General features: G+C 36.9%; 2 protein-coding genes and 1 pseudogene across 4 annotated transcripts; 2 read left to right on the top strand and 1 right to left on the bottom strand.

The window, feature by feature from the left end:
• Positions 1-23,687: 23,687 nt before the first annotated feature.
• On the top strand, positions 23,688-76,830 carry VWA2 (von Willebrand factor A domain containing 2). Of its 2 annotated transcripts, XM_051981478.1 has the most exons (14): positions 23,693-24,355; positions 36,618-36,679; positions 39,654-39,728; positions 42,388-42,521; positions 47,907-48,016; positions 58,972-59,166; positions 60,710-60,843; positions 61,810-61,942; positions 64,985-65,040; positions 66,644-66,751; positions 68,084-68,665; positions 70,656-71,207; positions 72,139-72,261; positions 75,985-76,830. In XM_051981478.1, the coding sequence occupies exons 2-14, from the start codon at positions 36,628-36,630 to the stop codon at positions 76,083-76,085; spliced, it is 2,355 nt and encodes a 784-aa protein (XP_051837438.1). In that variant the 5' UTR covers positions 23,693-24,355; positions 36,618-36,627; the 3' UTR covers positions 76,086-76,830. The 2 variants fall into 2 exon arrangements, with proteins under 2 accessions (XP_051837439.1, XP_051837438.1); XM_051981479.1 differs by lacking the exons at positions 72,139-72,261; positions 75,985-76,830 and adding an exon at positions 72,046-72,131 and having other exon boundaries at positions 23,688-24,355.
• Positions 76,831-78,691: 1,861 nt separating this feature from the next.
• AFAP1L2 (actin filament associated protein 1 like 2) lies at positions 78,692-208,979 on the bottom strand. Of its 2 annotated transcripts, none has more exons than XM_051981477.1 (19): positions 208,713-208,979; positions 136,370-136,498; positions 129,853-129,945; positions 128,580-128,674; positions 112,099-112,189; positions 106,084-106,289; positions 104,575-104,754; positions 99,171-99,260; positions 97,541-97,625; positions 97,009-97,113; positions 91,464-91,675; positions 87,876-88,021; positions 87,051-87,165; positions 85,825-86,079; positions 85,534-85,726; positions 84,928-85,092; positions 81,814-82,007; positions 81,595-81,717; positions 78,692-80,139 (listed from the first exon to the last, which is right to left on the bottom strand). In XM_051981477.1, exons 1-19 carry the CDS (start codon positions 208,726-208,728, stop codon positions 80,113-80,115), a joined length of 2,520 nt encoding a protein of 839 aa, XP_051837437.1. In that variant the 5' UTR covers positions 208,729-208,979; the 3' UTR covers positions 78,692-80,112. The 2 variants fall into 2 exon arrangements, with proteins under 2 accessions (XP_051837437.1, XP_051837436.1); XM_051981476.1 differs by lacking the exon at positions 208,713-208,979 and adding an exon at positions 201,913-201,980.
• A 37,379-nt stretch (positions 208,980-246,358) lies between these two features.
• LOC127546927 (translationally-controlled tumor protein-like) lies at positions 246,359-246,728 on the top strand (annotated as a pseudogene).
• The last annotated feature ends 26,768 nt before the right edge of the window (positions 246,729-273,496 follow it).

Below are 273,496 nucleotides of genomic sequence, written 5' to 3' on the forward strand. Positions count from 1 at the left end.
CATTTATATTAATTTAGATTTTTTGAGTCCAGAAGGCAGGGATTCTTAACCTGGAGTCAGTGGATAGATTTCAGGAGGTCCATTTATTTGAATAGGAAAAAAAAAATCTTTATTTTCCCTAACCTCTAATTTGGCATATTTGAAAACATTATTGAGAATGAATCCTTATATTTTATCAGATTTCTAGAGAGGTCTATGCAAAAAAAAAGTTAAGAATGCCTCTCTTAGAAAGGAGACTAGATCCATTTTATGTGAGAGAATATGTAAAGCGCTTAGTAAACTTTAAGGTGCCATGTAAATGCTTGCTATTATTATAGTGACTAATATAGGATACTACTATAGCCAATAAAATAGATTTTAATGAAAAGGTACTAGCAACAGCAAGAAATTCCAAATTGATTGTTAATTTGTTGCTGCTAATTTTTTCCATTATAATCGAACTAACCCATCCATCTATTACTTATTTTTATGCTTGTCACGATTTCTATTTTTAAAAAACTTGTCAATGTTAAAAAGCTGGATTTGAATTTTTATCTGCTCAATATTTTTGTTTATTCTTTGCTCAGTTGTGTCTAATTCTTTGTCCATGGGGTTTTCTTGGTAAAGAAATAGTTTGCCATTTCCTTCTCAATGAATTGAGGCAATGAGGTTACAGAATTTGTCTAGAGTCTCATAACTAATGTGTGTCTGAGACCATGTTTGAGTTCAAGTCCTCCTGACTCCAGGTCCAGTTCTTGGAGCCACCCAACCACCTTCTGGACCAGCTGTGGGGAGCACCTGGCCATGAAACCATTTGCTACGGCACCCAGACAACCACCTCCCCTGCTTGAGCTCTATAAATTATTGATTTTGTAGACCCATGAATGACATTATCAATGTCCTTGACAGAAAAAAAAGGCTCCCTACCCCTGCGCTCAAAACAACTAGTGTCTGAAGCTGGATTTGAAGTTAGACCTTTCCAACCCCAGACCTAGACCTCTGCCCTCTGAGCCATCAGGCTGCCCCTGCTGGGTGTAAGTGAATGAGACAAATGAAGATATGTCAGAAACTGTAGGGTAAAGTAAAGCAGACCCTAGATTTAAGTTTCAGGAAGATGCGGGATCCCTATGAGATAGAAAGCATTGTTGTCCATTGGTCAATAGCCCCCTTCCATGTTCCTGAAGAATTGGGTCCATCAAGTGAATTAAAAAAATCAGTGGGTAAGGAGTGGACCCATGGGTTTTTAGCAATATAACCCAACCTCTGCCTCTGCACTGAGCCACAGCCAACTACCCTGCCTAGTGAATGTGCTCCTTGCTCCTTGTAAGAATTGAATAAATATTGGCTTTCTATTTATATCTGGAGATAGCCTCCCTGTAGTCAATTTGGGTAAGAGGGCTCTTGTACTCCATCCCACACAGTAAGCTCTATTAAAAAATGAAATACATAAAAATTCATTTTAACTTAGAAGCTTTTACAGTATGTTTTGGTTTTAGTATTGTCTTATGGAAAGCATATGTGTGTATAACATACATTTAAACATGCCCCCAAAACAAAGTATACTGTATTAAATTCAATTAAAATAAGTTGTAAATCTCACTTTTAAGAACTGCGTAGAATTTTTTCCCCTCGCATTCTATTCCCAGTCAGCCTATTTAATCTCACACTTCCTGATGAAAAGGAGTTAAATTGTTCTCCAATTTAAAACCGAAGTCCTTTTTCAGGTCTGGGTTATCTGGCTGGAGCTATGGAATTAGATCTTTTTTTCTTTGGTGCTTTCATTTTCATTTAATATGCATTGTTTGTTGTCCTTTTATCTCAACCTCCACCTCTGGCTTGTCAATAATTTCTGTTCAGATTTTCCAGAACACATTCATCTTTTAGTTTGCTTTATGTATTTGGATTTTTTGTATTTTGGGGACACCTTTTTTTTTCTTGTCCACCCCTTCTCTTTGCTCATGTTTTTCATTCTCCTGCCTTAGAGTAGTCATAAGATTTCATTCTTCTCAAGATAGAAGACGTTTTAAGGAGTTAAAGAAGGAACCATGAGAGACTGATCCAATCTTTTTTTCCCCCAGATTTGGAAAGTAAGGCCCACAGACATTACTTACTCAGTCACACATGTGAAAAGCAGTCTAAAGTAAATGCAATAATTCTGTAGTCTACTTTTAATATTTGTAGTATTAGTAAAGCTTTAGTGAACTCATTCCTATTCTTTTGGGCATTATGAATATCTTTGGCAGTCTGGTGAAGCCTATGCGACCCCTTGTCAGAATAACATTTATGAATACATAAAACACATGGCATTACAAAGGAAATAAATTTTATTTATCAAAAATATGTTTTTAAAAATAAGTCTACACACCTCAGTTATGAACCCATATTTTAGTATGTATAATCTTCAGAAGTTTACATTGTTGTAGGAAGGCACTAAAATATATACTAAATATATAAATATTTTTACCATGTGTTAGTTTTTTGGCAATGTAAGCACTTGTAAATAAAACAGAAAAAAAATAAGAGAAGCATTAATGCTAGAAATTAAGAGACTGAAATATTTTCAGTAAATTTTTTTTTACTTTACTTTTTCTTTTACTTTAGTAAATATTTCACCCAAATTAAAAAACAAGATTATAGAATGCAAGATTAATTTATAAAAAACAATCAAGGACTTCCGGTTAAGATGGCGGAGAGGAGGCACACAGCTGCATAAGCTCCACGCTTTCTCTCACTATCCATTTCATTACAAGCCTCTGAATTAATGCTTGACTGAAAAAAAAAACCCACATATAGTTACCAAGAGAAGCCATCCTTGAGATTCGCCAAGAAAGGTCTGTTTTTACTGGAGGGCTGGGACGGTTTTAGATCGGGCGCAGGCGGCAGGCAGTGGCAGTGAGAGCACGGGAGCAGACTGGAGAGGGGGTGGGGAGTGATCGCAGCCGTCTCTGCGGGGAGAGCTTTGCTACAGGTTTGGATACTTTGCTCCGGCAGCAAGTCAGCAGCCCAGCAGAGAAGCTAAAAACACCGGGGGTGAAGAACACAACCCCAAACAGCTGGAGTCTCTCAGGACCTGGCCGCCCCCCCTTCCTCCCCCACAGTGACTCAGCACGCTCTGGGCTCAGGCGCACACAGTCCTGCTAGTGCCTCACTGCTGCCCCCCACAGTCTGGAGAGGAAGCTCGATAACACACCCAGCCCCTCCCCCAAAGAAAAGACTCCAGTTTTTTCTGTTTTTCTTTGATAGTTTGTCTCTGATTATTAGACAGAATGAGCAAGAAGCTGAAGAGGACTTTAACCCTTGACAGCTTCTACACAGATAGAGAGCAGACTCTAAATCCTGAGGAGACTAAAAACAGGCAGTCCCCAGGTGAATCCCCAAAGGAGGAGACCATCTGTTCCTCAGTACCGATGAACCTCATAGAAGTGATTAAAAAGGCTCTCACAAGGGAGCTAGAAGAAAAATGGGGAAAGCAGAGGGAGGCTTGGCAAAAGGAGAGGGAAGCTTGGGAAAAGGAGAGGGAGGCTTGGCAAAAGAGCCTGGAGAAAGTTAAAGAGAGAGTGGATAAAGAAGTAAAATCCTTGAAAAATAGGATTACTGAACTGGAAACAGAAAACAGCTCTCTAAAAAACAAAATTGGCGAAATGGAAAAAAATTCCACAGAACAAAAGAACTCAATTGGACAATTAGAAAAAGATTTTTAAAAAGTGAGTGAAGAAAATACTTCACTGAAAATCAGAATTGAACAAGTGGAATTGAATGACTCGAGGAGACAAGAAGAATCAGTCAAGCAAATCCAAAAAAATCAAACAATGGAGAAAAATGTGAAATACCTTCTGGGGAAGACAACAGACCTGGAAAACAGATCCAGGAGAGACAATCTGAGAATCATTGGACTTCCAGAAAAACATGATGAAAAAAAGAGCCTGGACACTATTTTCCAGGAAATTATCAAAGAGAACTGCCCAGAAGTCATAGGAATAGAGGAAAAAATAAACATTGAAAGGATTCATCGATCACCACTGAAAGGGATCCTAAAATCAAAACACCAAGGAATATAGTGGCCAAATGCCAGAACCCTCAGACGAAGGAAAAAATATTGCAAGCGGCTAGAAAAACCCAATTCAAGTATCAAGGAGCCACAATAAGGATCACCCAGGATCTGGCAGCATCCACATTAAAAGATCGAAGGGCCTGGAATATGATATTCTGAAAGGCTAAGGAACTTGGTATGCAACCAAAAATAACTTACCCAGCGAGAATGAGCATCTTTTTCCAGGGAAGAAGATGGACATTCAACGAAGTAAGCGAATTTCATCTATTTCTGATGAAAAAACCAGAACTTAACAAAAAGTTTGATCTACAAATATAGAACTCAAGAGAAATCTAAAAAGGTAAAGATTACTCTTGGGAACTATATTTTGACTATATAGATGTATAAAGAATACATGTATACCTTGTTCTAGAAATTGATGTGGAAAGGACATTGTATCAGAAAAAGGGTAAAGTGGGGGTAGTACATCTCATGAAGAGGCATAGGAAACCTATTATATCTGAGAGAAAGAATGGAGGGGGATGAATATAGTGGGTATCTTACTGCCTTCAGAATTGGCTTTAACTGAAAAATCTTAAGACATATTCAATCTATGGTGAAACTTCTCCCACCTCATTGAAAAGTGAGAAGGGAAGGAATAAGCTAAGCGGAAGGGAATACGGGAACTGGGAGGGAAAGGGGTAAGATAGGGGGAGGAACTCTAAGGCGGGGGGAGGGATACTAAAAAGGGAGGGCTGTGAGAAGCAAGTGGTGCTCACAAGCTTAATACTGGGAAGGGGGGGAAAGGGGAAAGAAGGGAGAAAAGCATAAACCGGGGTTAACAAGATGGCAAGTAATACAGAATTGGTCATTCTAACCATAAACGTGAACGGGGTAAACTCCCCCATAAAGAGGAAGCGGTCAGCAGAATGGATTAAAAGCCAGAATCCTACAATATGTTGTTTACAGGAAACACACCTGAAGCGGGGAGATACATGCAGGTTAAAGGTAAAAGGTTGGAGCAAAATCTACTATGCTTCAGGTGAAGTCAAAAAAGCAGGGGTAGCCATCCTGATCTCAGATCAAGCTAAAGCAAAAATTGATCTAATTAAAAGAGATAAGGAAGGGCACTATATCTTGCTAAAGGGTAGCATGGATAATGAAGCACTATCTATATTAAACATATATGCACCAAGTGGGGTAGCATCTAAATTCTTAAAAGAGAAACTAAGAGAGGTGCAAGAAGAAATAGACAGTAAAACTATAATAGTGGGAGATCTTAACCTTGCACTCTCAGAATTAGATAAATCAAACCACAAAATAAATAAGAAAGAAGTCAAAGAGGTAAATAGAATACTAGAAAAGTTAGATATGATAGATCTCTGGAGAAAATGTAATGGAGACAGAAAGGAATACACTTTCTTTTCAGCAGTTCATGGAACCTATACAAAAATTGACCATATATTAGGACATAAAAACCTCAAACTCAAATGCAGTAAGGCAGAAATAGTAAATGCATCCTTTTCAGACCACGATGCAATGAAAATTACATTCAACAAAAAACCAGGGGGAAGTAGACCAAAAAATAATTGGAAACTAAATAATCTCATACTAAAGAATGATTGGGTGAAACAGCAAATCATAGACATAATTAATAACTTCACCCAAGAAAACGATAATAATGAGACATCATACCAAAATGTATGGGATGCAGCCAAAGTGGTAATAAGGGGAAATTTCATATCTCTAGAGGCCTATTTGTATAAAATAGAGAAAGAGAAGGTCAATGAATTGGGTTTGCAACTAAAAATGCTAGAAAAGGAACAAATTAAAAACCCCCAGTCAAACACTAAACTTGAAATTCTAAAAATAAAAGGAGAGATCAATAAAATTGAAAGTAAAAAAACTATTGAATTGATTAATAAAACTAAGAGTTGGTTCTATGAAAAAACCAACAAAATAGACAAACCCTTAGTAAATCTGATTAAAAAAAGGAAAGAGGAAAATCAAATTGTTAGTCTTAAAAATGAAAAGGGAGAACTCACCACTAACGAAGAGGAAATTAGAGCAATAATTAGGAGTTACTTTGCCCAACTTTATGCCAATAAATTCGACAACTTAAATGAAATAGAAAAATACCTCCAAAAATATAGCTTGCCCAAACTAACAGAGGAAGAAGTAAATATCCTAAACAGTCCCATCTCAGAAAAAGAAATAGAACAATCAATCAACTCCCTAAGAAAAAATCCCCAGGACCAGATGGATTTACATGTGAATTCTACCAAACATTTAAAGAACAATTAACTCCAATGTTATATAAACTATTTGAAAAAATAGGGATGGAAGGAGTCCTACCAAACTCCTTTTATGACACAGATATGGTACTGATACCTAAACCAGGTAGGCTGAAAACAGAGAAAGAAAATTATAGACCAATCTCCCTAATGAATATTGATGCTAAAATCTTAAATAAAATATTAGCAAAAAGATTACAGAAAATCGTCACCAGGATAATACACTATGACCAAGTAGGATTTATACCAAGAATGCAGGGCTGGTTCAATATTAGGAAAACTATTAGCATAATTGACTATATCAATAACCAAACAAACAAAAACCATATGATCATCTCAATAGATGCAGAAAAAGCATTTGATAAAATCCAACATCCATTCCTAATAAAAACACTTGAGAGCATAGGAATAAATGGACTTTTCCTTAAAATAGTCAGGAGCATATATTTAAAACCATCAGTAAGCATCATATGCAATGAGGAAAAACTGGAACCTTTCCCAGTAAGATCTGGAGTGAAGCAAGGTTGCCCACTATCACCATTATTATTTAATATCGTATTAGAAACACTAGCCTCGGCAATAAGAGTCGAGAAAGATATTAAAGGAATTAGAGTAGGCAAGGAGGAAACCAAACTATCACTCTTTGCAGATGATATGATGGTATACCTAGAGAACCCCAGAGATTCTACTAAAAAGCTATTGGAAATAATTCATAATTTTAGCAAAGTAGCTGGCTACAAAATAAATCCCCATAAATCCTCAGCATTTTTATACACCACCAACAAAACCCAACAGCAAGAGATACAAAGAGAAATTCCATTCAGAATAACTGTTGATACCATAAAATATTTGGGAATCTATCTACCAAAGGAAAGTCAGGAATTATATGAGCAAAATTATAAAAAAGTCTCCACACAAATAAAGTCAAACTTAAATAATTGGAAAAATATTAAGTGCTCTTGGATCGGCCGAGCGAACATAATAAAGATGACAATACTCCCTAAACTAATCTATTTATTTAGTGCTATACCAATCAGACTTCCAAGAAAATATTTTATTGATCTAGAAAAAATAACAAAATTCATATGGAACAATAAAAAGTCGAGAATCTCAAGGGAATTAATGAAAAAAAAATCAAATGAAGGTGGCCTAGCTGTACCTGATCTAAAATTATATTATAAAGCAGCAGTCACCAAAACCATTTGGTATTGGCTAAGAAATAGATTAGTGGATCAGTGGAAAAGGCTAGGTTCACAAGACAGAATGGTCAACTATAGCAATCTAGTGTTTGACAAACCCAAAGCCCCTAACTTCTGGGAAAAGAATTCATTATTTGATAAAAACTGCTGGGATAATTGGAAATTAGTATGGCAGAAATTAGGCATGGACCCACACTTAACACCATATATCAAGATAAGATCAAAATGGGTCTATGACCTAGGCATAAAGAACGAGATTATAAATAAATTAGAGGAACATAGAATAGTTTATCTCTCAGACTTGTGGAGGAGAAAGAAATTTGTGACCAAAGATGAACTAGAGACCATTACTGATCACAAAATAGAAAATTTTGATTACATGAAATTAAAAAGCCTTTGTACAAATAAAATTAATGCAAACAAGATTAGAAGGGAAGCAACAAACTGGGAAAATATTTTCACAGTTAAAGGTTCTGATAAAGGCCTCATTTACAAAATATATAGAGAACTGACTCAAATTTATAAGAAATCAAGCCATTCTCCAATTGATAAATGGTCAAAGGATATGAACAATTTTCAGAGGATGAAATTGAAACTATTACCACTCATATGAAAGAGTGTTCCAAATCATTATTGATCAGAGAAATGCAAATTAAGACAACTCTGAGATACCACTACACACCTGTCAGATTGACTAAGATGACAGGAAAAAATAATGATGAATGTTGGAGGGGATGCGGGAAAACTGGGACACTAATGCATTGTTGGTGGAGTTGTGAACGAATCCAACCATTCTGGAGAGCAATCTGGAATTATGCCCCAAAAATTATCAAATTGTGCATACCCTTTGATCCAGCAGTGTTTCTATTGGGCTTCTATCCCAAAGAAATACTAAAGAAGGGAAAGGGACCTGTATGTGCCAAAATGTTTGTAGCAGCCCTGTTTGTAGTGGCTAGAAACTGGAAAATGAATGGATGCCCATCAATTGGAGAATGGCTGGGTAAATTGTGGTATATGAATGTTATGGAATATTATTGTTCTGTAAGAAATGACCAGCAGGATGAATACAGAGAGGACTGGTGAGACTTACATGAACTGATGCTAAGTGAAATGAGCAGAACCAGGAGATCATTATACACTTCGACAACGATATTGTATGAGGACATATTTTGATGGAAGTGGATTTCTTTGACAAAGAGACCTGAGTTTCAATTGATAAATGACGGACAAAAGCAGCTACACCCAAAGAAAGAACACTGGGAAACGAATGTGAACTATCTGCATTTTTGTTTTTCTTTCGGGTTATTTATACCTTCTGAATCCAATTCTCCCTATGCAACAAGAGAACTGTTCGGTTCTGCAAACATATATTGTATCTAGGATATACTGCAACATATCCAGCATATAAAGGACTGCTTGCCATCTAGGGGAGGGGGTGGAGGGAGGGAGGGAAAAAAAAATCGGAACAGAAACGAGTGTCAATATAAAGTAATTATTAAATAAAAATTAAAAAAAAAAAAAAGAAACGAGTGCAAGGGATAATGTTGTAAAAAAAAATTACCCTGGCATGGATTCTGTCAATATAAAGTAATTATTAAATAAAAATTAAAAAAAAAAAAAAAGTAGCACCAAAAAAAAAAAAAAAAAAAACAATCAAATTCTTAGTATCAGTGTGGATCAAGAAAACATAATTAAAAACAATTGGCCAAATGGTGATATGGGTGATGTAGATACCACATGATGGCAGCCACTAAAATGGGGTTCACTCTTGTGAAGAATTCACAGTGGCCATTCTCTTCGGCAAAAGGTAGATTTATTTAGGGAAGATGTTATAAGACAAAATGAAGGGATGTAATAGATACTGGAAATGGTAGATATGGTAGAATATGAGAGCATATGAAAGACGAGTTCCTTGGTGGAACTCACAATTGCCAATAGAAAGAGAGCACCCCATGATGTTGGGGCATGTCCTTAGCTGGTAAGCTGAAAGGATTTAATCCCCTAATTAGAAAGAGGAGAAGTGAGGTTGAGAAGCAGAGTGGAGTTGGGAGAGAGATATACCACCTGACACAAGAGAAGGAAAAAGACTACACAAAGTAATATTGTGGCAGGCTGACCTAAAGGAAGGCAGCAGCCATGGGATAGCCCATAAGTAGATTTTATAGGGAAAACTTTACCTCAGGGACATGACTAGACAGGGCATGGCAAGGTGAGACTGCTCGAGGGTGTGTCTCAGAGGTTTGACATAACTTGGATTTCTTACTGGACAACCTCCCAGAAGCTAAACTGACATATCAGTGCCTTCTCCCTGCTTGCCTTGGGAATCAATTCTTCAATTTTTCTTTAACACCATTCAGGACCTCATTGTTGGGTAATTCAATTAAAATACATGTGAGGTTTATATAGAGAGACAGACAGACAGACAGACAGACAGACAAGACAACATCCTCTGGCTGAAATATTGGAAGAATTAAGTCGTGAAAGGGGCAAGTAAATATTTGTGAATTAAATTAGATGATACAATAGGATAATATTTTCACAATTAATTTACATATTTCATATAATAGTCATGGCATATAGAGAATTAGCCTGTCAGGAAAACCTGAGTTAAAGTTCCACCTCAGATAAACCCTAGCTTAGTGCCACTGCACAAATCATTTAGCCTTTCACTAGTCCAGAAAACTCCCTGAAATGATAAAACAAACAGGTATTTATCTGTCAGAATCAAGGGAGTTTCTTTGGGAGTTCTACATATCATCTATATATAGTTCTTATCTCTTTTTGGGGGGAGGGAAAACATCATGGGACTTAATAGAACAAGATAAAAATCATAATGAAATGTGAAGAAAAGCAAGTGGGCAGGAGATGCTGGGCGAGAAAACATTGATTAAGGTAGTCTTTCATTCACACACAAACATTACAAAACAATTATCAAAACTATCTAATAGTGAAGTAAAAGAGAATAAAGATTATTGATGGCCAACTCTAGATAAAAGATTGGGGGGGGGGGTTAGTGTTGTGTTTTTTTTTTTTTATTAATTTAAAAAACTGAAGAAAGATTTCTTTCTCTTGTTTGAAAAACTTAAGCACTAGAGATTATAGGAATAAATGGATTTTTCCTTAAAATAGTAGCATTTATTTAAAACCATCAGTAAGCATCATATATAATGGGGATAAACTGGAACCATTCCCAGTAAGGTCAGGAGTAAAACAAAGTTTCCCACTATCACCATTGCTATTCAAAATTGTATTAGAAATGCTAGTCTTGGCAATAAGAGAAGTAAAAGTGATTAAAGGAATTAGAGTAGGTAATGAGGAAACCAAATTATCACTGCAGATGATATGATAGTATACTTAGAGAACCCCACAGAATCAAATAAGAAATATGTTTAAGTACTCATAGATTTCAGGAGGAAGTTTGAACTTGGATAGGGAAAAAATTAATTTCCTTTTGGTTTCTTTTGTAATTCTACATGTTTCATGCATTTAAAAATACCTTTATGCAAAGGCTTCACCAGATTGCCACAGGGATCTAAAACTGCTACAGTTTTAGAACCTTTGATTTATATAATGTACAACATAGCTTATTGAATTCCAAATGGATAATGGACTTTTTAGAGATAATAAAAATCATGTTAGAAAAAAATTTAAAAAAAAAAAAAACATTTCAGTATGGACAGAAGATTCCCTATTGAAGACAAGGCAAGGAAACATGCCAATACATCAGACATAAATTTCTGTAGAATGACAACAAAACAATCATGATTAGATTAGATATGACTTAAAGTTGATAATGTAAAACATAAGAAAATGTAAAAAATTTTACAAAGGCAATTTCTAGGTCAGAGAGGATAAAATGTTCAAAGTATGTGAAGATAATTTTTGAAAGAAAAGAGATTGTTAAATTTGTTTAAAATAAAATTCTTATCTTCATTCTAACCAAGACATGTCCATGCTACTAATCTTATGAATATATCAAATTGGAAAAAAATAAAATAGCACTCAGTGTTGATGGGGTTTTGAGAAACAGACACTTTTGAAGGAACTGCAAACCCCAGTATAATCATCTTAGTAATTTAAGTTATAAAAATCACACAGTTTGATGCAATAATTCCATTGTTAGGACTATCCTTAATTTTTTAAAAGAGCTCTCTAAGATCTTTTAAATCATTTTAATATTTTTCTGGAATTGCAAAAAATTAAAAGCAATTTAAATGTCCAACAGTAAAAGTGAAGACTAAAAACAACTATGGTATGTTAATATTGTGATATATTATAATTTAATTAAAACAAAGTATAAGAAATATAAAGAAATAGAAGAAGTTTTAAAATAATACAGAGCAAGAAAGAAAAAAAACAAAAGAATGCTGTATCCTATGAGGAAAAAGATGACTGGATAAAAAATGCAATTGAGTAAGAGAGGAGATAATAAAGTTATATTTTACACAATGAAATTCATTTATTTCAATGTAGTTTCAGTGCAACAGCCTGTATTGATATTTAATATCATTTACAATAAATCTTTTTAAAGATTTCATTATTATGGAATTGAGACTATGAGCAGGATGAGAGTAGGATGAATATTTCAGTGATACTATTCAATAATTTTAGCAGTGATTTTTATAATAAAGTTGGCTGAGGGTTTTTTTTAATCGCTGTACTAGATTTCTATATCATGGAAGTAGAGTTAATGACCTTGGATGATTGACTTAGAGAAGTATTTTTGAAAAATTATAAATTTAGAATAACAAATTATTCTAAATTATCTCAAGTACATAAGAAAAACTTAGAACTTGTAGAAATCCTGTTTGTTTTTGTAATACAAAATTCTGTATTTCCTCATTTTTATAAATTCAAATTGTAATATATTAGATTTGCTTACATTATCTATTACAAAAATCATCCAAAGATGCTGAAAGATCTTTGTATTATTCCCTTCATCTATGGTACTCCCATTTCAGTAACAATAGTGGGAATGTGATATTCATGCATTTAAAATGAGTGCATTCTTTCTCAATACTCTGTTTTTGATTTTTCATGACACCGCTTTCTCTTGGCTCTTCCTATTTGCTTTTCCTTATACCTTTAATGAATAGAAGAATTCCAAGCATTCCTGATCAAAAGACCAGAGGTTGAATAAAATTTTTAAAATACAAACAAAGGAGAAAAGAGACATGTTAAATAATAGCTTTTTTATTTGCAGACAGTTTTCAACATTCACCCTTGCAAAAACTTGTGCTCCAAATTTTTCTTCCTTTTCCCCGGCTCCTCCTCTACACAGCAAGTAATCTAATACATGTGCAATTCTTCTGTACCTAGTTCCACATATATCATGGTGCACAAGAAAAATCAGATCAAAAAGAAAAAAATGAGAAAGAAAACAAAATACAAGCAAACAAAAACAAAGAAGGTGGAAATAACTATATTGTGATCCATACTCGGTCCCCAAAGTCCTCTCTCTGGATACAAATGGCTCTCCCTCACAAGACCATTAGAACTGACCTGAATCACCTCATGTTGAAAAGAGCCACGTCCATCAGAATTGATCATCGTATAATCTTGCTGTTGCCATGTATAATCTGATTTTGCTCATTTCATTTAGCATCAATTCATGTAAGTCTCTCCATGCCTCTCTGAAATCATCCTGCTGATCATTTCTTATAGAACAATAATATTCTATCATACTCACATACTATAACTTATTCAGCCATTCTCCAATGGATGGGCATCCACTTGGTTTCCAGTTCCAAGATACATATTAAGAAGTAATATGGGGAGGGAGGATTGTGGCAAGATGGTGGAACAGGTCAGTAAATTTCAAGCTCTTCAGATTTCCCCCACAAACAGAACAAATTGCACCTCAGGACAAAGAAAGACTGATGAAAAGAATACTTGGCAGAACAAGGGGTCCTCTTGTCACAACCCAAGATCATCAGAAGAAAGACTCTAAACCAGAGATTAACCCATGTGAAGTGTAAACATTTCCAAGCTAACTCCACAGGGTACCTCTGGGGTGAGGTAAGTGTGGCTGGAGCCTCAGAAGGAACCCAGACACTTTCATCTCTTGGACCCTGCATGGAGTCAGATTCTGAGTCTGAGAGAGAGTCTGAGAGATCAAAAATGTCTGGACTTGGTGTGCTGCAGAGACAAAACCCTGGGCCGAAGAAGCCAGCACTCTGGGAGTGCAGAGGCTACGGGGCAAGGATGCTGCTGGCTGCACTTGCAGGAGTGGGGAGCTCTTGGTTTGGAGTTCCAGATCAGAGGGGTAAGCTGAAGTGAAGCTAGAGGCACCATCCCCCACCCCACAATTAGAAATGCTTAAACATATTTCTCATTAAATGTGTATGTGTGTGTGTTGTGTATGTGTCTGTGTGTATATATGTGTGTGTGTGTGTGTGTATGTATGTATGTATGTATAATCCAACAACAACAAAAAAGAACCCAACCATAGAAACTTACTTAGGGAGTAAGGAAGACTGGGGCTCATCTTCAGAGGAGAACACAAGTAAAAATAAAAGCTGCTTCTACCCCAAAGAGTAACACTAGATGGCTCCAGAGAGAATTTGTAGAACTCAAAAAAAAAGAACTTAAAAATGAAATGAGAGACATTGAAAAAAAAAAAGAATTATGAAAAAGTTATCCAATTAGAAAAGTAGATACATAATCTTAAGGATGAAAATAACTCTTTGAAAATTAGAATTGGGCAAGGGGAAGCCAATGAAGCTATAAGAGATCAAGAAATAACATCAATACAAAGAATGAAAAAATACAATGTGAAACATAAGAAAAACAACAGATGTGGAGAACAGATCAAGAGGAGAAAATATAAGAGTAATTGGCCTACCTGAAAGTTGTAACCAAAAAATGTCAACACAATAATGCAAAAAATAGTACAAGGAACCATCCTAGAGTTATAGAACATGAGGGGAAAACAGAAAAAGAAAAAACAAAACCAAAAAAAAAAATCATCACCTCAAAGAGATCCTTTTGTGGAAAACACATAGGAATATTATTGTCAAATTTTGAAGCTCCCAAATCAAAAAATTTTGCAAGAAACAAATTCAAATATGTTAGTGCTACAATTAGAATTGTATAGATTGGGTTTATCAGCAGCCATAATAAAAGACTGCAGGTCCTGAAAGCATATATACAGCAAGCAAAACAACTAGACCTACAGCCAAAAATGTCATATCAGCAAAATTATCCATAATATTTAATTTTAAAAATGGATATTCAATTAACTTGGAGATTTTCAGACTTTCTATTAACCAAACCAAAAGTCAATAGAAAATTATTATAAGAGCCAATATCCAAGATTAATTTTAAGAAACTTTTTACATGGAAATGTATACCATATATTTAAGAATGACATCTGTTATTGGGTAGCTTAAAAGAAAGATTTATACAAATAGCAGAGGAAGAATGGACACAGAGGCATTGCAGGGCGGGGGAGGGAGGGAGGAGAGGGCAAATAGTCTGAAAATCTTACATTGGGAATGGGTTAAATTGGCATCACTACAGATATACCATAAAGGATTTAACACTCTCCAAAATTATAAAGAATTAAGGGGGAAGGAATAGGTGGAGGGAGAAGCAAAGGGTGGAAGAAGAAGTTAAGGGAGGGAATCCATGGGTAGGGGGAGGTTAAGTAATACAAGGCAAGTTAAGGAACAGAATTAAAAAGCAGGAATAGGAAAGAAGAGATCTACATAAACACTAAAACAAGGATCAAGAGTCGAATTTATTAGGGAAAAAAAGTATGACTAGTAATCATTGATCTTACAATCAAAGATTCAATCAAAAAAAATTTACATTATATGTCAACTATACTAATATAGTTTTGATGCTTTTTAAAAATATGGATAAATGTGTTTATGTGTGTGTATGTATGTATGTATGTGTAGAAATGTATGCATATGTATATATATGTACGTATATAGAGATGTATGTATATGTGTGTGGGTCGGTGGATGGATGTGTGTGTGTATGTGTCAAATATATCTGTACTTAACTATAGTCTACTTGGGGGAAGTGAGGGAGAATAATGAAAGGGGAAAAAATAAAGTATATTAAAAAACAATGTTCAGCAGAGGACAAAAGAACAGCCTACAAGGAAGCAAAGAAAAGATGGACCTTCATGCATAGAATTTCTTCTACCATTACATATCTTTTCTTGAACTGGAAATTGTTATATATTTTGTTGTTATATATTTTGTTATATATTTTGAATCCTCCCTGACATTCTGATGGGTACATGACAATTATCTGCTTTGTTTTGTTTTTTGATTTTTTTAAAAAATGGAAAATTATGAAGGTAATACAAGTAAAGAATTAGAAAAAGACTTTATTAAACATGATTTTTTTAAAACACTCTAATGATAAAAGAAGGAAATGATACAAGTGAATCTTCAGAACCCTAATTTCGTCAGGATTCATAAAGAGTCAGATAAGAAAGAGGGTCTGAGAATAGTTATGTTTTATTTTAAGAGAAGATAGGGATAAGACAAGGGGGAGGAATAGTGTAGGGGGCTTAATATATAGAATCGGGGGGGTCTACTCAAATAAGGGGAACAGGCATCATTTGAACTAAACATTAATTTGAAATTTTCAAATGGTAAAAACACAGAGTTTGATGTAGAAATATACCCTAGTGTTCATTCAGTCTTCTAGAAGAAAGAACAAATCCTTGAGATTTGAAAAAAAAAATCTATCCTTGCTCAGTAAGCACCGATGGCTTTTTGTCACTTCTATAATCAATTTATTTAATGCCCTTTGTAATCTGACTCCAGTTTACCTTTCCAGACTTTTTACACATTATACCCATCCAATCAAACTGGCATACTTGCTAGCCTTACATATTGTCTTAGTGCTTTTACATATGCCAGGATACTTCTACCTTAATTTCACATGTTAGCATACCTAGTTTCCTTCAAAGCTCAGCTCAAGTAACATTATAAGAGTTTTTACCCACTTGGGAGATTCCCCCAATAGATTTCTACTTCTTTCCCTTCCCCCCATTCTCTTGCATTTATGTACTTTTAAAGCTTTTTGAAACTTCTTAAAGTCAAGGGCTTTCATTTTTGACTTTGTATCCCAAGCAGCTAGGAAAGTGTCTGGTGAGCACTTAATAAATACTTGTTGATTGAGTCTTATGAAATTTTGTGCAAAATCAACAGCTGTAAAATAATTTTCTTTTGAATTCCACTATAACTTGAAAGGTTTGTTCCTTCCTAAAATATTTTACCTTAATATAAAATAATTGGATTTAGGAATTCTAATATTCCTTTCTTACTGTGAGTTGTGTTGTCTTTTTAAATGTCTCTCAATACTCCCATAAAAAATTAAGGTGATAATTCATGTAGTCTTTTTTACTCATTTACATGTTGGAAGAAGGGTGATTGTAATGGTGGTTATGGAAATCAGTTGGTCAAAGGCCAACTATTCCTTTCCACAAGCAAACCTTAAAATACATTAAGTTGTTCTTATTTCATTGGACGCTATCAGGCTTAAGAGGAGTTAATGTTTAATCAACTGCTTTGGAAAAGAAGGGGAATTTGTAGCACAATAGCCTTCCTTTCCCTCTCTCCTCCTCCCCGCATTGAGGATTTGGGACTCACCATTCTATTGAGTATTCACACAAGTAATAAGCATTTTCAATTTTTTTTTGGGGGGGGGGGAGAAAAATGGAAAATGTTCCAATACTGGTTTTTTTTAAAACTACAGAAAGCATCAAAATATTTAAATTTAGGTCCTTTGTAGGGATAGGGAGGTGGGTCCAAGACTAAAAACAAATTTCTTCATTTACCTATTATAAAACTAAAGGAGAAATGTCAGCACTGACTCACTTTCTTAAATATATAAATATTAAATTGTACTAATGTGCCTGTATGTTTACCACTTCATTTGTGTTCACTTGGCTGTTTTTCAGTGAACATAAACAGGAAATAGATATTTGGTCATCTCCACCCTGAATAGATAATATCCTTCAATTAAATCAAAAGAGAATGAGTTTGTACAAACTTTCTATGATAACCTAATCCAAGATCTCGTATACTCCATCTTGCAGATTGCTCCTGCCATTGATTTAAAAGAAAATTCGGACATTCCTAGGGCAAGATTCCTAACATTCAAGAAGCTTTCTTTTATTGAGGCAGTATGGTATAATGCTTAGGGTACTGAATATAATCAAGAAGACATGAATTCAAATTCTTCCTTTGATACCTATATAGATGTATGACCCTGGACAAATCATAGCTTCTGTGTCTCAGCTGTGAAATGAGATAGCTGCCCTCAACCTTGCTTTCTGATTGTCTGGAGGCCAAAGATGTCTCCATCACTCTCTAAGCTTTATTCCAATCTTTTTCCACTTGATTTGTTCTATATCCACATCCTCATTACCAACCAATCATGTTGATATTCATTAAACATATGAGCCTCCTAGCCCATCAAATGTCCTGCTCAAGAATTCTGAAATTCTTATTAGAACATAACCTACTATCATTCTATTTTTTTTGTTATACCTCTTTTGTTATCACCATGACCTCCAGGCACTCCATCCCTCAGTGCTTCCTAGATCCTTATCTCTGTTCTAGATTCACTTTCCTACCTTCTGTGGTCTGTACTTCACCAGTATAAACACTCCTCAAAATCCAAAGCCACATGCACTTTGTCTTATCACTGACCATTAATCCACTAGTGAGAATTTAATAATAATAGCTAGCATTTATATCATACTATGTGCCAAGCACTGTGCTAAGTGTTAAAATGTTTTACTATATGTTCAGTATAAAGAGAGGAATTCTAGACAAGGATAAATGAAATACTCCTTTCCTTCAAGGAATTTGTGTTCTGTTAAGGAAACAAATGCACACATGTTAAGTAGATAGAAAATAAGTATAAATACTAAGTAATTTGGAAATAAGTATTAGACTCTGGAAAAAAGGGCATTAATAACAGCTTCAAATAGTAAAAGCACCTTGGACAGAGGTTTAAAGGAAATTAGGGATTCTGAGGTTAGTAAAGAGTGAATTTCAGGCATGGGGACAACTAATACAAGAAAGGAGAGGATATGTAATATGTGAGGAACAGCCAAAGAAAAAGTTTGGCTGAACATGAATTCATATAAAAGAGTTACAAATAGTAAGTCTGGAAAGGTAGACTGGAGCTAAGTTATGGAAGACTTTCTATACTAAGCAGAAAAGCATGTTTTATCCTACAGGTAACAAAGCCACTAGAGTTTATTGAGCAGCAGAATGACAGGTGCTTTCAGAATGTGAATTTTACAGCTATGGAGAAGATGGATTGAAGAGGAAAGAGACTGAGGTCAAGAAAACCTATTAGAAGGCAATTAATAGTCCAAATGAGAGGAATGAAAGTTTGAATGAGTATAGTAATTTTGAATGGGGAGAGAATATAATAGAATGAAAATCCTTTATTAAGTGCTTTCTATGGGCCAGTGACTGTCCTGAGGATAAAATTTAAAAAGAGTTGAGGAATTCATATTCTAATAGCAGAAGACAATGCACAAAGGATGCTGATACTATGGAGGAATATTTTAGACAGGAAAGTTTTTGAGAGTATGGAGATGATAGAAACAAAAAGACTTAACAATCTGACTGGATTTGTAGGGAAAAGTGAGGAGTTGAGACTGAATATGAGGTTGTGAACCTGGGTTCATTATTGGAAGGGTGGTGCTCTCAAAAATAAAAAATAAATAAGGGCATTCGATAGGAGTGGATATGAAAGGAAAGAACAATTTTTTGGATTGTTTTGAACATGTTGGGAATCGGGACTGATTTTCATTGTCTGTATTCTCCCATGCACCTTGTCCAGTGGCTTCTGTCCAACTTTAAAGGTTCATGAATGTGTATAATCAGGGGATCACACATATAAAGGTAGAAGAAACCTTAGAGGCTATATAATCTAATCCCCTTATTTAAAATGTAACAGGACATTGTTGGAGACCTGTCATCTCATGGTTTATATTCCTCTCTGGTACTTTCTCAAACAATGAAATACTTTGGAACTATCTTCATCCCTTGTGCCGTCTTTCTCTGATTTGCTAACACCCTCCAGAACCTCCACATCTTATGCTGCATTCCTGACCCTCCCAAACTTTGTCTACAATGCCCTCATCTTTTCTGCCTCCCATCCCTTTTCTGCTTTTTAAAAATCATTATAACTTTTTATTGACAGAACATATGCATGGGTAATTTTTTTTATAACATTATCCCTTACCCTTACTTCTATTCTGACTTTTCCCTTCCCTCCCTCTGCCCCTTCCCTAGATGGCAAGCAGTCTTATACATGTTAAATATGTTATAGTATATCCTAGATACAATATATGTTTGCAGAACCGTATAGTTCTCTTGTTGCACAAGAAGAATTGGATTCAGAAAGCAAAAATAACCTGGGAAGAAAAACAAAAATGTAAACAGTTCACACTCATTTCCCAGTGTTCCTTCTCTAGGTATAGCTGATTCTGTCCATCATTGACCAATTGGAACTGAATTAGATCTTCTCTTTGTCAAAGAAATCCACTTCCATCAGAACACATCCTCATACAGTATATTGTTGTTGAAATCTATAATGACCTCCTGGTTCTGCTCATTTCACTCAGCATCAGTTCATGTAAGTCTTTCCAAGCTGTTCTGTCCAATTTTATCATTCCTGCTAGTCATTTCTTACAGAACAATAATATTCCATAACATTCATATACCACAATTTATTCAGTCATTCTCCAATTGATGGACATCCATTCATTTTCCAGTTTCTAGCCACTACAGAAAGGGCTGCCATAAACATTTTGGCACATACAGGTCCCTTTCCCTTCTTTAGTATCTCTCTGGGATATAAGGCCAGTAGTAGCACTGCTGGATCAAAGGGTATGCAGAGTTTGATAACTTTTGGGGCATAATTCCAGATTGCTCTCCAGAATGGTTGGATTCATTTACAACAATGTATCAGTGTCCCAGTTTTCCCACATCCCCGCCAACATTTATCATTATTTTTTCCTGTCATCTTAGCCAATCTGACAGGTGTGTCAGAGTTGTCTTAATTTGCATTTCTCTGATCAATAGTGATTTGGAACACTCATATGAGTAGAAATAGTTTCAATTTCATCACCTGAAAATTGTCTGTTCATATCCTTTGACCATTTATCAACTGGAGAATGGCTTGATTTCTTATAAATTAGAGTCAATTCTCTATGTATTTTGGAAATGAGGCCTTTATCAGAACCTTTAACTGTGAAATTGTTTTCCCAGTTTGTTGCTTCCCTTCTAATCTTGTTTGCATTAGTTTTGTTTATATCAAATTAAAAAGCCTTTGTACAATCAAAATTTTCTATTTTGTGATCAATAATGATCTCTAGTTCTTCCTTCCTCTTCCACAAGTCTGAGAGGTAAACTATCCTATGTTCCTCTAATTTATTTATATTTTCATTCTTTATGCCTAAATCATGGACCCATTTTGATTTTATCATGGTGTACAATGTTAAGTGTGGATCCATGCCTAATTTCTGCCATACTAATTTCCAGTTTTCCCATCTGCTTTTCTTTTTAATGTGTTTTCTTTCCCCATTATAATGTAAGTTAATGAACGCAGGAACTATCTTTCTATTTAGCTCTTAGCATAGTGCCTAAGCATTTAATTTCCCAAAAATGCTCGTTTTCATACCTTTTTGACTTGTATGTATACCCCAATATTTATCTGCTTGAGTTCCTGGAAAGTCACAAGGTTGAAGTTGAGGATCAAGAACTCTCCCTTAAGAAGGTCACATCAGATGGATCAGTTATAACAGACAAAGAAATAATAAGACTTGATGAAAAAAGAGGAGGGAGGGAGGAAGAAGTGAATGTTGAAGACAAATGATGAAGACATGAAGAGATGAAGATAGTCACCAAGCTATGTGGAAGACAGAGGGAACATCCAATAAATGTGACTAAAGCCATTCATGCTCCTAGATCCAGAACTGGTAAATTTACATTTTCCTGTCCACTCCTGCTGGTTCTCTCACTTGCAAAAGAAATAAGCCTGTTTCTTGATCCATGTTTTTAAAAGAATAATTTGCTGGAAAATTGTTTGTGGCAGTCCTTTTTGTAGTGACAAGAAATTGGAAACTGAATGGATGCCCATCAATTGGAGAATGACTGAATAAATTATGGTATATGAATGTTATGGAATATCATTGTCTCTTATAAAACAACAGGATGATGTCAGAGAGGCCTGGAGAGACGTACATGAACTGATGCTAAATGAAATAAGTAGGACCAGGAGATCATTATATACGGCAACAAAAAGATTATACAATGATCAATTTTGATGGACATGGCTCTCTTCAACAATAAGATGATTCAAACCAGTTTCAATTTTTCATTGATGAAGAGAGCCATCTACACCCAGAGAGAGAATGTAGGAACCGAGTATGGTTCATAACATAGCATTTTCACTCTTCTTCTTATTTTTGCTTGCACTTTATTTTGCTTCTCTTTTTTTCTTGTGTGGCACGATAATTGTATAAATATATATATACACATATTGGATTTAACATATATTTCTACCATATTTAACATATATTGGACTACTTGCCATCTAGGGGAGTGCGTAGGGAAAGGAGGAGAAAATTGGAACACAATTTTGAAGGGCTAATGTTGAAGAATTCTCCATAATTATGTTTTGAAAAATAAAAAAGCTTTAATTTATAAAAAAAAAAAAAAAAAAAAAAAAAGGAGTAATTTACTGGGACAGCTAGTGACCCAGTATCAGTCCTGGAATCAAAAGGAATCGAATTCTCAATCACTTGACAGTTAATAGCTGTGTGACTCTGGAAAGTTACTTAATCCCAACTAGCTCAGGATGAAAAAAAGAAGTGATTTACTTTCTATTTGTTTCTTAGAGGAAAGAAAGGTTAACCATAGCGTTGCTGAACTAAGCACTTCTTATGCAGCCAAAGAAAAGACTGGAAGATGACCGGGAGCGAGAAAAACAGATTGTAAAAATTACCTTTACTTTCATGTATGTATTTTCTATGGGGCAATTCCCTGGTTAGTGCTTCAGAACTATAGATGAAGTTATTGATTCATATTTTCATTGCTTCTCAAAAACAAAGAAAACATGGATCTAGACTAGAACAAAACAAATTCACCTTAGAAGTACTAATGGGAAAATAATTTACAAGCTATCTGGGAATTAATTTTTCTGAAATTACCACCTTAAACATTTCCCCTTTTCCCGATGTGTGAAGAAAAATCTTTCCTCAAAGGGATAACAATGAAAGCCTCAGGGATATGCTAAGGGAAAGCCAGAGGGAGAAAGTTAGGTCTGTGTGGCTACCTTTGGGAGAGTAAATGCTACACAGAATTCATTACCTTGCTTCCCACAATCACATTTGTAACATTCTAGTGAATGCAAGGATTCCGCACTTCTTGGAGCATCCTGAAGACTCAAGAACTATTTAAATATGCCACATCTGAAATCACAGCTGGCGAAAATATGTTATATGCCTCAATATTTTATTGCTGCCTGTAGGTCTACTTGGTATCGGTGATTTAAACTGGGAGTGAAGGAAGAGCGGTGAACGACCATTTCTTGCCAATTATCATTGACAATTCTCTAGCCAGAAATGATACAGAGTAAAGGGAATCCACTTTATCTGCCGAGATGGAAAATTTCACCCCCAAAGGATCCCATGCTTTCTTAATTTAAGGCTTTCAAGGGGAAAAACGTCACCCTAGAATGACTGAATGGTAGTTTTCCGGGCTACGAAGACAGTTTCAAAAACTTTGAGAGATAGTAAAAAATAAACAAAAACACCGGAGTGTGGCACTCAGTTCATAAACTTAGCAACCTAAGAACCACCAGGTACCTATAGTGCCTACCAAGGAAACTAGAGTAGTCATAGATGGGTGTGGAGTAGAAAGGAAAGGGCTCCTTAAGCGTGGCTAGACCTGTAAGTAATGAGGGTCCAAGCCACAACTCCAGGGCCCCGGAGAAGTTTCCCTCCCACCTCTGTGACCGCGGGAAAGAGAGTTGGCTTGCTAATTGTAGACAAAAGTCCGCGGCAGGAAAGGAAGCTTCTAGTTGGTGAAAATGGAAAGGAGGCGGGGAAAGTTATTTGCAATCCTAATAGGAAGACGAATTACCTCTCATTCCTCTAAACCCCACCCCACCCACAGCTCTCCAACCAAAAAAAAAAAAAAAAAAAAAAAAAGGTGGGGACGGGGGAATACTGCAGTGGAGGGCCTACGAGTGAAGGGGGTCGAGTGCGAACATTTCCACCTGGAGATTGAGGAGAGATGGACTAGGTGCCCGAATGAGGATATCTTTGTTTGACTGAGGAGGAACTAGAATCCCGCCTCAATCCACCCACAAGCTCGGAATCATTGTCAACCCGTCCTACCTGAGCGGGACAGATGTACTCAGCCAGGGGAGGGGAAGCTTACGATCTCCTGCTCCGCCTCCCAACACACCCCTCCCCTTTCTCAGAGGAGAGGGAAAGAGAAGGAGCGATCCCGGCCAAGCGGGGGTGGGGAATGGGAAGGACAGCTTTCTTCTCACCTGAAAGGGAAGGAGTGAGGGAACCTGCAGCCGCTTTTGCTAACTGCGGGGAAACGGATCCTCACAGCCCAAGAACCCATTCCTGGGGAAGGCATCCCTAGTGAGGCAAGGTGGAAGGATCCCGGGGCGACACTCCTGCCCCTGCATCTCCCGGGCTTCTCTGGAGGACGAAATTAAGAGGTTATTTGTCTCTCGCAGTCGAGCTCCCTCCGGGGAACCCGTAGGTACACTTGAAGGGCTCTAGCTGTAACGGTGGCGTCGGGTCCCCCTCCGGCCGGCGCTTCGAGTGGCTTAAGGTAGGTGTGAGTTCAAAGAGTCTCTGAGCTAGGGCTGTTCGTGAGCTATTCGAATTTGGAAACGAATTCTTTGTACAGGTAAATTACAGCTGTTCAGTTCTCTCTCTTCCTCTGCCTTCAGTGGTTACCTCTTAACTTGGATTTGCTCTGAGGGTCCCCTGTATCGGGAACCCTTAAACTTGGCTTTGATAAGGAAGACGCCGACGGAGTGTTCTCCCAGGGGAGCAGGGAGCGCGGCAAACAGGGAAGGTCTCTTTTCATACGATGTTGGAAGGTAACAATTGCGAGGTTTATGACTGTACCCTAGTTAATATCTTCATATATAAACCGAGGCCCTTACGCTGCGGAAGGAGGTCAATTTTACACAGCTGTGATGCTACTCTGTCTCTTAAATCACCTGCAGCTGAATTTTGGAGAAAAAAAGTTGCTCATTGTTCACAAATCCCCGACTTCAGGCAAAAATAGAAGAAAGCACTCAGGCCCTTTGTTAATTGAAATATAGGCAGATCTTGATGTTTTTCCTCGATCTTCTCATAGCGTTTGTGCCACATGATTTAATTTAAAAAAAATTGACAACTTTGATTAGTAAATTGTGCAGCATGTTTCATTGGAAAACGCTCTGAGACTGGAAGCAAAAGACCTAGACTTGCGTCCTAGCTATGCCACTTTTAAATGCTGTGAGCTTTGGACAAGTTAAATCACTTCCTTCAGCCTCAGTTTCCTTATACATAAATACGTAAATAACTAAGACCGAGTTGTCTTGAGAAGCAAATGTGAAAGTGGAACTATATAATTATACAGTAAAACTATATAAACAAATTTACTTCACAGGTTTGTTGTGAGGAAAGTGCTTTTGAAAACTAAAATATAAATATGATTATTACCAAATAATACATACTATATAAATGAGTTATATTCCACACGTTATGATCCAGAAATATTTCGGAAGGGCATTTTTTTTACTATTGTTTTTTGCTTCTTGTTGTTACTTTAATAATGAGAGGCTCATATTTACTGTGCAAGATTAAAAATCTAGGGAAAAAGTGTTTTGTTTGAATTGGAGATTGATATTTCTTTGAAGCCTATTTTAGTAACAGCTTTTTTTTTTTGCATGACATAATTATGATTTCATAGAAATGAAAGTCAGTCTCTAATCAAGTGCTCTTCTGTGTGACAGATGAGAAAACTGAGGCCCAGAGAAGTTAGCTAAGTACTTGCCCTAGGGTCAGACTGTTAGGAGGTAGAAGGGATAGAGGCACTCAGTACTCTGTTTCTCGTTCAGTGTTCACTGTACAATTTAGTTTTGTTTGTTTAGAACTTCTAAACAATTTTTAAATTTTATTTGTCTTCAGGGATTAGGTGGATACTGAAATAACACTGGAAATATGCAGTTGAAAATGAAAAAAAATTTTTTTTTCCATTTTCAGACTACTTGGTTCTGTATCTGGAGTTGTTTTCTCAGCCCCTCTTTTTCTCCCAGTTTTCAGGGAAAAAATTCTGATCTAGAAGTCAGGAATCCTGGAATCTAGCACTGGTTGTGTCATTAGCTATCTTTCAGACCTCCAGTAAATCACTTAATCTCTAAAGTCCTTGAGGATAGAGACTGTATCTATCTATTTATCTATGTATTTATGTATCTGACTATTTATCTATTTGGTATCTAGGACAATGGTTGGCACATAATAGTAGGTGCTTAATAACACTGGTTGATTGATTGTCTAAAGCTCTTTGGGCCTCAGTTTACTCATTTTCCCCCTTAAATTAAAAAAATTTTAAGACAGTGAAAAAAAAAAGGTTAAAAAAAAAGGAGCTGGATCAGGTTAGAAGTGAAGGATCTAAGTCATATATGATGCAAATATCTTTTGTATTATCTCCAAAATATATGTATGTTTTGAAACAAAAAAAAAAATCACATTCCTTCTCATTTACTAAAACTAATCTATACCCATAGAGAATTAGGTGCAATCATATAAGTTTGTGGGAGTGATTCTCATTTTTAAAAATTCTTTGTATCCCAAGTACCTGGGAGAATGCCTCCAATGTACTAGTAACCTCTAAATAAATGTTTATTAAATTGAAGAAAAATGTTGTATTCCTTCATTTAAATGCCTTTATTAAAGTAATTATAAACATATTTTAATTATTTTGTGTGTCCATTATAGTAAAACTCGATATTTTCTTTAGCTTCAATTTTTCTTTCCAAATGATTGTCTGTTATCTCAGATCTCAGGGTCTTGTTGACCCAAGTTAGTGAAAATGTTAATTCGTAATATGCTTTCCTGTTTCAGGAGACCAGTTTTAAACATTGGATTTATTTTCTGAATTTTGCTAAACTTGTTTAAAATCCCAATTTAGTTTAACAAACTAAATCAAAGCTAGGAAATCATTCAATAGAAAGCCAGTAGTCATTATCAAAAATTACTCCCCAGTTTTTATTTGTTTAGATTAGACAGATTATATTAACTATCTCAAAGGTCTAGCCCTAAAATTCTGTAACCCTTGATCTTTGAATGATTTCACTAAAAAAAGTTTGCTAGTTCCCAACAAAGCAGCCAGCAGTCAAATACAAACGTTTACTAAATACTATGTGCCAGGCACTGTACTGTGAATCCAAATACGTAAAATGAGATTGCCTCTACCCTCAATGAACTTATATTCAACTGACATTATATCCCTGTCTCTCATAACTTACTAGGAAAATGTTTTTTAGCCAAAAGGCAATGAATAGACAACTATGTTTTTTGCTCCAACTATGGTCAGAAGAATTCACCAGCAAACCAGTCTGGTTGGATAACTATGACCTAAATAGGGATTAAAAAAAAAATCAAGCTTCTTTTTCCCTTTGGTCACATTTTAAAATCTTGTATTCTTTCACATGTACAAAACATTAATTTGCTATAACTTTACATGTTACATTCTGGGAAATTCCTTAAGTTAGTCAACAAGCATTTCTTAAGTTTTATGTTTCAAACACTGTGCTAAGTACTGGGGATTCAAAGAAACACAAGAAAACCATTTTTATCCTTTAAGAGCTCACATTTTATGGGACATGCAACATGGGAACAATTATGTACATATAAGTTATATACAGTGTAAATGGGAGGTAATCTCAAAAACAAGGACTGAGGAAGGGAGAGGAAAATGGACAGGCCTTTTGGAGAAGGTAGGATTTGAGTTGTCTTTTTTTAAATTATGTTTTCCCCCAATTACATGTAAAGACCATTTTTTTTAAGGGATGCTAGATGATGCAGTGGATATAGCACCAGCCCTGAAATCAGGAAAACCTGAGTTCAAATCTGATCTCAGACACTTAACAAGTCTGTGCTGTGTGACCTTGGGTAAGTCACTTAACCCCAATTGCCTCAGCAAAAAGAAAAAAAAGAAAGGGAGAAAAAAGACAATTTAAAAAAAAATTTTGAATTCCACATGTTCTCCTCTCCTTTCCCCGTCCCCTCTTTGAGATGGTAAGCAATTTAATATAGGTTATACATGTGCAGTCATGTAAACATTTCCATATTAGTCATATTGTAAAAGAAGACAGACCGCCCCCCCCAAAAAAAAAAAAAACACAAAAAATAAAGTGGAAAAATAGTATGTTTAATTCTGCCTTCATTCTCTATCAGTTCTTTCCCTGGGTATGAATAGCATTCGTCATCATGAATCCTTTGAAATTGTCTTGGAGCTTTGTATTGCAGAAAATAGCTAAATCATTCACAGCTGATCATCATACAGTATACTGGATACAATGTTCTCCTGGGTGTCTCACTTCACTTTTATCAGTTCATGTAAGAATTTCCAGGTTTTTCTGAATGGAGTTGAGTCTTTAAGGAACATGGAGTCAGTCAACAAACATTAATTTAATAGCTGCTATGTGCCAAACACTATGCTAAGAACTAGGGATACAAATAAAGGCAAAAGACAATTTTACTCCAAAGGAACTCGAAGTCTATAATGGAAGGAAGGCATTCCAGGCACCAGGGACAACCAATAAAAAAGAATTGATTTGGAAAAGAGAAAGAACATGGAGTCTTGTGTTTGAGGAACAGCAAGAGGACCTGCATCTCTGGATTGTAGAATACAAAAAAAAAAAAAAAGAACAAGACTGAAAGCAGATTGTGAAGGACTTTAAAAACCAAACAGGATTTTAAAATGTATTTCTGGATAGAATAGGGAGCTACTAGAGTAAAGAAGACAGATAGTATATTTTACCATACTATATTGTTTTTACCATTTTTAGTATAAATTTACAATATAAATATTTACTATATTTATCGTTTTGCCACAGGAAAATTGATGTAAAAGGTCTAACTATAGATCTCACTTCAATTCAGCCATTCATTAAATACCTACTGTGTTCCAGGCATTATTCTAGGGATAAAAAGACAAAAACTAGAAAAGATATTTGCCTTTATGTAGCTAGAATCCTATTGGGATCTTATAAAAAAGGATTTCTAGACTAAGGTTTCTTAATTTGTCATCCAATGACCTTTCCACCCTACTTCATTACCTCCCTACTGTATTACCTCCAAAAATTGTAATTGTGAGTAAACGTTTAGCTACAACATTAAAACACATACACACATATAGAAAGGAATTTGGTTTCAAGTAACCAACATTGAGACCCTTGTTAGTTGGAAATCATCTAGTCAGCACATACAGTGATAGGTTTACAAGAATAAGCCCACAGTCTCCTATTTGTATTGTTTGCATAGCTGTTTTCCCCAAGTTGTACAGGTTTGGATACAAAGTGAGGGGGTCCTTCTTACTCTTTTAATTCTTACTTATTAGCCACTGTGGTACTGAAAAGGCCCAAGATCTTATTTTACAAATTCTATTCTTGAATGCTACTTGAAATGAAGCCAAGAGTGAAAAGCTTCCTGCTGGAGGATAGAAGGCTAATTGTTAAGGATTGATGCTTGATGGAAGATGGTAACCCTGGGCTCTGTCCTGATTTTCAAGGCTCCCTATTAAGGCATCGACTATTCCATATAAATAGCTCAGATTACTATCCACCTGCCTCAGAGAATATTGCCAAAATGTGATCTAAGATTTTTGGGTTGGGATTGGCTTTTTTCCCCCTTAAATTTTTAAGACGGTGAAAGTGGTTTCCAGTTTTATCTCTATCTTTCTTTTAAAATCCTTCCTGTACCTGTTCCCTTCAATTTTACTTCCTTTCATAGATTAGAAGGCATGTATTAAGCTTCCAAATATCCTTGAGTGTTTGCCAGTTAAATCCATCTTTTTCAAAAAGGGCTGTTATTCTGCCTTTGTTTCATCCTGTGTCACAGGAAATGCTAACCATTGGGATGGATTCAAAATTCAGATTTCTATTGAAGAATTGATCTACCCATCTTCAGTCCCAGTCTCAGCCAACCTTGTTTGAAATAGACATTCTTAAGGACAGAGAAAAGGGAAACTGAGGCAACTTGGGGCAGTAAATAAAGTGCTAGGCCGAAATTAGGAAGACTCATCTTCCGGAGTTCAAATGTGGCCTCAGATGCTTACTAGCTATGTGAACCTGGATATGTCACTTATTCCTATAGTTTCCTCATCTATAAAATAGCCGGAGAAGGAAATGGCATACTGTACCAATATCTTTGCCAAGAATATTCCAAAAGAAGAAACAAAGTACAGGATACAACTGAAATGACTAACAACAACAACAAAAAGAGAAATTATGAGGATACTGTTCTATTTATTTTTTCCAAAGAATAAGAATAATTCTTCATAGAGATGTAAAATTTTAGAGTTGAAAAAGGATCTTAAAGATTATCCATCACCAGTCATGCTATAAATAAAAAAAATGAGCCCAAATAGAATAACTTGACTAGAATCTTGTGGATATTAAGTGGCAGAGCTGAGACTTGAAATTAGGACTCCAGTCATCTTATTTCTGAGTGCTTTTTCTCTCTTATCACCACCAGAGTGACAAGAGTAATGATTTCTATTGAATTGAATCAACTCCATATCATCATAAAAAGCAAATTATTGCCGGAAAATAGAGATCAGCTTCCTGCCCTTTTTAGGCAGATCACCGTTCCCTGCCTTGTTAAAAAAAATTCAGTGGGTGTGTGTTAATCTTTTAGAGTTCTGTGACTAAGGCATTGGAGTTTTTGGCAGGACTAGAGCAGGGGGGAAATCTGCCAAATGGAGTGTCTGCATGCAAGGTAGTTGATTTCTAACTGGACATTGTTCTCCAGCTGTTATTGTCCCATTTCAATTTAAACCTGGCTTTTAGTCAAAGCAAATTCATACATTTTAAAAGATTTTTCTGTGATATCTCCTTTTTTCTTTTCTCAGAGAGAACTGGGTTTCAAAAGGATTTCTAGTATCATTATTTTAAAGAGTTTGAGGAAAGAATCATCATTTTGCAAAAGAGAAAAAAGAATCTGCACAAGTCCTGTTAGGTCAGATTTACCATATTATTTGTATTGATAATATAATTTTAAAGTTTAATGAACTTGTAATTCATGATCTTATTTGCTGAAGGAAAATATTAGTTTTTCATTCGGTATGCTAATTCTTATGAGTGACTCATCCATTTCATTAATTCAACAATTGTAATCTGACAAACATTAACTATCTACCTAATCATGGGGAGGAGGAAAGGGGAAGTACAAGGAAGAAAATTAACAATGATCTCTGCCCTCAAAAAAATCTTCATACCTAATGGGGATGATTCCTAAGTAAGTATAAGTTAAAATGTGATAAAGGCAAAGGGAGGAGCCATATAAAGTGCTATAAGAAAATATGAAGGAAAAGCCACTCTGAACTGTAGGTAAATGAGAGAAGGTATGTAGAGAAGGTGGTACCCAAGTTGTTACCACAACAAATTGATGGAGATAAGGAGAAGGTGTGTTTGAAGCATGGGAGATAGCTCATTGGGTAGGGAAGGGGGAAAATCAATGTCATATGAAAACAAAAGGCATCAGTAAAATATTTTGGGAACAAAAAGCTGCTACTATAATAGTCTACATAAGAAACGATAAGAGTTTGAACCAGTGTAAGTTTGAACCAGAAAAAGAGACTGACAATTAAAAGCTTTATTAAGCAAGTAGAATGATGGGCGCTAGAAAAACAAAAAATATCTCTCCCCATGGAAACAATCTTTGCCCTCAAAGAACTTGATATTTTGTAGGAGGAGATAATATGTACACATAGATTATGGAGGTTGAATGGAAAGATTTGGCAACTCTGGATGTGAAGACTGAGAGTCAGGCTTTAATCCTTATTTATATTTAGTGTTTAAATCATGATATAAAGAACTTAAATACAGGCTCAGAGTCAGAATATCTGGTCCATGTCCAAGTTCTTAGATTTAATAGCTCTTTGAATGTGGAACTTCTTTAAGCCTCAGTTTTCTTATCTGCAAAATGGGGATAAATAGAATACTTACCCCATGAGTTCATTGTGAGGAATGCACTTTATGAACTATAAAGTGCCATGTAAATGTAAACTATGATGATTATTTTTAAGATATGTAGTTTGTTTTCTGTATTCGAAATAATAAAATAGAGTTAGCATGTTATAAAGTAGAGAGAGCTTACTTTAGTATCAGAAAGAACAAGGTTCAAATCCCACTTCTGACGTAGTTTCATAGATTTAGGATTGGAAGAGATCTTAGAACCCATCAAATTCAATCCTTCATTTTACAGAGGAGGAAGCTGAGAAGGAACCTTTAAGTGATTTGCCTAGGGGCATACAGCTAGTATCTTAGTCAGGATTTCTTATATATTTTTAATAATCATTTCTCATGATTTCATGAAGGGCATTCTTCATGATCTCACCTGTCTCTCTGTAGTCTTGGATAAGCTGCTTTTAGTGCCTTTTGCAACTTTCTTTCTTTCTTTTTAATTAAAGCTTTTTATTTACAAAACATATGCATGAGTAATTTTTCAACATTGAACCCTTGCAAAACCTTCTGTTCCAAATTTTTCCCTCCTTTCCCCCACCCCTTCCCCTAGATGGCAGGTAGTCCATGTTAAATATGTTAAAATATATGTTAAATCTTATATATATATATATATATATATATATATATATATATATATATGTTTATATAGTTATTTTGCTGCACCAAAAAAAAAAAATGGATCTAGAAAGAAAAAAAAAAAAAAAACCTGAGAAGGAAAACAAAATGCAAGCAAACATCAACAGAAAGTGTGAAAATGCTGTTGTGTTCCACACTCAGTTCCCACGGGCCTCTCTCTGGGTGTATGTGGCTCTCTTCATCACTGAACAATTGGAACTGGTTTGAAAAATCTCATTGTTGAAGAGATTGGCAACTTTCTATAAGCTCTTAGAAACTGATGTGATTTAAAAGAGGATGTTCCTCTCTGCAAGCTCCCAACAGCAATGAAATCCCAGGTCTTGTTTAAAAAACAAAAACAGCTTTTTTTTTGTTAAAAGTTTAAAAAGAGGCACACAAGACTCTGAATTATCTTGATGTGGATAAACACTGACTGAAATCAGGAAAACAAGTTCAAAAATCATCTCATTTATTTTCTGTATGATTCTGGGCAAATCTTAACCTCTGCTTGCTTCAATTTCCTTGTCTGGAAAATTAGGGTGGGGGTGGAGGGGTGGAGTGTGATAAGAATATCTATTCCCCAATGTTGCTCCCAGGAGCACATGAGAATATTTATAGAGCACTTAGCACAGTTTATAATAGTTATTATTTATCACCTGAAACATAATAGATATCACAAAAATCTTAGCTATGATGATGAGTATAATAGATTAAATCCATTTCTCAAATTGGTCCCACTGGACACTAAGAACTAAAAAAAAATAAAGAGCCAGTGCTTTAAGTTTAGGCTGCCTATGGACATCCTTTTCCTGTGTTTTTCCTTCCTAAAATGGCCCATCTTCCCTTTTTGTCAGATACTTTCCCGACTCCTAGAGGGCAAGTGGGGACTTGTTCAGGCATCTGCTGTCTTATGCTGGAGTTCATAAAAAGAAACTTTTTTTGGGGGGGGGGGGGAGGGAGAGTATTAGAAAAATATAATTTTGTCTTTCTGGAATATTGAGACTGAAAGTTCTGAGGGAATATAGTAATTGCCTGGACCAGCCAGGGTCTTAACCTTTCTGTTATTTCTGTTCTCTTTTCTTTTCCCTTTGATCGTATTTGGGGAACTCTTGACTACCTGGCTTGCAATATTAGGTGTCAGATTTTCTCTTTGATCATGCAGAGTCTTGAGCCTTTCTTGTCATCTGAGGCCGGAAGATCCCAAGACAGATTCCAAACCAATCAGGACTTGAAGCTCAATTTGTTTCAAAAACATCTTGAAATCAGAGGAGGAGACACCATTATGTTTAGTATGATAAAATAGGCAGAGTAATCCATGATAGTTTCCTTAGTGAGAATAGTGTGAGTTAGCAGAATTTTAGAACTAGAAAGGGACAGTAGGAATAATTTAACCTAGAATTCTTTTGTGCATGTAGATTTGTGGTTTAGCGATGAGAACAGAGAGACAGGGACATCTGGTTTAAATCCTCATTCTACTTTTTTATATCTGTGTGATCTGGAGCAAGTACCTTGTTTCCTCTCTGTAAAATTAGGAGTTTGATTATACTAGCTTATCTCCAGTGGTCTGTTTATATCTAAAGCCTATAAATGAAACCCCAAAGAAAGAGTGATTTAGATGTCATCCTTGATTTCTTACTCTCATCCCTACCCCAGCCCCCATTTCCAGGGTGTTGCCAAATCTTGCTGATTTTGCCCATCTATATTCCCTTGTCTTCTCTGTCGCTTCCACTCCTCTGATGCAGGCCCTCATCACTTCATTTCACTGGTTGATGTCTCTATTTTGAGTCTCCCCACTTCAGTCCATCTTCCTCTTAGCTACCAAAGTGATCCTCCTAAAAATGTTAATCTGATCACGTCACCACTCCCATTTAATAAATTCTGGTGACTTTCCATTACTTCCAAGGGAAAATATAACGTCTTTGGTTTGATTTTTAAAGTCCATAATTTGACCCTTTCCAATTCTCTTATACTTTGCACCCCTCTACGCACTACTTAAGTCAGTGAGACTGACCTCATTCTTTCTTATAAAAAACACATTATTTCTTGACTCTGGGCATTTTTAGTGAGTATCCTCTGTGCCTGGACTGCCTCCTTAGTTTCTCTCCTTAACCCTTCCTTCAACTTTTCAACTTTTCTTGTCCCCCTTTAATACTAAGTGCCTTCCTCCTCAGATTAGTTCCTTTCTATCCCGTATACATCTTGTTTTTAGATAGTAATTTATGTTATCACATCCTTTAGATTGTTAACTATTTGAGGACATGGACTATTTTTGCATTTCTTTTTATCTCACTGCTTAGTATACAGCCTGGCATATAGTAGAAGCTTATTCTTTTTTGTTATTGTTTGTTTCCCTTGTAATCAGTCTTTTTTTTTATTAAAGCTTTTTATTTTCAAAATATATGTATAGATAATTTTCAACATTCACCCTTGAAAAATCTTTTGTTCCAAATTTTTCCCCTTCCATCCCCCACTCCCTCCCTAAATGGCAAGTAATTCAATATATGTTAAACATGTGCAATTCTTCTATACATATTTCCACAATTATCATGCTGCACAAGAAAAAAAAAATTAGATCAAAAAGGAAAAAAATGAGAAAGAAAACAAAATGAGAAAAAAAAAACAAAAGAAAACAAATAGCAAAGGGAGTGAAAAATGCTATGTTGTGATCCATACAAAGTTCCCACAATCCTCTCTCCGGGTATAGATGGCTTTCTCCATCACAAGACCATTGGAACTGGCCTGAATCATCTCATTGTTGAAAAGAGCCATGTCCATCAGAATTGTAGATGTTTATTTTTTATTTAAAGATATACAACTTTTTAGTGACAGGCCTGATTAGATCTTCTGACTCCTAATTTTGTGGTTTTTCTGTTACACTATTGGGCAGACATTTCTCTTTATACTTCCTTGTTGCAGGAGATTAAGAAATTATTCCCAAGTGGTTTATTGGAGCATGAGTTTGAAGCTTGGATCTTAAGCTCTAACTGCTGAAAGCTCTATTAACCCATATGATCTGACAATGTTTATTCTTTCTTTTCATGCCTTGTCTTTTCTCTTTTTCCCCTTTCATTCCTTTTATCATTTTGCCCCCTAAGGTTGGGAGTGATGACAAATAAGAGGAGGGACACTTTGCTCAAATCTCATGAAAGCTTGTCCATCATTGTTTGTCCCCTTTGAAGGGCAACTCGAATTTCATGCAACTCACAACTTCTGGAAACTTTCTTTCTCCCTCCCCTGGAATCATTTGTTCCAATTGGAGGCACTAGACAAAAGAAACATGTCTGACAACAGCCCTTATTTTAATACCGCTATAGACATTACTTATGGGTCTATTTTGAATGTCAGAGCCTTTTAAGTATTTGAAAGCAGGCAATTTTGATGGGGAGCATTTGAAGTTTGGAACATATTTGACAGGATTAGAGTTATGTGGCTTTCCACCTCAAGCTATTGTGTAGTCCCTAAACTTACTGAATCCACTTCATCCCCGAGCATTATGGTTTGGGTTGATTTGTGTGTGTCCACACATGCAGAGATGATAAGAGTGTGTGGAATAACATAAAAGCTAGCATTTAGGGCAACTCAAGTGGAGAATCTTTGCACTAACAATGATCAAGTTACATTGACTATAATTTGGATCAATTAGAAATGTGAGAGTGAGCAGAGGGGGAGGACTTTGAATGAGTCAATTAGCACAAGATAGGTACAAGGCACAAGAGAAATAATTTTGGTGCCTCTGTTTTATATTAATGATCTTAGGGAACACAGAGTTTTTTCTGTAAGTTTGACATTTTGTCAAACTTTACAAAATGCATATATCAAATTTTTGGGTGATCTTTTCAGTTTAACAAATGTCTATATTACACATTGTTTTGCCCTTTGTTCTGAAGGGGATCATGACATCAGGTAGGTGATTGAATACTAACTGCCTTTCCAGATTTTCTTTAATTCCAGTGCCTTCTCTCTAAAATTATCTCCAACTTATTTGAATGTATGGTTTTTTTTGTATGTAGCTGGGAGTATTTCTTGGAGGGCAGGGAGTATTTCACTTTTGCTTTTGCATTTTAGTACCTAAAATAGTGCTTGTCACAAAGAGCTTAATAAATCTTTATTGATTGAATATAGCCTACTTGTGAAGTAGGTTTGCTTAGAAAAAATAAAGCTATATTTTTGCAGGATATTTACTGGAATTTGACAAATTATTTAATAGTGGTTATTTTTCCCCCCTCCATTCAGTTTGAACACCATGAACCTGATACTGTTCCTGGAAGCTATCTGTATTTTTCTGTTTGGCCAAGGTATGTTTATGTAGTCTTTGTTTCAGTCTTCATATTGTTTTTTTTTTTTTTTTTAATCACCAAGTTATAAGCTAGATGACATCCATCATGTGGTAAAAATTGTAAAAGCACCAGCCTTGAAATTAGGAGAACCTGAGTTCAAATGTGACAATTAGTTCTAAGCTCTTTCACTGAGTAAGTTCTCACTTGCTGTGTACAATTAGTTTAGACAGAATCCAAGCAGGTTGAAGGCCACCAAAACCTCTAAGCTCTTCCCTGAAGCCTGGAACACACCTCACAGAAACGAGAGGTGCTGTGGAATTGGGCTGACTACCCAAGACTAATTTTTGATCCATATCCAAATCTCTTAACTAAGCAATTTGTCTAACTACCTAACAAAGCTGATGTGAGAAAATGTGTAGTGGAAAGAGTACCAAGTGGGGAGTAGGAAGACCTGGAATTGAATCTTGCTGCTACAAGCTGTGTAATTTTGGCCTGGTGTCTGACTTCTTTAGTCAGCCATGTTTTCACTGCCAAGTACAAAATTAGACCAGATGATTTATAAATTAAACTAAAGAGCATTTATTAGGTGTTTACTATGTGCCAGGCAGTGGTAGACAAAGGCAAAATCAGGCCCTACCTTCCAGGAGTTTGCAGTATAATGAGAGAAACACCATAAATATGTGCAAATTAGATCCATGCAAAATAAATTAGAGATAATCTCAGAGGGAAGGAGATAGGGTTAAGAAGTATCAGGAAAGACTTGTTTGAAGAAGGTGGATTTCCAGAGTCTCAGTTTGAAAAATAATATTCTATTTTTTTCTTATTTTTTGGTAGGGGGGGGTGGATGTGGATGGAGCAAAATCCTTTGTTATTTCTCAAGTTCAGCCAATGCCTCTGAGCTAAGGATTCTCCAAAAATGAAGAATATTACAGTTGGAAGATACCTCTTTAATCCAACCTTCTAATTTTATAGCCAAGGAAATTGAGTCCCCCCCGGGGTTAGGAGACTTTTTCCTAGTCACAGAACCAGTTAAGGGAAAAGTCAGTGGACAACTTGTACCTTTTGACTCCCATAGCCAATGCTTTATTATTTGCCTTTGTAGCAGATGTGATCCCTATTGTTTACTTCTTCCTAGTGCAACTTGTTCAGTAGACCGATTTTAAAAGAGTCTAATCAAGTTTGCTATTCATTTAGAGTCATCAGCAGGGAATACAGTCGTCATTTGCCTGTTTCCCAGGGAATCTGCTTTCATTTCATCAGATTAGCTAAGCAAAGATACTGTGGGTAGGTGGTATAGGAGCCTAAACCTCCACTACATTTTCAGAGTACATGTAGATGCTCATAAATAGAGAATTAGCTTTAGGTGATGAGAGGTTTAGAATCTCTTACAGCCAAGCACCTCTTCAGTTCTCATCAGAGACATAACAGAAACATGTCTCTCAGAAACATGACTTGGCTTTACTCCAGCCACAGGCCCCAAGTAATAATTAAACTTTTTGAAAGGAACACTCTTTTTGTGAGTGTTGCAATATTTCGGGAATGCCTTAGCTGCTTTCCTTCATCAATCTAGCAGAAATAATTTGATTTCTTCATTCCACAAACACATATTAAGCAATCTTACCCTGGAAGTTTATTTTGCTCCTATGGTTCCTTCTTCTGATTGTATGGTTCCTTTCAGAATCTCCATTAATAGGATGAGTAACTTTAGACTTACTCATCCTATTTATAAAGGCACTTGCATGTGCATGTGACATTACATGTTCATACCATTGCATTTTATAATTTAACATTATTTAACATTTAACATGGATAAAATAGTTCTTATGCTATTTTTTGCTTTAGACAAATAATATTTGAAGAGGGGAAGTTACTTGTAACATACCATCCAAATGAGAAATATACTTTCTTCATATGAATTTCTCCTTTTTTATTATTTTCTACGACTTCCCTGAAAGTCTTTGGCTACCTTGGCAAACTCCCCCTGATCCAAGCCAGCCAAAGTTTACATTGGTGAAGGAGGGCAGAAAGATATGTGATCACACATTTAAGGACAGGCTTTTTCTAGCAGAGGTTTCTCACTGCCCTGCTGAAGCTGACAAATTATTTTTCATTCCTGACTGGTGTGAAATTCTAAGAGCAAAGTGAAAGAAAATTGTATTTTTAAATTATTTAAATATTTACATAATAAATAGTGAAAGTTACAGAGCTGGGACACAAGCAGGAATGCTAGGATTTTACCTTTATGCAATGATTAGAGTGTTGAATTTGGAGTCCAGAATACTTGAATTTAAATCCTGCCTCAGCCTCTACTTAGCTCTGTGACTCAGGATAAGTCACTTAATCTGTCTGAATGTCTATTTCTTTACTATAAAATAAGAACAATGACAGTACCACTTACCTCACAGGGTAAGATGAGAATTAAATTAGACAATGTAAAGTGCTTTGTAAATCTTAAACAATATTAATTTTATTAGTACCTTATATTTATATTATATATGTATTTTATATATGCATTTATATACTTTATATGTATGTATACATATGCATATATAAAAATATTATTACCTTATAATTATATTTGGTCCAAATTCATGATTTTCTTCAAATTGGGAAGCTCTTGGTATGGAGATGGCTTCCACTGATGTCATTCAGCAATTTGACTTAACTGATAGTCCTGAGATATTATCTGGGGGTTTGGAGAGTTTACATGACTTATTCTTGGGCTCATAGGTAGTATGTATCAGAGGCAGGATTGTAACCCTGGTCTTCCTGATTCCAAGATTTGCTCTCTATCCATGTTGTCTCTCTTCTTATTGCCAATATTATGCCAATAACTGGGCAAGAGAGAAATCACATAAAAGCTCCCAGAGCTTTCTACTTACTGTTTCTCCTTTGATATTTGGTAAATGTAAATTCTGTATAAAACAGAAATGTTCCCCTGCCTTTAAAAGCAAGTTAGTACAATGAGCTTTCTATTTATTTGTTCCCATAGTGCAACCATCTTTCACTTTCCAGGAACTCTATGTAAACCAGGAGACTATTGTGAAGATTTCAGCTGCCAGTCAATGTAAGTGTTTCTTTTTAAACAGAAAAGATATTTCCAAGCACTCATTTTTATTTCCCAGGAACTTCTTGCCTGCTGAGATGACATTTCTACTCCAGATAAATTATTATCATCACCATTAGCAGACGCATTTGGTGACCCACCATCCTTTTGAGAGTTCATAGTATGAGGGTTCATTGATTCTGTGGTCTAAGCAAGTATACAGGATATTCAGCTAGCTCCATAAACACTGCATAGTAGTTTTATAGTAGTTTCTTGCACATGTTCTAGGATTAGAGTAATCTGGGGATGAGGAGACAATTTTAAGTACATAGAACAAACACCAGGTAGAGTGGCCAGGTGAGTAAAGGAGATTGACAAAGAGAAGTAGATGCATCCTTAGCTAATGAATCGCCTCCTGAAAAGTAGAGCCACAAGTAAAGTTGGAAGTTATTCTGGAGATCATTTGTTCCAAAACTTAACAACTCCCTTCCTACAAATGGGAAAACTGAGGTCTAGAAAAGTGAATGTTTTCATTAATGGAGTACAACTAGTTGATCACTAAATAGTCTTGTTTCTCTAAAAGATTTTTACACATTGTTCAAGAAAATTATTTTCCTAAAAATTTCCCATGTTTCCCAAAACATCCAGTGGTGGAAAAGAAGACACAAATCCAGTTGTGATGTCATGCTAAAAATACTGGCTTTGGAGTCAGAGGTTATGGCATCAAATTCTGCCTCTGATACTTACCATTTGTGTGACCCTGGTCAGGTTACCTAACCTTACTAAACCTTATTTTATTCCTCTGTAAAATGAGGGTCTTGTATTAGATGGCCTCTGAGATTAGAGATTAGATGGTTGCTTCTAGCCCTGGAGGATCTATAATCCTATGATTGAAATAAAAAACAATCTACTTATAAAAACAATTAAAATTCCAGTATTTTTCTATTCAATGAAAGATTTTTATTTTATAATTTGATGGCTTTTTATTAATTTTTTTTTGGATCCTGAGATGTGGTTTTGGTAATAAATGTATGTTCTTAGTTTCATTGTTTATCAAAACTGACTCCTGATTTTTTTTTTCTCCCAATTTGCTGCTGCTCTTAAATCGATTTCCAATGACAAGTTCCCTATTTCATAGACAAGTTCACCCAAAACCAGGTGACACTAGAGTCCTGAGTTAATTAAGTTTGGAACCTGGCGGTCTATTGTTATCAAATATCTGAGCTAGGTAATACCTATCTACATGAGCTAGATGTAGATACATCTACATGTATACCAGATACAAGCTACATGTCTTTTGTATTAGGGAAAATGAAATCATCCTTCCTATTTGAGAAAAGTAAGTGAAATATTATCCCTGCCAAAAAATTAACTAACACAGATCTATGGGCAATGCAAGATATTTGAGAGCCAAGTATTTGCCCAATGGTAGCATATTTAGGATGAGAGAAATAGAAGTAAGCAGTCACAGAAGAGAGAATCACATAAAAGAGAGAAATCAGCCATGTTTCCACAGCCTTCTTATTCTAGTTTGCCTGGTATTTAATGGGAACTTCTTCAGAAAAATTAGAGCAATTACTTGATGCTGAAAGTGATGAGCTTTTTTCTGGTCCATTTGGTGGACATCACTATAGTTTAATTGGAGGCACTCTAGATTGACTGCATGGAAGGGATAGGACAAGAGCAATGGGGAAATGATATTAAGGCATCAGCTGACAAATCTAAAACAAGAACTGTTTTAAGAGAGGAAAGATGTCTGTTTCTGTCTGCAGTACCAGAGAGGTCCTAGTGCTCAGAAGAAGGGTCAAAAAAATGCCTTGATCTTTGAAGCTTTGGACTTCTTAGTATAGCAGAGAATTAGCCTCAAAGCCAAGAAGTTCTGGGTCCACATTCTACCTCTAACACATTAGAGGCTTCGTGAACTGGACAGATTGCTTAATCTCTAAAGTGCTCTAGAAAATTCAGAGAAGGTACTAATCTATTATTAGAGAGCAGTTCTTTACCTAAGAGTTCCCTACAGTAGAGAAATCATAGGTAGAATCCCTATTTCTCTATAGACTTTATTTACATGATGTTGTTCAACAATCAAATCCTTGTCTCTGTCTCTTTATGTTGCTAAGTTATCACACTGACCAAGACTTATAGACATTACTCTTTGCTCATGATCCTCAGCCATGTTACAATGCTTTTATTTTGGTAGCCAGGCTATCAATGCTGTTTTCTTCTGGTGGGTAACCTTCATTTCCATATCTCTGAGAATAATTACCGCTCCTATTTATATAGTATTTAAAAGTTTACAGTGTTTTTCTCCAATCCTGTGAAGTTTGAATACAATTATTATCTCCAGGTAAGAGATGAGGAAAGAGGCTTAATTGTCATGTCTAGGTAACAAGTTAGAGCCAGCATTTGCAATTAGGTTTTCTGACTCCTTAAGTGCAGGGTTCCTGTGATTCTGCCTTCTTTGGATTTTTAGAGACCCTCTGTTCTGTCAGCATAGTACAAAGTATGGTTCCCCAAATGATCACAAACTGTAGCCCCAGTTCCCTATACTGCTTGCTGGGATAAATTTTGCTAAGATGATATTTTCACAGTATCAATTGGTATTTTCTAAAAGGAATGCCATGTGTTGATTTGATCTACAATGGATCTGAATTGACCCCTAGAATCTTCTCTTTCCTAGTGATGCAGTGTTCTGCTGCTTTGGATGTCCTGTTTGCCTTGGATGGTTCTCATAGCATTGGGAAAGGAAGCTTTGAAAGGTCTAAATACTTTGCCATGAAATTGTGTGATACCTTGACCATCAATCCAGATAAAGTAAGTATCCATCTTATTCTTTATAAAACTCCCATTAAACCTAAAGTTTTCACTGCATCTAAGGCCATGTCTAATCATCTTATTCTATGTCTTCCTCACTGGACCCAGGTGGCTCTGGAGGGGAAAGTGATCTTGCACAGCCCTCCTTCATTTAAATCCAGTTCACTTTCATGTCATGGCACTACTCCCCCAATATCAATGGTTCTCTTCAAAAGCCAACATTAATCCTAAAAATCTTACATGAATGATGCCAACAATGAAACCAGCCTTTTCCAAATTTATAGACACTCTCTGCTTTCCAAATTTGGTGAAACTAATTATCTTTGTACACAGGAAGTCCCTCTTTGTGAGCGATGTGTGATTCCCTTGGATCTCATTTCTAAAAATTCACTGTTCCATTGGGCAAGCCATAATTTTCTTGAATTAGAGATCAAGAGTAATACATGTCATGTGAGCAAAAAAGCAGGATTCTAAGATGACATTCCTAGGTTAATCTCAGACAAACCAATAGGCTTTTAATTAGGGCAAACCATTTCCTGTTTTGGAATATCATGAAAGGAAATGATCATTTTACATTGGAGATTTTGATCTAGCATAGAATTTAATACCTTTACCAATATAGTAGTACCTATATACTAAGCGACACTGGCTGAGATGGACCTAGGACCAGCCCTGGAAGGGGACAGGTATGTTGGATATAGATTGAGAACTTTTGCTCATATCACTATGCCAAACCACTTAAAACAAAACAAAACAAAAACAATTTTTTTTCCTAATTAATAATCACTTATTTTCTCCTTTTTCTTCATGTACCTCCCCATAAAAAGAAAAGAAAAGAAAAACCCCTCAATAAGTATAGTCAGCAAAACAAATTCCTTTATCATCTATGACTAAAAATGTGTCTCATTCTATGTATTTAGTTCTTTAACAGGCAGATCTCAATTAAGTCATAGAAATAGTAGAGTTCAGAGGTGGGAGACCTCCCCCCTCCCCAGTGAATTGTGTGATTCACTAGCTAATTGATTATTGAGCTCAGATCTCCTCCTCATTGTCAAAGTCTCCGTTGCAGAGCCAATGAGAATGTTGTAGACATTTTCATTGGCCATAATACAGTGGAAAAAAGAAGTTTCCTAGCTCCATGGCTGATGAAGTCCTGAGTAACTGGGTGAGGTTGGCAGAGAAAGACTGAAATATTACTCCCGGAGGCAAGCAGGAAGGGCACTGTTGGGGAACATTTTAATTTTATAATCCCACCCTCTATGGAGATAATCCAGTCAGAAATCCATGTCAAACTCCAAGTCTCCTACAAATCTGTCCCTGGCTTACACCATTTTTGTTGAGTCCCTTCTGGTGTTATAACCCAGTCTCGAACTCTGTCTAGCAGTATCTTTTACCTCCCTCCTCCCGATGCTATGAGTATCTTTCCTTTCAGTCCCTGCCCCCAGCATGCCTCATGGCTTCTTCTTAGAGCTAAGTAACTCTTTTAGGGTGCTAAACTCCTCTACCCTGTCAGTTAAGGGCATACTCCCATCTCATTCCCTTTTTCTGGTAAATTGTGAGTTCCACCAGGAAACTTGTCTTTTCCATTATTAATTGTTAAAACCCCTTTTCTTGCTCTGTGCTCTCCCAATTCTGTTTCATATTTATCTTTCTTGATGTTCATTGTATCTCTTCATTTTGTCCGTAATCTCTTCCCCTAAATAAACCTATCTTTTGCCAAAGAGAATGGCCAATGAGAACTTCACATGACTGAACCCCAACATTGATCACATCATTTGGCTAGAAATTGCTCTTATAAATCACATCATGGCTGTGGATCACAGATTTCAGTTTGTGTGTCCTCCTCATTTTGTAGTGAGTCGGTGATACCATGATTTCCTTACAACATGGTTCATCCATCTCTTGGATTGGAGTAGTGCCAGGGTGAGAACTTTTGCCTTTGTAAACAATTGTCCTCAGAAACTTTCCAATCCCATAGACTCTATTTAGAGCCAGTCAGTCAGGCAAAGATGGATGAAAAATTTTCAAACCTTATTCATCAGTGAAAGAAAGTAAGTATTTGAGTTAGAAGGTGCCAGATGATATTTGGAGTATCTCTGTTCTAAGCTCCACGCTTTAAGAGAGATGATGTGAAACCAGGAGGTGTCCAGAGAAGAGTGATCAAGATGTGGTGGGAACTTGAAAGTCTGTTATCTGAGATTGATTGAGGAGAGGAAAAGACTTGGGGATAGATAGAATAACTATCTTCAGTTATGTGAAATGTGATCAGATAAAAGGAGACATGTTGCTCCATAGGGCAGCAATTGGCCCCCAAGAGGCAGAATTCAGCTTAATATAAACTTTTTTTGGGGGGGAGGGAGGGGTGAACAAATTGGGATTATCCAAGGTCGCACAGCTAGGGAGTGTTATATGTCTGAGGCAGGAGTTGAACTCTGATCCTCCTGACTCCAGGGCCAGTGCTTGTATCTATTTTTCCATCCACTGCTCCCTATAAACATCTTTGTAACAAATAGAGCTTTCCCACAATAATGAGCATTCAAATAAAGGCTGAAAAACTACTGATCAGGTATGTTGTAAAAGTAATCCTTGCATGAGTTAGAATGAGATGACTTTTCTCCCAAAGCAGTTGGGGTTAAGTGACTTGCCCAAAGTCACACAACTAATAAGTGTCAAGTGTCTGAATTCAAATTTGAACTCAGGTCCTCTGGTGTTCTAGCCATTGTTTTCTAAGGTGATTTCTTTTTTATTCTGAGATCCTATACAATTGTATATGTCCAGTGAAGGGGAATGCTTTGGATTCTAAGAGCTACCTAATAGATTTATCCTTTCCATCTTTTTCTTCCCGGTACTATTTATACATCAAGACTTAGCTTTGTCACTCACACATTTACAGATCTTTGTCTCTTTATTATTACCTCCTAGGATGAGCTGATGATTTTAACTTATTTTGCTTTAAGAAAGAAACTTTTAAATAAACAGACATTAAAGCATTTTTATGTTGCCATCTTGTAGGGAGTGGTTTTAAGGTATTTGAAGTCTTCTTCTTCTTGGCATTTAAAAGCAGAGAAGTTAACTTCCTTCATATAATATAATTACACCATGGTCTAAGAAGCTAAGCTGGCCTTACTCTTTCGCACAAAGTGAACTGAGGTGGGGGATGATAACTGTTTTTGTTTTAACCATCAATTAAGTTAAATGCCTTAACTTTTGAAATACTGACTTCAGCTATCCTCTCCTTATTTGAAAGTCTCCTCCTTCCTGCTTAAGCCTTGTAAACAAGAATAGCTGTTTGTCTCAAAGCATCTCATCTCTTGCCCCAACATGATCCAGACAACTTCTTCCTGGGCCTTGAGTTTTGAACTAATGTGCTGTCTTCCAGGGGTACTCTTTCTTCCTATTTCTCCTCCCCCCCTTTCTCTCTCCCTTTCTTTCTTCTCTGCTCTGTCTTTCTCTCCTCATTCTCTGTCTCTCTGTCTCTTTCTGTCTCTCTGCCTCCTTCCCTCTTTTCTCTCTTCCTCCTCTTTCTCTTCCTTTCTCCCTTCTTTCCTTCCCTCCTCTCTCTTTCTCTCTCCCTCTCTTCTCTGTCTCTTGTCTTGCTCTCCCTCTCTTTCTTCTTTCCCCCCTCCCCTTCTCTCTCTCCATCTTTCTTTCCCTTCCTCCCTCCCTCCTTCTTTCTTCTTCCCTCCTTTCCTCTTTCCTTCCCTACTCACTCTTTCTCTCTCTCCCACACTTCTGTCTCTTTCTTTCCCTCTTTTTCTGTCTCTCTGCCTGTCTCTGCCTCTCTCCCTCCTTCCCCCTTCTTTGTCCTCCCTCTTTCTTTCCCTCCTTCCCTTCCTCTTCTCTCTTCTTTTCCTTCTCTTCCTGTCTTTCTTCCTCCCTCCCTCTCTTCTTCTCTGTCTTCCTTCCTCCCATCCTCCTCCTTTCTCTTTCCCCCGTGTCTCTGTGTCTGCCTTCTCTGTCTCTCCTGGTTCTCCCTTTCTCCCTCTCCCCCTTTCTCTGTGTGTCTCTGTGTCTGTCTGTCTCTCTTTGCTCTCTCTCCCTTCTTCCCTCCCTTCTTCTCTCCTTTTCTCTCTCCCTCCCTCTTTTCTTCCCCTTCTCTCTTTCTCTCTCCCCCTTTTTCTCTCTCTCCTCCCTTCTCTTCTCTGTCTCTCTCTCTCTTCCTTTCTTTGTCTCTGTTTCCTCTCACTCTCCCTCCCCTTTCTCTCTTTTTCTTTTTTCCCCTTCCTTCCTCCCTTTCTCCCTCTCTCCTTCTCTCCCTCCCCTTTCTCTCTTTCCTTCCTTCCCTATCCCCTTTCTCCTTCCCTCCCTCTATCCCTATCTCTCTCCTTTCCCCTTCTTTCAAAATTATTTATTATTCAAAATCCTTGATGTTTACTTCCCTGAACTCACTTCATCTAGAAAGGAAAGTAGATTTGTTGAGCTGATTCAGAGTAGCACAGTGTGACTGGTTGAGTGAAATATTTTGATTACCTGTCTGAAAAGTTCTGATATTAGATACTGGAGCAGATGGACTAAATGGAAAATGGAAAGTGTGATTGTTTTTGAGTAATTTTTCATATTTCAAATTTTAGTATCAGTTGGGGATTGCTAAAGGGAAAAGCAACTAAAATGTTGTCTGGAAATATTGGTTTTTCTGAGATTCTGGATAATAAAGGATTGAATACACTTGAATCACAGAAGGGATACCTAGCTGTTTACGGTCCACCTTATATAAAATATTTTTTTCTGTTTCCAGGACCACTGAGTGGTTTGACTCAGAATTGCTCTCCTATGGCTCAGTACATACTATTCTGTACTTGGCCTAAAATGTCTTTCTTCCTCCTAAAGTTGATAAAGTGTTTGGGGGTCCCTGTGCCACAGACACTTTGACATTTTTCAAATTAGTCCCTATGTCCTGCCATGTCTTTGTTTCATTGAGGCTAATTTAATTGGTTCTCAGCCTAAGAATTATGAACTTGGGAACTGTTCATATTATCCTACTTCAGAGATGTTTCATGGAAGGCAGCAGTGTGGCTTGCTCTTAAAGAAGGAGTGATAATAAGTGGGTGATTATTTATTGAAAATAGGTGGAGCTTCTCCATCTCCACAACCTACTAAATAGCATAAAGGAATATCTGCCTCTTCTTTGGAGGGCAGATATTAGATACACAGAAAAAGGATTTGGGGAAAAGTCCATTGGTGAAAACCCACTACAAATACAACTTTTTCCCTTCACTTTCTCCTCGATGCTGTACCTCCTTTGTGGCTGGGGGGGGGGGAAGGGGGAGGGGAGAGAGACGTGTTAAAAAAAAACAAGAAACCTTTGGCGTTAATTTGGTGGTTGTTTTTTGGGACAAGGTAGAAACTAAACATTTCATCAATTCAAGTTCAGTGTTTTCCTTTCAGGTCAGAGTGGGTGTATTACAATTTAGCTCAATTCCTCAGCTGGAATTCCCCCTGGATTCATTTTATACTCGAGAGGAAGTAAAAGAAAAAATAAAGAGAACAGTTTTCAAGTAAGTATGATTCAATAAGTCCAGGTCTTTGATGTTGACAACTAAGATGGCTCCTCTTGGAGTATTCTGCCCTTTCTCCATCCTATTCTGACATGTGCCTTACAAAGTTATAACTTTGGAGACTAAGAATAGGTAGAAAGTGCCATTACATACCCATATATACATGTGTGCATATATATATATGTAAATACATAAAAATGCACATTCACATATCACATATAGTTATGTGGCAAAGCATTTGATCAAGTCTCTCTTGCTATTCTTGTGTCACAGAATCACTGAAATTTAGAGTTGGAATAAACCCCAGGGTATAATAGAGAACCTTATATATGATTGGGTAAGGGATCCCTTACTATGATTATTATTAGCTTAAATTTATGGCTGATAAGAACTCACCAAGAATCAGAGATTTGTAGAATGGGGAGGTGCTTTAGAAATAATCTAGCCTAGCCTCCAAAAAAGGTTGAGGGACTTATCCAGAAGGATACAGGCACTTAGTTGCAGAGCTGAGACAAGAGGCCAGTTCTCCTAATTCCCAGGCCAGGGCTCTTTCTACTATCAGACAATCCCAGTTGAAAAAATTTGAGATTAAAAGTTTTAAAAACAAATGTTAAAAATTGTTTTACTTGTAACTGGGGGAAAACAAAATATAAAGAAAAAATTTTAAATTTACATACTAAAAAAAATTATATCTAAAAATATTGAGAAATAAAAAATTCACGTATTAAACCAAAAAAATCTACATACTAAAAATAAAATATTGATTAAAAAATAAAAATTCACATAATAAAAAATTAACTAAAAATTAAAAATTGAATATTTAAAAAAAATCACAAACCAAAAAACTTAAAAAAAAACTTTGCGGTAACTATAAGAACATTAAAGACTTTATAATTTTAGTGATGGTGGTGGGAGTTACTCAGAATGCATTTAAATGTGGTTTTTTATAAGTAAATTACAAAACTACGAAAAAATGTTAAAAAGAGGACAGGTAGGTTGTGCAGTGGATAAAGTACCAGCCCTGAAGTCAGGAGGGTCTGAGTTCAAATGTGGCCTCAGTCACTTAACATTCCTGGCTGTATGACCGTGGACAAGTCACTTAACTCCAATCGCTTCAGGCAAAAAAAAAAAAAATCTAGAAAAAATGTTAAAAGACCAAAAATTTTCTTTAAGGGATAAAAAAAAAAAAAGTAAAAGAATTGAGAGTACCCTCTTAATGGCTTAAAAAAATAACTAAAGTTTTTTGTTTTGGGAGTATTTTTTTAGTCTTTTCACAGAGGGAGGTTTTGAAAAGGATACTCCCTCTACCAATGCTGATTGATGCCTCCTTTGTGATTTATAGTCTGAGAAAGTTGCCTGGGGCAATAGAATGTTAAGTCATCAAGACTAGAATTTGAACTCAGCTCTTTCAGACTATGAAGCCAGCTCTCTTTCTTCTATACCACCATTTGTATTAAACTCAAATAGAAATAAATCCCTGCCTAACCACATACTCACTTAGAAAACTACAAATAATAGTAACCTTGCTCTTTTTAAATTTATTTTATTAAACATTTCCCAATTCAGAAATTTTGGAGGCAGCCAGCATAGCTGACAGTTCTGCACTGTCCTCATGTTGTTGAGTCATTTTAGTTGTGTCCAAATTTTCTTGACCCCATTTGGGGTTTTCTTGGCAGAGATACTTCAATGGTTTGCCTTTTCTTTCTCCAGCTCATTTTACAGATGAGGAACCTGAGGTAAGTGATTTGTCTGGGAAAACAGGGTTAGTGCCTGTCTGAGCTGGCTTTGAGCTCAGATCCTCCTGACTGCTGAGTGGATAGTGTGCCCAGCCTGGAGTTAAGATTCTTCTTCCTGAATTTAAATCCAACCTCAAACATCTTAGCTGTGTGATCCTGGGCAAGTCACTTAACTCTGTTTGCCTCAAGTTTCCTCATGAATTGGAGAAGGAAATGGCAAACCATTCCAGTACTCCAAGCCATGAAACCCCAAGGTGGGTGGTGAAGCATTGAACATGTCTGAACGGCAACCTCTGACTCCAAGGCTGGCACTTTAACACTGCATTACTTAGCTGTCCACACTGCCCCATGCTGCCTTTCAACTAAAGGTGGCAGAGAGCTTTTAAAACATTTTTAAAAATAAAAATATTAAGATTTTGCTTATGCAAAGCCATTAGTGGTGGTGGGGATCCTTTTCTGTAAAGAGCAATGATATTTAACAGATATATAAAGACTCTATCGGAAGCAAAAGGTAGGTCTAGAACAGGCTCTAGGTGGTCGCCATCTCATTTTGCATAGTCTGCAAAGGTTATTAAAGGCAATGATGACTTATTTTTGACCACTTATTTTAAGGTCCTAGGGGACACGGAAAATGAGATTGGACCAAAAGTCTGAAGTTTCTCATCATGATGAAATGTTATGAATCAGGACAAAAGAATGCTGACAAAATGATAATCTCTGCACTGGTTATTTATCTCTTTTAGAGGTGAAAGGTTTGAATGTTGAACTAAATCAAATAATTTGGAGGGAGTATACAGAGGGAACCAGAAAATTCTAGTTAATCTTTTTCCCAGAGAAGAGGGAATCTGGGGTTCTAGAGGTAACCTTGGCAATGTGAGTCCCATTAATGTAAAATGGTCTTTTAAATGGTGATCTTAGTTATCATTTAAGGCCAAGGAAGAGCTTCTTCAGCAGTTGTACCCTGCAGATAGTCTCCAAAAGCTAATGAGACCAGTGTTTCTCTGTAGGAATCCAAATGAATAAAAAGATATGTAACTTTGTCTTCCATAGTTACAAATAAACTAATAATAATAGCTAAAGTTTACATTGTTCTTCAAAGTTTGCAAAGAGCTTTGTTAAATTGGTTCCTGTGAGGCTCAGGCCAGCACTAGGGAGGATTACAAGCACTATTTTCAGTATGGATTAGCCTCACAAAGGACTTGGCCGGCTGCACACAGCTTTTCTCAGTGCCCAGTCTGTCACTCTGCTGGCCACTGTGCTGTGACCATTCTGAGAACCTGCAAGTGCCTCTGTTCCGGTCCTGAGCAGGGGAATCCTCTCTCCAAACACCTAGAGGATTATCCTTTAAAAGGGTGCCAAGAGCAGGAGTTCTTAACCTTTTTGGTGTCGGAGACTCTTTTGTCAATCTAGTAGAACCCTCCTCAGAACAAGGTATTTAGGGCATGAAATAAAATGTGTATGATTACATAGGAAATCAATACATATCTATACATAAATTTAGCAACTTTTGCAGACTTTCAGGTTAAAAAAATCTCCATCCTAAGTGGGTAATGTGACATTAGTTTAAAAAAAAGAGCATACTACAATCAGATTCTATGAAAATAATAACCAAAGTGTCTCTTTAATTTTAAGTAATTTTGGTCCCTTAGAAAGACATTAAATACTTCAAGTATTTGGCCCTGTCTCTGCACCCCGTCTTTCCCATTTATCCCCACCTCCCTTCCCCCAAGGCCTTCAGTCTGAATGATAGCAGATTATAAAGTCAGAAATCCCATCACAAACTAAGCAGAGCCTGAACTGGACAGTGCTTGCCAAAACTTGGTTCACTTTGGTTGGTGGGGAACAACATAAAAATAATATAACAAAATTATGAACTTAGAGTAGGTTCAACTCTTGCTCTGCCATTTGCTGTGTTACATGAGAAAATCATTGAACCTCTCTGAGTCTCAGTAACCTAATCTGTAAAATGGAAGCAATAATGCTCATATCAATTACCTTGTAATGAGGCTCAGATGAGATCACGAATATTGAGCTTCTTGGAAACTTTAAAGCAATATGTACATATAGTAAAAGATCTGTACTGGTAGAGCATAATGATTAGAAATGACTGTACACCCAGTTTAATAATCTAAAATACAAACACTAACTTTTATATCACATTCTAAGAACTGGGGAGTACTTTATATATGATGTCTTATTTGATCCTCATAACAAGCTTTGAGTTAAGTGCTGCTGTTATTATTATACCTATTTTTTCAGATGAAAAAATTGCATCTGAGAGTGATTAAATGACTTCCCAAGGTCACACAGTAATTATCTGAGACAGGGTTCAAATCCAGATTTTCCTTATTTGAAGTCCAATACTCTATCCCCTAAATCAGATGCATGGTCCATACACTGCATGTGATCCACACTTCTGAATTGCTGCCTGAACTATATGAAAATGCAGTTTCTATATAATTTTAAGGATTTGAAGTATTAATGATATCTATATAGACATAATACACACATCCATCCATCCGTCCATATATGCATACTTATGTGGTTGTCTAACTTCCAGTGCAGCTACACAGGGATCCTTAAGTATGGTTTAGTGATCTCTGTTTCTATGTTGCCTCATGCATCCTTTAAAGCCTTGATTGTCTATGAGGAGCTAGGAACAAGCCCCTCATTGTTTACCATTGTCATTGATGGGAGATCAGTGTTCTGGGGTGAGTTAAAGAGGCTTGGAGCCTTTGCCAGAAAGAGAGCAAGGCTCCACAGACAGAGAATCAGGGGCAGGCATCCAGGCAGCTGGGCACTAGGGTGTGATGAGTCAGCTGGAAGTCCAGCAAGTTGCAATTAGTTTAAAAAAAAAAAAAAGATTTGGTTCCCATGGTGAAAGCTTTGCTTCTCTGGTTTTGGGCCAGTACCAAAGACTTCATCTGGCTGGAGACTATCTTGCCATATTGCTCCTTCCCTTTTTCATAATTCTACTAGAAGAGGGAAGCAATCTTTCTATCCCATCATTTTCATTTCTTTTCTTTTCTTTCTTCTTTCTTTTGCCATGATAGCTTTTTCTTCCTTCCTTCCCTTCCTTCCTTCCTTCCTTTCTTTCCTTCTTTCTTTCCTTCCTTCCTTTTCTTCCTTCCTTCCCTTCCTTTCTTTCCTCCTTCCTTCCTTCCTTTCTTCCCTTTCTCTCTCTCTCTCTCTCTCTCAAGAAAGACCTTTCAAACTCCAAAGGCAGTGTTTTATTTCCTATCCTGAAGCACAAGTCCCTCCCTTGATTTCTTATTAATTGGATGTTATAGAAGTTACATGAAATGTCCATCCCTCTTTACATAGCCATTACCTGCCCCCAAGGAGCTTACATTCTTTTTTTGGCGAGGTAAGATAAATTCCACCCTTGATTTTTCTTTGATGTTCTTGTGGGTTTCAATTTTCTAATTTAAGTTTCATTTCTCCAATTTAATTTTCATAATTGTGGAAACCAAATAAATGTTCATTTCTTACAATACCCACCTTTTTTTTTTTTTAAATATTTTTCCACATCCTTTTTTAACTTTTCAAATTTGGCTAATATTTTTTTCACATCCTGCTTCATGAAAGTTATTAACTCTTGCATAGTTCTTATACAAGATGGATAATTAATTCATGAATTCTCTGCTAATCCTTCTGGTAGGAGCGAAACTACCTCCAATTATAACACATTTCCTCCTTTTGGCCAATAATCTTTATAGAATCATTCTATTTTCCCATTCCATTCTGTTAATGGTATCTAACTATTCTGCTGTTCCTTCACTAGAACCAATAATATCCAATAATATTTACTCACCAGAGTAGGAATGACCTAACTCCAGAACTAGATTTCTAACCTTAAATTCATCATTTACTATCCTTGATTTAACTCTTCCTGATTCAGTCTTACTTTCTTCATCAAATGCCACCTGTTCACAGGTGTCCACTTAATTCCCAAGCAAAGCAGGTTTGAGAATTGCCATCTTCTACATGAAGTCTTCATCTGTAAAGTTGGGGAACTGCCTACGAGGCTCCTTTCTATCCAGATTTCTTTGGTCACTCTATTCTTCCAGGTTTGGCTTTGGCCAATTAACAATATATGTATAGTTTCACATCACCTTTGGATGGGGAAGTAGATGATGTGTAAGAAGATTGCTGGATAATGAAGCACAAACAGAAAAGCCTACATCTTCCATTTGGATCAAAAGGGTTGGGAAGTCTGCTTACTTGATTGAATCTCAAATTCTTGAAATTATGCCCTAGCAACAAGTAAGTAGATGTGGAGAAGTAGGCTAGAATTCACAGGGGAGATCATATAAAAGATATCCTTTGACAGGTGTTCTAACAAAAAAAGAATTTCTTTAAAAAGTCCAATTGCAATGGAAACTGCATCATATAAAATAAGAGAACAAAGAAATAAATAATGAGTGCTTTTTATTTTTAGTTTCAGTGATTGAGATTAGGAATAGGAAGTTATGAGCAAGCAAACAAGGAAATAATGCTTTTAGTGGAGTAAGCAAGTCTTGCCTAGGTCCTGAATCAACAGATTGGGATTAGCTAGTTTGATCAAAGTCAGTGGACATATGAATAGCATCTTATGTCACAAAAAGTAATATTAACAAGTTTTTAGCTCTCAGGTCTACAATTCCCTTGGAGTTTAAGTGAGAAGAAAACTGAAGAGTAACTTATAAATTAGAGAACAGATTGTCATTCAAGAATCCAGAGTTTGTAAGAATTCTCTTTCCAACTACATAAAGCTTGTTGAGAACAGTTGCCATAATAAAGACCATAATGGTTTAAATTAATTTTGTTGTCAGCTATATAGTCAAAGATGGCTTTGTAGAGTTTTTAGAATATGCAGTTTATGATAAGATCAGTTAGTCCCTTTGAATGGTATCCTATGGCAAATAAGTAAAAAAAACAGTGACTCGTTTTTATGGTGCCTTAAGGTTTGCAAGCCATTTCTTTCACCATAATCTTGTGATTAGAGAAGGCAAATATTATGTCCATTCTATAAATGAGGAAACAAATGTTCAGAGAGTTTAAATTACTTCATGTTGCTAGAGTCAGAGAAGAGATTCAAATCCAGGCCTCTGAAGTCTAAGCCCTATACTTCTGCACCATATGTCACTTCCTTCCATAGTCATCCTATTCCCCAATTCCAGAAAAACAGCATTATTTTCCAAGTTTATACCAATGCCTCCCTGTTTGTACCAAAATGTAAACGCTTTGAGTATAGTCCTTGCACATGATTGTGTCTCTTATCTGAGGGCCACTTTTGCTAAGTGTATGAAGAATGGCTCATCATTAGTGCATTAGCTACTGGGTGAAGCATTTTTTGATGATCATAACCTAGGAAATAGGCAAAAACACATTTCCATTTCTAAAGCAGTAGTAAATGAGTAGCAGAAAGGAGGAAGAAGGGAAGTTTTATTGTTTTATTTTAATTATTCAGTTATAAGAATGTGTACTATTTAATGGCTGACTCTCCAAATTGAAATCTTAGTTCCACTTTGACATACTACTAAAAGAAATTATATACATATTGATATTCTTGCTCTAAATGTGCAATACCCCCTCTGACTTGCCCCCAACTTGCATATGTCTTTGTATGTTGGGTTTTCAAAAGCATATCTATGACTGCCAGGGTATCAAACCCTGTAAGTTTTCGTTCTGTTGATCTGCTTTCTGTTAATAATCAGCTAGGAAACATAATTATAGAGCCTTTACTAAGATGGCAAGATAAAAATAATAGCTACAAAGTATTTCCTTTATAAACCTGGGGCATAGTGTCTTACAAATATATGTAGAGTCCAGGGGAAGAATAGATTGAGAGTCCTGGTCATGGGTAGTTAAAATACAGCCCTGAGCTCAGTAGCTCAAGCGGAAAAGGCTCATAAGCTACTGGAACAGCTGATATAAAATCTACACTAAACACAAGTATTTGCTTCTGAAAACCTCAGTAAAGGCCTTTTTAATTCTGTTCTTAATAAATTTGTTCATATGGTTTCCTGGCCCAGAACAGCCCAAACATGGGGCTGGGGTGGTATAGAGGCGAGGACAGGTTCAGGGAGTGAAAGGAGATTGAGGTGTCAGGGGCAAGTGCAATTTTAAGTAGCAGAAGTGATAGCTGACAATCATGAGGGAGGCAGAAATGCTGAAAAAAAAAAGCAGTAGTAACGCAATACTTCCCTTCAGAGGACTATATTATTATACATTTTAAAAAGTGATAGTAATGTCATTATGGGAAAGTTAAATATCTTCAATATATTCTGTTCAGTAAGTCAGGGAAGCATATGATTCACTTGAGGGGAATTTCCATCTAAAATGATTAAACTTTTAAAATAGTCATTAAACATTAAATAACAACTATGTGCCACACACTACTTAACATTGGGGATACAAATCTATATTTAAACAAAACAAAACAGTTCCTGCCCACAAGCAGCTTACAATCTTTGTTTTTTTTTTATTTGAGCTTCAAATTTTCTCTTTCCCTTCCACATTCCCACTATATCAAATTAACATTTTGATATAGGTTATATATGTGCAGTTGTACAAAACTTATTTCCCTGTTAGCCAAGTGGTGAAAAATCACAGACAAAAAAAAGTGAGAAAAATTAAGTAATGAAAAAGAATACTTCAAGCTGCATTTAGATTATATCAGTTCTTTCTCTCTAAATAGGATAAAATGATTTAAATTTTTTTTTTGATAAAATGGCTGTTCATTTTTTTCTCTTTTTTTCACTTAATAGTATTTTTTTCCAATTACATGTAAAGATAGTTTTCAACATTCATTTTTGTAAGATGTCAAGCAATAATGATATGTTATACATATATAAATGAATAAACATTTTTTATAAGTTTTAGCATTTGAAAAGAAGTAGTTTTGGTTAGCTGGAAAATTCATAAATATAGTAAAACCAATTTCCCAGAAATAGCACATTAGATCTCGGTTCTAATTCTGCCACTGATGCTGTCTATTTGACTTTGGGCAAGTCACTTGGCCTCAGTTTCCTTGTCTGGAAAATAAAGATGTTGAGCCCCTTCTATCTCTAGAGTTATAATTTGTTTTTGCTGAGGCAATTGGAGTTAAGTGACTTGCCCAGGGTCACACAGCTAGGAAGTGTTAAGTGTCTGAGGCTGACGGGGGTGAATTCTAAAATTGTATCCCCTTTAATGTGTAAAATAATCACTCTGAAATTGTGTCCCCTTTGATTCGGGGTCTCCCAGATTCTAGAGAGTCTAGGAGAAGGAATATTTTCCAAACTGGGCCTTTCTAAGGCAAATCACACCCCCCCCCCCCCCCAATTAATCTTTTGGGTAGCTGGATCCCCATTCAGGCAGCCTTCAAAGTAGTTTTCATTCTGGGCCTGATACTGAATGGCTGAAACGCCAAGATAAGTATCTAGGCCTGGGGGCATTGACTCTCTTTTCAACTGGAAGTTTTAGCCTCAGACTTCTATAAAGGACAATTCTAAACTCCATATTTTTGCAGAAGTCTGGAGTAGGAATTACGCTTTTGTCAAGGGACTTCTTCTTTTGGCATAGCTGCCTACCAGGACTCTTGCCCGCTGTGAAGACATTCTCTTCTCAGTGATAACCCTTTTTATTTCTCTGCCAGGATTTCTCTGCTAGGACCTCTTGCCACTTAGAAATCTGCCTTCCTAGCAAAGCTGACTTCTCAGTGCCAATAAAACTTCCTTTTTGCCAATAATATTTCAGGTTTGTGAATTCTTTCACATTGGACCTGCACCTCTGACCAAAAAGGGGATTCCTACAATGCTCTGTACTGCCACTGGAACAGCATCAAGGCCAGATTTGAACTCAGGTCCTCCTGATTTCAGGATTGGTCCTCTATCCACTGCACCAGGGGTCCTCAAACTACGGCCTGCAGGCCAGATGCAGCAGCTGAGCATGTTTATCCCCCTCACTCAGGGCTATGAAGTTTCTTTATTTAAAGGCCCACAAAACAAAGTTTTTGTTTTTACTATAGTCCGGCCCTCCAACAGTCTGAGGGACAGTGAACTGGCCCCCTATTTAAAAAGTTTGAGGACCCCTGCACTGCACCAATTAGCTGCCCCCCTAATTTTAAGGCATGCTTATAAATTCATAGTTTGTTAGAACTGGAAGGAACTATGAGAAATAATTTATTTGGGTCCCTACTCTTTTCCAATCAGTAATAATCAGTTTGATATGATTCCATAGGGGTATTGATTATAAGTTCTGTTTATTAGGCACCAGAGCTGTGAGCTACAGCTTGTAAATTCACTTGCTTAATCATAAGAAGTTTACTAAAGGCCCTCCACCCTTGTTTTTCCTTTTCATGGTGACCAAACCCAGTGTAGCAGGGATAACTCAATTACATGAAAAGTCCTCCAACTTACTTCCGTACCTCCAGATCCCTCTTTCTTGTCCAACATAAGCAAGTGACCATATTATGACCCTTTAGTCAGTAGAGATGCCCCATGCTTCATTCAACCATAGATCCCACTGCTGCTGATATACCATTTGTAACTGAGGCATGATTTTTTGATCCACAAAGTAAGATCCATCAACCAATGGGTTTTTGTACTTTGTATAGCCTCTTTAGAATATTCAGATATCTTGTGGTGTCAAGGCCTTACAAGAAGGGGACATCTCTGATTGTGAGGAAGATATGAAGTCCACTTTATTAGAGGGGGAATACCTGGATGGTACAATGAATACAGCACTAGCTCTGGAGTCAGGAGGATCCAAGTCCAAATCTGGCTTCGGACACTTAATACTTCCTAGCTGTGTGACCCAGGGCAAGTCATTTAATCCTGGATTATCTTGCAAAAACAAATAAAAAAATCAAAAAGTGCCATTGGCTCAGAACTCTGCCTCAGTCTCTTTCATTGTAGGTTGGACAATTTTAATTCCTACAGAATCTTAGATTTCAATCCCACCCCATTTTATATCTGAGGAAACTTACCTCAGAGAAAGTAAATAATGTCTTCAAAGACTCACACTTCAGTGGCTGAGCTGGAATCCATTGCTATCTCTGGATTTTTTTTTTTTTTTTTTTTACCACACTGTTCAGCCATGGTATTATTTCAGGGGGATGTTCTCATTTTAAGTCCACAGGTAAGAGGAAAATGAATAACAGGAGATGCCACAAATTTTAGATTCCGATCCCTGTTTCTTGTCCTCAGCTTGTCAATTTTGCCTTCTTCCCATTCTTTTTCTTTGTGTTTTCAGAGGAGGGAGCACTGAAACGGGTCTTGCTCTGAAATACCTTCTCCACAAAGGCTTCCCTGGAGGAAGGAACTCTTCCATCCCTCAGATCCTTGTCATTGTGACTGATGGGAAATCCCAAGGAAACATTGCCCTCCTTGCTAAGCAGCTGAAGGAAAAGGGAGTCATGGTGTTTGCTGTGGGAGTCAGGTTCCCAAGGTAAGAAACTCTCAAGAAGAGACAGCAGTAGAAGGGAGAAAACTAGCTGGTGGGTAAAGTCTATCACCTTAGATTTGTAAAATCTCAAGTACCTCCCCCATCCCTTGATCAGTATTGCCACCAACAGACATTACTCACTCACCTTGGTATTTCTCTAGCATTAAGTGCTTAATACAGACTTCCTTATATTATTAGTTATTTTTTTCTCTGTATTATTTGCCTCTACTATGAGACTGTAATCATTAGATTATAATAACATTTAGGCAGTGCTTTAAGATTACAGAATGTTTTCACTTCAAGTATCTTATTTGATTATAAAATCCTGTGAGGTGTCTAGAACAAATATAATCTCCATTTTATGGATGAAAAAAAATGGGGCTCAGAAATAATACATTTCTTACCTCAGGTCACACTACTAATTGATAGAGTTAGAATTCAATTCAATTTATGCACTCATTCACTAAACATTTATTAAGCGTTTACTACATACTAGGTACTGTGCTAAATAAGTTGTCCTTTGTTTATGAAGAAGACTATGTTATCAGAGAAATGATACTTTGCCATGCAAGGGAATTGGACTTAAGTGAGGTGGGGCTTTGAAAAGTAACCAGCCTCACTATCTCCTCCAAAGTCATCTGGATCCAGTGGCCAGAGTAGATGTTGACTTTTTAAACTATGGAATTTATATGTTTGAGGATATAAAAAGAGGCAGAGGACAGTCCCTGTTCTCTGAGGAATTTATAATCTAGTGAGGAAGATAATTGCAAATAAAAAAAATACAAAGCAAGTTATTTGCAGGATAAATATAAAATAATCAACAGTGGGAAGGCACTGGAATTAAGAAGAATAAGGAAAAGTTTTCCAGAAGGTAGGATTTTAGTTGGGACTTAAAAGAAGCCAGGGAGATCATATCCAGATTTTCAGTCTTCAAGTTCAATGTCCTTTCCATGACAACATAGCATTTTTTTCCTTTCTATAATCTCTCTCTCAAAGAATTAACCAGTACCCTGAATTTAACAGGTATTCAGTGAATTATAATTGATAATGACAATTTAGTTACTGATTTACAGGTTCACACAAAGATGATAGGAATCTTAGAGGTTATTGAGTCCAACCCACTCATTTTATAGATGAGGAAACTTAGCTATAGAGAAGTTAAATGACTTTCCTATGGGTGTCACAGCTATTAAGTTTCCAAGCACAAATTGGAAAGCAGGTCTTCTGACTCCCAATGCAGTACAATATTTTCTGTACCACTCTTTTCTTTGAACCTCTCCAGCAAGTTCCCAGTAACCTTTCTAGTTGAGTAGAAATGACTTTCAATACCAATTCTAGCTCTTCTGGAAGACTTCTGGTAGATATTGTTCAGAAGGAGAATCTACCTGGTCCAAAAGTCTTGACCTTTCCATCCAAAGATATAAGATCCTTAATAAGATAACACACTCACCTGTACTCTCAAAATGAAGGTCTTCTGTCATTTAAATCACATACGCTCTTGTGACCACAGGGAAAGGATCTGCTTTAATTTTTCTCCATTGGGCAGGTGGACGGAGCTGCATATCTTGGCAAGTGAACCCAAGGATCAATATATGTTGTTTGCAGAACATGTGGATGATGCTACCAATGGCCTGTATAGCACTCTTTCCAGCTTGGGCATCTGTAACACCACAGCTCCAGGTAAAAATCTTTCTGCGTGTTTGCACAGCCTCAGCTTCACAGAACAGAGGTGGTCCTCAAAGGGAAAGGGTTGGAATTTCTAAGCACAATATTGTGAGAGAAAAGAATATCTATAAAATGCTACTTATTTTTGCCTTCTGTTCCTGCTATCCTGTGCTGGATCCATGAGTAGCCTTGCCTCATGTATTTATCTAATCTGAATGTGAAGTTTGGGGTTTGATGGCTAGGCTGATGATGATTACCTTGAAGGGCTTATCTTTGGGCCCAATAACTTTAGTGTCAAGCCTGGACTTCATTACCTATCTATGAGTAGGTAGTATTTCCCTCCCTATTTTTTGAAGAGACAAATTTAAGGAGATAGAAATTGTTACCTCTTTATTCCTTCATGTGTCTTTCTTGCTCCTCACACTAATTTTTAGTTCCTATTTCTCAGCTGGATTATTATGGCAGATTTGATATGGAGTAGGTTTTCTTACTCCCCCATTTGCTAATTTTTGACCATGGGGCAAGAGAATGAAAATATGAAACAGTGGTGACTGTGAAAGACGAAGGGCTTCTGTGCATATGTGTATGTATATGTGCATGCACATACACATATATATGTTAATATACATGTACACATATATTATGTACCTATCTTTGTATCTATATGACATAGTTGGCAGATGGGGTGGTTTGGAGGATGATTGGATTGGAAAAAGGAGTTGGGATATCCCTGATATATCTTAGTTCAAAACCATGTTTCAGACTGAGAAAAGTTAGGAAGCTCCACTTAGAGCACCGAGGTTATTGGGTCTCCCACCATAATCCTTTCCTATCACTTAACTTTTCTTAGGACCCCTTTCCCCAAAGTGTGAGCAAATGATTGGTAAAGATGAGTGGAACCTGTACACTATAGTTGGTATCAACAACCAGGGAAAAATAGGATGAACTCCCTGGCATTTGTTTTGGGGGTGTTTACCCCAGGTTGCAGAATTGAGCCTCATCTTTGTGAACGAAAGACACTTGAAACCATCAGAGAGGTTACTGGGAACTCTTTATGCTGGAGAGGTTCAAAGAAAACCAATGCAGTAATTTCATCCCTCTGCCCATTCTACAGGTGAGTCCACTATATTTTTTGGGTCCTAGGGCCAGGACCAGAAATGCATGGTTCGTCTAATTAAGTTCTAAAAGAAGCAGTGTATGTGGGATGCCATGGCAGAGTCAATAGAGTCTTCAGCAGAAGGGATTAGAGTATGGCCCAGGGAATGGGACCAGGTAGGAACTTTGCCTGCCTTGTAGCATTATAATAAAACTTTGTCCCTTGGCGATGTTTTAAGCTTGTGGATTCATTCTTGACTACTTTCTATCTTCATGACTTGTACCTCATCAAGAGCATGGTAGAACTGAAAGTCAGCTTGATTCTTATATAATAATGATTCCCAATATTTATATTAATGACTACAATGTGCACGGCCCTGTTTTTTGCCCTTTAAAATGATCACAATTGATTCTCACAACAGCAAACTGCACAGATGTTAAATAACTTCCCCAAATCATATAGCTAGAAGTGTTGGAGACTGGATTTGAACTCAGGTATTCCTGACTCCAATCAATGTATCACCCAGCTGTCATAATGAGCACTGAATTGGCAAATATAAAATCTGATTTTAAGTCATCCTGTCTCTGCTACTAAGAGATTCAAATCCTGACCTTGATACTTCCTGTGTGATTTTGGACAAGACAGTTAATCTCTCTTCTCTGGGGCTCACTTTCCCCATTTATAACATTACGGGTTTGCCTCAGTGCCATCTCGCAGTCTGTGATCTTTAAGATCTCTAAACTCCTTTGCTACTCTAAAGATCTGTGGGTCTTTAACTCTGTGACCACAGGTTGTACCTCTGATCTCAGCCACAGAGTCATACAAGGGAATGGCCAAGAGATGGGGCGTCTACCCATGTGTATCCATCTTGATCCTAGAAAAAACAACTCAACTTGCTGCTTTTCTGACAGAGGGGCAAGAGTAACCTTCCTAAATATGGAGTTCAGTGCTGTTATAGGAAATATAGACTCTCCTACTAGGTTAATAACCCTGCTCAACTGAAGACATTCCATTCAATCTCTCCCCTCAAAGCTTTCTTTTCATTTCAAAGACATGAAGACTTGCCTTTGCTTGGACTTGTAATATTATGAGATCTGTGGGATCTGATCCCAAACAAGGGAGAGAAATCCTTAATGAGCTGGCAATTTGGCAGACATGTAAACTGTTTCTTGCAACCTTAATTGACTTGCTTTTCTCTCCTGGGTAGACATTTTACATTAGTACAATTTATTTCCAGTTTCTAAAAGGCTCACTTGGGATGAACCAGGGAACTCTCTGACCACACCTGACCAACCACCCTCTTCTAGAGTTATAACTGATGTTTTAGAAACTAGTTTCTGATTCAGAGGAAAATGAGTCCCAGGGAGTTGAAATATCTTTTGTTCAATATTAGTCCCACAACATCTTAATGGCCAAGTCAAAATCAGAACTGATCTTAGGCCAGGATTCCCCTCACAGTACAATACTGCCTCCAGAAGAGATGGATTAATTCTTTAAAGAGTTTCAATTTGATAGGTTTGAATATCCTCTCCACTGGGGTAAGTCATAACTCCTTTGTCACAAAGCAGAGCTACTACAGGAATTGTGAACAAAAAAAGGAAACATTTTAAATATACTCAGTAGATTTACATTTAGTACCCATTTCACCCCTGCAGCCAACTTCATTGTGCCCAGCTCAATTTTCCATTGGCTTCTTTGACATTGCTCTCTCTTATTCTATCTGTCTGATCTTTTCTTCTCAATTTTTTGCTAGATTGTCATCCATTTCCCATTCACTGACTGTCTTTCACAGGCTTTGACATGGACACCTCTGCTACTCTGTTCCTCTTTCCCTCTATCTCACTCTTTTCTCTCCCCATAGAATCATTTATGAACTTTATCTTGGTAACTGTCAGGTGTATTCATCTATCAATTAATATTTTTTTTTACTGGACATTTCCACATAGATATTCTACATTTCAAACTCAACATATCCAAAATAGAGCTCTTTGTCTTCTCTTCCCTTTCTGACTTCCAGTCCTTTTCCAGACTTCCTTATTTCTTGGAGAGAAATAAACATCATTCTCCCAGTAACTCGGATTCAACCTGAGTTAACCTTGATTCCTCCCTCTTCCTCACATACCACACATCTAAACCAAATTATGTCTAAGCTACTTCTAGCATCCTTACCAGGATTTTAAAGATTCTTCACTTTTACTGGAAATTTTCATTCAGATAGTCATCACCCTTGTAATTAACTCCTAATTGGCCTCCCTACTGTCAAACTCTCCAATTCAGGCTTCACATAGCTGCTAAATAAATATTTCTTAGCCATCTGCAACCAAAGAGAAGACAGTGGGAACTGAATATGGACTACAACATAGTATTTTCATTCCTATTGTTGTTTGCTTGCATTTTGTTTTCTTTCTCATATTTTTCCTTTTTGATCTGATTTGTCTTATGCAAGATGATATTTGTGGAAATATGTGTAAAAAAAATTGCACATGTTTAACATATATTGGATCATTTGCCACCTAGGGGAGGGAATGGGGAGAAAGGAGGGAAAAAAATTAGAACACAAAGTTTTATAAGAGTGAATGTTAAAAATTATGTATATATATTGAAAATAAAAATTTAATTTAATTTTTTTTTCTAAAACTCAGATGGACCATCCCATTTACTTTTTTAGTTGGTCCCCCATAATCTGTAGAATAAAACATAGAGCTTTTCACATTCATATTTATTATTCCTCTTCATGTAATCTTTATTTCAGGCAAACTGTGATCTTCCAAACTCCCTATCCCATCCTCCTTGCCCAGGCTTGTTTCTTTGTCTTTGCTTCCTCCTATCTCTGGAAGCCTTTTTCCATCCTCCCTTGCCAGCCACGTTGTTAATTCTTTCTCTTTCCTCAAATTATTTTATCTTAATTTATTTGAGTATATTTTGTGTTCCTTCCTGGCCATTTCCAAGTATTTTGCATTTTTGTTTTAATTTTCCCAAGGCCTAGCTCAGCTCTTGGAATGTAGTCAATAATTGCTGAATTGAATTGAATCAAGTCTTATACTTTTTCTTCATTTTTAGCTGGAAGAAAGTTTTCATAACCCATCCAGCCACATGCTACAGAACGGTATGTCCAGGTATGATTTTCTGAGTGAACTTTTGTTTCTTCCTCCCGGGAACAAACTTGGGCATTTTGGTAAAAGAGCTCTTGAAAGCAGATTAGGGACAGGTGGTGTTTGTATGTTGTATGCGCATCTATATTCTCTTCATGATCACCCAGTTACCCAAGCCCATAATCAAGGATTTGCTAGCTGAGTTCTTGTCTGGGACTGAATTATTCAGACTGGATCCTGCTTTCACAGAGATACAGTTGTACATTCAGTTATCTCTTCCACATTGTGGGGTTTAGAGGCGTGGATCCCCTGTGATCTGGAAAATCAGTAAAATTTTTTAGTTCTCCCTTTGTACCAGAGAAGAGGTCTGAATTTTTTCTTTATCTTTTATGGGGTATTCAGAGTACCTTACTGTGAAATTTGGGTTAAGTATTTGGTCATGGACTCTGTGTCATCTGCTGGCCTTTTCATATCATCTGTGGCTTCTGCAAAACTTCCCCCAAATTCCCATTTAATTTCTTATGCTGACTTGCAATACATTGAAATCATGATAGGGAAGAGATGACTATATAATACTTGACGTTTAAGTAGATTTAGCTTGTCATTGATACCATACCTCTAACTGGAGACCTTTTAAAATCGTGGAGAAAAATCATTGTAGGAAAGGAGCTGGCATTAAAGCCAGGACTTCCTGGATTCAAGGCCTGTCTCTGACATTCTGGATGCATGACCTCGGGCTAGTCACTTAAGCTCTAAACGATTTAAGCATCCTTCTAAGATTATAAATTGCAGAAAAGACATTGCCTTGCATTTGAAATGAAATTGCAGGTCTCATCCCTATTCACATTCCTTTGGAAAGCTTGCATTTAAAAATTGAGGAACCTTCCAATCAATATCTTAGGAACAAATTGGGATAATAATGAATGTGACATTACATACTTTGTGCCATTGTACTCTTTATCCCTGTCACAATTCAAAATCATTTGCTGATGTGGATTCCAGAAGTGAGGGAGAATAATGATTTTCAGGATTCTTTTTGTGCCAATCCTGCCCAAAACCATATTTTGTTTTAAGTGAAAAGAGCTAGTTTCATTTAAATAAAACATGTTTAAATTTCCCCAGCCCTAAATTTCTCCAGGTTCAATCAACACTCTCTCATGCTATAATTAAGATATATAGGACCACATTTATTCTGACAAATTATTATTCAGCAACAGAACCAGAGACAGACTCTATTGTTAATTAGCCGACTCTCAGCACTAATTAGGTATTTGTTTTTTCTTAAGTCAGTCACTGATTTGAGAAAATATTTCAACTAAATGAAGATCATAGATCAAAAAGGCCATATGCAGATGAGGAAACTGAGCCCCAGAGAGATTAAGTATTTTGCCCAGTCACACAGGTAGTGCCAGAGGTAGGTTTTGAACCCAGATTTGCTTATTCCAGAAACAGCATTTCCCCCTCATACCACAGTCTCATTAACTAATGTTGCTTAGAGTGCAGCAAAGCATTGATGGTACTGGCCTAAGAACCAAGGCTACACCTCCATGTGGTAGCATCACTTTGCCTCTTGATTAACCCGGTTTTTGGTTAATGCACATTTCCTTCTGCTAACTCTGCCTGATAGATCCTTGTGATTCCCAGCCCTGCCAGAATGGAGGCACATGTGTTCTAGAAGGGTTAGACAAGTACCATTGTCTCTGTCCCTTTGGATTTGGAGGGGAAGCCAACTGTGGTAAGTATTTGTTCTCCTAGCCATCGGTTTCTACTGATCTATAACAATTGTTTTGAAAGCAGCAGCTTGCTGTGGAGCCATGCAAGGTCCAACCAGACCACTCCCTTTAGTTTGGTTTCGTTTTCCAGTCTCTTTATCAGTGCTTTCAATGGAAGGCAAGTCAGGAAGCTGTGATGGAGGACAAGATGATTCCATTCATCTTCACTGAGACATTTCAAAATAAAAATGATTGTTGCTGGTCACAAATAATCCATGCCTTTGGGCACCTGCTTGCAGACTGTATCCATGTCAGCCTCTGAGTTCTGTATCTGGACTGTGATGTCTTTCTCCTCCCTTCCATGGAGAAAAGGCCCTTAGATTTGGCAATCAAGAGCTCAAAGTTTCTAATGAGCTCTGGATTGCCAAATCTAAGGGCCTTTTCTTTATCCTTATCCTCCTTGACTTTTCTACAGTATTTAACACTCTTGATCACATTCTTCTAGATACTCTTTCCTTTTTGAATTTTCATGATTCTGACTTCTCTCCTTGTGTTACCACCCCCTTTTTAGTCTCCTTAGCTGGATCTTCATGTCATGCCCTTTAACTGTGGGGTTATCTTTAAGCTCTGCTCTAACTTGGTGATCCTATGGGTTCAATCACCTTTATGAAATGATTTCAGAGACTTGTGTATCCACCCTTAATTTCTAATTTCCAGTCCCACTTTAGCAACTACCTAATATTTCAAACTAGATATGACCAACATCTCAAAATCTCACATGTTCAAAGCAAAATGGACTATCTTTCCTTTATGTCCTCCTATCTTTGGAATTTCCTTATTATTGAGGGCACCATCAACTTCCCAGTCACTTGGGTTTACAACCTCATTGTCATTCTCGGTTCCTTACATTTTTGTCATTTTTACCCTCACAACTCCTGTTATATGTCTCTTTCTCTCCATTCACACTGCCTCCACTCTTGCTCAAGCCCTTTTCAGCTTCTAAATGTTTGCTCTTCCTTCTCAAATCTCTTCCCCCAAGCCATCCTCCCCCTCAAATGCCTCTCTGATTTCCCTGAAGTGTAGATCTGACCATATTACTTGTAACTCTGATGGTTCCCTTCCACCCCATGATCAAACAAAATCTTATGGCATTTATAAAGCTCCTTACAACCCAGCCCCCTTTGTATTTTTAGTCTTCTTACACTTTACTCCCCTCCACACACACACTATGATCCGATCTTACTGTTCTGCTTTTCCTGCTTTATTGTTCCTCAAACATGATATCATCTCCCATTTTTGTGCCATTGCCCTAACGGCTGATTGATTGATGATAATGATGATTTCTCTCCTTTCAGCACCAAAATTGAGCCTGGAATGCAGTGTCAATGTCCTTTTCTTGCTGGATAGTTCCTCTGGTACAACCCTGGAGGGATTCCTTCAGGCTAAGGCCTTTCTAAAGAGGTTTGTTCAGGCTGTGGTGAATATGGACTCTCCAGTAAATGTGGCAGTGGCCCAATACAGCCAGGAGGTGGAGATCCCAATCCAAATGGGAGACTACGAGGATGTGCCCAGCCTCATGAAAAGCCTAGACAGAATGCATTTCACTGGAGGAGCCACACTGACGGGCAAAGCTCTGGAATATGTTACTGATCATGGCTTCAGGGACACCCTTCCTTTGGGAGAGACTCATGACCCCCAGCCACGTCGGGTAGTGGTCCTGCTTACTGACTCAAGGTCCCAAGACCTTGTGGCAGGATCAGTAAGATATGCCCGTGAGCGGAACCTCTTTCTGATTGGGGTAGGTAGTGAGTTTCTGAGAGCAGAGCTGGAAGAAATCACTGGCAACCCAAAGCAGGTAATAACCTACTCTAACCCTCAAGACCTTTTCAACAAAATACCTGAACTCCAGAAAAAAATCTGCACTCTCCAGAGGCCAGGTAAGATGTTTATTTTACTAAGAGATAAAGAATATTGGTTTGGGAAGCTCTTTCTCAAAGGGAATCTTGGCCCAAGTAACCCAGAGCTCATTGAAAAATATACTCCTCCTAATAAAAGGCATTCATCTCCAGTCAATAAACATTAAGTACATACTATATTCCAGGGAATCTGCCAATTTCTGGATATGCAAACATGTTAAAAAAAAAAAAAAAAACCTGTTCTCTGGGAACTTACAATCTAACTAAAGAAGGTGACGACTCGCCCTCCTCCCCCAAAAGAAAAGGAAACTGAAAAGTGAGGAGGTGTCGGTGCAGAAGTATGGGAGAAAAGTCAAAAAACAATCAAAAGCAGTATAGCTGGTAAGGAAGGGGAAAAGACTAAGTTGAGGCCTTTTCTTAAATAAAGGTGTTGGAGCTCATGACCCTGACCTCCAATTAGCAGGGCATCTCTGCCAGGCAAATTCAAGCTTGCAGGAAAGTGAGATTTCCTAGTGACAAGTTAGTTTCCTGAGGAAGGAAGGATATCCAAATGTCAAGTCCAGCAGTTGGAAAGTAAATTGCTGAAGAAAACATTGACATAAAGTAAATGGTGTTTTTACTACAAATATAGATAACTTAGAGAAGCAATGTGGTATGTTGATATTCTAAGTAGAGAGTTGTCCTAGCTGCCCATCTCCTCACTGGGAGTTCTCTACACCAAGGAAATTACAAATTTAGTACATGAGGAACTCAAAGCTGTTTCAAAATTCAACAGATTTTTAAATAAATCTCTCTTTAGGACAATGGGTTTATAGCAATAGCTGTTGTTCTACCTTGCCCCCATCCCACTACCCCACCCTTTTTTGGTGGGAGAGGGGAATTATTCCCCAGAGAGGCAAAGGTCTAAAAAGCAACTGCTCTCATGCTATATAGACCTGGACACTAAATAACAGGCATGAGAGTTATAGATCAAACTGTATCCCTCAATTGTAACAACATTTCTGTCTGCTGTTAAAATTATCTTATGAGGCAGCAGGCCATTTTGTCCTCTGCTGTCATTTAGAAAGAAGCTCTTCTCTACTTCCCCCTACTACATACCCGAGGTATATATTCCTTGTTCTCACATTCCTGGCAGGTAGTCATCCAGTCTCCATTTGTTCCTCTTAGGTGATCCCACCACAACCCAATGCTAAGAGTTAGAAGTTGTGGCTCATACTGGACTACAAATCTTCCTCTCTGCAACTTGTAATCATCATCTGATGCTCATTCTGGCTTCTGGGGTTACGCAGTTTAACTGCTCTTCCACTTGACAACCAAATCTCATGTTTGGCAATGTTTATGATGTGCCTCATCAATTTGTGTCACTGCTAGACCAAATATAACTAATCCCTAAATAGATCCCTTATGTACAGAATGGTTTGGAATCTTCTCACCATCTTGATCACTATGTCACAAATGTGATCTAATTTATTGATATCAAAAGGAGGGGTTTTAATCCAGCACTTAGGATAGTGCCTGACACATAGTAGGTGCTTTAATGTTTGATTGACTGATAGATCACCCCCTATATGTGATTCTCTCTGGGGGTTCTGAACAAGAAGGTATAGATATGAAGAAATGGAGAGATTACCTATATTGATGAATTCTTGACTGATTAGCTTTCATCCCTCTGCCAGAAGCTAAAAATGTGAAGCATGGATGAGATTTCCAAGACACTTTTAGCCATGGTTAGTCCCTTGTGATAATACAGGTTGGGTTTTTCAATTTGCAGCATAGCAGAAAATAAATCTTTCTTCATGCCATAAATTCCATCCACAGTCTAGTGAAACATGGATCTCTTCTTAAATCCATGTTTTTTAATGTATAAAATAAATAGAATTGTAGGGAAAATCAACCAATTGTATTGAAGTAAAGTTATCAACTTAAAAAAAAAAAGTTAGCTGGTCCCAGGTTAAAAACTCCTGGGCTAGATGGTGATGCATTACAGACTTTGATGTTTGTGTTCTTTTAGGCTGCCAATCTCAGTCACTGGACCTGGTTTTCCTGTTGGATGCATCAGCCACAATGGGACAGGAGAACTTCTTGAAGGTCCAGAGCTTTGTAAGAGGGAGCTCCCTCCAATTCAACATCAACCGGGATGTGACCCAGATAGGCCTGGTTGTCTATGGCAGGAGGGTCCAGACCACATTTGCCTTGGACACACACCCTACTAGCTCCAGCCTCCTGCAGGCCATCAGCCAGGCTCCTTACCTGGGTGGGACAGGCTCCACTGGCAGCGCTCTCTTGCATGTCTATGATGAAGTGATGACTGTGCAGAAGGGAGCCCGGCCTGGTGTGAGCAAGGCAGTGGTTGTGATTACCGAAGGGACTGGCACCGAAGATGCAGTTGTACCTGCTCAGAAGCTTCGAAACAATGGCATCTCCATCCTGGTCATAGGGGTGGGACCTGTTCTGAAGGAGACGCTACTACGACTTGCAGGCTCTCATGACTTCCTAATACATGTGCCTTCTTATGAAGACCTAGAGAATTATCAAGACTTGTTCATTGAAAAAATATGTGAAGGTGAGCTGTGATTGTTAATGGTTGTGCTGTCCTAGACTTGTGTAGCCTCTGTGTTTGTGAATTGTAGTTCTCTTACCTGTGACCTCTTGACAAGAAAAAAATGGGTCATAGATTTGGAGGCATAAAGTATCTGAGAGATCAACCAATACAACCATCATTTTATAGATGAGGAAACAGATTCCAAAAGGTTAAATCACACAGTGAGGAGCATCACTGGAATTTGAGCCTAGGCCATCTTTAAATCTGCAAAGGTTTTTTGTTTGTTTGTTTTTTTGTTCTGGAGGTATGAAAGATATTTTAAATAACTGAGGAATAGTTACTAGTAGATATGACGTTAACAAACGGAGTAGAAAGAAAATAAGCCCCAGGTTGTCTCGTGGCTCTGCATTTACCAGCTCTTTAACTTTGGTCAAATGGCATCTTTCAGACCTCAAACTTACTCATTTCTAAAATGAGAAGATGGACTGGATCAGTTTCTTAAATTTTGATGAATCACTGATTCTCCAGTGAAGTCAATTTAACTCTTTCCTAGAATGATGTTTTTTAAATGAATGAAATAAAATATACAACATTATAAAGCATGTCAAAGATTAGCGAAAAATAATACATTTCTTAAAAAATTTCACAGATCTCAGATTGAGTCCTTGGGCTAGATAAATGGTCCTGAGAGCTCTTCCAACTCCAGCATTCTAAGCATGTTATGTGTACAAATTCTGCTTTAATGCTGAGATGCAGCATGGTTCACTCTCACTGTTCCAGCCTGCCCTAGCCTAATAGTATAAAGGAAAATAGTGTATTTGTGGCCATCTTCTCTCCAACCCTTATGATTTTCTGTTAGGTTTGTTCAGTTTGTCTTAATCCTGTCCCAGTCAATCTAAGTGAAGACCCCTGAGTTTGAGCCTTTTCCAGGTGAACAATTTTTCCATTCTAGAAGCCAAGCGGCCAGCCAACCTCTGCAAACCTAGTCCATGCATGAATGATGGGACCTGCATTCTTCAGAATGGGAGCTATCGATGTGAATGCAGAGGCTGGGAAGGCCCCCACTGTGAGAACAGTAAGTGAAACAGTAGCTACTCATTTACTTTGGATAAAAAAGAATTGAGGTGTGTGTGGGGATGAAAGACTTGGATCTCCTCAGGACTACTTCTCATAGGTTCTCCATCTTTAGAACTATTAGTTCCTAAGGTCATGAGAATTTAATCCTTTTTGGTTTTGTTTTTGTTTTTTTGCTGAGGCAGTTGGGCTTAAGTGACTTGCCCAGAGTCACACAGCTAGGAAGAATCAATCCTTTTTTAAAGAAATTTTGAGTTCCAAATTCTGACTTCATTCCCCCTCTCCCCCACCAAGAAAGCAAGCAGTGTATCAATTACAAGTGTGAAATCTTGCAAAACATTTTCATATTAGATGTCATATGAAAAAATGAAAGAAGTAGAAGAAAAAAACTACCTTTCAATTTGCACTCAGGCTTCATCAGTATTTCCTCTGGAGGTAGATATCATTTATCCTAAGTCTTTTCTAATAGTCTTGGATTGTTGTACTGATCAGAGTAGTCTTTCACAGATGATCATCATTACATTATTTAGCTCACAATGATCTCCTAGTTCTGCTCATTTCATTTTGTATTACAAATCTTCATTTTTTCCCCCTGAAATCATCCCCCTTGTTATTTCTTATAGTATAATAGTACTCCATCACAATTATGTTACAACTTGTTCAGGTATCCTCCAACTAACTGATGGACATCTCAATTCCCAATCCTTTGCCACCACAAAAAGAATTGCTATAAATATTTTTGTACATATAGGTCATTTTCTTTTATCTCTTTTTGTGTACAGACCTAGTAATAGTGTTTCTGAGTCAAAGGGTATAAACGGTTTTAAAGCCTTTTAGGCATAGCCCCAAATTTTGTTCTTCAGAATGAGTGGACCAGCTCACAACTTCACCCGCAGTTTAATGAATTATACCAATTCTCCCTTCTCTCTTCCACATTTGTCATTTCTGATAAGGTGATAACTTCAGAATTGTTCTGTCTTTTTTAAATCAATAGTAATTTGGAGCATTTTTTTTATGATGATAGTTAGCTTTGATTTTTTACTCTGAAAACTTTTAGTTCATATCACTTGACAATTTATCAGTTGGAAAATGAGTCTCATTAAAAAAATTGAGGCCTTTATCAGAGAAATTTAATTTTTTTATATTACTTCATTGTCTATAGTAATTTTCCTGTTTATATCTTTTAATTAGGTCTATTTTTGCTTTGTGATTTCCACACCTGGCTTTTTGCTTTGGCTTTTAGCAGAAGCATAATAGATTTTGCCCCATATCTTAATTTTAGTTCTGTAAGTGTCTTTCTGTATCAAAAGTATATTTCTTATAAATAACATATTGTTGGATTCTGGTTTCTAATCCATTCTGCTATTTCCCTTTTATGGATGAGCTCATTCACATTCAGAGTTGAGTACTAATTGTGCATTTTCCTCCATTGTATTTTCTTTTGTTTACCCTTCTCTTTTTTTGGGAGGGAGGCAATTGGGGTTAAGTGACTTACCCAGGGTCATGCATCTAGTAGTGAAATAGAACTCAAGTCCCTCTGACTCCAGAGCTAGTGCTCTATCCACTGTACCATCTAATTGCCCTCCTCCTCTCTGTCCTGTCTGTACTCAAAAGTTTGTTTTGCTTTTGACTGCCTTCCTTAACCTGTACACACTCTTTTTCATTCCTCTCTTTCTCCTGTTCCCTTCCCTGTTGGGTAAGGCAATTTTCATATTCAGTTGAGTCAGTATGGATTCTTCCCTCTTTAAAACAATTCTGATGAAAGTGAAGTTCAAGCATTGCCCACTCCACCATTTCCCTCCCCATTGTAAAACTTCTTGCATACCTCTTATGTAAGATAATTTCCCTCATGCAACCTCTCCATTCCCCCTTCTCTCAGGACATCCTTCTTTTTCACTGTTTTTTTTTTATATCATCACAATATAATTGACTCATCCTCATACCTTTATGAAAATTGCTTCTAACTGCCCTAAAACTGATAAAATTTTTTTTTAGGAATTATATGTTCCATCTTCTCATATAAGAATGTAAACATGTTAACTTTATTGAATCTTATTTTTTTTTTTTAACCTTTTAATGCTTTAAGTCAAATTTTCCATTCAGCTCTGGTCTTTTCATCAGGAATGCTTGAAAGATTTCTATTATCCATTTTCTTTTTACCTTGGAGGATTATATACAATTTTGCTGGGCAGGTGATTTTTGGTTATAATTTTAGCTCCTCTGTCTTCTGAAATAAATTCCAAGTCCTCTGCTCCTTTAATGTGAAAGCTGTTTAAATAGTGTGTGATCCTCACTGTGGCTTTGAAGTGGGTTGTGGTCCCTTTAAGAAACTATTTCCTATTGATTTGTGATACCTTTCAGATTCCCAACTCCTCCTGGCTGAGACATATCAGTCCAGGAAGCCAGGGCCTTTGATTCACAAATCCTGGTCAAAAGCATCCCTTTGAATTCCAATAGGAGATTGGGGCTTGTCCCAACCCCCACAGGACCTGAGCTAACTTGAGCTCTCCCAACCCCCATTCTGATGATCTGCTCTGGATTTCCCATCCCCCACCAAGACAAGCAATATAATGAGCTTTCATCAACTAAGGTCTTTGCAGATGGACCTTGGCAGTTCCCTTTACTGCCAGGACTGTCCGAGAACTGCATTCTCAGTGCAAAACTCCATTTTCCATAGATCTGCCCGCTGGAATAATATTCTTTCCCAGTGCCATCTTCTCTTTACTCTCACCTGTTTTCCTAACCAGACTTTAACCTTTCTTCTAATCCCCATAATAAACCTCTTTTATCAATCTAGGTTTTCGGGTCTGTAAATTCCTTTATAGAGAACCTCTGTGCCGCCAGAAGGGAGTCCCCAAAATTCTCTACCCTTGCGCCAAATCCCAAGGGGTTGCAGGGGAGCCAAACCTCTCCATTTGGTTCCCTGAACCTGTCACTAAGACCTTATTTAATTCCCTGACCACCAGAAACTCCAATTTCATTTTGGTTCTTAAATCTAAACTTCATCAGCTTCATATTTGTTTCTTTATGGCATGTAAATTCTGGAATGTGATAATACTAATTCTCATTTCATAATTTTCTCATAAACCTTTAATTTTTTTCCCCAACTTTTTCTGTACCACTCATCACTTTCTTTAACCCCATCAGAAATTCTTCTTGGGCATGGGTCCAGTTAGATTTTTCTTTGAGGTTCTGTCATAGTTTTCACATTGTTGTTTTCTTTTGAGTTTCTGTCTTGGTCTTCTCCACTACCACAGCTGCTTTGTTTGCTGATTTTCCCCAGTCTATTTCTTTGATTTTATTTAATCAGCTTTTGAATTTGCCACCTTTTACTTTGATTCCAGGTTCTTGTTTATCTTTCAAACTCCTCAGAGTTATTGTCTCTCTCTTTTTCCAAAATGAGATGAAACTTGAATCTCTTCTAGGAAGATTACCCAATTAAAAAATTAATAAAACCAAACTGGGTTTTTCATTTATATTTATACACACACACACACACACACACACACATATATATATGTTGGTCAAGTTAGAGGGAGATAATATATGTCAGGGACTTCTCTCTGGTATTTTGGGGGATTTTGGCTTGGAAAAGATGAAAGTCTTGAGAGATTCTGATCACCTTTTTAGGGAGAGAAGGGGATCAGGTATCTTTCAATTTATCAGTATAGATCTAAACACAAAGTCTCCTTTATTTACTTCTGTTCTCTTGTCCCTTCCCCAGGAATCTTGAGAGGTGATTCCCCCAGGCCACATGGTTTTCATCAATATTCCTCAAATGGGCAGCAAGGACACCAATCACAGCATTTGCACCTGGGCAGCTGAATTAGCATTGTATCTTGTGGAAATATTATATGATCATCCACTTTCAGCCAATTTACTTAAATTGACCTTTCCTTTTCAAGAGGCAACAGCATTAATAAGCTGGCTTATTGACTTCAGTTGGTGTTTGGTTTGAAAGTCAGGAAAGCTTATTGGAATACTGACTGCACATGGAGAAACTACATCTGAATTTTAAGACTTTAGATTTTGGGAATTTTTCACCTGCAGCATTCTATATCCATTTTAAGTTTGGAAAACTGATTCAAGGTATGTGGACATAAGATAAACAATAATACAGCATTCTTCAGTATGGAATTCACAGTGCCAAGACAGACTTACCAAATGGGAATCTAAAAACTACCAGAATGGAGATTCACTATTTGACATCTGTTTATTTTTATTTTTTTTAACATAGAGGAAAAGCTTAGGAAGGACAGAGTAGCTGGTCGAGACCAGAGGGAGAATGGAACATTGTTGGATTTCAAACAGCTGGAAATCTATGCAGTTAGGTTGTGTTCCCTCAGATAGATTATATTTGTTAATTTACTGTAGTTTTAATTAATATTATTATTGTTTAGACTTCTTAATGACCTTTTTTCTCTCCCCTTTTAGCTGTCATTTTTATTATTTTAGAGTGGGAGAGGACTAGAGAAAGCCTTAAATTTTTTTTAAAAAGTATGTTAATATGACACATTTTGCTTTTTTAAAAGAGTCAACCAGGTTTTAAAATAAAATATTAAGGAGAAAACCTGTCTGGCTGGTTATTTACCAGGATTTGGTCAAACAAAAAGTGGTTGGTTTGGAAAATGTTCAGTTTTCTAGTGAACTCGGCTGGGTCTATACTCTTATTTGGATCCTGTCCAAGTCTGCTTTTTTAGTGGAGACCTCTGCACAGAAGTACTTCAAGTTTGGACCCCCTGTAAAGAGTGCAAATTAAGGTTTAAAAATATAAATCTACCTTAAAAGCAATAATGAACCTTAAAAAACAACTATAGAAAAGCCTCTACCACATATACTAAAGTGATTTAGTTTGGGAATTGTTTCTGAATCACACTCTCCACAGATCCTTTTTATAAATGCTTTTATCTGTTTGAGAACTTAGCTATGTCCATTTCCCCAATATACAGCTCTTCTTTGTCTTACTGCTCTAGTTAAGCAGTGTTGGAGCTTTAAAAGTGAAATAGATCTGATATAGCAAGGCACCATCGAGGAATGTGATCTCTGGCTATGTGTTGCTGAAAATATATGTATTAATGGTGTATTTTAATTTTCCTTCATGACTGTTAGTGGCTTTGGAGTCAGGGGTCGAATCCCAACTCTGCTACTTCATCTCTGTGTAATATTGGACAAGTCACTTGCCTTCTTTGAATTTTAGGTGGGATTAGATTAGAGGCTCTTAATCTTTTTCTTAAGTTTTGTTTGTGTCACTGACCTACTCTGTTGGTTTAGTGAAGTTTATGTTCTCCTCAGAATAATGTTTTTGAATAACTGAAGGGAATAATAAATTTCAATTAAGAGGTTTTTTTTTAAAAAGCATATAAATTCATGGACTCCATTCTATTCACAGATCCTTTAGACTGCAGTGGTCCTCAAAGTGTAGTCCAAAGAATTGTTGGGGGTCTCTGAAACGCTTTCAGAGGGTCTTCTACAAATTCAAAATCATTTTTTATTTCAAATGTAGTAAATAGCTATAAATATAACCCATGTGAACAAAAACTCTTTGAACAGATCCTTGATAGTTTTTAACAACATGAAGATACTGAGAACCAAAGTTTGAGAACCACAGCAGAGGGTCCATGGGCCCATCAAGATTTGACTCTAATAGATTATAAAGGCCTGTTCTAGATGGTGAGATTACTTTTAGCTCTAAATCTCTGGTCCTAGAGATTGTATTTGGCAGATAACACCACTTAATAAAAAAAATCTCATTGCCATCAGATGATTGATCTGAGAGACTGCTTAGGCCTTTATTAACCAGCACACAGAATCATATGCCAATTATCAAGTACAGGCTGTGGACTGAGTTTTTATATTTTATGAGGTACTGTTTTAAAAAAATATTTGCCAAAAGTAACGATAAACCTTTTCCTAAATTTCAAATAACAATTTTCTCTAGGCATGGAAGGATTATATTCTGCATTGGTGGAGAAAGCTATTCACACTGATAAGATTTAAAACAGTAACAAACAATCATTAGTAAAAAGCTATGTGAAGTAATTATATGTGAAGCATATGTGAAATGACTAATGGAATTCTATTTTTTTTTACAATTATTTTTTCCAAAGCCTTCAATGAAATGGAACTTACCCTCATCAACCAAGTCCTAAATGTCAGTTTTTTTGATAATATAATCATTGTGATTTTGGTTTTTGAAGAGAGAAGAGGTATTCCTCCAAAAACTTCAATAGCAGATACTGTTGTTTAATCCTAAAAAATTAGATGGCTTTTTAATAAACTGGAATCTACTAGTCTGGGTACACAGTTCAGCTTAGAAGTTGTTTCATTTGAAGGGCTGCAATTATTAATGAATACAATATAAATTTGATTTTGGATGAGTCCCTACTCAATCCAGATCATCCCATGAAACATGCGAAAAAAAAACTCCAAAATAAACTTAATACTTTATTTTTTTAAAAATATCTAAAACATCAAGAACAAGTTTATGAAAAAGGAAATAAATGCCCTGTGATTAGAAAGACAATGAGAATTACAAAGATGTTGGGGTGGGGAGGTTGAGGTGAAGATGAAATGTCTGAAAACCTTTTAAGTAAAAACAAATATACACCATATATTTATTTTTCTATCAAAGGAAAAAGGGCCACCAAGTGGAATGTCATCTGTTAGTTTTTTTAACTGTCTTTTTAAGATGGAGTGGCTAAAATAAGCTCTTATTCCCATTCACCAAATTCCACGGTATTTTTCTTGGAGGCAGCCTGGGCATTGCCTACATCTGGGAGGAAAAGAGTACTTATATCCCCTCTGTTTGAGACAGTTAATCCACAGATTAGAACTAACCTGATAAAAAGAAAAGGAAATTTTTATCTGTCCACTGAACCTGGTTAATGAAATATCTTTCAGCTAGAACTGAGGCACCACTTTTTAACATGGATAAAAAGCACATCCTTTCAAAAAATGGTTTTTGTTTACAGGCTTTAAAGTGAGGATCTCACTGTTATAAAATGTGTTAGAGCCTTGTAGAAGATTATCCTCATGTTAAATAAAAAAACATTCTTTTGTCCTTCAAACTAGTGAATGAGGGCCTTTTACCAATAACTTACCTGAAGTAAAGCCACATAGTCTTTTTCTTCCCTGTGAATGGGCAACCCTCTTTCAAAAGTAATTTTTTTTTTTATTCTAGTCTATTTCTACTTGCATAGAATCAAAAACCAAAAAGCCTGAAACTGAGAATTTGAATTATCTATAGCACAACTGCTCTGGATTTGAGTCACTAACCCTGGAGGCCAGCTCCCTCAAAGTAGGCAAAATTTCTCTCTAATTTCTGCCAAGTATCAAATAGAGATGATGATTTTAAGTTATCTTGGTTATTCAAGCTGAAATTCCAAGTAGGAGAACCATTCAGGTACCTGAATTCTTTACACATTTCCTCCCTTTAGGTCTCCCCCAAAACAAAAACAAAATCTCTTGTTATGAAACTATGAACTAAATTTCAATATAATGCAATTGATAAACTTGTATGTAGAAATACACAAACCATCCTTAAGAACAGTAGCATTCCTGTTTAAAACAATGGATTAGGAATCCTATAAAAATGTCCTTTCCTTTTAGGTTATTCCCTGGTTGGTGAAAAAGGGACACGAGAGTCCTTCCTTCCTCTCTCCCCACTACCTCATGGAGGCATATGAGTCCTTAGCCAAAGACCTCTGTTCACAGTTGTCTCAGTCTCTTTCTTTTCCTTCTGAACAGACTCTCCAAGCTCAGTGTTTTCCGCCTTTATGCCAGACCTTAAATTGGGAGGATTGTCATCCAAGGTCCATATCAATCCCATCAGTTTTTATTGGAAGATAGTTTCCTAACTTGCTCCTTTCTTCTCCCATTCCTGGAACACACAACACCCCCCAAATAAATAAAAAAAGATTTTTTTTTCAAAGTCATGCTTTAAATGATCTTTAGCTTTTCCCTGAAATAAAGCTGCACCTTTTTTTTTTTTTTTTTTTTTTTTTTTTTTTTTTACTATCAGTAATTCTGCCAGAAATAATAGAGGGGTGGAATACCAATCTTAAACTATTTAAATTTGTGATCACCCAGAAAAGCAATGGGAGAGATGAATGAGAGGTCTATCTATTGCAGGAGAAGCAGGGTCAAAAAGTCTATTTGAAATAACATATGAATTTTAAAGTCTATTTGAAATAATGTATGAATTTAAAAGTATGTGGGATGGTTAAGCAGAGAAAAAAGGGATATTCAGAAGACAGCCTGTACTGCTGATATTCACATGCTATCAAGAGATTTTAAAGGAAGGCCGCCCAGTATGTTGGATGGAAGATTTATGGGAAGACACATACAAAAGGCCCACAAAGAGGAGGCAGCAATCTGGACTGTTGACATGAGTATAGAGATACAGATGAGATCAAAGAAATGGAATTTTATGCATCAAAAATACTTGTATATTCCACTATAGCAAACTGAACCTCTGATTCTAAGTGAGGTCTAAGTTTGAAATAGATTGCCTTAACTCAGCACACTGGCAACAGAACTCATTCTCATGTTATGCTGATGTCACCATTAGTATAGGAAAGGTAGAAATTTGTTTCCTGGGCTCATTACTGGGCCAGATCTCCAGAAAACTGAGATAAACCAGATCAATTTAAATACGTTATCCTTCTCTGACAAGTGCTTTGGGATGGATTCCTAAAAAGCTTTGGTTCTACTTTCCTTTATCCCAAAGAAGTGCTGGACAGCCCCAGGCAAGTTATGTTTCTTTGCAAAGCAGAAAATGACACATTAAATTTCCTACCCATCCATTCTAGCCTGCAGGGAAAATCAGGTTATGCTACTCCTGGAGAAAAGCAATTGGCAGTGAAAAATGTCAATCTTGAAAGAGGTCTGATGAGGGTTTGGTTCATGTGATCTATTTAATTGATAAACTCAACAGGAGTTTTCAGATCCCTTCCCTGCAGTTTATAGCTCTCCAAGCTGCTGCTGAATTCACCAGGTTCCAATTATGGGATTTATGTTCCTTTTGGCTTACTAATTTAAACCTCACCATGTAATGAAACCTGCCTGGTAATCAAGTTAATGAGTAAAGTAAATACGGGGCAGTCAAAGGCCCTTTCAGGTTTGGCTCTTCCTAATAAGCAGAGGCACAGAATTACAACAATCCGGAAAATGGATTTCCCTCCTGCTGCCCTGGTATAGAGCTACAGGGTTAATAAATTTCAGTCACCCTCCCTTTGGGGGAAGCCACAGGACTGGGGGAGAAAAGCAATGCCAGAGAATGAACAATGGATTACACCCACTTCTGCCAACCACTGACAACCCAAATCCTGCTTACCATAGCTTTCCTTAAAACTGTTCCCTTGCCTGTCACCATGACAGAGAGAGGTCTGTTTTTTAAAGCTGTAGCAGAGTTGACTGGAGAAGAATCGGCCGCAGGAGCTGAATTGGGGGATTTGGCCTGAAATTACAAAACAGAAGCCAGGCCTGGGTTAAATGGTGTTCTTCAATTCTTTGCTGGCTGGCTCGGGGCAGCAACAGCCTACAGCGCACATACTTTGGGAGTTGTATTCTCCAAGTGAGTGGTGTCCACGGCTGTGCCCAGTGTCACGGGCCCTGCCTCCGCCTTCCTCAGGCTCTCTTTCACCTCCATGATGCTCAGTTCCAGGTCCACACGTCTGTTTTCCTTCTCCCTGCATTCCTCCTCCATCTCCTTTAATCTCTGCTCCAGACAGACCAGGGCACACCTGTCTGCAAAGAGAAAAGACAAAAAGGAGCGTGGGGTTGTGTTTTCTTCCAAAGAACTATACTATACCTGGAGAGCCAGCAGGACTGTTCAACAAATATGCTTTAAGTGCCTACTGTTTGCTAAGCCAGCGAGATACAAAGATAAACAAAGAGTCGCTTTCTTCCACTTAGTCAAATGTCAGGTTCTGCCCCCAATCAGTCATCATGGTAGACACTAAGGATGGTTTAAGTTCAAATTTTCTAACATGTGATCTTGAGCAAGCTGCAATGGATAAAGCACTGAACCTGGAGTCAGGAAGAGTTCAAATCCAGTCTTAGACACTTGCTAGCTGTGTGACCCTGGGTATCACTTTCATGTGCCTTTTTTCCACCTCCCTAAAATAAAGTGTACCTGTATCTCTCAGGATTGTTTTGAGGATGAGAGGAGGTAATATTTGTAAAAGGGCATAGAAAGCACTGTATAACAGCAGTTATTATTATTATTACTTATCCTGCTGGGGCTTCATTTGTAAAGGGAGAGATGGGGGGAAGTAGACCAATTAGAGGTGTCTCATATGAGCTCTCGAAATCCCAGGGTACCCTCTCCCTCCATTTCGACTCAAGTCTGACACTTAGTGGACAGGATGATCTATACGTTATTTTTCAAGTTCTAAATCTATAATCCTAGGATTTTTTCCCCCCAATCATATCTATTCTTATGTTGGAGGAACATCTGATAGGGAACTTCCCTATCAAAGGAAACTGTTATATTTTTGCTCTTTTACTTAAGTCAGAAGGTTGCCTAAGCTTTCCGAGGGTTTAAGTGATTTATTCAGAATCCCAGTCAGTTGGGCTCATAGGCCTTTCTCTATTCACAATGCTATAGAGAGATGCAAAGAATAAGAAGCCACTGCTGGTGAATATTTAACAATTGGTTCTCTATGGGAGAAAAACATAAGGGCTGACAGGAGGCACTATTTGCTCTGAGTTACAAAGCTTGCTTATAAAGATGGTACTTTGCAGCTAAGATAGTTAGACGTGCTTAATAATAATCCTCATTAATATTCTCTATTTCCAAACCCAGGAAAATAGTATCAAGCTCATATATAATTACACTATGAAGGTTACCCAATAGAGACAGGCAGATCCAGCTATGGTTGCTGACCTTGATGCTTCACTTCTGAAGAGGGTGGGGACGAGATTTATAAACAGTTGAATTTTCCACCCACATTTAGTTCACAAATCCTTTTAAATACAGAAAAAACTCAACTCTGAAGCTCTTGTTTTGTCTATAGCAACCCCATAGCCCTCTCTCTTCTCTTCAATGCCATTCATTTTATGAAACTCCAAGCTCTGGGGACAGAAGTTTTGGCTTTTTCCCCCAGAGGACAGTCAGTGGGGGCATGAACCACAAAAAATTTCCATCTTCCTTCTAGGAGAAAATCCCCAGTCAAGGAGTTCTTAAATTTTTTTCATGGACTCCTTAGGCAGTCAGATGGATCCTATGGGCCCCTTCCCATGTTTGGGATGGTGTTTATTTACCTAAACAGACAATTGAAGAAAATGCTAAATTATCAATTAGAGATTATAAAGATGTAACTTTTCCCTCCTCCCAATGTTCATGAAACCCCTGAAATCTATTTACAGTATGGGTCTATGGATCCCAGGCTAAGAACTCTATTTTAGAGGAAGGTGCTATATATATCCTCTTTTTCTTTCCCTGGAATAGACCCATGCGGACAGCAGGTACGATGTAGCTGAAACAAATTTCGGACTGTTGAAAGTAGTTCTTCTATCTTTGATAGAAGATAGATAATGAAACTTCTATCCTTGGGTTATTAAATTCCTGTCTGTATTAGTTACTTCCCTAACTTTGGAATAATATTTATAAAGCCCTTTGCAAACCTCACAGTGCTTTATTCTTATCATCATCATTGGCTGTATTTAGCAAGTACCTTCTAGTCATTAAAAGACTCCTCTCTTTCCCAGTGTTTACAAATTAATAATAGCTTCAGCGTTATTGGGCTTATGCTCAAGAATATTAAAGTCAGAAATATTCCATATATACTGAAATATTGAAGCAGCATATTTTTGTAACAGCAAGAACTAGAAACAAAGTCCATCAATTAGGGGGCATGGCTGAACAAATTTTAGGATATGAATGTAAAGGGATATTGTTATTGTTTGGTAAGAAAAGATGAAGCAGGATTGCATAAGAAGTGAGCCAGCCTCGAATTCAAGAATCGAGTCCTATCACTAAAAAACACTGACTCTTGTTTAGAAGGTACTAAGCTAGAATGGAGAAGAAATTCCTCACTGGAAGCTCATTAGAGTCATACAATCACAGGTTAGAGAAACATGGGAAGACTTGTATGAATTGATGTCAGTATTAGAAAGCAGAAGTCAAAACTCTTTAAATAGCTTTAGTGATCAGTCTTAAATAGATTAAAAAAAAAAAACCCTCTTTCTCTTTGGCAGAAATAGAGGAATACAAAAACACACTGCCTGACATAGTCACCATGTAAATTGTTTTTACTGAATATTTTTTTCTTACAAGAAGAGTTCAGTGCTGTATATATGGAATTTTTTTTTTTTTTGGGGGGGGGGAGACAGTCTGTACTTGAAAACGACTAGCATAAAATCAAGAGGCATGCAAAAATTGTATTTTTAAAAAGAACTGAAGGGAAAGAGCTCTTGAAGCAAAGGCTGGAAAGCTACCTGTTGAGCATGAATAGCGGCAAGTCTTTTTGTGAATGGTAGAACTTAATAGCAACAAAAGTTCCATTCATTCTATGAAATTTTTTGACTTTGCAACCTAAAGAAACTCACAATTGTAGTGGCTTCCTAGGATAAAGCCATTTAGGAAGAGGTGTTTTGCAATGGGGCTATAGATAACTCCATATAGCATGTATATATTATCTCATGCCTCCAACTAGTATCACACCTGTACATTTCACCATGGTGTCTTTCAGTTCTCGCCTTTCTCTCCGAAGCTGTGCAAGGTGACTCCGGATTTCTTCCTTCTCCTTCTCAAGCCTCCTCTTTTCCTCTGTGTACCGCTTCACTTCAGCCTCAGTCCTATTCTTGCCAAGTTTAATTTCTACAGGTGCTGTGATAGAAGGGAGGACACAGTATGACCAGCAAATTACAATCTCTTTGTAGAAGTCATCGCTAGAGAAACAAAATTGGAAGCGAACCTATGAACTGAGATCTTGAAGGCACAGAGAATAGAGAAGAGATCAAGGACAGAATTTTAGTGAGTACCTGTCTTTAGGGGATGGAAAAGAAGTAAAACCTTTGAAGAAAAGTGAGAAGGAAAAATCAGAAAATTTAAGAGGCGATAAATCAAAATAATGAATTATTAAATATAACAGCCAAGAGAAGAAACTACAGAAAGGAGGGAATGGTCACAATCATGTCAGATACTGCTGAGCAAGATGAAGATGGGAGAAAGGCCAATGGATTTGGTAACTGGGAAGTCACTGAGAAAACATCCTGGTGGTTGTATCCTAGAACTGGAAGTTTTGTGGTACACAGCTAGGAAACCCACCTGCAATGATCCCTTTGGTCTTATCAGTTTTTTCTTTAGGGGTAGCCAATGGCTGGGGAGGAGCCCCTGTTGCTGTGCTGAATTGGAAGTCAGGAACACTCTGAGGGAAAGAGATTTTCTGCTGTTGGGTTTGGATTTTGACACCAGTGCCTTTTGGAGACATCTCTTCTGATTCAGACCTTTCTGGCTGTTTCTGTATTTAGAGAAAGTAATGAGAATTGAGACAATGAGAAAGAATAGGAAAAGAGGAGAAAACAAGGCAGTTTATTTGAACAGGGAACCAGCTAGTACCTGCTCTTGTGTTATTTCCAAAGACTTTTGGCAGAATTCTTTTTCCCTGTCTCCTGAAGAGCTTTCAGTGGTATCTTCTAATTCTGTCTTAAAGATGGCTTTTTCCAAAAGGGGAGAGGAATGAGGGGAAGGTTGAGTTTTCACAGGATTGGGGCCAGGTGGGAAGGACATAAGTGGTGTGAGGTCCAAGTACACTCGATCCAATTCTTCCAATGTGGTTGCTTTCAGAGGGGTGGTATCTTGGATTTGTTCTGCCTGTGAGGGAAAGAAATAATGCAGCTGACATCTGAAAAGTTTCACAAGAGCTTTTGCCACCTCCTACTTGGAGCACTAAAGTTTTAATATGTATCTAATAAACTTTTAAATCGAATCAAGTATTCTGTGGTACCTGATCCTGCCAACCCAAACGTGAAGTTTGAAGGATGGCCAGTGAGGACGGAAATGCAGCTGCCAGGGTGGAGTGGGAATTCATCCTCCCCTTGATCAGGGGCTATAAAACTTCTGGAGAATGACAAATATATCATCTCTGCTGTAATTCTGATGTTTTCAAAACCACAGGGAAACATTTCTACCTCCTCTCTTTAAGGGAATTGGAGATCTCAACCTTCATTTCTTCATTCAGAAGATATGGGCTACTCTATTCGAACAATCCTCTAGGATTTAACCTCATTTTCATAGCTGGTATGGGTTCTGAAAGGGCCAGTCATGATTTTTCAAGAGGAAGCCTATCAGAAGATCCAATGAACAAACTCTGGGTGTTTAAATGTTATTACTGACTATAACCCAAACACATTTTACACCCAGCACCAAACAGTTGGCTAACCAGTTTGACTACACACTGGCAATTTAAAGATGTTTTGCTATCCAGACATCTCTATTCCTGCTTTTAGAAGTGGTCCTACAGTACTATTTTCTCACCATACAGGAAATCTCTAACCCTATTTCTCAATTATTCTATTCATCCTTTTAATTTTAAAAACTATTTAATATTTTATCCCCCCAATTCCATGTAAAACAAATTTTTTACATTTGTTTTTAAAACTGAGTTCCAGATTTTCTCCCTTCTTTCCTTCCCCTCTACACCCCTTTGCTCCCCCACATTGAGAAAGCACATATGAAAGTGCTCATAAAGTGAACAGTACTAGAAAATCTGTCTCATTTACTCACAGTATTTGCTTACTATTAGGATCACCTTTTTGCATATCTATTCAAGAGCAAGAACTTACTAATGTTGGCTCGTTTGTATCCAGAATGACTTCATCATAAGGTTCCTCATGCTGGTGACCTTTGGGCAGGTTATCAATATAGGCGTTAGGCTCTGAATATTTTCTCTGCATCAGACTGGAACACATAAGCCGAGGACATTAGAGGAGAAGGCAGTAGACAGCAATCTCTTTGCTCAAGGGATTATGGGAACATAAACATTAGAGATATTCAGATTCTCTTCAATACAAATAGATATAATCTAATGAGAGATCATTTAGCATGTCTTCCTACTCTTGAAATGAGAGTGATTATGAGGAACTACATGAGCCTCATTATTGGAGACTTGGATCTTATATCCTGGGCCTCTAATTTTGTGCATACTAATGGAATGGAGAGCCCATTCCCTGCAGACTTCTCCATAATAAGTAAGATGAGGGTCCCAAGCAACACTAAAGGAAAGTGGTTGATTTATTTGTTTTACTAAATCTTTTGTTTTGTGGTGAGTAGGGAAGTCCCAGTGAGGGATTTTTAATGCCAATATTGGAAGGCACTATCTGTGTCACTTTTAATGTTAAGAGTTGCATGAGAGATTAAGAGATCAGGTCCACAATCACATTATCAGTGTAGGTTGGAGGTGGGATGTGAACCAAGTTTTCCTGACTCCAAAATTAGCTTTTTGCATGCACTGGGCCATATTAAATCACTTTCAGTAAAAAGTATTGCTTCATAAGTAACTCTTTTATGGTCCTGCTTCCAAGCTTCTAATACTGAAAATCATTCTTGTTCTCTCTCTTGCATATGCATTTCTACTTGAGGACAGAAGAAAGCTTTCCCCCAGAACTTACAAGAAAGAGGTCTTTGCTGCACTCACAATACAGGAAACTCGATCTGCATCCACGTAGTCATAGGTAAATTCTTCTGGGTCTGTCTTGGACCCTGATTCAGACAAAAGGAGGCCCAGCCAATGGCCCATTTCCTCTGAAGATTTGGCCTGAAAAGGGAGAAAACAGATCTGACCAATCAAGGCTGTGCTGCATACATTCCAAAGGCCTTTTCATAGCCAAAGTAAGACATTCCTTCACCAGGAAAAGGTGAGCATAGGTGCATCCTTATTCTCCTCCCAAAGCTACCCCGACAAACAAATCCCCACTCAGATGCAAAAATTGCATTCAGAGTACTTAGATTAAGAGCCTCTTGGCCTTTAGACTTCCCCTCTTTATAAATATGCATGTGGCACAACATAAAGGAATATATGACAGCATCACCCATTTGATTTATTGTGTGGCTCCAATGCCAGGAAAGAATTACTTGAAAATTCTTGAACCTTAGATTTACAAGACTGGAAACTCCTGTTTGGCAGAGTCCAGGTATTATTTAAGTTCTATCCCGAATAGTACTTTAATAATGCTGAATGTGTGGTAATAATGTTAAGTACATATAATTATTCATTGAAGACCCCAATCACAAATTAATCTGAGCCTCAGTTAGTACAATAGCTTTGAAATTTAGAATACAGATAATCCTTCTGCAACAAAAACAGAATGTCTCCCTTACAGTAAATATTTTACCATTGATATTCATACCTAAACAGAAATCTGAATTCATGATTTTGCTCATGATTATTTTATGTGACAAAACATTGGAACGACATACTCACGTATCCACATATTGTAAAAACATTACATTCATCAATCACTTATTTAGCATTTTAAAGTAAACAAAAGACTCAATTCAAAGCAACCACATGAAAGTAGGCTATGAATAACATTTATATGATACCTTAAGGTTTATAAAATATTTTAAATGAGTTAATTTCAAATGATAAGAAAAAGAATTACCCACATTTTACAGATTAAAACATAGAGGCAAAGAAATGTTTTATGGACCTACAGTTACTATGTACATGATCTGGACTTGAATTTTGTTCTCTCAATTCCCAAGTACTTTGCTGCATACAGTGAAAATCCTTACAGAAATTATAATTCCCTTTAGGGAAAGAGGCAAAATAGTTACCATGTAAACTCTGGTATGATCTGGGAGATTAGCAAACCCTGACTAGGACTGCTACAGCCCTTCCCCTTTTAAGGTATAAATTTCTTAGCTATTTTTCTAAATTTACATTATCAATATAAAAGATAGGAAGACTCATCAGAAAGTTAAGGAATGGAGATTCCGTTTGAACTTGTGCCATTAAGGATATTCGTATATTATTTTAAATTAAAAAAACATGCTTATGCAACAACAGATACCTAGGATGCATCTAATATGGCATTTTTGTATGTATAGGATTTTGTAGCAATTGCATGGAGAGTCTCCTCCCACTAGAGGGCAATACTGGAGCATAATTTTAACAAAAACATTTTTCGGGTTAAGTGGATTTGAGACTACAAGTACATAAATTATACAGGTACATACAGATACAACCATTTAACAACAATTATTGAGTCCCAGAAAAGATGACATTAGGTCAAAATAATATTATGGAAGAGAGTTAATTTGACAGAAACAAAGCTAGAACTGCTATATAAAAATAAATAAATATATACATATATAAATATACACATGTGTGTGAGTGTGTGTGTGTATGTATATATATATATATATATATAGCAGAATTAGGTGCCAAAATATTAAAATTATTACAAGATAACATTAGTTAGGACAATGTTGTAGATAGGGGTGTGTGTATACATACACACATATTTTAAAGACACATTTCATCTGAATCCCTCTACATAGAATCAGTCAACCAATAAAGAAATGCCACTATTTGTCAAGCAATTATTAAGCACTGGGAATACAAAAACAAGAAAAACAGTCCCATCTTTAACGGGCTTGCATTCTAAAATAAGGGAGACAACATGTGTATTTTATATGTGTGTGTGTGTGTGTGTGTGTGTGTGTATACATACATACACCAAATAAATACACCATAGCTTTGGAAGGGAGAGTAGGGAGGCTGGGAGGATTGGGAAGGGCTTTTTACATAAAGTAAAACTGATAAAGCCTTGAAGGAAAAACCTCCCCACATCTTGGTTGAATCTTTACAAACTGCTGAAGCCAAAAAAAAAAAAAAAAAAATCACTCAGTGGCCAGCTTTCTAGTGATCTCATCTAGTGAGGAGCTTCTCTCCATCTGATTAACTAATTCATCAGCAAGCATTAAGGGCCTGTGTAACAGGCACTAGAGACAAATACTAAGCAGCTCCTCAAAAAGCTGACATTCTGTGAGCTGACAACTGCCCCGAGAGCCCAAAGCCTCTGCCCACATGAGACCCGTCAGAGCTTGCATCCATTGTAGACAGTCTCTTGGAATTTAGGGTCACCTTTGTGGAAACAGTGGGTGATACACCAGTAAGTTTAATGAGCCTGAAGTCAGGAGGAGCTCAATTCAAATCCAGCCTCAGACACTTTCTGGCTCTGTGATTATTGGCAAGACATTTATCTCAGTTTCCTCAACTATAAAATGATAATAACAGCACCTATCTTGCAGGGTTGTTTTAAGGATCAAATGAGATAATAGTTGTAAAAAGTGCTTATCCCAGTGCTTAACACAGTGCTAGGCACATAAATAGGTGCTATTAAAATGTTTATTCCCTTCCCCCAGTATCATAAGGCATAAGGATAGATGCACACACATATGCTCATATGCACAGGGAGTACACAGCAGCACTCATATGTTCCTTTTTAATCTTTGTCTAAAGCATTAGATTGTCTCTCATGTTTATACTTGTACTTCCTACCCGATGGCAGTGATGGAAGGATGAGGTTTTTATCTAGCCAGTTGTATATGTGTTTCTCAATCCCAGTTATCTCTCAGATCAGTTCCAGTCACATTTTTTATTTTACAGACACAGAAGCCTCCATCTGGTGCTACATAAACTAAATAACCCCCCTTTTGGAATCTCTAGAAGCTTTTTTTAGCAGCTCTGGGAACTATAAATAACTTTTCCACCATAAATGCAGGAAGTTGTTCTTATTGTCCTCCTACTTTACCATAACTGCCCTGAGGTCAGAAAGGGAGGGATGAAAATTAAAACAAAACAAAACAAAACAAAAAACAAACACAATCTCAGACAAATGTTAAGTAAAAATAATGCCAGGCTATATATAATTGCCCTTTGCAAGCTTATAGTGCTGTTCTGGATTTCCAGTTAACTCCAGTTAACTAAACAGAAGCTAGCTCTCAGCTCCTGCCAAGCAGAAATGGTGTCATTTTTTGGGAAAAAGCTAGAAAGAGGGAGCTTTGATTCCTCCAGTGAATCTGGGCACTCACGTGGCTTCTCATCGGCTATTTCCTCAGTTATAAAAATGGGGATGATTCTATCTGTATCATCTGCCTCACAGGACTCTTATAAAGAGATGAAATCCTGTATGTGAAATGTGCTGTATATAATTGTCAACTGCTGCTACCGCTGAGCACACACACATTACCTCAAGCATGGCTATCTCCTCTCCATTGCTGAGAATCCGAAAGGAGTAGAGGTGATCAGGACTGGGATTTGGGATAACCTCGCATCCCACCAGGCTGAGGGGCTGCTGTGCCGATTTAGTGCGGTTCCTGTCCTGGTAGATGTGCAGGTGGCTATCCTTCACACAGCACCACCGGGATTTCCACTGGCTGTTGACCAGGACATTCAGGTAACCTGCCGAAAAAAGGACCGTCTGTAATAGGGGCAGAGTCACTCACATCTAAGCCTTAATTCTGGCAACACAAAGTCCCATACTTCATTGGAACTGAAGCTAAGGAGCCTTCTTACATATAGCACTATAGTACTCTACAAAATGCACAGAGACACAAAAATATACTCATATTTATAATATACACAAATATACTATATTCTATGTACTCACACATAAAAGTTATATGTATACATATATATGTATATATATATATATATACACATACATGCATATAGATTTATTTGTATTTCTGTAAATTTGAATTTTGGAGGAATGGGAATATGATTACCTTTATGGATTACTTTTATAAGAGTATAACACAGTACAGTTGGAAGTGTCCTGAACTTGGGTGAACCCACAGCTAGCATTTTTTCAGGTCATATTAGATCATAACACTTAGAGCTAGAGAGACAATTTCAGACCAACCCTCTCACTTTACAAAGGAATAGCCCAGAACCCCAGAGAGATTAAATAATTGGCCCCAAGTCACACTGAGAGCAAGCTGTAAAGCTGGAATGTGAACTTTAGCCTTCTGCCTTGGGATACAGGGGCTTTTGGTCCTTGTTTTCTTATCTCTAACATGGTGGTGTCATACTGGATAAATGATTTCTAAGGTTCTTTTTGCTTTAAGTCTCTGATCTGTGAGTGGGAAGTGTTATTGTGCCCAAGATTAGACAATATTGAATAAATAACACAAAATATAAATTGACTGAACCATAAGGAAATATTCTAGGCAGGGTTGGTGAGGATCAGATGTGGATTCTGCTGCTCTGAAAACAAATTTGAACTTTCTGAAATGATTCTTATCTCAAAGCTGTTCTTCACTTATATAAAGCAGTAGATTGGTGGAAAATCTGCTGCCTCACAGAGAGATAACTCCCATTTCCTGCTCTAAATCCCCCTTCCCATGGTTTTGGTGAAGCCATCAATTTTTTTTAATAACAGCCTCTTAGCAGCTGCCAACATAGGATTTTCTGTAAAGTGTGTCCCACTCCCTACCTCTCCTCTCCCACCATGTCCACACATAGATGTACTTTTCTAATCAGGCAAGTCACTTCACTGTCCCACATCCTCTTGATCATTCTGGCCGCACATGCCTTGTGCCCTTACGTAATGCTGCTCCTTTCGGGAATACCCTCTCTTCGTTACTTATCCAAAGCCTATTTATCTTTCAAATCTTAACTCAATTGCTGCCTCCCTCATGAAGTCTTGCAGTTGCTCAAGCTCTCAATTAGCAGTGACACTTTCAGCTCATCAGCTTAACTGTGTTATTTATATTCTCCATGTCTTAGTATTTCTTCCTCAACCAAACTGTAAACTAAGCTCTTCAGGGCAATGACTGTCTTATCTTTCCACATCCCCATTACTGTCTCATCTTGTTCTAAGGAACTGTGGGTGTTCACTTCTAATGAACAAAATAAGACATTTTGAATATTCTTAAAGTAATTTTGTACATGCTATACCTTGGCTAGAGCCAGGATCATAAGCTTAACAATTCTGTTCAAGGCATCCCATTCCCTTCCTGGGCCAAGATAAAACATGTCCATTATATAACTGCTTCCCACCCAAAGTGGAAGCTAGTTGAGGTCATGATGCTAGTCCTAACTAGAAACTGGACTGGAAGCAGAGGGAAATAAGTAGGAGATAAGAGGGGAGTGCCTTGCAAATCTCAAAGCACTCGCTGTATAAATGCAAGACAATGTTATTATTAACTCATACCAGTCTATTCTAAGGATCAGCCAAACCCTGGGAAGGGTAGTTACTTTGTTCTCCTGAGGCCTTTCCATCTCCTCTGGGAATGGAAGGGCATATTACTGCTGAGTGTGCTTCCAGAAATAACACTGCTACAACACCCAGAAACAATGACTCACTGGCACTATTCTCATGCAGCGCCAAACCATGCCCTCTGGAAGCTGTACCCTAAGATGATGCAATAGCCACACAACCAGACTGGCATCAACAGGCACAAATCACCCTTGATGGAAAAACAGTCTCCAAAGGCAAGGACAGTCTCATCCCAGTGAAGTCCCAATTGCCACATCCGTGTTCTGTGGGAAAAGTATTTCTAATCATTGGAACAATACCCAGACCAAGAGATAATAAATCAATAATAGTAGTGAGAAAATAAAAGATGAAAGGAAATGAAACTATATCTTATGAATAAAAGTGAAATGCTTGGGTCAAGAGAGAGCTAAGGACTAATAATAATTACCTTCAACTATTACAATCTCCTAGAAAGAATACTTGACAGAGAATACTATACACCGGATTTAATCTTGACTAAATCACTAATTTCATAGAATCACAACATCTGGAGCTGGAGAAGATTTTGGAGACCAACTCAATCCAATATCAACCATTTTGGAGGTGAGGAAATTTGCTTGCCCAAAGTCCACAGAGCTGAAATTTTGAGGTTTTTTTTCCCCAACAGCTCTTTCCAGGATCAGAATATTTTATTTTATTTTACTATTATTATTTTTAGATCTAGGATCTAAAAAAAAAAAATGAAGAGGTATATCTATGATATAATGGCTTGAGAATCAGGAAAACCAGGTTATAGCTTTGCTTCCACCACTATCCATGTAATCGCTTTCCTTTCTAGCCTGTTTCCTCATCTCTAAAACAAGGCAGATTAGATCAGAAACTTCTAAGATAGCTTCTAGTTCTAACATCTTCCAGGTCTAATACACAAAAACTTCATTACGTCTACACTTATCCTCTTTCCTTATCCTAAGGATGCCTTGTACCTCCCTCTCCTTCATTACAAATCTTTGGCTCATAATTCCCCATTTTCAAATGTCCATATTCACTTCCATAAAGCCTTCAGTCAGGATCCCAGCCAAAAACAACATCTTCTTCCCCTGAATTCCTATGATGTTTATTGTCTGTATCACTCAAATTGCATCTGTCAAATGTTGCTCTTTAATTGTAGCTTTTGGTAAATGTGTCTTCCTGTATCACTAGATTAAAAGCTTCAAAGACTTTTATTTCTTTGTTGTCCTCATAAAAAAAGTGCACATTTATATGATGCTTTTAAAGTTTACTTTTCTTACAGTCACCTTGAGAGGAAAAAAAATATAAATATTATTATTCCCACTTTGGAGATGAGGGAACTAAGACTTAGAGAAATAAGTAAGTAGATAGGAACAGATTCTAAGCTGTAAGACAACTAAGCAGATCATCCAGCCCAACCTTTTCCTTTTATACTGGGGTTCAGAAAAGTTACAGCTAGCTCATTCAGAATTAAAAAGGCAAGATCTACCCGGGACAAGATTCATCGTCGGATTCATTGATTCCTAATTCAGTGCTCTTCCACTAGACCATGCCTCCCTCTAAAGTTCTAGCTGTATTTTCCACAGAGACAGACTAATCTAAAATGGAACTTGTTAAATAAAGCATTCTAAATCCAACTTCCATTGGAAAATGCTTTTTTCTCCAAAGCTGCTTCTCAAGAAGCTTTTACAGTCTTCTATGCTCAAGAACTATTTGCTGAATGAAGAAATGAATGTATTGAAGAATTGAATGTATCGAATAAAGTTCTTATGAGATTGTTGGCCAGTTCTCCAATCTGCAGAGAATTAAACAGAAAGAAATATGATAAAATTGCGTGAAGAAGTTTGTTTAAATGCAAGGAAAGGGGCTAGATATATGAGCAGTATTTCATTGCCCTAGAAAATGATCTGGTAAGTGACCATTACCATTGCAGGTTAGCACCTTCCAGTCTCAGAGCTGTCGCAGGCATTGTGAGGTAAAGCAACTTGACAACTGATGGACAGTATGTGTCAAAGATTGCACTTGAACTCAGATTCTTCTCATTTCAGTCCTACCTGGCTATCCATTTAGCCATGTTTATCCCTCTGGTTAAATGTAAAAAAAAAATCGTTTAAGAAGATGGTGAAAGAAGACTGAAAGAGACCACCATGAGGATGGATAATTTCTATCTTTAGGGATGTTTTCAATTAGGAATAAATATAATAAATAAATCCTATTTAATTAGGAATAAATAAATAAACAAACTTTATCTTAGATGGCTTAGTTGTTCACCTGCCTCTTGGCAGGGGGCCTAACCCAATGACCTCTTGAGGTCTTTTCTAGCTTTAAGAATATATGGTTCACCATCTTTACAGTTAAAGGTTAATAAAGGCCTCATTTCCAAAATACATAAAGAATTGACTCAAATTTATAAGAAATCAAGCCATTCTCCAATTGATAAATGGTTAAAGGATATGAACAGACAATTTTCAGATGATTAAATTGAAACTATTTCTACCCATATGAAAAGGTGCTCCAAATCATTATTGATCAGATAAATGCAAATTAGGACTCTGAGATACCACTACACACTTCTCAGATTGACTAAGATGACAGGAAAAGATAATGAAAATGTTGGAGGGGATGCGGGAAAACTGGGACTAATGCATTGTTGGTGGAATTGTGAATACATCCAGCCATTCTGGAGAGCAATTTGGAACTTTACTCAAAAATTTGTCAAACTGTGCATATCCTTTGACCCAGCAGTGTTTCTACTGGGCTTATACTCCAAAGAGATACTAAAGAAAGGAAAGGGACCTATACATGCAAAATGTTTGTGGCAGCCCTGTTTGTAGTGGCTGGAAACTGGAAACTGAGTGGATGCCCATCAATTGGAGAATGGCTGGGTAAATTGTGGTATATGAATGTTATGGAATATTATTGTTCTGTAAGGAATGACCAGCAGGATGAATAGAGAGAGGCTTAGAGAGACTTATATGAACTGATGCTGAGTGAAATGAGCAGAATTAGGAGATCATTATCCACTTTAACAATAATACTATATGAGAATCAATTCTGATGGACGTGGCTCTTTTCAACAATGAGAGGATCCAAATCAATTCCAATTGATCAGTAATGAACACAACCAGCTACACCCAGAGAAAGAACACTGGGAAATGAGTATGGACCACAACATAGCATTTACACTCTTTCTGTTATTGTCTGCTTGCATTTTTCTTTTTCTTCCCAGATTATTTTTACCTTATTTCTAAATCCAATTTTTCTTGTGTAGCAACTGTATAAATATGTATACATATATTGTATTTAATATATACTTTAACATATTTAACACATATTAAACTACCTGCCATCTAGGGGAGGGGGTGGGGGGAAGGAGGAGAAAAGAAGGTTTTGCAAGGGTCAGTGTTGAAAAACTACCCATGCATATGTTTTGTCAATAAAAAGTTATAATAATAATAAAAAATAAATATATTATCTTACTCGATCTTTAAAAAAAAAAAAAAAAAGAGTATATGGTTCTTACTGGATGTTTCCAGAGACCTCTCAGTATTCTCCAGTGAAGCAGATTTCTTCCTCCCCAGGCTCATCAAGTTGCTCAGTTTGAGGCCTGCTGTACCTTTCTTCTTAACTAACATGAATAGGGAGAAGAAATTGGCATCAGATACATCACATACACAAAGTCACATCCAAAATCCATCAAAAATCTCAGAGATTCTCTTCTTGTTCTTCCTCATCCCACAAGGCCAAGTCAGTCATCATATAGATGTCTTCTACTGACATGGACAGGACAGGGAGATCTTTTAGGAATACCTTGGTTAATAATAGAGAATACTTAAGATTTGAAAGATAACTAGCTGGGAGAGATAAAAATATTATATCATTTCAGGGAAAAAAAACCCAAATATGGACTCAATAGGTTAACAAACTAGATGCTATACTGATTCCCACCCCCAACTCTGTCTGTCCTATCCCTTTGGAATAAGTTGGTAATGACTTCCAATTGAGCTTTTCAATGCCATTTCTCCCACCATCCCACAGGGCAGAAACTCTGTTACCATCTTTGGTCTCTGTGGTCTCAGGATGACCATCCACACTATTCCCACATTCTGGGGCTGACAGGTATTTTTCAGCTATGTCTGGCTGTCAATGAGAAAGAGAAAAAAGACAAACATAATTTTATGCTAATATTAGCTAATACTTGGGAAAAATAATTTTTTCAACTATGAACTAATGATAATACTATCCATGGAGTAGCTATAAATTCTAATTATTTTCTCCAACTTTAAGGTTCAATGACTTAGATACTGAAAAACTTTATACTGTGCTTTCTGAAGTTTCCCCAAATTTGTTCCATTTTTCTTGCTTTTGGGCCCCTCAAAATTACCAAAGTCATTTTTCTTCTTAGTTTCCAAGTGTACAAAGAAACTAGTCAACATTAGAAAAAAAAATTATCATTCGATTTTTATCCATTCTTGCTGCAGGAAAGTGGAGCAGGCAGGCTGTCTTAGAAATTAAATGTTAGCCAATATCCCTGTGGAAGCTGAGAAGCCAGCAGCCATCAATGATAAGAAAGTAAATAACCGCATCTATTTCTAATTGTTTGTGCTATTTTCAATATGTTAAAGTATTTATGCAAAGAAGTGCAGATATTAAACTAGACTTGGGATGGAAAATGCCATCCGCATCCAGAGAGATTTATGGCGACTGAATGTACATCGAAGCATAGCATTTTCACCTTTTTTTTTCTTGTTTGTTTCTTTCTCGTGATTCCCCCTTCCCTCTTTGGTCTAGTTTTCTTGCACAACTTGACAATTTTGGAAATAAAAGAATTAAACACATTTATCTTATCTTAGATTGCTTGCAGTCTTGGGAGGAGAGATAAGGGAAGGAGGGAGAAAAATTTGGAACACTAAGTCTTACAAAAATGAATGTTGAAAACTACCTTTATATGCATTTAGAAAAATAAAATACTATTAAAAAAAATTAGGATTAGTTCCACACCCCAATAAAGGCACATGAGTAGGACTTTAGTAGAAGTCCCTTCAATAATAAGGAAATAACAATTAATAATAAGGAAAGTTTTAAAATCTTATTCCAATTTATAACAGGGAGGGGAGAAATCATTTGTTTTTCCCTGCTATACCCTTTTCCTTCCATCTTAAGATAAAAATGAGAAAAGCCAAGATCTGAGAAAAAGGTCTTCATCTCTAGCCTCACTCCATTTGCTCTCACCACAGGAAGTAAGTGGGATGCCAAAGTTACATGGATGATGGGACCTACTCCTTACAATTACAAGTTCAAATTAGGCTCCCCTGGGCTCCTATCTTTTAAACTGTCTCAAAGCAAATAAAAGCCTTTATTTTTTGATAAACACTTAAGGACACTATTCAGCTTTTCCTGGAAGAAAAGAACCATACAAAATAAATCTCCCAATTCAAGAATCTAAATCAAAGTGTTTTTTTTTTTCCAATGAAGCTTTTTTTCCTTTAAGAAAGAAAATATTTCATGTTGATATCCATTTCATTTGTTTTCTAGATAAGATAAAGTCACTGTGCTTATTCAAGCATAGCATGTTTCTTATTAATTGGACTGTAATGCAAAAAAAAAACAATGCTTCCAATTTTACACTTTCATTTTAAAAGAAAAAAATTAAGAATCCTCTCTTTGGAGAGCAACTAGGCTTACTTTCTGGCAATTAAGACGATGAGCATCGGGAGTGTATTGGTTTCCTTCAAAAACTCCTTCAGAAGGCAAGCCGCTGACATCTTGGATGACCTGAGTAGGAAGAAAGGAGCAATTTGATGGGTCAGACTGAGCATCAGACTCTAGCTGCTCCTCAGAAGAAATAGTACCAGAAATCCCAAGAGTCTCTTGAGAATAGACTAACAGTGGTGTATTAAATGACTTTCCTCCCAGATACTGAACATTTCCATGCTATTCCAGGGCCAGTCCCAAACTATAATTCAGAACTCTAGAAAACTGGACTGTTCTATGTGAGAAAAGCTTTGGGATTCTCAGAATCCATATGATCACATTAACAGATGGAGCAGGAGAGCATGTCACCAGAAGATTTTGGTTGTAGGGAATGAAGTCGATCAGACTGGTTCTGCTTACTAATATGTCCAGTTGGTTGTTACAACACAAGTGAAAATTTTCTGCCAGACCTGGATCCGCCACCAATCATTGTGGTCTCTTTGGTTCCCACTGCTTTCTGTTAATAGTTCCTTTGTGGCTTCAATAAATTTACCACATTTCCTGAACAGCCTCCTCCTCCTTCTAATGTGTTGGAACCCTCTCTATGACATGTTCTTATACCCTGTTAGAGAAAGTGCCTCTGAGAAACATTTTCCTTAATATCCTTACTAAAGTACTTTGCTCATTTAGGGACAAATATCTTTATTCATGGCTAAAGGGCTTAATTGGAAGTACAGAGAAGCAATCAGGCTGGCTGGCCTTTGACCCACAGAAGTTAGGACTTTATAGGATGACCAAAGTCAGAACTACTGCTTCAAGGAAGTTTCCTATAGTCACCTAATCCTGTGCTTTTTGATAATACTTAAATTGAGCTATAGATACAGCCAGAGGCCATCACCCCACACATTTGTACATATAGGATACATCCCAGATGCAGAATTGCTTTTTAAAAAATCTTCCTTTTTCATCACTGGTCTTGCAGCTCCAGCAGATCTACTGGAGATTGATTTAGAACTTTTTCAAGTCTGAGAGCTAAGGTGAAAATGCTTCAAAAAGGACAAAAATCAAACCTTTCTTCACTCACAGATGACTCACAGTTTGGAATTCTGGTAGTTCAAAGCTATGAATTATCACACAGATTACAGCAACTCCTGAACCCAGAGAGAAATACTATTAAACTGAATCTCATTCAGTTCTGCGAGCCTGGAGCTCTACTAGCTGCTATTGCCTACAGCTTCATTAGCTTTTGGGTGTAAAACAGAATCCTATTGTGATCCAAAGTCTGCCCTCCCTCCTTCAGCAGCTCCCTCCCTTTCTGGCAGTCTCAGTCCAGGCTTCCTCTCCCAATTCCCAGCTCTCCTCCTTGGGGCCTCTTGAGTTCCTTCCTCCCTTGAGCCTCCTCTCGATTCCCAGATGTTTTGCTTCAGCTGCTACTTACTCAGGCTTCATTCTGAAACACTAAGTGTTTTCTTGTTGAACTTCCAAAGAAAACAGGACAGGCAGCCGCCCTCTTAAAAGTCCTGACATTTTCTTCTTCCTTGAATGTGTTTTGGGGTGAGGAGGGACTAACACCAAAAGATTTCACCTCTTTAAATTTTGGGGATACATTGCCTTACATTTTCCCCACTACCCACTGATCTCTATACACATCTCTACTTGTTCCAGTAGCAACCACAGAACCAGCCAACATGCTTCCATCAGATTAGAATGGGAGAGATGAGAGTCACCTAGCCTCTGCCTACCTGGACCCTCTCAGATATATATGAGTAGTGTTAAGTCAGATTTTTCTTTCTTTTTTTCCCCAATGACAGAAAAACTTACTACTCAAATCTCAGACAAGAGGCCTGCTTTTAGTCCAAGGAGTCTTAATCCATAGCCCATTGGATAGATTTCATGGTAACTGGGAAAGAAATATCTATTTTCACTAACCTCTAATTGAAGTTTAGCATTTTCTCCAATTATTATCAAAAATAAACAAACAAAATCCCATTATTTATTCTAAGAAAGGATCTATTGGCTTCAGCATACTGCCAAAAGGGGTCTGTGGTGGGGAAAAAAAAAGGGGGGGGTATGGGAACTAGAGTTCCTGCCCTTACTCTCAGTAATTCAGAAGGCCACTAGGGAGAAAAGCAAATATCTGTTAATTAGGCAGGCTGTTCTGGTGCTAAAATGTGACCAGAGACTTAGAAGTGAAGTCATGTGAATAGAGCCCACTTAACCATGTGGCTTACCATTGTCTCTAAGCAATTTTACAGAGTGAGTAAAAAATAAAATTAAGAAAAAAAGCTTCTCTTTGAAAATTAGGCACTCCATATTTAACCTATATTGGATTACTTGCTGTCTAGAAGAGGGGAGAGAGGGAGAAAAATCAGGAACACAAGATTTTGCAAGAGTGAACGTTGAAAACTATATTTGCATGTATTTTGAAAAATAAAAAGATATTGCTATTATCATGTAAATAAATAATAAAAGAAAACTGTGTGGTCTTACTCTGAACACACCCTGGTACAGGGTTGAGGAGCAGGGAGTGCCATGGCCTTAAAAACTAAAAATCACATCCTCTAAGATTCAATTTCCTCATCTATAAAATGAGGAGGGAGGGATAGATTGGATGAACTCAGAAGTTTCTTCCTACTCCGGCTCTGCAATCCTCTGAATTTTATCAATCAAAACTAACCAAACTTAATTGGGGCTCTCCCTATCTCTTCCCATCCCACTCCATTCTAAATTCCTAATCTCAGAAACCCAAAACATTTTTGACCCTGAAGTTAGGCTGCATGCCAGTCCTCTTGCATTTCCTCTCTCTTTTTGTACACTATTTGACCCAAACGTACGAGTTTGGAGTTCCTGGGGTCTGGGAAGGTGGCATTCTATTTTTCCAAGCAAGGCATTTTGTAAGACTTTAGAAATAAGTTGGGACAGATAGAAGGCACAGTGGATAGAGTCAGGAAGACCTGAGTTTAAATCTGGCCTCAGACACTTAACACTTCCTAGCTGTGTGACTCTGGGCAAGTCACTTACCCCAATTGCCTTGGCAAAAAAAAAAAAAGAAACAAGTCATCCTCTCTTCACACTCTGAAGTAACCAAGTATTGATAATTGGGGAGCCCTGTCTCCAGCAGATATTGTCTGTTGCTTTTTAATAAGTTAATGGATGTTGAAAGTTTCCAAAGCTTCAGAAGGGCTTTCCAATCAGTTATCCAGTAGGCTGCAGGGGGATTTTTCTTCTAAGTAGACACATCTAATTGGTGGCAACCCAAATCATAATGAAGGGAAGGGGAGATGGAGAAAAAAAGCAAAGAACAGCTTGTAGCCAAGATTCTTCAGAGTGCTCTTCTCCAGGTGCCAGTTAAGGATCAAGAGAGGGAGTATCCTTTGGAATGGAGAGAAGTGTAAGAGTTGGATTGTGTGTACCTTCCTTTGTTTGTGCAAATCACAGTGAGGCTGGTTTGTTTACGTAATAGTAACAGATGGCTATGGTCTCCTCTTGGATGCTGCTGCTTCTTCACTTCAACAGCAACAGCTAGAAGAAGCATTTTACTAAGCCTCTAATTGATGTATGCTTTCAGTATTAAGTGGCTTGTCATTGCCTCAGAGTTCAGAATAATACCTAACTCCTCCTCCTCCTGGCATTCAAGACCCCTCATCTATACCTTCTCTGGATCTTCTCCAATCTCCTCCATCACTCTTCTTCTCCTCTTCCTTAATGCACATCTTCTGCTCGAAGGAAGCTAACTGATTCATTTTTGAGCATTCCTGCTGACACAATTTCCTTTGGCTTCTCTCAATTTCTCTCACATCCCTGATTCCTTATCTGTGTAAAACCCTTTAAACACCAACTTCTTCATGAAGCCTTGTCCCAATTATTTTGGCCAACAATGAAATAATATTTATTTTCCTATATCCTATGATGTTCTCTCATATTTAACATTTAAATATACTTAATCTTGTATTGTTCTTTAGTCGGTGTGTACATATATATTTTGCTGCTGTTCTTTCCCCCCTCCCCCCCCAGTGTTATAGATTCTTGATCTAATATTGTTTTATCTTTTCGATGCTAGGCTCATCTACTGAATTAATACTTTCTGAATTAAATTTAACTTTGTGGCTGAAGAGGTAAGTGACAGATCAGTGAACTGTACTGATAGCATTCAAGATGACAATCAATGAAACATTCCCAGTTCCTTTGTTTTCTTTTTCTCTATTTCTGAACATTACTTAGAAAATTAACAGAGTCTGATAGGAGGTAGCAATTCATTTTGTTAGAGAAAATATTTTGCAATTAAGTAGATTAGAGGTTATATGCCTGCACAGGGGGAATAGCGAATAGTTGTTATGAGTAGTACTAGAAAAAAGTGTTAGAGTGAGGAGAGACAGCTTTTCTCTCACAATTATTCTCCCAGTGATTTTTCTTGAAGAGTCATAAAAAAGTGATCTCTGACTTTCAATAATATCATGATACCAGAATTGAATATGATAGAATATGTGAGAAACAGTCCCCTCTATAACTCCTCCTCACCCTCATTTCCTAAGATCAGGAGTAAATTCAGTCAGATCTTCAGTGTAGACATTCAGAAATCTCTTCTTGCTCTAGTAGAGACTGTCTCAACTATAAAAAATTATCTAGCATGCTACTGTGCCAATCTGTGGTTTCTTGGCAATGCAATATAGGGATTTCAACCCACAGGCAGTTTGTGTTGCTATCTGGAATTAAATGGAAAATGAAATCTGTTTACTATTTAGATATACATGTTTTGCGTATGTGAAGGGTTTGGAGAAAGGAAAATCTGATGGGACCACAATATAGTTACATGGGACAAAGTGACATGTGTCTTGTTTCTGGTGAAGACGGACTCTCAAACCATACCATTATAAGATGGGGTGAATACTCTTCACTCTGGGGATATTTAGTCTTCTCAAGGAAAGAGTTAGGAGGATGTGAGAGGGGTATTCAATTGTCTAAGGAACTTTCATGGGGGAGAGATATTGGACTTACGTTTGGCCCTAAAGGGAAATGAATGAAGATTGTAAATAGGAAAAATTTAGATTTCTGGTGTAAGGAGAAAACTATCTAACAACTAGAGTTATCTCAAAATGGAATAGGTCGTCAAGAAGGTGGAGGTGTCTGGAGCTCACTCTTATACTACCACAGGTCTTCAGACAAAGGTAGACTAATTTATTACAGGTGTTACTACAGAGTCTAAGTCAGTTATAGTCTGAAGTAGGTGGTCTCTGAGGCCTAATTTTTGAGAGATTTTGTGAAATTTTGTGAGAGATTGAAAGTTATTAAATCTTTCTTCAAAGCCTCAAAAGTAGGAAAGCAGTTCAGAACCTGCTACCACTTCCCCCAGGCCTGGCCCTAGTGATCACTCAGGAAACCTCAGGGCCTTCCTCACCCGAAGCCATTGCTCTGCCTGGTCCTTGCTCTGCAGTCCCAGGACGATCACGTCAGCATTTGTTGGTGTGATCTTCAGGTTGTGCTCTTTCTTCCTCACTTGTTTCTCCTTGTAGATAACATTACAGCCTACCAGATTCACATCAAGCTGGGGGTTGTGATCCTTGGAGGATTTGTAGCACTGGAAACAAGAAAGCAGAGTTAAACAGTGAAGACCACAGGAGCAACTGTCAGCTTTGAAAAATATACCAAACCCAGCTGTACATTATCAGTTCAGGAAGCATACTGGCCACCAAATCAGGTTCAGATTCATATTCTCATTCTCTCTCATTCTGATTCTCTCTCTCTTCTCCTCTCCTCCCCCCTAACCCCGTGCTTTTTTTTTTTTTTTTAAACCAAATACTAGACAAATGGCATAGCATATATATGAACTAACTTTAAATTTAACTGTGGGAGATTCTTGGGGCCACGATTATCTTCATGACTTAATGTCTTACCCTGGGGAGGTATCTAAGGGTACTCCTGAGAAACACAGTAAACAGTCTTTCACTTATCATGAAAGAGACATAATCCAAAGTAAAAATTTTAATCCCAAACTATCTTTTTTTCTATTTACCTACAAAATGTGATTAACTACTCCTGCAATCGGTATTGTGGATTTATGCAATGTAATTTACATTTAGTATTACCCTGAATGAAACTGAATTGGGCAAAGAAGAGAAATGAAAAAACATCTCATTTCCTTACAGAGGTAGGGGTTTAAATTGCATTTAATGTCCAACTTTTTTGATACATTGATAATTGTTCCAAACTAGCTTTTTTTTCTTTCCTCTTTGGTATTCTTTAAAAGTATATCTCTCTGGAAGAGAGAGAGGAGAAGGGATATATTGGAAAAGTCGGTGATAAAAACCAAAAAATATCAATAGAATTAATTTTAATAAAATCTAATTGGGAAAATTAGTTAATATGCTAGAAAATAAAAGGTCATTCCCAAACTAAAGTTAATAGACTTTTATATTATCTAATGTTTCTAGATTATCTCCACAATGTAGCCCCACTGCTATATGACATGTTGTCTATACACTGAGGCAAATGGGGTTGAATTACTCCAAAATATATAAAAGAGTGAATAATCTGGTAAGGGTTTTTGTTGTCACAATAGCACCTTTAATGCCTTGATGATGCATCAAATTAAAACATTACAGTAAGCTAGCGAGGCAAATACAATCTGCTTTAAATACAAAGGTCAAGGAGAAGTGATGGCAATGTGAGCAAAGGTAGCCACAACATCACAGCAATCTTCCCATGTAATTAAGAGCTGCTTGTATATTGGCAAATCCATAACAGTCAACAGATGCCAATATACCTTACTGGTCTGGGCTGAAGTGGCAGAAACATCTGTCATAAGCTTTAATCTCAGATATTAGATATCCACATCTTTTCCCCTCTGCCAAAGGAAAAAAAATAGGACTAATCATTCCTGTTAAGTACAAAAGAATATTTTGCTAACCAATAATCTGCTGTCCTTAATGACACACAACTGCTTAGCCCACTGCCCCAGCCACTTCTTCCTCCACAGGAAGGCACAGATCCGGGCATCCTTCATCAGCTCAATGGTAGCTTCTGGGGATGGCCATTGATGAGGGGTTGACTTGCTCTTGCTGCTCTCTTCTTCATCATAAGATTCATAGGAGCTACTCACAGGTTCACCATCCTCTGCAAGAAAGACCAGCTTAGTCACAATTTGTCTAAGAAACAAGAAGACTGTCTCCAAACATGCTCTGCTCAGGCAAGGGACAAAGGGAACCAAGCCATTAAACATTCAAAGCAGGAGCAACCTCCAAGTTAATGAGCAAAGCATCCTGGATCAGAGGTGGATTCCAATGATGGTTTTTGGATTCTATTGACTCCTTGCTCTATTTTGTCTTTAAATGTTAAGATAAGAATCTTATCCTAGAAACCAGGACTGAAAAGAAACTTTATTTTTCTTTCTCTTCTTCAAATTCTATTGGTTTCAGATTCCAGAAGGTAGTGATCAAAAATAATGACAATTGTGCCCTGAGCTTTAATTACTTTCTCTATAAAACAAGGTGACTGGATGAGCTAAGTAGCAAACAAGCATTTATCAAGCACTTACTATGTGGCAAGGATTAATTTCTAGGGATTAAAAAAAATCTAATTAAAAAAAAGCAACCTAAAATGGAAAAATGTATATACATAAATGCATATGTGTATAATGTATGTGCGTATACACATATATATATGTTATATATATTTGTTAAATGTATATATATTTACAAACATATGCCTATACATATAGATGCACACACAAATGAACGTGTATATTTCTCTTTATACGTAACCCATAATTTTGTTGATTATATTCAGTAGTAATCATTTTCAAAAGCTTCCCTGTCCCCAAGCTAAGTGATTTTTAAAGGTCCATTCTAGCTCTTAACATGACTGGCTCTGTTTTTGGAAGAAAGGAAAGAAAAACCAAAAGTTTTGGGGTGACCTGGGAATATGACAAGCAGAAGTAATATTTATCTAGCAATCAGACTGAAGGCTCATCTTTCTCAGCCATGGTTTGGTTTTATCTGTTTCAAAACTGCAAATGCAAAGAAATAACAGGCCAAACTATAATAGTAAATTGTTTTATGGGAAAGATGATCACCTTTTCAACCTCCAAGCTACTCTGACCCAAAAACTATCACTTTTCTTTTCCACTGGTTCATTTTTTATAATATTACTTCTTGCTTCTCCTTCCTACCCCAATTATTTTCCTCATATCTTCCCTGCTACCATTTGTCTTCCTTCCTTTAACACTAAGAATAACTTTGTAATAGTAAGAGTTGTCTGAAAATGGAATGGGCTGCAGTGTGAGACAATTAGAAGTGGGAAATAATGGCTAGATGGATAAAGGTTGGACTAGATACCTTCTGAGGGGCTATGCAATTCCAGAAGTCTTTGATTTTATTCTAATGGTATATATATATATATATATATATATATTAAAAGAAACTAGATGACACAGTAAAGTAGTACTTTATATACCTTGAATAACATTCAGTACGACTAATGTTAGTACTACTAAAATGACTGGGGCCTGTGAGTAATAATGGTAAGGCAGAGCAATGATAATATTTCTAGAAGAAGAATTCAATATACCACAGGACTCTAAGAATGAAATATAAAACTATCCCTCACTATGTAGTTATTTAAGCCCATCATTATCAAAGGCATCTAAAATGTAAACTCTGATTTTCCCAGACTACACCCTGGACTCTTGGGAATATGATGGGCACATATCCCTTTGTCCACAGAAGGAAAATTAATCAAGAAGGGCAGAAATAACTATTAGTGAGGACACAGTATAGAAAGCATGCATGTGGACAGAGAAATGGACAATAATGAATACTCTTTAAATGATTAACATCATTTCTCAAAGTTACTCTGCAAGGACACAAGGGTATGGCGTTCCAGATTCAGAAAAGGCCGGGACCCAATGTGATTGTGGAATAAATGACTACTTTAGACACTTGCATTCATTTGGGGATGCCAGTGGTGGACAAGGTATTAGAATTATCTGTACAATATTCAGAAAGAAACAAAAGGCATGGGAAGAGGGGGGAAGAGAAAAAGAGGCAGAAAATCACAGATAGTATTATTAAAATTTTAAGCAACAAAGATGGAGCTTGGTTTCAGTTGAAAACTTTCCTGTCTAGGGGATTCTGAGGGTATGTTAACAATCTTTTACCTCACTTATTGAGCACAATACAGCAAGTGATCAGGCACGCACAGAGAAATAATTTTATCAAACCGTTCTTTTAGGAAGTTAATAAAATTACTTTCCTATGGACCAAGATAGTATGATGATTGACACAATCACATAATCTTTAATTAGGCATAAAAAGGATCTCAATTATGGTCAATTCATCAAAAGGCCAATTTTTAACCTGAATATTCAACATTATTTTGAAGCAATCTGATTGCTTATTCCCCTAATCATCTCTCAATTCTCTTTCTTGAGAGCCAAGAGACCTTGAATTAGCCTCATCACTTTTTATTTTTTAACAGCTCCACTCTTTGTAATTCTGGTTGTCTATTAAGAAGTCCTTGCAATGATCCAAATTCTCACTGTAATTAATAAATCCAAATTCACTGAACAATGTTGAACAACAGGAAGCATGAGTCTAGCCCATGATGAAGTGTCTAATTATGAAGAGGCTCACCTCCTTCCGATTCTCCTCCCCAACTACCTGGGAATCAGGCACAAGCTAATACTTGCCAGGAGGGAAAAAACTATCTAAAATGCAGGGGCAGCTGCTCACTGAGTCACCAATTCAGCCTGCTTTAAAGTGCCCCGACCTGTGGGTTCTTGATTTGCCTTGTCTCATCTCACCCATCAGACATGAACAAAGCAGCCCCGAGCTTTGGTGTGAAGCTTTAGTCCAGACTGATGTCTGAAAAAGCAGCTGATGTTCTGCTCATCAATCACAGACATACATCTAACAATAAGACCACTGTTCTTCAAATCCTATAAAACAAAACTGGGATCCTGGCTTTCTAGAGCCTAGAACCTCTTGGCAGGTGAAAACATGGTATGAGAGAAGCAGAGGTTGCATGAAAAAACACATTTCCTAGTTCATCCTGATTCTTTGGCTGTTTTTTTTCATGGGATCCATATCCCTGTCTTTACTATTCCCCCTAGTGACATCATTCTTTTTAGCAATATTCATTCATTATGGCCACTAATAGAATGATAAAATATTCTTTTACATTTGTATGTCACTTTATACTTTAATCTCATTTAATCTCTAGAGCAACTCTGGTCAGGTAAAGTGGAGCAAATATTTTCTCCTGTTTTAGTGATGAAACAGAGAAAGAGAGGAAACATGGGAAGAGGGAAAAAAAGGGAGTGAAGGAGATATTAGGAGAAAAGAGGAGAGGACCCTATATAGGTAAAGAGAAAAGGTAGGAGCAAGGAGGAAGAGAGATTATGTTACTTGTTCAAGATTATACAGACAGGAATTAATACAAGTGGAATTAGAATCTATGTCTCCTCATCCAGGATGGGCCAGAGCTTTTCCATTGCCATTAACTGTGAGTTTGGTTTTTATTCTAAATTTGTTATTCTGTTAATATCACAACATTTGTACTACAGGTTTTGTACCAAAGTTGAGAAGGAATAAAAAAAAAAAATAAAAAAAAAAAAATAAAAAAAAAAAAAAAGCTTTGAGCCTCTAAGATTAAGCTGATATTCTTTTTTTCCTAATCTCCCTGTACTGAATTCCTTTATTGCTTGATTTGGGGTTAGGGCCAGCTGTAGATGGAAGGTTTGGCTACACTAATTTTGAGCAGAGAAAGAAGTGTCTGTTTTAGCTCTCTCTGTTTCAAGTTCTTGGCATTGTGGTGTTGAGGAAAGAGAACTGACTCCAGAGTCAGATTTAAATTTTGCCTCTCATTCTATCTATGAGACAAAGTCATTTAAGCTTCATAGGCCCAAGTTTTCTTATCTTTCAGGTAAAGGGGTTAGACTAGATGGCCTTCTAGCACCAGATCTAGGAACTTATGTAAAATGATCTCTTTAAGCTTCAGTTTTCTTCATTTGTAAAATGAGCAAATTGTACTAGATGGTCTCCAATGTTCCTTCAAGGGCTAGATCTAGGATGCTATGATCCTTGGCCCAGGGGATATTTAGTAAAAATGAGTGCTGGGTATGGAAAAAGGATGGTAAGAAGGTGAGAACTTCTAAATCTCCAAAGAATTAAAGAAAAAAAAAATACACTCCACAAATTATCTAGTCCATCCTCCATTCAGATACAACTGATGACCAAATATTCTTAGCCAACTATCCAATAACCTTCAGGAGATGTTGTCCTTTCAATTTAGTAAACAGTAGTTATTATTGAAAACAGAAAATTGGATCACATAAATTTAAGTTTAAAACAACAAAGACTTCTAAATAACCACAAATCTAACATTCTTTCTAAGGCCTTGTGCTAAGTTTCACAATCCCTTAAAAGCTACAAATTTCATCTCTGAGCTTAATAGAAATTACCTCAGGTGTGTTACATTGTACAAATCACAACTTCTCATCCTCTTCAACAGGGAAATAAGGTGGTTGAAGTAAATTGATTTCTAAAATCCCTTTAGAATTAAGGTTCTACCTGGGTTTCTATTTCAGGTTTATATATTCCATGGAATCATGGCTGGTGCTAATTTCAGGACCAAAGAGGATCCTCTGGATGAATATTTTCTCACAGTATTCATATTCCCTAGATTTGGATTTTGCTGGCTAAACCAAGCCACCACATGATATTTTGATGCACTCAATGATAAGAAGGCTTATCAAAACTTTAACAAACTTGAGCTTGCACCTCACTAGTGTTCTGAAGGAGACCCATCCTCTAACAAGATCCACTATGGCTATTAGTTGGCCTATATAAATGTCCTCTATAACCTCAAATTCATCTAGAGAGATAGAACAGCTTTTATCAAATCATACTGTTCTCTTTGAAGCTGGGACACCTCAGAAGTGTATAGGATGCACTACAGTGGCACTATGGTAGATATCCTTAGCCCTGAGGCTCCAGAACTCAGGGGAAGCAGGGAAAAGAGTAAAGAAGGGAGAAAGAAGAAGAGAAAAAGAAGCATGGAGAAAAAGAGGAAAACAGACATGGTTATTTGGGGAGTGGTAAAGGAAGAATCCACAATAATCACTTCCCATACCCTTCGTGGACCCTTTGTGTCAAGATTCACCGCAGATCTTAAATGTTTATCTGAGGAGGGCCTTTGTGATTTAAACAACCAATCCTAATAGTCGTAATGTAGCAGAACACCACTGGATTTGAAATCAGAAAGATATGAGTTCAAATCCTGCCTTAGACACATAGGACACGCTGAGTGTCACTGAGCAAGGGACATGGTTTCCTCATTTGTAGAATGAGGGCTTTGGATTCAATGACTTCTAAGAATTCTTTCAATTCTAGATCTATAATTAAAACTCAATGGTCTCTGAGCTGGCCAAGTTCAGGAGAAAAGCTATGTTTTACCACTAAACCAGCTAAGAATCTCTCTAACTCTTTTTCAGAGCCTGGTTACAAAGAAGCTTCTCTTTTCTGCTTCAGACTTCACCTCATTTGGCACAGACACTTGACCCTTCTTCTCCCTGTATGTGCTGATGTCAGCAATGCTCAGCAGAACATGATAACAGGAAACATCGGATCCCATAAACCTTCTAATCCTGAACCAATTCAAGATTATCCTCTGGTCCTAGCCATGTTCTGCTTTAATCTTGGCACTCCATTTAGACCAATGAGAGCCCTCTTGGGGGACAACTCTTAAGTCACACTTGATGTGAAATCCTGATAGGGAACCACCTTTTAAAATCCCAATAAGATTTCTCTTGTCTTCAAGCTATGAAGCAAGAATGTCTACAGCTACTGGGTTGTCGGAAGCACTAGTCTTCTCATGTGCAAAAAGTACTTAAATCACCCTTAATGGTGAAGCTGCTGGGATGTACCATTTAAGGAAGTATCATATGGTTCTGCCTCTTCATAATATCCCTCTGGAGACTCGATCTTTGGGACTGGGAGCTGTTTCCTTTCTGGAATCTGTGGAATGAACAAATAAAACAAACATTTTTCTTTCTTTCTTTTCTTTCTTTTTTTTTTTTTTTTTTAAATAAATATACAGGAGAAAGAACTCAGAATTAACTCTTTCAGTGGAAGAATGGAAAGAGTTTCTGGATAAAAATTTCTAAGAGAAAAATGTTATATGGTCTTGGAATCAGTTAAATTTCAATCAGATATGGAAACAGTTAGATTATGAGATTGTGAATATGGAATTGAAAAGCAATGTGGGAAAAAAAATCTAGTATTTAAAACAGGAAACCTTAAAAAGTATATAAGGTCTGTCTCTCCCCCATTTCAGATGAAGAAACTAAGGCTTTCAGAGATTAAGTGGCAAACCCCATAGTCACTGAGAACTAGGATTTTAACCCAAGACCTCCAGTCCTATAAAAATGCTAGTTATTATTACCTTACTGGAATGTTGTAAGATATATTAGGAAAGAAAGATCAACTAATTAATAGCAATCAATTGATTGTGCCTAGCATCTTCACAAATACTTATCAGACTATAAATGTTTTAACATTTTAGACTATCTATAAACATACCTTTGCAATGATTTTTTAAATTTAAAATTCCATGGAAAATATTGAGGTAATATTTGTTAGTTGTCATTGGTCTTGAGAATGAAGGATGAGCAACAGAAACATTTTGTTGAGTCCCACATTAAAGAGATCCAGAATGTTGTTCTATTATATCTGAAGGCTTTTAAATACTGTATGTTTTAGATTTTCAACATACAAAAGATGGTTATGGACTTTGAAACCAACCATTTCTTCAATCTAGCTGAAGTCTTCTTCATGCTTTAGGAAAAAGAGATTTACAAGCAAATAGCAAAGGTATATAAGGAAAGAATGGAAAAGAGGAAGCCCCTAGGGAACTAGACCCTTCCTCAACATTACTGGAAAATGCTTATAAACAAAACAAAACAAACAAAAAAAGTCTGTGTGTGACAATGGTATATTAAAGGACATTGATACTGGAATTAGAAGATCCAGGTTCAAATCTCAACTCTGCCACTTATTAGCAAAGGTCTACAATTAAGCCTTTGAGTCTTGGCTTCCTCATCTGTAAAATGGAATAATAGCAGTGTATTTATCTACCTAAAAAGGATTTGTGTGGGAAAGGCTTTGTAAAACTTAAAGTAGTATAAAAAATTTATTATTATCATAAAGTATTCACTAGGGCTTTATCTCGAAGATGTAGATAACATACATAACCATAGCTTTGTAAAACTATAATATCTTGATATCTATTCTAACTACATAATAATTATGTCTCTGTAGTGATGCCCTAAAGACTGTTAACTCATAGGGACATTTTACTGGAGAATTATACTCAATTGGAGTGGAGGATTCTGAGTCAGACCTTTATCTCATGTTATACAGATTATCTTTCCTAGGCAAATCCTACTACAGATCCATCCATGATTACCCAGAAGTCTGATGAAGTCCAAAGTGCTTGTAGGCCAAATTGTTGGTACAACTTTCTGGGAAAAAGGTAGAATGAGGGAGGAATGATGGGTAGATGCTAAAAGGCATCTGATTATCTCCTTATGAGCAGGGACATATAAGAAGCTCTTCCTCTTTCTAACAGGGACTTTAAGTTCATCACAATAAAAACAGCATTGTAAGTCAAGCCAAGCTGAAAGCCAACTTTAGGAAACAAACCAGACATCTTTTAAGTTGATAGGGGTACAAATCAAGGAAGTGTCACTAAAGTAAGTCTTTGAAAAGATCCCAGAACCTGAGAAAAGTCCCAGCATGATTTCTAAGACCTTCCTTAGAAATTCAAGTGCAAATACAAACACACACACACACACACACACACACACACACACACACACACACACGAACATATGAATTGACCCCTTGGCAATAACCCACGGTAGGGAAAAAAGACTATCTTTCAGACTGGATAAGTTATTCACAAACCTGCCAAACTAAGGAAGCAAAACAGAGAGGGGTCAAAAAATAGGGGGCTATCTCCACTGGTCAGTAGATCTCTAAGAATCTAATTCTTTTGCAAGGTTAAGGACCATGTCTTGTACATCTTTGTATCCTTCACAGTTCCTATCAGAGGGTCTTGAATATAATGGGCACTTAATGCCTGATTTCAAAGCTTGGTAACATCAAAACCATGGCAACTATAATGATGTATCCAAAACTTTGTCTTAAGAGATGGTTTGATTTTGCTTAATTTATCCCTTCTTTGATCACAGAAAATACATAATATTGAAGGGAAGGATGATGTATTGAACTAATAGCCCAGGAATTTCCCCAAGAATGTGGCCAAATTTTTTTTTTTGGGGGGGGAAGAGAGGAGTCCATAAAGGGCTCACAATAGGATAATTCAATTCAATAAACATTCAGTTCTTTTTATGTTTTAAATACTGTACTATGTATTAGGGATACAAAGATAAAAATCAAAACATTTTTGCCCTCAAAAAACTTACATTATATTAGGTGAGAATAATATGAACACAGAAAAATAAATACAAAATATGTGTAAAATTCCCTCTATGGTTCCTTCACCAGCTCCCATTACATGAAGATTATTCTGACTCCTCTCAGTGTTCCTAGGGCAATCCCAAGAGTCACTAGGAGTTTATAGTACTCTTGCTCATGAGTCCTTATAGGTGAGCTTCCCACTAATTGTCAGATTTAATAAGCTTTTAGAAAAGGGGGTTTATTAAGTGGACATGTAGAGGCAATTGTTAGAGAAACAAACAGGTGATGCACTATGCTTTTGCCCACACTGGTTCCCTGGGAAGAACAGATTCAAACATATCCAAATGGTAGTAAGATGCACTTATACGGAAATTGTGTGGTAAAAGGGTAACAGAGCTCTTGTTTTCTCTATAGATTGACTCAAATGAACTCTCTGAACCTGCTTTCTTCACAAAAATAATTTTGTTGATTGGGAGAGAATATTAACACTGATAACTAAAAAAATCAGGTAAGGCATCTTTTTTAGGAGATGATCCTTGAGCTGATCATTCAATGAAACTTGGGATTAGAAGAGGTCAAGTTGAGAAAGGAGAACATTTATAGGTATAGGTATCAGCCTGGGCAAAATTCATGTAAGCAATGGGATTGGTCCATTCATTTTATGGTAGCCTGAGGTGGTCCTGGATTCTTAAATTCTTTCAGATGAAGCCAGATCTGGAAGGAAGGAAATTCCAAGACATCCAAAATTTACATTCAGATGAGGATTCTCATTATCTTAGTGTGAAAAAGACCTGTTTTCCTGTATAAGAAAGCTTAGGCTCCGATTTGAATAAATTTTTTTCCCAAGAGTAATAAACACACTCTAAAAGCTCTGACCCAGTAGTGACGGAGCACTAATTCCTTACTTTTTCAACAACCACAATGCGTATTAGAGCACAGGAAGTTCAAGAAGTCAGTATTGGGAGACTTTGTTTTTGGATTGGGATGAGGAGGAAGGGTCAGTGAGTAGGTCATGGCCAAATTTTTCAGATGTATCAATAGACAAGTTGTGTGAAAAATCTCTCAATTAAGTTAATTCATTTAGGACTAGCCTTTTATCTTTTCATTTTCTGAGTATAGGAGAAGACAAAGAGTGTAAAGCAAAGAAATCTGATGTCAATCAGCTTGAGAACATCTGTTTCTCCCAAGGCAGTCAGAGCAGCTGGCTGCTTTGGAGTCAGGGACCACATTCACACAATCCCACCAGACCCCTACTCTTGTCTGTTCTAGGGGAACGTTTTTGCTCATTCCTGTGAGGGTCATAAATAATTGGGAGTGTGAATTCAAAGCATTTGTTTCAAGCAGAGTAACCAGAATAGAGCAATAAATTGAAATGAAATGGGGGCAGCTGCTGCCGATGAGAATATAGAGACCCACCCACCTCTCCCCACAGGAAGGATGAGGGAGGTGGCACAAGGCTAAAATATGAAGTTTGAAGGGCAGGAGGATGAGCTTTGGAATTCTGAGAGGGAAGAGTTTTGTTTTTTGTTTTTTTTTTTCCTTGCTAGAAGCATGGAAAGAGAACAGAAAGGGACTCTCCAAGGCCATGATCAATGACTCAGAATTCCTAAGCTGGGGAGCTAGAGGAGAAAAAAAAAACTTCTCTAGGTCCCAACATCACAAAGATCATAGAAACAGAGTTGGGAGAAATCTCAGAAGTCATCTACTTCAGTGGTCTCCAACTCAACTAGAAACAGGGCCACTTATGTATGAAGGTACATATGCACCCCTGCAGATTGCATACTGACAGTTTTAAAATGTGTGTGTGTGTGTGTGTGTGTGTATACACATACATATTCTTCTAAGAAAAATCTATATGTATATAGATCCAAAATCAGCCTATCATCTCTCTATTTATAAAGAGAAAGAGAAAGAAAATCTATCTATCTTTCTATCTATCTATATACAGCTCCAGAGAGAAGATCAGGAGAAGTTAAAGTGATTTACCCAGGATCTCACAGACATAATTTCTCTTCTGCACATCAGTCTTTCAAATATTGAAAAACAATCCCTTCTTTCCCTAACAGTGGGTAGGATGCTGGGATTCGAGTCATGAAGACTTGAGTTCAAAATTGATTTCAGACATTTATTAGTTGTGTGATATTTAACTTTGATTTACCTCAGTTTTCTCAATTGTAAAATGGGGACAATAACAGCACTTCCCTTGTCGTGAGGATTAAATGAGAATATATTTGTAAAGTGCATAGGATAGTCCCCAGTATGTAGTAGGCTTTATATAAAGGTTTATTCCTTTCTTCTTTCACTAATCTTCTCTTTTTCAGGCTAAACATATCCACTTAGAATAGCTAGTTCTTTGTAATATACATATATGCCTTTAAGGCATGACTAAGTTCCCTTGCCATGGTCTACATTGACTCTGAATACATCCGTGATAGTCAATATTCTTTATTATTGTTAAAAATTTATTTCCTTAAATATTTTCCAATTACATTAAAAAGATTTTAACATCTGTTTTAAAAAATTTTGAGTTACAAATTCTTTCCCTCCTTTCTGCCTCTCCCCCATCTCTTGAGAAGATAAGCAATATTTAATCATGCAAAACATATTTCCATATTAGCCATGATGCAAAAAATATACCACCCCATCCCCCTGCCAAGAAGAATGAAGTAAAAAAAAGTCTTCAATTTGCATTCAGAATTCACCAATTCTTTCTCAGTATGATTGCATTTTCAACTTGGGTCTTTTGGAATTGTCTTGCAAGAACCATCGTGATGATCAGAATAATTTAGTCTTTCACAGATATTCATTGTTATAATATTGCTGTTATTGTATACAATGGCTTTCTAGTTGTCAACATTTTCTCTAAAATGTGACGACCCGCACTAGGCACAATATTCTAGAAGTGGTCTGGCCAGGAGAGAATATGATAGGACCACCATCTCTCTCACAAGTGATGTAAGGCTTCTATTTGTGAATAAAGAATCAGATGATTGTCTTAACTTTTTGACATCACACAGATGATTCACTAAGCTTGCAGCAGGAATTTGTGGTGTTATATCTGCATCTTTTATTATTATATTGTTATTTTATATTATATCTGTATCTTTTGTTAAGATGGAGAAATGAAATGGAGGGCTGTGTTGCTACAGTCTGACCAGTCAAATCCAAGGCAAGGGAAAGAGAACTGTTAGATAAAGGTACAACTTAAGGTATAAACAAGCTAAACCATGTAGACAGGCATCATGTAAGTGGAGTAGGAGTCAATTTTAAGGCCCTTTTGCAATTTGTGAAACTGTTACCCTTTATATATTTCCCATGACAAATTTCTCTTGGAAAGACTTCCTTCAACTGATGCAAAGCGAAGTAAGTAGAATCAGCAGACATGTTACATAGTAACATCAATATTGCATAATGATCAATTATGAATGACTTAGCAACACACAATGATTCAAGACAATTCCAAAGGGCTCATGTTGAAAAATACTCTCTACCTCCAGAGAAAGAACTGATGGAGTCTGAATGCAGATTGAAATGAACTATTTTTCACCATAATTTTTTGCTTTTGGTCTGTGTTTTCCTTCATAACATGACTAGGCTAGAAATATGTTTTGCACAAATGCACACATACAACATACCAAAATGCTTACCATATCAGGGAGAGGGGGAGAATAGGAACTTAAAATTTAAAAAAAAAATGAAGGTTGACAATTGTTTTTACATGTAATTGGGAAAATAAAATGATTAAAAAATTTTTCCTAGAATGTTTTGCAGTGAAACTACTTTAAAGTACTTAAGAGAATAAACACTATTTATTTTCAAAGGAAATGGAAGAAGCTGCCAACCCAATAGACTGGAGATAGGGCCTTGGTTCAGGCCATGAGTTAAAACAAGAAAAATTCAAAGGGTCTCAAATTAGCCTACTGCAGCAAAAGGATGTGCCACTATTTGGTTACATTCTCATCAATGGCCATCCCTCTACAAAGTCGCAGGTCTAACTTCTATCTTCTCTCAACTTTTTGTTTCTTGGTTCCCAATGAGAATTTAGTCTGTGTCTACTAATAACTTCTGAACAAGATGGTAGTTTGGGAATTATATCTTTCTCATTTAGCTAGGGCTGATCCTGGCAAGAATTTTCCTAAAGAGGAACCAGTGAAATCTTGGTATGCTAAGTCTCTACCATGTCTCTATACTGGATATCTTCTTCTCTACTTTCCCCTTCTTCTCTTTTCTAACTTGATTTGTGAGTTGTTCCCCCCCCCCCCATTAGATTGTAAGCTCCTTGAATGAAAGGATTATCTTTCTCTTTCTTATTTGTTTTCCCAGCATTTAGCACTGTACTTGGCACATAACTGATGTTTAATAAATGTTTATTGACTGAAAGCATGCTAGAATCAATCAAAAATCAATTAAAAATTTATCTGCTATGAGAGAAGAAAGGTTCACTCCACACCTAGAATTAGCTGAGTTAGGGCTATATTCTTTCATCCACTACATTTTCCCATCAGGGACAGCTACCCTGTTTTTCCATATCCAGATGCTCCAAGCCTACACAGCTGTTCAACTTTTTGCCCAAGCCAGATTCCCTCAGTGTTTCATGCTAAAAACTATGCCGGCTAGGAGAAGGTTGGGATGTGTTACAGAGATGAAAAAAGAGAAATATGATGTATGTGTGGGTCACTGGGCTCTCAGCTCATCCTGGCTTTAAGGCCTATCTTATGATTCACTCACTGATTTAGCAGTTCCCTCCGGGAGAGTGAACCTTGGACAGCGCAAAGGTGATCATTTGAAGAAGTTGGAGAACATGGTCTCTCAGAAAAATAATTCCATGGAAAGTGGAGCTGGCTTAAACTATGAAGCTGGATAGGTTTTCTGGAAAATCTCTCCAGGGCCTGGAATTCATCCACTGGACAACTGTCTTCCATCTGAAAACTCTCCTCCCCATTAAGCTGGGTTTTGCCCTATCAATTCCATTGACTAATATTCTCTCAAACCTCTGCACCAGAACCCTTCTTGCTGCAGTGGCTGACAGGGAAAGGTACCTGGGTAGTAAACTCCACAGTAAGGCTCCCCTTAGGCAAGGGATCTTAACATTCTTGTGTGTCAAAGACCCCTTTGGAAGCCTGGTGAAGTTTATTTGACCTTTTCTCAAAATAAAATTTCTAAATGCAAAAAACAAAAAAACAAAAAAAAAAACATGCATAGAATTACAGGGGAAACCAATTATATTTGAAATAAATTCAACAAAATCTATTTCATAAGATGACAACAACTAAATACAAAGACCCCCAGTTAAGAATCCCTACTGTAAAGGATGAGAGCTATCTTTAGTCAAGGAAATCAAGTCCTCTGGAAGGTGCTCATGGTGACCTAATGAACTTTAAAACTTGTTCATGTGAAATATTGAAACAAATACATTTGCCTCACTATTTTAAACACACAAATTCCTTAGTCTGAGTTGACACTACACAGTTTGAGTGAGGTTCCAATTCAGGAAATTCCCCTCATTTTTTCTTAACCTGTGAACAGCTGCTCCCCCAGAGGCAAAGCAAGCAATGGAGTTTCCATCTGGCAAGGACTAAGGCTTTTTTGGGGCAGAAGAGCCACAATCAGGTTATAACAACAGAGCCAATCCATTCAGAGAAGCTGCTACATTCTTTGTTTACCCCTCATTGGCACTGGAAAGCCTCCAATTTATTTTCCTGTATCTTCTCTTACTCTTACTATCACTCCTCCCCCACTTTATATAGTGTCCCCCCAAAATAGTGCAATTTAGTCTTAAGCAAAGTGCTTTCTTATGTGGGCTTCACAACAATCTTGTAGGTACTAAAAGTATTATTTGCCTTTTGTTGTTGTTTTTCAGTAGTTTTTCAATCATGTCTGACTCTTGTGACCCTATTTGGAGTTTCTGGGCAAAGATGCTGGAGTGGTTTGCCATATTCTGCAGATAAGGAAACTGAGACAAACACTGTTACTTGACTTGCCCAGAGTCTATATACAGCTAATAAGTTGTCAGGCTAGATTAGAACTCAGGAAGATGAGTTTTCCTGACACCAGGCCCTAGCACTTTATCCACTGAACCATCTATCTGGCTAACCCAATTCTACCATATGGTAAAACTGAGGCACACATAGGTTATGTGGCTTGCTCTTGGCCATCCATCTATTAAATATCAAAGTTTGGATTCAAATCCAGGTCTTCAGATTTCAATGCTTTCCAGGTTACTCTATTTTTCTCAAATTCCTTCCCTTCAGAATAGAAGCAGAAAACTGCTCCTAAGTGATATGAGCAAAACCAAAATGCTCTATCAAGCACTGAGGGTTTGGAGAGGAAAAGAGGGTAATCTGACCTCCTGATAGGAGTCTCAATTAGAAATGGGTCCCCATTCTCCTTAATATCTGAATCACTGTCGACCTTGATGACTTGCTGCAGTCTCATCCCATGGCTTCTGTGAGATGGCTCTCTCCTAGTTCCCTCTATGTTTCTTCTAATTGTTTATAAGACCAGCTTTGAAAAGTAACTGTTCTCCAAGACTCCCCTTTATCTGTTTTCTATATTTTCTCTTTATATAATTTTTATGTCAACATAACATTCTATCCCTCTCTCTCTTCCTTTTCACGGCCAAAGTCTCCTAAACCTAATCACTACTCATGTTTTCAAACTTTCTCACTACCTACTTGCTCCTTAATCCCTTAGAATTTAGCTATTACTTCTGCCATTTGACTGAAACTGTTCTTGCCAAGATTGCTACTGACTGTTAAATTACTAAATCCATGGGTTTTTCTTTGGCTTAATTACTTTTGACCTCTACAAATTTTTCTAGATTTGAATACTTCCTCCTTTAGGATATGTGCTTTCTCCTCCTCTGGCTTTCAAAACAATGCTTTCTGTTTTCCTTCATGTTTGCCTGTCTGTTCCTTTTGTCACCATTCCTGGATTATCACTAGTAATTGATCCTACCCTGTTACTGTGAGTATTGGTCCCCAAGACTCCATAGTAGGCCTTCTTCTCCTTTCTCTTTACACGTTCTATCAGATCTCAAGGGTTCGGATAATTTTTCTGCACAGGACTCCAACAATCTGTATTATAGTATAATAGACCTAGAGTTGGCCATTTAGTCCAACTGTCTCATAAAGGTCAAATAGGTAGTAATGCCTCAGTGTCTCTGAGTTATAATGCCTTGAATAAAATTATTCTACTGCCACTCCTTTGTTCCTTAGGAATGGGCAAATTAAGTTAAAAAAGAGGTCCTGAAATATCATTTGAGTCATAAAAATCTAGGTACCTTATCTCAAATGCTTGCTGGGATAATTCTCCCTCCTTTGAGAATTGCCCCTCGCCTCAGTGTCTCCTGCCCTCTTACCTTCTCATCTTGATCCCATCCTGTCAGGACTATATTATGGTACTTTCCTGGAATTATGGCTTGTCCTCCACCCAGTATCCTCATCCCTCTCACCCCCACACTTATCTGTCTTTGTTTCCCCTAGCTATAAGTCTCCTGAATTAGTTGATCAATGCTGAATGCTTCAAGACAAGAGTCCCATGCAGCCAATTGGCTTCTGCTAATATAAACTCTCCATGTTAAAATGGTTAAAGACCAATCTCTGTCTTGCCTCAATTTCTCTGGCATTACAACATCAACTGTAGGATTTTGGCCTAGGCTTTCTGACTAGAAACAGTGCTTTTCCTACCATACCACAATGAGTTCCAGTCACGCATCAGCCCATGGGTACTTGTTTTCCCCCTAGATATCCTGTAAGCTATGCAAACTATGTTGAAAACAGAAGTTGTGAGAAATGATGGACATTTGTTTCCACAGCAATGAAAATTAAATTGGAGAAATGAAACAAATTAGAACATTGAAACCCCCAAAGACACTAAGGAATAACCAAGTGGAGTTCATCTTCCCCCAAAAGAATATAAGTTCCTAGGGGGCAGGGACTGACTTTTGTAATTAGTGTGATAGTTTGAGATTTGAAATGAATCTTTTGCTCTGCTCTGTTCCTCCTTCCCCCTTATAGAATGGAAGCTATGTAATGAGGAATGAAGATTCGTGTAACTTCTGTAACATCCAATTAGTAGGGAATCAAAGGAAGGACCTGTGCTTTGAAATAGGAAATAAAATGCTGCCTTTGAAGTTGCAAAAGTGTGTCTATTCATCTAGGCACCCATTCTTGCAAGAATGTAAAATAAATCTTTCCTGCATTCAGAGAATCAGTGGAGTTGTGGGTAAGATATTTTGTTTCTTACAAACTTATTACTGCATCCTCCTAAACCAGTCCATCTACCACACTTCCTTATTTCTGGTGAGGATACAACCATTCTTCTAATTATTTGAGTTCATAATCTTATGGTAAGCCTCAATTCTTCCCTCCTCCATGTTTCCAAATATAATAATTGCCAAGGCTTATCAATTCTAATTCCATAATATCTCTGATTTTCCTTTCTCCCTAGTCACATGGAAATAACCTTAGTTCAGATCCTCATTATCCTGTACCTACACTAGCAGCTTAATTGATTTTCCTGCCTTCATTCTCTTCCCCTATTCTCTACACAGTTTCCAAAATAATCTTAAGGTGTAGGATTGACCATGCTCAAAAAATTTCAGTAGTTCCCCATTATCCCCAGAATAAAATATAATTTTTTTAGTCTGGAACTTAAGGCCCTCTACAACATGTCTCCAGACTACCTTTTCTACAGTTATTTCACTCTATCTTCTCTTCCCTTCACCTCAACTCTATATTCTAGTCAAACTGATCACTAACTGGTCCCCAAACTAACAATCCTCTCCTGCCTCTCTGAATTCTTCACACAAGTTTATTCTTAGGAATGGAACACACTCCTAACTTCTTTAACCTTGTTTTCTTTCAAGGATCAGCTATGTGAAGCTTTTCCTCATTTCTCCAGTTGATAGTGTTGTATGATTTAGAATTAACTGAGTGAAGAGCATCTCAAGGGAATATAGCCTTAAAGTATACTTTAATTGTGACTTAACACTTTAGAATAACAAATAGGGCTATAGCTAAAAAGTTGCAGGTTTGTCCCCTCCAGTTTTCCTACTACCTCTTAATTAGTATTTAAGTACTTCTTTTAAAGGTGATGATGGCTTTGAATTCTCTTAAGAGTTTATTACTTGTATTCTTTTATTTCTGGGTCAGAATGTAAGACTGAACTCCCCAGGGATTAAAGACCAAGCTGGGGCATGGGGGCTTCTGTGTTCCGGGTGTTATGCTTTGCACTATGTTATGCTAACAAACACCTTGTCAGATGGAAGATGCCTTTTCTCGCAAGATTGTAATAAACCCCTTTTTGCATTTTCTTACCGTGAGAGTCTCTGATTATTTTTGTGGACATTACTGAATGGGACCAGGTGAAGATTTCTCAAAAAGTCTATGAGATGCAGTGGGTCAGACCTTAGGCCTAAGTGTCAGGAACTCACGTGATCCTTAGTCTCAGAGAGCAGTAGGGCAGAAAAGGTCAGACAAGCTTCAAGAAGTTATGACCCACGGGAAGTAGACAGCATTGCTGACCACTGGTCAATGGTTATTTCCTTTTTAGTCCATTCAATGAACCCAAGTCTTTTGCTATATAATTCACTTCCTAAAATATTTGGGAGTCGACCTGCCAAGGCAAAGTCAGGACTATATGAACACAATAACAAAACACTTTCCACACAAATAAAGTCTAAAAATGACAATATATAATTCAGTCCCTGTTTCTGGCCCTGGGCCACACATCGTGTTGGGGGTTGGAGCTGAGAGGCTCTCTGTCTGCTCAGCTGGTGTGCTTGTACCTCTCCTTACAAAGACTGAACAAATGCTTCCTTTTTGTATCTGAAGATGTCTCTGAGTAATCAATTTGGGCAACTGTCCTTGACAGTGGTGAATGGGACTGGGTGGAGTCTATGAGATGGAGCAGGTCAGACCTTAGGCCTAAGTCACATGATTCCTATTCCCAGAGCCAGAAGATCAGGCCTTGGGCCTCAGGTGCAGGAAGTCACAGATCTCTGGGCCTAGTGGTCTCTAAAAGGTTAAGACCTTAGGTCAGCTACAGGAAGTGGCAGAAGCAGTCAACATTGGTCACCATTGGTCAAGGATGATTACTTTCTTTTAGTCTATCCAATGAAAATGCTCAGGTCTTTTGCTATTGAACACCTTGCAAGCTTTTCACTTGTCAGGCCCACAAGCACATGGTGGGAGCTGGGATGCTTCCCAGGTGTGCCTGGGCCTCTCCCTGCAGGGACTAAATAAATGCTTTCTCTTTGTACCTGAAGATGTCTCTGATCAGTTAATTAGGAGAAGGGAGTCTAGCATCCGTCCCACACAGTTGTGTTATGTGCTGTATTTCTCCAATTACATATAATCTGCTTGAGGGCGGGGACTTTGTGTGTGTGTGTGTGTGTGTGTGTGTGTGTGTGTGTGTGTGTGTCTATTTTTTGGGTAACAAACAGCACCTTGTACATTTTGGGGAGCCTGAACCTGTGATTGTATTAATGTAATAAATTCATAATGTCAACACTGCTTCCACATTATGGACTGCTTATAAAGCTAGGCTGAAAGCAGCTTTGGACACTGGGAGGATGAGCCGTGGCTGCACAATTACTATGTGGAGGAGAAAGTACTTGAAATAGAGCTCATTGATTGCAAGTTTGGTCTTCCATGCACTCTATCAGACTGACTCAAGTTGAATGATAGGCACTTAGTAAAAGTGTGTTGAAAGTCATTGAATTCATGTCCCTCATTGTAACCAATTATATCACTTCTCATCTCTTGAATGTATCTCCTACTTTTGTGTCTTTGGTCAGATCATTTCTAAGCTGATGCCTTCCCTTCCCCTCTACTCCCTCTACCTACTTTTTAAGAACTGCCCTCATCCTGGGAGAGTGTGAACATTTTACTCCTGAATTCCTAGAGCATTGTCTTCATACATCTTTTACATATATTTATCACACACACACACACACACACACACACATCCACATCCACATACACATACAAACCCACCTTTTATATATACACCTTTTCACTTATAATTATTTATACATGATTTTAGATTCTTTAAGAACAGGGACTGTGGCATTCATTTTTGTATGTATCACAATGAAGTGGACATAGCAGGTGTTCAAAAAATGTTTGCTGAATAAGAGAATCAGTAAAATTTGATCTCGCCAAGGAATAGAGATGAACTTGTACTTATCTAACATTAATACTATGTATGAGGCAATGAGAGGCGTCTGGCCCAGATCCTGAGCCAATAGCATGTTCCAAGTTCTGGGCTTCTGAGGGCTTCCATCTGCCTTCCTATTCCCTCATTTGAAGGACACTTAACATATTGGATGCATTGATGGGCCACTTAGGACATGTCCTTAGTTACCTTGGTTAGACGCACAGACTGAACCATTCCCCACACTCCTATTCCTCTCTGCTTTAAGGCTTGAGGAACACAGCAATCTCTCAAAAACTACAGGAATAGTTCAGTAGAGAGATGAAAACAAAAATGTGTAAAATTGTTGAGGGGTGAGATACCCTAACAGCCCCCAAGCTGATATCGCAGGTTGTGCAAAAGAAAGAATTCGCAGTCCTAGTCTCCAAGTGAGGCTTAACAAAAATGGGTTTATTTTCACTGAGAAGCTCTTTCTCTGGCTCCTTCCTGCTTAGAAAGATAGCAAAGATTGTGGTACACAGTTTTGATTTTATTTAGCTTTCTATGACTCGGTGCTAGGGATCAATTTGAAGGATTAATTTCCAAATCAATAAGGGTGACGATTGTTTCCCAGGCCAAAATGATTTCCAGATCAATTGGAGGTAGGAGTTACACTTAGGAACCAGGTAGGAGGGTAGGGATCATTTTAGGAATTTTTCCAAGGCCAGGTGGCCCCCACTCTACAAAAATCAGAGGAACACAGAGTCCTATTACATCAGAATGAAGACCATGATATGAGGTATGACCATTGTGTTCAGTTGTCTGACTTACTTATACTTTGTTTACTGGAACAGGACTGGCCAGAATTATATACCTGCATCAAAGAAGGGGCTATGCCCTATGAGCAAAAAAAGAATTGTAGTAGCTCAAAAGAAATGAAATGTGCAAATTCAGAGACATCTCCATTCTAAACGTTCATGAGCCCAACTTGTGACAAAGCCTTCCAAGCTTTTATTGGTTTAATTAGCCACAGCTGGACATACTGCAATAGCTCCAACATCATGATGTCATTTTGGTCCTCTTCTACTATGAAGGACAACAAACAAGCTCATATCAAAGCACAGCTGGAGACTTCAAGGAGCTAACATTTAATTGGGAGGAGTGAAAGTACTACATATAAACAAAGAAGCATACGCACCATATTTTTAAGTGGAAAAAGTGTTAATACCTAAGGATAAAGGGTTCCCATAGGGGACAGCATATGAACTAAGCCTAAAATGAGGGTTGGGAATCTACTGGATGCAGTGACATCAGCTTCCTTGTTTTCCACAAACAAGGTACTACATCTCTCAGTCTGACCATTTTCTTTCATTGTTTCTCAAGTATTTCTCTTCATCTCCACCCTCATGACTCCCTTAACTTCCTACAAGTCCCAATTATAATTTCACTTTCTACAGGATGCCTTTCCTGCTTGTCTTCCCTTTCTTATTTATTTCCTACTTAGCTTATAAATAGCTTATTTGTACATATTTGCTTTCTTTTAGTCTTCTTATTAAATTGTAAGCTCCTTAAGGGCAGGGAGTATCCTTTGACTCTTCCTCACCCCCATCCTATTGCTTAGTACTGTGCTGGATACATAAGAGGCCTTTAACAAATGTTTTTTGATTAAGAAGTACAGGTACCTGAAAGAATAGTTAGAAAGTCACTACAATAATCCGGGTAGGAGGCAATAGGGGCCTAAACTTTCCTGGTGGTTATCTTAGGAGAGATAAGACAATGATGGATGCAGAGAGATGTTGCTAAACTGAAAAAACTTATCAACTTTTTTGTATAAGGGGTTGGGGAGATAAGAGTCAGAGAGGAAATTGATATTGCAAACCCAGGTAAGGAAAAGTTATATTTGGGGGAGATATGGGGGCAATTGGATTAAGTGACTTGCCCAGGGTCTCACAGCTATTAAAGTGTTGTATCTGAGGCAAGACTCAGGTTCTCCTCACTCCAAGGCTGGTGTTCTATCTGCTGCTCCATCTAGTTGCCCCAAAGAAGGTGGTATATTTAACAGAATGAGAGAAAATTTAAATGCAAAATGATGAATCTTATTTTGAGTACATTAAGTATGAGGAATCTACTGGAAATGCAGTTTGAAAGAGTCCAAAAGCATGGATAGAAATTATCTGGATAGAAATATTTGGGAGTCACCTGCATAGAGATAATCAAACCTGTGGCAGCCAATAGCATCTCCAAGAAGGTTCAGAGCCAGAAGAGAGGATTCAGGACAGAGCCTTGGAGAATACCCTTTTTATGGAATGGAACATGGATGATGACTCAGCAATGGAAACTAAGAAGCAGACAGACGTGGAGGAGCACCAGAGAAAACAGTGTCATATCCAAGTGAGGAGGGAGTATCCAGGAGGAAGGAGTGCATAATATTGCATAAAAGTCAAGAAGGAGGAAGAATAAGAAAAGACCTTTGGATTTAACAATTAAGGGATTGGAAGTTGTCCATGGAAAGAACAATTTCAGAAGAATGATGAATCACCTTCTCGTCTAGGACAATTTCAGATTCAAAAAGTTTATCTTCCAAGTTGTTATAAACCACCAGAGCTAAGTGTTTGGATTTTATTGCATTTTTGTGTACCTTACATTGTCTAGTACAACTCTAAATACATAGTAGGTGCTTAAAAACTACCTTTGTAATTAATCAATTGACTATGACACATAACAACTACCAAAATCTAGAAGAGGTCCAAATTTAGGGTATCAGGACCCAGCATTGGACACTTACTATTTTAGGAGGTGGGAGATCAGGTAGGCTCTTCTGTGGGGCGGATAAGTGCTGTCCCAACTCCCCATTGGTCAAAGGATCTGAAAAATTCGGTGCTGCAATGAAAAAAATGAAGAAATGTTAGTATGAGGTGTCTATTTTATAGAAGAATACAATATTATATATGAATTACATCTGAAAAGGGAACTTGGTGGAATGTGCTCCAGAGCTACTTTGCAGACTATATTATCTTCTCTCCAAGAATACAACGTAATGGCACTGCAACTATAAGAAAAATTCTTTTGGAGAAACCTGTTTTGGATTTCTGGAATGTTTCCCTCTTTCCCCCTCCCTCCAACTCCCCTGGGTCAAATATGGTACAGACCACAGTGTTTTCAGTAATCATTAGACCTGTAGGAGCGATTGCTATATAGAGAGACTCAGTGTTTACCCTATGATTATGGTTCTTTCCATCCCATAATTTATCCAGCAGGCAAACTGTTTTTGGCAGATTGGCCACCACTCAAATAGGATAGCTTAGTTGACATTTAGGGGCAGAGGGCGAGGGAATCACATCTAAAAACCAGTAGCACCAAATAATCATGTTTTGTGGAAAAGCCCTGTTAAGTTTTTTATTTTTTTAATTTAAATTTAAATTAAAAATCAGAAGACATATATTACAAGACCAGGAGTAAAGCACCTAAAGTGGTTTAGTTTACAATATTAAAATCATCATTTCCTTATCCTGATAATGATATGAATGGATCAGGTGGATCCAGGGAGAGATACTAAATCCCTAAAGATGGAATTCTTAACTTAGAATTCTTCTTTTTCTTTTTAACATTTTGATCATCATGCATTATATCACTATTTTTCTTGGGAATTCCATATGTTTATATAATGTATTTAATAACAACATTCTGAGGAGTCCATAGGCTATACCAGATTGCCAAAAGAATCTACAACACAAAAGGTTAAAAGACAGGCACACTATAAGAAATAGGCATGAAACCATTTGAAAATCAGAATACCGCCATCCCAAAATACCATCCTCCAACTGAATAATACAGTATACTGTCATTCCAAACTACAATCTTCCAGCTGAAGAATAGAATCCTGCCATCCCAAAATACCATTCTCCAAAATACAGCTCCTAGGAATAGCTCCTCAGTCTCAGCCAAAGCTTTTGATGCTTAGGGTCCTGGCAGAATGTGGCAGATGCTCCCTGTCACCACTCCCCTCCAGGATAGCATTCCCAAACCACCAATCAGCAGCCTTGGCCCGGATCCCATACCTTTGTCTTTGTCTTTTCCTTTGCTTTCTGTCTCCAGAGGCGGCTGCTTATGGGTTGTAACTTTGTTCATGTAAATGTATTCCTCATCAGAATCTATGAAAGAACAAATGGCAAGATTCACTTTGGCTCTTGTCAAAAGCAAAGATGGGAGAACTTGTTTATACTGCCAGGTTATGCTGTTTACATTAAGTAAATATATTTTTATTTCCCTTTTCAAAAAATATAGATGCAAAAGGAATCATGAATTTGAGTTAATCTAAAAAGAACTGATTCTAAGAATCAGCAGTCCTTCCAAAGTGGGGTGCCATATTGTTGACCATTCCTCTAGCCCCATTTTCTAATGTGCATGCACTATAGGCAACTGTTAGAATGAGCAAGGAGTTTGGGAGAGACTCTTGTTCAAAATTCCTTTCCTTATTCTAAACCAATTAGAAATTACTTTGTGTTAATAAACCTCTCTTTTAAAATCCAGATATTTCTTAGTAAGGGTATTCTTTTCACACCTTTTAATGTGAACTACTTTAATCAAGCATCTTTTCTTTGATTTAAGGAATTGGGATTTTGTTTAGAGGAAAAACTTTAAAGCATAGAGTAATAATGCTGGATTGAGTTGGTGGGAAGATCTGAACAGTTAGAAAGAAAATTACAAGACTGCCTGCCAAATGTGTGTCACTGTATTTATATGGGTACAGGTGAGGATGATTTAACTAGGTGAAAATGTTCTTTTTACTTTCTTTCCAATTTGATATGGTAGCTCTCTTGGAAGCAAGCAATTCCTACAGAAAATAAAGTCCATATTGATCAGGAAACCTGCTTCATGTCTTGCCCATACCTCAAAGGTTAGTACACCACGGCTTAGTCTATTTCAAATGCATTAAGAATATTGTTTTACACATTAAAACACATCACAATTACCTCATCTTAGATTTATCAGGTAGCCTTGTAGTTCAGATTTTCTAACTATCAATAACTGATCAATTCAATTAATTTGTGAATGAGACGACTAAAGCTAAGGCTTTAGTCCTAGCTCCACTATAAATCATCTGCTTGAATCTGCAGCAGTGGCATGGGAAGAACCTAAAGTCAAGTCCCACTTCTGACCCATCAATTGGCTATATAATATTGGGTCGGTCACTTAAACTCTCAAGGGCCAAGGCAAAACTTTAAGCAACTTGCAGAGCAGATGCCAATCTGCATGGTAGAGGGCATTTTCAGTCTTTCTGTATTAGTTTATACTTTATTCCCCTTCTCTCCCCTTCGCCTCCCCACTGCAATCTTTCTATACCTTTTTCTCCTCTGCCTGGCCTCCTTACTTTTCCTTACACATAACTCTATTCTTTTCACTAGTTGTCCTTCATACTTGGACTTTTCTTTCTCTTTCCTCTTTACTGGCTTTAGGACTCAGCTTGGATCCTATCTTCTGCAAGAAGCCTTTCCTGGTCCTTCTTCCCTTAATATTTCCCTCAGAGCCTTCCCTCTGAGATTACCTCCAATTCATACTGTGTATACCTTGTATGTAAATAATTGTTGATATATCTATCTCCCTATTAGAATGTGAGCTCCTAGAGAACAGGGATAATGTTTTTGCTTTTCTTTGTATACCCAGCATTTAGCATGACTTACATGTTGTAAAGCACTTAATAAATGCCTGCTGACTCACTGATTGGGAGGTTCTTAAACCAATGAAATCAAAGCTCATCTGTTCTCTTACCTCCTCCAAAGGAAACAGGGTAAATCCTGTACTGTATCTCTTTCATTTTTTTCATCTTCAATACAGAGATGATAAGGATAACGAGAGTAATAATACTGATTATTGATTTCAGAGGATAGGAATAATATTGGTTGATTTCAGAGGATTTCTTGATGATCAGTTACTATTAGTGAAACTAGACTTATAAAATAGAAACATTTATTTTAACACTTAAAGAAGCTGTGATTTCATCTGTAAGGGAATTTCTTCCACAGATGCAGACCTCAACTACTTTTCTGCCTTAGCAGCAAATTGTCACCAGTTGCTATAGTGAGAAAAAAAAATCATCATCTGGCAACTAACATTCTAATGATGAGTTTCTCCAAGGTTAGCTAAATTAGTCTTTGGACAGCAGACTTGTGAGGCACCAATAGCTAGCATTTAAAGCCTTTTCAGCTTGGTAGTACCTAATAGAGCTTGTATACCTCAGCTATCCCTCAGATATCCCAGAGCACGTATGTGTAGCATTTAGTGCACTGTTATACAAATGCTAGTTAGAATAATAAGTTGCTTTTGTTATTAAACAATAACTTTGTTCCTTTAACAAATAATGCCCTCTTATGTTTGGCAGGCTTCCACATATAGAAAGGTCTACTCAGCAATATTTATTTTATTATCAGGGACTTATGTATTTGGCAAGAGTCACTCAATCTTGCACTACCTGTATGCTTAAATTTATCCAAAACACTGTCACATGGATCCTAAGTGCTCTTGGTCCTTGACATCATAAATATCCCCACATGATAAACTGAGATAAAAATCCAATAAGGCAAGATCATGAGAGCAAATCAACTGGGCTAGATTGGTGAAAAGAAAGAGTCATAGATTTAGAAGTTGATTTGGGAGTGGAAATGGGAGGGTGGAGAAGCTCAGAGACCTTAGAAGTGTTAAAACCCAAATTTTATAATTACACAACTGAGGCATGGGGTGCTTAAATTACTAGCCAAATCATTTTTTTTTTTACATTCTACTACAACTTAATATAGTCCATAACCAAGTAAAATTTCTGAATACATCCTGCCTAAAAGATTTTGTCCATCAGTAGAAAAATATACAATCAATCAATTTTTAAGATGAGATAACATCAATGTGAGAAAGCCTCATATTTGTAAAAGCCAACATTTGGCTCAAAGTTGACACTGTTATAAAGATTGTGGCGGGGGAAGGGGGTATTTCTCTTGAGTTCTGGGTGGTTGTTAGGGAGAACACTGGATGCTTTTCAGAAAAACTGCAAAAAGAAAAAGTAGTTTTGTTTGGCCCAGAAGAATACTTTACATCTCCTTCCATTTTGACAAGGCAGCTACCAGGGCATAAGAAAAGACAAGAGGATGTCTAAAGAGGGCCATCCAGTCTGGAATCAGGACAGGTAAGTTTCACCTCAACTTTGTCTCTAACTACTTGTGTGATTTTGTGCAAACTCTTACCTCTCCTTGGTGTCAGTGTTTGTTATCTCAGAAATAAGATAGTCTCCAAAACCCTCTGCAGCTCTAATATTCTAAGATTCTACGGTACTTGGGAGATCATTTAACTGAACAAAAGCTAGTTTCTGATTGTACTTGGCCTGACAAAAAAGACTGACCAAATCTCCAAGGACTGAAAGAACAAGTCAAATTCTTAATAAATCAGATCCTTCTGTTCGTAGGTACTTGGTCATAGATGCTAATAAGTTATTTTTTTACTTTTTCAGATTTTGGAGTTTGTTTTTCACAAACAACAATATAGTATCAGAAGTGGGATTCTCTAGTGCTTACCACAACTTATACCCAAAGGTTCTCTGGGACCATGGAAGGTGGGTAAGTCTGTGATCTTATAAATGTGATGGACAACACATGACCAATATAGGATCACAACAAACAGAGCAAGAACCTAGTAAGTCCTCTTGGGCTCAGGTTACACACAGTCCAGGTTCTGACTCCAAAGGTCCAGAAAATTAATGGATTTTGTTTGGCTTTAGCCCAGGGAGAGACTTGGGTTGTGTTATTATTATCCCACGTCACCTTAATGGGCCCAATAAGTAATTCCTTTGACTTGATCATGCAAGGGCTTGATAAACAACTACTTAAAACAAAAAATTTGGTTAAATTAGTTTGGCGGTCCTTTGATAGAACTTTTTGCTTTTTCTCTTTCTTTTTTCTCAACTCCCTAGACACCTTGCTTTCTCAATGAGGGGAAATGAAAGGAGGGAGATAATTTGAAATTCAAAATTTCAAAAAAAATGTTTAAAATTATTTTTTACATGTGATTGAAAAAAACCAAAATATTCAGAAGACAGAAAAGAAGTTATTTTTAAAGTAATAAAATTAAAGGTCACATGACATGAATGTAATATTTGCATTTAAACATTAATTTTTAGACTCCCCAAGACATTTGAAAATACACACAATGTTAAATATTTGAAGATGATAGGGTAAGGGGAATTATTTTTCCACCTTTCCCCTTTCTCCCAATTAAAATTTAAATTTTGATAGAATTTGTAGTGGAAAATAGCTTCTTTTCTCCAGAATAAAATCTTCTCAAACCAATCTAATTTCCTAGTAGGACAGAGTGACACATTTGATAGACTGAAAAGCAAATGAATGACTACCTTGAACAATACAGCCAATAATAAAAAATTAACTGGGAAAAGATGGTCTAGGGACCAACCCACACAACTATTAGATTTTTTTTTTAATGGCCAGAGCACTTTTGTTAGAATATGATTATTGATGGCTGTCAGCACAAAAAGGGATTCAATTTAGATTTGATCATTTCATCAATAGCCTAGATGAAAAAACTGAGAATGTATGTGCTGAATGTCTAGATTACATATTAGCCTGTTGAAAACAAATGAAAACTAGTTCTCAGGAAGCCAAGAAGGGTAGCAGCAGAGTATGACAATGTTGGATCTGTGCATAGAGGACTCGGTTCGCCTCCCATCTTGGTAATCAAACCTCATCTATTTGTCTGGGCCCAAGTTTCTTCATATGTAAAAGGAAGGAATTGGATCTTCTCTGAGATTTCCCCTTGATCTAAATCCTATGGATGTCAAAGTCTTTCACAAGACACACTCAAATGAAGCCTTTCTTGACACTGTCTTGACCCTTTCATCCAGCCATCGTGAATAATCCTCATGAAGGAGATCTCTAGGAGAATCCATCAGGAATCTGCGCTTGGTCCTAAACTCCTCAACATTCATTCAACAATTATTCATAAGCTGCCCACTAAGTGCCAGGTGCTGGGCTAAATACCAAGAATACAATGAAAAAAACATAAATAATTTTAAAGGCACAGATGCTACTCTGAACAAATTTGAAGATGATAAAAAAAATTAATGGATGACACATTCAAGATTTAAAACAAATCTTGGCAGATTGGAACATTAGGTTGAATCTAATAAGATGAAATTTTATAGAGACATATATAGTCTTATACATGGGTTCAAAAAATTGACTTCCCAAATACAAGATAAGGGGAGGTATGGATATATGTGTGGGTATATTAAAAAAATACATATATATATTTTTTTACTTCAAAAAAGGTATGGGAGTTTTCATGGAAGCTCAATATGAGACAAAAGTGTGATATGGCAGCCTCATCTCCTAAAAAGTGGGGAATGTGTCCTTGGGCTCTATTAGAAAAGGCACGGCTTCCAGGAATAAAGAAGTAAGAGTTGTATAGTCCTGGCTCTAGTCAGACAACTTCTGGACTGGTGTTGGTACCACACTTTATGAAAGATATTGATAAGATGGAGAATGTTCAGCAAAAGTCAGGTGAAGATCTTTGACTCCATGCCATGTAAAGATCAGCTAAATAAACTGATGATGTTTATTCTAGAAAACTACCTTCCCCTTCCCTCTACCAAGAACAGAGTAAGAGATGGGAAAATGGCCTTCATTAAACTCTAGCCTATGGGATTTAGACTAAACATAAGGAAGAACTCCCTGAAAGGAGAGTAAGAGTGGTTATGGATTGAGGCATTTCCTTCTCTTAAAGATTTTTAACCTCCTAGGATGGTTTTGGTCAGGTTCTGCCAAGAAGACAGTGAGATAGAAAAAAATCCCCTTCTACTAACCCAAAGAAAGCAAAGCAAAACAAAACAAAAACCCTTGAAAATTACCATCTTCTTCCCTCTTGAAAAATACCTAGAGTTCAGGATTTTGTGGTTTTTCTATGCCTCCAAACATGTTTCCCTGAACTTCCTTTTTTGCTTCAGGTCATGGTTACACCAGTAACTTTTCCAGAGTAAACACACCAAACCACAAAACCCAGTCACTGCAAAGAATAGCTTATTTGAAAACTGCCAGCTGCTCTAAGGCACTGGTACTTTTACTGGTTGAACTGAAGAAATGCCTCAATCCATGATCCCTTCCTAATATGCAGACAAGAATTCTTTATATCCAAACAAAATCTCTCAAGCTAAAGTGTAAGTCAATTACTACTTTGTTCTTTTTGGCCAAGCAAGCAAGCATTAAAAATTTTCCTACTATGTGCTGGGCACTATGGGTACTGGCACAAAAGTGAGATAACTCCTGCCCTCAAGGAGCATACCTGTTACTATACCACATTATATACTTTTTGATATTCCGGATTGCCTCCCCTCACCCAAACCTATATCACCACAAACCAGCATTTTTTTTTTTTTTTTTTTGCTATCCAAAGCAAAGATTATCTAGGAATGGAAAGATTATTCCACAAATAATCTTTTCCTTCCCACAAGACTTCAAAAAAGGAAGAGTATCAAGATGGCTTGGGAGGAGCACCCTCAGGAAAGGATGACTCAAGACTCACTGCTGGTTTTTGTGTAGAGCCGAAGGAGGTCAGTAAGGAAACTCTTCTTCACCACAGCAGCACTACTCAGGTTCTCCTTGTCTAGTATCTTCAAAAAGGCATCCAATTCTGTAAGCAGCTGTTCTAGGGCTAAAAGAAGAAAAAAATGGGCAAGAAACAATTATAATAACAGTTTAAAAAAAAAAAGACAGTGTGGGATGATCAAAGTTAGCTTGAGATACTGAAAGGAGTAGCCTAAGCCAGGAGACCAGGTTCTAGTCCTGACATGGTCAATTTGTGATTTTTTTAGTCAGAATTTCATGTCTCTCTGTGTCTCGGTTTCCTAATGATAATAATTTGTCTAGAGACAGGATTTGACTTTCTTTTCTAGCCACATCATCTAGATGTAAAGTAAGAGGTCCAATTATATGATCCATTCTAGCTCTTAATATTCTCCAATTCTGAGTTTCGGCCTGGCTTGATAATATGAAGGAGATGGCAGGAGAATTCTTCAATCTATTCACCTGCGGATTACAAATTACCTGAGGGACCCTATGGAAAGGAAAAAAAAAAAAAAAAGAATTGCTAGTCTAGTCCTGACCACTAGGTGGCATATAATTGCAGGAAAATCAATGAAATTAAACACCTAAAAGGTTCTATGAAACTGTGGCATTAAAACTCAGAAATCTTGGAATGATAAGGATTTGAAAGCACCCTCAGAGATTGCCTAAAGCAACCTCCTGCTCCCAGATACACACATTTTACAAGTAAAGAAATGGGGCTCCTTAGAACTCATGATATTTAATATGATTTCTTCTCTTTTCTTAATTTAACTAAATACTAACACAAGAAATTTCAAAATCTTCCTCCAAAGTCTGAATGAATGCAATCTGAAACTTGTATAGGTGAATCATTCTCATCCTCAAAGTAAAGCACAATTGCTTTCCCAACACCTGGAAGTTTCGTTTGTCCATTACTGTATTCATTATATCAGAAATAGACCATACCAGACTTTTTTTAATTTGACAGACAAGAATTAATTGTTGCCAGAGCTCAGACTAGACAGGGTGAAACTGGCATTTCTGTGCAGGGGAAAAGATAGACAATGAAGTCTCACAGTAATTGATAGATTCTATGAACATCCTTCGGTTCTGCAAACATATATTGTATCTAGGATATACTGCAACATATCCAACATATAAAGGACTGCTTGCCATCTAGGGGAGGGGGTGGAGGGAGGGAGGGGAAAAAAAAATCGGAACAGAAATGAGTGTCAATATAATGTAATTATTAAATAAAAAATTAAAAAAAAAAAGATTCTATGAACATCCTTTTTGGGCAGTTTTACAAGAAGAAGAAGCAGAAGGGTTCTAGTGTAGAGATTGCACTAAATTATACTAGAACATCATACACTGAATTACTGGAGATAAACTATGAGTATACCAGGCATGAACACATCACTATGTATTTCACTGCTGTTGTTGTTATTGTTATTTGTCCTTTATTCAGGAAGATATACTTTATCAATGACTGACAAAATATTACACATGATGTCTCCCCAAAATCTTAATGCAGTAGCTTAGAACTTCACTGTTTGGGACCAAAAAATGCTAATTTTTTAATGTCTCCTTGACATCGATCATTTTAGTTATCATTAAGGTTTAATAGCTATTAAAATGTAAAACTGCAATAAGACTTCTGGCACACCTTGCATATTATTTGTTCACAAATGTTTATCATGCAGTTCTGTCAGGTTCTACACTAAACAATTTGATGCTCATAGCCTTGGGTGAAAAACAAACCAGGTATTAGAAAAGTGAAATTAATGAAACATTTAATAAGTACTTCTTATAGGGAAAGCATTATGCTAAATACTGAGGATACAAATAGAAAAGCAGGACTGTCCCTGTCCCCACATTCTAATAGGCAAGTTTACACATACATAAGGTTTTTGCTACAAGTTAGATGGAAAAGTCCCACAGGTTGCAGTAGCAAAGCACATATTAATTCTTCTTTAATGTAATTTTTACTGACAAAACAATACTACTTTCTGATAAAGAACTGCCTGACAGTACCAAGGACTTTGGGGACAAGAACTTTCTTTTCTGGCTTTTTAATAAGTGTGACTGTAGTAGGAACAGTAGTCTGGCTGCATATCCTGAAGCACTGCCCCCCAGAGTGATGACTATGGACACTGAGCTGGAGATGCCTTGGCCAAAAAGTCCTATAGGCTAATAAGCCTAAGAGCAATGACTCAAAGCAAGTTTTTCTGGTTACAAGGCCAGTCAATGCTCTTTTTCTACTAGGCCACTTTATAGAGCATAGCCTAGGGTAAGAGACTACATAAATACACAGATGTATGGGCAATGATAAGTAAATTCAATGTAATGTCTTCATGAAAACAATTATTAGTTGTAAGACAGTGTGGTGCAGCGGAAAGAACACTGGATTTGCAATCAGAGAATCCAGGTTCAAAATTCCACCTCCATAACTAACTACCTGTATGACACTGGGCAATTTATTTAATCTCTTTGGGCTTCAGTTTTTTCCTATGGAAAATGAGAACTCTAAAGCTACAATCTCATGATGTTAGTTAATACCAAAGAAAAAAGATCATGAAATTATTATAGGTTATCTCTTGCACTACTCCAACTAACAAGTTACGCACAATAGTTCATCACTAGGAAGGGTATACACATAGGCTGAACGGCAATAGTGGATAGATAGCCAACTGTGGAATTATGAAGATCTGGATTTGAGCTCTACTTCTGACACATACAGGCTATATGACTTTGGATCAGTTATTTTATCCTAGAAAACTATCTAAAACTACATTTGATGGAAGAGTTGCCAGTCTACAATTGGCAGATCAAGTTTCCACATAAAAAGTTACATCCCCTCATGAAATCATTAGTTCAAAACAAAAATAAAACCCAAAGCTATACCATCCCATCCATTGAATGTCATTCCACTTCAAGAAAGATATATTGGAAACTGGAGAGGCTCCAGAAAAAGGCAACTAAAACAAATGATTGAGGCAGTGAAAAGATTTTTTAAAAATTACCATTTTTCAGTAAGAGGTAAAAGGATAAATAAATTAACAAAAATTTGGTCTAAATTATAATAAAAGTGGTATAAATTCATTTAGAAAATCATGAATTATGGGTGCATGGGGATTTTTCAATATTAAGATATAAAAGAGGCAGCTAGGTGGTGCAGTGGATAGAACACCAGCCCTAAAGTCAGGAGGACCTGAATTCAAATCTGATCTCAGAAACTAAACATTTCCTAGCTGTGTGCCTTAGGCAAGTCACTTAACCCCAACTGCCTCAAGGGAAAAAATTAAGATATGAAACCAAGGGAATCTTTTTTGAAGCTTGAAAAAAGGGGATGGGGCATCATCTATTTTGGGGGAACATAGAACACACAAAAAAGATTAAGAGAAAGAAAGAAGAATGATATCAGATTGCAAAGGCCTTCAATACTGAACAGAGGAGTATAAATTTTGCTTGTCAGGTCAGAGGCAATGACATACCGTAAGATCCAGCTCAGATGCTACAACTGCCGTACAGCCTTCCCTCATTGCTTCTTTTTTTTCCTTAGATGAAAGTGTCCTCTCCTCCTTCCTATTTCTTTAGAGCACCTTTCTTTCCCTTATCACATTCTATCCTGTTCATACCTATCTGTGAACATAGCCCACCTCCCTACTTGTTTGTTTGTAAACTCAGTGAGGATTGAAGTCATGTTAGTTTTCATTTTGGTAATCCAGCATAAGGTCTTTAACAAAGTGAATTCTTAATAACAATTTGTTGAATTTAATTGAGCTGCAAATCATAGCCTATTACAAGAAGGAATATATTATGTCATTTAAATGGCTGCTTCCCATGTACCTTTCACAAGTATGGAGAAAATGAGAGAGAAATTAACCAGTCCAAGCATCCCAAGGAAAAGTAAGGTATAAAAGTATGATTCATTTGGCAGGATATGGAAAGCAGACTCTTCTTTAGAGCCATATTAAAATCATTAAGACTTTTAAATATGGTTCTGCCTGAGCAATACAGGGAAGTAAAAATGCCAAACTTGACCCAATTAGCATCAAAGGCAAACACTTCCCAGGAATTTGGAAAGGAACACTTAAGATTCAAATTTGAATCTTCTATTGACAAGGTTATTATCAGTGAAAACTTTCTTCTAGATTTAATTTGTGAAGAATGGTTTTAATCTCTAATTACGCTTCTCTCTTCCTGCAACTCCTTGCTCCAAGATAAGGCATTTCATTCTCTCCTAACAAATGTTACAGTTGGATAAGACCTTAAAGTTCATCTAATCCAATAGTTGTCTACATTTTTCAGTCCCTATACTCACTGGCTTTCAGGAAACATTTCTATACCCCTTATTCAATAAGAAAGGAAATTAAAGTTTAAGGTGCACAAAGCATATGCAGGTGAAAAATAGATTAAGCTATTTCACTAAGATAACGTCTTTATTAGCAAATAGTTTCCATTTCCTCTTGATGAGCTTCTCACACCTCCTGGGTTCCTAACCATGGTCCAAGTCAGGAACACTTTATGTAATTAATACAACTGTCTCTCCAATCTATAAGGAAACAGTTCTTCTGACATTAGCAAATTCAGAAGTCCAGAACACAGAATCAAAGAGAGTCTAAATGTTATAGTAAGTGGCTTTCTGGTCAAAATTGGGGATTTCTTTCGGTAAAGGAATAGAGTGTAGGGTATAATGTAAAGATCAATTCAATGCCTCTTTCCTTTCTATGCCTTTTATCCATATCTCTAGATAAAGATCTCTTCCTAAATCTGCTTATGTCTCAATTCTGTTAGTGACATACATAAATATTTTCTGGCCTCTGCTAGTGAAACTTATTCATTCATATTTATTGACTACTGACTGAAAAGGTACTAAGCTTTCTTAAGAAGGAAAAAAGACCTTTAAATGGCCCACTGACCACCACACCTCAGAAAAGGAGGTGAACTGATAGCCTATAAAAGGTGAAAATAAAGTACTCTTGGTAAAGAAGCTTCTTATATCTGCAGAACAACAAAGATTTCGCAATTCATCGGATTAGAGGGTTGTTTGGGAGCAGTTGGAGATTAAGCGACCTACCCAGGTTCACCCAGTCAGCATGTGTCAGGGGTGGGAACTCAACTAAAGTCTCTCTGGCTTCAAGGCTAGTTCTCTATGCACTGTGCTTGAACTCTCCAGCAGTGCTTTGCAATTTTACAATTTATAGAAATCAGAATATAAGGGCTCCTTCTAAGACTGTCTCGTCATACATCTCATGAAAGGAAGAAATCAGCATCCTTTCTTGACCCAAAAGGAATGCCTTCATAGCCTGTTTCTATTCAGATGTTTCTTTGATCTTAGTGGGATAGTTTGCTTCTGAACTTGATACCTGTAAAAATAAACTCTCCCTGAAATGAATATCTCCATTCATTCCAGTAGGGTGGGAAGGTTGGGGGGGAGGGAACACAGGAACGTGGGAACAGAAGAAGGGAAGAAGAATTTGTATGTTTCAATATGAAAACAATGACAAAGGGAGAAAATGTGAACAACAACAAATTTGGACTTAGGATATTTATGAGAAGAACCTAACTGGTCTTCAGTATGAATATAAATACAGAGACATATCAGTCATCAACTGTTCTCTCCCATATTCATTCATTCTCTCTCCCTCTCATCGAATACAAGTAAAAAAACACAAAAGATTGAATTCTATCTCTGAAATATAAGAGTTCAGAAAACTTACTTCTATCAGTTCATAACAAGGAGAATTTCCTTCAAAGAGTACTAAAGAGAACTGAAAAATGTTAAGCATCAGGATTGAGGATGACTAATTATCTCAAGAGCAGAATAGATGTTAAGGGTACCCAATGCAAAGCAAGGAAAAAAAAAAACAAACAAGTGAGTAATCTCAGATAGAGGAATGAAGAACCAGTAGCTCTCTTATCTCAGCTCTTCAGTATCAGGGGAGAATTGCCATTAGTTCACATTAAAAAACATTTCAAAGCTTTTATTTTTTATTTCAATTTTTTCAAGCCTAAAATCTACTAGGAACATCAAGTCAGCATCAGTCCAAAAAGTAAATGGCATGGTTCAGACAAAGAATAAGCATACATTTTAAAGATGCCTCTATCATAATCTTAGTTAATATTAATCTGATTTTGTTTTGTGAAACTATTAAGAAGTGTTTAGCACAATGCCTGATACATACTAGGCACTAAAATGAATAAACAAGTATTCACTGTATGCTTAGCAGTGAGAAAAATTAAAAAGAAATATGAGAAGTTTATTTTCTTGAGAAGTTTACAATCTTGAATAGATCGATACATGTGGAATAATTACTGGATAAAACAATAAAGTATATGAATCACTGCTAAGGGGTTATAATAGAGTACAGAAAGCAATGGATTGGGAGTCAAGAGACCTGGGTCTTATACCACAGTTCACCACAATTTATTTTGCATAGGTTATACCTGGTAGAGGCAGGATTTGAACTGTGGTCCTACTTCCAAAGGCAATGTACAACACTCACTTCCTAAAATGTTATTTCCCCCTCCATAATGGGTGGGGAGGATGGGTAAGCAGGTGTAAATATCATATGATCTCCCTTTTTATATCTGAGGAAATTAAGATAGAGAGAGGGTAATTAGACTTATAGTCATCCAACTAGTATGTCTCCAAGCTGGGATCCAAGCCCAGGTTTTTTTGGAGTTCCAGCTTAGTATGCGTCCATTACTACAGAATGATCTTTAAGACCTTTCTACTTCTATCATTTTATAGCATCAAAACTACATGGAATACTATAGAGCAGAAGTGCCAAATTTGCTGCTAAAAGGTCCCAAGTAACCTGCCAAAAAACTCCCTATGATGATCTGAACCAAATTAAAGTGTGATGGGTAAATGTTTAACAAAATTAAAAATATATATATAAACAATGTTAATTTTCAGTTTTCTAAGTCAATATACTACTGCCCATTGGGACCTTTCCATTTTGATTTGAGTTTAACACCACTGCTCCAGTTCAAAAGTCAGTGCCTGGCTGGAGCATGTTGGAGAGGGTCTTCATGGAGAAGGTAGGGCTCAAATGAGGTTTTGAAGGAAAGGCAAGATTTGAAAAGACGGTTGTTTTCAGAGACTTGGGAACATTTTATAGGCCAAAAGCACTCAAGATGCTAGAGAGCAACATGATACTGTGGAACAACTGGACACAAAGGACTTAGATTCAAGCGTTCTTTCCGTCTCTTCCTATGTGATCTTGGGCAGCCCCCACTCTTGGAATCTCAGTTAACTCATTTGAGGTCTCTAGATTTGTAAAATGAAGTTCCCTTCTAGATTAGAGTCTGTGTCCCATAGTTATAAAGTGGATGGAATAAAGCAAGGCAAAAGATAATAATAAATAGAGCAAAAACTGGAAAATCTCCCCTTGGTAGGAATTGAACTAGACCAAATATATACCGATGGGAACATTTCTCTCTCCTGAAGGCCACATTATAGCAAGGAAGGGAGTCAGAGCCTCCCAAATCCTCTCAAGCTTTTAAGATTTTCATGTTTCTTCTAAAACATTGTATTTTTATATAAACAAAAACTGAAACAGTTTCTTTTCTCCTTGAATTGGCCAGCACATTCCTGAGACTGTTAACTTCCTAAAAGCTGCCTTTTCCAGTAACCCTACCTAATTAATTCCTGCAAAACAACCAGCTGGCCACGTGATGCTAAGCACAGAAGCCAATAACTCAGAGGTTGCAAGGAAGGCTTTTTCTTCTCTTGGATGGGAACACAGACACTTGATGACACATGAGCGGCTCCACACACGACCTCTTGGCAACGGACACTGATGGTCTCTACAAAGAAGGGAAACCTTCCAAAGGCATCTGTAGTCTGGTCACTGCAAGGATGAGCATATAAGACCAAAACGGCTGATTAGGCAGATTCTCATGGTTTAGAAGGGAACAGGAGGAAACTAGGACAACACTGAACCTACAGAAAGTAACTCTTCCTCACTAAACTTTCAGAACTTCCGATTTACCAAGCAAAGGAATAGCAGAGATCGGCCTCAGAACTCTGTTCATAAAGTTACCAAATAATGGCACCTGCTAGTAATTAAAAAGGTCTCTTCTATTCTTCTTTCCTTTCAGCTTTGCCCTTGAGTGAAGGTCAAAAAATTAATGCTTTTCTGACAGCAGGCAACTCCAAATTATACTTTGTTCGTGCTTCCCTGCTTTGAAATGCTTGTTTTTTCATATGAAACAGAGAAAAGGCTCGTTTGGTACAGGCACAAACTACCTTTTCCTCCCATTACCTCCTTCCCTCCAGTTTTCATTTGAATCTTGATTTATAAGTCCATAGAGATTAACTCTATAATTTCTGGGCCACATGAGACCTATTACAAACACTACTTAGGTCTCAACCAGCTTTCAAGAACAACTTCTGTTTTAGCAAATAAAGGCTTGAATCCTATACTCAGGTCTGAATTTGACAGAGCCCTAGTTAGTTCAAACCCTATTAGTAAAGCAAGACTGGTCTGAAGATATGAGTTATATTTTTTAGAAGCATAGTAACTTCTGTGGATCACCTTGATTTACAGAGTCACTTGGAATAGCAGAAAAAGTTACAGAAAAATAAAAATACTATTGGAAAAAAGAAAAGAAAAAGTTAGAGATCTGGAGTTACAGACTCTGAATTCAAATTCTGACTGCTATTTACTTTGTAAGCTTGGACAAGTTACTTAACCTCTTAGAGCCTCACCCATAAAAGGAGGAGTTCTATGCAATAAAGGACCTTTGAGATCTCTTTCAACTCTGAAATTTCTTAACTAGGGGCAGTTAGCTAAGTGCAGTAAAGGAACAGGCATAGAGTCAAGAAGCTTATACCTACTGCAGATATACTCCATAGCTATGTATCTCTGGGCAAGTCATTTAACCACTCTCTACCTCAGTTTTTTCACCTGTAAAATGGAGATAGTAATAGCACTTACCTTTCAGGTTTGTTATGAAGCTAAAATGACTAATATTTGTAAAGTACTTTGCAAAATGTAAAGAGTTATCTACATGCCACTTATTAGTTGCTGTTATTAATTTTTCTTTCAAATAACTGCCCCATATGTAAATACCGTTTTTTAAAAAAATCCCTCAGATTTTATGGTATGAAACTGGGTGCAATAGCTACAGCACTAGACTTGTAGTCAGAGAGCCTCAATTCAAATCCCAGCTTTCCTATATATCACCCACATGGCCCTGGAAAAATCACTTCAACTGTCTGGGATTCAGTTTGCTGATCTATAAAATGAGGAAATAAGGAGAACATCACATTTTCCAGTGTCTTCTCTATGAGCCCATTGATTCCTCCACACAGATGGTAACTTCTCCAGAATGCTACGCTATGGACACAAAAATTCTACACCCTTTGGATAATCTGGAATTCTAGATTTAATCTGGTCAGACTGTGAGATACAACTGAATAGCAAAACCACACTCAAAAACTTCCAAATTGATGGGATCTATCAGAGTTTATACTGCCATGTATCATTTAGTATAAACACAATTCCAGGAAGGGGCCACATGAATCTTAATTTGCAGTATTCAAAATTTTAATTATATAAGTAATGGCAATTGGTTCTAGCCTAGTAGAGATATGCAGTGCAAATTCAAAGAAAATGAGTACTTAATGGAGATTCATTATTGGTACTGATCTGAACTGGAGTAGCCTTTGAGAAATCAATGTCAACTCCATGACATGGTTAAGCATTAGAATAGGAAGTCAACAGACTATTCCCTGAGAAAGTGTTAAGATTCACTCATTTATAAGGGACTATTCTTGTAGAATATCAAAACTAGAAAAGTTTTCTCTTCTTTTTTCATCTAACTAAATCCTAGCCATCATGGGGACTAACAAATGACCTTAATATTCAGTTTCCTCTTCTGTAAAGAGGATACTTATATAGTACCTACAGTACTGGACTATGGTGGGGAGGTATTTTTGCAAAGCTTAAAGTGCTTGTGAAGTTTTGTGAATATACATATATATATATATATATATATATATAGAGAGAGAGAGAGAGAGAGAGAGAGAGAGAGAGCGAGAGATCTCAGTGTATATATCAGAGTATATATCTACTCAGTGCCTAAACATAGCATTCAAATTTTTGACTGGTTCTTATCAATCTCTAGCAAAAAAATAAATGATAAAGACTCAGAAATGATAGTCATCAAGGAGAAGGTTGGAAGTCTCCCACATCCCTGTGGTCCTTCTTTCTGCAACTAGGCCAAAGTGAGTTCAGGCTGGTGGGCCCTTCCTTAGCAGGACATATCTAGTATCACTGAATGGCTGTAGGGAGGACTTTCACATTTCCTTTCTCCCCCACATTTTTTCTTTTTCATTGCTTTTCCTCATCTTCCAGTGAAAGAGTTGGAGTAATAATTATGTTGTTCATTCTGGAAACTGAAGGCCCTTGTGAGTGCTTTCCATCACTGTTCTGTTAAAGTTCAGAGTTCTCTAGTTAGGGCTGACAGCTCGTCAATAAGATTCTTGTTTAAAACTTCCAAGGCCCACGCAAATCTGGTTCAGTTCAACTGTTCAATTCATTGGCTGTGACCATTAAGAGGCTTTGTCTCTTCAGCTGGCCTCCTCCCCCAGGTTTTCTCATCTTGAGGTAATCTTGCTTTTTGGCCACTGGGTTCACACCCTTAAACTTCTCATCACACCAAAAAAGTTATTCTTCAACTGTTTCCCTGCTGTTTTACACACATATTTGTATTTATTCAGCTGCATTTGCTAGCGGCCCACAATACCTCATGATTTCCCTCCCCTTCAATATTAAAAATCAGATGTGTTCATTTATTATACTCACACTTTGCTTCCCTTTCTCCCTCTACCTCTTTTTCTCTTTCCCACTCTTTTTTTCTCCCTTCCTCTCCATTCTTTTCCTCTCTCTTTCCCTTTCTTATCTTTCCCCTCTTTGTCCCTTTCTTTCCAAAACACACACACACACACACACACCCCTGGCCTGGATAGTTTCACTCTTCCTTAGGCAACCTGGTAGCACTCCACTCCCAAACCTTGTCGTATTAATGCAAAAAAAAAAAAAAAAAAAAAAAAGCAGCTTTTTAACTGGCAAAACTCACCAGAGTTCTGAACTCTTGAGCTCAAGGGATCTGACAAATTTAGCCTGGGATTCTAGATAAGCATCACAATATAGATGAGGCTCAGAGGCATTAAGAACTTTGATCAAGATCACTAGTATTGTACAACACTTTTGCTAGGTGCTCTCTTATAGGACTTAAGATGCATCACATTCTGCCTTCTATAGTGGTTATTAGCCCCTTGTCTTCTCTCACTCTTCAAGACAGAGCCAGCTGTTTGGAGCCAGAAGATTTTGATTTGAATGCTGGCTATACTACTTATCACCAGTATGATTTGGATTGTCCAGTCATCTTCCTGAGCTTCAGTCTTCTCATCTATAAAATGAGGACCTTGGATCAAATGATTTCTATGGAACTTTTCTCACTCTAAATCCTTTGACTTAACGATGTCAACAATTTAGACCATGATGGCAATGACTTTTATTTTGTATTGTCTGTTGAATGAATAAAAGGAAAACATTCTACAAGAATAGTCTTGCATTCCACTCAGTGGTCTGTCTGCCTACAAAGTTATATTTTATTGGTGAATCCATGTACTATGTTCAGGATGCTTGAGAAAGGGTTTGTTTTTATGAAAGTTTCTATATTCTGTCAAAGAGTATAGGCAAGCATCTCCTTATCCAAAGGAATGAAATACTTTCCAAGTTAAATAATAGCCCTCATCAATAGCCCTAAGAGAGCTTCTGTGGAAGAATGACAAACCCCAGGACACTCCATATCCTCTCCTCAGTGCTCTTATCACTTTCAAACTCATGTCTAATAATGGCATTAATAGATATTCTACTTTAAGTAGACCTAAAATGCAAAAAAACAACTTATACATTCCAAAATAATATTGGTTAATCCAAAGGATGCTTGACTTTACAAAGCTATATACAAATCATTCCTTTAAAAAACCAGTTTCCATTACTTCCTATAATATGATTCAATATTACAAGGGACTGACCAATGAGAGTCCAGTTTTATGATCATGTGCAGCATATGATATAATTTTCAAAACTGACTTTGGAATACACCCAGGTATTCTATGACTCTTTCCTGACCCCGTTTCACATGGTTAAGAAAGCGGCCTCTCTGGCCGCTGATCTATAACTGAGAATGTACAGAAAAAGACTCCCATGGAACAACACTTCTCTCTTTCCCAGTGGTGTTGGAGGCAAGGAGCTGCCTTAAGTCTGTGAGTGAGGAAAGAACCAGTAGCAGTGGAGGAAGTAGCCTCTTATTGCCAGCTGCCTATCACCACATAGGCTGACACAAGACTATGACCATAACATAGCATCCTTAATTGCCTCTCTGTATTTTTTTTTTTTCTTTTCCTGCTTTCAGGTGAAATATTGGAGAAAGGAATGGATTCAGTCGTGACCTTCAAAGCTTCAAAAGATTAGGAATCACCCCAACCTGCTTAACCCTGCCCACAAGTAAACTGACTCTGAGGCACATGTCCTGTTTCAGCAAGGAACTGACTCCTTACATTGGCTATGCTGCATTTAAGCATTTTAAATTTGAACTCATTTTCTCCAGAGACTGAAGTGAGATAGGAAAAGTATGCCCTCAGTTCAGGAAAGTATGTTTGTACTTCTATTCTTGCCAAATCTTCTTAGTAAATATCTTTTAAAAATAATTGATATTGAGTAAATGATCCTATGACACTAATCATTAAATCAATCATTGATATGAAAGAGACACAGTAACTAAAACTGGCTATTGATATTGAGGAGAACATACAAGAATGAGGGCAAAGAATGGAAGGACAACAGAGTTCCTCAAGAATATCTCCAAGAGTTATGGCTGAATAAATTAAGGCATATAACTAATAGAATATTATTGTTTTATAAAAAATGACAAGCAGGCTGATTTCAGAAAAGCCTAGGACTTACATGATCTGATGCTGAGTAAAGTAAGCTGAACAAAAACACTGCAACCCAGTAACAGCAAGATTATGAGATGATCAACTATGATAGACTTAGCTCTTCTCAGCAATGTGGTGCTCCAGGACAATTCCAATGGACTGTCATCCACATCCAGAGAGAGAATTATGGAGACTGAATGTGGACTGAAGGATAGAATTTTCACGGTTTTTTTGGTTTGTGTTTTCTGTTTGTTCTGATTTTTTCTTTTATAATAACATGACTAATATTGAAGGGAAGATGTAGTTAGTCTTCCTCTGGGTAAACCTGATTCATCAGTGCAAGTGGGAGTTGGAATAAGGATAAGTTTATATATAGATTTGTCCTGATGCATTAAATACACACACATACACACACATGCACCTATTTACCCAGATTTACTCTACTCATAGAATCCCTTCTCTCCTTCCTTTGATCTACCTCAAACACCATTTTCTATATGAATCTCTTCCTGATTCCCTTCTACTGTTCTATTCCTCCTCCCAAATTACCTTGCCTTTATATATTTGGTATTTATTCTTTTCATATTTATTCTGCACATGTACACACACACACACACACACACACACACACACACACACTCTCTCTTGTTGTCTTCCCCATAGAATGCAAGAACCTTACAATAGACTGTTCCATCCTTTTTCTATTTATATTCCCAGAACCTAGCATAACATGTGGTTCATATAAGGAACAAAACAAATGCTCAATGAATGATTTCTTATTTCTCTGTTCAATGTTAGGTATCTAAAAGACAGGGGACACATGTAGTCCTATGATTATGTGTAGGTCTAGACTTCGGTGATTTCTGGACCAGCAAACTTCACTGTATTCCATGACCCCCTCATTTCTACCTATGATGAAGGGGAACATATGAATGACTTAGTGGGATACACCAGCATTACTACAAAAATAATTCAAAGGCAAATTTTCCAGAATACATAAAAGGAGAATAGAGGCATGGGGAGCAAAAACATTGTGGGGATAAGATTCTAGTATTTCCCTTACTCCTTAAAAAACTCCCAACCTGTCCTGTTTAAGTGGGAATTTCAGAACTAAAAAGTCATAAATGTGTGGATCCTTTAATCCATCACTCTCAATTTACAAGTGTGAAAATTGATATCCAGAGAAGTTAAATGACTTGTCCCACTTTACCCAGCTAAGAAGTAACAGAGCTGGGACTTGCCCTCAAGTTCATGGAGTCCAACTGCATTTAGACCCCTTTTCACTGTATTACGATGTCTCCAAATTAACCTATCCACGATCTTTGGATGCTTGGAACTTAAAGCAGACGGGCACTAAAAGAGAAGGGACTAAAAAGAGACATACCTCCCCAGGATCAAGCATCGCTCCAGCCTAATCCAGACAAATTCTTTGTTTGGGTCCTGGAAGGGGCTTTGTTTGCCCACAACAGCATTAGAAAATTCTTTCAAATGGAATCCCTAGGAAGAGTAGCTTCATTCATAGTCAGCTGAGGCCCACTATTCTTGTGGGAGGTGCAAAGGTCTAGCCTGTTGCTCTTTACAGGGCAAATTACACAGCTGGTACAAACAACTTCAGTCTTAGTACAAGAGGATGCTGGGGTCATTAGAGTTCACATTTCCAACTTCAGAAATACTGAAAGAGGCCACCATGACTTCAGTAACATGATGGATAGGTTGTCTGGTTCTTGTTAACTAAGCATTCAGACTTAAGAATTTGAGAATCACATTAAGAAATGTGGTGAACAAAAGGACCAGGTAAGGAGATATCATGTGCCATAAGAAACATTTCCATGCATTTCTTTTCTGCCCAAAAGAATGACAATACCAAAGAACCAACAGTGGGGCAGGGACAAGTTATTTAGTCCAGCTCCCAGGCAGTATCCCACACAAGACAGCCAAGAAAAGGGAAAATTATCTTTTCATATGAAGTTCTGTGATAATGGCTTTGACCTCTATTGCAACAAATTGCTTCTTATATCCAACCTAAAAGTTTCCTGTCCTTTGGATTCTTCCCCATATCCCTGCAAGTTGGATATAGAGAACCTTTCATATGTTTGATGAAGATTAATTTAAAAAGAAGTCTACTAAATTCCCAGCACCTCCAGATTCAAAAGGTGAAGGAAAAAGCTCCTGTCTGTAAAGGTCCATGAACCCCACTCATTAAAAGGTTAAGAATAATGACTGAAGTGTAATGCCTGAGAGCCTTGCCAAGGTACTACTGTTTCAAAAAGAGACTATAGCAAACAATCATTAGGGTCATTCCTTTTGAATGACAATATTGTCTCTATAAGGATATAATCAAATATGAAATAACCAAAGTCACTAATAATCTGAGAATGCAAATTAAAATAACTCTAAAGTAACATTGTATGTCCATCAAACTGGTAAAGAAGGTAAAAGAATAGAAAAATTCAATGTTGGCAGGGTTGTCATATGAGAAACATACTAATTTGGTGCTGGTAGAGTTTGAAGTGGCTCAACCATTCTGCAAAGCAAAAAGGAATTAAATTACAAATTATTCATTCCACTCTGATTCAGTGATCCCACTCCATATTCTGATGATTGAGATCTCATCTAGATAAATAGTTTATCCTATTTTGGAGTTGATTTAATTATAAAAAGTCCTAACCCTCCTCCTCCCCCCCAAAAAAAGCATAAATTTGACTCCCTGTAACTCCCATATACTGATTCTAATTCTATCCTTTAGGGACTCTAATTCCCATTTCATATGAATGGAGTTATTAAATTAACTAGTAGAAAGCAAAACATTGAAGAAATTGAGGAAGGGACAGATAAGTTATCAGTTAAGCTGTGTAGTAACTAAAGTGACAGGGTAAGTCAGGGAGTGAAGCTGGAATCATCATTTAGTGATATGTCCACCATCTATCTACCAGCTTCAGTGCGCAAATCACTTAGCTTGTCTCAGTTTCCTCATCTGTAAAATGGGGATGGGAGTAGCACCGATGGGCAGCTAGGTGACACAGTGGCTAGTCCACCAAGCCTAGAGTCAGGAAAACCTGATTTTGAATTCAGTCTCTGGCATTTATTAGGTGGGGTACCTTGTTCAAGTCATTTAACCTTGTTTGCCTCAAGTTTTCTCATCTGTAAAATGAGCTAGAGAAGGAAATGGCAAACAACTCCAGTATCTTGACCAAAATAATCCCAAATGGAGACACAAAGAATCAGACATGACTAAAATGACTAAACAACAAAAATGACACTTATTTTCCAGGATTATTCTGAGAATCAAATTTTGAGACTCAAACAAGACAATGTATGTAAAACACTGTAAATCATCATATGGTATATAGATACTAGCTGCTATTTTGTGAGCTGAGTTTGTAAAACTCACAGGGGGTGGATTGAATATTAGGTAGCACCTTGTACTGGGCTTTCTTTGGAGTGATGTAGAAAAAAAGAGGGATGACAAAAGTAAAGTGTCTAGATCCTGGTGAGTGTGCTAAAAGCCAAAGGGCCATACTCAATAAGCACAACAGTATTTTCAGGCACTGGATTTCAAAAAACTAATCAGAGCCACATGGATCATGAACTCCAAAGCTGATATCTTTTGACACAGCTGAGTTCTCTAAAAAACAGTTGAAGTCACAAGAGGGATGAAAGAATACAAGATTGGAAGCTACAACATCCAAACTTAGGGAATAAAACAGATGTTAATGTTTACACCCTTAAATCTCTTTTTTCCAAACCATGTAGCTCAAGAGGATTGAATTGAGAGGATGGCACAACTAATTAAATGGGGGAGAGTGAAGGGAAGACAGATTTTGTAGTTATGAAACCTAGAGGAAAGAGTTACTTATCTGTGATAGTCCTTAAAACCTTGGAGAAATTGAAGAAGTAAAAACTTTTTAAAGTAAAGAAGCATTGCAATAAAAGATGAGAGCAAAAGGGAGTCTTGTATAGATTTCTGTTGCCTTTCTCTCCAGCTAATGAAGGAAAGGGACTGAAAAACTGGAGACAAATCTTTTGCAAAATTCCCCCAACTTTTAAATTACTTTCTGTGGATATCACCAGTCCAAAGTCTAGCTCTTGGAAAACTGTGTAGGAGTTGTGAACAAGGTTGAGATGAGCAGTGGATTTTGCAGAAATCTCAACCTTTATGTACTAAGAAAAGTCAAAATTTGTAAACCTATTATATGTCAAACAAAAACCTCCCCTTTTAGAGAGAAATGTTATCAACCCTCCTTGCATTATATCCTTGCTTATACACTTCATTCAACCATACATGGCTTAGCAGAGTCAAGTACTGAAAAGGAGCTAAAAATCAATAAGTTTAAAGGTCAGCTTGAGGTTATTTATAACTGAGGGCCCTTCTTGTATAAGAGGACTAATGGAAGTAATCAAATATTAAGGACCTATATATACCACGAACTATGCAAAATTCTTTACAAATATTTTCCCATTTGATCTTCACAACAATCCTAAAGGGGAGGACGGTGCTATTATTATTATTATTATTCCAATTTCATAGTTGAGGAAACTCACACAAAGGTGAAATTGTAAGTTGATGATATTTGCCTTTGGGACTTCTCTACCTTTCTTTCAGAACTTTCTCTTTTTTTCTTCACTTTCCCCTTTCCTTTCAACCCAGTGAGTGGTTCAGTTTCCTCATGATATTTCCAGCTTGGCCATACTTACTCAGTATAGATACATGTGGGAAGTCTTCTACATCAAAAATGACTTAACCTTTTGTCAATGTCTACCACCTGTTTTCTGATAGATAGTGGCTACTAAGCTAATCAATTAATTCACACCCAGGAATTAAAAGGAACTAATTACTTAAACCAAATACATGATTTGGATAGACTATTCAGCAGAGACAGGTCTTACATGCCTTTGAAGTATGTCAACCTAAAAGTCATCTACTTTGTCTCAATGTGAGGGACGGTCTCAGTTATAATTGATTTGTTGTTACTATATTTCAGTTATATGTCACAAAATTATCAAATATTAGAGACAGAAGAAATCTCAGAATTCAACCTTCTTTTTATTTTTCTTAACAGATTAGAAGACTTAGGTTCAGGAATGATTCAGCTTGACCCATCACCCAGATAGTTAGTGGTCTAACTCTATTTGCATAGATTTACCAATGTAGAAGGATATATAACAGAAATGTTCTTTCATGCTCAACAAAACAACCATGACCTGGATAAAAGAGATTTGGTTACCAAGCGCAGACTATTTCGGTTTGCATGAACAACAGCCAGTAATTCAGAGCAGGAATAATATTCTGAATTAAACCTCCAGAGCACATTACATAAATACTCTAAAAGTACCATAAATCTTATCATAGATTTCAGGCTTAGATCACTGTTATTATTTAACACTTCAAATGAAATTTGTTAAGGAGAATTGCAGATGCACAAGCTCAAGCTCTTCCAGTGAGTTTGGTTTTCTTGGAACATTTAAATTGTGTGCATTTGGTTCTTGAACAATCCCTTCCTCCATCTTTCCTAGATAAAACTCACTGGATCAGAGTATTTTTTTTTTTAAATCTTTCCTCAATTTCTTTTCCAATTTCCACATTACTATTAATGGTGACATTATTTTTCTGGTCCTTACAATCTTGGAGTCTCTTTGATTCCATCTTCTTCACTGTATCCAATTCATCATTCCATCCTATCAATGCTTTTCTTGGAATGTGTCCCTTCCTCTTAAGGCTCTAGTATCACCTCATCACCAGATTAAAGAAAGCTGCCTTCAGTGTCTCCCCAAAAAAGTCTATACTATTATTCAACAAATATGTGAGTGCTAATTTTGTACTTATCTCACAGTCTTTCATCTTAGTTGTTTACTTAATCATCCTTCTTCCATTAGATTCTAGGCAACTTAAAAGCAGGACCTGGATCCAGTAAAGAAGTAGGAATGGTTAAAGCTAAAGGGCTATGTGAAATAAGCAACATACAATCCTCTGACATGGGGATACACTGAAATTAAATACCACTGTCAGAAAGTTTTGTAACATCACTGCCTAATAATGTGTCTTAGACATAGCAAGCATTTAAACACTGGTTGACTTGAATTATGTGTAAAACTTTGTTCTGGGCACTGTGGACAATAGAAGGATGAATAAGACACACAATCCATGGCTTTCAGAGTCTATGCCCTAACTACAGAAATAAAATATATGTCAGAATGAAAACTGATACACAGAAGTATCTGTTAAGGACCAATAGGAATGACAGTGAATTCAGATGAATCAGAGAACAATGGCTGGAGTAAAAGTATCAGGGACAAAGCAAAGTTGAACGAAGCCTTGAGGGATGGCTAAAATTTCAACATGGAAGGGGATAAAGGAGGCAGAATGTTGTAGAAATAACACTGAATTTGTAATCAGAAACCTGGGATTACAATTCTAGCTCTGCTACTTACTAGCAGAGTTACTTACTGCTATGATCCTATACAAGCCACTTAACCTCACAGAACCTCAGTCTCCTCAACTGTAAAATCAGGTTGGATTAGATGATCTCTAAGGTCCTTTTTTGGGAACTTCATGTCCATGAAATAAAATAATCTTCTAGTACCATTTTCATATACTTACTAATTCAAGAACCTACATGACCTTCTAATACTGTACTAAATTCACATGCAAAGTTGCATATAAATCTAATTTCTCTATAACCCCTTTCCTGGATTTTTCATTACAATCAAGCTAATTCATCACGTCCCTAGATATAACCTACTTATTTATACTTCTATCTGTATTTCCTCTTTCTTCAGTGGGGGAATAGGGAGATAAAGAGACAGAGAGAGATAGAAATAGAGACAAAGAGACATAAGAGAGAGAGAGAAAGGTGAATGCAGCAGATTCTTAAAGTAGACAAAGGGATAGGACTGAGGGCATGATTAGCACTGGTAAAGAGAAAGGTTATTCAACAGAGACAGAATAAAAGATGAAAGGACAGATGCTTTTGAGATATAGAATAGGGAAGAAGAAAGATCATAGCACATTATCTTCCCAGCAAAGTGGGAGGCAAATTCATTTTTTGAATGTAGAGGGGAGAATAGAGAAAATTTGAGACAAGTGAGAAGGGTAGGATAGAATCAAAGAATAAATTGTTCCCTGTGTATGGCCCCATTTGGGGTTTTTGTGGGCAAAGATTCTGGAATGATTTGTCTTTTCCTTCTCCAGCTCATTTTACAGAAAAGGAAACTGAGGCAAACAGGGTTAAGTGACTCATCAAGGGTCATGCAGCTAGTGTCTGAGGCCAGATCTGAACTGTAGAAGATGAGTCTTCCTGACTCCAGGCTCTGTACTATATCCACAATCCATCTAGTTGTATTCAAATGGTCTGGAGGCATACAATGGAGATAATCAAGACTGAAAACTGGCAAGGAGCAAATAATTTTAAGAAAAGGAAGCAAGAGAATCAAGAGTGGAGGCCAATGTATAGTTTACCTGGTCAAGTATTGGATTGATACAATGAAAAGAAGAAAGCAAATGGAAAATAGTGGTTAAAAACAACAACAACAACAACTCAAAGAACCTAGAGAAATTGAGGGAAAGAAGGTTGTAAGGATTAGAGTCAGAAGTGAAATAAAGAGAGAGAAAAGATGATGATTAGAGAAGAATTTCAGAGTTAAAAATCATGGCGATACCATAGTTGTGGAGTATAAAGGGCTGAAACTCTAAAAAGGTGTGCTTGAATCACAGAGCACTTAAGGCTAATTACCTATTTGATGTAAAATATATACATATAGTTAGGTGAAATGGTAATGTGTTGGCTAACCTCACCATTGGTGCTTGCTGAATGTGTGGTAGTGAGGTAATTGTAGGCAAAGATTGGAGGGCTGAAGGACAGAGGTCAGAGTGACTCTGCCCTAGGCCAAGGAGAGAGAGAGACTTAAGGCTCTGGACTCCAGAGTCCAGGAATTATCTTTGGCAAGCCACGTAGCAGCTTGCCTGCCTCCTTTACTTCTCCCCTTAAAGACCAAGGACTTTGATTGATCCTGACTCTGGCTGATCCTGAGGCCCTCCCAGAGAATTAGCCTGGACATTATAGTAGATGACGAGCCAGAAAACATATCGCTAGTTTGTAAACAAAACCCCTGTGCTTAAGTACAATGCCTGCCCACATAGTAAGCATTTAACAAATACTTGTTGGTCGACTGTCAACATGGGAGTAAAACTATAAGTCATGGATATTGGAGAAGTTGAAATGGTTAAGGGGATGCCAATATGAAAGCAGATCCATATGTTAAGATAACTGATTTTTTTTTTTTTTTGAGAGCAAGACTAGGTTTCAGGTAACTGAACTTTTTGAAACTAGAGGTTCCTAGATCATAGCAACAATCATGTGGATTATATGATATAGAAAGATAGAGTTGAACATCAAAGGAAGAGAGATTTTTGAGTGATGGTGTCATAAGTAAGTCTATATGTATTGCTGGGGAATAAGAAGTATGACAACTTCTCCTCCTAGTCCAGTGTACTGGGGACAGGGTGGGGAGGAGGGGGAAGAGGGAAAACAACCAGCAGTAGAGAGGGTGGTCAATAATACCCTGTTTTTTTGGAGAGACATAAGCTTCTTCAAATATAAATAGAAAAATTATCAAAAGAAGAATCTCATCAATTCAATTCAATGAACTTTTAGTTAGTTGATTCCCCAATTGATAAATGGTCAAAGGATATGAACAGATAATTTTCAGGTGATGTAATTAAAGACATTTTTATAAGAAAGTTATTTGAAAAAATGCTCTAAATCACAATTAGAAAAATGCAAATTAAAATACCTCTGTGGTACAATCCCACTGTATTCAGCTCTCATCATGCCTTAGCTGGAGTACTTTGGCTGTAGGTACCACAATTTAAAATATTGATAAACTGAAGATGTTCTGAGGAGGACAGCAAAAATTAAGAGATCTGAATTCATATCACTGACAAATCATTTGAAGGAACTGGGAATATTTAATCTGGAGAAAATTCAAGGGAGAAATAATAACTGTCTCCAAAGTTGTCATTCAAACTTTTTTGCAGACTCCAAAGTTCTTACTATAGGGACAATTCTCAATTCCCTAATAGGCTTCCTGGAACATAGACATTACATATTAAACCATTTATTTCATTTTTGATTTCCTCCTCCCATCACCTAATAGCATGCTCAGCGGTCAGCAGGCACTCAAATACTAACTCATTAAATAGTGCCATAATCAACCAAATTCTCTTTCCTCTACATCATAAGTTCACAAAGATCACTCACTGAAATCAAAATAGATGTTTGGCAAATAGCTCCAAAAAAAATCACAAAATTGCTGACTGGTCAATTTGAAGCCCAAAATATAAATCTTGGCTTATTCTTATTTTAGTTGTGAGTTCCAGTCTTCCTATGAAAATTTCTGGAGTCAAGAAGTGCTTTTTCTAAGCAGTGAGTATGAACTATAATAATGCAAAAAGGATTTGTTGAAAAAAATATTAGATAGCAACAGACATCTTTGGTTGAAAGACATGTCAATAGTTTAGGGATAAAATAGAAGTGAAAAAAATAATGAAATATGGCTTAGTGAGAATGTCATCTTTGGAAAGGTGACATGGCATAGTGGATAAAGAGCCTTATATCTCCCATGGTTAAATACTATGTGGCATATGTTAATTATGTGACCTTGGGCAAGTCCCAGCGTCAGAGTGGTTTCGAGAACTTTCTAAGACTAAAATTCCAAATCAATCAATATTTATTAAGTGCCTACAGTGATTTTCTAAGCACTAGAAATACAAAAATGGGCAAGAGGAAGTCTGTCCTCAAGGAACAATCTAATGGATGAATTAGATAAATTGTTCATTTCAATTGATGACTGAGGTTTATAAACTGAGAAGTCAATGTATTACACAAATCACTTATCCAAACGCTCTCCTCCCCTCCCCCATGTAAATTTAGAGACAGTTTTCATGGTTTATAAAATAGCATTTCATATGTGTCATTCTCTATATTACTACTGTGCCAAAGCATGTTTTATGTTATACATGTATAATATATAAAAGGTATTAAAATATAATTATAATATATACAAATATAATATAATGTATATATAATATATATAATTACATAATATATATTATGTTACATATAATAGTAATATGTTCATAGAGGTAAGGAACATAGGAATAAGTGATTTCATTGATAATAGGACCTTTTTTTATGATAGCTTTTTATTTTCAAAATATATGCAAAGATAGTTTTCAGCATTCACCCTTGCAAAACCTTGTGCTTCACTTTTTTTTCTCTCTCTTCCTCCACCCTCTCCCCTAGATAGCAAGGAATCCAATATATATCAAACATGTGCATTTCTCCTATACATATTTCCATCTTTATCATGTTGTACCAAAAAAATCAAATCAAAAAGGAAAAAAAAACAGGAAAAAAGAAAAAAGCAAACAAACTACAACAACAATGGTGAAAATATTTTTTTGTGAAGCATAGTCAGTTCCCACAGTCCCTCTCTGGGTACAGATGACTCTCTCCATCACAAGTCTATTGGAATTAGCCTGAATCACCTCACTGTTGAGAGGAGCCACATTCACCAGAATGGATCATCACATAATCTTATTGTTGCTGTTTACAATGTTTTCTTGGTTCTACTCACTTCACTTATTATCAGTTCATGTAAGTCTCTCCAAGTCTTTCTGAAATCATCCTGCTGATTGTTTCTTATAGAACAATAATATTCCAGAACATTCATACACCATAACTTATTCAACCATTCTCCATCTGATGGGCGTCCATTTAGTTTCCAGTTTCTTGCCACCACAAAAAGAGCTGCTACAAACATTTTTGCACATGTGGGTCCTTTTCCCTCCTTTAAGATCTCTTTGGGATATAAGCCAAGTAAAGACACTGCTGGGTCAAAAGATATGCAGAGTTTCATAATCTTTTGGGCATAGTTCCAAATTGTTCTCCAGAATGGATGGATCAGTTTACAATTTCATCAACAATATATCAGTGCAGAATCTCTTTCTTAAATGAGGAAACTCTCTCTACCAATGAAGGTACCATCTTCTTTGCAATTTAAAGAGTCTTAAGAGAATTAGTTGTCTATATTAAAAATATCAAACTCAAGGCAGCCTGCCAAGGAAACTACAGCACACAGCCTTGACAAGACTAAAATGTAACTGAGAAATAATTGAACAAAATAAATAAAAAATGTAATGCAATACAGATAATGTTCATTTGTGGTTTTCTAAATTAATCTACAGATGTCAGAGATTAGTTTCTATCTGATTTCAATACCAGGGTCTACAGTACCAAGGTTAAATACCCAGAGTCAAAATAGATAGTAAGTATCAGAAGCAGACTTTGAACCCAGGTTCTTCTTGATTCTGAATCCAACTCTATTCATAAAGGATAAATGAGAGCAAGAGCAATGACCAGAAGGATTACCAGACTATAAACCATTTAATAGCACCGTCGGGATTATATTTTCTTCACCTAGATATCCCTAATTTCTTAGCACAGAGAGCTGATCTCCTAAATTCCTAAGTAAATGCTTGATGACTTGATCAAGTCCTCATTGATTTCAAGTATCAAACTTCAAAATGAATCAAGAGATCATCATTACATTTTAAATATTTATTACTAAGATTATGAATGAAGGTTTTATCCTCAAAAGGTGTACATCACTGTGGGGAAGAGTTGGTGAAAACAGTCTACCCACATACATACTGTAAAAGTCTGCTTATTTGTTATGACTGCTTATTATTACCCATATTTGGATGCCACAGATCAAATTATGCCCTCCAAAAAAGGTAACCTTGTACAGTAATTACCTGAAATTTACCTTGCAAACACAGGTGTTGTTCTTGTTGCCTGATACTACTATTAAGGGGTTCCAAGAATACAATTCTGTCTTACACACACTTTTCAGTGTTTACAAGAGTAATGACTAATATATTAGGTCCAATTAGCCAATACAATTCGGGGTGGGACATTCTTTTCGTTAGCTATAAGCATTAAATCTCTAAAGAATATCCGCCATAATTGTGGTTTCATATCTGCTTAGCTTTTTAAATGGCTGCTCTTTTACACATATGGTTCCCAGACAAAGCATGTGCTATGATTCCATTTTTAAATATGAAAAATGTTTCCGGTGAATAAATTTATCACTAACTTGTTGAAGTTTATAAAGACAATGTTTTCATATCAGCAATGAATGACACGCTTTTATTCTGTTCTGGGTATATCTGGACTATGGATACCATTTCTGCAATCATTTTAAGAGGGGACATGGACAAGCTAGAGATCACCTAAAAAGGGACACCAAGATGATAAAGAAACTAAAAATCATACCATGATGAGGACTGGTTGAAAGAATCTGAAATGTTTAGCCTAGAAAAGAAAAGGACAAAGTTGCAATGTTGCAAAGTTGATAAAAATCAAATATTTTAATGGTTGTCATGCTGACAAAGATTTAAATTTACAGTTTGACCCCAGGGGGCAGAACTAAGACCATTAGGTAGAAATCATAGGGAGAAATATTTCAGCTCAATATAAGGAAATATTTTTCAACAATTAGAGCCATCAAAAAATGGAATGTGTTTTTTCAACACTGAAAGTGTTCAAGAGGAGGCTGAATGATGTAGAGTCAATTTTTGCTTCAAGCAAGGTTCTGCTTCTGCAAAGCTTCTGAGGTTCAGTCCAAATCTAAGATTCTATGTTTCTATGAAATGTATCAAGGGGATAAACAAAAATTTAGGGAAGGAAGGCAGTCTCAGTGATGCTGTGAAAAATTAAAGACTAGCAAATCTAAATTAAGAGCATGCATGACATTTTATTCAATTGTCTTTGGATAACAATAAAAGTCTGACTCTGCCAAGAGATTATGTTGAAAAATGGCAACAAATTATTGTTTAAATACTTTCAATGATGAATGGCCTCTAAGTAAAATCAGATTCTTATTAACTCCCCTTAACTTATTTTCTAACTCCCTTCCTCTTTCCTCTCTCCCTCGCCTCTGTTCATAAGGAAATATAAGTGGCTATTAATAGGCCACCATTAGTTTTAATTCAATGTCAATGAATCACAAGCAATTGAAAGCACTGTTCAAAAATGAATATATATCTATATATACATATATATCTTATATATATCTATATATATATATCTATATCTATATATATATATTTAAAAGAAAATAAACTTTCCTTTGCTTTTGACACTTCAAGTATTATTATCTGGGTACATTCAACCTGGTGGAGTGACCAAGAGACAGTCAAACATATTAGTGGGAAAGAAGAGCTAAATGTTGACTGACTGATCCATTAATGAAAGATTCATATCAAATTTTCAGAAGCAGGTTTCCAGCAAGGCATTTATTTACTCACTATAAAACTAGCCAGAGAGAAAAACAGAAAGAGAACAAAGAGAAAAAACCAAAGCAAAACAAAACATGAAAGATTTGAAAAGTTTGCAGAAAGGGGAACCAAGAAACACAAACTTAAAACAGCTAAAATGGAAGTGAACTTAATTAAAGAGGTGAGTAACATGGCCAGGGCAGGAGGTTAGAAGGATGCTGATACATCTTTAAAGGCTGGAAAAATATCCAATTATGATCACTTTTTTTTTTTAATTTCTGCAGCTGTTACTCCTTGATAGACATACACTTAGGTTTCAGTTGGGTATTATAATGTCAAATATAATAAGAAGGTTTATGTATATAGTATTTCCAGTTCACCAGAAGCAAGTGCTAAGAAGTTTCACAGGCCATCTCTCAAAAGACTGAGTTTTCTAGTTTAAAAGAGTCTAGAAAAAATTTTCTTGAAGCTTTGGGAACTAAGGGGTAGGGGTGGAGGGGCAGAGAAGAGAGCGCCACTTTTCTCTTGGATTGCCAATGCCTTCTGGGTGTTCTGTACCAAATGTACTCAAGCTAATATTGCTTTGGTTTAGGCAGGGTATTTTGGAATTTTAAGTTTAAAGGGTCATGGGACTTTAAATATGCCTTCTTTTTTCCAAATAGGATATACATTTCAGTATAATGATTTACTCCATTTGCATGAACTCTATCCCAAAGAAATCACACTTCTAAATATCAAAAAATGAACATGGACTAAAGATGTACACCATTTCTCCACCATCTACATTTTAGAGAATAAATGTGATTTTTTACTATACACGTACTAAAATGAAGTTAAAAACTGAAAGATCCCAGATATATCAATTATATTCACAGCAGCCCTTATTCTGATAGCAAAATGCCACAAACAAAATTGCTTCACTTCAGTTGCAGAACGACATATTGCAGTAAATAAATATAGCAGAATGTTATTGTGTCCTGGAAAACAAGGGACACAAGAAATTCAGAAAAAATTAAAAACGTGAAAAGATTTGTATTAAACAATGCAGAAGAAGGCAAAACCAGCATAATAGTTTTTATGTGTGTGTATGTATAGACTATCACCATAAAACAAACATTAAGACAATACTATAAACAGATGAATTTGGATTAAACTCAATTTATATCAAATAAATTTGAATCAAAATTTGTCCTAAAGAACAAATAATAATGAAAAATCACAATAATGAAACATTGTGATAGAAAAGATAGGGGAAATGGATGTCAAATATTGTATATCTGGACAGATGTATCACTACTGGTTTTGCTAGACTGTATTTCTTTGTTACAATGAAGAACTGTATGACAAGAGCAGTACCCTTCAAATTGATAATGACATAATAAATGAAAGTCATCAAACATTAAAATGTGGAAAAGAAGGCTAATTTCTTCCAATATCATGATGGAAATAACAGTTTTGCAATATGGGAATTATTCTCAAACTCTTAGACCAATAAAGACCCAATTTTTAAGATAAATCGTGCCTCTATCTAATTTGGAAATTGCCAATGCCAATCCTGAGGCACATAATCAGAATGGAAAGATGAAGGCAGTGGTTATCAGAAGTCTGTATGACTGAGCTAAACAATCAACACAATTCTCTACTTCTCTGGAAAAAGCCAAATAATAGTTCCTATCATATGATGGTGATCATGTTCATTGTCTGAAACCAACTGTTTGCAGTTAATGATTTGTGGCTCTCAATGAGCCTTAGTTTCATTTCTGCATATATTGTACCAGATGCTTCCCACATTTAGCCCAGAACTAGGTTCATGCCAACAGTTCCTGGGAAAAGAAGACAACCTTCATTTCTACAAGCATGATGTGCTTCCTACAGAAAGCCCAGTCAAATTTTCTGGTAAAGGAATTTTCTCCAAGTTGTCCAAGTTACCACTCTTCCTATGGCTATCTCTACTTCTATAATCTTATTTGTTCACCTAATGGGATAATCTGGTGTGAGAGAATGCTAAGTGGAAGGGGAGGGGATTTGCAAATATTCTTTCTAAATTTTGGGTAAATAGGTAGATGACAGTTGATACAAGGATATCATACCAAGTCAGGATAAGTTTGCCTAAGCATTTTACTTAAGATAAATGCTACATTTCTTTCTTGCTAGCCATCAACTTTTGGGGCTAGAAACAAATTTTTTTCGCTTGGCTTGAAAGAAAAAATAAAAGAGGTAGTTTAAAGTAATGGAAACTGAATAACGTGAAGATCTCACTTGATGAATTAGAAGATTTTGGGTGGTTTTTAAAAAAATTATAATCATATATTTTTTATATTAAAGCTTTTTTTTTTAAACATATGTGTGGACAATTTTTCAACATTAGTCCTTGCAAAACCTTGTGTTCCAATTTCCCCCACTCCCCCATGCCCTCCCCTAGATGGCAAGTAGTTTTGGTCAAGTTTTAAAGAAGTTAAGATAAAACAGTTGAACTTTAGAATTTCAATAAAAACTTTCACTCCTATAAAACGTCTTTCCCTCAAACTAAAGATGCTGGAAATGACATGGAATGTTAGAATTTGGAAAGGACTCCACAGATGATCTAATTCGATCTTTTCATTTCACAGCTGAAGAACATGAAGACCTATTCAAGGAAACTGACATTTAAAACTACATAGATATTGCTAGTATAGTGAAATGAACACTAGATGTAAAGTCATTAAAGATAGTTGATGTTTCAGTTCTACTGTGCATGCCTTTGAACAAGGTACTTTATTGACTCTCAATTTCTCTAGCTGTAAAATGAAGAAAATACCTGCACTAAGTATGTAAAGCACTGCCACTATTAGAACTACTTGTTGATGTTGTTGCTATAATTGTTGGTATGTTGGTTATTTTGACGGTATGAGACTAGGAATCAGGTTCAAGCATCATACACCACCTCCACCACTCTAGGACAGAAATTACTGAAAGCTTCTATTTTGCCTCTTTTGAAACAAACTACACTAATTTTCAAAACTATGTATCTTATAGAGCATAATATTATTGATTCATTCATTCAGTATTTACCATATACAAACCAGGATTTGGAGAAACTACAAAGATGATGAATAAGATACAGTTTCTGTTCTTGTGGCACTTAATATCCAGAGGATAAGATAAGGCATGGGCAAAATTATCTCTAAAATAAGGAAGGATGTGCTTTGTGTCCCATGGGAGTTAAAAACTAAATGTTATAAGTGGGTAGAAGGACAGAACATTTCCTCTGAGCTCTCTGTAGCCACTGATTTTCAATCTCTTTTCCCCTCAATACTTCCACAACATAGCTCTTCTGCCTTTTTTCTTTTTTTTTTTTTTTTTGCTATTTGTCAGATAGCCCTTTCTCACTCTTTTGCTGGAAGTTCAAGTCAAGGCCACTAACTCTGGGTGTTCACCCCCAAATTCTGCCCTAGATCATCTTCCTCAACTTGAGTCTTGAGATCTCTGCTCCAACTCACCACACTACTAAGGGCTTTACCTATGAGATTATCTCCTATTTTCATTGGATATATATGTATAATCATTTGCATGATATTCCACCTTCCCCCATTAAAATGGGGCTATTCCCTCCCCTTTTTTGTGTTCCCAGTGCTTTAACATACAGCAAGTGGTTTAAAAAAAAATGGTCATTAACTGACTTCCTAATAGGGAAGGATATAAAGCTTAGAGAAGAACCATGGAAAAAAGAAGCATTTTATCCAGGTTTTATAAGGTGGTTGTTATTCAGATAGAAAAGAGGAAAATAAGATCTGCAGAAAAGGAGATGAGCTTGAAAAAAGACAAAGTTGGGGAGGGAGAGGGAGAGAGAGAGAGGGAGAGAATGAGAGAAAGGAGAGAGGGAGAGACTGAGAGAGGGAGAGAATGAGAGAGAGAGAGAGAGAGAGAGAGAGAGAGAGAGAGAGAGAGAGAGAGAGAGAGAGAATGAGAGAAGGGAGAGAAGGGAATGGGAGAAAAAGAATGGGAGGGAGGGAGGGAGGGAGAAGGGAGAGAAGAAAGGAGGAAGGGAGATTGTGATTAATGATCAGTAAAGTACACAGGAGGAAGCACTGCTAACATTAAGACTGGTGAAGGTGATGGAACTCCAGCTGAACTATTAAAATCCTAAAAGGTGATATAATTAAAGTGTTGCACAGTGCAACACTTTAATTATATCACCTTTTAGGATTTTAATAGCAAATTTGGAAAACTCAACAGCAGCCACTGGATTGGAAAAGATCAATTTATACATCCTAATCCTAAAGAACGACAATGCCAAAAAATGCTCAAATTACCAAATAATTGTTCTCATTTCACATGCCCACAAAGTTATGCTTAAATTTGCAAATTAGGGTTCAGCAATATGTGAACCAAGTACAAGTTTCTGAAGAGGCAAATGAACTAGAGACCAAATTGCCAACATTTGCTGGACTGTGGAGAAAACAAGGAAGTTTGAGAAAAAAAGAAATCTGCTTTCACTTCACTGATTATAATAAAACTTTTGACTGGATCACAACAAAATGTGGCAAGCCCTCAAAGAGATCATCTTACTTGTCTTCTGAGGAAGCAGATATGTGAAGCAACAGTGAAAACCAAAGAAGAACTGCTGGTTAGTTTAAGACTGGCAAAACACTACCATAGAGCTGTATATTGTCACCTTATTTATGTAAGCTATATGTGTAGAGATTCACACAAAATGCCAGGATGGAAAAATCAAAAGCCAGAATTAAGGTTTTCAAGAGAAATAATCTCAGATATGTAGATGACACCACTCTGATGGCAGAAAATGAAGAATTAAAAAACTTCTTGATGAGGGTGAAAGGAGATTGTAAAAACTAGTTTGAAGCTTAACATTAAAAAAAAATCATGCTATTTGGTTCCATCACTTTTAACAAATAGAGGGATAAGACAGGATCAGATTTTATATTCTTGGGCTCAAAGAGCATTGCAAATGGCAATTGAAATTATGAAATTAAAAGATGCTTGCTCCTTGGAAAGAAAGCTATGGCAAATCTGAACAGCATATTAAAAAGCAGGGTATCACTTTGCTGACAGAAGTTCATACAGTTGATGCCATGGTTTTTTCAGTAATAATGGATGGTTGTGAAAATTGGACTATGAGGAAAGCTGAGCACCATAAAATCAACACTTTTAAATTTTGGTATTGGAAGACTCGAGTCTCCATGAAAGAAAGGATATAAGTCAATATTTTAAGACATTAACGGAGCAGCTAGATGGTGCAGTGGATAGAACATCAGCCCTGAAGTCAGAGGACCCGAGTTCAAATCTGACCTCAGACATCTAACACTTACTAGCTGTGTGACCTTGGGCAAATCACTTAACCCCAATTGCCTCAGCAAAAAAAAGAAAGAAAGAAAGAAATTAATTCAACAACAAAAACCATTAATTCAGACTACTTAGTAGACAGATGAACACTGAAACTGGTTTAAATAATTTGGTCCTATAACAAGAAGACAAAACTCATTAGAAAACCCTGTTAGCAGAAAAGATTGAAGGCAAAAAGAAAAGAAGATGACAGAACATGAGATGGATAGATATCATCTAGATATCATCAAGCAAGCTATGAAGGTGAGCACGTATAGTTGTCAATATGACCCTGTAGTTATAACCAGCTCAACTTTATATGGTTCTTTTTAGATTCTTAATCTGCTCTCATGCTTAGATAAATATGGAGCCTAATTTACTCCAATTATCTGCCCTCTCTATTGTTATTCCAATACTTCTGGATGATTTCAAATTGCAGTTGGAGGAAGTCACCTAACCAAGTCAAATGGGTCTGTTGCCAATTTGTTATTTAATGTTAATAAGACACACTTACTGCTCTCAGCATATTCTTCCTAACTCATACTTCTCACTGCAGCAGCTCTTTCAAAATTTTTCTTCTCTCATCTCATCCCTTTTATCCGTCACCCAGCAAAGAGATCCTTTGCCTCTTCTGTATTCTGTATTCCCCAAATTAGGATGAACTGATATTATTATCACTGATTTTCTTTGCCCTGACTAGGATTCTCTTTGTAAAATTCAGTCTCTCTACTTGTGCTCCTAAGACCATCTTCTTTGGTAGTGTGCTTCCTTGATTATTTCCTCTCCTTCACATATTCATTCTCCTTATCTTCTAGTTATTCCATGATGCCCATTTCCTACCTTATCTTAAACGAAACTGCTCTCTCCAAGATAACTTGTCTGTTCCATTCAATAGCTTTTCTCAGTCCTCATCTTTACCGACCATTCTCCACTGTCCATGACCCCCTCCTCTCGGATACATTCTTCTCCCTTGGTTTTTGGGGACTACTCTTTCCTGATTTTCCCTTATGTAGAAGTTTGCTCTGAATCTTCTTTGTAAATCATGATCTCTATTCTCTTACCTAAATTCTCACTGGAACCCTTTTCTTTTTTTCTCTATGCACACTCCCTTTAGTTATCAAGTCCTATGATTCCAAATATCATATACATGCTGATTGACATTCAAATCTATGGATCCAGTTCTTACCATTCTCTTCGACTCTAATTGGACATTATCAATTATTTGGTGAACATCTCCACCAAGATGACCCATCAGAACCTCTAACAAGGCAGCTAGGTGGTACAGTGGATAGATCACTGGGCCCAGAGTCAAGAAGACCTAAGTTCAAATCTGGCCTCTGAAATGTTTAGCTGTGTAATCCTGTTTGCCTCAGTTTCCTCATCTGTAAAGTGAGCTGGAGAAGAAAATGGAAAATCACTCCAGTATGCCAAGAAAACCCCAAATGGGGTCACAAAAAAGTCAAACATTACTGAACAATAAAATTTATTGTTATTATTTCAGCATGTCCAAAACAGAAATCATTATAGTTTCATTAGTAATAAAATCCATTCTCATTGTTAAGTCTTTGTTCATCATATCTTCCATACCCAATCAGTCACCAAGTTGTGTCAATTCTACCTCTGAAATCTTTTCCCCATCTATTCCTCCAGTGCCTCTTGCCTGGATAATAGCCTCCTAATTGTACTCCCTGCTTCCAATCTGATCCTATTCTAATCCATCTTTCCAATAGCTGTCAAAACAATCTCCCTAAAGTCTAGGCTTTACTGTGTCACTCCTTAGCCCAAAAAAGCTTCAATGATTCCTTATTGACTCTAAGACAAATCTTATATCTGAAGCCCTCAATACTAAAACCCTCATCTCTTTTGGCTTTTGAGAGGCAGTGTGGTACAAACAAAACAAAACTAGATTTAGTGTCAAAGGACTTGGATTCAATTCACATCTGCATTACTTATCTCCTCCAAATTACTATTTGTACAACAATAGTGAGTTATTTTTCCTCTCTGGTCCTCAGTTTCCTCATCTATAAAATGATGGGATTGGATTAGAGGGCTGTTAAGGTTCTTTCTATTTCAATGTCTATGAGACATTACCCCCCCCCCCACACACACACACAACTCCCACTAGCCTACTCAAACTGACCTATTAATGAGTCCCCAAACTTGGAGCTTCATTTTCTGTCTCCTCTGCTTGGTATGCACTAAAATGTATTCTCTCCTCATCTTGGTCCCCTAAAATCAAGGACTTTTAAATCCAGGTTCAAAGGTCACCTTCTAGATGAGACCTTTCTACATTCTCCAGGGGTTAGTGTTATCTTCTTCCTCCACTGGCTTGGAATCTCATCAGCTGTCTGTGCTTCTAGGCCTAGTACAATGTAAGCCTCAAGAAGGCAGGAGACTTTGTTTTATTTGTTTATTTTAAATCCTCAGAGCTTATCACTAGTACTAGCCCAAAGTAAGTACAAAATAAATTTCAGGATTTCAATCAGAAAAGATAAACATATACAAAGATCATAAAGTATTTTAAAACCTTAAGTAATAGGATTGAGACCTAATCTAATCCCCTAATTTTACAGTGAGGACTGTAGCTCAGAGAGAACAGGACTTTCTTAGCGTCTCACCATTAATAAGTCAAAGACTGGTCCCCAAGCTCCAAACCCAGCACTCTTTCCTCTTGCTCCATTTGGCCCCCTCTTTTGAATAAAATGAACAGAAATTTGATGATGAAATCTTGGGATAGTGTGACTTGAAAGCCTGAAAGAAAATTTTAGTAATAGATAGCACTTATATTATACCTACTATGTGTTAGGCATTGTGTTAAGTGTTTTACAAATATTATTTCATTTGATTCTCACAGCAACTCTGGGAGGTAGATGCTATCTCTATTTTACAGTTGAGGAAACTGAGGCAGATAGAAATTAAGTGACTTGCTAATATGTATCTGAGGCTGGATTTGAATTCAGGTACTTTAAAAAAATTTTTTAAATAACTTTTTATTGACAGAACCATGTAATTTTTTACAACATTATCCCTTGCACTCATTTCTGTTCTGATTTTTCCCCTCCCTCCCTCCACCCCCTCCCCCAGATGGCAAGCAGTCCTATACATGTTAAATATGTCACGGTATATCCTAGATACAATATATGTGTTCTCTTGTTGCACAGGGAGGATTAGATTCAGAAGGTAAGGATAACCCGGGAAGAAAAACAAAAATGCAAACAGTTTACATTCATTTCCCAGTGTTCTTTCTTTGGGTATAGCTGCTTCTGTCCATCATTGATCAAATGAAACTGAAACTCAGGTATTTTTGACTCACTGTGCCATCTGGTTGCCTTTTAGGAAAATCAAGAAGGAAGTACTACTTTATTCAATGGCTAGTAGTCTCAAGACTTGTTATAAAGTGATGTTAGGGGATCAATAAATTCCATATAGTTATAAAGAATTAATTGTGAATGAAAAACTCAGTGGTGGAAGAATGGCTAATGAAGGGAAGTTCACAACATAAGGGACAACTTTCCTAATCTTGTGAAATTAAAGTTCTTCTCTATTATACCTTTCTGGTAACCCTTTTTATTCTTATCAGATACAGAATTCTAGACTAAGCAGTCAAGGGTCTGATCTACTATGACATCTTTAAAGTTCTTATTTCCTATAAATTTCCCTAAGTTGAGGCTGAATTTCACACACTCTTCAGTCTGACAGTGACAAGATTAAGTCTTTTCCTCCTCCCCCATATACAAATTTATAATAAATCTAAGTTCCTTAAGTGAAGATAAGAAAAACTGGATAATATTGTAAATTCATAAACAAGTTCTTCCACATTTAAGATTGTGTATGTGAGAGGTTAAAGCCCACACATCATTACTGGTTGATCCAAAAGAAAAGTAGAGTTTTGGGCATGCTCCCAAGCCCTTTCTGTAACTTGAGTCCAGTGAACAACTGGGGGAAGACAGGCCATATACAAAACTCTGGAAATACCCTGTCAAAACCATAGCAAGAACTCTGTCAGATGTTTGCAGCTGGAGCATTTGTGGGATTCAGTTTTCTGCATTCAAGGTTTGCTTTGCCTATAAAGAACATGTTCTTAGCCTGGGTTACAGTCATTGGTTACATGGCCTACCTAAAAATGCTATTAGCAATACTCAAAGAATGATATAACTAGTTATTGATGCCATCAAATGCTTTCTCCCCCAATGCATATACTCATTTCCCTAAGCTATTGTAGAGTTTGAAGAACACTGATCTTGGCAGCCAAGACTAACTAACAGGTTGTGGTTGTGTCAGCAGGAGTAAAATGTGAAAAGGGTTGTCTGGAGATCAGGGGGAAAAATGACAATAATGAGCAGAGAGTCTTAGAAAAAGCTGATAACAAGAGGCCAGAGTCAGTTCTAGAGGACAGCCCAGCAAACCTCTATAAATCATTATTAATTACCAGAACTCAAGAAAGGAAGACTGCCTGATTGAATTGGAAAAGCTATCTCAGGCTATGTCACCATTTTCCCTGGCTCCTGGGCTGCAAAAAGTGTCACTCTACTTTTTGTTGTTGAGAGAAGTGATTTATTTTCACAAAGCACAGTAATAAAAGGTAGCTGTGAAAAGCAAAAAAAAAAAAAATTAATCTATTTGGAGAAATAAAGTACTAGAGCTGAAAGGACTGGAATGTTCCCCCTATTCTACCTCCTAGAATCCCCAGCTTCCTTTCCATCAAGTCTCAGTTCCAGTTCCATGGCCTAGGGAAAAATTTTCTATGGTGCTCCCACCTTTGAAATCAATCATCTATCATTAATTAAGCATCTACTCTGTGCCAGGTACAGTGTTAGCCCCTGAGTATACAAAGCATTTGTATAAAAGCACACAAAGTACAAAATATGAAGTATAAAAATGTAACAATCTCCTACTCAAAAGGAAATAAAAGTTAATTTTGTACTTATTTTGCATATATTTTGTACTTACTTTGTAAAACACTTTTAAAAAAAACTTCCAGTCTGTATATGAAAATACATGTTGTTTTCCCCAATAGCAGATAAGCTCCTGAAGGGAAGACACCATCTTCCTGTTATCTCTCTGACTCCCTCCAAACCCAGTATGGAACCTATCTAAAGAGGCCCAGATCAATCAATCAATGAGTACTTTTTATCTACTACAATTCAGGCACTATACTACATACCTAGAATACAAATATAGGAAATCAATCCTTACTGAAAAGATACTTACTGTCTAATTTGTGAGACATACATGCGTATACATGAAATAAATATAAAAAGAATAGATACAGAATAATTAAATACAAGGTAATTTGAGAGAAAGGGATCATTAGCAGCTAAGATTTTCTAGAGAGACAGTGCTTAAACTGCTTTTTAAAGAAAGAAAGGAATTCTAAGAGGTGAAGGGGAGAAAGGAAAGCATTCTGGGAATCTGGGATAAGTTGAGAAAGGCACAGGAGTGCCCTATGTAATTAACACAGAGAAGGCTAGCTTGGCTGGATTTTAGTGTGGGTGAAAGAGCAATACACGACAAGGTTGGTACAAGATTGCATGGGCCTTCAAAAGCTCAATGGTTCATTTTATTGCAGAGATCGTAGGAAACTATACAAGTTTATTCAATAGAATGACATTGTCAGATCTATGATAATAATCAATTGAAATTTGTAGCCTCAAGAAGTGGTTGGGCAGCAATGGAAAGAAGAATTGGGGAGAGTGTCAAAGCAGGCAAGCCAAAGAGAAGGCTGTTAGAATTGTCCACATGAGAGATGATGAGACTTGAATCCATATTTTCCCAATTTCTGAGGTCAGCTCTCCAGACACTGTCATGACTGCCACTGTCTGACATGGCTGATGTTTAATGAATATTCGTTGATTTGAACTTAATTGAAGGATCATTAGAGATTACACAGTCCAAATCTCATGATACGATACATAAAGAAACCAACCAAAACAAGGGAAGAAACTAAACAAAGATCCCACACTTGAGTTCCTTACTATAACAAAATATTAATCCCTTGGGGTATTGGTAACACATTCATCATTCAGGGAACTTTTTTCTTTTATAACCTCCTTAGTCTCTAGACTAAAGCAGGTGCTTAATTACTGTTTGCTGATCTGACAGCTGGCAGCCAAACTGAGACTACATAGACCCATCTCTTCTCATTCAGAAACTCTTCTCACTGGCTCTTCTGGATCTCGGTAATTTGTTTCTGACAATTAGAACTACTCAATGGGCTATTTCTAAGAAGTAGTGGGTTTCCTTGCTCACTGGAAATTTGGTTTTTTTGTTTGTTTTTAAGCAAAAACTGGATCGCCCCTTATCAACTATCAAGAAAAGGGATCGTTTTTCAGGACAAGTTGAACTAGTAAGCTTCTGAGATTCTTTTCAACTCTGATAGTCTGTGATACCAGGGAGAAGTTGTTAAATGCTGAAACTTCCCCCTCAAACCACTAATAGTCCGCCCATATATCAAACTCACTTTTCAGAGCAAGTCAAACATGCCTGTCACAGGCATGTCTCCTTGCTAAGAGAGAAAGAAAAGAGGCCTTAGTGTTATGACCACCATCCACAAAGAGAAACTCATTTTAGGTGGGATGAGGCGAAATCTGAAAATCAAAAACTATGGGGTGAGCAGATGAAGATGATGGTGGTGCTCTTGGCTAAAGAGCTGCAGTGGGCAGGGATCCTCATTAGGGCAGGGAAATGGGCTAGGGAGCAACCCAAAGGAGTCCAGGATTCAAGCCATGGAAAATTCCCAGCTTTCACTTAGCACATTTTTCATTGCACAAGGAGGAGGGGGAAAAGAGCTGTGGGGTGGGAGGAGAGAGGTGGAGGATGGGCATTGTTGCTTTCATGAAATAAAAAAAAAAATCTTATTGCAACCCAACTAGACTGAAGAGAATTTGACTTTAAGTAGGGAGGATAGTGGGGGGGGGGGGGGGAAGAGAAAGAAAACAACTGTTTAAAAAAATGACTGGCATTACAACACCTAGAAAGAGGAACAATTTATGTCTTTCCTTTTTCTTAATTCAGCCAAAATAACAGAATTCTTGACTCCCCCCACCCCACCCCACCCCAGTCTTTCCAGTTTATTCTTGTTCCCCAATGCAGTTAAGAACTGGGCAAGGAAACTCAAGGTTAGTTTATATGCTTCTGCTTTAAATATGAAGCCAAAACATATCTCACATGTGTTGGATCTAATCACATGGAGAAATTAAGTTCCTTGAACTTATAATTTTGTAAGCACAAAAATATATGGGGACTCTGCCCTCCCAACCTATTCTCACCAGAAAACTTTGGGACACACTTATTTTTTCCAAGGTTTTTCCAGCTTTTCCCTTGATAAATACAAAGCCTCTCCTCTGGCTGACTCAGCCCATTGTTTCCCCTAGGATTTATAACTCAGATAAGGGAAATTGTACACAGTAGGGTTGGGGGTGGGGGAGAGATTTGTTACATGTGAAAAAAATTGCAATGTTTTCTTTTGCATTATTCTTCATATCTGAATTTCCAGAAGAGTTTGGAGACAATCCTCTCAGGAAATATGCATGGAAGCACACATGCAGCCACAAGTACTTTAAAGTTTGTGAAGTGCAATTTTTCAACTAATTTCAAAGATTGCCTTAACATTTGTGAAGGTGACCCACCCATAAGAGTCCAATTCCCCCCAGGGGACATCTGCCTAGTGGCTGGCAATGATGAAAAAGGAAATCTATGAGGCAGCATGGCACAATACAGAGGATGCTAGATTTAAGTCTCTAAGACCTTGATTGAAATCCCACCTCAGATACTTAATAGTGGTATGACCTCTGACAACTTACTTAACTTCTCTGTGCCTTCATTTCCTCAACTGCAAAAGTAAGAGTTGCATTTAATGACCCCTATGATCCCTGCCAATTCAAAATTTCTCCAGATAATATGCTTTCCTAGGTGAGTAGAGGAATAAAACAAGTCCCAGTTGACTACTGGCTGATGTGTCTACTGCACCCCTTTAGAAAAACTTCATTTCTTACCCTATACATACCTCCAAACTCAAAAGCCGATTTAGCCCTCTGTAAAATCTTGTTTTTCCATAGAATTGGAAGCAACAGGGGTTTCCCATTAATTGAAGAGCGGTAGAACAAATTATGGTGCGCCGAATATAATGGATACTATGGTGCTATAAGAAATGACTCAAAGAATGGTTTCAGGGAAACCTGGAAAGACTTGTGTGAACTCATCTAGAGTATCAGGGAAACTATAACAGCATTGTAAAGACAAGCCACATTTAAAGACTTAAAAACTTTGACCAAGGAAATGCCCAAACCTGATCCTAGAGAACCAGTAATGAAGTATGTACTCACCTCCTGACAGAGAAAGTACAGGGACTCAGGATACAGATTAAGACAATTTTTGAATATGATCAATGGGGGAAATTTATTGCTTGACTATGTGTATACACATTTTATTACATACAATTTTTTTTTCTTTTAAGTATGGGTGAAGAGTGACAAGGGAGAGAGAAAATATTTTTCATTGAAAAATAAAACATTAAAAAAAATCCCAAATACTTGCTTTTATTGCTTAAAAGTGCTCAGTTGAACTAAGTTTCACCAAGTTTGGAACACAACTTGGGCACGTATTTATTAAGAAAACTGTTTATTTGGAGATTCATAAAATATGTTCAGCCCCTGCCCGTAAGGGACTAAGAAGCTGATAAGTTCCTTCTATCAAGAGACAAGATGACATGGATGAGAGAATAATCCATTCTAGTTGTCTCCATCATACAGGATAAGCTCTAACTTTGTAGGGAATCCATTGTTAGAAACTCTTTTCCTTGGGGTTAGACTTGGGAGGACAATTTGCTAATGATTCCACAGACAGTAATTTTCTGTCTTGAATAAATCTCCCAGGCAACATTATGCAAACATCTTAGCTGAAGTTACAGATTTGAAACGCCCGCACACTATTGTGTGATTTTTCTGAAAATGTTTAGAGGGAGGGAATGGAGAATGTTTCTGTAAAACTTTTCAATACTCCAGAGTACAGCTGGCTAAACCTCTAGCATAGGACTCTAATGTTAGGGACTGAAGTCTTAAAATCAGGACAGTGGTCTTATTTAAGGGATTACAGATGTGGGCTCTTTTCTCAAAAAATTTCCCTGCTCCCCAGCTGAGCTACAGTAAGTATCTATGACTTCGTTCTCAGCAGACCCTTTGGGTAACATCACCATGGAGGTTCCCCACCCTTATCCTCAGTCAAAGGGCAAATGACTCCAGCCCAGAGCTTTAGAGAAACCATTCTATTGGGCCTCTCTCCAGTTTTCTTCCTTGTCCTTAGCCAGCCATAAGCACAAACTGCCAGAGTCCAGAATTTATCCTTTATGGATCTGGCGGAATAAAAAAATAATGTGGCTGACAACCATCCCAGCTTCTCTATCCTTAGGGAAATCACAGAGCTGGAAACAGACTGAAGATCAGATGTTATATCCTGAAGCAACACTTTCCTAGACAGATGTTTAGAGAGCTATGTCTACTTTAAAAGAAAAAAAAATGTCCTGTAGTGCCAAGAAGGGAGAGTAAGTCATATAGTTGTTGCAAGATTAAGGTCTGTCACCAAAACACCATCAATTGCTTGAGCAAGATAGCGATTCAGTCAGTGAGACAGGCCAACTTATTCAGACAAGCAATTATTAGCATTTTAAAGAACCTTTTTATATGGTGAGCACTGGGAATACCAAAATAAAAATGAAACAGGCCCTACCTTCAAGGAGCTTACTATACATTCAAAGTGCTGTGTTACTTCAGGGATGCGATATCACCTCTCCCCTCCCCCTTCCCCGCCCTGTAACAGAAATGAAGGTAAACCTCAGTTTCCATATGTTAAATATTTTCCAAGTATATTTGGGGAGAAAAGAGAATCCCTGTATTAGAGATCTACAGGTGGAAGGAATCTTAAGAGGTCATCTAGTCTAACCCCTATTAAAGAGAGGCAAAAACAAGTCTGAAAAGGGGGAAAGTCACACAGGTAGTAAAAACAAGAATCTCAAACTGAGTGCTAGAATGATTGTGATATAATTGGCTATTTTTTTTTCAGAGTAAAAAGAACTAAATACAGAGCTTCACTTCACTTATCAAATGTTTATCAGTTACTTTTTTTTTTTTGTATCATATACTGAGGCAGATTTGTTTTATTCCTAATGCTCAAGCTCTGTGACTTAATTTTAACAATATAAAATGAAATAATACTGGGGGTTTAAGTAAAGGGAACAAGCATTTATTAAGCACCTACTGTGTGCCAGGAACTGTGCTAAGAACTTTACAAATGTTACCTCATTTTATCCTCACAACCTTGTGAGAGAGGTGTAATTATTATTCCCCATTTTCCATTTGAGGAAATTGAGGCAGGCAGAAGCTATGTGACTTGCCCAGGATCACACAGCTAGCAAATGTTTTAGGCTTAATTCAAATGTTTTGCTTTCCTAATACTCTATCCATTGCACCATATTGCTGCCTACTAAAGATATAAGACAGTGACTAATTCTCATATAAATTGTAGTTAATGAAATGACTTTTAAATATTCACTCTCATGGTGTTGTGAATTTCTTTTAGAATCAAATTATCTGTACAATGAACTCTTCTGTTAACAAACTAATGAAAACTACCTTTCCCCAACAACAAAGAGCTTTTAAAAAGATCTTTGAGAGGGGAGCTAAAACCAGCATTCCAACATTATAAATTTAGATATTGATATTTAGTCTCTGAACTTCTGTTCTATCCAGAACTGTCGACACTCAATTAGAAACACACACAATAACTTCAACACTATCCAAGGCTTACGAATATTGAAAACTTTAAGAAAAGAGAAATGTGGGAAGAATAGCAGACCACCCAGGCAGAATCAGCCACAGACACAGGAGCTATCTGAGGTTTCAGCCCTCCCTTGAAGAATCACCACCCACCCTGCGAGGAAATCAAAATGGGGTGAAAGGAGAGGGAGAATGAAGAGAACTGCCAGTGAGGACAGCTGGTCCCCAAGTTGTCCATATCCTCTCAAAACCTCCACCTGCTGGCCTTTCAAGTTACTGTAAAAATGAAAAAATATAAGGATTGATTCATTCATTTGACAAACAAATGCAAAGATACAGCAAAGACTTGATTAGACATAAGTAAGTCACTTAATTTGGGTATTTTCAAGTATTAACAAGAAACACTACATATATCATGGTCACAAAACTGAGGAAAAATAGCTTCCTCATTAATCTTAGCGTTTGCTCTGTATCACCCAGTTCTCAGGTCAACAAAATGTCTGAATTAACTTGTGTCTTGATGGCAAGGAACCTTCAATTGTAACTAATCCCTGATGTTCAAAAGTTTCTATAGAGGAGTAAGTAGATCTGAATAATTTTTCCATATTACTTGGAAAGAAAGCAATTAAAAAATGAAGGCATATGCCCTAACTTGCTAAATTTAAGAGCACTAGATTTAGAGGCAGATGACAGGGATTCAAGGCCCTTTTCTGTCCATTTAGTAGTGTTTTTATCTTGAGCAAATGTGTTTCCTCTTTGGACCTCCAATTTCTCATCTATAAAATGAAAGGGTTACACTAAATGATCTCTACTATGCCTTAGAGATCTGATAGTCTATAATTTTATGATTCTCTAGAATGATTATGGAGCTGGGAAGAAAGGCACAAATTGTAATTTGCAAAATTAGATTTTTGTCATCTCAGGCAAAATCCAACAGTAACCACTAGAACTTCTGGTTTAAAGTTTATTAATGTATTCAGTGGGAGGAAAAGGACCCAATTGATGAGCATTGGTGTCTTGTAGAAACATAGCAGATAATTTACAAGAATTACAATTTTACTGACATAATTTTCCCAAAGCTACTGAGTCTAAGCAAAAATTCTAAAAAAGGGCTATTCCTCTCCTACCCAAATATCATCTTCAAAGAAGCTTCATGCTGGATTTATGCAGCCCTGGAAAAATAGGAGAAATAACTTGTAATCCTTCTTATCATCAATATCCTTCAAAGAAAAGAAGGGCCTTTGTATTTTAGCTAGTGCAGAAATAAATGAGCAAAAAATCTAATAAGATTGCCTATGAAACCAATGGAAGAGAAAGGCTCATAATTCTGTAGATTAAAATTGACCAAGTGTCATATTTTCAAGAACTATAAATGAAGTAAAGTAATTCTTTCAAGGAAATGCTTAGTAGCTTTTATCATCTCCCTTCATGGAGAAACTGTGCAGCACTACTTTTCTCTGTTTTCAGAAGATACCTTCCTACCAAAGAATTTTAGCATATTTCACTTGAGAAAAAGTTCCCCAACACTCTTAAGAAATTAAACAGCTCTATTTTAAGAGTGAGAAAACTTGGAAATAGCTATTCAATTATATCAGCATCACTGAAGATTAGCCATATTTTTATATGAAATCTCATCACTCTAGACTCAATACTAGTCATTTAAAATGCTTCCAGGAAAGGCTTGGGGTTGCAATAAATTTATTTTATTTTCCAGGATAAAGTAAGAAGAATTCTATGTGCAAACAATAAAATGGATCTGTCATTATCTTTTTGGGAATCATAGCATGGATTATGGTTCATTGATTTGGAAGACATCTAGCTCCCATATGGAAAAGTATCTAGCTCCCTAAGAGCAAATTCATACTAGTAAAAACATGTCAGCAGCTTTAACACTTTACCTGACACAAGGACCCCCAACAAAATTTCTGAAATTGTTTCCTTGTAAATAAATGGTTTTAAATAGTTTTCCAAAGAGATGTTCACCTTAAATGGATCCTTTATAAAAACAATATTCAAGTGGTATTTAAATTGAGGCCCTTATTTATACTATAAGGGTTCCATTGTTAATAGTAGCTCTATTTCAAGCAACACTACTGTATGTAATTATGATCACTGGGCTTATTTTGTCAAAGCATTCTCAGTGCCTTGCACATGATAGGCACTTAATAAATGTTGATTATCTGTACAAATCCCCCTGTGAAGTAGATAATATATGCATAATTAGCCTTATTATACAGGTGACAATATTGGGGATCCAGAGAAATGAAATGATTTGCTCTCTGCCATCATCTAGTAAATGCAAAAAGCAGGATTCAAAAGCAAGTTTCTTGATTAAGAAATCAGCTCGGTGTTGCTACATCTAAAAGTTCTAAAGAAAATTCACCTTTCCCATCCTATGTATCAACAAAATCTGAAGAACAGGATTAAAATGGGTATGTTTTCTTAAACATATAGCATATTCCTCTACTTTAACTCCTTAGAGAACAGGAATTAGATGGGGCCAGAAGACTCTCAGTAGGAAGAAAAGATGATTTCATTGGTTGAAACTTTATGGAGCTTTGCTTGTTTTATGTGGCAAATGCTTTTTGCTATCCCTTTGTAAAGAAGTTTAAAAAAAAAAAGGAAGAAAAAGGATCTTGATACGGGCCAGAAATCTTGATTTATACAATCTGGAAGGAGGCTAGAGCCAGATTCCTAACCCCCTTCCCACTGTCTGCCTTTTCAATAGGCATTTTCTTCTGAGTAATGATAGTATTCTGAGGCAAAAACTATTAGACTCAGTTTGGGTTTTCAAGGGGATGAGCTCTTCATAAAGAAGTCACTATTTACTGATTTTTTGAAAGGACTGTGAAATGCCATGAACATAAATGATGGATTTCCCATGCCTCTGCCCTATCAGAAGAGCAACTCTCACACATTTTCTTTATTTACCAGATAGTAATAATAAAAAAACAATAACAATAAAAGCAATAATAATAGCTAAGATTATATGGGGCTTTAGGTTTTCAAAGTACTTTATCAATATCTCACTTTTTCCTCACAACAATCCTGAGTCAGAGAGAGATGCCATTATTATCCTCATTTCACAGATGAAAAAACAGACACACAGAAAGGTTAAGTGGCTTAGTGCCTAGGATCATACAGCTAATCTGTGATAAGGTAAGAACTGATCTCAGCTCTTCTTGACTCCAAGCCTACCCATCAAACACTTGGTCTATTGTTCTTATTAAACAAATATATTCTATGTAACATTTCTAAGATTCACCTTTTCTCTGGCCTCTGTCCTTGTTAACTGAAAGCTCCCTGAAGGGCAGGTGCTAGATACAGCTTACATTGTACAGTTCCTGGCATACAGAGATGGATAACTACTAAAGGTTTATATTAATGAGAAGCTCATTAAGAGGGAACTGATAGGGGCAGTTAGGTGGTGCACTGGAGAGAGTACCAGCCCTGAAGTCAGGAGAACCTGAGTTCAAATTTGATCTCAGACTTTTAACACTTCCTAGCTGTGTCATCCTGGGCAAGTCACTTAACTCCCATTTCCTCAGAGAAAGAAAAAAAAAGAGGGAACTGATATAGAATTGTAATGCAGTTCACCTGTACAAAGCAAAAAAATCACCATTTAAAAATATAGGCAACTGTAAGTCACTTAACTCCCATTTCCTCAGGGGAAGAAAAAAAAAGAGGGAACTGACATTAGTATTGTAATGCAGTCCACCTGTGCAAAGCAAAAACATCACCATTTAAAAATACAGGCAACTGTTTGGAATCCTTTTAAATTGTCTTAAAATACACAGACCAAAACAAAACAAAAAACCAACAACCATATTTATATACATCGAATTTATACACATACCAGGCAGTCATTTGTCATCGTGTTCTAAAAGTCAATTCAGTCTTGATGAGTCCACAAAAGAGAAGTATCCAATGAAAACCAGGATCTATTTATTAAAAGCATCAGTAAATTACCTGGTCTGAATTGTTAGCACAAGAAGGACATTCACAGATAATAGTTTGACTAAGAGGGCAGTCCTCCTTTTACCGAGCTAACCAACTATATGCTTTATCTCCCTTATTTATTCTGGGAACTTCTTCACCGTGGAGACTACCTTGCATTTTCAATTTGTTTCTTCTACGCTAGCAGAGCGTTTGACACATAGTTAAGTGTTTAATAAGCTCTTTCATTCATTCATACCAAGTCTGCAATCAGGAAAAACAATGGAGTAAGGAGACTTGCTTAGCATGATCCTGGAAAAGTCATTCCATTACCTCTCTGGTTTCTCTATTTATAAAAAGAGTCAGAATATATTATCTCAAATTTTACTTCCTGATCTAAAATTGTATGTTTTTACAATGGTTCGAAAGTATTTTATAAGTGTATGAAATGCTACATTGCTTCTTAAATAACCCTTTGGAAGACTAGTATTTGAGAACTAGAATAAATTCACACTGTGATTATTTCAGACCTTTTTCTGATACTCATGAATTCCCTCCTTTTTTTCCTGTTTTTTCTCTGTGCTAAGCCATCCTCTCTTCAATACTGTCTTTTGCCTTACTCACTGAATCAATGGCATCTTTTCTGCGACACTAACCCAGCCCAGAATGATGAACTGATTTCATTTTCGGGGACTACTCCGGACTCTCTCAGAAGGACCATTGTTTCCTTGCAATTTGTCCAAAGCTTCCATTTAATGCTTGCCTGAAAGTGTGGATGGATGACATTCATCATTTGGAAAATTTGCCAATAAAAGGGATACAGCTGTTGAATGAGAATGGCATGTGGCTGAAAATTGCTTATGAACGGATTTCTTTGCTAAATGGTAGGTAATATATTCCCCTGGTTTTTCCTCCAGTGTGTAATAGTGGGAAGCCATGGGTCTATCATCTTTCAAGGATAAGTCTCTTACCCCAAAGACTTGGATATCACGTAACATATCATGACACAAGCATTACATGTCTCTGTCATGACTAAGCAGACAGAGGTTATGTAAAGCTAATGTTACTATTTATACCAGGAAAGGAAACTAGAATTTTGCAATTCAAACTAATCAAATAAACATTTATTATTTATTATGTACCAAGCACTGGACTAGACATTCTAGTAAATTAAATTTAAAAATTTAAATAGTTCCTATGCTCAAGAATCTCACAATCTAAATATAATTACTACAGTAAATAGGTCAAGGGATAAACAATGAAGGCATACCCTTTTCTCTAAGACTTCATCCTTACAGCCTTCAACAGTACTGAAGTTTATAGTCTCAACACAAGATTCATAGTTGTTAGACCCCATTTGGGGTCACAAAGGTAATATGCAGTTTTCCATTTCCTTCTCCAGTTTATTTTGCAATAGAAGAAACAGGAAAACAGGGGTAAGAGACTTGCCCACGGTCCCACAGCTATTAAGTGTCTGAAGCCAGAGTTGAACTCAAAGATGAATCTTTCTCACTTCAGATTCAGTGCTTTATTCGCTATGTCATTTAGCTGCCTTATACTAGAGTTAGAGGGCATCTTTAATGTCATCTAATTGAAACAAAAGTAGCACTAAATCTACAGTAAGAAAGTGGATTCCAATCCCAACTGTGCTACTTACTAATTATGTGATCTTGGGTAAATATTCTTTGAATTTCTGTAAAATGAAGGAAATTTTCCTTACATCTGTGAATCTATAAACCCTTAGCTCACGATCAAATCCCCTCCATGTACACCTGACTAGTGGTAACCCAATAAATCTGTTGATAGGAAATCATAATCCAAGACAGTTATCCATTCCATTTTGGGATATCTCTAAGTACTAAGAGGTTCTTCCTTTCACTAGATAGAAATTCTACCCATTGGTCATTACTCTTTTTTCAGAACCTACTAGAATAGTGACCACTTAAAAATGGAGTACTACCTGTTGTTTAACTTTTAGTATCTTCAGAAATAACAGGTGAGTCCAGCTGTGCCAATATTACAAGAAAATTCTGGAAAAGGTGACAATAGCAGAAGAGTCTTTGCTCTAAAACAGCTTACACTGTAATTGATGTGCTATGGCGATCTAAGAAGCCATCAACATCCATGAAATAAATGGAAAACAAGTGGAAATTTGGTCATTATAGGCAATAAGTACCAGAAAAGGCAGAGAAGGAAGAAATATAAGTTCAGAACCACTAGGGAAAACTTCACAAGAAAGGTGGGGCTTCAAGAAAGAGTCAGAAGAAAATGAATCATCAGTAAAACAAAGAGAGGCTGTGCTGAGCAAGAACAAAGGTAGAGAGCTTGGTACACTGGTGATGTGCTCTAGTACCTCTACAACAGGAAAATTGGCTTCACTGAAAAACAGAGCTTGTGTTGGGAAACAATTATAGTTAAGGGCTCCAACCCTTTTCTGATTAGCCATGTATGGAAATGAAACTTTATCAGAAGTTTCACCTACATGAGTCTAGTTCTTCGCCAATATTGCCACAGTTTTCCACCCTCAGGCATAAAGCCACTCTGGGAATTGTGCCTATTTCTACTGTCCCACTTTACTTCAGAGGGGCTGACTTTTCAATGCAACTGGATTCACTAAACATTTGGAATCCTATTGCGGGGGCTTAGAATCTTATCATAGTGGTTTGGAATCTTATATAGAAGTGCTCTTTTTTACAGTAACTACACAGGAGCACCTTTTCCTAAACAAAGTTGGCAGCCCATTGCTATTTTCCTCCTGATACTAACTTTTGGATTCATTGGATATAGCATTACCTCCAATAAAATGGAAGGTATTTACTTACAGACTTAAATGTGGCCAAGGACTGCATCCGATGCCACAGGAGAACAGTAAAAATGTTTTGTGTATGATCTTTATTACACAAGTCTTAGCTGGTGATAGAGCATCTAATAAATATGGACTGAAGCTGTGGGCATGAACAGCACAACCTGAGAAGAAAAGACCTGGGGACAGAAAGAGATGATTTAGGTTCTGGTATTATACCAGACTATTATGCAATGTGAATCTGACTTAGTCACTTAAAACACTTGTGCCTCATTTCCCCCATCTGTAAAATGAGAATAATATATTCCTCCTAACTATTTCATAGGGGTATTATAAGGGCTCAAAATGACACTTAAAAAGAGGTACCAAATTTAAAAACAAAACATTAAGGCATTATTCTTTGTCAGAAACTTTTTTGACAACCACCAATTGAGCTAGAACTTTCCTTTCCTATAAGGCAAAAGGGAAAAAAAAGTTTCAGAAGGCAAAAAGAGCTTGCCTTAAATCTCCAAGGGAATATTTTCTTTCTGGATAGCCTAGCCCCAGAAAAGGATTAAAGGGAGTATGTGGAAATATCCTCAGGGACATATTCCTAGCTTTGATTGAATTGTGACATAAGAAGCTGGGAAAAGCTATGCTCAAGATTTCAAACAGGTCCAACTAAGATTGCCAAACTTCTCTCATCAATAAGGAAGCTATAAAAGATCTGGAGGCTACAAAACCCAACCAAACTTCCATTTCTTTAGGGCAAACAACAAGCATTCTAAACCTATTCCTATAGCCAAATTTTGGTCCTAGACATTTGTGCAACAATCCTGTTGATTATAGAGGGATTACAATGATCACTGCTATGCAGAATGAATGCATTCATGCAGACAGACAGGCATGCTGGCATGGAAGGGGCAGCATTTTCACACTGAGCTGGAATGAATTCCACCATCCTGAATGAGTCTGCTTTCTTAAGCCTCCAGCTCCCAGCTGTGATGTTGTCATTCAACTCTAAACAGATTCACTCCTGCCCAGGGGACTCTTGTGGTTCTAATCTACTAAGAGAGCCTGTCTTCTCTGATATTAACTCGTCATAAATGCTGTAGGAATCGGACTTAGTCAACAGCTAATTAACAAGTGATGATGGTATTCATTAATGGAGGTAATGTTCAGCATCCCAAGATTACATTTCCTGACATTGAATCTTGAAGAAATAATAATTCCTTACACCTGTCTACTGCTTTGCTGTTTTACTATGAGGTGTCATAAATCATGTTGTTTGCTCTTCCAGAACAACTCTGTGTGGAAAGTAGAGTAATAATTATTATCTCTAATTTAAAAATAAGGAAATTGAAGCTCAGAGAATTTAAGGTCTTGTTGTTAAGAGAACAAGACCTTGTTCTGGTCACATAAAATGATAATCCACATTTACTAAGTGCCAGGCACCCTGCTAAAAACAAAGATTAAAAACCTAAAGAAACCTGTCCTCGACAAATGTTGGAGGGCATGTGAGAAAATTAGGACACTAATACATTGTTGATGGAATTGTGAATGGATCCAGCCATTCTGGAGAGCAATTTGAAACTATAATCAAAAAGTTATCAAAATATCTATGCCTTTTATTTAATCCAGCACTTTTTCTACTGGGCTTATATCCCAAAGAGATCTTAAAGGAAGAAAAGGGACTCACATATGCAAAAAATGTTTGTGGCAGCCCTTTTTGTAATGGCAAGGAACTGGAAACTGAGTGGATGCCCAACAATTGGAGAATGGCTGAATAAGTTATGGTATATGAATATTATGGAATATTATTGTTCTATAAGAAACAATCAGCAGGATGATTTCAGAGAGGCCTGGAGAGAGTTACATGAACTGATCCTAAGTGAAATGAACAGAACCAGGAGATCATTGCACACAGCAACATCAATATTATAGGATGACCAATTCTGATGGATGTGACTCCAACAATGAGATGATTGAGGCCAGTTCCAACGATCTTGTGATGAAGAGAGCCATCTGAACCCAGAGGGAGACTGTGGGGACCGAATGTGGATCACAACATAGTATTTTCACTTTTTGTTGTTTGCTTTCATTTTGTCTTGTTTCTCATTTTTTTCCCTTTTTGATTGGATTTTTCTTGTGCTGCAAGATTATTATATAAATATGTATACATATATTGGATTTAACCTATATTTTAACATGTTTATCATATTTTGGATTACTTGCCATCTAGTGGTGGAGGTGGGGGGAAGGAGGGGAAATTTTGGAACACAAAGTTTTGTAAGGGTCAAAGCTGAAAAATTATCCATGCATATACTTTGAAAATAAAAAGCTTTAATTAAAAAAAAAAAAAGAAAAAGTTTTAATAAAAAAAGAAGAGAGAAAAAAAGAAATCCTGTCCTTACAGTACTTTTGAGACTAGTTTGAAATTTTTTTAATGATATCTACATAAATGATATCTACAAAAATAATATCTACAAAATTGTAGATATATAATAAAGCTAATACTGGAATTCAGGTCTCGTTGACCTCACCAAACCATCAGGCAAAAATCAATTTTGTTTCAGCTTATCTTGGCTTTAAGGATTTTAGCTAGCTCGAGACTAACCTTCAGAATTTCTAATTAATTAGGAATAAATAATTTTAACTTTGCTCTTTAAGGAGCAAATAATTAGAAAAATTCAAAGAGTCTGGGTTGCACAGGATCAAATTTCTACATCTCCTTTAATAGCTGGGTGGAAAGAACACTAAGAAACCCAGGTTACACTCCTGGATCTGCCAGGTACTGGTTTTGTGACCTTATGCCAACTCTTTTATTTCTCAGGATCTCAAATGTCTCTTTTATTAAAATGTGGATGCTTGTGGTAGGAGTGTTCTCTACTAATGGTGAGGAGTAATAAGCTAACTTTTAGGAGACATTCTTTGAATTTTTTGGAAGGGAAAAAAACTATACCAATCCAATGTATTTATAAAAATCAATGCAATTATAATACCCATTTGAGAGAAAAAAATGGTATTTCATGCAGTGAAGAACAGTTCTGAAATTTAATTCACAGCTTACAAAGTGGTTTAAAATCCTCATGTGAAAGGACTTACAAAAAAAACCCCAACAAATGACAGACTAGTTTTCAGGAGCTAAATCATAGAACCACAGCATTTTGAGATATAAGCTTTTAAAAATATTTTTAAAAAATCATTTTAATGTTATTTTTCCAATTACACATAAAGGTGGTTGTCGATTTTCATCTTTGTGAGATTCTGAATTCCATTTTTTCCACTCTCTCCTTCCTTTCCCATGATAACAAACAATCTGATATAGGCTATATATGTATATTCATTTTACCATATTTCCATATAAGTCACGTTGGGCAAGGAAAAAAAGGGAAAACCATGAGAAAGAAAAGAAAAAACAAAAGAAAAGAAAAAAGGTAGAAATAGTATGTTTCAATCTGTATATAGTCTTCACAGTTCTCTCTCAGGATGCAGATGGCATTTTACATCCAGTCTACTGAAATTGCCTTGGATTACTTAAGTGCTAAAAAAGTCTATCACAATTGATCAACATAATCTTTTTGTTACTGTGTATGTACAACGTTCTCCTGGTTCTGCTTATTTCACTCAGCATCAGTTCAAGTAAGTCTTTTCAGGCTTTTCTGAAATCAACCTGCTCATTTTTTATAGAACAATAGTATTCCATTACATTCATACACCATAACTGATTCAGCCACTGCTGGGCATCCACTCATTTTCCAATTCTTTGCCACAACAAAGAACTGCTCACAAATAGTTTTTGTACATGTGGGTCCTTTTCCCTCTTTTATGATCTCTTTGGGATACAGACCCCGTAGAGACACTGCTGGATCAAAGGGTATGCAGTTTTATGGCCCTTTAGGCATAGTTCCAAATCCCTCTCCAGAATGGCTTGATCAGTTAAGCTGTGAGGTTCATATGGAATCTCAAGAATATATCAGAAACTAACACTTTTTACTGAGCCATCTAATAAGGTGACAAGATGGTTTAAAATAATAGTTATTTACATGAACTTTTCCCAGTCTTATGCTAAAACACCTCCTGGGGGTTTCTTTTCTGAACTTTTTCCAGTTTTATGCTGAAAAACACCTCCTGAGGGGCTTCTTCTCAAACAAACCCCAAGATTTTTTTTTCTACCTGCCCATAAGCAAACTGGAGAGGTCCCTGCCCACACTCACAAGACTTGGATTAGATTCAGTTCTCTGACCCTATGCCCCACCCTTGGCAAATTAGGGAAGCCTGAACAGAAAGCTGCTCTGGACTAGCAACAAAACAAAAACAACCAAAAAATGTGGGCCCTAGTCATATGCTCTTGACCTAAAAGGCCTCTCTAATCAAATTAGTCCCTTAGAGTCTCTTCAGGAAAGGGATAATAAAATTCAACATTGACTGCCAAGCTCTCTATCTTTCCTAAATTAGTTGAGAAGGCATATAATTGCTGAGTTTTTTGTTTTGTTTAATCTAGACCTGTAATTTCACCACTGTAGGGACTTCCTGCCTGCAGATACTCCTCTGATGGTAACCTACAGTCTTAAGAGAGTAGTAAAATGTGACTTGTCCAAAGTCACACATCTGGCTTATGTCAGAAATCTGCTTGAACCCAGTTTTTCCAGATTCCAAAACTAGCATTCTACTCTCCACATCACACTGTTTCTGTAGTCTATTAGCTTAAACACACACAAAGGGCAAGGAAGAAGAAGGGCTATTTCTAGTAGAAATGCATACTGGGAAGGTGGTTCAATAGGTAGCTAGAGTTATTAAGAGCAAGGATGAGCCTTAGTTAAGTTGATCATGACACTCCATATACTAGCAAGAGACAGTGAATATAATAGCAACAACTTAGGTTCAGATACCAACTGTGTGACTTGGGGAAATCTGGATCTCAGTTTCCTCATCTGTAAAATGAGGGAGTTTCTAAGATATTTTCTAGTTCTATAAATCCAGGAATCCAGGTATGGTATGGTGGGAAGAACACTGGATTTGGGAGTCCAAAGCCTCAGATTTGAGTCTGCTATGTGAAATCATAGATCTAGAAAGGAAAGTTACCTCAGATGCTATCTAATCCAACACCTTCATTTTTACAAAAGGAGATACCATCATTCACTCCCCCTACCCCAATAGCCAATGAGTTACCATGTGCAGTCAATTATATGTTTACAAATTCTTGCATTTGTCTAATCTCAAAAAGCTGCCTCTTTGGGGCGATCCTTTCCTCTCATATCTGGACTATTGACATTGCTGGTTGGTTCCCCACCTCAAATCTCTCCTCACCAGTCCATCCTCCATTCAACTACCAAAGTGACCTTCATAAAGTGCAGATTTTATTACCATGACACTCCCTCTATCTGTCCACATATTCTAAAAGAATTGACATACTGGCCTTGCTGCTATTATTCCCACAAGACACTCCATCTCCTAACTCCATTTCTTCTTAATGACCATCTCCCATGCTTCAAATTCTTTTCCTTTATCTCCATCTTCTGGTTTCCCTCACTGCCTTCAAGTCTCAGGTAAAACCTAAGAAGACTTTCCCAGTCTCCCTCAATTCTAGTCTGAGGCTCCTTCCAATTTATGCTGAAGATACCTTGTTTGTTACATAGATGTTTGCATGTTGTCTCCCTTGTTCCACTGTGAGCTCCTTGAGAGAATATTTTTGCCATTCTTTGTGTCCTTAATACCTAGTACAGTGCTTGAAACATAATAAACAAATAATAACTGTTTATTGACTTGTTGACTGATGTTAAATGACTTATTCAAGCTCAAACAGCTTGTCTCCAATAAAGTTTGGGAACCCAAGTCTTTTTAATTCAGAGCCGGTTCTCTTTTCATGACATCATAGTACTAGATAAGTAACTTCACCTTTCTGAGACTTAATTTCCTCAACTGCAAAGATGGAATAATATAATTCCCTTCCAGGTTTGTTATAAGACTCCAGTGAAATAATGTATGTGGCAGTGAGATATGTGATATGTGTATATATTGAATATAATACTTATCTATGTACCTGAATAGTTATCATTAACAGTAGTAGATGCTGAAAAAGGAAAATTATACCATCCACTTAAGGTACCCATCAAGGAGGTTTGGTTCTGTGGTTTATCTTGAAAAGAATGGAGAGATTGATTTCCTGGACGAAACTGAGGCCTGCTCCCACTGCTGCTGGACAGACAGAATTTCTCAGCCACAAGAATTCCAAGTTGCTAAGCGTGCTTGTGGAGAAGTAAGCGGAATTAAGTCATTAATGATATAGCAGAATCTTGTTCAAGACCCATCGGGATCTCTGCCAGTCAGCTGTTTCCTCCTTAAATTTTAAATGTTTTCACACTTAATAATGGTATTTTTAAAAAGCAAATTATAGGGAATATTCCAAGGTAGAATGTGAAATTCATTCTCTTCTTGCCTGAGCTGCATACATGCACATGTCCAAGCATTAAAACTTGGAGTCTATTTTATGGGAATCTGGCATTTCCTCCCAACCCTCAACTGGCTGATATCCCCACCACACTTGCCCTCTATTTCTACAAGACTTCCAAACCTCGACTTGGGAAAATATGCCAGTCCCAAGCAAATCATTTCAGAGTCATTCTGAGTGAGGCAGCTGGACCCTCTGTGGAATAACATCAAAATGACTTGGAGGGGTCTTAGCAACCATTAGGAATGAACTGACCTTGACCTGGAACCTAGCAAAATTCCTGACATAGGAATTAATTAATGTTTGTTTATGGTGAACAATACTGAGCTGACTCTTGTGCACAGTCAATAGTAGCCCCCTAACAAGAGAGAAGCATTCACCATTAGAAATTGTCACTTCTCACAAAAGCCTATAGGCAATTGTATATCGTCTGGTGTTCGATTCTCAATAAATAATGGTACAAGGAACATTAATTCATAGGACTGTAAATTTAGAACTAGAAGAAAACTCAGATGTCACCTCATTTACAAAAGAGGAACAGGAGCAGGAGACCCCACAAAAGCTGGCTTGTCTAAGTTTACACATGACAAATCTAACTTCAGAATTGACTTTCTTGCTCAAAGTAATTCTCCTACCTCCTTGTTCAGCATTTGAAGAAATGAAAAGTTATTCTTGGAACATAGGTGAATTTGCCTAGAATTATCAACAGGCAACTTTCCTGTTTACAGAGGGGCATTTGTGAAACAATTTAGGTAGTGTTAGGAGTTAAGGCTTCTGGTAATGCTGTCCCAAACAGGGACTGCATCTGTCCTTATTAGTATCTAGCTTTAATTTCCTAATTGACTAGAGAGAGATACATGAGAGAAAATCTAAAATGTCAATTAGCTTTAAAAAAACAAAACAAAACACCAAACCTGTTTAGTGTCTTCCAAAATTTGAGGCTTCTTGATATCCCCCCCTCCCATTCTTAACATCACACAAGTAGGAACTTAAATGCTATCTGAATTGCTAAAACTGAGGAGAATCTATATACTCTCCTTTTGTCACAAGAATGAGAGAATAAAGTGACACTAGTAGGGGGAAGAGGATGCCCTTAAGAGGAAGTGATCTAAGAAACAACAAATTCTTCATCTGAAAAAATAACTACTTTTTTCCAAGTACAAATAAGACAGTGGGTATCCAGTGTGGGAGCTGCACATAGATCCCATAATACTGGAAGATTTGCTTTTAGCCAGGGCTGTTTACAATTATCTCACACCAAACCAACATCAGAGGGGTGGGAGATGGAAGTTGGCCCACTAAGAAGCCAATAGGTCAATGGGAAAAAAAATATTTTAGAGAATGCTGATCCTCAGTGTTTGAAACTTTTAACCAAAACAATAGCAAGTTCTCATGGTTTCTCTCAAATGCAGATGTTTATTATCAAGCTTTAGACTGCTACCAAAAAATGTCACAAAAAAGCAAACAAAAACAAAAACAAAAAAACAACCCAACTGCTTGCAATTCTATGAATGTCCCTCTCAACCTCTGCTAGATGGCAAGTACTTTATTTCCAACAAAAAGACACTAAAAGCACTGAAGTACACTGAACAGAAAGTTGACAACGGAAGAGTTCAATCAAGTACTGCCTTTGATACACATTGTCTGTATAACCCGAGGCAAGTCACTCAAGATATCAGTGCCCTTAGCAACTCATTAAAATGATAAGTTACAGGAAATGCACTAATCTGCATGACTAGAAGATGGATTCTTTGTTTTTGTTTTTACCTGGAGTTTCCCAGTGGATGAAATCGAAGGTCTCAATTTCCTTAAGGGGGTTTGAACTAAATGAAACCTTAAAATAAAATAATCATTGCATTTCCACTTCCCATGCCTCAAAAATATAGTTCTGAGATCAACTCCACCTATACCCTAATAAGGGATAATGTGCATTAAGCTATTAGTTAGATCCCAGAATTACTATTCTCTTAACCCCTAAACCTCTAACATCAACCTGCTACCCAGGCTAGAGCTGACTTTCTCTGCTTTCTCTTTCATCTTGAGCCTGATGAAACCAAAGAGATTCCACTCAGTTCTTGTAACATAGGACATAGAAGCAAGCTGCCTTTATTCTGACCTGGAAGACCTCTGTTCAGGTTATGTTGGTTCCCAGATTACCAGCTCCCCTGGGAGAAGAGTGAGAATAATCAAGATCAGCTGAAAGGGACTTTAGAGACCATCTATTTCAACACATTTATTTTACAAATGAACTAACTAAACCTCAGAATGGTTCAATGATTAGCCCAAAATCACCCAGAAAAGAAATGTGATTCCAGGCATGATTTATAAATAATCAATTCCTGGGGCCAAGATGGACAATGAAGATTCTCTGAGGTAGAGTAAAGACAAATTACTTGGGCACTATAAGGAGGATTTGAAAACCCCAGCCCTTTATTAAAATCCACTAGAATTTCTAAGCTTTTACCATAGCCAATGTTTACGTGGCTCACAAAGTAAGTAGCCAGATTACCATGGAGAGTGGAATTTTCTGGCATTAATACACACACACACACACACACACACACACACACACACACACACTCACATTCACTCATTTTTAGAAAGGAATAAAAAAAGTTTCCCATGGTTGGAAACCTAAGGCAAGCTGCCCACTTTGTATATCCATAATCCTGCCTAACTTTTGAGTTCACAATCCAGACCATTATAACTGAATACCAATCTAGGCCAGGAAATCCCTGCTCTTGACACAAGATAAAGGAAGCTATGACTCAGGATGAAAAGATAGAGAAAAAGAGAAAGAAAGACCCAAATATACATAATATTCAAAAATCAAGAAGTTGTTACATCATGAAACTCGCTTGGCCTTAGGCATAATTCCAAGACCTAGTTAATTGTGCTGCCAATCTACCTTCTGAGACATGACTCAGAAGTGAATTTTGTATCTTTGAGTATTTGCTGCTTCCTGGGAGTGGAACAGAACTGCAATCCAGAGATTCCATACTGCATACATTAATATGGGTAAGATTCTGATGGGTATGGGATGAGATCTTAGAATTGCTTTAATTTGTATTTCTTTAAATTAGTGATTTGGAGTATTTTTTCACACTGGCTTCACATAACCTGGATTTCTTCCTTGGAGAATTGCCTGTTCATATTTTTAGACCATTATCAACTAATAAATAAGTAACAACATTTTTAAATAAAATAAATAAATTGTGTTAATTAGGCTTACATGACTTCTTGAAGTCCCCTTCAATTTTCAGGTTCTAATATTCAATACCTGCTTATTTGAGGAAGCATTACCATTTTGCACGGCACATGTTTTATGTTATGATAAAAGATATTTTGCAGCATGAAGAGTCCCTACATCATTGTGCCTACACCCCACTAATACCAGAGGCACAAAATATCCTAGAAATCTTCCCCCAAAATTCAGCATTTGCATTTTTGCAAATGGGGTCAATATGCTGCAAGACTAAGGGTATGAGATAAAAGAAGTCAGTGAAACCCCCCAAACAATAAGCTCATTCAAAACACAATCTCATTTTCCCATCTGGAGACTTGAATGCAGTCAAAATGAATAAATTCTGTTGTGTAAGGGCAGGAAAGTCAAAGAAGGGAGGGGAAAGAGGGAATAGACAGTAACGGCAGCATTCCCACTTGTTCAATTTCTACACTCATTTTGGAACACAATGAAGAAACAAAAGATATAAAAGGCCAAACCAAATCAACCCAACTATACATTAGAACTTCCCAGTGGAGCTCTGGGAAGTCTTAGTAGAAGCAGGTATTTGGAGTTCCAATTACAGAAGCTGCCAAAAAGCAATTCCACCTTTTCTGTTTCTTTGTAAAAGAAAACCCATTCCTTGACTCAGGCTACAAGTATCTTCCTTGTCTACTTGAGACTAGTTGACTTCTTAGGCCAAGAGTAAATCAATGATGAATCTACAATCAGAGAAGCTGGGTTCAACTGATGTTTGCCAATTGTGTGATTGGGCAACCCTTTCCCTGGGCCTTATTTTCCTTAAAAGTAAAAGAAAAAAACCTGGGTTGTACTAGACATCTTTTGAGGTTTTTTTTCTATCCTCTGCTATGATCTTCCTTCAGAATTTGAAAGAAAGTCAGTTTAAAATTAGGACTTAGGTCTACTAGTCATGAATGCATTCCTACCATCCTCGAACACACAGAAAGAGTGGAGAGTGCCTTTGTAGTTTAGCTGGAGGGCCTGGTAGCTTGTAAATACCTGTGTGCTAGAAGAATTACAAAGGATGTGTTGTAGTAAAGTTCACATGGCAAGAGCCATCATTTAAGGCTGGGAACATTTTGCTTTCAATTTAGCTGAACACACTCAACACTGAGAGGCAGTGTGTCAGAGATCTAGTCTCAGTCTTTCAAGTTCCAGGTTCAAATCAACTCAAGTTCAATGCATCCCATACATGTTTTTGTAGCAGAACCTCCCTAAGACTAAGTTTCAAAGAAAGTGCTGGCCTGCATTGGTACAGGGAGCAACTCATGATGTAACTGCAGGGCTAGTCCAAAACAACCACAAAGAAAAGATAAAAGTACCTTGAAGGCTAGAATTATTTCATTTCTGTCTTCCCACTACTTAGCACAATGCTTTACGAGAATAAACATTAAATTGTATTTATTTAATTTTATGCTTAATTAGAAAGAAGTCTGAAAAATCAGAACCAATAATTTTTTTTTTTTAAACTCATGGAGTGGAAAGGGCAATAAAGTGCTACAGGACATTACTTGTTTATGAAACATATATGAACTTTAAGGTTTGAAAAGCACTTTCCTCACAATCCTATGACATAGAAAGCATCATCATCACTCTCTTTTTATACATAAGAAACCTAAGGCTCTTATTTGCGCAAGGTCAATTCTCAATGGGGTCCTAGATTTAACAAGTGGCTCATTTTAACAATTGGCTCTCTGGGAAACTTCTTCATGAGAAGAAATATATTAGAATCACTGAAAGTTCCTAGAGAAGTACTAAAAAAGTTCTTCCAACATGGATCTTAGAAGGAATTGGAAACCAAGATACTTTCCTGGGGAGAGAGAAGGAATATTTGCTAGTGACTTTCACCCTAATGGTCCTCAGTTTACTCCATTACTGGGAGCTAGAGATAGTATAAGGGGATCCAAAAAACTTGAGGAATTCCCAGTGGGTCATCACTGCTGCCTAAATATCTTGGGTGCTACAGAGGATTACTTATTCATTTGTGAGAATAAAACATCACTAAAAACAGGTAGACAAGAACAAAATACCAATCTGTAGTTTAGGGTGAGATTGCATAGGAAAAATTAAGTGCCATGATAAAAATCACCAGATTCAACTTCAATCTGGCCTCTGGAGGTTGTTGAGATAGAGCATCAGAATTAGATGGGACTTAGATCTACAATAATGCCCTGATATTAAGGCTGAGGTTCAAATGAGGAACTGGTCTACCCAGGACAACAGCTCTAATCCTGACTCCCCAGTACCCTTGCTGGCTTCCTCTCCCAGATTCTTCTCTTTGAAGATAGTATGAGATGGTACAGAGCAGTATAGAAAAGTGTAAACTTTTCCCACTAACAACCCCTTTTCACCAGAGAAATTTTTATGTGACCCTGGATATATAGTTATATAAAATAGGCATACAAATCAAACATTTACTGATAATAAGTTATAATTTTGTGACTTCCACATTCAATTACACAATCCTATGTGGGGTCTCAATCCACAGTTTGATAAGCTTTGGGATATATTACAAATTAAGAGACCTGCCTTCCATTCTAGCTTCCCTATTTATAAGGTAAGTAAATATAATTCCATTCAAATGAGATATAATAGATTGACCCATTTCTCTATAAATGCTAGATTTTACTCACTTAATAAAGTCCTTACAGCATTATGATTCTTCTGTCCCAAGGTCACAAAAAAATAAACCACACAAATTATTTCTAGAGGAGGATTTTATTTTGCAATGAAATCTTAAAAGATTCCACTAGCATCACTAGTGAATCAGTTCCTTCATCTTACACATGTCAATTCCAGTTTTTCATTTTTATCTTTCCTAAACAATAACAGAGACAGCATGGCATAGGAGGTAGAGAGCCAGTTTTGAGGTCGGAAGATTTGGATCATGTGACCATGAATAAGTCATTTAACCTTTTATATCTCAGCAGTTCATTAAAACAGTAAAATACAAATGATGTGATCATCAGTGGAGGGCATTTCCACCCTAAAAATTCCCAATCCTGATGAAATCACAGGTTGGATCCCCCAAAATAATGTTAATAACAAGAATTTTTTTGTTAACATTGAATTTCAAAATTTTCAAAACACTTTACATAAAAACATGTTATTTGATCAAACTTGATGATGTCTAATTTCCTGTTTCCTTTATTTGTGTATCTTTAAAGGTAACCAACCAGATTCAAAATAAGGGGAATGTTTCATCATGGGTCAGGAATATATTTTAAAAGAACAACAATGATTTTTCCACATCATTTTTAGCAAGTATAGAAAATAAGGATTGCAAAGAAAAAATTAGTCACGATACATGTTTTGAGTACTCAATTTCTATTCAAGAAAATCTACTGGCTCAGAAAGACTTTAAGAAAGATGCCAAAGTAAGAAGGCATTTTTTACTTCCCATCATGGGCAAGACAAGTGGAGCAACAATAATACAATCTCCGAATTGCCAAATCTAATGGTCTTTTCTCAATCCTCATTCTCCTTGATGTCTTTGCAGCATTTAAACAATGTTCATCCATACCTTTCTCTGCTGGGATAGTCTTTTTCCCGAGTTTTAATGACACTGCTTTCTCGTGGATCTTTTCTTATCTGTCCTATCACTTGTTTCCCATCTCCTTTCCTATATCTTCACAAACGTGTCACTAAAGATAGATGTCCAATACTCTGTTCTGATCCTTCTTTTCTCTCTATACAACTTCACTAGGTGATCTCATCAGCTTGGGCGAGTTGAATTCTCTCTCTGCAGTTGACTCCCAGATCTACATATATCTGGCCCTACTATCTTCCTCTCCTGAACTCAAGTCTATCCTCAATTGTCTTTTGGAGACTTAACTAGATAGAACTGTATATCTTTTAGACATTTTTAATTGGATAGAACTGTATGTTCTATATATCCTAAGATATCTCAAATTTAACATTTTCAAAACATCTCATATTTCTACTGAAACTTTTCTTTTGAACTTCCCTATCATAGTGAAGACCACTAATATCTTCCTAAAAATCCAGGCTTGAAACCCTTGTTGTCAATCTCCATTTCTCATTTTCTTTCATTTCCCATATTCAATCATTCACCTAATCTTGTTATTTCTACCTTCACAATATCTCTCATACATATTCTCTTCTCTCAATTCATATAGCCTGGACTGAATGAATTTTACATATAGCCTGGACTATTCTAATATAAACTTTTAATTGGTCTCTATGACTCTGTTTTCTTTCCATTCCAATCCATCCTGCTACAGTGTTTTCCATTGTTGCCAGTGTTTTTCCTAAAATCCAAGACTGACAGTGTTGCTTTTTTAACTCAATGAATACCTGTTGCTTCTAGGATCAAATATAAAAACGCTTCTCTTGGGGGAGAGGAATAGAAAGGGAACATTTAAAGCTATTTCCAATCTAGATTCTCCTGGCTTCCTGCCATCTAACACTATGATATAGTCATACTGTACTACTTGAGGCTCCTTGGACACAACACTAAATGTCTTATCCTTGTTTCTTTGCACTGACTGTCCCCAAGTCTGTGATACTCTCCCTCTTCCTTACCATTTCTTAGAATTTCTAGCTTCCTTTAAAATTCTGAATCTCTGTGGGAGGATTTCCTGGTCTCTCCCTAGCCAGACTGTTAGAGCCTTCTAAAGTAACCATCATCTACTTTGTTACTTATTTATATCCATGTTGTCTTCCCTATTATAAGATAAACTCATTGAATGCAGGAACTGTTTTTTCTTTTTTTTGTATCCTCAACACAGTGTTTGACACTACATAGTAGATGGTTAATAATAAGTGATAATTCCTTGATACTTTTCTCTTTGGATCCACTAATTGCAACTGACAACACACTTTTCTTCTTAAGAAAGACAATTTAGCTAGAAAGTTTCCTTATCACACCATTCACAAAATCCTCTACTATTTGGAAAGCATGGATCTCCTGTTTCATAACTATTGAGCTGTCAGATTTTTAAAAACTACATGCCTCTGTTTACAATATGTTATGGCTAATATCTATATGTACTGAATTTTGCATTTTTCACCATACTCATAATGAAATCCTAGTTTCTAGACAAGCAAGAGTCAGTAGCTATGATCTTTCCTACATATTTGATATTGACTTGAGTATGGTCTACTCCAGCACAGTATTTAAAAACTCAAATTATGTTTGCCTTAATCTGTTTTACATTATTCCCTCCTAAGAGTCTTTTAATCCAATTATGTATTTCTCAGAACAAAGGACAGTATATAATGACTTGGTAAACTGCAAGCAGACTCCTCTGAATAAGTATTTGGAATCCCTGGTTTAGCCAATGGAAAAACCAGTATGTCATGACTTCAGACCTTTACTAAGCATGAAGTACTGAGAAATTTCCAATTCCTATTTCTCTTGTCATCAGTATGTTGCTTGCATTGAGTTGATAACAGCTGAATATTCTTTTTTGGTGTCATGATGAACAGATGGACTGATATAGTACCTGTATATAACCAGCTTTGTAACCATTAATGGAGTGGACTGCTTCCATGTATGGAGCCAGGGACTCTTCCCTGACTAAAGTTGTTTTTGACATCCAGGGGAAGGACTAGATAGAAGAAACAACTATAGCCCTGGGTTTGTTTAGAGAACTGCAGATATAGCACTTCTGTTGGGGTCTGGTCCTTGGTTCCCTGAAATGAGAGTCTAATCCTTGAGCTTCCATGGAGAGAGATGAATTGAATGAGAAACACTTCTAAAATCTGTTTTATATAGTCCAGTATTGTGTTGATGGTGCTAATCAGACATAATTCCTTATTATATGGTTTTTCTATATACTCTACCATCCATCCATCTATATCTACATGTATATACAAATATACATATGTGTGTGTGTGTGTGTGTGTATATATATATATATATGTATATATATACACACACACACACGTGTACATAGACACACGCATTTATTTATTTGAGATACAGAATGGAATCTAGTGAAAGGGTAGGAACAGAGAATAGAAAAAAGGGAAAGAGGCCAATGCTATTATTAGAGCTCATTTTGCATTGAATGGACACAGGACAATACTTTTGGCTACAAATCTAAAATATGCTGCTCACTGCATCTAGGCTACTCGGAATGGATGCCAATTCCAGTCAATTTATCCTGTGCCCCTTATCTCCAATTCTTTGGATATGGTGTTCAGATTCTCTGTCAGAAACCGATTAAGTTGGTGTTTAAATAGAACTCCCAATTCCTGGTCTATCCTGATAGGGAAATATAGGTGATAGGGGATTGTGTAATAGAACCAAATTTGAAAATTCCTGACAAAAAGAGCCAAGTCAAACCCCCATATCAGATATATTTGAAAATAACTGCTCCCTTGCCTTCCCCACCCTCCCTTACTACTCATCATAAAGAATGTAACAATAATTTTTAAGATTCATTCAACCAACTAGCCCTGTGAGGAAGATTAGTATTATCTTCATGTTATTCTTGCATTAGTATTATTCTTTACCATTGAAATCAAGATCCAGAATGGTTAATTGCCCTTCTCAAACTCACACAGCAAGTTAGTCACAAAGGCATGGATTAGAGTTCTAAGGCCCAGCTTGTTACTTAGCTTAACATAGACATCTACCGCGTCCCCTTGCACTAGCCAAAAGGTTGTCTGGTCATCTAGGACAATACATCTGAGGGAAGTCACTAAAGTTGGGCTGCTAAAGAAGGCAGAGAGATTTGAATACTCACAAGTAGAAACCTGCAGAATCCTTCTGTGTACCATCAGACAGCAACACTTCTGTGCTGGAACAGATAGAAATAATACTCTAGTCGAGGTGACACTACACAGGTGGAGGCTGAGCTTTCAACTCTTAGACCTGGTTTTAACTTTAATCATGTTAGTAGCATAGTTGTTGAAGCTGAGCATTCCACAGAAATATAGACTTTTTATACCAAGAACAGCATTTGTTATGGTAGTTCACCATGAGGGAAGCTCTACTGTTGTAGAGCATTGTCCCAATGCTGACTGCAATTAAGTCTGAGAAAGATGTTAAAGACCTTCTGCCCAAATTTTTCCCTCTATTAACTGGAAGCAGGAGAGTCTCCTTCACACAGATATGTGTGAAACTTTTGAGTTTTTCCATCAAAAAACATGAACATAGCTATTAGAAAAGGAGTTATGTGTCTTTAATCTTTTGTAAAGCATATCAGATTTAGATTTAGAAGAGCTACATTTAAATCCCGGCTCTAATTTTTCTTGTATGATTGAAGACAAATTTCAGCCTCTATTTCCTTCTCTGTCACTTAAGGATGTTGTCTTATTAGGAACAATGGGTCTCAAACTTTTTGGTCTCAGGCTCCCTTTACACTCTAGAAAATTATCAAGTACCTTAAATAATTTTCATTTATGTGGGATATATAAGCATATATATTTGGATAATTTCTAAATTTTCTTCCAATTCTAAATTCTATGATTTTTTTTTTAATTTCAGAGGTCTCATTGATGAAAGTAGGGGACCCGATTTTCATTATATTATATATTATGCATTATTAATATTCCATTATGTTTCTTCTCAACTCTCTTTTTGGGTTAAGCAAAGAGGTTAAGCAAAACCTTCTCTGGAGGGTCTCAATGGACCCATTCCTCAAAAAGGCATAAATGAATCACAATATTTCAGTGAACTACTTCAAACTGAGCTAACTTTCCTTGGAGATATTGGGATGGAAAAATCCTTGAGAAGCAAATTCCTCACACATCTTACTGCATACTCTTCCCATTAAGTCGGCTACTTTTAAGCAGGAAATTTATTTTGTTTTTAAGAATTGCAATCCCAATCCATCCTTCCACCTACACATCCTCCAAAACCAATGAAGAACCTAATGAAGCTTCCTTTAAAATCACAGAATTGTAGGATTAGAGACTATCCCTTCCAAATCTCATTTTTCTGATAGGAAGTTAAGGCCCAGTATTATAAAATGATTAGCTTAAAGTCACACAGCAAGTTACTAATACAGTTGGAACTAGAATCCAGTCTTATCATCATCACCTATTGATTGTTCTTCCCACACCACAAAGCCCCTTGCCTGCTCCCTTTCTTGGCCACAACCAATGCTCTATGAAGCAACCATTCTCTTCTGTTTTGGGAAAGAGCCTTCCCTTTCCCCTGAAAGAACATTGCACAGACTTTTGTGGAGAAACATTTCCCATCATTAAGAGATTTAGAAGAAAATTGGCACAACTTACTAAACTTTGAAGGTTTTTTTCCCCCTTACCCCCCTCTCCTTCCCTTTAACTGTACTTGGAACTAGTGAGGTTCCCAGAGTCACTCTCCCCTCTAGAATAACGGGAAGATCCCAAAGTAGAATCCCCTCTCCTGACCTTCCTCCACCCTCTCTTAACGCAACCGAAAGCTGACCCCTCAGCATTTCTATTTAGAGGCAATGCTTTGCTGGAGCACCAACAAATCTCCCACACACACACACACACAAAAAAAAAAAACTTCAAAGTCCCAAGAGCTGAGAATTTAGTGCAAAGAATGAAGATTTGGCTTTAACACTATAAAGACACAAAATCCAAGATTGTTAAGGATTTCAGTGTGCCCGCTTTTAGATTTATCATTTAAAAAAAAAAATCTGGTTCTACAACTTCACTTCATGGCTGATATAACTGGATTTGCTAATATACTCGATTTGCCTTTCAGATTTGAGAGAAAGAATATGAAAGGGTTGCAGAATTCCTTAATTTTCTACCATTTTAAAGACTGTGCTATATATTTTTAAAAGGGTATGAAGAAAAACTTGAATGAGGAAAAAATTGATGCCTATTAGGTTGGGAGGGAAAAAAAAGTCTGTTAATCCTATAACTGAAATAAGAAGTATTCCTATCTTCTTTTGAGACCTCTGTTAAACATAGGTAAGTATTCCCAAAGGACCTATGGATCATTGGAGTCTCTGCACTAATATGTCTTTTTTAAACTAGTCACATATTCCAATAGGTATAGCTTTTGGTAGTTGTGTAATTGAATTAAAAAAAAAAAAAAACAAACAGAAGCACAATCATTCTTTCAATATACCACTGCACAAATAAAAGTCAATTTGTTTCAATTATATAGGGCTTCACTTGAAAACATGCTACAATTTTGGTTGCCCCTTGCTGGAGCATTCCAAAGCTTAGTCAAGCGATAGCAAGTCATTAACATCTGGTACCAGACAACTCCACAGCTGGAGGAGCAATAGGAACCAAATTTCTTGACCACATGACACAATTCTACCCAATGAGCTCAAATTAATTGAAACTGTATGTGTTATAAATATGTAAACATAAGGAGAAAAAGAATCTTTTCAAGTTCTTACTATAGAAATATGCGAATTAAGTACCAAAAATTCCTAAGTTTCTTCTTATGAGGGTACAAAGCAGCAACTTTGGGACACAACATTTTAAGGATTTCTCAGGACTGTTCCCTGGAAAGCTTTATCTCTCTAGGAAGGATAATTTACTTTGTTTATATTTGTGGAATTTATTATTACTCTTTTCGAATGAAATGAGGAATGAATCAATGGCAATTTTAGTAAGAAAAATTTTCAAAGTAAAACTTAAATACAACTGGTATATAACATCACATATGAAGTCCCAAGAATACACAAACATACACATAACAGCTCTCCCACTTTTGAAAAGACAGACTAGATATCCAAGAACAGAACTTATTTTAAAACTGGAGCTAAAGCTCCTTTGTTAATCTTAAAAATTACAGAATGTATTTTAAGAATATAAAGAAGGAGATAAGGTATTCTGTATGTTGGGACATGTATTAAGTGGAAGGAATGAAGAATTAGAAACAAGTTATGGCACTTAAATATCTAATAATAACAATTTCCACAAATAGTAACAATTTAAGTACATTGAGTTGTTTTTAACTTAACTGTTATAAACATCTACTTGTTATTCCATAAATGTTCAGGTTTACCAAATAAATTGCCATCAAATCTCTGTAATATGTAGGAGATTTGGGTAGACTTTAAATAGGGCCAAATCAGGTCGTTTTTAGAGTTGGAGTTCCATAAGGACTGACTTCTCTTCCATTTAGCTTAGATGAAATGGTTAATTTGACACATCTTCAAGGTGAAATGATACCACCTATCAGGAATACTGTGAGCAATTAAACATCTATCAGATGTTCCACAGGGGGTAAAAGTGTAAATAAGGACCTCTAGTGTTGTTTAAAAAAAAAAAAAAAAAAAGAAAGAAAAGAACAACAATAGTTAGAGCTCTATAGCCCTTTTAGGTCTGCAAAGTGCTTTACAATGTTACTTCACTTGAGAACAAAGTTTGGAGATTTGTATTCCAAATCAAATTATATACATACACACACACACACGCATGTATATATCTATTACCATCAGATATACATATATGTCTATGTCACCTATACATGTGTGTATTGTAGATATATACATTCACCGGAGGATGACTCAGGTTCCACAGCTTAGCAATTACAGCATCATTTCATTTAAGTTACTACAAGCCAAGATACAAGGGGGCAAAAAAAACTTCGAAACTTGTGACATGTTAAAATGAAAATCTTTTGTAAGATGTCTGGTTGTGTTGGCTAGACATTCTCTAAATGATTTGCATTTTGCCTTTGGGAGTATTTTCATGCTCACAGCAGAAAAAAAAATTGTGGGAATATATCTATATCTTGATATCTATCTATCTTACATATATCTTTAAGAATGCTTAGTTATCTAGTCAGGGGTCAGGCAAGAACCATTAGTAGGAAATCCTGACAATATTTGGGCATTCTGAAGAGAAACCACAAATATTTCTAACTTAAAAACAAATATGTTGTATTTTAAAAGCAGTTTTCAACCAAGGACTTGAAAACCCTCATCAAATTCTTGGTCATTTTCTTTTGTGAGCTAAATGGTAGCAAACTTTTTTCTTTACAGGAGGGAAAGAGGCCTAGAGAAAAATTTAGTAACTGATACAAAAGCAAAAATGGGTCGTGGGATTTAGATTTTAAAGAGACCTTGGAGATCACCTACTAAACTCCTCATTTTATGGATGAGAAAATAGGGGCCCAGAGAAGTTAAGTGTCTTGTCTAAGATCACACAAGTTGTAAATAACTGAGCTGGGAAGTGTTTGAACCCAAGTTGTTGGACTCCAAATCCAGGGTTTTTTTCCTCCCACTATAACATTCTGGTTGCCCAAGTCACTAGCAAAAAGGACCCAGATGGGGTTATATAGAAATAAGGAAGACTATGAAGAAAACCTACAGAAAGAAGATTCTGAAAGGGTCACAAGGGAAATAGGTCTAGCTATTCATTAAATTGAAGGACAGAATCGAATGTTCTACTCTCACTTGGTTTTTTGATCTATTGAATCTTCATCTATGTCTAAAGCAAAAAACCATTTCCTTCCTATTAGCCTTAGAAAGGAACTTATCTATGATTTCAGATGCTCTTACCCTCCAATGTTCCCTACAGACCTGAACACCAAATTTAAACATGCAGTTTGCACCAGTGGTGTAGGGTAAGAGTCCAGGGTTAGGAGAGTACAGTAAATAAAAAAATATCCATGTTCAATAACCAGTCATTACTGCCTTTAATTCATTTGGAGGGTATGAGAGAATGCAACCATGCAGGGAAAGGAAGTTCCTAAAGTTGAATCCTGCCCCAAAGGATTGTGGGACAAAGCAACACACTGGGAAAAAGCCACCATTGAGAGGTGCTTCAGGGTGACTCCAAAGGAACAGCAAAAGCAATACTCAAAGCAATCCACCACCCTATCCACTTCATCCCCCCAAACACCCTGATATAGAACTTTAACGTTTGCAAAGCATTTTATACATATTATTTTATTTTATCCTTACAACAACCCTAGATGATGGATGTTATGATTATGAAGAAACTGAGGTAGACAGCGGTTAGGTTAACCAATAAAGGGTCATATAGTAGTGTCACAATTTTAACATATCTTTCTATCCACTGAAAAATCTAGCTTCTGTCCATCTGTTTCAGCTTTGGAAACAAATCAGAGAGAAACATGTCTATTGACATGCAATTCAAAATGCTTTAAAAATCTCTCGGGAGTCAATAATTTTATGAGTTGAGACCCTTTCCTCTTCTTGCAGAAGATTTTGCTTTAATAATCTCTCAGAAGTCATTTTTATGGGTGAAGAACCTTTCCTCTTCTTGCGGAACATTTTGCTTTAACAATCTGTCAAAAGTCAGTATTTTTATGAGTAGACACCCTTTTTTTCTTCTTTCAATTCAGGAAAGTGGAGAGAAGGATTTAAGAGGGGAAGAAGTTTGCTAACCTCCCTTCAAACTCCCTCTCTCCTCCATCTCCCTCCCCGTCCTTGTCCCTTCTTCCTCCCGGCTCATAGCTCGTTCAACAAACCAAGATGGGAAAGAACTCTGAGCCCCTCCTATTCGTTTCCACTGAAGAACCTATAACCAGGTTGGGAAGGGGGTTGTTCTAGAACCAGTCTTTACACATTAATGAACAAGTTTGGCAATTTACATGTCAGCTTAGTCTAACCAGGTAATTGTCTCAGCTTGACTAGCAGAGACCTGCCCTGTGGCTGAGACTGGGGAGATCCAGGGACACATGATGTCTTTGCTATTTGCTTATCGCTCCAGTTCAGCCCACCTTTTAAAGTATACTAGACTGAGGGAGAATGGTGATTGTTTTGTTTTGTTTTTTTTGTTTTTTTTGTTTTTTTTTTTTTTTGGTTTGGGTTCAAAGAATTCAGAGGGTGACAAATCCTACGAAATCTTTCTTTATTAAGGAACAATAGGGCGAGAGCAGAATGCCTTGTTTTTCGGCATCACTCCCAGGGCAGTTGGAAAAACTTCGTGGAACAACAAATTCATGCCTGGATCTAAAGCCGCCTTTCCCCATTCCACTACTAAAATACATACCAAGTGCTCGCCCTTCCCAGGCAAACCGAAAATTTCCCACCCAGGCTAGCTTCCCGCAAGAGAGGTGGAGATCTCCGCTCTCTTTTCGGGGAAAGGGGAATTGCTTAAGCTTCAAACATCTTTCAAGGCCTCTCAGCATCCAGTGAGGACTCCGAGGGCTGCCACTCCAGCAGGTGACTTTTTCCCAGGGTGACGCAGAAGGGCGCTCTGGGGGGATCCGAGTAGTTAATCTGCCATGTCTTGCACCCCGCCATTCTCCAAACACGCGTCCTGCACCCCCAAACCAAAACCCCTCGACTAGCCCAAACCAATTCCCTCCCGCTTGCCTCATTCTCGAGGGAGGATCAAAGGGCCCAGGGCGAGGGCCACCCACACGGAGAGCCCCGGCGCCAGCGCCCCTTCTCTTCCCTTCCTAGGCTAGAGGCAACCGGCTCTTTACCTGCGATCCGGGAAAGGATCAGGGTGTGGACAGTCTCCAAACTGTCCTCCTCCAATTTGGAGACTACTTTGACCAAGGGACAAGTTCTCGATCGGGGAAGAGCGCGAGCGCTTCCCTGGGAACTGAATGGCATGGGACTCCTCCCGCAGCCCGATGCGTCGGCAGCCCCAGGTTCTCCCTCACCTTTGTATTTCTCCATCTGGTCCGTCTTAGGTGGCTCCGGCCCCCTCCCACTCTGGTTGTCCCGGGAGCCTTTGGGGCTAGGACTGAATGGGAGTTGGGGGTGGGAGAAGCGGCCGCTCGGAATCTCACTCCGGATCTTGGATCTCAGCTCCCAGCTAGCAGCTCGCAGCTCGCAGCTCCCAGCTCTCTCTGGCTGGGAGAGTTCTTGCTCCCCTCGGTCCCTGCTGGCCCCTCCCAGCAAGAACACGCCCAGCCGCTGTACCCGCCGGAGCTGCTTGCCCTGCTCTGTTCCCTGATGCCTCCCTGGGCAAGCGCGCCGCGGGGGTCCGTGCCCAGGCGGCTGCGGCCGCTGCTACTGCCCACGCCCTTCCCGCGTGGCTGAAACTCCACAGGACACAAGGGCTGGGCGAGGCGGAACGGGGAAGAAAGGGGCGGGCTGCAGACGGATTGTCTCTTCTTAAACACACACACACACACACACACACACACACACACACACACACACACACACACACACACACACACACACACACACACACACACACACACACACACACACACACACAGTCACTCATACAGTCACTCTTCTGAGATTTCTTAAAATCACCGCGTGCTGCTGGAAACAACTATGGAGTGCCTGGCAGCAGAAGAGAGGTTACACGGAGGTTCTTGAAATCCTACAAGGACCGAGAAGCCAATTAAAAGAGACGGCCCAGCTGACCCCCACCCCAGCCCTGGTGCTTTCTCCTTTCAGCAAGGGCTCCTTTACTCTCCACCTGTAGATCAGATAATTGTGTATAATTCCTCTCTCTCCCGCTGAGCTGTAAGCTTTTACTTTCTCCCACTCCACGATCCCTGGAACATCCCAGGTGCTCCTTAAGGGGCTGTTGAAATCTAAAAACCCATCAACTAGGAATTTTTCTCCACCAACAGATTCCCTTTCTCAATCATCTGAGATTAAAGTCTCTAATTGCACCGTGGGATCGTAGATTTAGTCTTGGAAGAGTCGTTAAGAGGTGATTTAGTCCAACCTTGTTTAGAAACTGAAGCCTATAAAGGTTTTCACCTGCATCAAATAAGTAGTGGAGTCAGAATTCAAACTCAGGCCTCCCACACCAGATTCACTGCTTTCCTTGCTAAACTATTGGGGAAAGTGCACTCCTACATTACCTCCATCATCACCTCCCCCAACTCCTTTGAGCTAGTCATTACACTGCAATAGACCCTGACTTCTTATAGCTGATTTCCTACTCTCCATCTTCCCATTGACATGATCTCTGAGGACTTTGTTAGTAAGAGTGCTACATTTGGAGTCAGGAAGGCCTTGATTCAAATCCCACTCTATAACTTGCAGAATTAACAATGAACAAGTCACTTAAACTTTCCCAGCCTGTTTCCTCCTCTGTAAATTAGAGATAACACTTTTAGTCTTACAACCACGGTGCCATGACACTGTAACAATATGTGAAGTGCTTTTAAAGTTGTAATGCAGTGATTTATGTGTTAATTATGGCAATGTTGGGTCTGGAATCAGGAAGACCTCAGCTCAAATATAGCCTCAGAATTTACTAAGTTGGTGAACCTGCACAAGTCACTTAATTATGCCTCAGTTTCCTAATCTGTAATTTGAGCTGGAGAAGGAAATGACAAACTACTTCAGTACCTTTACCAAGAAAACCCCAAATGGGGTCATGAAGAATTGGGTTGAAATGACTAAATAACAAAACTATGTAATTATTATTGTTATATGCTGCTCTGAGAAAATGTTTGCTACCCTTAAGATGCCATGTAACTGTGAGATATTATAATTAGACCCAGATTAAAGACAGTAGTCATGAACAATCTCAGACTCCAAGAATGGTTCTGGGTGCCCCAACATTTTCCTGAAATCATAATAACCAAAAGAAAGATTATTTTAGAAGTCAGAAGGATATGAGCTGTAAATTACATTATTTCTCTAAGTACTTCTCTAAGTCCCATGATGAAACTTTACTATATATCCATCATTTAGCTTTTGTTCTTTTTAGTTATATTTATTCAAAACATAAAAAGAAATATTGACCTAAGGCTTCTTCATTTGAATTTGCCTCATTTTCCTTTTGTTTTTCTCCTCTGGAACAATTGATCATTCCATCAGGTGTGATGCCTAGATTTTCTACGTGATTTTCCTTTTCCCCTTTTGGAATAGATTCTTTAAAAATATATATTATGATAAATATGTAATATAGCAATAAGTAATACATTAAAATATATTAAATTAAATTTTAGCAAAAGTTTTAGTTTTTATACATTTCAAAATTTTACAACTAACCCCAGAAATATTATTATCCCAGTTGCTAATCAAATTATCCTCTCAACTCTAATTTTTGCCTTGATCAATATCATCCTTACCTTCTTCTAGCCTTCTGTCATTCTGCCCCCTATATTCCCTTCTTAATATGTACTTTAAATCTCACCCTACTTAAGGTTATATACTTCTTCAATATTTGTTACTCAAACTACTTCCTCTTCTTTCTCCCATCGCTAAGATCTTTTATATTATCTTTTCTAAATCCTCTTTACTTTATCCTCAGAGACTAAGCGAAGCTCAGACTGTCTCTGAGTTTAAAAAAAAAAATCAATCAGTTATGAGCCTAGGGAATTAAAGATGGGAATTTATAATCCTTCTAAGAACTACAAACTCCCTCTGTGAAACTGATCTTCAAAATCATTACAATTCCTACTATTAAGCATCCACCTCTATCAGAGACCCACAGATATTTTTAACACTTTACCTTCACTGTGTTTTCTTCTGGGAACTTCTGAGAGGTAATGTCCAAAAAGCCTCATTTTTATTGCTATTGTTATTGTCATTTTTTTAGGCATGTCTGATTCTTCAATTTTGGGATTTTCTTGGTAAAAATAATAGAATAGTTTGCTATTTCTCCCTCTAACTCATTTTATAGATGAAGAAAGTGAGACAAACAGGGTCAAGTGATTTGTTCAAAGTCATAAAGCTAATAATGTCTGAAACCAGATTTGAAGTCAGGAAAATGTGGCTTTCTGACTCCAAATCTGTTGCTCTGGCACTCTGTTTGCTGTGTCACTTAGATGTCCCCAAAATCTCACTACAGGGGCACTTGATGTGTCCCAATCCACTAAAGCTAAAGCTTGTGGATATTAGAGACGGAAATAGAAGTAACAAATTGGCTAATGATCCTAAAAAGTAGTAAACTTCTGGCACATTTTGACCACAGGACCACCTCCTCCGAGCTATCTCTCAACTCATACTAGTAGAAGGCAACTACCAGGAGGTGTAAAATATTCTGGAAGTCCCTAAAACTTTAGCCCATAAGGAAAGAAATAGGCATTGATTAAATGCCCAATATGTGCCAAGAACTACACTAAAGACTACACATATTATTTCATCTGATCCTTATAACAAGGAACTGAATGTTATTATTAGGTCCATTTCACAGTTGAAGAAACAGAGGTAAACAGGAATTAAATGACCTGCCCGGGTCCTAGCTGCTCAGTTAGCAAGTATTTGAAACTGGATTTGAACTGAGTTTTTCCTAACTCCACTTGCAGTGTCTTCTAAACCCCCCACTAGTGTTTATTTTCAATAACAAGACAGTAATCACAACTAATTCAAAGTGAAGGCATTACTGAGATGGGATTATAGGAACAACAGTAAGAAAATATTCTTTCCATAAATTTGGGACTTACTCTCCCACAGTTACACATAGTAGTCACACTTAGTTTCATGGAGTATAAACTTGGGCAACGCATACCTCCAGCACTACAGGACCTTGATTTCCTTTCTTTGGACAAAATTTATTTCAAGAAAGGTTAATTCCATATGGAATATTATTGTTCGGTAAGAAATGACCAACAGGATGATTTCAGAAAGGCATGGAGAGACTTACATGAACTGATGCTGAGTGAAATGAGCAGGACCAAGAGATCATTATATACTTCAACAACAATACTATATGATGATCAATTCTAATGGACCTGGCCATCTTCAGCAATGAGATGAACTAAATCAGTTCCAATGAAGCAGTAATGAATTGAACCAGCTACATCCAGAGAAAGAACTCTGGGAGATGACTAAGAACCATTACATTAGAATTCCCAATCCCTCTATTTTTGTCCACCTGCATTTTTTATTTCCTTCACAAACTAATTGTACACTGTTTCAAAGTTCAATTCTTTTTGTACAGCAAAATAACTGTTTGGACAGGTATACTTATTTTGTATTTAATTTATACTTTAACATATTTAACATGTATTGGTCAACCTGCCATCTGGGAGAGGAGGTGGGAGGAAGGAGGGGAAAAATTGGAACAAAAGATTTTGCAATTGTCAATGCTGAAAAAATTACCCATGCATATAACTTCTAAATAAAAAAGAATAATTAAAAAAAAAAAAGAAAGGTTAATTCCTCTCCCATCACTCCCCCCACCAAAAGAGATTTTTCAGATGTTTACATGGTAATGGATATGAAGAAAGTCATTTTCAGTCAAGAATAATGTGAGATCAGAATTTTTCTCTGCCCATATCTAAGCAAAACTTCACAAAATTATGCAGTATTAGAGCCTGAAGGGACCTTAGAAATCACATAGTCCAATCTGTTCATTTTACATGTGAAGAAATTTTCTTAAATCTTTTAATATTTTAAAAATCTTAAACTTTTAAAATAATATTCATTTTGCCCCCAATTATACATAAAAACAAATCTGTATTTTTCCTCTCCTACCTTCTCCCCTCTCTAAAATTCTAAGCAATCTAATAATGACTATATCTATAATGTATAAATGATATATGTAAAACATATTTCCATATTAGTCATTTTGTGGAATAAAATTCAAATCAAAAGAAAGAAAAAAGTCTGCATTCAGGTTCCATCAGTCCTTTCTCTGGAAGCATATAGCATTTTTCACTGTGAGTCTTTTGGGATTGTCTTAAGTCATTGTAACAATGAGGACAACTAACTCATTCAAAGTTGTTCATTGTAAATTATTGCTGTTACTGTGTACAATGTTCTCATGGTTCTGCTCATTTCATTCTGCATCAGTTCATGTAAGTTTTTCCTGATTTTTCTGAAATCATCCTATTCATTATTTCTCATAGAACAATAATATTTCATTACATTCAAATATCTGGTAGAGAATGTTAGGAAATCAGTGATTGGTCTTGAATTGTTTAACATTTTTAAATGTGTCTTGGATAAATTTATACCTATCCTGCCACATATACCATAGCTTATTTAGCCATTCCCCAATTCAATGACATCTCCTCAGAAACTGAGAATTATTGAAAGTAGTCATACCTCAATTAAGTGGTTAAGAGTAAAATGCAGACCTTTCTCCAGATCTAGTATTCTTTTTATTGTTGTTGAGACATTTCAATCATGTCTGACTTCATGACCCCATGTGGGGTTTTCTTGCCAAAGATACTGGAGTGGTTTGCTATTTCCTCCTCAATGTCTTTTCATAGATGAGGAAACTGAGACAAAGAAGATTAAGTGACTTGCCCATCATCACATGCTATTGTCTGAAGTCAGTTTTTAAGTTAAGTTTTCCTGACCCCAGGCCCAGTGCTTATCCTATCCACTGTGCCACCTAGCTGTCTGAGCCCCAAACTAATCCACATTCTTTTTTTTTAGGACAACTATGGATTTTATTTAATTGTGTTATATCAATTGTTGCAGCATTTATTATTCTATTATTACTTATAATCCAGAATAATAGAATGTAAGAACTGAAAGGGGACTTAGAATTCACTTAGTCCACTAGTCCCTTTTTATAGGAAAGATAATTAATACTCAGAGAGAAGTGAATTGGCCTAGATAGCACAGTAGTTAATGGCAGGAGACTTGGGTACCAGGTACTCCACAATATAGTATTAGACTCTTCCTGATATACCAATGTGATATATGTCACTTATTCAGTGACAAAAGTTGTGAAATAATCATAGAGCCAGAGTTGCATCTAGCAATAGTGCTCAGGCACTCTATTTACTGTCACTAGTTGTCCCCAAAACCTCACCATTAGGGCACTTAATATGTCCCAATCCACTGAAGTTAATTTGTGGATATTAGAGACTGAAACAGAAGTGACAAGTAGGCCAGTGATATACCCAGAAAAGGCTCATTTCCATGCCTTGTTCTAGTTCTACCATTTTTTCCAAAGCAAGGCTTTTGAGAATTTTATGTTTTTTAGTTAAAATTCAGCCTCATACAACAAAAGATTGGTCTTTTCTTTAATTTGTTCATGTATACATATGTTCAAAGCCAGACCTGTGTTTTCAGAATATCACTTTTTAAGCTCTGCGGAGGATGAATTGGAGAGGAAAGAGACTTGAGGCAGAAAGAACAATTAAGAAGATAATAGCATAAGTGAGCAGTGGAAAGGAACCAAAATAATGTGATAGCCATGTTAATGAAGAAAATCGGATAGGTCTGAGAATTGATAGGAAAGAAAAACTGATAGAACTTTAGAGCTGATTGGACACAGAGAACATGAAGTAGAGCAAAGAGTTGAGGATGACTTCAAGGTTGTAAAGCTGGGTGACTGGAAGAATAGTAATACCTTGATAGAAAATAGGAGATTATGAAGAGTTTTGGAGTGGGGTATTGATAATGGATCCTGTAATGTTCTCTTCTCTAAAATATAATGTTCTCTGGGAGCAGCCTTCCTTTCAGTCAAAGTAATTATCTCCTCAAATGCAGCCAGGAGTTAATGTCCAGATCCTTTATTGTTTCCTTCAAAATAGCTCAGTTAGCTTTCTTAGAGGCCTATCTCTCTCCTTGGTTCTGAGAGCTCTTGCCGCTTGTCCTTGACTCTGCCAGCTTCAGCCTCTAGCTCTCTCTGAAAGCCTCCAGCCAGCACAAAGGTGGAATATGGAATGAATCTGTCTTGTCTCCGAGAGTGGGCTCCTCCTCCAGTGGGATCCTCCTCTAGTGGTCTCCTCGTCTCCTCCTCTAGTGAGCTTGTCTTTCTGACTTGTGAATCTCCTGGACTTGTGAATCTCCCGACTGAATCTGGACTTGTGAATCTCCTGGAGTCCCTAGTTGCCTTGAACTCTCTTAAAGGTGTGAACTCTAATATGTGAACTCTCTTAAAGGTGTGAACTTTAAAGATGTGAACTAAGTACATAAGCATTGTCTCTATCCATTTCAGTGACTTAGCACCTTGTTTCAAGTTCTGGCCCATAACATCTCCCACTTTCTGTTAATTTAGAACATAAGGTGGTCATGACCTCCCTGACTTCTCAAGGAGATGAGGACCCCCCAAAAGAAGGTGATTATGCCTTCCCTGACTGCTCAAAAACAGAAGTGAAAACACCATAAAAAGGAGGTGGTCACACCCTCCCTGACTTCTCAAGAAAGGACATGAAAACACCAAAGGAAATGGGAAATCAAATCAGATTAGCAGGTTTCTGAAGGGGCTCATTTGAAACAGGTATACATAAATCCAGCAATATGAGAGGTATTACACATAATTATATAGATTACATAAGCACATAGTAACATAACACAGGCTAGTAGTGATGTAACAAAAAAACATGAATCAACATGAGGAATTCTACATGTCCATAAGTCTAGAAATAGTCCAAAAGAAATCTATTGTCTATTAGTTCATGTACCAGGAATCCAATAATTCCTGCAAGTTTTGAAGTCCTGCAATAGTCTCATCTTGTGTTAGGGAATCCAATAATTCCTGCTGTTTTTCAAGTCCTGTGACATTCTTTATCAGCAATTTTTCATTTCAAGGAATTCATTGATTCCTGCTGGTTTTCAAGTCCTGCAACAGTCTTATCTTATGTTAGGGAATCCAATGATTCCCGATGGTTTTCACGTCCTGAAACAGTCTCATTATCAGCCATGCTCTTTCAGTGTCAGATGTTTGTTAGATCTTCTTTGTTTTGAGTTTTTCTCTTTTTCTATCTCTCTCCAGGTGCTCATTGCCACCTATCTGTTTTCTTCTCCATCTATTTCCTTTTCCATCTATAGGAATATAAGCAAACCCTTTCTCCCAAGCAGTTAACCTATCTAATTTCCTTCTATTTATCACTTTCTAAATCTCTCCACATCATCTGGCAATTACATTGGAGTTATTTGCATTGGACACTGCCCTATTGGTTTAAAAAGCCTGTATTCTCAAATGTAATTGTAATCCCTTTCTGCTATCTGATTGCTTTTCTGTTGGTTGATTATATAATCCCTTTCTGCCATATGATTACTTTTTGGCTGATTGATCACATCAGATTCCTGATGTTCTAAAGACTGTCTGAGTGTAAACTCAGCTGCCATAATGCCCCAACTGTCTTTTGATTGATATCTTGGAACTTGGATAATCTACATTCTGAGGCCCAGTGGAAGCCTTTTGGACATGGGGTTTTGGGTTTTCTCTCACCTTGTCCTCTCACTCTATCTCCATATCTACATTGAGCTCTTAGATGTCCAACTTTTCCACATTGAAAGCATCAACGATTTTCTCTAGAAGTCCCTTGCCAAGAGGGACTCTATCTTCCCATGTTCATCACAGTTTGGGTATAATAATCACTTGTGTCCACTGTGGTACACCATCTTATGATCTTTGCGTACTCCCCATATAATTCTTCTGCAAATCTCATTAGTGTTTTCCTTAGCCAGATGTCTGGTTATTATTTCTGTAGCTACATTTTCTCCAATGGTTCTTGTGACAGCTGTTTGCAAACATCCCACAAAATCTGCAAAAGGTTCGTTGGGACCTTGCTCTTTTTTGTGAAGGTTTTCCCTTGATCTTTTTGTCCAGGGAGGGAACCCCAAACTTTTATTGAAACCTTAGAAATTTGCTCATATACTGTTATGGGATAATTAATCTGTTCTGAATTCTCTCCATACTAACCTTCACCTGCTAGTTGGTCAAAAGTGACTTGTACATTAACTCCTGTTTGTCTATTGTGTCTGGCTTGAATTCTACATAATTCATGATACCCCGAAAGCCAAAGTTTTGTCCAGCTTCTAAACATGTCTTTGATATGGATTTTCAATCACTGGGGGTTAGGATTTCATAAGCCAAACTATCTAGTAACATCTTAACATAAGATGATGTCGCCCCATAAAGAGTTCAACCTTTTTTCAAATCCTTAATTTTTTCCAGATCAAAAGAAGTGTATCTTCTCCTTTTTTGACCTGAAGAGTCAATCTCTTCAAGCACAGGGTATGCATGTATTAAATCAGATACAACCTGTCCTTCATTTTTTGCCTTATCCAATGCTTTTTCTAATCTTGTCAGAGGCTGCTTAATAGGTGGTTCTGATTGCATTACTGCCTCTCCCCCTCCTCCTTCTCCCTCCACCCACGAAGGGTTAATTGAGGGAGGTAGCTCAGGGCATTGGGAATGATCTAATCTCTCCTACTTTGAATTTTTATCTGATTCTTCCACCTTTTCACCTAGTTTAGTTGGCATCTTCCCCTTCTGCTCTTTCTTCTTTTTCCTCATTTTAACACTTATATAATTTCTTGAAGCCAGTTGTATTAATTGTATGTATAAAGTATATTTTTGGAAATTGAGTTTGGATTAGAATTGTAGTATTCACCTAGTTGCTTTCCTACTAATTTCCACTCAGTTGGATCCAATTCTTTTTCCATAGAGAACCAAGGAGATATGTACTGTACAGTTTCTAAAAGTTCAGTGATCTGCTCCCAAATTGTAATCAAACCTTGGCTTTCCATGATCTTGACAATGCTCTCTACATATTTTCCTTGAAGAGAAACAGAAGGCTATTTTCTAAATATCTGTCCCATTTTAGCTGAAATACTATTTTAGCTCTTTAACAAAGTTTCCTTATTGTACTCACCTAATTTCTGGGTCAAGGAGACTTTTCCACTGGATCAGGATCGTGTCTGTCCCACATTCAGGTGCCAAAATGTAATGTTCTCTTCTTTAAAATATAATATTCTCTGGGAGCAGATTTCTTGGGGGCTTCTGGGAACAGCTTTCCTTTCAGTTCAAAATAATAATGTCCTCAAATGCAGCCAGGAGTTAGAGTCCAGATCCTTTATTGTTTCCTTCAAAATAGCCCAGTTAGCCTCTAAGAAATAGAGGCCTATCTCTCTCTTTGGTTCCGAGAGCTCTTGCTGCTTGTCCTTTGCCTCTGCCAGCTTCAGCCTCTAGCTCTCTCTGAATCCAAAGCCTCCAGCCAGCACAAAGGTGGAATATAGAATGAATCTGTCTTGCCTCTGAGAAGGGGCTCCTTTTCTAGTGGCTTGTCCTTCTGACTTGTGAATCTCCCCACTGAATCCTGACTTGTGAATCTCCCGGAGTCTCTAGTTGGCTTGAATTCTTTTAAAGGTGTGAACTCTAAAGGTGTGAACTAAGTACATAAGCATTGTCTCTATCCATTCCAGTGACTTAGCACCTTGTTTCAAGTTCTGGCCCATAACAGGATCCTATTTTAAACATGTTGAGTTTGAGATATATGAGAAATACCCAAAAGGCAGTTGGTGATAAAGGACTAGAGTGCTATTGTCTCTTCAGCTCACATCTACATGTCATCCTCTATCTCTCACTATCTTTTATCTCTCATATCCAATTTATTGCAAAGGCCTATTGATTTTTACCTCTATAATCTTTCTCAAAAATAAATGACTTCCTTCTTTCCTTTGACATTGCCACTCTGGTGGTGCCCCAGGTAAATCCAGTGGCTCCCTACATTTCCAGGATCAAATACAAAATCATCCATTTTTGTTCAAAATCCTTCATAAACTAGTATCACCTCCCTTCCCACACTATTCTAGACTTCTCACACTGTATTCCCTATGATGTATTCTTCAATCCAGTGATATTGACCTCCTTATTATTCCATAAACAAGATAACTCCATCTCTGCAATCTTAAACATTCTATCAGTCCCCCATCCCTGGAATGCTCTCCCTATTCATCTCTGTCTCCTGGCTTGCTTCAAATACTGTTTAAAATCCCATTTTCCACAGGAAGTCTTTCTTATCAGTTCCTAATTCTACTGTCTTCTCTTTGTTAATTATTTCCTATTCATGCTGTATATAGATTGAATATAGTTTTTTGCATGTTGTCTCCCCCATTAGATTGTTAATTCTTTGGAGCAGGAACTGTCTTTTGTTTTTTGTATTTCTAGCATTTATCACTATCCCTGGAACATAGTATGTGTTTTAAAACACTTACTTGACTGACTGACAGCAGTTTCAGTTAAGTAAAGTAAAGGAGAATTCAAATTACAAGTGGTCAAGAAGTGAATGAGAAGAAAAGAACTGGAAGCAACAAAGTTGCTCATAAAAGAAAGGGAGAGATGTAGGACAATAGTTTGAGGGGATTAAGAAGCCAAATGTGGTCAGCAGAAAAAGGAATCAATACTTAGGGAAACTGATAGAGTACAAGTTACTTCCTAGTTTTCCCAGTAGCTTTTGTTTTGTTTTAATTTTTTAATCAAATAAGGATTTTTGTTTAAAATAGTTGAGTCAATATACATTGATAACATTGGTCTATAGTGTTCTTTTTGTATTTTATCTTTCTGTGATTTAGATATTAGGATATTTGTTCTTATAAAAGAATTCTGGAAAGGATTTCTTTCTCAATTTTTGAGAATTTTTGAAGTATAATGGTACTTATTCTTTAACAGTTTGACTGAATTTTCCTATGAATCCATCGAGACCAGAATTTCTTTATTTTTAGTACTTTATTTACAGTTAGAAATCTATTTCCTTTTCTAAAATTGGATCATTTAATATCTCCATCTAGTCTTCTGAAGGTTGGGTATTTTATATTTTTAAAGATATTAGTCTACTCCTTTTGAATTCTCCATTTTGTTATCATAAAATTGCATAATGTATTCTAATCATTATTTTTTTCCTTCTGGTTTTGTTGTGATTTCACCTTGCCAATTTGCTATTTTGTTAATGTGATTATCTGGTTCTTAAAAAAACAAGATTGGCTAAAAGTTTAGGGTTTTTTAAAGTAATACATTAGTTTTGTATTTGATTATTTTACCACAATTTATTTATTTCTCCTCTAATTTTTAATATCTTTTGTTTTATATAAATAAATCTGTGGATTTATTTGTTTACTTTCTAATTTTTGAATGCATATTTACCAATGACAATTTTTTATCTCATTATGATTTATAAATGATATAATTACTATTTCTTTCTTTTTTTACATTTGTTTACAATCTCTCTATGCCCTAATAATGGTCAATTTTGTAAAAGTTCTATGTAGTGCTGAGAAATATGCTTATTATTTTGCAGTTCTACTTAGAAGGTGCCATAAATCTTTCAATTCTAGTTTCATTTTTTTTTTTCTAGAAAGAGAGAAAGGAAGAAAGGAAAGAAGGAAGGAAGGAAAAAAGGAAGAAAGAAAAGAAAAGAAGTATGTTTTAATCTGTATTCCGAATCTATCAGCTGTCTATCTTGAGGTAAATAACAAATTTCATCATGAATTCTCTGGAATTATGGCTGATTATTGTTGAATACCACTAGTTTCTTTAGCAATTTGTTCAAGGCCATATTTTCCCATTTGTTAGACTTATCCAAAACTGAGAGAGGGTTATTGAAATCTTGTCATTATTGTATTATTTTATATTTCTTCTTATAGCTCAATTAATGTTTCCTTTTTGAATTTGGATACTACGGCTTTTATAGAATATAAGTTTATTACTGATAATGGTTTATCATCTGTAGTTCCTTTTAGCACAATGTAATCTCCTTATCCTTTTTAAAAAAAATTTTCAAATGTCTGGTTTTGCTTTGTCAAATAGCATAACTGAAGCATAACTCCTTGTTTCTTTTATTCACTGGACTCATAGTAAATTATTCCATCTCCTTACTTTTGTGTGCTCTGTGTGTGTGTGTGTGTGTGTGTGTGTGTATTTAAAATGTGTTTCTTCTAAGCAACAGATTTTTAAGATTTTGTTTTTTTATAAAACCATTCTTTTTCATATTATTGAATTGCTTGATCTATTCATATTTACAAATATTTGTTAGATTTGTATTTTCCTTCATTTCTTTCTCATACTAGGTTTTTTCAAGTTGTAATTCCCCGTGCGCTCCCTCCCTCCCCTTCTATTCCAAACATAGTACTATGTCTCTTTGGTAACTTTAGCTTAATCTTTCCCCATTGGCTCTTTCCCCTCTGCACCTGATTTCCTCTCTGTTACCCCTTCCTCTTGGGACTTTTGCTTATTATTTGATTTTTTTCCCTATTTTTTTCTAGTCATTTAATTCTTCTCTTTTTTTCTTTCTCATTTAGTAAAGTAACTTTGTCTTTCTCTTTCCCTTCAACTAATACTGTTTGTTGGTTTTTAAAATCTCATTTTGCAGAAATTTCTTTCATTTTTCTTATTATCTATCCTCTTTGTCTATTCTAAACCCTTATTCTCTGGTTCATGACACCTAGTTTCTCTTTGTTTCTCTAACATGAATCAAAACATCCATATTACCCATTCTGGTAATGGTAACCCATTTTCACTCTTTCTGACTAGTTTCTGTCACTGCCTAGTAAGAACTTGCCCAGAAGATTTCTTTTTTCCCTGTTGTGCCTTAACCTTAGAACAATTCCAATTCCTGTAGGTGACTGAAAGAATTCTGTCCCATAGTAAGACACTCTTCCCATTCATGTCCTTTATTATGTAGTCCATGATCAAATTTGCAGAGTAGATCATCCTGGGCTTCATCCTGAACTGCATTGCTCTTTGGAATTCATTATTCCATTCCTTTCCGGTTTCTGGTAGGTATATAGGAATCTTGTCTTATTCTAATTTCACTTCCTTTGTCTTTCAAGGTCTTCTCAGGATTGCTTGCAGAATTTGCTTCTGAATTCAATTATTAAATTTGCAACTATAAGTCTTGGAATTTACAGCTTTGAGTCCCCCACTCCCCACCCCGCTGGAAACAATTTGTGAATTCTTTCAAATGGTATTTCATTTTCTTATGTTCAAAAATTCTGGGTAGTTTCCTTATATTATTTCTTGTATTGTGGCATATAAATATTTTGACTTATATACTTCTGGGAGATCTAAGTTCCTTAGATTGTTTCTTTGAATACTATCTTTAAGATCATTATGTTTTGCTTGGATAAAGAGAATATTTTCTTTTAATGTTATTATTTTTGCTCTTCTTTTATATTGCTCTTCACTCCTGTGTATTTGTATTCCCAATTGATTATTTTTTCATTTGTTTCTTTGTGAAACTTGCTATCACAGATTCAAAATCTTCTATTTCTTTTTTGCTATATAGCTCATAAATTCTGCTCTCACAATTCATTTCTCCATTAAACCTTTCTGGGGCAGCAAATTATAGTACCATGTTCTCTACAAATTCCAAAGAATCTTTTAGATCATCATTTATTAGTTCATTTTCCTTTCTTTTGTAGTATTTATTCATAAATCCCTAAACTTATTTGCTTGATATTAGTGGAATATAGCTTCTAGGAAAATATAGCAGCGATTTGGGGGGGCTTCTGTTCTGGCAATCTAATTCCAAAGTCCTTTGACTTTTGCTGCTTTTCCCCCTTCCCTCTTTCTCCCCTCCCCCCCCTCCCCAAACCTAGGAATTCTAAGTAGATCACTCCTCAGTCAGCTTCTGGCTCAGTCCCACACATCAAGTTCCTTAGAAAGTAGTGAATAGATCACTCCTCAGTTCATTGCTGACTGTCAGATAGATAATCTGTTGGTCAGTGATAACCACATTCCAGAGACCACTCCTCAATTCATTGCTGACTGATAATCAGGTCAATGAGAACCAAATTCCAGAGACTATTTCCCATCCTACCCATGGACCATGGAATTAGCATGTCAATGATAGAAAACTGGATAAATGTGTCTTCTTGCTTCTGTTTCAGCTCACTAGTAACAGCTAGTTACAATTAAAATAAACTTTGCCCCTTGACTAGAAAATAGGTTCAAGCTTACAAATTCTTTTGAGACACTTTGCCACACCGGTCTCCAAACTTTTGGGGTCCCCTTCCCAACCTCAACATTAGGAAGCCATATTGATGTGTTTGAGATTCAGCACACCAAATATGAGATTAAGTATGAGCAAGTAGCAGCAGATGTTGGGGTTTGGTCATGTGAAGACTTCATAATGGCCTCTCTCTTTGGCAAAAGGTAGGTTTATTTAGGAGAAGAGAGTACAGACAAAATGAAGACATATAATAGACACCAGAAGAGGTAAATATAAAATGGAATTGTAAAAGCATATAATTAGGAATAGGTTTTAACAATTAATAATAGAAAAGACAAGTTCCCTAGTGGAACTCACAATTAACCAGGAGAAAGGGAATATAACATGAGGTAGGAGTATATCCTTAACTGGCAGGTTAATCCATAAAGGAGTTTAAATCTCTAAAGCAGGGGTCCTCAAACTACTGCCCACGGGCCAGATGCAACAGCTGAAGATGTTTATCCCCCTCACCCAGGGCTATGAAGTTTCTTTATTTAAAGGCCCACAAAACAAAGTTTTTGTTTTTACTATAGTCTGGTCCTCCAACAGTCTGGGGGACAGTGAACTGGCCCTATATTTAAAAAGTTTGAGGACCCCTAAGGAGTTAGTTATATGTGGGACAGGTACTAGTTTCCCAAATTAACTTTCCCAATTTAACTAATCAGAGACATCTTTAGCTACAAAGAGAAAGCATTTATTTAGTTCCTGCAGGGAGAGGTCCAGACACACATACCTAGGAGCCATCCCACCTCCCTCCATGTACTCGTGGAACCTGACCAGCTTCCAGCTTGTCAGAGATTTAAAAAGCAAAAGGTTTTTCATTGGATAGACTAAAAAGATATAATCATCCTTGACCAACGGTCATCAATGTTATCTGTTTCCCTCAAGTCACTTCCTGTAATTTCACTAACTTCATGTGATTTAGTCAAACTGAGAAAACTTCATCCAATCAGTCCCATTCAGTTAGCTGTAAGAAGGAGAAAAATTCCATTAGGCATGAAGACAGGGGATGGGAAGAAAGATATCACAAGACAATATATTAAGCACCAGGAATAGTAAATATAAAATAAAATTGGGAGAGCAATAAGGTTACCAAGGGAAAAAGTTTGGAATTTTTAAAGGAATTATGCCATTGACTGGCAAGCTTAATCTATCGAGGAGTTTAACGCCTAAAAAACTTTAATTATCTATCCAAAAGAGAAACACATCATGAAACATAGTGGAAGGATGAGAGAAAAAACACTATGAGGCATGGAGAAGGGAAAAAAGAGAAAGACACCATAAGTACCACCACCAATGGCTATAACTCAAAAAGGATTCAACAGAGATGATGTGGGCCAGAGGTAGATTTATAGGGGAAATTTAACTTCAGGGGTTTGACATAATTTGGCTTTCTGATTGAATACCATAAAATGGAGTTACCCAAGACCTCCACAGGGTGTGGGGACTATGAGATTGAACTGATCTCCATCAGTGCCTTCCCTACTTGTCTCAGGGAGTAATTTATCAATGCTTCAGGCTTTCCCTGCCAACCCCACCTAGTGACCCAGGATATTTCCTTCTACTGTTAATGTTTCCCTCACTGATTTATCTGCTTATGTTCAAGATCTCCCTGAATTTTCTTCTTTCTGAGCTTTCGAAATTAATTTCAATCTCGTTTTCTTTTTCTTTTTTTCCCTATTGCTCACTCTCTAGTTCCCTTCACTCTGATGGTGCTTTCTTTGGGGACTGGATTTCAAAGTTTCTCACCTTTTTCTCTATAATGGGAAATGAGAGGTTCATCAGGGTAGGTCTTTGTTTTAAGTGACTTTTGGCAAAACAGAAATAGTCCCATTTGGATCCCGAGTTTTCCCCCTAAATCATATCCTATTACTCCCAATGTCCTGTCCCATTTCATTTTTTCTGTTTGTCAGTTCCCTGGCCCAGGAGTTGAGAGGACTGCCACCCTAATGTTATTGTAACTAGGGGTTGATTTCTCTAATATTTGAAGTTATGTTTCCGAGGCTTTGGAAGCAAGAGGGGGAAGCCATGGTGTAGGGTTGAGCTCTACTTCCAAACCAGCTATAGGTTCTGCCTGCTTCCCTCTGTTCTTCTACTCTTCCTGTAAAATATTTTACAGGAAAGAATATTGTCACAGAACTGCCCTACAAGATCCCAGCAAATTTGTGCTGGCAGCCTAGAGCCAAGATTTCCCTAGCTCTGGTCGGGGTGGGGGAGGACTAGGATGTAGGATTGATGAGGTCAAGTTAACAATATCTAATTTGAAATAAACGTGTGACAAATTCACATTTGTGAATTTTCTTTGCTTTGCAGAGCAGATAGTTAGCAAAGAAAATGACAAGTTTCTCAGCAGAATTCACAATTAACCAAAAGGTTAATTAATCCTCAAAGTGGAAGCAAGTCATTGACTGGCCGTTTAGATTTACCAGAATTTACTGAATTAAGGAGAAAGATATCCTTAGAGGGAAGCTACTAGGGGGTGGGAGGGCATAGGGAGTAACTTCATAGTGGGCTTAGTCCTGAAAAGGACTTAGCCAAGATCTTTATGATAAGCAGATTTTTTTTTTTTTTTGGTAGGGGAAATATAGCCTTGAGGTTTCTCAGGTGCAAAGACTGGAACTTAAAAGGGAGGGTCAGAGAGCTAGATGGAATGTATCTGGCTGATCAGGTCCCAGACCTGTCTAAAGATAAACTAGTCAGTGGCTAAGATAACAGGTAAAGATAATGTGGAATGTTGAAAGGGATGTGGGAAAACTGGAACACTAATACATTGTTGGTGGAATTGTGAATGGATACAGCTATTCTGGAGAGCAATTTGGAACTATGTTCAAACAGTGCATGATTTTTGATCCAGCAGTGTTTCTACTGGGCTCATATCCCAAAGAGATCTTAAAGGAGGGAAAGGGACCCACATGTACAAAAATGTTTGTGGCAGCCCTCTTTGTAGTGGATATCCATCATTTGGAGAATGGCTGAATAAGTTGTGGTATGTGAATGCTATGGAATATTATTGTTCTGTAAGAAACAATCAGCAGAATGATTTCAGAGAGGCCTAGAGAGACTTATGTGAACTGATGCTGAGTGAAATGAGTAGAACCAGGAGATCATTTTACACTTCAACAATAATACTATTGTGATGATGAGAACCATCTACACCCAGAGAGAGGACTGTGGGAACTGAGTGTGGATCATAACATAGCATTTTCACTTCTTTTGTTGTTTGCTTGAATTTTATTTTCTTTCTCACTTTTTTCCCTTTTTGAGCTGATTCTTCTTGTGCAGCAAGATACAAATTTGTATGCCTAAAAAAATTGTTGTAAACTTTTTGACATGATTTTATTTCAGTGTTTGAATCAGTATAATAATGAAGTCTTCATTTCAAAATTTATTAATAAATTAATGAAAAGCAAAAAAACAAAAATGCCAATCAGGATAGTCTGGGAAAGCTAACTTTTTTGTATGGAATTATGGCTGATAAGAGTTTATATTATAACTGTCTTAACTTACAATAAGATAGTCTGGGAAAGCTAAGTTTCACCATTGTTTCAATAATTGTTGCAAATGTCTTTAAAGATGCTACCTAGATTAGAGACAGAATGGATGAATTTACAATAGGACTCTGACTTCATTTTATTCTATATGAACAGGATTTGGGTAGAGAGTAAATCATATCAGAACTGGGTCTGTTGCAAATTCATGGATTGATTCTTTGAGTTAGCTAGTGTAGCCTCCCTGAGGTCTTAATCTCCCTAAGAGTGATCTCAATTTTTTTCCCCTTTCCTTTGGGTTCCTTGTGTCCTAAAGCAGTGTGGTCAAACTCAAATAGAAATGGGTCTCTATTAGTTGAATATTGACTTAAGATACTATGTATGAACATTATCCACCATATTGTATTACATTTTTATTTCATTTATTTATTTATTTATTTTTTTGCTGAGGCAATTGGGGTTAAGTGACTTGTCTAGGTTCACATAGACATATAGGAAGTGTAGATAGGAAGTGATTTGAACTGAGGTCCTCCTGACTGCAGAGCTGGTGCTCTCTCCACTGCACCACCAAGCTGCCTTTAATTCATTTTCTTAAAACATTTCCCAATTACATTTTAATGTAGTTTAAGCAGCACTTAGGAATTTTGAAGCTGGAAGGCCATAAGTCTGACACTTCTTTAAGAAGGTGAAGACAGATGAAGTTGATTTATATTTGGCATATATTTTCTGTTTTAAAGAGATTTGAGAAATTATGTTGTAGAAATCTTAATGTCTATATTTTTTTTTCAATAAATATAAGGTGAGATTTTCTCATAATAGTGTGGAAGTGAAGTGGGATAGGCCACAAAAAGGATGGCATATAATTCCAATAGATTTGGAATGGAAAATGGCATCTGCATCCAGAGAGAAAACTATGGAGACTGAATATGGATTGAAGCATAGCATTTTCACTTTTTTTTGTGTTTATTTCTTTGCTTTCTTTCTCATTTTACCTTTTGGTCTGATTTTTCTTTTTTTTTTTCCTTTTCTTTCTGTGTGTGTATGTGTATGGGGGGGGGGGGGATGTAATTGGACTTAAGTGATTTACCCATGGTCACACAGCTAGTAAGTGTTAAGTGTCTAAGGCCAGACTTGAACTCAGGTTCTCCTGACTTCAGGCCTGGTGTTCTATCCACTGCACCATCTAGCTGCCTTATAGTCTGACTTTTCTTGTTCAACATGACAAATATGGAAATATGTTTAAAAGAATTGCACATATTTAATTATTATCAGATTGTTTGCTATCTTGGGGAAGGGGGAAACGAGGGCGGGTGGAAGAAAAATTTGGAATGTAAAGTCTTATAAAAGTCAATATTGAAAACAGTCTTAACATGTATTTAGAAAAATAAAATACTATTGGAAAAAAAATCTTTTTAAAAAGAGATGGCCTAGAAACCTGAGGAAAGAAGAGAAGGTTTGAAAGTCCTAAAGTGGGAATGCAATAAAGAATCAATTATGATTCATCATCAGAACTAGGGTCCCTCACTAATGCATTGTTGGTGGAGTTGTGAACGAATCCAACCATTCTGGAGAGCAATCTGGAATTATGCCCAAAAAATTATCAAATTGTGCATACCCTTTGATCCAGCAGTGTTTCTATTGGGCTTATATCCCAAAGAAATACTAAAGAAGGGAAAGGGACCTGTATGTGCCAAAATGTTTGTAGCAGCCTTATTTGTAGTGGCTAGAAACTGGAAAATGAATGGATGCCCATCAACTGGAGAATGGCTGGGTAAATTGTGGTATATGAATGTTATGGAATATTATTGTTCTGTAAGAAATGACCAGCAGGATGAATACAGAGAGGACTGGCGAGACTTACATGAACTGATGCTGAGTGAAATGAGCAGAACCAGGAGATCATTATACACTTCGACAATGATATTGTATGAGGACATATTTTGATGGAAGTGGATCTCTTTGACAAAGAGACCTAACTGAGTTTCAATTGATAAATGACAGACAAAAGCAGCTACACCCAAAGAAAGAACACTGGGAAACAAATGTGAACTATCTGCATTTTTGTTTTTCTTCCCGGGTTATTTATACCTTCTGAATCCAATTCTCCCTATGCAACAAGAGAACTGTTTGGTTCTGCAAACATATATTGTATCTAGGATATACTGCAACATATCCAACATATAAAGGACTGCTTGCCATCTAGGGGAGGAGGTGGAGGGAGGGAGGGGAAAAAAAAATCGGAACAGAAACGAGTGCAAGGGATAATGTTGTAAAAAAAAAAATTACCCTGGCATGGATTCTGTCAATATAAAGTAATTATTAAATAAAAATTAAAAAAAAAAAAGAACTAGGGACCGAACTTTTAGACCAGAGTTCTTTCCACTACACCCTCAGCTTCTCTGTTTTGCTCTTAAAACTTGGCTGGGGACAATGAAGTGGTTCAGTGGTTGAGTGTTGGTCCTGAAGCCAGGAACTTCTCTTCATGACTTCAAGCCTGTCCTTAGGCACTTACTATTTGTGTATCCTTGAACAAGTCTCTTAACCTTGTTTGCCTCAGTTTCCTCATCTATCCCATGAGCTGGAGAAGGATCAGTTACCTTCACGTATTCTTGTGTAACATTGAACTTCATGGAAATTCACATGAATGTCTGAATCTTGGGTATTTGCTTTCCCTCTAAAAGATTTAGTTCATGATAAATTTTCTTACTTTTCCCCTCTGGTAAATGACATAGCATGATTATTAAACTCATCATTTTACATAGATACAGTTCAGTAAAAAATGTGGTTAGACCAGAATATGCTGTCCCACAGGTTTCCCCATGTTCTGAGAACAAGTAGGATTTGTGGACCATAAAAAAACATCACTAAGAGTAAGTATCCTTATTAGTAAAGCTACTGCATATATTCTTTTTTTTTTTTAATTCTCAATATATTTTATTTTTCCAAATACATGTAAAGATAGTTTTTAACATTCATTTTGATAAAAATTTGTGTTCTAAATTTTTCTCCCTTCTTCCCTTGCCTCTCTCCTCCCCAAGAGAGCAAGCAATCTGATATAGGTTAAATATATTCTATCCTTTTAAACATATTTCTATATTTGTCATGTTGTGTAAGAAAAATAAAACCAAAAGGGTAAAAATGAGAAAGAAAACAAACATACAAATAAAAAGGTGAAAATATTATGCTTCTATCCACATTCACTCTCCATAGTTTTCTCTCTGAAGGTGATTGGCATTTTCCAGAGCAAATCTATTGGAATCATTGTATATCTTTTCCCTTATTCTTTTTCTTTGATAAGAACAGTTAATCTTTCATGGTGGTTGTCCTTTAAAGTTTTTGTAGTTGCTCCAGGACATTATTTCATTTAAGCCTCAAAACAATCTTGTGAAGTAGGTGCTAACAGGTAGCATTCCTTTTTTATAGATGTGCACCCTGAAACTGAGAAAGGTTATTTAGCCAAGGTCACAGACTTGTGTTAGAGAGATAGAACGGTACCTGTAATTGTGATTTCATAAATATAGGAAACTTCCAGGTGAAGAAACTCCCTCTAATATTGAACATCACATCTCTGCAACTAACAGTCTTAGAGAGTGTCCTGGAGTTTCAAAAGTGGCCTGGAGCTCTCAAAGCTTGAGTGAGTTGCCCAGGTTCACAATAGTCAATACATGTGTAAATCAGGACATGTAGTCAGGTCTTCCAACTCTGAATCCAACTCTCTATTTACTATATCTTACTGTCTTTCAAGTGTCAGAGTCATACTCTAAACTCAGGTCTTTTTTACTTTAAATCCAGGATTCCATTCACTATGCTCTATTTCCTCTCTCTGAAAGTTTACACGTCATTCAAGGCCCATCTCAAATACTATCTGTTCCACACAGTCCTAGAATTATAAGATTCAACTATATAAGGTGCTTAGAGATTAATCCCTTCATTTTACAAATAAGCAAATTGAGGTCAAATATCTCTTCCACCTTAAACACACAATGTAAATACTATCTACTTACACAAATAATGCAAGTATAATACAAGATATAAATAAATTTATTGACATCCATAGATTTGGCACTTACCAGAAAATAAAAGAAGGCTTTTATTGTGTTTAAGCCTTGTTCTCTGAACTACACTACCAGCTATTCAAGGGAAAAAAATAATGTTTAATTATAACTATCTTCATTTATATATAACATAGTATGTATGTAATTAAAAGTTGTTTGCAAAGTACTTTTTTTACATTATTTCATTAGATCTTCACAGCAAATTAAGAAGGCATCATTGAATCCATTTTACAGATTTTTAAAAACCAGAGCAGCACCCAAAACCCAAAGCTTTTAGGACAAGAACTCACTAATGGGCAAAAAATGCTAGAAAAACTGGAAAACAATTTGGCAGGAACAAGATATAGACCAACATTTTACACTACACACCAAGATAAGGTCAAAATAGCTACATGGTTTAGATATAAAGACTGAGACATAAATAAATCAGGAGAGCAAGAAATAGTTTACATGTAAGATCTGTGCATAAATGAAGATTTTATGATTAAATAAGAGGTAGAGAATACTATGAGATGAAATGAATAGTTCAGTATATTAAATTTAAAAGGTTTTGTGCAAACAAAGTCAATGCAACCAAAAATTAGAAGGAAAGCAAAAAGCAGGAGAAAAATATTTCCAGAAAGTCTCTCTGATAAAGGCCTCATTTCTCAAATATATAGGAAACTGCATCAAATTTATAAGAATACAAGTCATTCCCCAATTGATAAATGGTCAAAGGATATGAATAGACAGTTTTCAAATGAAGAAATCAAGGCTATCTATAGTGACATGAAAAAATGCTTTTTGTGAATCATTATTGATTAGAAAAATGCAAATTAAAACAACTGTGCATACTTTTTGATTCAGCAGTATCTCTATTGGGTCTATATCTCAAAAGAGATCATGAAAAAAGGAAAAGGATCCATGCTAGGGAACCTAGCAACAAGAATGTGTAGGGAACAGAATAACAAGAGTCTTTATTAATCTTGAGACCCTTCATCTGTACCTTGCACACAATGCCCCATTTGCATAGGCAACAAGTCTGTGCAAAAACATGTCTTGTGCAAACCTGACCCTTGTGGTCTTTGGCTGGTTGGATCTTGTCAGCTCATTTTGGGAATGGTTGTTGAAGCCTCGGGAATAAGTTCTGCCTCACTGGTTAAAGGTCCAGAGTACACACCCTGTAGACACGTCAGGACAGGCATTGAGCATGCACCAAATCGAGATTGCCCCCGCTGTCTCAGGAGTTGGGCTCCTGGATACACAACTAAATACATACTTGTTGCTGGGACACCTTGGCAGGGGAGTTGAGAGGGGTATAAGTACAGGATAGCAGAGAGAGAGAGAGGAAGCAGAAGAAGGGACAAGATGATGTAACCAAGCAACAAAGCTACTGCCTTAGTGGTGTCAGACTACTCTGTCGTATCCAGAGCAATCCGAAGGTCATAGAAGCCACGATAATTGGGTAAGTGCTCAGACTCCAGTTGGTGTCAACAGATCTGCACTAGCTGAGGACCCCAACAACTGGCGCTCCAACATGGACAAACAGAAGTTAGGGAAATCCAGGTTTTGAGCACCCAGAGACAGAATAGCCACTTAGCCTAAGCTGTGGGGCGGTTAAGGCCAGGGAAGTACTATAAGCCTTCCAGGATGGGATCTGAATTCAGTTTCCCTTTAGTGACATCCTTGACTGTTGATGTGTACAGTAAACAGGTATATAAATTGGCTAAACAGAAACACATCACAGTACATCTTAAACAGTGCAGTAAGTTTGTAAAAATTCTTCTGATAGTGTCCCTATGGTTGGAATACATGGGACTTGATCCTGACAAAATTGGCACTAGAGGGTACCAAATGATGTCTTATGAGGACACAACTCCTGATGTCTTAAGAGACACAGATTTTATGCTCTTTGGGATAGAGCAGCTCTTAAAGGCCCCACTCTCTGTCTACTCACTCTGAGTACACAGTGCCAGACTGGAGGATCTCTGAGTGGGGAAGAAGCAGCAGAGCCAGAGTTAGAAACCTTACCTCCGCTTCCACATTTTCCTCCCCCACCGATTGTATCCATTGCTGCTAAAGTATGAGTATCCCACTCCCAGCACTCCAAAAATTTCTACAGAAACTAGAGAGCCCAAGTATAAGGGAACAGAAGGAACATATTGGATAGACAGGCTTGAAAACCTTCTTGTGGCTTTCTTACAGCAAGCATCAGTTAAAACTCCCCCCACGGGTTGTACAGTTTCATTGAGCATAATAATTCATCCTGTCAGTCTCCAAGGCATGCAAAACAGTCCAACTTTGTGTCAGTGGTATGTTAACAAAGTAATACAACCGGTTAGGCAGGAATTTCCCAATGCTTTGATTGTCCACTATATGGATGATCTATTGCTAGCAGTAGATGCTAGTGATGAAACTCAGTTACAATATGTGCACCAAACAATCCTTACTGCATTGCAGCTTAATGGCTTATACCCTGCATCTGATAAAACTCAAACTCAAACCCCTTTTTCTTACCTGGGTTATGTGGTGGCCATAGTGTATGCTTCTCTACGTCCTCCTCAATTGGATATGACCAAAGTGAAGACTTTGAATGATTTTCAAAAGGTGATTGGGTTGATACAATGGATGAGGTCAGTAGTTCCCATTCTACCTTCGCTAATGAAGCCCTTATATGACATTTTACTTAGTGATCCTTCACTATTGTCCCCCCAACAGTGGACTCCAGCAGCCAGAGACAGTCTTTACTCTATTCAACTGTTATGGTTTAAACGGCTCGCACATGTAGATCCCACTCTTCCAATTGAGTTAACAATACAAAAAGATGTCCCCATGTATGCCATGCTTCATCAAGGAGAAGACCCTATCGAGTGGTTGTGCCCTCGAAGAACCACGAAGGTCATAGTATCTTGGACAGACTTGCTGGCTGAATTTCTTTGGTCCTGCATACAAAGGACACTATGGCTTAATGGGACCTACCCAATTGTGCATGCTCCCATACCAGAACAACACATTTTAGGTATTACACAAGACAACTTGTTGTGGGCCTCCATAGTGTCCTTTGTAAGCTTTAAACCTACCTGTGATAGTCTGTATCAAATGACCAGTCCCTTATGGGTCCCGCCTAAGATAATATTTACAGAACCAGATGTGCGCCTAACAGTGTTCATCGATGCCACCAATCAGGGAAAGCTACGATAGCATGCCCTAGTACCAATCAACAATGGGTTCTCCACACCCCCTATAAGTCTACTTAACAGAATGAACTGTTTGCTATAATTAAAACATTAGAATTCTTCCCTCAGACATGTCACATTGTTTCAGATAGTGCCTATGCTATAAAGGCTCTTCTTTGTCTGCCTTTTGCCTTCATTGAAAATAGAAATACTAATATATCTTTCTTGATTCAAACAGCTCAATCAACACTTCTCACCCGAACCTCTCCTATGTTTATCATGCATGTTCAATTTCATACTGATGGTCCTGGTCCCATTTTTTTCAGGCAATCGAGCAGTGGATTCTTTGCTATATTCTTCATCAGTAGAAAAAATTTCTCTCTCTTCTTCAGCTGGAGCCACTCATGAGAAGTAGCATTTATCTGCTAGATCACTGCAAATACTGTATGGCCTTAGCAGAGAGGAAGCGGCCACATTAATTTGCCAGTGTGTTATATGTGCTCCCTTCCATTCCCCTCTTTCAATTCCCCCTCCACAGAATCCCCGTAGTGACTGTCCTAATGCCCTCTGGCAAATGGACGTTACCCATTGGGGCAAGCAGCTTATTTACGTTACAGTAGATACCTTTTCCAAGTTTCTATGGGCCACTATTCAACCAGGTGAGACTACCAGGCATGCCATCTCACATCTGTATCACTGTTTCTCTCTTGCAGGCCCTCCATCATGCCTTAAAATTCTCAATGGTCCCGCATATTTCTCTAAAGGCTTTGCTCTCTTTTTACAGGAATTTGGGATTTGCCACCTCACAGGCCTTCCATATAACCCCACAGCCAGGCAGTGGTTGAGCATGTTTAAGACCGTGCTGCAAAAGCAAAAAGGGGGAGATGGAGGTGGAGGATAGGACACTTAACTCAAACCCAATTGGATGCTGCTCTCTATATACTTAATTTTCTTCAGTTTTCAGCTATTGACACTCTTGCACCAGCTTTACGCTTCTTTGCTATGCCATAGGTCAAAGATTCACAGGTTTCTCCCCATACCAGAATGGCTCCAAAACAATGGTGAGCATTGTGGAAAGATATACCAGACAGGTCATGGAAGGGGCCGGGGGTGGTGCACAATGGGGGATAAGGTATGCTTATATCATTCCAGGTCTTGATGAAGACAGACAGTGGGTGCCAACCCCCTCCTTGCAACTCCTGGGACCTTCAGAAAAAGAAGAAGAGCAGGACATGCCAGTCAGCAGAAAAGAGAGAGCAGAAGAGACGACCGAAATGGCTGTGTCATGGACTTGTTCTAACTAAATCCAAGAATTAGCAAAGCTTATTGCTGACATTAATGCATTAGCAAAAAATTTTAGCCTCCTTAATGATACTTCTCATAACCTTATTGATTGGATATACCAACATACAATGCCAATACCCTCATGGTTGTCTCATATTTTACTGTTAATCGCTTTTTATTGTATTACTGTTGTGCTTTTACCTTGTATTTTCAATGCTTTCTCTCTCTCTTAAGACAGTCCCTTGCAGGACTGGTAGCTGAGTGGCACCCACTTCATAGAAAACAAAAAAGGGGGAAATGCTAGGGAACCTAGCAATAAGAATGCTAGGGAACAGAATAATAAGAGCCTGCATTAATCTTGAGACCCTTCATCTGTACCTTGCACACAATGCCCCATTTGCATAGGCAACAAGTCTGTGCAAAAACATGTCTTGTGCAAACTTGACCCTTGTGGTTTTTGGCTGATTGGATTTTGGTCAGCTCATTCTTGGGAATGGATGTTGAGGCCTCGGGTGTAAGTTCTGCTTCACTGGTTAAAGGTCCAGGGTACATAGCCTGTAGACACATCAGGACAGGCATCGAGCATGCACCAAATCGAGATCGCCCTCGCTGTCTCAGGAGTTGGGCTCCTGGATACAGAAGCTAAACACATACTTGTTGCTGGAGCACATTGGCAAGGGTAGATGAGAGGGGTATAAGGACAGGACAGCAGAGGGAGAGAGAGGAAGCAGAAGAAGGGACAAGATGATGTAACCAAGCAATAAAGCTTCTCTAACTGCATTAATGCTTTCAAACTACTCTGTCATATCCAGAGACATCTGATGGTCGTAGAGGCAATAATAATTGGTTAAATGCTCAGACTTCAGCTGGTGTCAACAGGTCTATACTAGTTGAGAACCCCAACAGACCTACTTGTGCAAAAATGTTTGTAGCAGTTATTTTTGGAATGGTGAAGAATTGAAAACTGAGTAGATGCTCATCAGTTGGAGAATGGCTGAATAAGTTATGGTATATGAATTTAATAGATTATTATTGTTTTGTAAGAAATGATCAGCAGGATGATTTCAGAAAGGCCTGGAGAGACTTACATGAACTGATGTTAAGTGAAGTGAATAGAACCAAGAGAATGTTGTACGCAGAAACAAGAAGATTGTGAGGGTCTTGACTTTTCAACAGCAAGGTGATTCAGGCCAATTTCAATAAATTTGTGATAGAGAGAACCATCTGCGTCCAGAGACAAGACCATGGAGATTGAATGTAGATCACAACATAGTATTTTCATCTTTTTTGGGGGGGGGGTTGTTGTTTGCTTGCTTGTTTTCTCTCTCTCTCTTTTTTCCTTTTAGATAAGTATAGAAATATATTTAGCACATAGAATAATTTACCTCTCAGACCTGTGGAACAGGAAGGAATTTATGACTAAAGAAGAACTAGAGATCATTATTGATCACAAAATAGAAAATTTTTATTATATCAAATTGAAAAGTTTTTGTACAAACAAAACTAATGCAGAAAAGATTAGAAGGGAAGCAACAAACTGGGAAAACATTTTTATAGTCAAAGGTTCTGATAAAGGCCTCATTTCCAAAATATAGAGAGAATTGATTCTAATTTATAAGAAATCAAGCCATTCTCCAAATGATAAATGGTCAAAGGAGATGAACAGATAATTCTCAGACAAAGAATTGAAACTATTTTTAGCCATATGAAAAGATGCTCCAAATCATTATTAATCAGAGAAATGCAAATTAAGACAACTCTGAGATACCACTACACACCTGTCAGATTGGCTAGAATGACAGGGAAAGATGATGCTGAATGTTGGAGGGGATGTGGGAAAACTGGGACACGGATACATTATTGATGGAATTATGAATACATCCAGCTATTCTGGAGAGCTATTTGGAACTATGCTCAAAAAATTATCAAACTGTGCATACCCTTTGATCCAGCAGTGTTACTACTGGGCTTATATCCCAAAGAGATCTTAAAGAAGAGAAAGAGACCCTATGTGCATGAATGTTTGTGGCAGCCTTGTTTGTAGTGGTCAGAAACTGGAAACTGAGTGGATGCCCCTCAATTGAAGAATGGCTGAATAAATTGTGGTATATGAATGTTATGGAATATTATTGTTCTGTAAGAAATAACCAACAGGATGATTTCAGAGAGGCTTGGAGAGATTTACATGAACTGATGCTGAGTGAAATGAGCAGGACCAGGAGATCATTATTTACTTCAACAACAATACTATATGATAATCAATTCTGATGGATGTGTCCCTCTTCAACAACAAGATGAACCAAATCAGTTCCAATAGAGCAGTAATGAATTGAACCAGCTATACCCAGCGAAAGAACTCTGGGAGATGACTATGAACCACTACATAGCATTCCCAATCCCTCTATTTTTGTCCATCTGCATTTTTTATTTCCTTCACAGGTAATTATACACTATTTCAAAGTTTGATTCTTTTTGTACAGCAAAATAACTGTATGGACGTGTATACATATATTGTATTTAACATATACTTTAACATATTTAACATGTACCTGCCATCTGGGAGAGGAGTTGGGGGAAGGAGGGGAAAAATTGGAACAAAAGGTTTTGCAATTGTCAATGCTGAAAAATTACCTGTGCATATATCTTGGAAATATATATATATATATATATATATATATATATATATATACACATATATATATAGCAGAATTGCACAGGTTTAACCTATATTGGATTACTTGCTGTCTAGAGGGGAGAGGAGGTAAGGAGTGAGGAGGAAAATATGAAACACAAGGTTTTGCAAAGATGAATGTTGAAAACTATCTTTGCCTGATTTTGAAAAATAAAAAGCTATTATTTAAAAAACTGAAGAAAAAAACCGGCCATACTTTTTGATTCAGTGATATCTCTACTATATCTTTATCCCAAAGAGATAAGAGAAAAGAGGTGGAGAAGGACTATTTGTACAATAATATTTAAGGCTGTGATTTTGTGATGGCAAAATATTGGAAACTGAGAGGATGTCCATCAATTGGGGAATGACTGAACAAGTTGTGATATATGATTGTAATGGAATACTATTGTGCTATAAGAAATCTAAAAAGATTTACATGAAGTGATACAACATGAATTAAATAGAACCAGGAGAATAGTGTACACAGTAACATTAATATTATACAATGATCTACTATGAATGACTTAGTTACTCTCGATAATACAATGATCCAAGAGAATCCCAAAGGACTCATGACAACAAATGCTAACCACTTTTTAAGAGAAAGAACTAATAAGAACTATTCTTCCCTCATAGCTCTGAATGCATAGTGAAACAATCTGTTTTTCACTTTCTTTCTTTCTTTCTCTCTCTCTCGTGTGTGTGTGAAGTTGTCTGTCTGGAACTAGCTTCTAACCTATAAATGGTAGGAGCCAAAAAGATAGCCCAAATGGGGCCACAAAGTATTGATACTTACTACAATGACTGAAGAATAAGGAATGATACTTCAACTGAGTCTCAAAGAGAACTCTAGGTTTGAAGAAGTTGAGAAAAATATTCCAGTTATGGAAGACAATATGTTCAAAAGTATGGTGATCAAAGTTGGATGAGGAATAGCAAATAGACCAGTTTGGCTGAACATGGAAAATATGTACAGTCTACAAATGTAGAGGGCCGGAACTCTGGAGAAGTATACTTGAAACAAGGTATTAACCCAGTGGAATTGATGAGATGAGGATTCTTTAGTACACATATATTTAATACTTAGCATGGTGATGTAATGGTTCTCTAGTTCACACATACATAGTGTGCTGTAATGATGTAATCATACCAAGGTATTTTAGGGCTGAGGACTGGAAATGAGACATTACATTTTTGACCATCCTCCTGGTGGCTCTCCTGACTTCATCATTTCTCTACCTAAAGACCAAAGCCCTCCTTGAAAGGACTTCCAGAAAGCTAGCCCGAATATTACAATAAAGATAGACTGGAGCCATGTCATGAAGGGCTTTAAGTAGCAAAGAGAGCTACTGAAGCTTCCTGAGAAAAGGAATGAAAATTGGGTTTTAGGAATATCAATTTTGCTATTGTGTAGAGGTGGAATTCAAAAGGGGAGAGACTAGATAAAGGAGAAATTACAAAGAAGCTATCATAATAATCCAGTTGAAAGGTGGAGTAGAGAAAAGGGTTTAATGTTAGGGACATAGAGAGTCAGAAATGATAAAACTTAGAAGCTAATTGGGAATGGGGTAGAATACTAGAAGTATGTCTAGAAGTATGGTGATATCTTCAATAGAAACAGGGAAGTTCATTTATATAAATGATTACCAGATCTCTAGGTTCAACCCTATTCTCTACCCTAAACTCTAACCCTGATGTCTGCAACTACCTGTTGGTCATTTACAACTAGATATCCTACAGATATGTGAAACTCAGCAATTAAAACACTACTCATTAAATTTATCCTCAAACCCAAGTCTCTTCTGAATTTCCCCATTTTTGTTGAAGAGATCACCATCCTCTTAATTAACAAGGTTTTTATTATTAGTGTCAACCCTGATTCCTCATTTCCCTCACCCCATATAACACATCATTTACTAAATCTTACTGACTCTAGTTTCACACCTTTTTCTTTGGAACACTCTTCTTCAGTCACAACTTTCCCTTTAGATATCTTTTTCTTGGACAATTACAATGGCTTCCTAATTGATCTTTCTGCCTCAAGTCTTTCCCTGCATTTTTATCTGTTCTTCCCTCATATCTTCCAGAGTGATTTTCCTAAAGACTAAATTTGACCATGTCACTCCTCTATTCATTAAACTCTAATGTTTCCCTGTTATCTATAGGACCAAATATTAACTTTTTTGTTTGATATTTAAGACCCTCAGGAATCTGGGCCCAACCTACCTTTCTAGATTCATTACATATTTCTTATACATTCTATATTTTAACCACACTGGTCTTCCTATTATTTCTTCTACAAAATGGTCCACTTCCCATCTCTTTAGCACTGCATTGATTGTGGAGTGCACATCCTTCTCTTCCTTACCTCTTAAAAACCTTAGTTTCCTTCAAAATCCATCTCAAAGAATTATGTTCTACATAAAACCTTTACTGATTTCCCCAGATACTAAGATACTCATCCAAAATGATAATCTATGTATGTGTACATTACATATATACATGTAAATATAAATAAAATCTGTATGATTATAAGTGATGTGTATGTATACATACATGTGCCTGTATGTACATACTTGTGTTTTTCTCCTCTGATAGGAACATAAACTCTTTGAAGACAAGATTTGTTCCTCTTTCCTTGTATTCTGATAGCTTAACACACTACCTGACAGGCACAGAGTAGGTGCTTAATAAATGCTTGCTTATTGATTAGTTGACAAAAGCACTGAAGAGAAAATGAAATCCAGTTTTGGATGTGGTAATTTGGGGATACAAACAGGACTTCAAGTTACAACTGTTCATCATACAGATGGAGATGTTATGCTGGAACTCAGGAGAGCAAAAAGGCCTGGATGTGTAAGTCAGTCATTTGAACAGAGATTACAGAATCTTCCTAATGGGTATCTTGGGGGCAACTGCAATCACTTGAAACCATTCAGAATCCCAATCACTGAAAACCAATGAGGAGTTGTATCTATCTACTAACAAGGTCCTAATACTATATTTATACTCTATAATGGGAGAGGAATGATCATCAGAATGACTTGGGAATTCTTCTGATTGACCTTCCCTTCCATATCTCCCCATTTAATTAGTTATCCCAATGAACCAAATTGATGTACTTTAATAAACAAATGGTCCATATCTCTAATTCTGAATATCCTTCTATATCCAATGTCTCCATTCCTTTTTATTCATTGTTCCCTCAGTCCTTTGTACTATAATTCAATTCAACAAATATTTATTAAATACTATGCAAAGCATGTGCTAAGGTGCAAATATTCCCTACTATCAAAGATATTTTTTAAATATTTAAATAATATTTAAAATATTATTTTATATTCTATTCTCATTGGGAAGACTAGGATGAATCATTTAAACAAGTATGAATAATAACAAGGAAAATTGGGGAAAGAAAATACATTAGGAACTATATAACATGGAGCTTAGAAGGGAGATGGGAGAGACTTCTCTTAAGGACATTTTGTATAGGTGAAACTTGTTTGACCTCACTATTTCAAAACAGTTAGAAATCCAACAAATTTGCTTTTAAAAATGCAGAATAACAAAAAAAAAAAAAGAAATCCATATAAAAAAGTCCTCCTAGGAAAAAATAGACTGCCATAGTGAAAAAGGAAAAAAAAAAAGCACCACTCATAATAATTAGGGAAATAATATAGAATAAGAGAATACTAAGATAAAATCTAATTAAAAAAAGAATAATTATAAAATAAATTTATAAATAAAATTAGAATGTTACTAAGAACCCATAAAAGAGAATGGAATTGTTACAAGAAGCCTAAGATTAGTTAGAATATAGCTGAAAGAAGAAATGAGAAGTGAATTTAGAGGTCTAAATGAAAAATTTGAAGGGAAAATAGCTTGAAACCTTTGCAAAGAAATGAACAGACCTGAAATAAAGAACAGAGTATTTAGAGCTAAAATATTCAATGTATAACGAAAAAATTTTTGAGCAAAAAAAAAAAAAAACCATCATTATATTGGAAAACCAATGGAAGATTTGTTACTTAAAAGAAATTGATTTGTAGTAATAACTTAAGAATCATTAGTCTCTCAGTAGAGTATAATGAAACAAACAAAAAACAATCCTGGATGCCAAATTTCAGGAAATTATTTTTTAAATTACTAGCAAATATTGCAACTTTATGCAAAGGTGAAATTTATAAATTCCAGATAATAAACAGAAAAATCCTAGATTTTACTTATCTAGACATATGAGTATAAAAGTGCAGAGCTTCCAAACTAAAGAGAAAAAATTGCAAGGTGCTAGGAAGATAATAGATTACATAACCAGAAACTCCAAAAAACATAAGAGAATGGAAGAATAGATTAGAAAACAAACTCCCCAAATTTGCTATGTAGAAGAAAGGTACTTAAAACATAAATTAATAGGGAACTAGATTGAAATATTGGCGTACAATTTTTATTCTTTGATTGAATGTAAAATAGCAGCAACCATAAGCATGATCTTAGATGAATCAATAATAAAAATAAGTATTATCAAGAAAGACAAGTACATTAGGTTATGCTTATATATACTATGAATAATAAAATAATACCATTATTAAATATGTATCCTGAATGTAATAGCATCTAAATACTTAAAGGAAAAGCTAATTGAATTATAGGAAGACAGGTAGTAAAACAGTAGTTGATATTGACTTTACTATGCCTCTTTCATATGTAAGCAAATCTGATAGAAAAAAAAATAAGCATCTGAACAGAATGGTTGAGAAACTAGATATTGTGAGGAGTACTCAAGAAGTTAGGTTTCTACTGATATTTTCAAAACAGGATGAAGGGTGGAGTGAACTATCTTGTTAAGATATCATCTCCAACCAATTACCCTGTGAGTCAAGGAATTGGCTAAACAACTAAATTCCTGACAAAGGGATCCAGGTTTAATCCCACTCAAACCTGCTAGGATCAATGATGGGATACAAGTCTTTTGATAGATAAAATGGGTGAATAAAGAGGATTGTAAATCAGAACAATTGTAGCTCTGTAAATCCAACTAATTGTAACTAATTTTGACTGTAAATCTGAACCTTGAAGGGAGGGTTAAGGAACTGAACTAACAGTATAATGCTTGCTGCTAATTCTGAATTCAGTATATCTTCCTTGGGAGTACACTTGCTTCACACAAGAATCAAATAAAGAATCCTTTTTTTTTTATTTTAAAAAAGTATTTGGTTGTTAACAATACTCCTGGATTAGCTTGCAACCAGGCAAGCAGTGGGCAGCAGCAGCTTGTCCTGGGCTTATTCCTCATCTGGCTAAATTCCATGGGGTCTTTTGATTAATAATATGATAAATCTTTGTCAATTATTGAATAGGGATATTAAGAACCGTTTCCATTTTTTTCCTCCAACACACAGCACTTTGTGTGGAACAGAGTGCTAGAATCCCCTTACCCAAATTGAATATTTGGAGGGGTCTCCAGATGCATACAGAAAAAAACCTTTATTTAATTCTTGTGAGAAGCAGGCCAAGCATACCAATTGGACAGTTCTGCATGGTGTATGGCCTATGACAGAAGTAGAAAAATGGCTTTTATAGCAAAAAAGACTTAGGCACACTCTCCTCCCTTCCTGATGATTTTTAAATTCATTGGATGGATTGAAAAGGAAGTAACCATTGACCAATGGTCATCAATGCTGTCTACTTCCTGACTTTCTGAAGCTTAGACCTAGGGTTTTACCTTTTCTGCCTACAGTCCTCTAAGAATAGAAATCACATGATTTCCTGAAACCTAGATTTGAGGTCTGACCTATGGTCTAAGCTACAGTCTCTGAAAAATGTTCACTTGTTCCCATTCAACTTTTATCTAACTTGTACATGTAGCAGGGCAAAAAGAAACCCCCCCGCCTTTTTTTATTATAGTTTTTTATTTATAAGATATATGCATGGGTAATTTTTCAGCACTGACAATTGCAAAACCTTTTGTTCCAATTTCTCCTCTCCTTCCCCCAACCCCTTTCCCAGATGGCAGGTTGACCAATACATGTTAAATATGTTAAAGTATATGTTAAATACAATATATGGATACATATCCATACAGTTATTTTGCTGCACAAGAAGAATCGGACTTAGAAATAATGTACAAATGTGAAAGAAATCAAAAATGCATGCAGACAAAAATAGAGGGATTGGGAATTCTATGTAGTGGTTCACACTCATTTCCCAGAGTTCTTTGACTGGGTGTAGCTGATTCTATTCATTATTGAACAAATGGAGCTGATTTGGTTCATCTCATTGTTGAAGAGGGCCACGTCCATCAGAATTGATCAAGTATTGTTGTTGAAGTATATAATGATCTTCTGGTCCTACTCATTTCACTCAGCATCAGTTCATGTACGTCTCTTCAGGCCTTTCTGAAATTATCCTGCTGATCATTTCTTATAGAACAATAATATTCCATAACATTCATATAGTTATTCAGCCATTCTCCAACTGATGGGCATCCACTCAGTTTCCAGTTTCTGGCCACTACAAAGAAGGCTGCCATAAACATTCTTGCACATATAGGTCCCTTTCCCTTTTTAAAGATCTCTTTGGGGTATAATCCCAGTAGTAACATTGCTGGATCAAAGGGTATGCACAGTTTGATAACTTTTTGAGCATAGTTCCAAATTGCTCTCCAGAATGACTGGATGTGTTCATAATTCCACCAACAATGTATCAGTACCCCAATTTTCCCACATTCCCTCCAACATTCAGCATTATCTTTTTCTGTCATCTTAGCTAATCTGACAGGTGTGTAGTGGTATCTCAGAGTTGTCTTAATTTGCATTTCTCTGATTAATAATGACTTGGAGCATCTTTTGTTATGGCTAGAAATAGTTTCAATTTCTTTGTCTGAAAATTTTCTAAGAATCCATAATTTGTTATAGAAAGTCAGAGAAAACATTTTTGTTATTGTTAGCTTGCTTTTTTTTTTTCTTTCTTTTTTTTTTTCCTTTTTGATCTGATTTTTCTTGTGCAATGTGATAAGTAGAAATATGTATAGAAGAATTGCACATGTTTAACATATATTGGATTGCTTATTATCTGGGGGAGAGGGAGGGTAAGGAAGAAAGAAGAATTTGGAAGACAAAGTTTTGCAAGGGTGAATGTTGAAACCTATCTTTGCATATATTTTGAAAATAAAAAGCTAATATTAAAAAAGAAAAAAAGAAAAAAGAAAGAGAAATTAATTATATCACTAATATACCATAATATGAAAAATAGAAACCATAATGGAAAAATATTCTGAAGGACAGATAAGCTGACTGGAGATGAAATAATGTTGCCCTAAATAAAAGATGATAGAAAAAGAAATTAATTTTATAAATAATAAGTAATCATACTTGTTGGAATCTTTACAAATTGTTAAGTCATTAGAGTTGATAGAGACAATAATTATCTAATTTAGCATGGTTTGGTATCCTTGATCTGATCTTACAAGGAGGTTTTGGGCCAGAACCTGAAACAAGGTACTAAGTAGAACTAATTGATACAATGCTTGTATTCACACCTTTACACATTGGAGTTCACAAGTATGGGAGAATCACAAAGTTACAGAATTAAATTAGATAATATGGTGAAACTTATGGGATGCAGTTAAATATCTCTTAGAGAAAAATGTTCATCTTAGAACACTCACATTTGCTTAAATAAAAAGAACCAAGAAGACCAAAGAATATAGCAAAAAGCTCAGAAAAGCAATGAATCATTTAAAAACAAACATCAAAGTGGAAATTTTTAAAATTAGAAAGAAATAAATTGAAAACAAAAAGACTATTGAGCTAAGTTAAAAACAAAAAAAACCTAAGAGCTTAAAAAAAAAAAAACTAATGAAATAGATAAATCATTAGCTAATCTTATTTTTGTAGAGGAAAAAAATTCTTTTGGAGTTCTCTCTTTCCACCCCCCCCCCCTTTTTGCCCCCTTTCCTCTCACTACTGTCCCCTTAAGATGAAATATTCTCTAATTCTACAAAATTTGGTAGCTCAAGAATGAGCTGTGCCTTGAGATGTAAGGGAAGATGGCCAGCAGAACAAAGCAGACTATTTATTCACTCATTTGTGGAAATGCCTCTGGTGAAAGTCCTGAGGGTGAAGGACAGAGTCACTGAAGTTGACATAATAATGAACCATCATCTGCAGGAAACTAGCTTCACAAAAGAATCTTACAAAAAATACATCAAAGATTGTCAGAAGTCAAAGGCAGACTTGAGGGACAAAAGCTAGAGTAAAACCTTTCATGATGCAAGCTACAGAACAAATCAAGCAAATCCTTGCTAATTTCAAAAACCAGCAGTCCTTTATTGGCAAAAGCATGAAATCAAGGTGACTTTGTTATACTTCCCTGAGGATGGTATGATCCCATTTATGATTTTCCTTAAGAATGATTAAGAAACTGGAAAAAATTAAATTAAGCTGATTATTTCAAATTATAGCAGGGTTTGGACTGATATTATGTTATCTTTATTCATTTATTTTTGACCTGAATTTATTTGGAGTGGAGATTATATATATATTTTTAAAAAACCATGGCATGAAGAATATTTAAATTAAAACATGTGAATCCCCCCTCCCAATTGCAAAAGCAGAGGAAAAACAAAATTAATTATTAACTCATTATGAAAAAAGGGAATTAAAATAAATAATAAAGAAATTTTTTAAATTATCATATCCAAATTGTCTCCCTATCATCTCCATTTCCTTTCCACTGGAAAATTAAGCTCTGACTCTGGAACTTAGCTGAACTCTGAGAGTCCAATTTTGGCTTTTTCTACTCCCCAGATGTCTCCAGCCATACCACTGATACAAACTCTAAACTAACTTATTCTCAAGAATTGCTAAAAAATAAACACAAAATAAACAAACAAAAAAAAAACCAAGTCCATTTCAATCCTTTATTAATCAGGCCATTTTTTTCCCTGACAATCTTGTTAAGCACAGAACACTGAGAAGCTGGAGTTCATCTGGCTTTTCGTTGCTAGTACTTTAACCTCTGTGATTATCTTGAGTAGCATATCTTTAGACAATTCCATGCCCTGGTCATCCAAGTAGATTCAACGTGGTTCTTCCTTGATCCCTCTCTGACCTCGTCCCAACTCCTCCTTGATTCTTCCTCTTACTCCCAAGATCCTGCCCCACTACTCCTCTGTCTCCCCTGAGATATAAAAAGTTGTATCCCTTCCCCAAAATAAATTACTTATTTGCTATGACTAACTTGACTAGTTGTATTTCTTTGAAACCATGTGCTATTCATGTAAAACTGTTATGCCACAGTTTCTCTGAATTGTTCTGCCATAGTTTCCCTGAATTGTTCTGCCTCAGTTTCCCTAAATTGCTTTGCCTCAGTTCCTTGAATTGTTTTGCTTCAGTCCTCCTGGTTGCAACCTCCCTTCCTTGTAGAGGGGTTCTCACCTCTTTAGGTGAGGTATAAGACCCTTCAGCCCCGAGGGAACCTGCTGACAATGTCTGGTTCAGCTCCCCATCTCCCTTAAGGGCTCTCAACCTTCCTCAGAAGTCATGGGGTGGTGACAACCTGTTGTGATTGAAGTAGAGTGATACTAGGTGGAAGAGTGATACCAGGTGGCAAACTACATACAATAGCAAGTTGTTTATGTGGTCCCATGTGCTCAGTGTTATTTTTGTTACATTATAAAAAGGGGAAAGCCCTTGAAATAAATGGACCCTGTTTTCCCACCATCAGGAGTCTTGCCTCAGAACTTCTCCACTAGGAAAGTATATTTTAATCATCGGGTGTGGGGGCTCTAGAAAGCAATGGTTACATTTTGTTACCCCAACTGGGGGGCTCTAGAAAGTAGCATTTAATATTTTAATCACCCCAACTTGGGAGTTCTAGAAAGCAGAACACAATACTTCCTGACCATTAGGACTGATATAAATTAGGACTGGGAGATCTGACCACTAGCATTCCATAGAGCTGTAAACTGCAGATAGTTAATCTCAGATGGGGGGAGGATATCTACTGTCTCAGACTGAGTGGCTCCTAGCTCTCCCAACTTAACAGGATTTATGATCCTTCCTTACTCCCAATCTGTCAGAACAGAAATATGGTCCATTCCTGGAAGTTCCTGCTCACCAGAGCTCTAACCCCACCCTGCTTTATTCCCCTGATCACTGGAGCCCTATAAGAATCCCTGGAATTCATCATTTGCTTCTGAATACTTTGAAACACTAGTCCAATTCAGCTGCTGGGGATAACATGGATCCTGTTTTGCCTCCAGCCCAATCTCTCCTCTAAGTAAAATATTAAAAACTCTCTAATCTCTATCTCGCTTCAGTTTCTTCAGCATTAGAAAATAAATTAGCATTTGTAACCTGTGTTGGATGCCTATGACATAATTTCTTTATGCCATGAACTGAATTTCTATTATACTATTTTTATAATGTTCTTTTAAAATTATGCTCTCCCAAATCTATATCATATTGCCACTCCTGATACCTTTATACTACTTCACCACCACTACATTTATGCCCCTCTTCCAACTCATCTTTATATTCTTCCTATATTAGAATATTTGAGGTTGGGAAGGGGACCCCAAAAGTTTGGAGTCATAGACTGGTGTCAGAGGTGTCTCAAAAGAATTTGCAGATTTGAACTCATTTCCTAGTCAAGGGGCAAAGTTTATTTCTAATTGTAATGCCATTACAAGTGGGCTAAATTCCAAACGAAATTAGCAGTAAAACAGAATAAAAAAACACATTTATCCAGCCTTTCTATCACTGACATGCTAATTCTATTGCCAGAGAAGTGGCTTCTGGAATTTGGTTATCACTGACCAACAGATTATCTATCTAATAGTCAGCAATGAATTGAGGAGTGGTCTATTCACTATTGTCTCAAGAGTTTGATCTGTGGATCTATCCCGAGACTAGAAGCTTTCTGATTGAGAAGTGGTCTATTCAGGATTAGACAGATTGGGTGTGTGAGTTTCCTGAGGCAGACTCTGAATTTCAAATTTATCTTTCTGGTGTCTATTGTACCTCTTCCATTTTGTCTGTTCCCTCTTCTTCTAAAGAAACCTATATTTTGTCAAAGAGAATGACTATTTTGAATTCTTTTTATGATTAAACTCCAACATTTGGTGCCATACCTCAGCATTTAGTATCAATTGCTCTCCTAAATCTCATTGTTGAGGTTGGGAAGGGACCCCAAAAAGTGTGAGGTTGTAGGTGGTCACAAGGTGTCTCAAAAGAATTTGCAGGCTTGAACCCATATCCAAGTTAAGGGGCAAACTTTGTTGTAATTGTAATGCTAACTGAAATGGGATAAAGTCCAAAAGAATTTAACAAAGAACCTGGAGCAAGCAGACAGATTTATTCAGTTCTTCATGTCATTGATATACTAATTTTATGGCCTAGAGGTAGAATTGAGGAGTGGTCTCAGGAAATTGGTTATCACAGACCAGCAGACCTAGGACTATCCCAAAGCCAGAAAACTTTAGAATCATTGACAGACAAGATTGTCAGAACACTAGAACCCTAAAATTAGAGAATCTTAGGATCACTAATATATTTTCCCTAAAGTCTAAGGGAAGAAATATTGTATTCCTAGGCCAGAAAACTTTTACAATCATTGACATACAGATTGCCTGAACAATAGTACTCCAAAATTGGAGGGGGGACCTCAGGATTACAGATTCCAAAGCCAGAAGACTCTAGAATCACTGACAGATTGTTATGACAGGAGCCTCCTATGGTCGGGGAACCTTAAAATTATTGCTATTTTTCCTTTAGAAGCTATACCATATCATCATCATCTAGTGCCTGGACCTTAATCATATCATTTCAAACTAGGAATTGCTACTCTGAACACATTAGTACTATTATCAAAATGCATTACCCACTCCCCCCAATCTACAGGAATAAAGAGACCTTTCCTTAATAAGATTAAAAGTATCTACTTAACACCACAAATTATTTATAGTGTAAAAGTATTGGAAACTTTCCCAACAAGATTAGAGTGAAAAAAGGATGCTTGTTATTTCCACTATTATTTGTCATTGTATTATATGTAATGTACAGAGGAACAATAACAAAAGAATTAGAAAAAAAAAACTAGTAAAATATTGAGGAAGAAAGAGTATAAGCATAGACAAAACGGGGACAAAATTATCTCTACAGGGGCAGCTAGATGGTGCAGTAGATAGAATGTCAGGGATAGATTCAAGAAAACCTGAGTTCAAATTTGACCTTAGACAACAGCTGTGTGATCCTGGGCAAGTCATTTAACCTTTGTCTACCTCAGTTTCCTTATCTACAAAATGATCTGGAGAAGGAAATGACACACCACTGCAGTATCTTCGCCAAGAAAATCTTGTATGGGAACATAGATATGATTGAAATGACTGAACATCAATAAAAAAAAAGCAACCTTATTTTAGAAACTTATCAAAAAATTAAGATAGTATCTTCAGCAAAATCTCAGAATGCACATCTCCACAAAAATCACCTCCATTGAAACAAAGGATAGTCTATATCTCAAATCTCTGGAGGAAAAAGGAATTTGTGGCCAAAGAAGAACTTGAGAACATTAGGGAATGTAAAATGGATATTTAAATTTAAATTTAAAATTAAAAGTTTTTGTACAAATAAAACTACTTCAGACAAGATCAGAAGGGAAGCAATAAACTGGGAGATTTGTTTTACATCTAAGGATTCTGATAAAGGCCTCATTTCTAAAATATATAAAGAATTGACTCAAATTTATAAGAATTCAAGCCATTCTCCAATTGATAAATGGTCAAAGGATATGAACAGATAATTTTCAGATGAAGAAATTAAAACCATTCATAGATATATGAAAAACTTACTGATTATTGATTGATTGTTTTTGATCAGAGACATGTAAATTAAGACAACTCTGAGGTATCACTACACACTTCTCAGATTGGCTAAGATGACAGGAAAAAGATAATGATGAATGTTGGAGGGGTGTGGGTAAACTGGGATACTGATACATTTTTTCTTTATTATAGCTTTTTATTTATAAGATATATGCATGGGTAATTTTTCAGCATTGACAATTGCAAAATCTTTTGTTCTAATTTTCCCCCTCCTTCCCCCCACCTTTTCCCCAAGATGGCAGGTAGACCAATACATGTTAAATATGTTAAAGTATATGTTAAATACAATATATGTATACATGTCCATACAGTTATTTTGCTGCACAAAAAGAATCGGACTTTGAAATAATGTACAATTAGCTTGTGAAGGAAATCAAAAATGCAGGCAGACAAAAATAGAGAGATTCACACTCAATTCCCAGCTTTTTGCTGGGTGTAGCTGGCTCTATTCATTATTGAATAAATGGAGCTGATTTGGTTCATCTCATTGTTAAAATGAGCCACATCCATCAGAATTGATCATCATATAGTATTGTTGTTGAAGTATATAATGATCTCCTGGTCCTGCTCATTTCACTCAGCATTAATTCATGTAAGTCTCTTTAGGCCTTTCTGAAATCATCCTGTTGGTCATTTCTTATAGAACAGTAATATTCCATAACATCCATATACCACAACTTACTCAGCCATTCTCCAATTGATGGGTATCCACTCAGTTTCCAGTTTCAGGTCACTACAAAGAGGGCTGCCACAAAACATTCTTGCACATACAGTCCCTTTCCCTTCTTTAAAATCTTTTTGAAAGGCCACGCTGGGAACCCCTCTTTGCAGAGATTCCAAACATGGCTACCATGTGAGGACCCTCTGTCCACTGGACCCTCTGTCCAGTGCCCTCCTTATCTCTACCTTCGCCTATACTTTAACTTTGCTTACCCAATAATAAACCTCTTTTATCAATCTAAAAAATAAAATAAAATAAAATCTTTTTGAGATATAAGTCCAGTACAGTCCCTTTGCCTTCTTTAAAATCTCTTTGAGATATAAGTCCAGTAGTGACACTGCTGGATCAAAGAATATGCAGTTTGATAGCCCTTTGGGCATAGTTCCAAATCGCTCTCCAGAATGGCTGGATGTGTTCACAATTCCATCAACAATGTACACACTGATGCATGTGTGATGATGTGAACAGATCCAACCATTCTGGAGAGCGATTTGGAACTATGCCCAAAGGGCTATCAAACTGTGCATATTCTTTGATCCAGCAGTATGTCTACTGGGTCTATATCCCAAAGAGATCATAAAGAAAGGAAAAAGACCTATGTATACAAAAATGTTTGTAGCAGTCTTTTTTTTTTTTTTTTTTTTTTTGGTAGTGTTAAGAAACTGGAAACTAAGTGACTATCCATGAGTTGGAGAATGGCTGAATAAGTTTTGGTATTTGAATGTTATGGAATATTGCAGCTTTATAAGAAATTAGCAGCAACACTTCAGAGAAATGAGTAGAACCAGGAGAACATTGTGCACAGCAACAAGATTTTGTGATGATCAATTCTGATGGACATGGCTCTTTTCAGTAGCGAGGTGATTCAGACAAATTCCAATGGTCTTGTGATAAAGAGAACCATCTGTACCCAGAGAGGGCTGTGGGGACTGAGTGTAGTATTTTCACCATTGTTTATTGTTGTATTTTGCTTGCATTTTGTTTTCTTTTCATTTTTATCCTTTTTGATTTGATTTTTCTTGCACATCATGATAGTTGTGGAATTATGTATAGAAGAATTGCATATGTTTACTTGCCATCTAGGGGAGCAGGTACGGGGGAAAGAAATTGGAACACAAGGTTTTACAAAGGTAAATCTTAAAAATTATCTATGCATGTGTGCATTCTGGTATGTTAACAAAATTCAGGAAAAAAGAGAGAAATTTTTAAAAGATAGCTAACATTTATATGGTACTTTTAAGATTTACAAATCACTTTACACTTAGATAGTTTATCCAGTTTTTCTTGATTCTTCCAAGATCATGTGAAACAGACACTAGTATTACCCCAATTTTCTTGATAAGGAAATAATAGTTTTAAGTGATTTCCCTGAGGAATTCTGCCTGAAGTGGAATTGAAATCCAGATGGACATGTAATTAAAGAGTGAATAGTTTGCAGCAGGATCACTGTGAGCCAATATTGATAGGCAGTAATGGGCTGAAGCTTGATGCCAGGAATGAATTAGAAGTATTATAAAGGTCATGGTCAAGGACATATATATATATATATATATGAGATTATTTGTCAGATAGCAAGACAAAAGACAACTGATGGATGTTCTTCATGTTCCTAGTGCACTGGGTGGATCTTCTGTGATAGATTTATGGAATGATAAATTCCAAGTGTCACAGAGAATGGGAAAGCATTGAGGTATTGTGATTGTAGATTACAAAATGATGGCAGGACTATAAATCTAGAGCTCAGAGATAGATCCAGGGATAGAGCTCTGATGACTCAGAGGCCATTCAATCCTACCCCCTTATTTTACAGATGAGGAGATTGAACTTGAGAGACATTAAGCGATATTCCCAAGGTCACATAGGTAGCAAGTGTCAGAGGCAAGATTTGAATTTAGATCCTCCCCTAAAGAATCAAAGCACTATCTTGATATATAGTCTCAAAAAATGGATGAGAAACTAGTGTAGTAAAAGGAGCATTTGGAGTTAGAGGATTGTGGTTCCAATCCCAGATCTCTTTCTTATTACCCTTGTGACTTTGGATAAATGAATTCATTTCTCTGAACCTGGCTCTCTTAATCAAAAAAAGGAGAAGGTGATGTGGACCGCTTTTGAGGCCTTTTCTATCTTTATGTCTATGATACTGCCATCAATCTGTAATAAGGTCCCTGCCTGTCATTCTCATTCTGTAGCAGAAGTATTTATCATGCTCAGTGTCAGTGGAAAACTCTACTATATAAAAAGTATTGAAATTGATTCCACTTTGGCTTTTCTTTGAGGTGGGATGGGAAAGAAGAGTAGCAGGGAGAGAGATTTAGGGACTATTGGAGTTAGAGATTTGCCCACTAAAGTTTGCCATTTTATTAATGTGTTATTAACAAAGGACATGAAAACATAGGTATCAGGCCATCTACCTGATAACGTATCTCCTTGGCCAAATTAAAATTTAATCCTATTGTTTTCTTTCTTTCTTTTTTTTTTTAATAATAGCTTTTTATTTTCAAAATATAGTTTTCAGTATTCACCCTTGTAAAACCTTGTGATCCAAATTTTTCTTCCTCCCTTCCTCCTTCTGTTTCCCTCCTCTGATCAACAAACAATTCATTGTAGGTTAAATTCTTCTAAATCCTAAATTTGTGCAATTCTTCTAAACATATTTCTATGTTCATCATGCCACACAAAAAAATTAGATAAAAAACCTTGTTATTTTCAAAGAAACTTTGATTACCCATATATCCTAAAGCCACATTCCCTTTTATTGAAAAAAATAGATGAGTTAAAAAAAAAGTTAGTAAAATAATGAATTTACTCTTCCCTTTTGTCACACACAGAGAGGATGGTTAGTGCATTTTCCTTCTTTGCTGAGTTTTGCACATCATTCTATCCCCCATGAAGGATTTGGGGGGGGAGAAGAGGGAGGAGACACATACAATAGCTCAGAATGTTTCAGGCTAGAAAATCCCAGAAGGAAAATTGTGGCGCTACTGTATCCTGCAACCCAGTCTGAGGTCACTGACCCCCTCTTAGTGCCTTTAAACCCAATTCAATACCCCTACTGTACTATAAAGTTACAATATATTTCCTTCCATAAAAAAAGGTGATGTATCCCACAGAGAGAGAAAAAAAGCATTGTAATCTAACTTCCTTTTGGGAGCAGCCTTATGTAGCCATGTGATCTGGAAGGGGTAACTGAGAGAATATAAATAGGAATGCTTAATAGAGGAGTTTTTAGCAGGACAATGCAATTAAAAATGAGCCATAATAAATAGACCAGCCATACTGTTCTATTAAGATTTTTTTATATAATCCAAGAAACGTTTATTAAAGATTCACTGAATACAAAGACTTAGTTATTGGGGGGTGGGGTGGAGCATAAAATAATGATAGTTGGAGCTCTTAACCATAGCTATAACTCATAAATCTAATTAGTATCTCAGGCAAACACCACACATATTCTCTGGGGGGCAAGCAGCATGACATATATAGATAACATCAAATCAATTCCTTCAGATAAATTCATCTGAGAGATGTGGTGGAAAAAATTCTGACTTCCTGATACCCCATATATCCATCCATCCATCTATGTATCCTTTAACAAGCATTTAATAAGTTGCTATTATGTGACAGACACTAGGCTAGACATTGAAGATACAAAGTAAAAATGAAATAGTATCTGCTCTCAGAAAATATGTATTCTATCAGGTGAGCCAAATTGTACTATATACAGAATAAATGCAAAGTAAACATAAGGTACTTTACTGAGAGAAGGCACCAGCAAGAATAGGGATCTGGGAAGGCTTCATATAAAAGGTAAAACTTGAATCAAGTCTTAAAGGAAGTGAGGGATTTAATGAAACATTCGTAAGGAGATATTACATTCCAGGCATGGAGGACAATCAGTGTAAAAGAAATAAAATAGCTAATTGTAGAGTGTGGAAAGGGATGTGATGAGATTGGAACCAGACTGGGTCAGGTTGTGAAAGGTTTTAAAAATTAAAAGGTATTACACTTTATCATGGAGACAAAAGAAAGCCACTACAATGTATTGAACAGAAGAATCACATAATTGGATAGGTTCTTATGAAAAGTTACTTTAGCAGCTATGTGAAGAAGAGTCAAGGATATCAAAATGGAAGAAACCATCTGCGAGGGAAGAAGTAGAAGAGGAACTCATCTGGGATTCTGCTTTGGTAGTATATGACTCTACCATCTCTTAGCTGCCTAATATAACTAATTGTTATTGCAAACCAAGTGCTAAGCTGAGTTGTTTCCACCTGCTGCTGAGTATAAGTGCTAGCAGCACCCTCTGAGTTCTTACATCCTGAGGTACATCCTGCCCCTTCTTAGTTATGAGGCTGTCTTTAAAAGCAATGATTGTTTGTTTGTTTGTCAGGAAGGAAAGGATGATGTATCTCTTTCTCCTTTCTAATTCTGATGATCAAGCTAGCAATTTGAGGGCATTTATGAGATGCGCCAACAAAAAAGTTTAAGAGAATAAATAGTTTATATATTTAAGTTATAGGTTTTCTGCCTTAGCATGATTGTTTAAATTGAGCAGGCTTTTGGTCCAAATATTATACTCAATTGTGGACAATTAACTTGTAAATGTTGTTGCTTGAAGCTTGTAAATTTCCTCCCTCCCCCAAATAAGAAAATAGCATCAACAGGATTGAACCAATGTGTAACAATCCATGGGGTGAGTTCACTGCATAGGATTTATAAAATTTGAGGATTCCACACGGGTTATCAATGAAAGAATGTTTTCTTTATCTAAGAAAATGACCAATTTTTAGTTAGGAATACAACTTGTAAAGTTAAAAGTACTATAATAATGTGAGCTATCAAATTGAAACACTTCCTTACAGGAACAGTCTTTCTTCTTCAAGATATAAAGTTGCTTTTCTGACAGATTCCTCCAATGACTCTTCACTGACTACAGGATCAAGTTCAACATTCTTGGTCTGGATTTTCTAATCTACTTTGTAATCTGCTGCCACCATTCCTATTTCTCATCCTCTGTCTCATTCATTGTTGTTTCCTCACTCTTCAAAGAAAATCAGATTCCCACTTCTCTGTCCCTTTATTTATGTGGTTCTTCCTGCCAGAAATTTGTCCTACCTTCATTTCTACCCATTCAAATCCAATCCATCTTCTGAGTTCTCATTTGTGGAGCTTTCCCCAATTACTCCATATCTTCTCTCTCTTGAGAATATTCTACTTTATAATTTTATACTTAACTCAATCCAAAAAATTTGCTAAGTATTTGGATTAACACTACAGATATACATATAACTAGAGATATATAATATATATGCAAACAAATAAATAGAAAGCTACATTGTTATGCCTGTTTCCCTGCCTCAGTTTCCCTGAATTGTTCTGCCTCAGTTTCCTTAATTGTTCTGCTTCAGTTTCCCTGAATTGTTTTGCCTCAGTCTGCCTGATGGCAAACCCCTTCCTGGCCATTAGGACTGAGATAATTAGGGCTGAGAGCCCTAACCTCTAGCATTCCAAAGAGTCATAAATTGCAGGTGGCTTATCTCAGATATCTAGATGGAACTCTCTGGACCAGAGTTCATGGCTCCTAGCTTCTTCCCAACTTATCAGAATTTATGATCCTTTCTTGCCCCCAACCTGTCAGAATTGAATTTATGATCCTTCTTGAAACTCCAGATCATCAGGGTTCTACCCCCACCTTGCCTTTGTTTGGAACCCTATAAAAGTCTCTGGAATCCCTTGCTTCTTGCTGGATACTTTGAGACAAGAGTCTGATCCAGTCTGCTGGGGTCAACATGGATCCCGTTTTGCCCCTAGTCCAAACTCTCCCTCTAATAAAATATTAAAAACTCTCTAATTTTCTATCTTGCCTCAGTTTCTCTAACATTGTAACATCGGCAAGGAGAGATTACTAACTACTTATAAAGATGGCGGGAATTCAGGAAAGATTTCCTTTGGGATATGGTATCTGAATCTCTAAGAAAATTAGGGATTCTACTTCCATTGTAATTCCTGTCAGCACTTTACAAAACTGGACTTATTTCCATATAGTTGGGAGCTAATAAATATTTATTAAATTGACTTACTTGTTTCCCCTTCACTCCAACTTCTCTACTTCTTTATCTTCTTCTCCCACTCCATCTCTTCCATTTCCCATTCTTTTTCTTTCTAGATCTGTTTAGAGATTTAGTAAATCTCACTTAGGCTATTAGTCTTGCCTACTTTTTATCAATTGATATCAATAACAATATGGTTGTTGGTTCCAGTGAAGAAAGAAATAATTCTTTATGATTGGTTAAATTTGAAAGTTTCCTGTGAACCCTTTTTTTTTTTTAAATTTAATTTTATTTAATAATATCTTTGTATTGACAGAATCCATGCCAGGATAATTTTTACACAGCATTATCCCTTGCAATCACTTATGTTTCATTTTTTCCCCTCCCTCTCTCCTCCCCTCCCCCCCAAGATGGCAAGCAGTCCTATATATGTTAAATATGTTGCAGTATATCCTAGATACAATACACATTTGCAGAACCGAACAGTTCTCCCGCTGCACAGGGAGAATTGGATTCAGAAGGTAAAAATACCTCAGGAAGAAAATCAAAAATCAACTAGTCCTGTGACCCCTTTTAAAACAAACAGCAGATTTTTTTTTTCTTTACTTCTAATGAAGTCCAATCCCGATAAGAAGTTGAGTTAGAGTTCTCAAAGACAGTGCTAGTAACACAGACCTTGGCAGGTCTACAAGATCTCCATAAAGGCTCATCCACTTTTGGTGCCCATCTGTCACCAGTCTCATCAGTGGCTCCAAGAAGCTATAGCATATGCAGTAGCTATATCCTGGTAAAACCATTTTGGCACACAGGCTAGAACTGGTTGAAAGGAACTGAAGGCCTCAAATTCGTTGGAGAGTTAGGGGGATGTCTGCCCGATAAGTGTGAAGACTTGTCCTGATAGAATGGGCAGATGAGAACAAATTGTTCCAATGACTCTGAAGATGATTGAAGCAAGCATTGTGGAGTGCTTAGAGCTTGGTCAGACACTGAAGATGTCAAGGTCATCCACTGCAATCTGGGTCATGTCCAGTTGTCTTGACTTCTGTCTTGACATTGGATTTTGATAATTCTGGAAGAGAGAGTGAGGCTGAAGACTTTGCATAATTCTGCCTTCTCCAATTAAATCCATTTCAGGGTGGTTAGATGGCACAATGGATAGAGCATTGGCTGTGTACTTAGGAGGGCTTAAGTTCAAATGTGGCCTCAGACACTTACTAGCTGTGTAAACCTATGTAAACCTGGCCAAATCACTTAAATACAATTGCCTCCAAAAATTAAAAAAAGAAAAAAGAAAAAAAGAGAAGAAAAAAAAAAGATTCAATTTATATGCAAGTCAAGACATCACCATAATGATGTCATTGATTCTCTTTGAAAACAAAGAATGAAAAACAAAAGCTTTGGGTGTTGATTAGGTGACTGACTGAATGTTTGTTTTCTTAAAAACTGACCCAGCCAACTTTGAATAATACATAGATTGGCCATGGGGTAAGGAATGTTTCAGCCACAGAACCACAATAAAACTATCTATTAAAATATAGATTTTCATCTTGTGTCAGTAAAGCACCCACATTCATGAAGTCATACAACCCTTAAACATTGCTTCATTGAAATGATATTTAAATCATCTTGAAAATAGGCTGATGGAAACTGTCTTGAATAACCAAAATACTGTATTATTGTGTTTTTGTATCAGGAAAATAAAGGTCAAGTAGAGATAATGGGTAGAGCTGCAAAAATTTTCCCCTTGGAACTTTAACTCTTGCTACATTTCATAGGATCAGAATTGGGCATTTCATTTATGTGAAACATGGCCTGAGCCCTGACCAGTGCAACATTTTATTCACAGACTTAGGAAGAGATATCAATATTAATTGTTAGAAAACATGATCAATCATTGTGGGCTTAAGATTGGCCAGGGAGAAGAAATGAGACTTTAAAAATCTTAATATTTTAAGTTTTCTATATTTTTCAAAATCACTTCCTTTGTTTCCCCTACCAGAATATGTCTTTGATGAGCATTTTAAAAAAAAGTGGAAAATACATATGCTTCGATGACTTATCTATTGAGGAATTTTATTTGGTCTTTTATATTCATTAATTACTTATATGTGTTATTTTCTTTTCATAAAACTAACATGGGAAAAAATTCTTTGTATCAAATATCTGTGGCTAGAGATTCAGTGGAACAGAGGATTCAAAACTAGGTCTTCCTGATTTCAAATCCACAACTTTTTCCACTCTTAATTTACATTGCTGTAGTTACTGAGTATATTACCATTCTGAGTCTGCTTACTTTGTTTATACAATTTTCCCCAGGTTTCTCTGAACACCTCATGGGTGTTAATTAAAGGTGGCACAGTAGATAGCATGCTAGTCCTAGAATCAGGAAGATAAGTCTTCCTGAGTTCAAATCCGGCCTCAGATATTTACTGTGTGTCCTTGGACAAGTCACTTGAACTCTGTTTGCCTCAGTTCCTTATCTGTAAAATGAGCTGGAGAAGGAAATGGCAAAGCACTCTAGTATCATTGCAAAGAAAACTCCAAATGGCATCACAAAATGTCAGATGTGACTGAAACAACTCACCAATGGTCAGAAGTAGATTACACATGAGGGAGGAAGAGAAGGAAAAACATTGAAGAAAAATAGGATGGAGAGAAATATACAATTACTAATTATAACTTTGAATGTGAATGGAAGAATATTTACAAAAATACAAACTGTCTAGATTAATGAAAGAGGAAACAGAATATCTAAATAAACCTATTTTAGAAAAAAAATTGAAAAAGCTATAAATGAATTTTCTTAGGAAAAAACATCAAGACCTGGTGGATTTACATGTGGATTCTACTAAATATTTAAATATTAACTAAATCCAATTTTAAATAAAGTACTTGAAATAATAAGCAAAGAAAGAATCTTGCTAAACTTTTTAATGAAGCAAATATAGTGCTGATACTAAACTAGAAAGAGCAAAAACAGAGAAAGAAAATCATAGACCAATTTTATTAATGAATGTTGATACAAAAATTCTAAATAAAATACTAGCAAGGAGACTACAAAAATATATCACAAAGATTATACATTGTGACCAAGTGGAATTTATGGTAGGGATGGTTTAATATAAGGAAAACTATTAACATAATTGGTTATATCAATAACAAAAATAACAAAAACCATATGATTATATCAATAGATGCTAAAAAAGCTTTCGACAAAATACAAGTCATTCTTATTAAAAAATATTTGAAACCACGGGTATAAATTGATTTTTCCTTAAAATAATAAGAAGTATCTACCTAAAATCATCAAAAGCATTATTTGTAGTGAAGATAAGCTAGAAGCTTTTCCAGTAAAAAAAGAAATAAAACAAGGATGCCTATTATCAACAATACTATTCAAAATTGTATTAGAAATGTGAGCAATAACAATAAGAGAAAAAAAGAAATAGAAGAAATCTGAATGGACAAGGGGGTAATAAAACTATTTCTTCTTGTAGATGATATGATGATATTCTTGGAAAATTCTAGAAATTCAACTAAAAAGTTATTGAAATAATTTTAGCAAAGTAGCAGGATATAAAAGAAACCCACATAAATCATCAATCAGCATTGCTATCACCAACAAAACCCTGCTAAAGGAGATAATAAGATATATTCCAGTTAAGATAATTGTAGACAGCATAAAATACTTGGGAGTATACTTGCCAAGACAAACCTAGGAATTACATGAACATAATTATAAAGTGCTTTTTATACAAATAAAGTCAAACAGAAATAATTGGAGAAGTTTTAATTTTTCATGAGTGGACAGAGCCAATATAATGAAAATGATTACTCTACCTAAATTAATCTATTTGTTGAATGTCATTCTAATTAAATTACCAAAAATCATTTTATTTTGAGCTAGAAAAATATAAAAGTAAAATTCACTTGGAAGAACAAAAGGATAAGAATACCAAAGAAATTAATGAAAAAAGTAAAGAAAGTATCAGTATCAGACCTTAAACTGTATTGTAAGGTGGTAATCATCTGCTAAGTGAAATGAGCAGAACCAGGAGATTATTATATACCTCAACAATGATACTGTTGGAGGATGTATTCTGATGGAAGTGGATCTCTTCGATAAAGAGGGCTAATTCAGTTTCAATTGATCAAAGATGGACAGAAGCAGCTATACCCAAAGAAAGAACACTGGGAAATGAATATAAACTGCTTGCATTTTTGTTTTTCTTCCCGGGTTATTTATACCTTCTGAATTCAATTCTCCCTGTGCAACAAGAAAACGGTTCGGATCTGCACACATATATTGTATCTAGGATATACTGTAACCTATTCAACATGTAAAAGGACTGCTTGCCATCTGGGGGAGAGGGTAGAGGGAGGGAGGGGAAAAATCGGAACAGAAGGGAATGCAAGGGATAATGCTGTAAAAAATTACCCTGGCATGAGTTCTATCAATAAAAAGTTATTAAAAAAAAAAAAAAGGTGGTAATCATCAAAACTATCTGGTACTGGCTAATAGGTGGACAAGTGGATCAGTGGAAAAGATCAGCCAGGCCTAGACTCATGAATCCCTGATGAATTGAATAATGGATTTGAAGTCAGAAAGATGTGCCTTCAAATCCTTCCTCAAATACTTTTATCTGTATGATCATGCACAAGTCATAACCTCTCTAGGATTCAGTTTCCTTAAAGATAGAATAAGAATGAACTCAGAGACCTCTAATATACAGTAGCAAATTATTATAATAACCTTATATTTGACATATGTAAATATTTAAGCTTGTGAGATAAGAAGTCACTATTTGGTAAAAACAAACAAACAAACAAAAAATAAATAAAAATTATTGGAAAAATTGGAAAGCAGCCTGTAAAAAAATGGGTATGGACCAATATCTTATACTATTGTCAAAATAAGGTCAAAATAGATACATGACTTTGACATAAAGTGAGATATTATCAGTAAATTAGAAAAATATGAAACATGTATCTATTAGATTTATGGCTAGAAAAAAGAAATTATGAAGAAACAAGAGACAGAAAGAGATAGTGCAAAATGGATAATTTGGATTACATTAAATTAAAAAGGGTTTGTACAAATAAAACCAATGTAGGCAAAATTAGAAGAAAAGTAGAAACATGGAAAAAAATTATTGACTTTTTTTGGATAAAGGTCTCATCTCATATGCTTAGAAAATCTTGTCAAATTTATAAAAATATGAGTCATTCATGATGACCATTGGTCAAAGGATATGAATAGGCAGTTTCTGGATGAAGCAATAAGAGCTCTCATATCAAAATAGTCACATAAAATGTACTAAAACATTACTGATTGAGAAATGCAAATTAAAACAACTCTGAGATATCATCTCACATGTATCAGATTGGCTAAAATGATAGGAGAAAATAAAAATGTTGGAGGGGATGTGGAGATTTGGGATACTAATACACTGCTGGTAGAACTGTCAACTAATCCAGACCATTTTAGAGAGCAATCTGGAATTATATCCAAAGAGTTTTAAAACTATGAAAACCCTTTGACTTACTAATATGTCTATTTCCCATGGTGAGCCATTAAAAAGGAAAAGAACCTATATGTTTTAAAATATTTATAGTAGTTCTCTTTGTGGTGGCAAAGAACTAGAAATCAAAGGAGATGCTCATCAATTGGAGAATGGCTAAACAAGTTGTGATATGATTGTGATGGAATACCACTGGGCTGTAAAAAATGATGAGCAGGCCAATTTTAGAAAAACATGGAAAGACTTGCATGAAATAATGAAGAGCAAAGTGAGCAGAACCAAGAGAATGTTATATGTAGTAATAGTAATATTGTTCAAAGAATAATTGTGAATGAATGAATTATTCTAAGTATTATAAATACTATAAAGGAAGGTGATATCTACCTCCAGAGAAAGAACTGATAAATAGTATAGCATAGTTAAACATAGTATAAATCTGTGCGTGCATGTGTGTGTGTGTGTGTGTGTGTGTGTGTGTGTGTGTGTATTTTAAATGGCCTTTATTGAGGGCTGGGGAGGGAGAGAGCAAAACAGTTTAGAACTTAAAATGTAATAAAACTGAACTCTTCATCACCCATGATATTTAAGCAAAGATTGAAAGACCTCTTGTAAAGATTGTTAAAGAGAAGATTCATTAGTTTACATGATCTCTGGGGTTCTTATTACCTTGTGATAGAAGGAATATCTACAAGAGTCCTTCACTATGTGGACTGGTCTGGTCCTTTATTAAATTAGACCAGCACATGAGGTGGGAGATCCTGGTCAACAGATGTTCCTCCTATTACACATCTTTAAGAGTCTAAGTTAAGGAATTTTATCTTCATCAAGATCTTAATAACAGAAATTCAAATCATTAGAGTTGAAATGTGCATTAGATCAGATAATCTTCATCCCTTAATTTTACAGAAGCCTAGATGAAATCTGTTGTCTAAAAAGATCGGCCAGTACTAGACCCATGAATCCCTGATGAATTGAATACTGGATTTGAAAATGGGTCTTCAAATCCTTCCTCAAACACTTATAATTGTGTGACTGCACAAATCACTTAACTTGTCTAGAATTCAGTTTCCTCAAGAAGGACAAATTTAGTGAGCTCCAAGTTTCCATCCAGTTCTAAATTTATGATCCTATGACTGGACTTCCTTGGAATTTATTTCTTTTTGTAATAGTATTTTATTTTTCCAAATACATGTAAAGATAGTTTTCAACATTGCAAAACCTTGTGTTCCAAAATTTTCTTTCTCTCTTCCCCTCCTCTCACGACAGCATGTGATCCTATATGGGTTTATCATGTGCAATTCTTCTAAACATAACATAATGATTTCTTTGCAATTGGACATATTCAAGTGAGGCTGGATAACTGGTGACAAGGATTATAATCATTTATACTTCAACTTGATAATGTCTAAACTTTGTTTTAATTTTACAATCCCATAACAGGTGGCTTGGCTCACACAATTTACTGGAACTACTGAATGGGTGCCGCTTCAAATAAACCAAGACCTGGGCAAACTCTTAGCTTAAAAAGGTCAAGTTTTCTCACTGTATCCTAGGCAATTGTCTTTACTTATATCTTTCCATTGCTTTTTGATGACTAGAAGAGAGAGCATGGCTGATGACTTTGCACAGTTCTGCCTCACTTAAATCCAATTTACTTGCAAATCATGACATCATCTTCCTGATGTCATGGATCATCTTCAAGGATGATGGACCAACAACAACAACAATCTTCTGGAAAAGAGATAAAGGATCCTTTTGCTTTCTGAATTTTATACACACACACACACACACACACACACACACACAAACACACACACATACACACACTCATTATTTAGTATGCTCTATAAATTTTGGATTCCTGTGAAAATAGAAGTGGAGAATGATTGAAATAATGTCATAGTTCTAAAGCTAGGTTTTCAAAGAGAAGCATCTATCATCATTAAGGGAGCCATAAAATGGAAGAGTCCATTGAAAGACTTTTTGCTCATCTTTTATAAGTGCTTTACAAATCTTAAAATGAAATGTAGGAGCAGCTAGATGGTGCAGTGGATAGTCAGGAGGACCTGAGTTCAAATCTAGCCTCAGGCATTTTATACTTACTAGCTATGTGATCCTAGGCAAGTTACTTAACCCTAATCCCCTCACACACACACAAAAGGAAATGTAAAATGAAATATAAATTTTCATTGTCGTTGCCATCACCATTGTCCTTCTCCTCCTCTTCCAATGTTTTTCAGGTATGCTATTGTGTAAAAAAGGGAGATTCATTTCCAAACTTCTCAAAGGAGTATCTCTATAATCTGGCCAGAAAGACTGATACATTGACTCACAATGAAAACTTAGTTTTCTCCCTCCATAGAAACACATGGAAATAGAGAAAAAAAAAAAAACCCTATAGGACAATTGAAAAACTGTCCCCTGTTAAGAGCAGAAACTTTAACTCTGCTAATTCAGACAACTTAGAAGCAAAAACCATGATGAAGGTTTTTACTGAAATAAAATATTCAGTAAACAAATAGTGAAGTAAGTAAAAAGTAAACTTCCACTAGTTTTTAAAAAGAAAAAAAACCCTTCATTTGGAAGAAATTGAGTAAATTTGGCATGAAACAGTGTTAAATTGATCAATTTAAGAAAATAAAAATGAGTATCACTGAGAGGATAAATGACTTTGCCAGGCTTTGGGCTATTGCGTGGAAAGCTTCTTCTTAAATCTTAATGTTTACTCTTACTCTCACTCTCATAATTTACAGAATTAATTATTAATAAATAATCTTTATTAAATTGAGTTGCTAAGAGGCACATGTGCACCACAGGATATCTTTATAGTTCTGAGCTAATGTGGGTGCAAATGTGGGAATGAAGATCACATGGGAACATTTCAACTAGAAAAGATATTAGAAACCATCAGTCACAACATTAAGGGCAGCTAGGTGATCCAGATACTGGAATATCAGGTCTGAAGTCAGAAAGATCTAAATTCAAATCCTCAAGTACTTAATAGCTGTGTGATTGTGGGTAAGTTTGTTAATGCCTATTTGCTTCACTGCCTTATCTGTAAAATGGGGGCAGCCTGAAGAAGGAAATAGCAATCATTCCAGCATCTTTGCCAAGAAAATCCCAAGAACTTGAGTTAGATAGGACTAAACAACAATAATTTCAACACTCTTCCTTGTATATGTAATTCCTCCCCTAGAAGTCTCTGAGGGAGGGGTAACACATATATAGGAAGAAACTAAGATTCAAAATGAGGGAAGAGTAATTTCCTAATAGGAAGTAAAGGCCTGACTGAACTGTTGTTTAGGTCTCTAGATTCCTTGTTCATAGGAAGAGATCATCTACTTCAAAGCCTTTTCCTGTTATAGATAAGAAAACTGAATCTCAAAGAGATCAAGTGATTCACCAAGATCATACAGGTAATAAGTGACAGAGCCAGATGTGTACCTAAGACCTCCGGTTTCAAATCTAACAATCCTTTTCCACTGGAAGACACTGCTTCAATGCTCCTATGCTGTTGTTTTTGTTTTTGTTGTTGTTCTTTTTTTATTAAAGCTTTTTATTTTTCAAAACATATGCATGGACAATACTTTCACATTAGCATTTGCAAAACCTTGTGTTCCAATTTTTCCTCCTTTCTCCCACGCCCTCTCCTAGATGGCAAGAAGTCCAATATATGTTAAACATCCCATGTTGGACAGAGAAACTAAAGAATTGATCCCTGAGGCAGGCAGGGAGAAGGCTCTGATAGAGATCAGTTTAGCTTGATGGTCTCACCCTCTGGGGAGGTCATTCAGTAAGAAATCCAAGTTTGACATAACTAAGATGCTGAGATCCACCCTCTGGACGGTCTCAATAAGTCTCATCTTGCCATGCCCTGTCAGAAATCCCAGTCATGTCTCTGAGGTTAAATTTTCCCTATAAAATCTACTTATGGGTCCATTGCTGCTCTTCTTTGGGTCAGCCCGCCCTGGCACTCTGCCTCATAACCTCTCCTTACAATATTCTCTCACCATGCTATGTGGCTTCCCAATCCCACTTTTCCTTATACCTAACTCTTTTAGGGTGCTAAGTCCCTTTCAGGATTTAGCTGCCAGCTAAGGGCATGCTCCAACTTCCTATCTACTGGGAAATTGTCCCCACATTACTGAACTTTCGATGCCTGCCATCATCTGGTGTCTACATTGCCCACATTATTTTGACATTCTGCAAAACTACCTTCCAGACATACGTGTAAATACCGTTACTTCTGAAGATGAGATTTGTCATCCCCTCATGGCAAATCCTGTCTTTCTTAGAGATGCTTAGGTCCTTTACTCCCCCAAACAGTCATTCCTCTATCCATTCTGTATTAATTTTAAAAATTAATTATTTAGTATCACATTTGATATTTATTAATTATTTTGTATCACAGTAATTATTTACTTCTGGGCTTCAAACTTGCCAATTCTCTGAGGTCAGTTTGGAAAACCAACTGGCCCATAAAAAGCTTTTACCTTTTTTGAGGGGGGGTATAGAAGGAGAGTCAGGTGGAAGAAAGAAGAAAACAGATTATATGTAATCAGCCTTACACCCAATACTTGAGCAGTGAAATCATCAGCCATGCTGAAACCTGTGGGGTGAGATCTGCTGAGGTCAGCAGCCAAACAGGGAAGGCCACGGGCTCACACCTTTTAGAGGGGCCTTCCCAAAAGGAAATTTTCTTTTTCAAATGCTAATGGCCACTTAATATGAAAGGGTTCAAGTAAATAAACCTGTTTCATGTGAAAGAATACTTTATAATCCTACATATTGGTACAGAATTTTTTTTCCTTCTGGTGACTCATAGAAAGTTTCCCTAAAGCTGTCTGTCATATTTTTCTCCAATCCAGAGCTTTTTAGGGTCGTTCCCAGCCTCCTAACAAACAATAAGCAGAAGGAATAGTGGGCTTGATGAACAAAGAGCTAATACAACAATAGGATTTTTGATCCATCTGTCTACAACATCACCTCCCCTCCCCCATCTCCATTCACATACACTTTTATGTGCACATACAAAACACATTTTTATATTTTCCTGAAGTTTCTGGAAGCGAATTTGGAAGTCAATATCACGTAGTATAACTTCTTCCTTTTAAGAAGTCGATTTTAACCTTTGTCAATTACCACATTTCCTGCCACATTACCTCTTTCTAAGTGGAAATAAACCACCAACTGAGTTTCATAGTAAATAAACAATGAGCTTTGAGCTTGTTTTGATGAGATCTGGCATGCCCCGTAACTATTCCTTTGAGATGAGTCACATAGCCAGACCCTTGCAGTGAGGAAGGGTGGGTGTTAAACATTCCTTAGCAATGACTCAAGGGTCAGAAGCCCACTACTGTTTTAAAAGAAAGTCTGGGTTTCTGACTCCCTTGTATACTTGGCTATTACATATTTTAAAAATTGAAAGGATATTGTAATAGATACCCAGGAGCTCATGAAACCCCTTCTTGACCACATTCAAGGTCAAGGAATGGCTCTTATTCAGGATTTCACGTGCTGATACAGCAACATTCACTACATACAATATTCTGCAGTCACATTTCCATTCACCATCTTTCTCAAGGAAGAACTAATTGCCACTCAGTCGACAAAATCAATCAACATTTATTAAATACCTACTGTGTACTAGGTACTGTGTTATTTACTGAAGATGCAGAGACACAAGGGAATCAGTCCCTGTCCTAAAGGAGTTGCCATTCTGTTAGCTGGAGATAACATATACATTTGTTGCTGTTAAATTCTTGCAGCCCTCTGATTCTTCTTCCTTCCTCCCTCCCTCCCTCCTTTGATTTTCTTTCTTCCTCCCTCCCTTTTTTCCTCCTCCCTGCTTCCCTCCTTTGATTTTCTTTCTTTCTTTCTTTCTTTCTTTCTTTCTTTCTTTCTTCTTTCTTTCTTTCTTTCTTTCTTTCTTTCTTTCTTTCTTCTTTCTTTCTTCTTTCTTTCTTTCTTTCTTTCTTTCTTCCTCCCTCCCTCCTTTGATTTTCTTTCTTTCTTTCATTTTCAAAACATGTGCATGGATAATTTTTCAACATTAACCCTTGCAAATGTTTCCAGTTTATGTTCCAGTTTTTCCTTCCCTTCCTCCACCCTCTCCCCTAGATGGCAAGTAATTCAATATATATTAGACATGGTAGAATTATATGCTAAATCCAATATATGCATACATATTTATACAATTATCTTGCTGCACAAGAAAAATCAGATCAAACAGGAAAAACAATGAGAAAGAAAATAAAATGCAAGCAAACAATAGCAAAAAGAGTGAAAATGCTATGTTGTGATCAACACTCAGTTCCTACAGTCTTCTCTCTGGATATAGATGGTTCTCCTCATCACAAGATCATTGGAACTGGTCTGTATCATCTCATTGTTGAAGAGAGCCACATTCATCAGAATTGTTCATCATATAATCTTCTTGTTGCCATGTATAATGATCTTTTGGTTCTGCTCATTTCACTTAGCATCAGTTATGTAAGTCTCTCCAGGGCTCTCTGAAATCATCCCACTGGTCGTTTTTTACAGAAAAATAATATTCCATAACATTCATATACCAGAACTTATTTAGCCATTCTCCAAATGATGGGCATTCACTCAGTATCCAGTTTCTTGCCACTACAAAAAAGTCCTCTTTCTCTAGGTTGTTCTATAGATGAGGAAAGTGAACTAAATAGAAGAGAGTGAGTTATCCAGAGTTGCACAACTAGTAAGTATCTGAGTTCAAATTTGAATTCAGGTTTTCCTATTCCATTGTGCCACCTAGCTACCCAATATATATACATATTGATAAATAGAAATACATGTACTGATATACTACATAAACTATGTACAACATAGACACAAGATAATTCTGGAAGTCAAGACATTTTAAGAGGTGGGAAAGATTATGGAAAGGCTTCATGTAGAAGGGGTCATTGAGCTATGTTTGAAGAAAACTAGGGACTCTGAGGCAACAGATCAAGAGGGAAAGCATTCCAGGCATCAGAGGCAGACAGCAAAGCATGGTTCTTGTCCATGAAGAATAAGAAGAAAGCAATGTTTGTTGGACAATAGAATTCTGAAAGGGAATGATATATGGTATGGTATGAAAGACAATTTGGGGCCAGTTTTTAGGGACTTTAAATGTTAAATAGAGATTTTCAAAAGATTTACATGAGCTGATGCTGAGTGAAGTGAACATTTTATAGTAAAAGCAACATCATGGGATGATCAACTTTGACAGATTTAGCTCTTCTCAGCAGTACAATGACCTAAGACAATACCAAAAGATTCATTTTGGAAAATGTTGTCCACATCTTTCTTCCTTTTTGTTCTGTTTTTTTCCTTCAAGATGACTAATGTGGAAAAATATTTTACATGATTTCACATATATAACCTATATCAGATTTCTTGATGTCTTTGTAGAAAGAGGTGAGAAAAACTTGGAACTCAAAATTGGTATAAAAATGAATATTGAAATTGCCTTTACATGTAATTTGAAAAATAAAATACTATTTAAAAAGAAAAAGATTATGACTCACTAAAGGCTCTCTCTCTCTCTCTCTCTCTCTCTTTTTTTTTTATCAAGAAAGCATTTTTAATTAAAAAATAAAAATAAACAGAATTTCCATTTTATCCTAATGGTAATAGGGAACAACTGGAGTTTATTAAGTAGAGCTATATCATGATCAGATGTCTGTTTTAGGAAAATTAATGGCAGCTGTGTGTGGGATAGATTGAAAAGGGGAGGGAGTTGAGGCAGCATTTATTAAGTACTTATTTATGTACTAGGCACTGTGGGAACTAGGGGCTGGAGATGGAGACAGAAATCCCTGCCCTCAAGGTGTTTACATTTTATATAATATTCTTTGATTTCAGACAGACATTTATCTGCTCCCAATATTCTTGCTGTTTTCACTAAAGGGCTTCTTTTCTCCTTTAAATAACAGTACTTACCTTGGATCTTGTTTCATCATGGACTTGTTAAATAGGCCAGGAATCTAAGATTTACATGTATGTTGCTAATAGAAAGACATTTACTGACTTTTCAGAGATGGCCCTGTCTTTATGCCAGTCACTATGTCAGAAACTTGGGCCGTGGAACTTCAGAAGTGTCCGGTAATGCACTATTATAATACTTTCCTCATTGATCTCCTGACCAATTGGTCCCTTCCCCAATCTATCCTCCACCTACATGCTCTGCTTAAGAAGTTTCAGGGGCCCCCTCTTGACTATAGAATGGAACACAAACTCCCACTGGCCTTTAAGGCACTTTACTGGGTAGTTCTAGCATATGCTACCAACTTGCGTCTTACCCCTCCCCTGACCTCATTCTATAGTCATCAATACTGACCAATATTCCCCAAACTTGGCAATCCTCTATTTCTTACAAGCTGTTTGCACAGCTAAATGGCAAAACTTAAGAGTGGAAAGGGACTTTAGTGGCCATCTATTCACCCCATTGGAAAGAAGTCCCCCTATAACATATCCAACCAATGGTCATTCAGTGTCTTCTTGAAGATCCCCAAGTTGGGGAAACCCACCACTTCTCAATGCAGGCCATTCCATTCTGGGACACCTCTAAGTGTTAGGAAGTTTTTCCTGATATCAGTCGTAAAGTTGTCTCTTTGTAACGTCTACCTTGTTTCCTGTGACCTTGGACAAGTCACTTAGGGTTGATTTAGAACTTCAGAGACTTCAAGGGGCCCCCTGAGCGAAGCTCCTCTTGATGTAAATGACCTAATGGATATCCAAGGAGGCTGTTGGCTGAGTTACTTAGGTAAGGAAACAAAGGCAGGATTTGAATCTGGGTTCTGGGTTCTCATTCCAAAGTCAGTACACCTTGGTTCTGGAGCTCAGCTTCCTCATCTATAAAACAAAGGGGTTGGACTAGATAGCACCTTAAAAGCCCCTTTCAGCTCTATATTTGTTGTGCTAGGATTTATAAGTAGAACACATAGGATTCCTCATACTACCAAGATAGAGAATGTAGTCAAAGGAGGATGGAGTTGATGGAGCAGTGTGGATGGCACTGCCTCTTTGATGGGAAGTAGGGCAAGAAAAGTACCTTGCTAAACAGAAATCACCAAGCTCTGGGAGCTTTCTGTTACATGGATTAAGCTAGAAAGTACATGGACCATTGAACTCCCAGAAATAGAAGAACCAAGTGAGCAAATTGTTCCTTTCTCTAGGACTAGAGCCTTTTTCTCAGTGCTTACTCTTATCAGAATGTACTGGATTCAGAGATAATAACAGGATCATAGAATTTTTAGCTTCAGATCTGGAATGGACTTAAAGATCGTTGTGTCCAGCTGGAGAGAGGTTAAGTGATTTACCCAGAGTTACAGTGTATCTGAGGCAGGATTTGAATTTAGATACTTGCTTTAGTTCCAATTATCTATACCATGCTGCTCTAATCAGGACTCTGAGGACCTTCTGATGTGTTTGAGGTTCAGCACCAAATGTTGAGATTGAGAAGAGCAACTGGCACCAAATGTTGGGACTTGGTTTATGATGAATTCATAATTGCCATTCTCTTTGCCAAAAGGGATATTTATTTAGGCTAAGAGATTATAGACAAAATTCATAGGTACAGTAGAAAACAGGAGTAATAAATATGAAATAGAGTTGGGAGAACATATAGTTGGACACTATGAGGCCTGTGGTAAGGGAGTGGGGTAAGCTCCACCTTGAGCATGATGGAAGGGGGAAGACATTACAAAGCAGAGTGCCAAGGTGGGCTAATCCAAAAGGGATTCAGCAAAGACGGCATGGGCCATGAGTAGATTTATAGGGAAAATTTAACCTCAGAGTTTGTCATCTAATTGGATACAGTAAGGTCCAAGAACTCCACAGGGAATAGGCCTGTAATGTCAAGCTGATCCATAGCAGTACCTTTCCCTGGTTGCCTTAGAAAGTAATCTTATCAGTACTTCAGGCTTTTTCTGCCAATTCTGTGACCCAGGACATCATCAATTCCCCCTCCCCCAAATTCAAACTCTCATTGTAG

This window comes from Antechinus flavipes, chromosome 2, assembly GCF_016432865.1.
Source record: "Antechinus flavipes isolate AdamAnt ecotype Samford, QLD, Australia chromosome 2, AdamAnt_v2, whole genome shotgun sequence".
In the NCBI taxonomy this organism is placed as follows: Eukaryota; Metazoa; Chordata; class Mammalia; order Dasyuromorphia; family Dasyuridae; genus Antechinus; species Antechinus flavipes.

Coding starts and splice junctions, on each gene's coding strand:
- AFAP1L2 (XM_051981476.1), bottom strand. CDS start 201,946: ATGGTACACAGAAGGATTCTGCAGGTTTCTACTT. Junction 97,114..97,540: donor GACCACAGAGACCAAAGATG/GTAACAGAGTTT, acceptor TATTCATGTTAG/TTAAGAAGAAAGGTACAGCA. Junction 82,008..84,927: donor CACCATGGTGAAATGTACAG/GTGTGATACTAG, acceptor TTCTCTTTGCAG/ACAGGTGTGCCCTGGTCTGT.
- VWA2 (XM_051981478.1), top strand. CDS start 36,628: ATGAACCTGATACTGTTCCTGGAAGCTATCTGTATTTTTCTGTTTGGC. Junction 48,017..58,971: donor ATAAAGAGAACAGTTTTCAA/GTAAGTATGATT, acceptor TTGTGTTTTCAG/AGGAGGGAGCACTGAAACGG. Junction 68,666..70,655: donor CTGCACTCTCCAGAGGCCAG/GTAAGATGTTTA, acceptor GTGTTCTTTTAG/GCTGCCAATCTCAGTCACTG.